The sequence below is a fragment of the Lagopus leucura genome, unplaced genomic scaffold, assembly GCF_019238085.1.
Source record: "Lagopus leucura isolate 7727_CA_CO unplaced genomic scaffold, USGS_WTPT01 Super-Scaffold_100021, whole genome shotgun sequence".
Classification (NCBI taxonomy): Eukaryota; Metazoa; Chordata; class Aves; order Galliformes; family Phasianidae; genus Lagopus; species Lagopus leucura.
The window spans coordinates 7,325,291-7,610,858 of NW_024962274.1; the positions used below are offsets into that span (position 1 = coordinate 7,325,291).

The window sequence follows — 285,568 nt, forward strand, 5'->3', positions numbered from 1 at the left end:
GACAAAGCAATACCTGGCTCTTGTGATTGTCCGTCCGCTTGTGCCATGCAGTGTGTTCACAGGGAAAGCACAGTGCAACCACACAGTGGGATGGGGAGCCTGACATGCTCCTCTCCTCATCCTGTCCTCAGAAAGTCCAGCTCTGCTCTTTAGACCCTGTGATGTTTGAAATCATCCTATGCAAAGGAGTGATCTGAGCCCAGGTTTTAACCTGCTGTATGCTGTATATGTATTAATTCGTGGAATTACCTGATGGTTTATGTGGATGGGAGAATGCAGTCATTGGTGATGGCAATAGGAGTCCCCAGCATAGAGGAGGTGGGTCTCTGAGCCCTGGGCCTGAAGTCCTGTTCTCACTGGGCTTCAGATTTGTTTGGACTCGCTGGTTTAATGCCAAGAACTCAGTTTGCATTTACTGTGGTTTGTGTTGATGGAGGATACCTCAGAAGACGTCAAGGTGATGTCTAATTAATATTAACAAGAACTGAGCCACTAAATCTGTTGGGCTTCTTTGGAAACAACACGTATTGCTAAAGGATGGTTTGCACTGAGAGACGCATCAAGCTGACACTAGGCTGGGGAGATCCCTGGATTGTTTTCTCAATTACTTGAACTCAGAATGGGTTTCATTTTTCAGTCTAAGAGTTGTGGGGTTTGTTTTGTTTCATTTTGAGCAGCCAGCTTTGCAGCCTTCTCAGGGGCTGAAAATTGAGCCCCTATGCTAGCTGTTACCTTATTACTGGTATCTGAGATGATCAGGCTTGAATTTCATTATTCCAGATGGCATTTGCTCTCCTGCTGTGTCCAAGCACTTTCAACATAGTTGCATGAAAGCAATTAGCAGACATTAGCTTTGAACCAGGTCTACAACAGGGGGAGAGACAAAGCAGTGACCATGAATTGTTCCAGCTTTCAGGGGAGAAGATGACAAATGCAGAAGAGTGTGAGGCTGTAGAGTTGTTACAAAATGTGGTTTGTTGCTTTGCTGTCACAAAATTCAGCTACCAGAACTGCAGGGGATGGATGTTTCAGAGCTGAATCCCACATCCATCCCAATCTGTGGGCTTTTAAATCCCTAAACACTTTCTCCAACCAGTTCTGCGTAAGAAGGCTTGTAAGTGCGAGCTTAGAAGGTACAAAACAGAAGAGCCACGGTTTCAGGGGAGGAATTTGAGTTTTTAGAAATCTGCCCAAGTCTGGCAGTGATCCTTGGCTTCTGGAGCAAGAGAGAAAGCAGGCTGGCCCGTGGTGGTGGGCTCCTCCTGAGAGCGTGGGGCTCTGCCTCTTGTGCAGGCCTGTCATGCTTAAGAGCTGTAAATAGCTCCATGTAAGGGAGGGGAAAAAAGTCAGCATGCCTCGTAACTGTTCGTAGCAGATTTGTGAAGGACTGACAGTTTGCAGTGAGTAATCAAGACAGAAGCCAATCACTCATCAATTGTGATGACCCTTACTGACACTGTTGCTCTTTTTGTGCCCTGCAGTATGACTTTGATATTGCAGAAGTGATGAAATATTCTGCTGCTGGATTTACGAATGTTATTTGTGTAGAAAATTGTTTCTCTCTGCACTTAGAACTGAGGTAGCACTCGTGGTTTCCTGCTGTGCTTGCGCTGATGTTGGAGGAGAATGTGGATTTTTAAGGCCAGATGCTTCCTTGTACCTTTTACAAAGTAGTCTGGAGGCACAGAGAGGTGCAGCCCTCTCTCAGACTTCAACCCCAACACCTCTGGGAGATGCTTTCTGCAAAAGTGCTCATCAGCACGGTGTCCAGAGCTCATCTTTGGTTGTAGCCCCAAGAGGGGCAGGCCTGGTGGCAACAAAGCAGTGCTCCCATGGCCAGTGGCTGCCCTGGGCTGGCACTGAGGTGAAGGACACTGCAAGCAGTGAGGTGTTCAGCAGGACCAGGAGCTGGGCTTGATTTTGTACTGTGTCAGGTACTGAAGTCCTGTTGGTTTTTGTTTTTGTTTTTTACTATGGTGCAAATGAATAATGTCTTTCATTTCATAGCAAGCTTAATGTATCCTTTTTTTTTTCTTCTAGGATGTGTTAATTAGCACTAAGGTCTTTCATACAATCCAACCTATTTGAGGAAGACAACACTCTGATTCCCAGGCCAGCTGTTCTTTTGCCACCTTAGCAGAATATCTCCCTCACAAATTTCCTTTCCAGCTCTCCTGTGGTGCCTTTGCATCATGAATTGCTGCCTGAGTCATGAATAAATATCACGGTATGGAAATTAGAGGGAAAACACCTGTAACTTAACTCCCGGGCAGACTGAGGACTTCCCGGTGGCTCTGGAGGGAGGAGGCTGGGGAGCTGCGTCCCCCTGGTGCACAGACACAGCAGCCTTCCCCACATTGCTTTCCAGCACGGCCCACCCTGAGGAGGCCTTCCTCCTTTGAGAGTCACTTTTCTATTGTGTTTTGTGACAGAAACGAGGACTGAGCATGATCTTCCAGTGTCGGACACAGCCACCAAGCACGCTAGTGCCCTGAGTCCCCACTGCTATTTGGTGTCTGAGAGACACCGAGCCTTCAACTACTGGGTGCAGCACTTCATGCAAGCAGCAAGCTGTTCCAAGCAGTGAAAATGTAGGATAAACACCTCCCCAAGCCAAGCACCTACAAGGATCTGAGGCAGGGAGTTCCCAAAGAGGAGCGACCCTGGGACACTCCATGCTGTGCCCATCTCTAGGCAGGCTGCTGAGGACTGGCAGCAGGGGCTGCCAAGGGCTGCCAGGGCACTGGGGCACACCTCAGCCTGCTCCTGCTCTGTGACAGCCTCAAATGGCTGCTCATGCCTCAGGTGGGCTGCCCAGGGCAGTGGTGGAGTCACCAGCTCTGGAGGTGCTCATGAAAAGGGCAGGTGTGGCACTGAGAGACCTGGCCTAGAACAGGCATGGGCTGATGGGTGGACTAGATGATATTATTGGTCTTTTCAGCATTAAAGATTTTATGATCAAATGAAATCCAGCAATGAGAAGTTCTGGAGTACAAAAAAAAAAAAAAGTTAGTGGAATCTCTCCCAGCACGCCTAAAGGAATTAAGCGTTATACATATTTTATGTTTAATCACATCTTCAGTGACACCCAACCGCAACCAAAGGCTTAGATTTCAATTAGAGGGAGGCGTGTTAAATGTTTAATAGGAATCATTCCTTACAGGGTAATTATATCTTAACGTTCACTGGAGAGACAGTATGCTGGCAACATAATGTTGGTCTGAACAGGGATTTCTGTTTCTTGGGTAATATCCAAGTGAGGAGCAGGGTGATGGTGTGCAGTGCTGGGGAAGGCCATGCGTGGTTCCATGGCCCTGCTCATGGAGTGATGGTGGCTGCATGACACCAGCAGGGCTGTGCTGGGAACCAAGGCAGGTGAGATTCACTGCAGCTTTGAGCACAGTGCTCTGGGGCTCGGTACAAAAAACAGAGCACTGCACATGTTGAAATGAGGCAGCGGCTGCATTGCAGCTTAGCTTTGAGCATTTTTTACACTGGTGTCTGACTACTCAGTATTACAGCTATGATTGATAGGGGAGGATGAATCTTCAGGACAGATTATCTAGCGAGGATAATTTAGAAGCATTTGGTTTGTGTTTGAATATATTTCCCAAATTCTAGCAAGTTTAGTATGCGGTAAAATTTAAATTATCACAGAAAGAATGAGTTTTATACACTCATAATGAGCAAATTAAAGCCATAAGATGAGCTTTGAAGCAAGGCAGTTAAAATTGACGGATGTGAATAATATTAAATGCAAGCAGAGATAAGGGATTTTGAGAACAGCATCTAAGCAATAGGGAAAGGCAGGAAGGAGAAGGATGGAAAAGGAAGAGAAGAAAAGGAAGGAACAGAATGTGTTTCTCAGTGAAGTGAATTGTGCTGAGATAAATAAAATTAAGCCAAAAGACACAACCATGTAGAACTGTTACCTTGACTGTGGAATGACCATCAGCTTCACATCCAGGTCTACAGCCAGCTGCTGGTGCATTCCTGTGGTCCTGGCACAACCGGGCTGTGTGGGGGAGGCTGAGTGATGGGTGTCCTTCAGGACAGGAGTTGTAGTCCCCATGGGATGCATACATGAGTGCTACATATGTTGTGTTGATGTTATTTTTTTGAAAATTCTCAGTAATGCAGAATTTTCACAGGTGAATGCCTCCTCCTGAATGTTACAATGCTGGTGGTAATGAAGTGCATGTTTCCCTTTCATCCTATCAGTTTCCCATCAAATTGATATAAGATGCATTTTCTGTTTGCACTTTGAGCTCTGCTCCCCAGATGCCTTAGTTAGCAAAGATCACTTGTTGCTATCACTGAGCAGAGACCATGGGCATGGGTTATTTCCAAAGCAAGGAGAAATCTTGGTGAGCAAGGTGATCCATGTGGATGGGGCACGCTCCCCTTTGCTAACATGGCTTGTGGTCTGCATTCCTGGCCTTATGCCTCAAATTTAGGAGCTATTCCTCATCACCATGCCATTACTATGGCACTACTCATAGCAATCTGTGACCGTGCAATATATTTTCAGGACCTGCAACAGTCCTATGGCATTTCTTACAGTTTCAGTCATGTATGCATTTTTCAATGTATGTATGCAGGTTGCATACAGAATCATATTGAGTTGGGTATATATAACGTGGCATGCATTTTATGTGGTATTTTTTGTTTGAGAATAGCAAATTGATTAAGAAATAATGACTCTTCCAGATTTAAAATGGATTTCTGCTTTGCACTGCTCAGTAACCATGAGTCCATCTCCCATAAGTGACCACTGCTTTACTTTGTAAGCCTTCCCATCCCTGTGTGGGTAGCTAAAGGCCCCATTCCTATTTATGAACGTCTCCTGCTGCACGTATTTTCATGCACGAGAGGCAGGTTTGTGCCCAGCAGCATATGTTGTGCTTGCAGGGAGCTGGCACACAGCAGAATAATTCCCACTGCAGCGGACCAACCTGCGGCTGTTTAAAGGAAAAGGAGCCCAGAGGCATCAAATGCCACATGCAGGCATTGAAGTGCTCTCTGAAAGTATGAAGTGTTCCTATATAGACATGCTCAGCTGTCCAAAACACAGTTGAGGTTTCTGGATGTGCCTTATGCATTTCAGTGTTTCCCGTGTTCGGGTTAAGCCTGGTTTTCAGAAAGCATTGAGCATCCCCTGCTGGAAATGAGACCCTTTTCAGAACCTCGAGTACTCAAGAGTCAAAGCACTTTGTGTCACTGATCTTTCATTGCGTGGGATCTCCTGTGTGCATGTGGTGCACATACTGGGGCTCAGGCAGCCGGGAGGACCAAGAATGGTGCTGTCAAAACTCAAAGGATGTTCAGTGGGCATTGACAGATTACATACCAGTTAAACAGACAAATTGCTGTGCCGCAGCTGGCTCAGAGAAGCTCCTTCTGCAGAGGTGACGTTTCAGCTGCGTTGCTGCGGTCGGGTTGCGATGGCACTGCTCTTCCCATGAGAGCTCAGCAGCCCTTGAAATCAGTTTTCAGGAGAAAACACTCACAAACTTCCCCAGACTTCATGCAGTGTGCCAGGAGGGTGTGAGCAAAAACGTGAGCTCCTCCCAGTGTTCGTACGTTTGCTGCAGTGATGCTAGTCAGTATGCAGCTCATACAGCCTGCAGGGCCAACCTGCTGCATGGAAATCAGGGCACTGCGGCTGCTACATCCCTTCACCTGCCCCAACTGCACCCCCCTGTTCAGTTGTTTTTAGTGGAGAGATCTGGATGTGGCTGAAGGTGAATAAACCTCCCCCTTGTTCAATGTCTTTTGAAGCTTGCTGAAGAAGTTCAGATGGGAGAAGCTCTGTTATTTATGTTAAATGACTTCAAGGTGTTTCACATATGCCTTGGACCACACTGAATTTCCACCAGGCTGCAGGTGTGGAGCTGTCTGGTCACAGGGAATGTGCTGACAGGCACACAGAGCTCCACCAGTTCCTCCAGCTCATCCCCATGGTGGCCCTTTGCTCCACGGGCACTAAAGGCATTAGGAGCAGCAGGGTGAGGTTACACGTGGAACACTGTTTCTTTGGAGGCTTTGGTGCAGTGCAAGCTCTGTGCCTGCTGTCAGTCAAGAGAAGATGAACCTCTGCAAAGAAGAAAAAGATGACACAGCAAAGGCCACGCGCTCCCTTGGTGCAGCAGATGCAGGGTTGCATTCATGTATCACCTGAGGGATGTGGGCTCCAGGCGGACTCTTCTGCCTTGGTCCCATGGAATACCTCAACCCTGCAGCAAGTGAAGGCACAGAGAAGGGCTCTGTTGGTGGAGCAGCACTGAGATGTCACTGATTTGTGCCAGCACGTAGGGCTCAGCTCTGAAAAGTGACACTTGGGATGAATAAATCATGGGCCCTCTCTTAGCAACCTGATGGCTTCATCCAGCACTGCTGGTGGTGAAAGAGGGCGCAGGCTCTGCTTTAAGAGCAGGAAGAGCTCGCTGCCAGCTGAGCCATCAGTAGGAGGTCGGGGAGGCCATGGAAAGGGACCTCCTTCAGGTCATCCGCGAGATGCACTCCCAGATCGACAAGCTGGAGCGGGAGAACCGGATGTTGAGAGAAGAGCTGCGTACCTGTGGGCTGAGTGCCGCTGTGGGAGGTGGCAGCAGGGTGATGGGCAGCCCGCCCTGCCCAACAGAAGGACCTGATGCATTGCCCACAGCCCCAGTGGATCAGGCAGGTACAGTAACGTTTGTGTGCGACTCCAGTTGGGCTGTTGTGGATCTGAAGTGACACAAAGGCGGGCCACAGCTGTGTATCTAGCAGACATAACCATGTGCTCCGGCATCCTTCAGTGCCCACATCCAGACCCATGTTAGAGGTGTCTGTGACCCTCTATATGGTGCCTGCACCCCTGTAGCACTGGGCTCAGTGTAGTGCTTTGCTGTTCTTGAGGCGTTCTGCTCAGAGCTCAGTTTGTCTTTATGTAAGCAGAATTTGATTTGGTGCCATGAGATTTCGTGGGTATGGGCTACCACAGTGCTGTTTTGGGTGTTTCTGTCCTCTGAAAAGGACCAACAGCTGTAATTGTGTTGTCACCTCACTTCAGAAAAAGCTGGGAACAATCTCCTAGCAGTAACAAATGGGAGATGTTTCATACGCCACATCAGAGGTGCAGGTTCTTCTTGCAGATATGCAGTTAGTTTTGTCTGAGGGAGAAATGAGGCAATAAACAGGAAAGGAAGGCTGTCTTTTCCCACTCTTATTAGAGTGGGGAGAAAATGGAGTATTTCCTCATTTGTAGCTTGGTTGGCACTCATGGAGGATTTAGTGAAGCAGAAAGAGCAAAAATGCTGTTAGGTGAGAAGCAGTTGTCCAGAAGTGGATGTGGTTGCTGCAGGGTCAGGCTGGTGAGTGCAGCCTGTGCCGTCTGTAGCACCTAGGCCACCAAAAGCATTCAGTAACAGCTTCCTGGCACTGCCACAGCTGCCGTCACAGTCTGAGTGCCCTCCAGCAAGTATTCCCAAGGCAGGGCTCTCCCAAAAGTTAGCTGCGTTTGTTCCCAGCTCTGCTCTTCTCTCTGCTCCACAGACACCACCATGACGGTGCGGCGCTACTCCACCGCAGCATCAGCACCCTCAAGGCCGCACCGTGCCAGCAAGCAGCCCCCGAACAGCGCGCAGCTGGAGGAGCGGGGCAGGGACGATTTGCACGCCTGTCCCACTGCAGCACAGCACCTCAGCGATGCGGGCAGAGGCCTTGGGAAGAGCCCAGCCAACTGCTTCTCCAGCAGCAGTTCCAGCAAAATGAGGCTGTTCCAGGAGCACGTCCACAGGTGCAGGTAGGGGCAGTGTGCCTTCACACCTGGTTTCACCTGGCCGTGGCTCTGCTTTGGGTTTCAGTTCAGCGGCAGCGATACGTCGGATTGTCTAAATGTCTCTAGGCATTGAGCAGAGGGGAAATACGTAGGGTGGGATGTCCTGCTCCTCCTGCCAAACCTCCCCAATGGTCAGTGTTAGCAGCTTACGTTTCCAAAAACAAAGGAGAGGGTGAGGAAAGAGGGAAGGGGTTGCAGTGTTCTTCCCACCAGAGCAGAGGGGGTTTTGCAGGTTGATAGGCAGGTCTGACAAGCCAAGTTCCAGGAACGAGGGGATACAGAGTTAATCTGTGCTGTGCTTCTGGAAGCATGATAATGTGGTGCATGGTTGCAGATTCTCTACATCATTTTTCTCCTGTAGCTGAAGCATTACAAATTAATGCTTTCAGCCTCGAGAAGAATGTTCTCAGGGCTCTATATTAAATGGAATGGCTCCTGGAGAAGTTGTGAGCACCTCTGCTCGCTGGAGAAAAGCTCTCCAACACACAGCAATAATTTAAAGTAAGGGCTCTAATGGTGAGTCTGTGATACTCAGCAGCTCCAGACCCTCCCACTGCTGTTACACACGGTGTGACTCCCTTCACATAGCTGCTTTTAGTGCCAATCATGCTGTGCTTAAAACAGAGACAGCCCAAACGGCCTCCAAGCGTGCACTTAAACAGGAGAAAACCATGGGCTTGAACACTTACACCTGTTTTGTTGTAAGAATGTTTCAGGGTCAGGTGCTTTACAGCATTTTAACAAGTAAATTTAGACCCAGGCAGGGAACACATCTCACTTTCAAAAGCACCCTGACCCCATAGTGCTGGGTTTCAGCATATGCTTTGCTTGGTTCTGGCAGACTTCTTAGTCAATGCACGTAGGCACTTTAGAGAGTTCTGCCCTGGAGGCGCCTCGCTTGGGAGCCTTTGTGTCAGGATGTGCACTCAGCGTGCAGGGGGCACTGGCAAATGTCACCGTTTTCTCCCAAAGGGAAAAAGTTTTCAGAGTTATCGAGCTAGCAGTGTAGATGTCTTACAACTGATGCTTTGTGATCTGTGGACGAAAAGCATTGGTTACTTAATAGTAACAGGAATATTGCTGATTATTTTATCATTCCCTTTAGAGCTGCCTTGGCAGCACTGGCCTGCACCAAATCTGGCACAGGGTCTTGTGTCAATGCACTGTTGGCTGCTTTAACAGAAGAAATAACTATGGAGTGAGGTTGTTTTGTTTTGTTTTGTTTTTTAACCTCACCTTACCAACAGTCCAAGTCACATCTCAAAGCATGAAACTCTGAGATTTTTGTGTGAATAAAAGGCTTCGTATGTTTTCAGGCCATAATTGTGGCCATTGCCGCTTACACACAGAGGGCTAAGGCAGGCAGAAATCTTGGTAAGCCTTTTACTAGCAGGATAACTTGTAGCAGTGAGTTCTCCAAGCTAATGAAGCATAATTTTTTATAGGGATGGCATTTTGCACTGCAACAGGTCTTCATGATTTGTTTTCAGTAGTAGGTCTCTCACATTTTGCTCTAACATCATAACCACATGTAAGATGAGTATTTTTTCCTTTGGAAGTTACTATTCAGATGTATCCCCTTGGATTTATCTAGAGGAGCCAGGAGTGCATAGAACTGTAAGACTTAATGGAAAAAGGCAGATGCTCCCAGCAGCCAGCCAGCCAACACCGTGCCTGGCCCCTGGGGAGCTGTGTGAGCTGTGTCAGCAGGGCAGGAAATTCTGCCCACACACATCATGCAAGTGCTGCCTGCATTCACTTTTGGCTTGCTGGTGGGGGTTTTGTGCACATTTTATACATTTGTGATCCTCATAATCCTTTCTCATTTTTCTCCAGGGGTAAAGTAAAGGCTGTTAGTTTCCTGTTACCAATGGATGTGTGTTATGCTGGAAATCAAGGTTCTTTCAAAAGCCTGCAAAATCAGGACACAAAACAGTTAAGTACCATCACTGAAAAGGATATGTGAGCTGGTGAATTTTTAAAGGCCCATTGATTCTCGAGATAAATTGGCCTTAAATGATAGCTATGTGTCAGGTTCCTTATCTGCAAAACGCTTTGGCAGGCTGCCTTCACAGACTCACCCAGACGGTGTTTCGGGTCACTGCCCTGTTGTTCAGCAAGGAAATGGAAGCCATGACAAAACTGGCTGGAAGCATGTATGCTGCGATGGAGCCACATGATAGCAAAGCTCCTCCACAAAGCAGCTTCTGCTCAACACGACTCGAGGCTCCCTCACCTCAGCACTGCTTTAAACAGGATGTTAAAGCTGGTTTGCTATGTTTGTTGCAAAAAGCGGAAACCAAATCACATCTTGTGTTTGCTGATCCCTTGACAGGTGAGGTATTTGTTGCAAAAGATGAAGAGCTGCTAAAGGACCTGGGAGTCTCTTCTGTACTTAAAACTTCAGATTTCACAATACCAACACAGCAAAGTCAAGGCGATGTTACAGAACCAGTTAACATTACTCCGAACTTTTGCAAAACTTGTCTGTGACTGCTGATGTCCACTTCAGGTCCAACTCGACAGGAGCACAAGGTGCTAATCAATATGTAAACATGACTGCAAATCTGTTTCTGAGCTGGTGTCCATCAGAGATACCGTACCCCAAGAGAGAACAGGAAGGACTCTGAACCAGAGGACTCAAATGTTTTAGGAATGGTGTCTGAACACAGCTCAGATCAAGAATCATTAGCAGACATCCAGCATACTGGTGCAAAACCAATGGAAGAATAAAATGGCTTATAAAAAATGAGGAGTGCTTGATAACATAGATCTGGTAGTGTGAGTAAGGATAGTGTCCCATGTGCTGTTTGCTTTGGCCACAAGCAAATGTTTGTTATGTTTTTAACACGCAGGCTGTACCGATGAGTGAATACTGCCCAAATTGTCAGTCTTAGTGTCTACCTTTTACACTTTGGAGTCTTCAAAAGTGAAAGCAGAGAGCTGGTAGACAAAGAAACCATCTTGACTTTCAGTGATGTTTTATACCTGTGTAAAAAATATCAGTCCCTTTTTTATTTTGAAATTGTTTTATATATTCCAGAACATTTTTAATACATTCCCAATGAAATAATCTTTTCAGTTTCACCACTATTTCATTTGTGGATTTTATTTTCAGCTTGACTCCATACGGAGCTGCATTGTAATGTTAGAAGTGTTTTTAATCAAAGACTCCCAGCAAATTGGGTTACAGTTAGGAAAGTTTGCTGAACAGCTCTTTTCTGAAAGCATGCACAAGGAAACGCTTTTTAAATGTTTTAATGAAAGCTCAATTGCAAGAAACTAGATGTGTGTAAAGTACCTAAATCCAGCTGGTTTCACTTAACAGAGAAACAAGCGCCTTTGAAAACCTGGCCTCTAGACTTCTAAAGGTACCCCAAGTGCTTTTGAACATTCATGCTTGAACGCCAGATTTAATGGGATTTGGAAATCCATGTGCTCCAGACGGCTTTCAAAAATCTCAACTTTTAAATCCTGTCTGCCTCAACCTTCTCAAAGCAGCAGTGCGAATTCTGCTCTCCCACCCCTCCTGTGTCAGTTCAGTGCAGGTCAGTCCCTGCGTGTTAGCACATGTATTAGCACACAGCAGTGTTAACTGTACCAGGCTGCTGATTCTGATGCCACAAAAATGCATATCACTGTGTATAGTTAAGAAATTAAACTTTGTTTATTGGAGGTGTCATGGTCTTAACTTTTTTTTTTATATTCATAAGAACAGAAGAACTAAAAATGGTGGAAAAGAAGGAATCAAACTAGACATTGAAAAATGACAATCGGTCCATTAATGGAAACATTTATTTTTGAATGATAGTTCTGTATTATTGACATCTTTAGCAGTATCTACAGATTTAAGAACACAGGACAATGCACAGGCATTTTTAAAAGCAGTTCAAGATGTTCAGATTTGACCAAGGTCCACATCTCCGACAGGGAAGCAGAAGACCAGACAGTAGCAAAGGCCACAGAGAAACCACTGAGCACATCAAATGCACTGAAGTACAGCGTAAAGTATCTGACCATGGTGCACTTACTGGCAATTAAAACATTCCAATATTAAATATTCATAGATTGCTCAGTGCAGAAAGGACAGGTATAAGCAAAGCAAGTGTTAAAATTTGCGCAAAGTAATGCAGACAGCAATTAAGCCACGAACCATTTCTGTCTTCCTCTCATAGAGGATTCATACCTAAACTCTTTAACATATACCACATCCTAGTCACTGATGGCAAGGCTTGTTGGGCTACAGAGTGCTTCCAATCAAAAATTCTCCCTTCTAAAGAGAGAGTAAGTGATTCAGCCATGCAGGTACAGCCTGCGGGAGCAGCTGGGACAGCAAGAAGTTTCCTCCTGCATTAACCGGCAACTGTGATGTTTCCTCCTGTGCAACACGTGAGTTTGGGGCTATGTGGCTTTATGTAGCCATCACAAATGCAGAAAAAGATGGAGTCCATCACTGTCATTTGTTAAATGACAAGTTCTGTTTTATCAGTGTTAAATGCATCTGTAGGCTGAAGGCAAGAAAATTTTGTCAATTTTCAAGTTAAATCGGTGGGATAGTGCTGACTTAACTGTTACTGCAGATTTACACCACTGTGAATGAGAAAGAAATCAGGCATTGGCTTTCCTCAGGAATGTTGTTTTAAAGGTTGGTAACAACATGAAAATACAAAGCCGTGAACAACAGAAGCTGTGCCACATGGGGTGGAGTTGCTAAGACTGAAGGTGAAATGCAGGCATTGCATGTCTGAGGGCACACCATCAAGTGCTTCGAATCTTCGTACCCAGTTTAACAGTAATGCTTAGATGTATATTCACTCTACAGCATACATCAACCTCTCCACAATAATGAACAATGTCTAGATAGAAAACTCCATCTATGTAAAAACATTAATAAATGCTGACAGACAGAAAATTGCACTCTCCCAGGCTGGCGCTGCCCAGTTTTATTGCTGAAAGTGCTAAAGCTTTAAAGGGTGCGTTCATAAGTGCATAAGTCAGTGTCCAGAATACATTTGTAAGTGAATTTCTAGTTACGCTCACTAACTGAACTTCATTTTAAATCGTAGAGTGGTCTCAAAGCACATTAATGGATCTCTTCTGGATGAAAATAAGCTGAGAGATGCACTTGTAAGGTGCTCAAAAAGCTAACAGGCATTTCGTATGTGCTACCACATGAAATACCCAATGTGTGGAGAGCAGCACAGTTTCACCCTACACATCCTCCTCCATTGGTCTGCATGCACTGCTTGTTCATAGAGCCACAGAGCACCCAGTCAGGACAGCTACTGTCTAATGGATTTAAAAACAAAACCTAACCAGGTGAAATTTCATCTTGCTACACTATAGAGAGGAGGCAATTCCTTTCATCAGTCTTACTTCTCCATCTGGTGTTTAAAAGGCTTTGCTCCTGCCACAGACAGAGGCAGAAATGTGATGCTCCAGGCTGTAAGGGAGGAGTCACACTATAGACTTGTCCACTGGGTTCTTGCTGGAAGTTCAAATGGGTCTCATGTTTGTATATTTAACACAATGAATCCACACACAAAGATAGTACATCAGTGTGCAGGGTACATCACATGTCAAACTCACCCAAAACACAGCACATTCCGTCTACTACAAGCTCCACATACAGGAACAAGAGGATGATTTATGATATGCCAGACTGTCCACAGTCTTTTTATCAATTATATTTTGCTCTTCTATCTTACATCCTTGACAGCTGAACTCTGATTTTTCTCTGCTATTTCTGATTAGGTGCAATCTAAGAATATATCAGAATGGAAGTAACTCAGCAAGGGAGCCTCTGACACAAGGTAAGCGATGCTGACCCTTAACACTGTTATTTTCAGTGATGTTAGCAGCATTAATTTCAGCATTGATGTACTCCCTTTGTAGTTCTGAAGCCTTAATTTCGTCTAGCTGAACTGAGACCATAGGAAATAAACTTGAAGCTTGTTGGAAGGTCTCAGATAGTTCATTGGCCTTGAACAGGCCTTCAGTGTTGAGATGAATTCAGTATCACTTAATTTCACAATGTGTAGTTCCTTCTTAAGCCTTCTAAGTACAGCATACACAGCTGACTCAAATATCATAGATTGTTTTATGTTTTTTATTGTTACGTGCTACAAAGTAGGCAGTACTGTCTCCTCAGGATGGCAAAAATATAAGCTGTATTATATAGAAATCTATTCTGCACTTTTTCTGCAGAATGCTTTTCCTCAGCAAACGACTCACTGGAGATTAATTGTCATCATAGTTAAATAGATAGAACAGACCAAATTCTGCTGACCTTACACAAGGAGGTTGTTGGCTGTGCTGAAGACAGATGGTCCCTTCAGGGAATGTTTCTTGTACTGCTTGCTTGCTTGAGTATGAACGTTTCTAATTGCATGACTCACCTCTTTCCCTATTGCTGCATGAGATACCAAACAGTCATTTTTACGTAGAGATATTCAAAGAAATGGGAGAAGCCGAAAAATGCATCTTCAACTTATCTTGTGGTGGTTTCATTCTCCACTGGGAGTATCGTCTGACGTGTGCAGATTGGTTAAAAAAAACATCACTTTCCATTCTTTTTGCTGAAAATTGTGATGAAATATCTTTTCTGTCTTTTTTGTTTTTTAAGAAAATGGTGTAGAATCTCATATAGAAAATTGGTCCCAAAACAGGAAAATGCACTAAATAATAATAAAAATGCTCTGATTAATGTAAAAAGTCAGAAACTTAGAGCAAATTGCAAAAATTGGAGCGAACGTTTCTGATTTGTGGCTCTTCAGTATCTGGTTTGACTCTTCCCCTGTTCAGAGGATGAGGAGCATCATCTGAATGCTGGTTGCCAGGGAGACTCCCATAGCTTTTTGAATTGTAACTTTTGCCTGAAAAGAAATACTCCTTCAGTGTGAATTTTTAATGACCACAGAGGTTTCTATTTGTCATATATTAGATTAACTACTACTTCTAAATAGGTGGGAGGGGAATAAAACATCTCCCAGAAATCAATCAATGGCAATATTCTTAGTCTTTATGAAACCTACGGGTTAAACAAACAGAATTACAAGACTTGCTGCATTAGATTAGACTGTTAAGGCATCAAACTCATCACTCAGTATCAGTTACTTGAGTAGAGACTGAGCTTTGACTGTAGAAAGTGGGCATGGAAATAAATCCTTCTAATCCCCACAGGAGACTGGTTTGAGGACTGACAGGCTGCAGAGCCAACAAGGTCTCTCTCTCTCAGGCTTGATCAGGGTTTCCCCATAACTACATAAAATAATGGTAGCTTTTCTAGGAGATGTTGTGCATATGAATAATTGTGTCTACCCTCACATAGAGCTGTCTAAAAGTTATCAGTTCTTTGCATTATCTGATGCTGAAATCTGACAGCTACGTCAGCTTCTTTCCACCTAATGCAAGACCAACAGTTCTGATTGCTCTGAAGGTGAATTTGTTTGGCCTTAAGCAATGTGCTAGTTGGTTAGTTTACCCAACACAGATATACTGGCTATGAATTCCTGTCTCAAATAAAGCCACAGACATTCAGAAGTGGAATACAATGAAACCGCAAGAATAAGCCCGGTAAGTTGCTTTGTAATTGTTGCCTTTTCTAGATGGTAACTAAATAACTACCTGTTAAATCTGCAATTTTTGCTTGATTTCTTCTTTTGAGGCTGTTTTGTGCATCTGTGGGAACATCAAGATACTTCATTGCAATGGTTGTGGTCTGGTCCTTCTCTGGCTGATTATGAGTAGCTGAAAGAACAGAAAAGAACACTTACTGTAGTTAATGTATTAACATTCATTTGTTTAAGGACATAAAGATATGTCAAGTTGACTCTACCTGTCTGATGAGAACTTGGCACTGCCTCAGCCCTGTCTTCTTGAAAGGACTGAGCAGATTCACGGCCAGAATCTAAGTCTTTTATTGGCCTTCCCATAATCTCATTCTCACATGCAGTTTTATTTCTAATGAGGAAGTATGTATGCATCTTTCCTTTGCCTTTCACTTCTATTTCTCCTCTTTCTGTCATCTCAAAATTTTTGTATTTTAGACAGCTAAAATGACAGAGGAAAATTCAAGGTTAGCAAAAAACAAACAAACAAAAAGACCCACCAGTGCTAAGGCAGTCTCTGGCTTTCCTATTTCCTAATACCACTCATAGGTGCCCAGTCCATGTTTTTCTACTCCTCTGCAGCTCGTCTTCACTTTCACCTCTTCCTGCATATTTTGTGCATATACAAGATTCTTGAAAATGCAGTATTTAATTTTTATTGACAAGAGCTTTGGGAAAGTGAATTCCTCACTTCATGAATAACACAGTGATTTATACAGTTTATCCATAATAGGCGCAAATAGAACTATTCTGCCACAGAGTATTGTACTCAATAAGAGAGATTTTGAAGCTCTGGTTATGCAGGATGTCAAATTAAATTATATGTATTTCTAGCATTTACATCATGCTATTGGTACTTTCAAAAAAAATCACATCTATTTTTTTCATCTTGTACTTTCTAGGATCGAGACTTTCCAACCTCTATATACAAGGACATCTGAAATGATCAAAACTAAGTTCTTTGCAAGCAGTGATTTTTCTTTACAAGTAAGCTGCATAAATCAGTGACAAAAGACAGGGCCGTCTACATCTGAAAGCTGCATCTGTAAGACAGTGTTTTTAGCACAGCTTTTAATAGGAAAATTTTTCATCAGAATTACTCACTGATAGGCACTGGAGCTCAGATGAATTTTACTTGGGACACCATGACTCTCCATGCGGGAAGCTATATTCACTGTGTCTCCAAACAAGCAATAACGAGGCATCTTTTCTCCAACAACTCCAGCCAAGACAGGACCTGTATGGATCCCAACTCTAATCTTTACAAAGACATAAAACACCCCCCAAAAACGTCACTTGTTGTTTACGACCTTTCTTAATGCTACTGAGTCACCTAAAAGTCCACCTTAACACAACACTGGGTGCTAGTACAATACCAAATATCCTCAGGGAAAGGCTTTTGCTGGAAAATGCACCCACGTGACCACAGACACAGAGAAATTAAAAGGAGCTCTTTGATGTCCCACTGCAATACATTAACCAGAAGCCCAACCCAAGAATCAGAGTCTATGTGTTAACCACTTACTTGGATTGGATTTCCAGAAACTGGGTTCTGTACTCCTTTAGCTGCTATTATAATCCCCAAGGCAAAGTTAGCAACTCGCTCAGCATGAGTGGATACAGGCACAGGGACTCCACCTACTACCATATAGGCATCTCCAATTGTCTCCACCTTTAATTGAGAAGGACAAGTATATGAGCACTGCCTATAATTCTCCTTCAGGTTAGTGCTTTGCTGTTGGAGACTCCTTACCTGCACCAACTCCCTCTTCCTTCTAAAACATGCTTCCAATCATGCTCTAGCACGTGTGAATTTCCTTGAGATGGGGATCTATTCCTTGATTCCAAACTAAAAAATTCAGTGTGTTCTGTCCCTGCTTACTTGACCCTGCTTAGATATCATTGTGAGAAACCCTAAGGAGTAAGAGATGCTGGGAAAGTGCCAGACTTCTTGTCTTTCACCCCACCAGGGCAGATTTATATGTAAGGAACTATCCTCCAGCACAACTCCTGAGCCAGTAAGTTATCTGATAGTTAAATGCTATTAATTAGCTCCAGTTCACAATTGGTATTAAAAGTGTATTTCCCTTTTAAAAGTTCCAATAAATCAAGAGAGTCTATCCATTGGTGATCATTAAGTGGTTCATGTGAAATTAGGAAACCTACAATTCCCAATGGCACAATGTCAGAGAATGCAGGGTGTGAACTAAGCACTTTGTGAATATCCTTCCTTACAATCAGATCTTCTCCCACAACATGGTGCTGCCAGTGAGAAAGATTCTGAAAGGTTAGTCCTACTTCAGGTGTTCAGTCTCCCTGAAATGCACACTGAAATGCACCTGAGTAATACTTCAGGGTTTGTCCCCGTATCAGGGATTTTGCTGGGAATGCAATACGCCCTTTTGAAACACAGAATTCATTTGAGATTCATTGTAAGAGTCTCTTACACAGCCAAGAAATTTTGTAAACTGCTCTTATAAGATTTCACTGTTACGTTCACCATCAGCAAATAAGAGACCATCTTAAATTAGATTAACTGGATTTCTTACTAATGAGCATCTTTGGGCTTGATCACTAACATAATGACTCAAAACAGTTCAGTAGTTCAGTCCTGAAAAACATGTTCCTGTACTTGCTATCAAGATATGCACACCACAGTAATACCAGTAATTTCTCTAACAAGATAAAAATAACTGTAAGAGGCTACTAACACAAATAGATACGCCAATTATCTTTAGGCTGTGGCAGGTTATTTAATTTAACAAGATTAATTCATGACTTCAGGCATTTATAAGCATGGGCCAAGTTTCATTGATCAATTTCAGTATTTCATTTCTTTCACAGATCCCTGAAATAATCATCTTGTCCTCCTTCCCTGTGCTCTAGCTACCTCCTTTAATATTAATGGGAGTTGTATGCAGCATCAAAAGGAGATTATTATAGCGACAGATAATTCACTCAAGATGTATGATTTAGATAGAACATGATGCTAATCCATTCTAAAATCTGAAGGCCATATTCTGGTTGCTTCAATTATTGAAAAGAGTTTCCCTGCCAAGGCAGAAATCCTTCTGATTTCCCGGTACAAATTTATTGCAGGATGAACTGCTTGTCTTGCCCCAGTAAGGAATGAATGAGGTTTGGATTTCACTCTTTGCTATTTCTGCCTTCTTAAATATTTAATGTGCTAGGGACAGACAAAATTAGGATCAGCTGTTAAAACCTAAGTAGCTCTGGAGTTGTTAACAGTGCTGTGCTGTGCAGGGCTCTCATTCTTCCTTCACAGTTTGAAGACAGTATGTGTGTCACAGTTTAGATCTAATCAGTGCTCTCAGAGGTCAAGAGGAAATGCATACCATTGCGTAAGATCTCCATGAATCAAAATCAAAGAAATCAAAGCCCAGCTTTTGACTGTTTGTGTAGTTATCTCCACCAAAGGAGACATCTAATAACACACTGACATGCTTTACAAGAGATTGGAATAAAGGGACTAGGAAAATTATTCAGATTGGTCCACGAACTGGGATATCCTAGGATCTTGGATGGGTGTTTGAGAGAGAAGAGATGTATCAAAACAGCAATTCTGGTATCAGTATTTTGAAGGGACTCTAGCCAATGACAGAAGTTACTCTCCTTTTCAAAATTTTCAACACATTTAATCACGTCTTCATATGTTTTTGATTTTTTGTTCCTCTATATGGTCACTATAAATATGCAGTATTTTATGGTTTCTAGGAAATCATGCTGGGGTAAAGAGCAGTTAAGTGCATTAAAAATATATAATAATAATAAATAAATAAGCAAACAGTCTGATTTCAGACTATTTCTATAGTCTTAATCAACAACATACCTTGTATACATCATGCACTGTGGTCAGTCTGTCAAACTGCAGGTACATTGAATTTAACATGAGAACTATCTGAATAGGCTCACACTGGGCACAAATGTTGGTAAAGGTCACAACATCACTGAACAATATGGTGCATTCCTTGAATTCTCCTGCGAGCAGAAAAAAACAGCTGTAAATAACAGTAATGGCTGGATAACCATGGCAGTTTCCTGCAAGGATTTCTTTCTAGTCATTGTTTTAGGACACATGATTTTTCAGCTGTAGTACTTACACGTGTTAAGATATGAAAGATGTTGATATAAGAATATTTCAAATATAAAAACTACAACACATCATTTCAAACAGTTCAGACATCTGAATATGTTCCTATGCTCACCTACATTCAGGAAATACAGAGCTCTTCATCCTGGATTTCATACATGTGTTTACTAAAGGGAATATAAGAATATTCTTTCTTACTATCCTTAAGAGAAATAGGAATCATGATAACTCCAGGTTTATAGACAGCACAGAAAAGCTAGGAAAATTTTCTAAGAAAGTCTGATTTCTGTATTTCTTTTTTGAGCCCTCATGTCCCTGTATACTCATTTTAAAAACAAAAGCCCGTTTTACTGTTGAAACACCAAATTTTGTCCCCGAATGGGCAGCTGCTACCTTTCATTTCCTAGGAAACAATACTGGCAAATAGCTTCCAAAGTTATGTTTGAAATAAAATAATAATCTAATCTACCTTACCAGTGAAATGAAGGGTCTGTCGTTCTCCGATTTACTACCCATGAGTGTCATTAAGTAGAAAATCTACTTCCCAGCAATGACTTTGTGGCTGTGCTAGTTCCCAGTCTCTCTATCACCATCACACTGGGCGCATGATTCATGCTTTATGAATGAATACTGTTCATTCACCTGCCTCAACTCGCTTCCCCTCTTTCAGCTGGTTTGCTACATGTTGAGGAAGCATGGCGTAGAGCAGAGCCTCAGTCTTTTTCTTCTCTTCTTCCAGGTGCTTTGACAGTACCCGCAGTTCTTCCTTCTTCCTCTCCAGCTGGTTAGAGAGCTCCATCTCTGCCAGTCGCTGCTGATTGAGAAGAATCAAATCCCTGGTCACGTCATGAGGTGCAATGTCTGCAATATGCATCTGTCGCTCCTCCAGCTCATGTAAAGTGCGAAGTAAAGGTGAGCAGAGATAGAGCATGCACTGCAGAGACTCCATCCAGATCATCTGGCCTGTTTAAAACAAGTGCTGATAAGAGAGTTCATCACCCTGAAATTCTGTGTAAGGTTCAGTGCTACTGATGTGAATACCAGGGAATGATTTCTAAGGATGGTAGCTTTCTGTAGGGTCTGTGTCATCACTGCAATTGTTTCCTAGAACTTAGTGGGTTGGTATGGATGAAGTGTACTAGGTAAATAACAAGATTTCAGGACTCAGAAAGCAGTCATTCATTGTAAATGCAAGATAGAGCCTAACCATGTTTTGGGTTCCTTCTCTTCAATAGGAATCACAATTGCTCACAACATCTCTCCTTTCCCTTGCATTGTACACTGGGAAACAGAGATTCAAAGTAATTTAAGTGAAAGACTTAAATTTCACAGTGGGTAAATTGTGGTCCCAGTAAAGTCAATGAAGTTTCTCTTCTAGAAGCTGCAGCTTTAAGTTGAACACTCACATAAATAAACAGGTACAAATATGTCTGAAAGTTATAAGAGATTTTTAGTGGAGGATTGGGTTTTTGTTTTCAGGGTTGAGATTTGGTTATGGGTTTCTTTTGTTGTTGTTTTGTGTTTTATTTTAAAAAACCTAACTGAATAATAGGAAGTAAAATTTTACCCGCGGCTAAAATTCCTTGTTTGTTAACAACACTTTTTTCAAGGTCTCCCTAAACTCTTAGTTTTTTTCTGAATCTCATGATTTGGCACTCATCACGTAGAGGTGATAGGAAATAAAGGAAAGTTAGGTCATATTCTATAGTTCAAAGGAGCAAAACTGAGGTCACAGAGTACTTAAAACAACTGTCATTTCAGTTAATTACATGGACAATTATTCTACGCTCATTCCCTCATTTCTCTCAGTAAAAATAGAGCAAAATAAAATCTCTGTTGCTACAACAATTTCAACCAGTAAACTCTTTCATAACATAATAGAGAGAAAAAAATAAAAAAGACAAATCAATCTGCAAATGTGAATAATAAAAAAGCACCATTAACTAATTTATTTTTATCCGCATTTGAAACCTAGCCAGTATACCAAATAACTCCCTTCAAAGGTATGAAGTAAATCTGTATAATTAATATATTCACACTTTAGAGATCAGAATGTGCGGAGTCACAGGGGAAGACATTTCTCTTCTTCCAGCTGTAGAAATTTTACCAGGAATTTATCTTTAAGCTCTTCCCTCTTTCTCTGTCCCTTTTCTCCCCTTCCCCTGACAGAACTGGAACTGCACACTGACAGCAGAGATGTGTTTTGCTGTGTATTGCTGGAATCCTCACCCATTGTTTTAACTGTTTTCTTTATGTGCCAGAGATGTAATCCAAGATCTGTGCACCGGTATCTGTGCTAGTTGGCTGTGCTCAAAATGTTGTTCCAAGTACAAAGAAGTAATTTTGTCATCAAAGAAAATTCTTAGCAATGCAAAGTGATTCTATTTCAGGTGGATATGCTGATTTGCAGGCTATGGGAGGGTGAGACCCAGACAGTTTTACACAGCTCACTGCATCTCCACATTCTGCCTAATGGTTCTGAGAGCAGAAGCTGGCTCTGTGTCTCTTCCACATTCCACAGGTCCCAAGGCTTTCCAAGCCTTTCAAATGGGAATGCTGGTACTAACTGAAAGCCTCCAAAATCTCATGAGGTAATATTTGAGTTTGTCTATGAGCATTCTGAAGTACTATTTATGTAAAGAGAATGATCTAATCCTCCCCTTGCTGCAAACAAGTCTACTTCTAAAATTTATGTGAAGCCGGGAGTCCACAGAAAGACATTAGTTTAACTCCAGCATTATTCTTCATTTAATATGAGCATTTATGCTTCTGAAAACAGTGAAGTACCTCTCAGCTCTAGCATTGGCCGCTGTTTCCATGACTCTGGCATCATTTCTCTCTTGGTCTGGAAAACAAATTGGCTGTTGATAAATTTCTGAATGCTAGAGATGGTGAAGGGTACTTCTGGGTGAACGATACTGAAATAGTGATCCAGACAGATGCCCATGGTCTGAAGGCCAGGTACGATCTTTTGAATGCTCACCCCAGCTTGCTTCACTCTGAGCTTAAAAAGAGAATACGGACAATGTGATACAATGCACATCCTGTTTGGTGTCAGACCAAGCTGCAGCTTAGTACTGTTTACATACATATACACACTCAGCCTTATAATACCATGTGGATTATTTCTATGTTATTAGCCAAACTCTTATTACTCAGTACAAAACTATCTTATTACTATAAAACTCTGAATGAGTTTTCTTCATAGCAAGACCAAGGGCCCAGAAAGGAATATTATTATCCAAGTGCTGTTCAGTATCAATTTTTAAAAAGAAAAAAAAAAAAAATCGTATCTGCTCTTATTTTGCATGTACTTGTGTTTGCCTAATGTGATCTTGCTGATTCCAGCACATTTAAGCATACTACTGAGGGAAGAAAATACACTGTTTCATGGCAATATCTTACAGGATGATAGCACACACAGTAATTTTCAGTATACTTGCTAGTGTTGTAAAGAAATAAGCATTTCAGTCTTTCACTTTTTTCCCTTTTTTTCATCCTTGCACTCCTCCCTAAGGATAACTGATATCACAGTAACTTTGGACAAAAGGGAATTTATGATTTTAGTGCCAGACGATACAATTTCTTTAAAAGTAGTTTATTACTTATGTTGTACCTGTAGACTCCTTAGGGGAAAGAAAGCAGAGAAAGGAGGCTACAGCTTCTTTATCCAACTATTAACAGCAGGATGAGTGGGGGACAGGAGGCATGTGCTCCCAGGCCCAGCTTCTCCAGCTCCATAGCAGCTATAGGAAGCCCTAATTTCTCATGGCTCTTGCAAGCATCTATGTTTGTATGAGAATGTTCAAGGGAGATGTTTCTAATACCTCCTTCTAAAATCTAAAACTAAACAGGTATACTTTATATACATTCTATATGCAGCTACAGGCATGATACAATATACATGTATATATGAAGACGAATCCTCTCAGCCTTGTATGTAACTGAAAAACAGAGATACCAGCATTCTAAATAGAAAATAATTGTGACACTGAAAACCTGAAAACCTTTAGTTTTCTAAAGGATGCCACTGATTATCTTCTTTTAACCATTACTGTATAAATGTTCAGTCATTCTCTTTTAGCCTGATGACCATATATGAGCTTTTAATTCCTGCAGAAATGTCCAGTCTGCCATCACTCCTTGTCATCAGGGATACTCTAACCCAGCCACCAACAATGGCTGCAGGAGTTGCCCTTATTCCACACCATGAATTTTATCACGAAAGGATGTCTCAAAAGGTTAGAAAATAAACTTTGGCTCATGTAGACAGTGGCATATTCTCTATCAGCACAATGCCAGAACATGTTCCCGAATGGCTGCAATCAGCTATCTTCTGCAGTTGTTCTCAGACTCTTCTGTCTTCACTCCTCTGTTAAGCTAATTTCTGCACAAAACTGGGAGCAAGAGGTACTGCACCTTGTTGGGGGCCCAGGCTATTTGGAAACTATCCACACAGTAGCCCCTGCAAAGGGAAAGGCAATTCCACTGCTCTAGAGAATATATGTATATGAAAGATTCAAACAGCAAGATAAAGTTTTGGGTCCAGTTCCTACTAGATAAAGAGTAGTAGATGTCTGGGTTTTTCTGCTGTGGAGTCTCAGAAAGCATGCAGGGCTTCAGCTGCAAAGCAAGTCTTATGAAAGCCTTAGCATAGATTGTTAACTGGGAGAAGGGAGACTAGCTTGTTAAATACAAAGCCAATTTAAAGGATGGATCGTGTCTTTGGCACATGAGAGGACAGGAAAGTTGCCAGAAACCCCAGAAAATTCTGTTCTGTGTTTGGTAGACTGCTACAACATACCTTGTTGGCATAACTGTGACTGTTTCATATGTGGGGATCTCAATAAAGTCAAAGGTGATTTCTATTGTAGAAAATTAAGTGACTGTTATTATGAGCAACTTTTATTTCATGTCTCTATCCAAAGCATTTCTGTAAATGCTAAAAAGGAACATGCTCTGTACAGAGAGCATACATAGGAATGATCTGCTTTAGGCAAATTAAATGTCCTTACTATGTTGCTGTCCTACCTCTTTGTCAAAAACCATATGAAAAGGAAGCCCATTGCAAAATGTTTTTGTGTCAATCCAGAGAGTCTTGGGATAAACAGGGTCAAACCCTCTCAGGAGTTTACCTGTGGCAAGATAAGCGTATAGATTTCAGTCACATTGCACCTCATAAGACCAGTCAGCATTACATTCTACAAGAAAGGACTCTATGTTATAATGAGACGGCCAGGTTTGAAACTCAGCAATACAAAAAGCACAGAGCAATTTACTACAGTTGGAAGAAATAGCTGTAACTAGGTTAAAAAAGCACTCTCTTAAATTCATCAGCTCAGACAATGTGACATGACAGGGAAGTATGAGGCATTCCACAGAATGGTACTTTACAGAACACTTTTCAGAAGACTGTTTACGAGACAAAAGTGACAGGTCATATTCCATGTAAGTATCTGTCATTAGTAAGCATGCTTATTATCTGCACTTCTTTTTTTTGATTGCCAGTGCCTAACTGAAAGAAGTTTAACCAGAAACATCTTGAAAAGAAGAAGAGGAAACACAAATGGTAACTTCAACATGGAGGGGTGGGGAGACTCAGCGAGGCTTACTGACTTTCTTACTGAAAAGACTCATAGCTAATGACAAGCTCACTCCGAATGTTCTCACCTTTTCCTAATGTGATTATTCCTCTTATAGTTTTCCAGTGACTTTTCTTGACAGGACAAACCGAGCCTCCTCTAATAGTATTCTCTGATTTCTCAAGATCCTGTTGAAATAAATCCAAGGGGATTTTCAAGGGTGTATTATTTTAATCGTATTTTATTGATATAATGAATCTTAACATACCTTACTGTTCAGTCGAGTATCATTTTGTTTTTCAGAGTCAGCAAGATACTGAGGTGAGAAAGAAAATTTATTTCTTTCTTTATATGGAAGTACAGGGTTTTGAGTGACGAGAAAAACAATATGCTCTTTTTTCCCAGTTCTTTCTTCTTCTTCCATTTGATTGACTATTTCCATTGAAATCTCAATGTTAAAAAAATCCAGGGCTGCTGCACCGATGATTCCTGAGAGCAAAACAAAAAACACAACATTGCCAACAGCAAAATCTTTCCATTTCCCTTTCAGCAAGCTCACAATGATATTTCACTGTTTCAGGAACTGCTTTACCAAATGAGACTGGAAGAAGAAAGTGGCCTGTAGTTACCTATGTTGTTCCTACTACCAGTGTGTTACTAGGATGAGATTATGTACATATGAGATATTTTTTAAGGTTATATTTCCGGAGTTTTTTTTATTATTTGTTTGCTTTGTCTGACAACAAATGCTTACTTTCACTAGAAAAACCTCAGAAGAATACCTGAATAATGTGACCAAATGTCATACATAGCAAAAAATACAAATTCCCAAAGCCCCAGAACTGTACAGGCTCTAAAGAGATTCTGTTAAAACAATCTATTTCAGTAGAATATGAAACAGAATTTGCAGAATATTCTAGAGTGGTGCAGAATGTTTTCAAGTAAGTCTTTCATGAAGATGCAATATCTGTCTTCTCATTTCTTCTTAGCTACTAAGTGAAATACTGGACAAAATGAAAATTCCAAGTAACTGTATTTCGAGAGGAATATGAAATGAATTTTGATACGGAGTGGTGGGGGGGGGGGGGGGGGAATTGATAAAAATATTTCATTTAGAAACATCTAGGAAATAAATGAATATGATTATCTCTTACATACTTGTAGATATTTAACCCTTGCATAAGAAGAATTGTGGAGATTCCCAAAGTTAAAAAATCTTAACTCTTACCATTGCTGGAGTAAGATTCAGTTTTGAGCAGGGCCCAACAGCAGATTTACAAAATTGCATGTACTGCAGGAGTACATATCTAAGGATTATACATATGCTTTCAAACTACCACTGCTATTCACTGTAATTTAAAGAATATGAATTACTGAGAATCAATCAACATCAATACAAACATGAAATTCAATTTTCCTTCCACCAAAGGAAGTCTACTGGAATTCTATAGCAGCAACAGACACATAAGGGCTGGGTTGGCATGTGCAAATCTTGTAGAAGCCAGTGGTAGCTACAAGTGATTAGGCAGGCAGGGAAATACAGAGGTCTGTTGTCTGATTAATAAACCTTACCAGGTTTGAATCTCTTGGCCAGTCTTCATCTGAGAAAAAGATCCTGAAACCTGAGAAAAGTATATCTGCAAATATATGATCAGTCCATACATATACTGCATACCAGTTGATCTGTACTCTGTATTACCTGGCACAATATGGTACAGACCTCTTCTATCTGAATAGTAATGTAAATGCATTGACCCGTCTTCATTCTTTTCTACTCTGAAAGATGGTGCATTCATCTCCTGATGAGACAAAAGAACAACTTTCAGTATCCTTCTTTGATAAGAAATATGGTGAATTTCAATTGTACAAAAGCATCCTGTGCCTTAATGAAATCAGCAGTAATATGAATAAGCTAAAATACAGAAAATTAAATACGCTCAACTGTGAAGGGTTATCTCCTATTCAGTAGAGTTAATATGCTAAATAATATCTACTTTTGAGAACTACTCAGAAAAGAATACTTTAAAAAACTTGTCCTAACATTTTGGATGAATGAGTTTTAGAACACAGTAGAGGCTCTTATGGCCTCTTTCTTCCTTACTCATTCATACCTACAACATGCTGTTCCTTGGGTTGCAAACTGTCAGAGCACACCCATACCCACACAGTAATTACTACTTGAACTTGCCTGGTAAGACAGGGACAGGTAGCTGTGTAATGCATCCAGGTTCTCTATGAACTCATACAAATTTCCACCCAGCGTTCTCAGCATGTGGTCATAACCTGAACGTTTACAAAATTCAAAGAAATACTCTCCAAACTCTCTCAGAACCATATCAGCAGGAACACCTGGCAAGATAATATCTTAATGAATACAAAAGGCCTGGAAATTCTGGTAGTGCTGTCAGATGGATTAAGAGTGAATGCAGAATGTTTGCACCATAGGAAAAGCATCCTGAAGAGCAGAGGAGGAAATCTGGGATGTAGTCTCAGGAGTGAATCTGGAGGGTTTATTTTTAAGGTGTGGTGACACATACCTAATATTTTGCAGGCTTTGTCAACAAGTTGCATTGTGATCTCATCTTTGTAAACTCCAAAAGTCAAGAAACTATCCTGAACTCCAGCCTGGAGTCTACAACAGAAGAGACAATATCCTTCTCTCAGTGGTGTAAGTATGATGACTGAATCAGCATTCATTAAACACTACTTAGCTCATCCATTCCTTAAACTCCTTCACACATTATATTGAAACACACTACTTTCAGTAATGGTTTAAGAGTGTATCTGCCTCCACACTTCTGCTAATTCACGTTAATGCATTATGACAAATTCTTTCAAGGATTAGGGCACCATACAATCACAGGATATCCCGAGTTGGAAGGAACCCATAAAGGATCATTGAGTCCAACTCCTAATGTGGAGGTACTGGAGCAATTAGTGTGTTAGCTTGTCTCCTGCTCTACTTGCTTGTTGCTCAATAGGACCACATTAGCAAGCTGTTGGGTCTCCACAGTCCTGACCAAAACTGAATTTCTATACAGGCTTCGGTGGCTATTTTTTGTGGATATCTAAGTATCATTTATATATCTTTAGCTCTTGGAAAATGCCAGAATGCTCATACAGTAATGACGAAAGCAGAAAAGATTATATATTTAGCTGTTTTCCAGAAGGTACTGGAATGAAACTGACTTCTTATTGAGAATGACAGCTCTTCTGTGTAATTACTTTCAGATTTTTGTCACAGTGAGTCTATCACACAATTGTCCGTAAGACAAAATGTCATGCTTAATTACGTAGTGTAACAAATTAATTTGAACAAATTAATACCAGAACTTTTGCTTTTGCTCTGTTACCTGCCTCTAATAACTATTTGAGATACACATCAGCTGCCATTTATCAGTAAGGAATTAGAATCTTCTGCTAAATTTGTGAACAATTTCTTTCAATACATTGCACTGCATTTATTGCAAACACCTTACCTTAATTTTTCCCATATTTCTTCACCGTACTTATCAACCACCAAAGACTTCAGGCATGTATTTATAAATCCATACTGCAAAAGCAAGTAGGAACACGGAAAAGACACACCGATTTTCCAACTGCAGCCCAAACGTGCCCTCCCACCGCATTTAAGACTCCAAATAACGTTTGACAGGCACTGCACCTCTCAGTAAAAAGCATAACCGTTATCTTGGCCTCCTACAAGCGTGAAGCGGAACGGAGCAGACGTCTCGCACGCTACTTCGCAGATGTCGCCCGGCAGCCCGCAAGCAGAACGGGCTGACCGCCCAACGACCCCACACCCGTCCGCAGCCGCCGCTCCTGCCCGCCGAGAGGCAGCCGGCCGCCCCGACCCCCTCCGTATCCCCGGGCCCGCTCACCATCGCGCCACCGCCCTCCCGGCGCCGGGCACCGCGGCACCGCCGCCCGCCGAGGCGGCCCTCCTGCCGCCCAGCGCCGCCGCCGGGGGCCGCCTCCCCTCCCGGCGCCGCCGGCCCCCGAGGCGGCCCGGGGGCGGTGGCACGGCGAGGCCCTGCCCTACTGCTTGAGGCGGCGAGGCAGGCCCGTGGCCGACAGCTTTTGGGGAAGGTGCGAGGCGGCGGGGCGTCCGTTCGCGAGGCTGTGTGCGGTGGGAGCGCCCTGCCGTGAGCTCTGTGGCACGGAGCATCGCTCCGTCGCTCTGCCCTGCAGGTGGCACATCGCGCAGCAGGTAACCTTGCACTGAGCTTTGGTGATGCCTTTTTGATGAGGACAGTCCTTTTCCTGACCTCTCTTTCCACCTCACAGCTCTCGTGGGGCTTCTCTGGTCAATCAAGCAGAGATTTTCTCAAAATCGGTCTCCAGCCAAACAGTGCCTGGAGTTGGGCTTGGGAGAAATGATAAAAGCTTGATGCATGCCTACAGCTGTGCCGCAGAGGGCTAGCTAAGCCTTCACGTAGTCCAGTGTGTACACAAAGCCCTCTGCATTTCCCAGGTAATACAAAATATTTATGTAAATGTGTGCCCGTGAGAGCTGATGCTTTTCAGCATCAGATGAGATGCAGACGGGATGCCTGTTGGCTGTGCTGAGGCACCTGTAGTGCACCACATCATGGCCCAGAGGTGGGTGCTGCCCAGCCCTTGTGCAGCTCAGCCTGAGCCCCCTTCTGCTTCTCCTGTGCACCAGTATTTTTGCTCTTACACACTCACGAAAGGGAAAAGGTGTTTTGTTTCGTTCTGTTTTCAAGAGTTGCATCCATCTGCTTGAATGGGTCTTCAAGGAAAAATGTCCAGGAGAGCTGCCCATCATCCACAGGGGCAGAAAGTCTCACCCACAGCCCCATGATCGGCAGGTGGGATCTCCTTCTGCTTCCCTGGGTGGCCCCAGGAGCCGCTGGTGGTGTCAGCACACAGCTTCCCCCATCACAGTGTGGGCACCCTTCGCTTCGCTTCACTTACCTGAAGGACAAGCTGGCTGCTCGGTCACAGTCACAAATAGGAACCACAAATAATCTGAGCACACATCTGTTATTGCCATCAGTACAAATGTAACTTGCTGTATGATTATAGATTATTTTTTTGTCTGTGCAAATTTTGCCCACATAAAAACTTGTAGCTAACGTGAGTGCAACTAAGTGACACTTGCAGTGACAAATCAAGAAGATAAAGCTGTATAAAATGAGAGATGAATGCTAAATCCTGTAAGAACTGTGTATTTCTGCTTGTTGCTTCCAATTTACATTTAAAAACTACTATTTTTATGTTTATAATACTTGAATCAGTATAGAGATTTGCAAATTAAATAAGTAAATACTTTAATATCTTTAATTTTTCTTATGGTTTGCATAACACCTAAATAAACAATCTGATTATTTTTTGTAACAAAGATAAGCAACTACCAAAAAGATTTAGAGATGCAATTCAGGAAATCTAACCAAAGTTCAAATTAATGCCTGTATAACTTGTATTGCACAAGATAATTTATACTGGAATCGAATTAATGATTGTTGCTTTAGCCCTTCCTTTGATTAGTGAATTGATTCTGTTATTTTTTTCCAGGTTTATTTGGCATTATGGGAGAAAATTGGAGGAAGACCTTTCAAGCCATACTGCTCGTAAGCAGGTCGTTGGTGGCCCTTTGCAGTCCACAGCCACGATGTGTCCTCATCACCTTTCCCATCTCTAGCTGAACTATGGAAGCCATCCAAGTAAGAGAACATAAAGCAAAATAGAAGGTTTACAATATTCTTCTGCCGTGATTTTTTTATTATTTGTTATTTGTTATTCTTTTGGCACGGATCTTTTCGTAATCAGTACTACAATTCATAAAATATTTAAGAGACAGAACACCCTATGTGCTTCTGAATCTCAGCCCACTCTGTGTCAAATGAAGACAACAGTACTCCCTTTCTCAATCTGTTTGTGAACATAATCGCTCCTGGTGTGGTGTATTCAAGTTTCTCAGTGTATACTGACACATGCTGACCCACCGTAGTGGCCTGGAGCAAAAGGCCACCTGCTTTGACAAGTAAATGCAAAGGATATGCAAAGGAGAGGTTGGAGTAAGATGCTTTGGTTTCAAAGGGTCTCTTGCCTCCCAGACCAACTAGAGCAAATGGAGATAAGTTCAGACAGAATTGGACAGTGTTATTTTCCTCTGCGACTGATCCTTGTCTGAGGACATGGGATGCCTCAGTTTGGGAAGTCCTCAGTGGTCTTCACAAATGCACATCTTTTCCTTTCCATAAGCACCAAAGTGCCCAATGCTGATGGGCTGACTGGGTTAAGTACAGATCAAGTGTACCTGTCCTGTACAAATTGCTAAATGTGATGTGTCTGGAAGCCAAACAGCAGCCCAAGTTCTGCAACCCCTGTAAAGCTCTGCAGTCTTCCTGACAGTCTGTGAGTGCTTGTATCTTATGTTTCTTCTGCCTTTGTGTTGAAAAGTCAGTTAATTCAGAAATGGGCTGCTGTGGCCTTGCCAAAAAGATATTCATCCATACCTGACAAAATCAAAAGGCAATTTTCCCTGGCCTTTTGTTGTACTTCTACCCAGCTAGTAATAAGCAGCATCCTTGGGCACAGGTAGTTCAGCAAAATAAATGGGCTGACTGCAAGAACTGTATATGCTTTTTTCTTCAATTAGATGAGAAGTGAAGGTAGGCAATATAGCTGTTTATAAATTCTGGTTGCAGACTTGGAGAATGTAGTCACTGACTTTCTTAGTCTGTGTATGCAAGGCCATCCTCCTTTTTACTACTTTTTCTTTCTGTCGTGCAATTATTAGCTACAGTGAAGAGCCATATGTGAATAGCCATGTGTAAGGACTGCTGTAACCATCTGAGATCACATTCTAAACATTACAGTCTGAGCTCAGAATATCACCACAATAACAGAATACTTTCTCCAAGTGGTTGCCAGCAATCTCCGTCTCTAAAGATCCCCAGTACACTGTTCTTTTTAGCATCCTTACTTTAAAGTTAGCCTCACATTCGTTGTTGAGATATCATGTGTTCATATTAGTCTAGACAGCCTGCAGTGACTTATTAGTGACTTGAAGAGAAAAGGAATCTGTCCTTTGACCAAAAGAGACCAAAAGAGAAGTCATATAAATATGTATTGGTAGGCTTCCAGTACTTCGTGCTACCAAACCATGAAGACAGCAGATGTAGAATCTCGATTACAAATAAAAATAAACATAGAACATGTGAGATCCTGCATTGTTTGCTTGGCTCTATTTTTGATAGATGTATTTAAGAACCCCAACAGTTATATATGAATTCTTAGTAAAGACCCGAGGCAAAATTTAAATGTCATCAATGTAGGCTAACTGAACTTCAGTGAAATTGTACTAGTGCAGGCCTTACCTAAAGAAGGCTTTCAAAAACCCACCTCCTCTGGTTAACTGTTAAGCTGAGGTGGAGATGTAAGACTGTGTCAATAGTATTTAAATCAGTTTTGCAAAACTGTCAAGAAAAGTTACCAGCTCAGATCCAAAACCTATTCACAAGTGCCCTTTAACACACTGAAAGGGAGGGAATTTAAGGAATGAATGATTTGTTCACAGAGCTCGATAGCCTTTGGCATCATTCCCTTTCCCTCGTCTTTCCATGTATGCTGCCCATGTAGTTAATCTCTTCCTGTGCTTGAATTGCTCTGTATTCCCCTGGCATTTCCCTTCCTGGGCATTATTAATTTCTGAGCCTGGGGAAATCAGGACTGCATCAATGAAAATATGTGTAATACAAAGGAGAAACAAACCCTGTGTTTACATTCACTTCACAAAACTTTCTATTTAAAGTCTTTGTGCACGTCCCCTGGGTATTTTCTTTAGCCTGTAGCTTGTATCACTTCCTACCTTTGACAGTAGGTATCCAATGTCTTTGTTTTCCAAATAGAAAATAGCTCATTACTGGTATTTTGGCTTCTGATTGCTGGTTAATGGAATTTGTTCCAGCTTTAGCATCATCGCAATAAGCTACAAAGAATCATTTGTCATGATTGCATGGGCCAGGCTCATTTCTGCTGTAGCTCACAGACAGCATGATTATCCAGGAGACTAGAAGAATGCAGTAAAGAATAATGCAAAAATGGATAAAAGCCAAGGCTCATCAATCTTTGGTGCTGTGGTATTACATCTGTATTGTACTCAAAGCCATGCAGTTTAACATATTAGCATATGAAGCTGTCTGATTGCTTTCTGGGGTCTTGTTCTTTTGGAAAAGTAACTACAGATTTCAAGGTACTTGGGTCAAATGAAGAAATAGTTTTATACTATCTGGCACAGGCTGTGCTGTTAAGCAAGGTTGTATTTGCAGAGTCTGTAGTATATTTCTCTTCCATCAGCTGTCCTGCCCTGTGCTTTAAAAATAAGGGTAGGGTACTGTTGATGTCACCTATAATCAGCCATGTAATAAAAGTCTCCAAGGACGCAGCTCAAAAACCCAAAGTAATTCTGCAACATATCCCCAGCAATGTTAAAGTGACAATAACAGATAAAATCAGATATGTGCAATGTATGCAGCTTGGCTCAGCCCATCCCGTGGCCACCCCCTGCCCCACACCATCATGGCAGCAGTTCTTCCTGGCTGAGAGGCCTGGCCCAGCCAGAGGGCACACACCTCACTCAGCAAGAACCAAACATCAGTGTCACTGGCACTATCTAGGCTGAAACCAGGGCACGGGGAGGGTGCAGTGCAGTGCTAGCTCAAGTCATGGCAAATAATTTTATGCACTTTTTTACATTGCCTAAGCAATAGTCCTGTGAACAGCCCCTTCTCTGGGGAGGGCCCAGGGCACATGGCATCCCAGGGCAACATGAGAGAAGCGCCTTTGGTTAGCTTTGAGAAGGCTCAGGGAGGATCTGAGCATTGACTGCAGCTGCCTGCTGGGGCCATGGAAGATGAAACCTGTTTTTTTCTGATAGTTGCTCAAGTGGTAGAGGAGCGAGAGGCATTAGGTTCATGCTGAAGAATGTACAACTCAGGCCAAAGGAAAAGCCTGCCACCATGAGGGTGCTCAAACTCATAATACTTGACTAATACTTGATATTGTAAGAAACTACTAACTTACCTTTAGAAGGGATAATTCATCTAAACTCCATTGTGTTGTATTAGATACACACAGGTTTTGTCCTTAAGAGGTGACTCAGGTGTCCTGTGTCATTGGTCTGAGACAAACCTGCAACTGTTAAATTGCAAATCTTATTTACTAAACTGATGGTTTTACTTTCCTCTTGTCTGAGTTCTGCCCCAGTCACCATCACATCCAGCCTTATTTCAAATTGAAAGCCTCTCTCATCTAGTGAACTCTCTCCTTGGCTACCCTTTCCCTTGAGACACCTTTCACAGATACTTTCTTGGTACTTCATATAACATTCAGCCTCCTTCCTTTTTTTTCTCCTCCTGGTAATATTTTGCAATAAAATCATATATAACATACCTACATTTCTCATGTCATGATTAAGAAATATGTTTGCTCAAATTTTCTGGGATAGAACTTACAGCATGAGAAAAGCTTACAGGTTATTTTTGCCTGAAAAATACTTGGATCAATTCTATGAGAAGGTGAAGTTTGCTATCCCTTTTAGCTGATAGCTTTAGGGGGGCACAGGCTTGGTTTTCAGAAAATTACAGCTCCCATGATCCCCAGAAAGAATTGGGCCTGAGCTTTGACAGCATTGCATTTTAGGAAAATGGGAAGGTACACAAAGGTTTTCCTCACTTAAGCAAGACAGGTAAAATTGATAAGTTAATGGAGAGTGGTAAATGCTAATGGAAAATCCTGGTGGAAATCTGTGATGATGATAGGAGAGGACCAAAAGGCAGAGAGGGGTGGCTAAGGGGTTCTAAGGAAACAGTGGCTTTGTTATGTAGAAAGGCTATTAGCCACGAGTTTTTAAATGTTCAAGCGAGGATGGCTAAGATGCTAGAAGGAAGTAAGTTTTAAGGACAAAATTTAGCTTCTAGTGATGTGCAAAAGAATGCTGTGGGAAAAGGAAGATTGAAAGAATAAAATGCTTGTGTCCTTGTGCAGTGTGTGCCAGTGGGTCCTTTAAAGTATGCTGGGATGAGACTTCTGTTCATCCTGTAAAGGGAGGGGGAGGTGGTAAGTGTCGGTTGGTTGTTATGGCACTTTTATTTGTTACAAGGGATAAGGGCTTACCTGAAGAATTCGTGACCTGCCTGACTGCAGCAGGGTGAGTTGGTAGGATAAGAAACTCAGATATAGACTAGCTGATAGCAAGTAGAGGCACTGCAACTTAGCTTTACGTTTTCTGTCTCCACCTAGAACTGTAATCTCCTTTTTGATCTCTCTCTTTTGAAACTGTAGGTGTTGGTGATGATCTAACTAGCACCTGACTCTCCAACCATCTGTCTGGGAGGACTGAGTAGGGATGAGTGAGCTGTGCTCTGTGATGGGCGTGTGGCTGTTCCACTGGTGGGTCCTGATGGAGGATTACTTACAATTTCCTTAATTTTCCTTTCATTCCTGAAATACCCCCTGCATCCAATCAGTGATAAATGAACTTGAAAGCTACAGTCTGTCAAGATGATGTGGAGAGTAGAGAAAGGAAAGCCCTATATTACCAAGAAGTCAAGAGGACGGGTCTTTCTGATGCACTTTCTGAAGTTGTGCTGCCTAGCTTTATGTATCTCTACCCAATGAGTTCAGATCATAATGCAAGTAGGTCCTCCATTATGGGCCCAAAACAGAATAAATATAGCCAGAATAAATACAATTAGATGTTTGAAAAGATTCACCACAGAGTTTAAATTGTTGGCCCAACTTCTGTTGTGGCTGATTACACCAATCCTCAGTAACAGGAAGTACCTTTTGCAATGGTAAAAAGAAAAAAAGAAGATTAATCTTAGTCGTCCAGACTACCTCCTGAAAATGCACTGTACCATTTTGGTCTGTGTAGGACATGCTGTTTCTATCCAAAACCTCCTGGGGTAATTCAGGGACAATAGCAGACTTTGTTCTGATTTTGGATTTGTGCTCAGTTTTGCTCTGATTTGGATGGTAAACATACAACTGATACTTTTAATTCTAATGTGGAGCTTTACATATTTCAGATTTTCAGCAATTCCCCTAATGACTGATTTTTCCTTTGATAATTACTTTTGCCAAACGTAATGTTTTGAAACCTAACTCGGACCATCTTGATTTCAGCAAAAATAATTCCATGTAGTTGCTCTTAGGAGGTGGGTAGGGATTGAATGTCTCTCTTTTATTTTAAAATGAGTAATTTGTTGAAAGGCTGTTTTGTTTAGAGTAAGAATTTGTATTTGCACCCCTCTGTAGTGCAGTTGAACTAGTCCTGCCCCATCCGGATGAAGCGGTTTAGTTGAAGCAACAAAGAACTTGACAAAGATTGTGAAAGCTGTCCAAGAAGCAAGATAAATAGCTGGTGCTCAGCTCCAGGATCAGAACCAACCAGTCAGCGTGTGCACCTCATGCTTCTGTGCAGATTTGTTATCTGCTTAGAAATCCCATTGTCCTCATGACAGACAGAGCAGAAATCTGCCCAAATGTGGGGAGTTCATTGGGCTTTAGAAAAATCTCTCACAAGTGCAGCTGCCCCCTTGCTGCAGTGTACTGTCCTGCTTTGCTCATCATCCCGACCAGGACTGCTACACTTAGTGCTGAAAGCAAGAGAAATCCAAGCTGTGGGCTTTCCTGGACAGGGGACAAAAGCTACTCTGAGATATGGCTGTGGAATTAGTGAAGTGGGATGAAGCAGCTATGCATATGTAAAACAGGAGCTGTACTGTAATACAAATGACAATTCAGAGGAGCAATGCTATCTTTGGCTGCATGGAATAATATGGAGATGACAGCAAAGGCATTGTAATTTGTTTGTGTGGACAGAAAGCATGCTGTAATTTGTGTGCATGTAATTGTTTCCAAGCGTGCAGGATTGTACATCTTTTTGAGTAATTTTGCCTCTTTACTGCCTGCACAGCAGTGCCTGAAGCCCCTCGGTGGCTCTGTATGCTCCTTTGTTGCTGCTTGGCGAGTTTCCCCCTTTCTTTTCTCCTTTTTCCCTACTTTGATAGAATAGCATTCTGGGAAAGGGGATGCCTGCTATTTATAAAGCACTGCAATGCAAACAAATCAGCTCCAAATGAACCTTGACTGGGAAAATCTGAGCTACACACTGTGCATTATACGCGAGCAGCTAGAAATCATTGCCAGGCAGGTGAGGAGCCCTAAGTTCCAGGTATCTTTTCAGTCCTTTACCAATGACTTCCCAATAGAAACGCTTATGATAAATTGGTTAAAACTAGACTGTTAATTTGTTTTAAAATGTTTATTTATTTCTGCTTGATGGGCCTGTGCTCTGTTTAAAGTAATCATCAGTTACTAGACTGAGCTGTACCATGTCTTCAAAGCCTTGTAAAAGTGATACTTGTAAGGTAGGTAAATGGTGTTGCCTACATTTTCCTAAGGGAAAACAGAAAAGTAGAGCAGTGTACAGTGAGGCTGTAGGGGAGATGATTCAGCATACAGCTCTGGTGCTCCAAGTCAACAGATACGTACTCTGGATCTTGTTTTGTTAGCTGAAATAAACTAGTAGGGATGTAAAACTGGAGGGATGCGAGTTCATTACTGAGAAACAGAATCATTAACAGCTAATTGAGAGGAGGCTAGCTCCAACTTGTCCAGCTGTTCTCTCCCAACAGCTTGTCTGATGGTGTAATACATTAAAAACAATAGTAATCCTGCTGTCCAGTAACGTGTATAGGCTAGTTATTATAATCTTAACTACAGCTGAAAGTAGAAACTCAGGTAAAGCCAACCCCAGTCTGTAGCAACAATTCTTTCAAAGGATTGGTCATTAATACAACACTCTCTGCATTGCATTGGTTTCCTTTGCTTACCAGATTTCCTTTGCTGCCTCTAAGCCAATAGTTTCATTCCTCATTTTATCCTGTGGAAGCATTCAGATGCCAAAATCCATAATGGAGTTTCAGGCATGCAACTTGCTGGGGCGTCTTAGTGCAATAAGGCAGTATGTCTTCTCTCCCCTCGTGTTTAAGTATGGGCATTGAAGGTTTCATTGCCTGCTTCCAAACCTAAAGTGAAGGAGTTATTAAACAGGTTTGAGGCCACTTTTCTAATACAGACTAACATCCTCAGTTATATGGCTTGGTTCCTTCTCCTTGAGGGTTAGGAGAGGGACTTGCAGTGGAGTATTCTGACTCCAGATCAATGCCTGTTCCTGAGCAGCAGGCTGCTGCCACAGAGCAGGGTGCCCAGCTCTGTGCTGCTCTGACAAACACTGTGTATTAGGTAACTGAACAAGCTGTCCTGCATTCAGGATTATTCATATCACCGTGACATTTTCTTGAGTACTGCAAGCACAACACTTGCGCAACACTTTAACAAGGGGAAAATGAGGTAGGATTGCTAGAACATCTTTCCAGCACCTGAAAACTACACGGTCAAATTAACCCCGAAAAATCCTTCAAATCCATACCTGTCACTAAATTATAATTAAGATATGGGATTAGCCAACAGAGCTTTTGATTCATAGAGCTAGCAGTGTTGAGCATGAGGAAAATAATAGATTTTATTGGGTAATTTGTGTGTTTGGACGCACAGTCCTTCAAGCCAAGTCATTCCTATGGCCCTGAGAAATCCCTGAATGAAAATTCTGCTGTTGCCACGAGTCGTCATTAAAACAGAGAGCAAAATCCTCTGCATTTCACCTACCACATAATACCAAAGAGAAAATACTGTGAGGAAAATTCTGCTCTAATGCTTAAATTTCTGTCATCTGAAGAGAGGCACCATTTTTCCTTACTGCTGTAGAAAGGAGACTTGAGCTCTGAAGCTCTACCTCCAGCTTGGCCCCATGCAAGCAGGCCTGAAAAGCACAGTAAGTTTTAATTAAATGTTTAAGTTTCAAGTTTAAAAGGCCTTCACAAATAAGCCTTGGTAATACATATGTTATTATGAATGATGAGGTGTATCTTAAAATATGTATTGTTGTTAAGCAAACTAAGGCTACTGAGAATAAATATATGTGCATGTATGTGTGTATATAAATATGTGCACATAAATATGCATATTTTTTTAAAGGAAGACGTCTGGTGCAAGTAACAACTATAGAGCAGTGACAGCAGCCTGCCTTGCCTGGTCTGTTCAGCACCGTGACGGTTTCAAAGACCTTGATGTCTGACACAGCTGCACACAGAGGAAGTCACAGAAGTAGATGCAAAGAGTTTTGATCAGAAGGGAAAGTCCAAAAAATATTTTCACAAGCTAATGCTAACACATGCATAAAGAGCTTGGTATAACTACATAAGAAAATGGTTGGTATGGTATAGACTTCTCTGCAGGGGAAGATGGCTGGTATTCCTTTTTTGATACGAATATCTAGGAAAAAAAGGAAAAATGTAAAACGACATGAAGAAAGAGTTCAAGTGTTTTAGGCTCTATTGAATTATGACTAGAAAATCTTGGACATCTTGATGGTAAAAAAGCATTTCTGTACTGTTTCTGTTAACCTTTCTAAGACAGGAGCTCGAGCTTCTGTCTGAGAAGAATCTTACCACTGAAGTATATTAAAACTGGATGGGTATATTCTGAGCAAGGCACTGTTCAGAGTTTTGCAGAATGTCTGAGGTATTTTCTGAACAAGCTGTGGGCAAGGGCTCGTAGGATGGCGTCTGTATTTATTTTTCTTCCTGTTGCTGATCTGTCTGTATGTGGAGCACTATAGTAATATGTGGCTTTTCAACAGCACTTCCACCAAAGGAAGAGAGGCAAGCTCCTCTTCACTCTCACCTTTGAATAGGAAGAAGTACCAGAGTGAATTGACTGAGGTCTAAGCAGCCTCTCACCACTGGCAGGGGACAGGAGCATATCAACATCATGCCAAGTGGTGGCAAATCAGAGTTATCCAGCATGTCCTGTCACGTACTTCTACAGCTGGTGTAGGACTGAATGCCAAAGCATAAAAGCACCAAATATGAAGATTTAGGGAGCCAGTGAATCAGCATGTCCTTCTGAACTTAGAGAAGCAGTTTTCTAGCGTAGGCTTATGTATCACCCCATAAGGTTTAGCAGGAGATTCATAGAAGCCTGGAAGACTGTTAATATTAGAAAGAATTGCATCTATTTAACTATGTCATTTTTTTTCATCTCTTTAGCCCCCTTTGGAACCAACCTCGCTTTCTAGCAAGGTTTAGGAATTTGGCAGATGGTTTGAAGAGCTGGACTTTGAAGTTCCTCTCTTCTTTATGGGTTCTTTCTTACAAATACTATGAAGCAAGTCTGGAATATCATCGTACTCCTTACAGACATGTACATTTTTTCTTGTCAGTAAACAACATACATTACTGTTTAATAAGACCAGCATTATATTTACTGGACCACAGCGTACAATGAAACACCCCAGTTCCTGCATATGGTGCACACTTATGTTACGGAAAACTGCAATAAACAAGTCATTTTTAGTCATTTCTCCCTCTTTCAGAAAAGAGCTCATTTATCTGTTGTTTTCTTACTCATAGTGAAGAACTGTTTGGAATGTGTTATTAACGATAATGGATGCATTTGAGAAAAGGCTTTTTTGGACTTCTGTTCACTAGAATAATTTCCTGAAGAAGTTAGAGGAGTCCCAAAGTGTAAAAGCAAATCTAAAAATCAAACAAAACAAAACAAAAAACATATCAATATTCTTGAGTGAAAATCTACAATAAAATTAAGCAGAGAATTTAGTTACAAAATTCTCTAGATGTGTTTCTTGAAAGACAACTGTGCCAGCATGATGCTGATGGGACTTGTGCAACGATCCTTAGGCCTTTCCACTCTGATAAAAAAATCTTCCCAACTCCCAGTATTCCAGCTGGCTCAGAGATGGAGAGAGGGATGTCTTCAGAGATCTCTGGGATGTGTTCAAAAATGCATGTAAGTATATATGTCTTTGGTACTTTTCCAGCTGCTCGCTTAAACTTGACTGTGTATTGAGCACTAGGTGTGAAAGAAATATACTTGTCTTTAAAGCTAGCTAGAAAAGGATTTTTGTTTGTTTAATTTAGAAGTTGGCATTCTGCCTCATACTTTTTCTTGTTGCTAATAGCAGGTAATTTCAATCTCTGTCAGGTCCTGAGAACTGCTACAGGAACTGAGTGCGCAAGAGAAAAGGATTTACACCTTTTCATTTGGCTGACATCAAGTAATTTGGCAGCAAAAAAAATCTTTGGCACTCCTGGTTTTAAGAAATTTGCAAACCAAGCAGGCTTTGCTGAGCTGTTGTTCAGTGTCTAAGAATTCCTAAATTGCAGGATTTCAGCAGTGAAATGGCTACAATAGGAACATCTATTATTTCTGAAACACTGTGGGACCACCTTGGAATTTTCTTGCCGTTATTTTCCTGAACAATCTGGTGCTGGAGACTAAGCTTGCAGTTAACATTTATGCCGTGTGTTTTTCATTTATGCATATGTTTGTCAAATTCCTTTTCTGCTAAGATGCCTACTTGGCTTAAAAAATAGCAAAATAAGATGGGAAATCTTTGAGGAGGAGAATTCACGGATGTCTTCAGTAAAGCAAACCGAGGCCTGAGGGAGCCTGGGAGAGCCCAGCTGCTGGTGCCCACGGTTCCATCTGGGTACTGCTCCTGGCAGGCACCAGCACCAAGCCTGCACTTCCTAACCACACATAGTACATTCTGTGACTCAGGGAGTGCAGGCTGGAGCCCTAGTGACAAACATCCTCCATCACAGGCAAATGAATAGAAGGTATTTCTAATATATGTGAATACACAAAGGCATCCTGCATATTGGAGATGTCAGAGATGTCTGTTATGATGACTTCCAAAGCAAACTTGAAGGAAATGTTAAGTAATGTTGATGAAAAAGTGAAATTGCATCATTTTGAAAATCCCAATATATTATGATTATTTCATAATTTTCACGTTCTTTAATACTAAAATCCTGAAGCCAATAGAAAGTAATGAATCATGTAACTGAATCTATATTATTGGTTGGCAAAGGTCTCTGCTGATAGCACACGCTCGTCTGTAACTGTTATAACTCATCATTTAGAAGAGCCAGAAAAATAGAAAAGGAGATTAAAGGCAAGTAACTTGTAGAATTCTGTATTCCTCCACCCCCAGTTAGACATAGCAGGATCATTTTGAACTGAAAAGGAGATTATTATATTTCAAAAATCATTCTTATTGTCTTACATTGTCTTAAATTTACTACTAGTATTCTCTATCAATATTAAAAGAGAGGCATTTTATAAATTCATATCATTTTACTATGGTACCAATTTTGCTATTTGTTTAAATTTAGCAGATCATAAATATGTGCAATACAAATGATTTTCAGGAGTGCTGGGTGCAACCTGTATGCCTCATTTGAAGAATATTTCTTGGCTTATGCTATATGGGCAGAATCTGCAAACTCTTTAAAAGCATTTTAAATCTAAGTAGTGACTTTAATAATGACATGAATAAAATAACCTCTAGCCAGGTAAGTGGAGCCAAGTATGCATTGAGGTCTGGCCACAACAGATTTCAGTCCTCAGAAAGAATTTAGGTCAGAAAGAGATGCTAAGAAATTGACTGCCATTCCGAGTACCACTGCAAAACTTATTACTGTTGTCCAAATATCTTTTCAGCACATCAGGCTTGGATAAAGTACATTAGTAACAAACCTTAGTTGATATACACTACATTTCTATTGGGAAGATTTTGCTAGACGTAGTATGCCTATCTTGATACTGCAGTCATGCATAGATGTAGATTTGCACTCTAGTGTATATAGTTCTTCATCCTATTTTGTTTTTTCTGTCCTTTGTCTTCTAATTACCTTTGAGTATATCTTTTACCAGGCATTGTCATACTATGTCCTCTCACCAAGACAGTGTTTATTTCGGTATTTCCTGAAGGTAAAACAAATACCTCGTTGACATCAAAAGCTTATCCTTAATTGCATTCCATGGCATGACTGGTTAGAGAGATGGGCTGCTTTAGGACTCTTTTCAGACTGAAAATCTGAGAACCACAATCTTAGTCCTGCAAACACACCTTCCTTCCTGCCACACCTTCCCTGTAACCTACCTTATCAACATCATTTACAAACTTGTTCACATGAAAAGGCTGTCTATAATTTTTTGTGCTTGTCTGGTGCTGGCTATGAAAATTGTTAGTTGGCCCTTAGATAATAGTCTAGTAAAGATATTACAAATAATTGTCTGCTTTGAAGAAGAATAGTGTCTAAATTTATTGTCATTATATAAAATCCATTAAACAGGTCACTATTTGCATTGAACTCAAGCTTGAAGTTGAATTGAAAGCTGTGTAAAGGCTGAAGGACAGTTGTGATTTTCAGGGATGTTTATTATGCAGAACTGAAAAACCAGACAGTTGCATTGGGCAGCCAACCTAAGGACTTAAGAGATCACTTGTGAGTATTCAGTTTGCAAGCCTCTTTGACTTTGAAAGCCTTGCTCCCTCGCCCTCTAGTTCTGCATTTTCACCATAGCTGAGCTACCTACCACCTGCACAGCTCTGCCAAAAATGTGTGTGTGTCCAGGGAATAAGTGCACAATACTCTGCTTCAGGCAAGGTCAGCTGGGTTAGTTCAAAGAACTGACAAATGTGGGCTTGTGCCCAGCAGCGTGCTTTGTCCAGGGCAGATTTGGGAAAGAGCAGCATAATTCCAGCCTGCAGAGCTGCAAAAAGAGGCCTGATTTCCAGGAGTGACAATTCCAGTCCCAGGATCGTTAGCCTGCAGAGCCAGGTCTGGAAGAGGATGTTTACTGGCAGCCCTGAAAATAATGAGTATTTTCTGAGGCTACAGTCATGTGGCCATTGTAGAGATGGCCTCGTGGAGTTCAAAGACGTGCGTTCCCATCCTTAAAATGGAAATTACCCTCTTCCTGGTATAGCTCAGGTGTCCAAAACAAATCACCTGGGCACTCACTCCTCACGTGTTTCAAAGGCAACAGGATCAGTGAGTACCATCTTCACTGTTCAATAGGGCTGGCTGAATGGCTGCTGTGATGAAATGTCTGCCTGTCATCTCTTACACAGGCCCAGCTGCTTCTCCAGTACATAGGTGAACCTAGACTAAAGATCATTCACCTTGCTACCTAAGGCTTTGTGTGGCAGTGCAAAGGATCTGGAAAGAATACAAACTGCATCTGAGTAGACACTTAGCTGTGATTAAGTAACTTTTAAAACAATGCACGTGTTTAAGAGGAGAAAATTTCCATGTGAGAAACCTAGAGTTTATACCAGAGTGTGAAATGGCCACAAACATACAGGCATTTCAAGAATGCAGGCCGACCAAGTCTGTCACTTAACTAACAGGAAGCATCAGTGTAGCTGAGGCATGAAAGTTGGTACTGGCCAGAAGCATGGTAATCTCTGGCAAGCATGACTGCCAAAACGTGATAACAGGCTTTCCTCTCAACTCTCAAAGCAACTTCCTTCACTCCCAAGGAAACTGAGCTGGCACTAAGTTCCCACAAGAAGCAGATCTGCCAGGCACCTGGAGAAGTGTCCCTGCTGGCACTGTGTGCCACTGAGCAGCTGAACAGCCTACCTGCTGCCTATTCAGGGCCTACCCACTGCCTGCCTGCCTGCTGCAGGTGGGCTGCTGTGATGGTACAGCTGATGGGAGCACCTTGGTGATCAGAGCTCCTGCTATGCAGAAAGCAGCTCAGTCCATCCTGACAAAACTTGCTCTGTTTGGATTCTGGCTTGCTATTCAGCAAGATACCAAGCTTCAGCTGACAGGGTGAATAAGGATCTGTCACATCCCTTGGTAAATGGTTTTAAGGAATAATTACCTTCAGTGCTGAAATGATTTTAATCTAGCTTCAGTGTCCAATCATTTTGTCTTGCAGTCTTTTCCTAATTGATTTCAATGGCAGCACTCACAGAAGCCACTTTCCCTGCAGGTGTTTGATGCACCAGGATGATTCCTCTCTTAACCTTGGAGTCTTGGTGCATGATGGTGCTACAGTGTGATCTCTTATTTCCACCTGGGGTGGAGCACAGTGCTTATTTGTCTCCTAACAAACACATTTTCTCAGAAAATTAGCCTCCAGTAGTTTGAAGCATCTGCCTCTTTCTGGCCATTTTCTGACACATTGTATACACATTTGTTCCTCTCTGACATTGCATTACCAGGTAGGAAAATGTCTGCACCTGAACCACTTGTTTTACCACCATTGCAGCTTTCCCTATTGGTTGCAACAGCTGAAGCATTGACATTTTTTATTTTGTGTGTGTGTAATGTGAGCACACAGGTCTTGTTCTGACCAAACCACACTGCCTGTATAAACTCTCTACTGACAGTGAGGCTCAAAGCTAGAAAATGGAACTAGCACAAGAGTCTGCCATTTCTCAGTGTGGTAGTAGCAGAGCAGCAAGGATGCCAGGCTTTCACACAGTCACACTGCACTTCTGCAGTCTTTGTTTGACAGAGACCAAGGCTGAGTACAAGAGAAACAGTCTGTACAGTAATTGCAGCAGCTGCTGCTGTAGGAGAAGCTGTAGTGCTGGGAATTACAGGCCATCAGTCTTCCAGGGTATTTTGCAGTCATCTTGTGCAAGATGACAGTCACAGGCATGCATTACAGGCATAAGTTTGCACTTGAACAGAGACTTGAATCAGTCTGTTAAGGACTTCATTATTATTCCATGTACTATTCCATCAACCTTGAAGTGGGTCAGGTACTGCAAGGGAAGCCAGCACTGGTTGCACAGCATTAATTTTTGTTATTATGTACATTGTCTGGTTAGACCTGTTTCTGAAATGTGCCACTACACGACGCACTCATTGCAGCAGCCTCAGCACATCTCCTGCCAGGCTCTGTATGCAGAGCACAGGCAGCCTGCTTGCACCAACCAGAGCCAGCAAGGCTCAGACAAGGAGTGGGGCTGTGGGATGGGCACACCAGCAGGGCTTCTGTCTGCTGAGTCAGGTTGCTGATGGATAGAGCAGGGCTTGGACAGTGCCACAGAGTCTCATTTCCTTCCTGCTTGTGAGAATGTTTGGAAGTATTTCAGACTGTTTTGATTTTGGAACTGTTGAGCTGTTTATGCTGTCATATTTTAATGTTTATTTGTGGTATCATTCAAATGCAACAGAAATTTTGTTTAAACACAGCCTAGTCAAAAGTTGTAAGGAATGAGCAAGCAAAACAAGCTTTTGCTGCCTGTCTTCCTTTTGCACAGCTCAGACTGCACACCACAGGTGGAAGCATCAGCTAGCTGTGGGTTGGGGACTGGGCCAACACAGCTCCTGTGCGCACAAAGTTAGTCAGCAAGACATTATTGTGATCTGCAGAGGAACAGAGACAGGACACTAAAAGCATACATTTACCTGGTTGTCCTGAGCTTTGTTGTTCTTTCAGTGATTTTGAATAAGATTCTGCATTTGGCAGAACTACTTCTGGCAGAATTCACCACACACTCAATTCAAATCTGCCCTGTGCTTCACTCTTTGGATGCCTCTTTTGCTGGTGCCTATCTCTGTGGAATTAAAAATATATACATTTTTTCTTAGGTTGTAGAAGTTGTGATAAAAAGAATGATTTTTTTTTAATTGTATCACCCAATGGGGAAGATAAGGAAAGTGAAGAGACTATTTTATAGTTATGGTTACTGCATCACATATTCATACAAATCTGAAAGCAGATATCACATGCAAAGTGTGCAGTCATGTACAGAAAAAAAAAACCAAAAAAAAAAAACCAAAAAAAACCAACAGCCCTCCCCCAATTCTGGCTTTAAAGAGAACACACTTGCTGTATTTCCCACAACATGCAAAAGCTGTTTTGTTCCTTTTTTTTCTGCAATGGGACCTTACAGAAAGAGGTCAAACCCTAAAACATCTGCCCCTGTATTTGCAGTGAGCCATTTGGGCTCTCTGTGGAGCAGGACTGGGTCATTCTGTTTCCTGCTGCAATGTAAATCTTTTTTTTTTTTTTTTTCTCCTTGTTTATTTTAATAGTCAAATATTGCTGACAGTTGTAGGAGTAAGGGGAATTGTGCATGTATGATTCCTTGAAAGTGATATTTACTTCCAAAACATCCTGACTTCGGTGGAGCACAATCAAGCCTTAATGAGAAAAAGATCACAATGTGAAATACATAGCATTCCCTCAGATGTACAGAGAATATTTTTCTGTATCTTAAACAAAAGCCATGCCCTTGTTTTAAAGTCCTCATTATGAGAAGGTAAATTAAGATTGATTCTCATGTAATGCGCTCCTCACCTTTCTTCCAAAATTTCTACTGCTCTTCGCATGACTAAGGTGAGTGCTGAATCAGATTATAAAGATAGAATTTAAGTAATTAAAGATTTGTGCCACCTTCAAGATAAACATGTCAATGAGAAGGGTCATCCTTGCCATGCTATGGAAAGATGGTGACATCTTATTAAGGTGAAGATATTTAGTGATATCAGTGATATCTAAAAGCAGAGAAGGACTGATATGACCTCAGGAAAAAAAAAAGAAAAAAAAGAGTAAATGGCTGCTTTACTGATTTCTTCTCTGTTCCATATAAGTCGTTCTGAGGGCCCTTATACCTCATAGTTGTATGTGGTTGACACTAGCAGAAAATGTGTGTAAGGCTGTTGTAACACAAAAACCCTGAACTTTCAAGAAGCGAGCCCATTCCTCCCCACACAAACCGTTACTTGGCTGCAGGAATAACAAGACACAGAAGATCTGCAGGCAAGATAGCTGAGATGATCTGTTTAAGCAATAGGGCGGCTACTTCTTCCTATGTTAATGTCTTCCACCCATCTGTCTTGTTTCTGGCTTTGACCTACCAAGAATTAACATTATAAGCACTTAATGAACCTCTAAATTAGTCATCTGTGTAAGCTTAAAGCCTTAACTTTTAGCTAAACTTCATTTTGTACACTATGAATGGAAGTAGAAGCTTTGTACTACAAAAGTTGCTTCCACCCTGTGCAGTCAGAGAAGACCTCAGACACGAAGGAAAGAGGTGTGGGTGGATTTCTATACAGCACATATCCCCCCTGGATCATAAATCCACACAAAAACAAGTCTCTTGCAATTTCAGCTTTTAATAATAAGGTTAGCACTAGCAATACTTGTGATAAGGTGCTGTATCTGTAAGCTCACAGTGTAAAATAAAACTACTTGACATGAGAATTTAAGTATGAATATTTTTATTTTTATTCAGCATATTGAGCCTAAACCAACAGCAACTAAGGGTGCTTTTCAAACTTTTAGATTAAAATACTCACAAACAACAAGCAACTTGGATCAAGAAAAAGGAAGAAGCTAGTGTTCCTAGGCTGCCATAGGCATAAAACCAGTATGAGAGGAAGCACAAAAGCAATAATGGGAGAAGTTAATCCGGAGCAATCTGCTGCAATGGATACAGGAAAAGCACATAGGGATGGTTTTCAGCAGTTCTTTTTCTTTTTTCTTTTTTTTTAACTTTATTGGAAGAAGACATGCCAGTTCCTCAAAAACAGTTCTTAAGAAAAGCTTTGGTTTTTGAAAACAACACTGAATTTTTTGCATAGTACTCTTGTAACATTTTCAGATTGAAAGCTGCATTCCAGTACAAATTTACGTTTCATTTTAGTTTTTCAAGCTCTTTTTACAAAAGTCAAAACCAAAACTTTTCAAATTACTTGGCCTAGCTGTCTTACAAAGGGGAAAAGAAAAAGAAGGTGTCTGAAAATGTCCTAATTTTGAAAAGGAAACACGAGCAAAACAAATATTGAAATGATGTGGAAACAATGTGGAAGCTGTGCTCTTTGTATTAGCAAACGGCAATCTTCCCCTTCTCATCTCATCTGTTTGATCTGCATTGACTATGCTGTAATTTTAAGCACTCACTGGCATTGCATAGTGCTGCTGCAATCATTGTTTATTGTGCTGCTGTTATATAATATCTTCTCGAGGCATATACTTAATTCTGATGAGATTAAAGTGTACCAGCATGTTTATAGCCCCAGTGGGAAATGGTTGTAACAAACACAGAGACAAAAGGGACGCAGTTGCTCTTTCAGAAGGTAAAGTAGCTCAGAGAAGTTCTCTGGTGTCCTGAGGGCATGTGCTGCAGAGGCTCCTGGAGGGGAGCTGTGATGGGAGAGGTAAGCAGAGCTGCAGGAAGAACGTGCAGCGGGATGCTCTGCTATCCAGTCCTAGAAGTCACCTAGAAAAGATTCTCTTCCCGGCTGCGTGGTGTGCATCCTCGGGGACGTCAAGCCAGTGATCTCTAGACCCAGCTTTTAAGCTCCATCCCCTACCCGCAGTCAGGCCCTGATGCATTATGATCCTGTTGACCAGCCTATCTTTCGGGGAGCTGTATTGCTGCCGGCTTACAGGCCCTAGCACTTGCTAAACACCCTTCCCTCCTGCAGCACCTGCCCTTTCCCGAGAGGCCTATATTTAGCTCCGCGCCCGTGTCAGCATCGCCTCAGGTGGCACTCTCATCTCTCAGGCACGCATCGTGACGGCAAAACAAAACATAAACACAAATAAATGCCTTGCGTCACGCCACTCTGCGTCTCCGCGGAGGGAAACGCCCACGGGTGACATGACTCAGAGGGGCAGAATTGGAGACATCAAAGGCGGCAGAGCGGCCGAGCACCGCGTGCCGCTCCGTGCGGGAGCGGAGGTCGGCGCGGGCACCGCGGGACGGGCTGCCCGGCCTCAGCCCCCCAAGCGTCGCGAACCTTTCCCGTACGAGAGCCGAGAGCCGTGCACGGTCCCGCTGGGGCAGTCCGAGGAAGCCCCGCGGCCCCATGACGCCGTACCTCGTACCTGCTCCGCGACGCCGGCACCGGGCGCTGCCGGGCCCTCGCGGGAAGCTCCGCCCACCGCCGCGGCTCCCCGCCAATCGGCGCCGCGCGCTTCCTCCACCCGCTCCGCGCCGCGGCGGTGACGGCTCGTCGGAAGGTCTCGCGAGATTGACGGAAGTCTCGCGAGAGCGGCGAGGCGCGCCCCTCCCCCCGCCCCGCGGCGGCGCCCCGCCCCGCGGCCCTCCCGCCGCCCCCGCCCGCCGCCGCCGCGGCCGGATCCGTCCCTCGTCGCTGCGCCCTGGGCGGTGGGACGGGACGGGAAGGGGAGGAAGCGAGAGGAAGGGGAAGGGAAGAGGAGGAAGCAGGGGGGCGCTCGGCCCTGCGCACTGAGCGATGTTTGTCCGCCATCGCGGCGGAGGAGGCGGGTGAAGGAAGAGCCGCCGCCGGAGCGAGGGCCCCGCGCCGCCGCCGCCGCCTCGCCTTCCGCCGCTCCCGCCTCCCCCCACCACCCTGCGGTCCGGCCGGCCCTCCGCGCAGTCCCGGGGCCCGCAGCGCGCGGCGAAGATCGCCAGCGGCCTCTCCCGCCCGGCCCCGCCGCCCCCTGCGCGTCCTCCGCGCCCCTCCCCAGGGGGGCGCCGCCAACGCCGGCCCCGAAGATGTCGAACCTGAGCAAGGGGACGGGCAGCCGGAAGGACACCAAGATGCGGATCCGAGCCTTCCCCGTGAGTACCGGCCCCGCGGGGCCAGTAGGCCGCCCGCGCCGGGGACGGCCTCCGCAGGCCTCACGGCCTCGCGCCCTGTCAGCCGTGGGGGCGGGGGGGACGCCGGGCCGGGCCGGCCGCGGGCCCGCTGGGGGCGGGCGGCCGTCGGCGGGCCGGGAGGCGCCGGGTACCGGGAGAGGCGCTGCGGGTCCGCCGCCGGTGGGCGGTGCGGAACGGAGCCCCGCGGGCGCCAGCTGCCTGCCCTGAGGCACCGCGGTGCGGGGAATCCGCGCGGGGCGGGGGGCGGCCGGCAGCTCTTTGTTTTCAAGGCAGAGGCCTCGGCAAGGAGTGGAAGGTTACGCGGCTTCGTCCACGACGCCGGTTAGCTCCGGAAGGGGGGTGGTATTCGTTTGTGTCTTCCGGAGAGTTTCCTCGTCGAGAATTTATTTGAGTCTCTACGCCGTGAAAGAGGCTGTAAGTCGTACGATTATGAGACTTAGGTGGCGGAGTGCCAGTTGTTGCTGTAAACGTCGGGCGCAGGTAACTTCCGTGCGTGTTCTGTAGGGCCGTGGGTATGCCGTGCCATCCCTTGGATTGCAGATGGGAATGAGCCCAATTATTCATTTATTCTGCCATAAAGCTTGCAGTGTTTTGACAGTTGGTTCAATTAAAGCTTAGGACAGAATAACAACTACGGGACTGTTAATGGTGTTGAGAAATGAGAGACAGGGGAAAGCTGCATGAGGTTTGCCAGGAAGTGTGTGTTTGTGTATGTGTGTAAGCATGCACCGATGCGTGTGTTAAAAAGAAGTTACTTTGTTGAGTCACTGGCATGTGGGGCTTAGCATAACTTTTTGATGTTACGCCTGATCCTGGTAGGTAGTAGTACAGAACTAATGTGCCCTGCTTTTATAGAGAAGCTGGGCGTACCTGTTTATGTTATTTACTGACAAGGAGTATATCAGAATATTTGCTTTGTGACAGAACTCGCTGATAAAGTTGGAGGATTGTCTATATTTTCAGCAGCTTCTTTAGTCACTGTACTGTGACTGACTGCTTTCCTCTTCCCTCTAGTTCTGATCATCAACAGTTGCACTTAGTGGTAAAAGTCAAAACAAAGAAGTGAGCTGTGAAATGAACGACTTCTAGCTGGAGAGAGTTTTTGGTCTCCAAATTGCATGTATTTCTTTCAGCAGTCTTTTTTTAAGGTTGTCGGTTTTGTTTGGATATTCTGACTTGTAGGAATAAAGTCTTCCTGCAACGTGGCTGGGGCTTTACTGACAAAAAGTAGGAAAGTTTTACAAAAATCAACCATGATATAAATAATATGTACATTTTATAACCAACTATAGCAAAAAAAAAAAAAAAAAAAAAAAAAAGCAATCTTTTAACTTGATGAACAGATTCAGTTATTACAGCTGAATGTGTGGATATGCATTAGCCAGCACCAGCAAATTCAACAAATGAGATCAAGTTTCCAAGTGATTTTTTTCAGTGTTGTTACAAATAAGCACATGAAATTAGGTTGGTGGGTGAAGATCTCTGCTCTTACAGAAATGCAAGCATTGTCATCACTTTTTTCTTCTAAAACCATTCTTGTTCATGTTTTTCTCTTCAGTTTAAAAAAATATTTAGATTGAAATTCTGAACAAAACCCATCAAAGCTCCCTGAATTATTGTCTCCCTAAAACAACAATAAGTCATGTAGCCATCAGGGCGTGCAGATCTTAAACGCTTGGTGATTTCTGTTGGCAGCAATTTTCCAGGTTTCATTCAGTAGATTTTCTTCTCTGAGACATTTAGTGGACGATCCTGTTGATCAGGCATTGATAGAGAAGAAGCGTGTAGTTGGTTAAGAGATTTGGAGGGCTTTGCCTTGCGCGGTTGCAGAAGGCAATAGTTAGAGTCCACATTAAAATCTTAACACAGATTTTGCAGAGCCCCAAGTGTTTGTGTAGCTTCAGTCCTGTGAATGGTGCCAGCGACTGCAGTGGGATTACTCATGTCAATGAGGTTACATCTGTGTGCGGGATAGAGTCTATATTTAGAGTGTGTACTATTCCTACTTCAGTTATGGATCTTCACTCTTTTATCTCACATTTGGTGCTTCTGCTCTTCGCTACTGATTTAGGAGTGCCTTCAGAGGTGACTTTGTCGGCTTCTTCAGGTTTTGTTTTGCAGGGTTGAGTCTCCCTGTTCTGCTTTAGTTGGTTTTGTGCGTGGAGGTTGCTGCTGACTGTTGTGTGAAAGTAGAAGCAGCCAGATTGGATGGGTATGGTTCCTGGAATGTAGCAATATTATGGAAATTCAATGCACGTAGGCTCTGTCCCTTTTTATGTTTTTATATTTTATTTTTAAACTTCTTCTCTGTCATTGTTGTATCTTGCAATAGCTCAAGGAGGGATCAAATAATATTTTGCAAAATAATACTGTGCATTTTTTTTAGTAGCAATTGAGTAGAATTTCACAAACACCTTTTAAAACTACAGATGTTTTACCAAGTGATTTCATGTTCTGGTATTTTTTCTAGATTCTTTATTGTTAATTTCTAGTAGTTGTCAGCAGAGTTGCCATTGTGGCAGGTCTCCTTTACTTTTGGCTAAGTGCTGTGATGTGCCATGTACTTTTTCTTACCTCATCGTATGGTCTTTTCTTACCTTGAGCACATGGCATATTATTTTGCTAATTGAGTTGTAAAACCATTAAAAAAACAATTAAGGCAAATAATTTCCTGCACATTTAACCAATATTTTTTTTTCTGTTCACGAGAGGAAAAAAATGTTTTCTTTACCAAATTAAAAAACTACCTTCTTAAAAAGAAATGTCTCCTCATGTCAAGTTTGAATTAATGGCAGTGACAATCTTTGCGTCAGAAGTTTCAGAAGCTCGTGAAAGTTTCATGTGTGTCCAATGGAGCAAACTGATGAGGAGGAGGTGGTGTGGTTAAGTAATCTCACGTAGCACAGCAGAAGGCTTTCCTTGTGCTGCTTTCAGTAACCACTTTGGGACTTTCAACTCTTTTATAACATATAGCTGTTCTGTATTTGTGTCACACTGTCTGATACCATTCTGTGGAGGGTCAGCATTAAGGCAGGAGTTGGAACTTAGTGTGTGGAGATTCTTGGGTGGTTGTAGGTTCTCTTTGGTTAAGCAACCTTTAAACTTTCTTGTTTCAAATTCAGAAACACTGGGGAAAAAATAGAAGTATGCTGTAGCTGGATGCTAAAAGAATATAATTTGTGAAATGTCAAGTGATTGTCACTCATGTAAGTGGAATGTAACTTGTAATTTTTTTATTATTTGGAGGAGTGCAGTAGTAGTTTTGCTAAATATGTAGTACGTGTCTTATGCAGAAATACAGGTTTGATACTCCCACAAAACGTGGGTTCATTGCACTGGTTTTGAGAAATGCTGGGGGTTGTTTTTCACACCCTCCCCCAGCTGAAAGTACTCTCAAGTCTCAGGCTGCCTCCCGCTGCTTAGCTCTCAGCGAACCCGTTATTGCTGGCTAAAGGAATACTTCAAAACCTCTCAAACAATCTTACAGCAAATCTAATTTTAACATGATTTAGTTGACCTCTGAAAGGTGGTGCCAAAGAATGACAGTTCTGCACTTCAAGCTCTTGGAGAGATGTCTACAGCTGCAATCTGGCATGTATAATAAATTAGGTTTCCTGCAAGTGTGCTTGAGCTGCTTGGCGTGACTGTTTGGTTAGGGAAGATAGCCTTAGATGTGTTGTGATGGGAACGTTTTACAAAATAAAAACCACCCATTTCTTACAGGAATAAGCAGTATGTGAGAATTCAAGAAGGGTTTGATAATTCATTTTCAAAATCAATGCCAGTAACGTTATGTTGAACAATTTTTAATTTTTTTTGCAAGAGCTCATCCCTCTCTTAAATCAGTGTGCTAATGGTCACCCTGAAGTTGGTGGCTAGATGTTCCTGAAAACCAGCATGACCTAATGGTGGGGTAGTGGGGTTTGATTTCTATAGTTCTGTATGTTTGGGTTTGGGTTTTCCTTTTTTTTTTTTTTTTGGTGCTTTTAGTCAGTTTTGTTTCCTGCAGAGCTGTCTTCCCTCTCTATAGCAAGACTGCAAAATAGTATTTTGCCAATTCTCAGAACTGTCTATTCTGGTGAATCACTATTGTATGGTTACATTATGAATTCTGGAAAGCATTTGGAGAAATCCTACGCATGCATTTGAGACAGAATGAGTGTTTCAAGTATGTATGCTTCAGTGATTTTTGTTTGAAATACTCGTGCCCAAGAAAATTCTCATTTCGTGCAGTCGCATGGAAGAAGGCTGCTTTCAATCCAGTTTGTCAGTTGATGTTACTCCTAAGTTCTCTTAGAACTTTCTTTGTGGAAGAAGTGACTTCAGCTCTTACATGAGAAAGTGCTGTAGCTCCTACCTCCACCGATGCTGCTCCTTTCCCTTCAAACCAGCAGCTGCTGTTTTCAGCTTCATATAGGCAGAAGGATTTTTTTTCCCTCTCAGGGAATGCTGACTGCTTCTGTGGTTTGTTTTGGATCTTGGTGTATTTATGATACAAGTTGATATGAAGTTTGTTAAATTTATGCTGCAGTTTGTAATGTGTAGATCTATCAAATCAAGAAGTTGGTGTAAATTTTGTATTTTGCTTGAGTGTCTTAGAACAGGTAGACCCTAGGAAACACACTGAACTGTAACTAAATTTTTAAATGACCAGATAAGGCAAGCAACATTTGTGTTTCTGCTTTGGCTTCTTCAGAGCATACGTGCTGTATTGCGGAGCGTGTTAGACGAATGGGAAGATACAGGGGATGAGATGAGGACAGAACTGGGAGATAGTTAACTGCAGGCTTCTTTGACTGATCAGAATAACTCATTTCTACTGAGTGCTGCTGTTCAGTGTGACCACCTACTTAACTTTGTGATTTTCCATGATTGGCTTTGTGAATCCTGATTGTTCTATATTCTCAAACACTTAATTACAAGAGCATCTTGGCTACTTAACTGCGTAGTGTATACAGCATTAATAACAATGTTTTTGTACGTTTATAACCTGGAAATAAAGAAGACCAAAAAATTAAAACACTGTTTCTTCTGATTAAGACAAACAAGTGTTTTGATGTGAACTAAAATTACAGAAATATGGGAACACTTGTTCTTTGTTGGACAGTTAATCTTAAGAGGCTTTCCCATTTCCACAGAGAGATAGATATATATATATACACACACGTATACATATATATATATGTGTATATATGCACACGTACATTTTAAATGCTATGAGCAGACCGAATGTTCCAGCATTAATTGTATCATTTTGAGAAGATGCTAACACTGATGCCAAGGTAGCCTTTGAATACTTACAGGTTTTTCTTTCTGTTTATTTCTAGCACACCATACATATTCTCTTTCAGTTGTGGTTTAACCTAATCTCATTAGAATTTCTCAGTTCTATAGGCATTCAGGGTTCAGCTGCAAGTTTTCTGGTTCTTCCCTTCTTAGTTTATTAACTTTCCTTTTAGATCTCAAGTTCTGAGCAGTCATCATTCCACGTGGTCTGAGGTTTGAGTATGTGCCCCCGTGTGCCATTGGAAAGAATAGTGTTCTTTGTGGCTCTTGCCTGCATTTGAAATTTGTTTCATTTTTGTGCAAGACTATAAAATAGCCCCACTGGCTTGTTAAGGTTTCATACTGGCTGATTCAGTTGGAGCTTTTCAGGCGGCTCAGTAGTTTTCTCCCTCCCACTGTTGCATTGTACAGTAGTACGCTACACAATTAAGCAGGAGTTACTGTTTTTTTCCCCTGTTGGACAGTGATAGATGAAAGGGCTTTATGAGAGTTGCAGAAAAACTGATCAATATTTTCTGCTATTGTATGTTATGATTTATAATAATAGGATATTTTTCCTTGGAAAACCATCATTGTTATAATTTTTCAAAATGCTTCTTTTTTCTGTTTGCGCAAGTGTATATAATGAAATGTAGCACTGTTTCTCAGAATTTCAAAGATGTATCCTCAAGTCTTTGTCAGGAGCTTCGAAATTTTCTTCACCACCACTGATCTATCCTGTCTGATAATCTGTCTGTATGTGGTAAAAGCATTTTGTGATAGACTGGGACACATTTTTATAAGATAGCTCAAACGAGAGCATTCACAAAAAGCCCCCAAAATGCTCTGCTCTGAAGTAGGCTCTTGATTTTGTGAATACTGAATATGGTCTTTGGTTGCTAGAAGCTGAACATGTGAAAAACCAGCTCTTGAGAAGGAAGGAGCATTGGTTTCTTGTTCCAAATCAGTTTTTGAGGAGACAAGGAATAGGAGAGCATTAGAATAGAAAACTGCAGCATGCCCAAACGCATTTTGTTGTTGTACGATGCTTTTGTTTTTTCCAAGTTTAGTTAAAGCCAGCGTAAACTTAAAAATCATTAATGGTTCTTTTGTAAAGGTGCTGGCTTTGGAGCATCAGAATAAGTAAATACTGTTGCACAAAAGAGCTCCTATACAGGCATTTTTAACATACATGCTTTAGAGAAGGAAAAAAATTGTTTAATCCCTGAGTACAGCAAGGAGGGGAAGATCATGATAAATATTTACGTTTGGGTGGTACTTGCTGAGGAGCTGACTACATTTTTTAATTAGTTCTGCACAAAACCAGTGCTTGAAGGGTTAAAGATGTCTTGTTGCACGTTAAATAAGATCTCACAGTATGTAAAATGTATAGAGATAACATGCTTTAGTTGTTTAGACTTATGGATGAGGTCTGTTTGTCAGTGGAAGGGCCGATTTTTGTAATGCTAGTAAGAATAAACAAAAGCAGATTATACATCTGGTGGTGTTACTGATGAGCTGTAAATGTGTCATGGTGTATTTCATGGCTTCCCAGTTTAAACCGTGCTGATTTTTGATGCATTTTAGAATGCTGCTGGTGGAGCAGGGCTGCCTGCTCCACTGGTGCAGCGTTCTGCTTTCTCTGGTGGCTTTCAGCTGGGGCTGAGGCATGCTGCATCTCTCCTAGGCAGCATAAGATTGAGCGTGATACCAATCACTAATGTGAAAGAATTCCAAAAAAAAAAAAAAGAGAAACCCAAAAAATTCCAGTGAATGTTGCTTATTTCTACTTGATAGTGTAAGCTATTGGTCTTAAACTAAGAGAAGTTTGGTTGCATATGGGACCAAAGCATGGACGCGTGCTGGCCGTGGCAGAGCTGGGAGCAGCAGCAGGCCGGGTGACCGTTGGGGCCGTTGGAGGCTGCCTGTGCCACGTTGGGGCTCTTTGAACAGGGAAGGAGGGAGTCAGACATCCCAGTGGCGTTCTTGAGGTCTGGCGTTTTTTTGTTGTTAGGTTGTAGGCAATTTTCCTTTCTGCTCTGAAGTCTCTACCACGTCAGAAATGATTCCGGTGGAGGATTGAGCTGCCTTCCCTCTGCTGCAGCCAAGAGCTCACTCAGCAAGTAGGTGGCTTTGTGGGGCCGGCAGTGGGACTTACTGTGTGCTTGTTTGCCTCCCTTCACTAGTCTTCAGGCTTTGAAAAGCGTGTCCTTGGCTGCTTTAAGAACTATATTGCAGATTGAATTGCTGAATGGCTTCTAGCCTGTTTGCAGATGGTGAAAGGCACGTCCACTGGTTCGTCACACTTAGTGCCAGTGTTTCAGCATCTGTCACTTCACCGTTGAGAAGAGCCTGTTAGACAGGTACGGGGCACTGAGCTGGGGCGTGTGGCCGTCCCTGTGTGTCCCAGGCACCATCCAGCCTGCTGCTGGCAGCTGGGCGGGAGGCTCACTGCTCAGCTCCGCTCCGTTCCTCTTCTCTTCTGAGGAAGTTCAGATATTTTAATACCAACTGTGCTTAGGATTTTCTGCCATTACACAAACTTCTCAATTTTTTTTTCCGTAACTTTAATTTGGGAAAATTTGTCTTGAGATCTCTACTACTGATGAGTTTAGCGGACGCTTCTCATGATTCCTCAAATTATTGATACTTGGTTTTACTCTTTTGCTAGGAGATAAATGGGCAGTTTTGGTGTCAAATTTTTGTATTTATTCCTCTGTGACATTCAGAATAGATTTTCTTATTTTTTGAGTTAAACAATCCTAACTCTAGTTCTCCTTCCCCCTGCCAAGGGTGCAATTTGCACCTCAAGTTATCAATGCAAAGTCAGAGTCGGAGCAACAAAGATTACTGAATAAGCCAAAAAGTTACTTCATGTCTGAAAATTCTTCTGTTACCCTGCAAAATTAAGCATGAAAGATCAGGCTTTTTGAAGTGTAAACTAAGATCTAGCTCTTAACAGTTTCCAAATTAGCAAGGGCTTCAGAAGTATAGATGGTTTTCTCACTGTTGTTAGGTTGAAGTGATTGTAGGAAGAAAGTTTCATGATAGGTGGTTTATAATCCTTCTTTGTTTTCAGGCATGGTGGTAATGTGTGCTGTGGAAATGTCATCAAATGTTTCTGAAAGAGCCGTGGTTAATAATACAGGCAGTGTCACTCTTTTGGCTGTGTAAGCGCTTCCATTCTGTAGCAGTGACAACTATCCTTTGAACTAGAACTTCCAATTTTCTGCCTGTTAACAATTCGGGTTTTCTGGAAGTTTAAACAATAGCAACTAGTTTTGTTCGTATACAACTTCTAAGCAAGATTTGTCTCTTGATGGCAGGTGGGCAAAAGTTTGCACCTGTATTAAATAACATTCTGCTGTCATCTTTGGTTAAAGCATTTAATTCTAGGATAAAGTCTCCAGTGTAATTAGCAGAGGCTTTGAAATGTCGAGGAGAAGTTAATTTTCATCTCCTTTTTTTTTTTTCTTTCTCTCTCCTTCTTATGACATATCCAGACTCCCTAGAGGATGTCCTTCTATCCTTGCTGACTAAAGTAGGTGTATATTTCAAGAAGTTCAGGCCTTGGTGGAAAATAAATAGCAAGACAGATGAGGCAGAGATAGGCTTTGTGTAAGTGATCTTGGACACAGTGTTTGCTGACTTTGACTGTCCTGTGTTGTTACTTATCCTACTGGTGACATTTTAAAAATTTATTTATTTTTACAGAATCTTAAGAGCTGGTCTGTGTTAATCCATATGTACCAATAAGTGAATGATGTGAGGCTGGTAGCATCTTTCATTTTCCTTCACTATTCAAACAAGTATTATTCTGCCTTTATCTGTATGAATGGGTGACTATTTGAAGGTGTATTTTTAAATTGAGTATCATAAATTGCAAATTAAAATCCTAAATTGTTTTCAAGGCAGTATAATGTAGTTTGTGAATTTCTCCTAATGGGCTGTCAGGGGAGGGAAAGTCTGAGTCTGTCTTATCTACAGACTTACACTTGAAGTGCATGAGTTTGCATCTCTGATGGAAAAATGGAAAGGATTAGCAAATCTGAGGCACTAGAAATGAGTGAGCACACATTAAACTTGCTCTGAAGGAAGTGGATGCTGTTGTAATATGCTCCTGCTGTTTACATCTATCAAAAGGTAATGTTTTAATCCTAAGCAGTGTTTAGAGAGCTGACAAAAATATTTAGTCTTTTACACTTGTGGTATGCTGTGAATCAGTTTTGTGGAAGACTTGACCTTGGTCTGTGAGTATGTGGTGCATTCTCATAGTTGTGTATTAGTGGTTACAAACACTTTGTGTGGATTTAGTGTTGGAAAAGCGTGCAAGGGCCTGCAAGTGGAAAGATGTCTGTCAACAGAGAATTGATATAGTTCTGCTTCAATTTAAATTAAGACCTATTACTTTCTCTAGAGTGCCTTGTTTCTGCTTCTTTTTATTATTAAAAAAAAAAAAAGAAGAAGAAAATAAAAGATTTTAGACTATATTTTGTGTTTATTCAGTAATTGATTGTCTATCAAGTTTACATATTTCTTAATCTCAGCTGAGGCAGGTGCTGGGGAGTTCTGCTTCATTTTTCTGCTTTCCATCAGGACACTGTTCTGCAGATTTGTAAGACTACTAGAGGGGCACCAGGAGAGAAAGAAGAAATAGTGATTTTAAGAAAAGAAAAAGGAGAAAAAAAAAAAAAAAAAAAAAAAAAAGAAAAAACCAAACACTGGTAAGTTAAAGTGCATTGTTAGTTCAGGATGAGTCTCATTCTTCTGAGGCTGTGACTAAAATATAGTAGGGAAATTAGTCTGATCTTTCTTTAAATTTGTTCAGTTCTCTAAACACAGTAAAATTATTGCTGTGGAATGACATTTTCTGTTTGTTTAAGACTGACTTGAAGCCTTTCACAGACGGTCAAATTGTTGCTGTGTGGCAAAGCTCCTGTCAGGCCTGCTTTATTGCAAGAAAATGTTCCTTTTTGAAGGAGTGAGAGAATCTTTTATTTGTGGGGCTTTAGCCTTATTGGAAAAGGAAGTTCTTGGAGAATGTTACAGTTTGCTATAGAACTTATCAAAGCCAACCAACCAAACCCAGCCCCTTCCTTTCCAAGCCCCCACCCCAAAACAGCGCTGGGTTTGTGATGAGACCAGCAGTGCTCTCAGACAATGCCTTGGAGGTTGACCAAATCTATCAGTCACTGAGAAGGAGGTGCAACTCCAGCATTTCAGAAACAATCATTTTTAATCTGCTTATCGCTTCCTCTCCATGCTGCCAGAGCAGCTTTTCATTGCTGCAGAATGCGTTTGAGCAAACTGTAGAAGGAGAGGGATTTTGCCTGCAATCCTGCAGCTCCTGGGTGTTTTAATTGACAGAGGGGTATTCCCTTTGTCTCATCTGTGCATTCTGCATGCTTCTGAGCAGAGTCTGGTAGAGTTGGAAGGATGGATGGATGTTGTGGTTTCTGAGCTGAGGTCTAGCGAGTTGTTTGGGCCAATTTTGTAGGCAGATTGGTGTGATTTTCCTGCATTTTTTTTAACAAATGGCCAGAGAGGAGTAGTAACCCAAATGCAGAACTGCTTTAGGTCGGGATTTCTGTGCTTTTTTTCTCTACCTCCTCTTTCATAGCTTCCATTCATGTTTTCATGTATGTAGCAGTCTACCTGTTCGGATAGCACAATTCAGGAGTGTTGTGTCTGATGATTAAGTCTTTCTGAGACAAGTTGTTTTTGAGAGTGTGGATTATGGAGTTGTTGCATTCTTGACATAATGATGTTTTCTGGCGATCAAGTGTAGCCAGTGGTGTACCTCTGCCAGGGATGCTGATCACTAGGCAGCAGTGAAGATTTCAAAATCCAAAGGAGTCTGAATACTGTTGGCTTTTTATCTATTCCATAGCTAAAGAATGCATAGTTTTGTATCTTAAAATGCTGTGTTCAGAGAGATTCTGGTAGCAAACACTAAAGCAGTTAGTATCTGTCATTGCAAATTCTTGTGTTTTAAATTAGTGATACTGGAAAACTTTATAAAAATCCAGGTTGTGATGAGCTTCTAAGGCAAAAATGTGCTGCTCCTGCCCTGTTCTGGGTAACCTCAGTCAAGCTTCCTCCAGAATGAAGGACCCAGGCTAAGGATGCTGAACTATTATGCAGTGCACTACTTGGTACTGTCTTGGTGGCTTCCCTTGAAGTGAAGAGATAGTCCAAGAGATGAGAGATGCTGAGAAGCTGGTCAGGACTGCGGTGGTGGTTCTTGATGGCAGCAGTCAGTCCCTGTCCATTTTGTCTGCTGACAGCTAGAAGTGGCAGTGGGAACAGACTGCAATTACTAGGTGCAAATGTTTACCGACAGAGCTGCTAAACTGGCTTGAATTGCCAGTATCCACTCATTTCCTTCAAGGTTGATAGTGTAAATGCTTGCATTCTGAAACTTCAACCTGTTCTTGCTCCAGTGCTTTGGGCATTAGATCTAAAGGATATGGTAGAAAGGATAAGGTAGGTGTTGGCTACATTTTTGAAACTTTTAAGAAACTTTGCTTTGTGGTAATCCAGTTCTGGATGTATCCATTTCACTTGGCAGTGTATAGAATCAAACCACAAATTGCAGAAGAACGGAGGGGTGATGTTTGCAACATTTTTGAAAGTAAAAATTTGATGTAGCCTTTTTGCAGCCTTTAAACTTGAGAGAATTAACAGTGGCCTGTTTGGCTTGAGATGGTTGTGAGAACTTTATGGAATCAGTGATTGCCAATTCAGTCTTGGAGGGTTTGATAGGATAGCCAGACACTGTGAAAGAGAAGGAATATGTGCATCTGTATCTGCATTGTGTCAGCATGGTAGAATAAAGGACCTTTTGAATTCTTCGCAGACTTTTTTTTTTATCTGTGATATGACTTTGTGTTCTTGTGTGCAAATATTGTAGTCTTAATTTCTTCAAGATGTACTTCTGTGCTTTCAGATGTTTGTGTTCAAGTTGCATCTTTTGAATCACTAGCATCAGATCAGAGCAGCAGTTCCTGGAAGCTTTCCAGTTAGCAGTATCTTATGAACAGCCATCTTTCCTACCAGTAAGGGACTTGATCTCTTGCCCATTCCTCAGGAAGGGTGACGTTCAGATAAAGTATGTTAGCACATGTCTTTTCTCTGGACATTGGCTTCCAACTACCTTTGTGAAATCAAGTGTAAAAGCTACTGACATGATTGGAACATGCTGTCCAAAGATGTGGTGGATGCCCCATCCCTGGGGACACTGAAGGCTGTCCACTGAGCACCTGGTGGAGCTGGGGATGTCCCTGTTCATTGCAGGGCAGTTGGACTGGACAGCCTTCAAAGGTCCCTTCTGACTCTGAGGATTCAGTGATTCTATGATTTTGTTTCTGAACACATTTTTTTGAATCTAGGTTGGTTTTGTTTTTTTGGTTTTTTTTGTTTTTTTTCCAAAGCACAAGCAAAAACAGTAACTTAGGTTTTCCTTTATTTTACTGTAGTAGAAGGCAGAAGAATGACAACTGTATTTAAGCTGTACAGTTCATTTTTAAAATATTCAACTGTTAGAAGGAATCTGGGAATGAACATGAAAGAACATCTGGTTTCTGATTCTGTGTTCAGATTTGTGGAAGAGGATCACTTAAAGGCTTTGTTATTACTTGGGATCCAGGGAGTTGCATCAGATAGGAAAATTAGGATCGTAATTCTCTAAGAGGCTTTTTAGAGATGCTTTAGTGTAAAATTCTGAAAGATAAAAGATGTATTCTGGTGGCATTGTGAGCTCAACTAATTTTATTTATTGTTTGGGATGTATTTTTATTTAAAAAATACTCTGTATACAATCTGACTTGAGGTTAATCTATTTCTGTATTCCTTAAGTTAATAATCCAAGGGTAGATTTTATCCTTGCAGTTCTTATGCAAATGTGAAGATGATACATGAGGGTTTCTTCTATTCCAAGTCAAACAATTTTTCACTAATGGAGAAGAAATAATTTTTTGTACAAACTTGACATGATATCCTGCAACTTTAGCAAGTTTTCCCCCAAATCTCACAAATGCTAATCTAGAGCAAGTTGGGAGTAGAAGGGATTGGTGTGCTGAGAAGCGGTGCCCTTTATGTCTGATCATAGAAGATGATAAACTGTACTTTCATTTCAAGTATTTCTTTATATCCTTGAAATTACCTTTTCTGGATCTTTCTTGTGCTTTTAGAGCAGCTTGGTGTGTTGGCTGCTAAGTGAGAGAAAGCTCTGTTTGCTTTTGTATCCAGTGAGTTTGAGGCAAACAAATACTCCAGTCATTCCTTCACTTTTCATAGCATTCTAATTAAAAGTAGTAGAAATAGACCCCACTTCTAGTTGTTTGGGTTTTTTGGTGTGTTTGTTTTTGTTTGTTTGTTTGTTTTTCCTGAACAAATCAGAACTGTTAGATGTTCTGCTTATCTGTGGTGTACTGATATGCCTACGTTGGGAAAAACAAGTAGCAATGTTCAGATATGTCCTCAGAGTAGGGGCTCTGATTTGCCTGTTTTAAAACAAAGTGTGACTGGTATAAATCTGGTGTAAACTTACTTTGCAGCTGAGATTTAAAAAAAAAAAAATAAAAAAAATAAAAAAAAAAATGTTGTCATGCTGGCTTAGAGATTTTTTGATTAGTAAGGAGAGACAGTGACATAGGGAAGTGTTGGGTTGAAAGTCCACTGTGTTTGAAAACAAAACGTCAGGCTGGTGAAAGAAAAGCTGGAAAGCTGTTACTTGGGTTGCTGTCTGCAGTTCTGAGTAGGTGCCTTCATTATCAGTACTCATAAAATTGTGTTCAAGAAAGCTTCAGAAAATTACTTCCCTAAAAAGGCACCAATATAGTAAATGCAAATCAAAAAGAAAGTAAGTGACCTTTCAATATTACAAATATTGCAAATGACACAATGTGTTATTCACGTAACGTGTGTGGTAGAATCGAACCATTTCTGTTCTACTTAAGGTTTCGCTTTTGGGAGATGGGGAGCTAGAATTTTCTGAATGTGTGATTTGTTACTGTTTTTAGGTATTGACATCTCTCAGGTTTTGGGTTTGGACAGGGTAGTAGGTTAGAGAATCTGCTGTTAGGAGAGCGAAAGAGTATTAAATGATAGGATTACTGTTATCATGGAACTGCTGGTTTTTAACCACAACTCCCAAAGACTGGAGGGCAGAAGCTTGTGTTGGTTTTGACTTGTTGGCTTTGTCATTGTTTGATCACAAGCACAGGAATCTTCAGTTTTCTGGGTCCTTCCTCTCCTCACTGTATTTTCAGGTGGATGGGGAGAAAAGGAAAGTACAGCAGGGCTGGTCATGATTTTCTTTCATCGTGTCATACTAATATGCTTTAAGTCTTATTTTCATGTTTGCTTTGATAATATTAGTAAATTCAAGGACTTTTTGTTTCTTCACAGTAATTCTGAGAACAGTATTCTAATTTTTTTTTCTCCTGCCTTTAAGTGAAAAGGCTAGATTGAAGCCTTCTTGCATCAACCAAACTTATCTTCAAAATTTGCTTTTTGAATTTGGTTTAATTGAAGTGGCTTTTCTTTCAGTTGGATAAAGAAGCTTGATAGCTGAAACTCTGCAGTGTTACTATTAGGTACTTCATTGCTGCTCTTACTTGAGCCTGTGCTATGTCAGGTGCTGCTTTCTCCACAGGGCATCGTGTTTTGAAGCACCTTCTGTTGAATGACTTGGGTTGTTAAAACCTGGTTGTAAACTGATTCATCCTAATGACTAGATAGCAGAAGACAGAAATTGGCTTGATGTTAAATTGAGTCTTTTTTTATAACTGGTTCTCTCTTTCACTGAGGTTTTTTCTCTACGTTCATACTGTTTTTACTTAGTGTAATTACCAAAGTACATAGCATCTGAATAGCAGATCAATAACTGCTGCCTGTTCTGCTTAGAGATGTACCTATATCCTATAGCAGGTCGTGTAACCTTACTTGTGCAGTGGAAATATGTGCAATACAGATGTTAATTCTGGAAATTTGTGGGATTTTTCAACATCTGTAAGTATTTGAATTGTAGACATGTCATTATTTGGCCATTAGTGCATTGCTGTAAATAAGGATCACCTAGATGGCTCATATAGATGGCTAAATGAGATTGCTAGCTCTGTGGTGAATGTTTTTGTCTTCTGTTGTGCCAGAGGATTTGGAGTCCAGTTAAGCAGTGTTGCAGTATGTCTGGTGGGGTAACAATAGCGTGTTGACATGGGAAGAAAACTCATTTTCATTATTATGCTGTAGCAGAGGAGTGGGGACCAGACTTGTGTCTACAACTACCCGCTTTTCCACTGTGCGGACTCTGAAGGTTGGGTTCTGTGAATTTGCAAGTTTGAAGGAGAGGGTATTAAACCACTAAAAATGGTAGATTTCAAGAAATAGTTATGAAAAATAGCACTTTGATCCACACTGTTTTGTTGAAGATAGAGAGACTTTGCAATATTGGAATCCAGATGTGACAGAAGCACTTACTGCTTCTAGAATTACAGCTTCTGAAGGTAACTTTCTGTAAAAATCTTTCTTGATTCTAAACCATGATGTCTTGACTTATCGTTACAGATGACTATGGACGAGAAATATGTAAACAGCATTTGGGATCTCCTAAAAAATGCAATCCAAGAGATCCAGCGTAAGAACAATAGTGGTCTCAGTTTTGAGGAGCTATATAGGAATGCATATACAATGGTGTTGCATAAGCATGGAGAAAAGCTCTACACTGGACTGAGAGAAGTGGTCACTGAGCATCTCATAAACAAGGTACGTCACCTTTATGAATTGCAATTGAAGTATCTGATGTGGAAGAATTCTGTTCAGTTATTTAAATTATGAAAGTCTGATGTTATCTTTCAGTCTTTTGTTGAAATTGTATCAGTGTATTCAAAAAATGGTAGTTCTGAGCTAACTTTGTGCTTAAATGACATCATATTCCTGACAAGGTTTGCTCTAAGTTTTGGATGGAGGATAAACTGTAGGAAGTGTTTCCCATTTCATGCTTCCAAACAACTCACAGAAGCGTCACTGCTGAGATATGGGATTCTTATTTGTGGAAAAAAGATGTTTGTGGCCTTCTGATGGCATTTTGTGACTTTCTCAGAACTAATTTTGATTTGTTTTTCATTTGTGGAGCAAAATAAATACTCATGTAATAACCTGCTTGTTATGGGCAAACGAACAAATTCACAAGTTAGTGAGAGTTACTACACAATGTAAATAGGCAGTAAGCAATGTGCTAAAATGTCAGCTCAGCAGCAGCAAAAGCCCTGGGTAGTTTGCATTCTATCCTTTCAGCTTTTTCAAAACTGCGTAATTCAGCCACAATGAAAAGCAGAAGTTTTGTTTCTGAAGATGTAGCTTCTGAGGAAAAACCCTTTATATCTCATATTGAACTAGGGAACAATCTCTGTAGTTGTGATGGGTAAAGTTAGGGTTGATTAATAAGAATGTTATTGATGAAGCCAAGTTGAACCTTAATTTTTCAAAGTCCAGATAGCATTTAGAAGTTGTAGGATCCTAAGTCTAGGTAGGATGCCTCGTTTTGTTGCATTAACATTCGTACCTACCTGTCTTGGAAAAGAAAGGTGCTTTGATCCCATATTCTGACTGTGGATTCCAATGGAGTGTCAGAATTTTTTGTCCTTTTATTAGAACAGCTGTCCACCATTGTGCATCTTGGATGATTGCTTCTGGCTGAAATACAGAGGGTGGGTGGGAGGCTCGTCTAAATAGTGCATGATCTTTGGAAAGCTTTTTGTGCCCACTGACTGGAGTTACTGCAGTGGCTATGCAGAGATGTGTGTCATTGCTGTGCCACAGGTGAAAAGAGTTTATTTTCTAAAATCCTGAATTTCAGTGGCGCAGTCCAGATAAATACAGTCTGAAACCTGCTTTGGATATACTGGGTGTTTTGGTTCTTTTTTTTTTTTTTTTTTTTTTTACTGTTGTGTGAGAGGAAACATCCTGCATGAAGTGGCTAAATAACTTAGAAGTGTTTTATAACTGTAGCTCATCATGTTTTTGTAACGCCTACATTCATAATCTGCACTATTCCTATAGTATGTGGCAAATGGCTGAGACTTTTTGTGCTCTGTTCTTGTATACCTCAGTATTTCCAGTCTATATTTAATAACAATTAGGAGACCAAACTTTTTTCACTTTGAGATTATCCTGTTTTAATTTGAGGAAGGCTGCTTGTCTTTGTTCCCAGTTCTGTTCATTTAAATTGTCCATATGCAAAAATCATTATTCTGAAGCACTGACTGTGGCAAATTGACCAAAGAGCAGCAGATCCTGTGCAATTATACAGTCACTGCACTGCCTGAGAGGCTTGTACAGGTGCTAGTGTAGGAAAAAATGCCTTTCTGTCACTTAATGCTGGTCTTTCTAATGTTTTTAAGGAGTTTTGTGCTATAGCATTCTGATCTCTTAATGTAATTAATCAAATGGTATCTGTGCATATGGTTAACGGGAAACATTTTATTAATATAGGAAAAAATACTGAGTTTTAGTAGTTAAATGTCATGAGGTTAAATTGGCTGAATTATTCAGGTGTCTGATGATTCCTTCCTATAAACTTCCAACAAATAGAAGTTCATGAAAACTATTTACTCAGATTAAAATGAAAATTTGCAGAAGTGGTTGAATGTTAGTAAAGAGCAGGTGTGCAGTATTCTAAGGAGCAGAACTTACATTTTAAATTGCTAAAATCCTTCAAATGAAATTGCTGCTTGCTGTCTGCATCTACTGGTAATCTGTCTGCAGGAAGTTGTGTGTGTGTAGTATTGCAATCATGTTCGTTAAGAGTAGATGCAGTGGCTGGACAGGGGCAATGTACTCAGATGTTTTTAAACGTGGTTGTCAGTCCTGCAGTGCATGTGGTTTTTTTTGGTGTGGCATAGTTAAGAACTTCATTTGTGCTTTATACCTGTCTAATTGCTAGGTGGAAGTTGTGCTCAGACCAATATTTTTAGTATAAAGAATCTTTCATAGAAATATTTAACTTCCAAGCAAAAAAAAAAAAAAAAAAAGCCATGAATTGCCTTTGCAGTGTATTTAGTTGTACTGAAATGATATGCACAAACACAGCACAATCATACAAGATGAAAGCACCTAAGTTACTATAAAGTATGCTTGGTTTTGAACTTGCAGACCCCAGCAGCTTGTGGTTATGATCATCATGCTGTGAATTCTTGATGAAAGCAGGAAGCCAAGTAATTTGCTCTGCATTGCTGATAGGAGTTAGCTGTCTTGAGCTATCTTGTATTTACCACAGGATGGAGACATGCTAAAACTTGTGTTTGCCTTTATATTGACAATATGGTTATATGTATGTGTAAAAATGAAATTAGAAAGTGTCACTGAATAGAAGGCATTAGAACTTTTCACTTCAATTCACGCACAGGAAGAAAGGTGCATTTAATTATTAGGCGCCTAATACTTTGCTGATTGTTTCTTTCCTTGTTGTTTGGCAGCCTTGTAGGTTGATTTGGGTGCTTTCTTCATGTGTCTTGAGCCTTGAGCCCGGTCTGTTCCTTCAACACAAAAAAGCTGTACAAGTGCTTAAAACAAATGAACAAAACCCCCCCCAAAAGCTTAGTGTACAGATTGTTGGTTGGTTATAAGTAAAATGACTTGTTGGAACAAAAAGATATCTTGAAGTTAGTTTGCAAGGTAATGTTTTCAAAATTCTTCACTTCTATGAACATTTTAGTCTGTTGAAATTTGGACTGTCCACACATGCATTTTTTTTTAGATTGTGAGACAGAAAAATTGATGGATTTGTTGGCCAAGGTCAATATAGTATTTTTTTTAGGTAATGTGTGGCCTGAGTCTGCTGCTCATCAAAGATCCAGAAATGTCAAGGACTGTCCTACACCTAAGTGGACTGAAACGTGCTGATTTGGGGAGATACTAAAGCAACACTGAAGAAGTGGGATATAGGAAACCTTATCAAATGCTTCTGCTGCTGTTTTGTCACTGGCATGCCAGAATGCTTTATAACACAGTAATCTTTGCTGGCAAAACTGGTGGAGTTTATCACCGACTGTACATTGTCTTGTACTAGTGGTAACAAAGGGCATGCAAGAATGTCTACAGCGAGAGGGACGCAGCTGGTCCTTGTGGGGTTGTTGTTAGGTGCAGAAGGATGGGATGGAATGCTGATGCAGAAGGTTTGTGTAAACACTCCATGTCTGTTCTGGGACTTAGAAGGATATCTGTGATCTATGGCAAGATTTATTGTTTGCTGTTGTGTTTGGTTTTTTTTTGTTTTTTTTTTGGAGAGAAGGCTTGTATCTCTTAGATAGGACCCCAAGAGGTGATTTCTATAGTGTCTATGAAGTAGATGGGGGAATTTTGTTGTTATTAGTTGTGTAGGAGACCAAATAGCAAGCATTAAGGAGTACTTTGGCTAGCAAGATATGAAGTATGTAGGTATCACCTACAATTATCTTTCCACCTTTAAAGTTTTAAGTTTGTTTTTGCTAATGCAATTTTCCATACTGAGATTTTAAGTTTTGGAAGAGCAGCAGCTGTCTCTGGAAGGCTTCCTTTCAGATAATGAATATCCAATTGTCAAGTAGAAGTCATTAATTTCACCACAGCAGTTTTACTCTGTGCTTTTGCTTGACTGTGGTGCTGTGCTTTTGCTTGGCTACAGTGTTTTGTGCACTATGGTACTTTTCCTGTAATATGGTTGTATTCAAGGCCTGTACAAGGAATGTATTTAACAGCAGTTGTAAACAGCAACTGGCTTGGCTTTTGTAGCAACTTGAAGAACAGTTTTTCAAACTTGTCTGCATCTAAAAATAAATGGAGGGAGTGTGTCGTTGAGAGGCTTCACAGTGAGTCTTCAAGTAGCTTTGTGTTGTGCAGCATTGTGCAGTTCCTGGATTTAATACATATTTTTAGAAAGCCTGGCAAAAGTGCACAGCAGAGGTGGTGCAGGTGTGAGCTCCTCTGTCTGCTTGGAAGCACGTCCTCCTTGCAGCCTGAGCATCCTGTTTGGTACCAGCTGGTGTGTGAATGGGCCCTGGCTTAATGTAGCAGGATTACTGTCATGGGTGTGTGCAACTATAAGGGTACAGACCTGTGATGGTCTTCTGTGTATCTGAGTAAAACTGATCAATCCCTACCCTGATTATCTGTGCTTGTAAACTAATTGTGCTTTTAGTTTTTGTTTGATAAGTTTTGCTGATGTGACTCGTGCATTTCCAGGTTTTCTTCATATTTATCAGGAAATTGAAAGCAATGCCGGCACTTTTCTTTCTTTTCTTTTTGGAAATTAAGCTTGCGCTCTACAAATGTGGCTGGGGAAGTTCTCAATGTATGTGGTGTATTTATATTTTAGCTAAAAGCTACACGGGTTGGATGACAGCAGCACACACCTTTGGGAGACCAAAAGCTAAGTGGCAGTCGCTGTCAGAAGGAGCAAAGCAGGCAGCAGCAGCAGTGGCTGTGTGTTACACCACAACACTGAGTTTTCCAAAACCTGGGGGGGGGAGCCTGGCTCAGGTCTGTGGTGTAGGAGTTGGAAGACTTCAGAAGCTCTGAACAACCTGCAGGGTACATAGATCAGCCTCTGTTAACAGAGCTGAGTGTTACCAGGGTAAGCTTCTGCAGCTTCTCTGGAGGAGGCCGTAGTGTGTGGATGGTATGCGATGCCCATGGAAGTTGTTAGATATGTGGTAGCATGCCAGACTGCATTGTTTTTCTTAGACTTATTAAATATTAAGTTTAAATGACAGAATGCTGTCTGTCAGGTGGTTACAGTTGAGATCGTTGCAGCTAGTGGCTGCTTGTTACCTGTTAGGCTTTCCTGTTTGAAGTCTCAATAAATTCACAATAGCACCCAAGTATAAATGCAAATATATAAATGTAAAAAATACGGAATTTTTTGAAGGATGGGGTATTATAGGATAGATTTACTATTGGTTGGTGGGTGGGGGGTGAATGAAAGTTGATTTATTGCCCATAAATACTCAAGTTAGGGATGTATTATCCCGTGCCTATGTGACATGAACAGACTGTCCTCTTTATGGATAGCAGCAGGAGATCTGGGGACACGAGCTGTGTGATGCGGGTTCTGTTTCTCAGGTTGGAACAGTCTTAAAGAAGAAGATTGTTGGCCATGTTAGAAGGACAGGAAAAATAGGAACAGGCATTGAGAGAGGATTTAGGGAAAGCACTAATTGACTTGGCTATTATAAAAATGTGTAAGAAGTTACAGTTTTCTCAATTGTATTTGTATTTTGGCCTTCAGAGGAAGGAAGAGTGAAGCTGAAGCTGTTGAGCTGAAATGCATTTAGGATGCTGGCTGCAGTGTTTCCTGGTCATAGCAAAAAAAAAAAATAATAATAATAAAAATTAAAATTAAAATTAAAAAAAAAAAATAAAAAGGATAAAGCTCTCCCTAGGTGCCCTGTGGTGATTTTTCTTATAGCTGTTAGGGGAAATGGATGTGTGTTGGTGGATCAGAACAGAAACCAGCTAAAGCATTCTTGGACTCTCAAGTGAAGAGTTATCTTAGCCTCTGAGCATTCCTCCTGTGTAAAGCATAGGACACTTAATGTGACGTAGAGCACAGCTGTGGGGTATTTTGTGCTGCACTGTGAAGTGAAAGATGATGTACTTCGATACTGCATTAAGCTGCTGGCACTGACCTTGTGGGCTGCAGCTCTGCCATGGCCTGGCCCCACCTGTGCCTGCATACTGGGGGAGTGCAGACAGCACAGGTACACCAGCAGACTTTCTCTACTGTTGAGAAGAAGAGATGGGGTGTATTTGTAGTGAAGTCCTTCAGTGTGCAGAGAAGGGTGATGTTTGGTCTCATTTTCTAGTTGTTTGAAGTTGGACAAGCAAAAACTGCCCTCAAGTACAGAAAAAAAAGTGTTCCCAATTTTGCTAACATTTAGAGTGAGGTCTTGCTTCACCATTAACAGTCTTCTAATTGTCTGTTTGGAATGTAGCAGCCTGTAAAATCTTGTAACAGTTCTATAGAGCCTTGATTTACTGAACCATTGATATGTTTTTAGGTACAAATTTCAGCATACTTATCACTTCTTGCTGAAATCACCATGTATAACTGCACAGAAATGCAGCTGCAGAGGTGGGGTTTTGCTGGGCTGTGTGAAATTGAAGCTATACCCCATCTGCACGTTGCAGCCTTGATGGTTACCCCCACTGTCTTTGCAAACATGCCTAGAGATCTGTATGCTGCTTGTTATGGTCTTTATTGCCTACTTAGTTCTGTTGACTTTCTGCTTTTGGAAATAGAGTTGGAAAAGATTTCTCCAAATTTGTATTAAAATTTATGGTTTTATGTCATATTACAGGCAGTACTGAAGTTGTTGTATTTATGCTGCATGGTGTATAAGTAAAGATTGTTTGCCAGAAGCCAACTTTAACTGAACGTCCATTTGTCCTTTCTTGAGTACATGAGTGGTAGTGGGATTTTTGATTAGTGGGAAGTACTGTCAGAAATGAAGTCTGAAGTTGATGGGATGAACAAATCAGCTAAAAGGCATTAATAAAAACAGTGACTTTCTTAAGTCTTCTTGTTAGTGGTTGTGGATTTTGGTATAGGAGTCCATACTGAGTGAAAGAACTGTTACTTACTGCAACTGTGTCAGCTGCTTTTCTACCTGAGCTTATTTCTGTTTGTAACATGTGCCATTACTTTCCAATATTCTGAAATGACTTATGATAGTAATTGAAACACTGTAGCATATGGAATTGACCCTTTTATGTTCTTGTTTTCAGCTTGTTTTTTTTCCTTACCTGTATAAAGCCTTATTTTTCTACTGAAATTATATGCAGGGTCAGCAGTTAGAAAAGTTTGAGCATGTCTGTAATGTTCAAAGTTCGCAGAAGAGCAGATATTTTTTTCTGAAGCAAAGCTTGTTAAGATTAAAATGACGCAAGGGAAACTGATTTTATGACAATCTGTTCATTTTTGCTCTAGGTGCGAGAAGATGTATTAAACTCCTTGAATAACAACTTTTTACAAACACTAAACCAAGCATGGAATGATCATCAGACAGCAATGGTGATGATTAGAGACATTCTGATGTATATGGTGGGTATTCTGCTTTTTCACATTTAATTTGGTGATTGATTGTTTCTTGACAACTATAAGCAATTGAGCTGGAGAGATGAAAGGCAAGGTATGCTTAGCAGTCATGTTCTAAGATTGATTTTTTTTTTTTAATCCCTTGTTTTGAATTTGTATGTACATGAGATCAGAGCCATGACATACAGTTATTTGACAAATTAAAACTAGGTGGTTCTTTCTGGTTATCTCATCATTAGGAAAATGCATCAAAAACTGTTTGATCTTGTGGTTCTTAGATTTTATTCACCCAGAGGTAGTTTCTTACTGTACGTGATAGTGCAGACCTTGCACAAACTGCTGGTGTAGTTTGCTGTTGTTCTTTAAACTTTATTGTTTAAGGAGGATAATTCTGCTTAGATACACTCAGTGTTCTTCAGTAAGTATCAACTTCAAATTTGAATGTTTTGCTATTCATACAGAGGTAGGTCTAAGATTACAAAGCATGCATAGATAAACATATCTTGGCTTGATATTAGTAACTTTATAAGAAAAAATGCGTTCTAATGTTACAGCTAGCAGAAATTGTTGCATTTGAAGAGAGTGGGCCTTATGTTTTTGTCTGGATCATATTATGCTTTAGATAGTACATTTGTATTTAAATTCCCAGAGTGGTAGGCATACACAGTTTTTAGCCCAGGGCTTAACTTGAGAAGTAAAATGGTAAGTGTTGAGAGGCTGTTTTGTGTGTAAAATCTGTTATTCCACGTATCATGCCAAAAACAGTATTATATGTAATATCCTTCAGTGACGGATAAGATAATGATATTGCTTCGTTTCTTTTATTGTTAAGAAGAATGATTGACTGAGATTATACTGTTATCTACTTAATAACCAAAGTTCATGCAGCAATTGAAGATCTTACACTGTGAAGCTGAACCTCTTTGACTAGCTGTGAAGAAATACTACTGATTAATAAGATACTAAAAGCCGAAGAATTTTGAGTAGTAATTGTAGCTACAGTCTTTTCTTAATGGATTTACTGGCTGTCCATGTTCCTGTCTGTTGTTGAGAATAGACCAGGTATCTAAATAACGAGGGTAGGATAAAATGCCCTCAGTGATACTTTTCTTATCTGTGTGCCTTATCCTACCAAAAGGATTAAAGATTATTTCATGTTGAGAAGATGTACTGTCTTCATTAGGTAAAATGCTAGATTCTTGTTTGCCAGGGAGCTCATAAAATGGACAAACTGGCCTTGTCTTTAAATTGAAGAAGCACAGAACACATCGTCATTAAAAATACACGCTTGGATACAGATTGAAGCATAAATGATAGTTGAAAATTGGACCACTCAAAGATTTGCAGCTTCATTTTTGTCACTTGAATAACTTGTTGAGCCAATGTAATTGTGCTCATTAGAGTAAGGTTAAGAGCAGGAGGATACAAGTGCTATGTACACTTTCAAAACGCTTAAAATAGCTGATTGGTGCATGGAGTTGTAAGCTGGAGATGCATCTGTTGAAGATATTCCTTCATGTTCTTAAAATAAAGGACTTCATAAAGTAAGGAATTATTTGCTCTCCTATGAGATTCATCTGAATGAAATTTAGTTTTATAGTGGTAAGTCAGAGGAAGTTTATATCTTTATCCAAGCACAGAATATCATCTAAATAAAAATATTCTGTCATTTAAATGAAAAGCAAACCGCTGTGTAAACTCAGTCGCAATTGACTGTTAATTGACATGCTTGTATTCTATCAGAAGAAGTGTGTGCAACCATAGTGTGTTTGTAAAGAAGGGGTAACCCTGTCCTGCTCTCATTTTGTAGGCTGCCCCCATTGCTTATCTGTCAGTTTCAGGAAATGTACCGATTGTAACCAAAAAGCCACAGTTTGACATCCGTGAAAATACAACATTTAACAGCCTCTAATCTCATTCTACAGAATTGTAATCTTATTCTACTGAATTCATGCTTCAGCTGAGTGATTGTACATCCTAATCTAAGCGGTGTCTGTTTCTGTGCTGTTCATTTTCTGGCTTATTTTGAACCATTATGATCTAATTCAAAGCAAGTACTTTGCCATCACCTCTTCATCTTTTTTTCTGTTCAGATTTGCCACTTCTAAAATGAAAATGAGTTCAATAGCATCTTTTTAGAAAAGTTTATATTTTGTACGATGTGGTTTGTGCATTATTATGGTACTTGCTTGTAAACTGGTGTATTTGCAGTTCGAGGTTTTTGGCAGAAGTTCATTTGTGTTTGTAACCTCAGGACATTTCAAAGGTTGCTTTATGATTGTATTTGAGGAAAAGTGCATAACTGTGCCTCTTTTGTCTGATAAAAGTTTGCTCGGTTTCATGGCTATTGTACAACCTCTCCTTTCTGCTTACAATTTTGCAACCTAAAATTGTACAGTGAAGATAAATGTAGCTTTCTTGAGATATTTCAATGCCAGCAATCGAATGTCAGGAATATGTAGCTACACTGTATTTTGGTAGTATGTTCGAACTGGGCTCTTCCTTTTTGGCTCTACAGTAACCGATGCCAGAGAGATGTAACAGTGTACATCCATGATGCTGTTTGCGGCAAGCAGAGGCACCAAAGTAGTGAAGTCATGAGTTAAGCAGCTCTGCTCTGAGTGAAGTCATGTTTTAAGGCATGCTCACATTGAGGGGCATAGGCGTACACACAGATCCAGCAAACACTGTCAGAACCAACTGCTGTTCAAATGCTGCTGTGTATTTTGAAGGGTGTTCCCCTCTCATCTGTGCAGTGCACAAAGCCAGTGTCTCATTCGAAGCCAGTGCTGACTGGTAGGCCTGGTGAGTTTTGACCTTGGGGTGTAGGACTTTTCTGGCTCATGGCTCACACATGGGGTAGAAGGGAGAAGTGTTGTTTTTATATTCAGAACTTTGATTGCCGTGTACTAGCATCCAGAGGTTGAACATGCACTAGGCAGAGGTGGAGCTAAATGTGGCTTTTGATAATGTGCAAAAGGTAACTTGTTTCAGCTGAGATCAGAACTATTCTGCAGTGTAAGCAGCACTGTAGCTTATGAATAATTGCTGTGTGAAACTCCACCCTTGACTCCCGAGAGTTACTCTTACCTTTTAAGCACCTGCTGCTTCTCCCCATGGGAAGGAATTGCTGTTGGGTAGCATGTTGCCTTGTCAGTCAAACCTGTTCCCAGGTGGAGCTACTTGGCTCCAAGATTAATTTTTTTGGAAGGTAGGGAAGCTTCCAGTAAACACCACCACAGATTGGTACCGAGGGAGAGCGTATCAGCAGTATCAGCAATGCTAATGCTGCTGCTTTAATTTGGGTGCTATGGAGTGGTCTGGCTTGCTGAAGAGGGGGTTGGAATTGCACTAAGAGTTTCTAGTGCAGTTATTCCTTTATTTCATAATGGCAGCATTAAATACTGGGTGCCCCAACAGAAACCACACAGATGAGTCACAACCATTGCTTTGATCCACTTAGATACTCTGCTTCTTGTGCTTCAGAGGCCTGAATATTCTTTATAATATTCTTTAGAAATTGAATATGTATTCTTTGAACCACAAGTGACAGAACACATTAGACACTTAATTTTCTTTCATCTTCTTAAAAAGCGTACTTTAAACTTATTTCAGCATCATGGTTACTTTTGTTCTTGATGGAGGTGCATAAGCAAAAGAGTGAAATAAATTGCATTGTTTCCAAACAGCAGGAGAAATGAAAAATAACATTCTAAGGATCTAGACCACCGTGTATCGATAAACGGGCTCTGTGATACCAAACGGAGTAATGTGTTTGGTTTGAGGCAGAGTTTTGCTGGCTTCCTGGACCACAGAGGCTGTATGAACTACGTGCTACCTGTCTGCAGGGCATTAGTGGACAATCATTCCTGCTTTGTGGAAATTTACTGGTATTTTACTTTCCTGTACTGATCAGGAGACAATCTGCTGTGTAATTGCTGTAGGAATAATTTTTCTGTGTATGTTTGGCTGCTAAAATACTAAAGGGTATGGAATCTGTTCCTTGTTATTTCTTCTAATTGTGGAACTTGTGTAAATGTACAAGCTTGTAATTTTTTTTATAGTCTGAAGTATTATTTAAAAAAAAAAGTTTAATTTTCTGTGTTTGAATGATTTTTTACTTGAATTCTGAGTATAGTAAAGTGCTTAAGAAGGTAACTGATGGAACCAATGGGGAAATTAATCTTTATACTCCAATTAAAACATTACCCATCATCCTCTATAGATTTTTTTGTTATTTTTATTTAACTGTAAATTCTTCAAAAACCTTTTCACAGTCAGATTTGTGAGTACAGAACATTTCAACTTCTACAAGCATCCTGAGTTTTAAGCAGTATTTCTTAGTTACAACTTGAACTGAACAGTTGCTTCAAAATAATGGATTATATCCTAGCGAAAATTTAAAACAAACCAACCGGAAACATTATTGCTTTTTTCAGAAATAGTTTGTAAAAACTCACTTTTCTATTTGTTATTTCAATGGTCTTATCTACCTCATCACTATTGTATAGATATTAAGCAAATACACACATCTTCTGTCTTGTAGCGACTTTATTAAGTCTTGCTTTTCTAGTGCATTGATGAGCTGGGGGGAGGAACAGAAGAGAGGTTCATCAATCAGAACTAAACATAGAAAAAAAATTGGACGTTTCTGTAAATAGCTGTAAGAAAACTGTGTGTGTCTGCTCGGTAGCGTCAGTGAACTGCATGGTGGTGTTCATGCTTGTTAGGCTTGTAACGTTGTTCTGAGCATCAGCCTGGATTAGTGAGTGTATGCAGTAGAGGGCTAGAAGATGGTCAAGCAGCTTGAGCCATCTTACAGATTGAGTAGGGAGGTAGAACAGTGTTATGCTTAGTACAGATTTATATAACAACATTTCAAGATACTTGCTCAGGTTGAAAGGAAGGAAGCTTTCTAATATGGGTCCAACAGGAGCCCTTAAAACAGTTTGCATTACTTGTTGATAAACTTTGACTGTAATTATTTTGGTTTTACTTCTGTTCAGCTAATTCAAGAAATGTCATTACATAATGAGGAGGAACTGTGAAGTTGAGTGGTAGAATTATGAATGGGATATAGGGAAAAAATAACTTACTCTTTACAGAAGAGAAAGAGGGTGGATGGGAGGGAATTAAGTAAAAAAACCTTGCAGATTATGCCATGATTTTTCTGAGTATTTGGGGACTCCCCCTACTCTGAAAAAGTGTCAGGGGTATGGATTTGTTCTTGCCTGGTTTAGTCATAAATGCTGTGCTTACAATCTTAAACAATGTAGACTTCCTATGAAATAAAGTTTTGGTAAGTTGGACTGATTCTGAGGTTACTTTCTTTTAATGATGAGAAGACTCACTTGATTATATCTGTACAGCACTAATGTGACTGGTTTCTTCCATTTCTGAATAGCCTGAATTTGAAGTTCTATTGCTTTGAATGCCTTTGTAGGACCGTGTCTACGTACAACAAAATAATGTGGAGAATGTCTACAACTTGGGTTTGATTATTTTTCGAGATCAAGTTGTGCGTTACGGCTGTATTAGAGATCACTTACGGCAAACTCTGCTGGATATGATTGCAAGAGAAAGGAAAGGAGAGGTTGTAGACAGGTAAGATGTTTGTAAGTGACTGTCTTCTGTTGCAAGTGATACTTACCAGTCCTTGAGTGAATCACAAACATACACAACTAAATCCTTACTTAAGCAAATGTTTCTCCATGGCATGGAAAAAAACCCACATTTCTTCTTTTTTCAAAACTTAAAATAATGGCAAATGGATAGGCTCATTAATACATTCCTAATATTAATCTTGAGATCCTCATTGAAGTCTGTGTTAAATCTCTCCATTACCACCTTCTGTCAGAGCATTTGATAATAAAAGTGGAGGTTTGACAGTTCTCTGCCCCTAGTTGTCATCCTGCTTGTCCTCTGTACTGAAAGGCTGTTTAAATTTCCTCTACCTGCTTTGTTTGATTTTTGAAGTTTTCTTTTAGTCTTCCATTTCAATTCCTAATGTTTTAACCCATCTAGTTCTGGTAGTTCAGTTACCTCTGGGCTTTAAAATCTGTTCCTCGTGTTCTCTTGCCATATTTGTGGAAGTAGAGTTTGATAGCCTGCACTTCAGATGCTGCAGCTGAAGTCACTCGAAGTTTGCACATTTTTTGTTTCTCCAGTTTCGGAGCAGCTGATGGGTGTGGAGATACGTAAACTTCATGCTACTTTGGCTGCAGTTCTGTAATTGGGATTACCCAACATGCAGTTTATGAAGAGAAAAACACATGCTGGCAACAGCTGTATATTATCCTCTGCTGCCAGAACCTAGAATTTTTTCATAGATGCAATTCTTTTGTTTTTGAATTTTATCAGTGTGTTTATGCCTAAACAGATGCTTAAGTTGCAGGTATGTTTTCATACTCTGTATGGCACCTTCTGTGCAAATTGCCTTGTTTACTACTAACCTACACATGCAGTTTTCAGTTTTCTTTGGTTATTTCTTGCGTGGTGAAATATATTCCTGTTAATAGTTTTCAGAATTGGTAGAACTTGAGACCTGCTTTCCTATCATTAAATTTAAAAAATAAATGTTGTCAGCTGGCTCCTTAGTTTTGAACAGAAATAATCTTTCTGCTTTAATCTTCTGGAAAACCTCTCATGCAACAAACAGACTTTTTATCAGTTCATTTTCAGTTAAAGTTTTCTGAGTTGTTGTTGCGATGAACTCCCTATGTTATGTTGATTTCTGAAGTTGTTAACAACTTACTTTTGGCAGAGGCGCAATAAGAAATGCTTGCCAGATGTTAATGATTCTAGGTCTTGAAGGAAGGTCAGTCTATGAAGAAGACTTTGAGGCTCCGTTTTTGGAGATGTCTGCAGAATTTTTTCAGGTACAGCAGTCTTGTAATTACTTGTATTTGGAATGCTTTTGTAATTGCTTGGAATCGTGAGAGTTAGTGGTATTTGACAAGTATGTCAATCTCTGTTAAATGAAATAAAAAGTGTGACTAACTTTGAGGAAAAAATAACACTAATTTCACAGAATTACCATCATTTAAATGTAATGGTGAGCACTGACATTCTCAAGAATAACGAGAAAACCATTGATGCGCGTAACTCATAAATATGGCACTGACTGGTATTCGAAAAGAAATTTTATTTTTTGCTTCTCCCATCTTTGTTTTCTTTGGACCTGTGGCTGTAAGTGCTGTTGGTCACTGGATATTAGGCTGATTTAGTTAACTTTAGCGTGGAAAATACTGCACTTGTGTTCGTGCACCCTCATACATACATAAACACAGTGAGTGCAATAGAACTTTTGTTTTGTGTTAAGCCGGTATGTAAATCTTGGAGGTCTTGTTTGTTGGACATGCTGGGAGTGATTTAACTTGTTGATGAATGCTGATCTGAAATAACCAGTGTATTTCCTTTTTCCTCCTTAAAATACAAGAAGTCTAAAGTATTAATTTGTGTTAATCACAGATGGAAAGTCAGAAATTTTTAGCTGAAAACAGTGCTTCTGTATATATAAAGAAAGTAGAAGCTAGAATTAATGAAGAAATAGAACGGGTGATGCACTGTCTGGATAAATCAACAGAAGAGCCAATTGTGAAAGTTGTTGAGAGGGAGCTTATTTCCAAGCATATGAAAACTATAGTGGAAATGGAGAACTCTGGGCTAGTTCATATGCTGAAAAATGGGAAGACAGAAGGTAAGACTGTATCATATGGGAGACAGAAATGCTTACCATACTGCTTGTTGTTTTTAAACATAGGATGAACTGAGCTTAACTTTTGTGTTCCTGTTTGGCTTTCTTTTGCGTGCCTCTGTGAATGGTACTTCAGAGGCTTTAGAGAGCTTTTAGGAAACTTGTTTGTGTTTAGTACCAGATACGTTACTTTTTTTTTTTTGTAAACTAAGTATTTAAGTATTTCTTAAGAATAAGTATTATCTTTTGTGCTGTGCTTGGTTACCTACTCTATGTGAGCCATTTTATTGCTTTAGTGCTTACAGTATGTAGCTTTTAAAATGCATCACTGTTTTGTGGGGTTTTTCTGGGGGGGGGAGGGGTGCTATATGAAAATGATAGACTAAATAACAATAAATTGCATGACTGATTTGGGGGCAGAAGGATTTGTTGCAGGAAAACAAGTTGTCTGTTCGTTTTAAAGGGTGAGAAACATATTCTAAGTGATTGAAAAAGAAGGATTTGATTTGGTAAGGTTTTCTGTAGTACAGGTTACTGTGAGACAGCAACTGAATGCAAGTTTTTATAGAGAGAGAACCTGCACTTATGAAACAGAGTAATGAAGAACGATTGTAGTATCTATTTTTGGAAGTCAGTCTTCATACTAAAGCATTGAGAATGGGAACAGACTCACTGTTTGGATAAATGGCTTTTGTTCCTCGAAGTAGCTTCATAATTAGGTGGCAGTCAGAGTGATAAAGTGAGCAAATTTCTTAGCTGTAAGAAAAGAGAATTTCTGTATGGAAAGGTAATGCAATGGTACCATGCTTAACCTTTTTGCATTAATATCCAATTAAGATAGGCTTCAGAGTGACAGGATATTGAAGGGTATTTACACCATACAAGAATTAATATTACTTTTATAGGCATTGGTTTAATTTAGTTGTGAGGATTTTACATAAGAGGTTTATAAGGACTACTCTTCAAAAGCCGTACTTAAGCTAAGTCAGTTCTTATGATTTTAGGTATGTGAAACAAAGTAGTGGGAATTTATGCGGCTATTCCTTCAAGACAGTACAAACTAAATTCAGCTAAACAAATGCAAATTAAACTCATGTTTTTACTGGATTTTTTTTGGTTGTTTGTGTTTTTTTTTTTGCTTTTTTGCTTTTAACAAGCATCTCATTAGTGCTGTCTAATTTGTTTTAACATAATATTTGATTTTGGGACGGTAGCCTTGGAAGATACATTCATAAATACCATGAAAAGAAGCGATTTTAGTGAAGCTTAAAACACACCAGCCTTTAAAACAACTTTTGCTGGCCTGGTGATCAGCAACATGAGATTATGTGCTATAGACAGCTTGAACTAGAATAATGAAATACCACCTTTGTTGTTACTTTAATTTTCTGTGGCTGCTGTAGTTAGTATGTTCTTGGGGTAAAGAAAAGGGGGCAGAAATTTCCATCAGTGCCTGAGCTGTTACAGGATGCTTTTGTCGCTTGAGTGTATGAACTCTTTTGCTGTGAAATGAATGAGTTACACGGGGCATCATGCATAACATCTCATTCTTTTCTACAGACCTTGCTTGCATGTACAAGTTGTTTAGTCGTGTGCCAAACGGTCTGAAGACAATGTGCGAGTGCATGAGCTCGTACCTGAGAGAGCAAGGCAAAGCACTAGTTTCTGAAGAGGGAGAAGGAAAGAATCCAGTTGACTACATTCAGGTAGTTGAATATTTAAAAATTGTCTTTCCTTCTGTGCCGTATTTTCCAGAGTAACACGTTTTATATGAGAAACCTCTTAGCGCTGACTCAGAAGGGTTCATTATTTATTAATAAACTTCATTTATGCTTCTATTTAAAATGCGCACATTTTTTATTTTGGAAGTGTTTAGAACTCCTAAGTTGCTTGGTAAGTACAAGCTCTTAATTAGTGGATTTTTGGTATCTACTTTTATTAAAATATTCAAAACAGTTATATAAAACCTTGGAACTTTTTGGTTTATTGTAAATTATATTTGCCTCCAGATTGAATTTTATCCTACGAAGCTCCTTAGCATCTATTTAATGTAATTGTGTGCAACGCTGGCTATTGATGTTCAAGGTGGAATTTCATAGCAAGATTCTAATGGTTTACAGCATTCACCTCTCACTCACATTTTAATTGCTAGCTTAATTCTTGGTCTCCCTGAGAGACACAGCATTTCTGCATATTAGTAGGTGTTTTGTTGTTCTCCATCTCACTAAGATTTTGTGTAGCATTAATTTACCAAGACCCTAAAATGTGCTTCAGGAGTGTTGTCATATTTTCTTTCCTCCCATTGTCTCTGAGAACATAGCTCTAATTTCTTTCAGACTTAATTGAAATTCAAGTAAATGTTTTATAGCTGAAAATGTTTTACAGTTGATATCAAAATGTTTATTTGTTAAATATGTTAATTTTTTACAAATGTGTAGCTGCAGTTTTTTTGTCTGGTCCTTTAAAGAAGCATTTCATGTTGTGTATCTTATTATCTCTACTTTGTTTGAAAACAATCAATTTACTAGAACTGGTTACTATTACAAGAAGCCATTTGAGTATAGAAACATTTTTGTTTGAATTGTCTGGCAGTGCTGAAGCAAAACTTCTTACCTAATTTGGACAAGAATGATTCTCCAATGATTGTTAAAAAGAGAATACTCTTTGAACTTTTGTAGGTATAAAGGTTCTGGGCTGTTGTGGTTTTGTGGTGGTGTGATTTATTTAAAAATAAAAACAAAAAAATGACGAGTAATATATAAAATAAGTGTCCGAAGTAATTTTCACTTTAGAATTCTGTTTGACCCAAAAGGGAGTATCTTAAGAGGCTGACCTGGGGAGGAGTTGAATATTTAATTATAATGGTGCTATCAGTGTATCTTGCCACAAAGTTGAATACCTGGTGAAGCTGAAGAAGACTTACAGCCATGTTGCACGTGCTTTGGCAGAGCTCATCCAGAGCCCAATTAGTATTTACCCCCAACCATCTCATGAAGATGTCCTAAGATGTCCTAACTCCTTAAAATAATGGAAGGGATGTTGAGATGCTGTTGTGATTCAAGGTACTAACAGTTTCTCCTGTTCAATACCAGGTTGTTCAGATGGTGTACTCCTGGAGAGGAGACATAAGCTAACCTTGGTTAACAGAGAGAAATAGTGGGATTTGCTTTGAATTTAAAATTTCTAATACACATATATTAGACTGTCTAAAGATCATTCCTTTAAGTGAGATGGTGAGTTCCTAAGAAACACTACTACTTCCTTGAGTAATTCTTGAATGGCTTCTTTAAGTAACCACAAATGAATAAATTCTTCGGCCATGTAGGACTTCAGGATCATTTAACCTGACTGGATTGTATGGACAGTAGTTGTCAACTTTTTGCACGAAATTCTTTTTCCCCACCACCCTGAATATGTTACTTATGTCTAAATCCCACATGTATCATATATGTTTAGCAAGGTGTTCATGTGATTTTTATGATGCTTCCCCCTTCTACACTCAGTTGTTTTAGCTTTAAGTAGAGGTAGTGCAACCCCTGAAAATGATGGTAAAAATCTGATAGTTCAGCTGAAAGAAATGGTTCGTTTCACATCTGTGGACTTCACACTGTGATTGTGAACTTCAAACTGTGGTAATTGGAGGGCAGTTACTTGTATCTAGCTTTCATACATTCACAGAGATTGGTACAGATTAATGGGAAACACGCAGCTAAATAGTGCAGAACATTCCTGGCTTGAATCTGCAGGGGGAAAAAAAAATTAATAAGATCTGTCCTCTTGTTGCAGTGTGTTTTCTCCTTAAACTTGCTTAGTGGCTCTGTGGATGCAGTTAATGGGTGCTTAGCCTGATCTCTCTGATGTCCTGTACTTAGGAAGGGATTTTGACAACTTCATTCATTTTACGTAGATAAGGCTTAATTCCAAAAATACCTTCTTTAAGTTGTCGATTTAAAATAAAGTAAATCAGCCTGTTCAACAAGAGTGATTAAAATACTTAATCTGTCAGTAGCCTATTACAGCAAGAGATTTAGGGCAACTGTAGACGTTTACAAACAGAAATGAAATTTCCCATGCTTCCTAACAGTGCAGAACGTAGAGGGCATTGCAGAACCTCTACTTGTAGATCTGATCTAGCCTACATCTATTACTGCTGTTTTTACAACTTAAAATTTTAAATCAGTAAAAATGTTCATAACTTTTTTTTTTTGAAGGGTTTACTGGATTTGAAGAGTAGGTTTGACCGCTTTCTTCAAGAATCTTTCAATAACGACCGACTCTTCAAACAGACTATTGCGGGTGACTTTGAATATTTCCTCAACCTCAACTCTAGGTCTCCAGAGTACCTCTCATTATTTATTGATGATAAGCTGAAAAAAGGAGTCAAGGGAGTAAGTATAAATTAAATTATAAGATCCTACTGTTTTCTGTGCAATCTTGGATCAAATTAAACTAAGGTAATTTTCTGAGAATGATTTTTGTATTAAGGTAAATGGCACTGCTGCCTTTTTCAAACAAAGAAAAAGTCCGTAAGGCACATCTGAGCCCATAACACTTTAGGGCTGAACTTACATAAGGCACGCAAGGATATCTCAGGATGTGTAGCTTGACCTCCACCTCACTCCCTTAGATTGTATTAAATTCTGCGACTTTCTTGGAAACCTGTTCAGTTCCTTAAGTATGTTTATAGTTCAGTAGTTGTTCCCAATGCCTAATGATTCTCTTGCAAAGTAACTCGCTTGGTTAGCCAGTCAAATAATCAATACTATTTATTTATAAAAATAAGTGATCATTTTATTTGTTGTGGCACTGGAGAGGCTTTGCAAAGTCAATCTCAAAATGTGAAAATCTTCATTCTAAGCTGACTTTCCATATTATTAGTTGCTGATGCTGGTTTATAGTTGTGCTTCTTTTCTAATTCTTTTTTAATGCTTCAAAATGTATGGTCAACAGGAAAGTTTCACTGTTTTATCAGGAGTTTTAACCATTCATTGCTCCCTCATCATTGCTTGTTCCTACATTTTTGATTGTTATTTTCTCCCTTTTATTGGGTTTGGGCACTGTTCTTTTGGCTCAGTTGTTCATATGTTAGACCAATTTTGTTATTTTCCTTCTAGGCTATTCTTACACCATATACTTGGTGTGAATTGCTTAAAGTATGTAGGCTGTATATGACATCTGTCCTGGAAGGCTAAAACCAGTATATTATTTCTTCTACAGCTAACAGAGCAAGAAGTAGAAACTATCTTGGATAAAGCAATGGTTTTATTTAGGTTTATGCAAGAGAAAGATGTTTTTGAGCGGTATTATAAGCAGCACTTGGCAAGAAGACTTCTTACAAACAAGAGTGTTTCGGATGACTCTGAGAAAAACATGATATCTAAATTAAAGGTAAGGCAATATTTGTATACTTTTCGCTTCATTTATTTCATAAGTTTCATAAATATGATTTCTTTGGCCTTACATAAGGGTTATATATGTAAGCTGCACCTTGCAGTTAAATACAGATTTGATTTTTGAAGCCCTAACAGAAAATACGAAGTGTTATTCTGAAACATTATGTAGAAATAAAAAGAAGAAAATGCTGGAAAACATCTGGAAATGTTGTAAATTCACAGTGGGTATTTGATGGCATTCATTTTTGTTAAATTGTACTATATCCTTCTTCAGATCAGCAGTAGCGTTCAATTCCTTTTTGATGTAGTTCGAGTTTGATTGAAAAAAGGTCTTCGTACCTGTGTTTGGAAACGTTTTGCTTACTTCTCTTGGTTTAGTTTATTCTGGTTGCAAGAGTGACCAAGAGACTGAGAAGGTAAAACCTAAAGATAAGCAATCCTTGAAGCAGCTTCTAATGCAGCTTCTGCCCCTGTGGTATGTTAAGTGTCCAGGGGACTTTTGAACCTGTCTGATTTGATTGTAAAAAATCAAACTTCCCTGATTCTCAGTTTTTGACCTTTGTATTCTCACCCATGAACAAATGAAATCTGTTTGAATCAGATTTCTCCAGATTATCAAAATTAATTAATTCCCAGTTACCTTTCCACTTCTTCCCACCTGGTGCAGGTGAGAATACACAGGGTATACTTCTTTAGCGAGATGAGTCAATGGATTGAGACTGCTGTCTTTTCTCATGGATTTGCCCAGAGATGGGAATAGTGTAGATAACATGCTGGCATTTACCATATATGTGAAGCTGTGCTTTAGAAGTGTACAGAAAGTCCTGACTGTCCAGTGGAAACGCATATATTGGCCTGTATGTCTATAGATGTGTATGTCACAGATTGAAGAAAGATCTGTGATCTTCCTTTGTACTCTGCAGTAGCCCTCGAAAATGATGTATACTTCAGATAAAAATCTTTGGGCATCAAAAACTAGTATTTTCTCATCATCATGTTACAAAACAGGTTAGTTCGTAGGCATTGGTCTATTAAGCTTTCACCAATGTTTTAGGTGAGATAAAAATGCAGAAATTATGTCAAAAAAAAAAAGGGTGAAAAGGGAGGGAAAGTTTCAATTTGTGCAGGCTCAGATATGAAAAATGAAAGTTATTTTGAGGTGTTTTTTATAAAGTTCTGGAAGTAATGGAAGTAAGAGTCCAAGCAACCACATGTATGGAAATAGCATTTTTATGAGACATAAACTCTAGCTGTTGGGTTCATGTATCAGATCTCTTCCATAGCCCTGGCACAATGAGTGATGTTGTGTGTTTCAGACTGAATGTGGATGTCAGTTCACATCTAAACTGGAAGGAATGTTCAGGGACATGAGCATCTCAAACACGACGATGGATGAGTTCAGGCAACATCTGCAGTCGACTGGGGTAAGAGCACAGCTCCTGTGTGCTTCTTCTTTCACTTCATGCAAAGCACAAACCTTCATCCAGGCGCGTGCATTTTGTTGTTAGCGTTCTCATGTGAGAAGGATTTGGTTAGCATCCTCAAATTAAATTTCTTATAGTGGTTCTCATCTCGTAAACTCTGTTAGTGTTTCCCGAAATAGAAAAGCCATTTCAAAGGCTGATGTACAGCCCAAACAGAACCAATTTCGCTGCGTAGAATCCCATTCCGGCTCCATTGCGCCTCAGTTGCTGCGCGGTCCCTCCTCCGCCGGCCTCCTTCCTCGTGGCCGCCAGGGGGCGCGGTGCGGCCGCCTTCCCGGCTGCTCGCTGGGGGCGTGCGGGCTCGTTTGTGCCTGACAGCAGCGGGGCGGTTTCAGCAGAGGTGGTGGAGGCACACGTGGACAGATACAGGTGTTTGTGGGCGGGCATCTTTACTGCAGCTTTGTTCTTTAGAATCGAATGGCGTTTTCCTTCTAGAATGGTTAAAACACGAACGTCAAGAAAAAATTTTTAGAGCGCTCCCACTTTTTTGTGAGACTTCTACATAGGATTCTTTGATGTTAAAGACAACCTGACGGTTTTACTTTGAGTTAATGTATGATATCTGTATTTCCATCTTAACTATGTACAGCCAGTAAGGTAAAGTTCAACTGTTAACATCTATTCTGCTAGGTCTCATTTGAGACTGTCTTATTCTTGGCAAGGGACCAGCAGTTTGCCCAAGGGCTGCCTTTTGTTCAGCCTCATTGCCTTTTAATGACACTTTTGGAATATTTGTTTATGATGGAAGCAGAGATGTTTCTGTTGGTGTTCATAATATTTGAGATAAAATAAATCTATTGCTTTCTTTGTTTTTAAGTATTGCTGTTAATATCCAGGTGTTTTTGCATTCTGTAGGAAATAGTCAATCCTACTCCTTTTTAAACAATTTATATAGCTCAGATATGTGCAGTGCCTCCTAGAGGAATCAGAAATCTACTCGACTCTAAATAATCTGACCTGCAAAGTCTCCTGCTGGATCCTGTGTCCCAACATATGGGTAGTGCCAAGGTCTATTTAAGTAATGATTGGTTTCATGTCATTAAGGGGAAAGCTAAGCACAAGGGAAAGCCCAGGATAACATTACTCATAATTCTACAGGTGCAATTCCGAAACTTTAAATTGTTAAGAGTGTTTTTTTTTTAAGACTAGATCACTTTAAGGCACTTTCCATTTGTTCGTATCATTTTTGCAACGAAGAGATGGAAAAGTGAAAGGCTTACAGAACTTTTCTGGGTCTGCTGTGTATAATGTCTGATATGCAGCATTCTAAATTTATACTGTGTTCTAATCTGACTGAGACCAAAAACCTCAGGGAAAGGTTGCCACTTGAACTAGAATGATTTCAGTTCCTGATAAAGACACTTCCTTTATCTTCCTGTCTCTGTTGATCACCTTCCCTATACTCTGTCTAAAGTGAAAATTGTTTGAAGCTTCTCTGTAGATGATTTATAGATTAGTTTTCTGCGTCTAAATGGCAATTTTAATTATCTTGTGAGCCTTATAGCATTGATAATACAGAATTGGAAGCTAGGCAGTAATGCCGACTACAGAACAAGCTCCATACTGGTCTTTGCATGCTTTTCCAAACTGTTGTGCTTTAGCCTTAACTAAATTCATTTTGAGAGGATATTTCTCTCTGAGTAGCTTGGCATTAATCTAGATTTTTCAGAAGTTTCCTAGGCACAAGTTTGGTAATGCACAAAAGCGTTTGACACATACGCAGTACAAAATTTACTGTATACAAGCGAGTGCTGCTCTGTTATTTAGTACTGGAAGTTTCTGAAATGATGGGATGTTTCTTGACAGTCTAAAATATAGCATGCTCTATTTGTATTTAACAATTTATAACCATTTGGGTATGTTATACTTTGTTTTTCTTGTCCCTCATTTGTGTTCTTTGAAGGTACTAGCTAACATCTACCAGAGCTGAAAATACTCGCCTTTAAGTTTAATAAAGTGAGTTGAGATACCAGTAAGGATAATGCCACATGATAGGCTAGAAGTTTATCTCCTACTCATGGAAACTAATCCACTTTGTGGATCCGTGTTTCACCTGTACAATGTTTTGTAAGCAGTGCTGAGTATTTATTGGTAATGGCTGTCTTCAGAGAAAGTACATATGTTCTGTGTGTGAAAGTAACTGTTCACATAACAGCATGGAGGCAAATAGTAGGAGGAGCTTGTTGTTACTTAACATCAGATAATTTGGTATTTTTATTTGCTTCCAGAGGCTGCTTAGAAATTTGTGTCTTTAGCAACCTGGCTTTACTGTACATAGTCAAAAGGGGAAAGACTATTTAGAAAGAACTGTTCTGTATATTGTGAATTCCATTTGTGATCACAGGTATTTCACTCTTAGTTAGTCATTAATAGAAGTCTGTAAATGCCCCAGGGGATTGACGTGGAGGTTTCTGGCATATCTCCTAACATTCTGGCGGTGATGAGTTCATTTGTTCGGTGTTGGTAAAACAATGTTTATAGATTTATATTCCATCTTTTCCATAATTGTGCAAGTTCTGTACTTTCTACGTGATAGAAAAAAACAGTGAGGCATGATCTTTTAAAACAGTGAATGTTTTCTTCCAATTGTAGGTCTCATTAGGTGGCGTTGATCTTACAGTGCGGGTCCTCACAACAGGTTACTGGCCAACCCAGTCAGCCACACCAAAGTGCAACATCCCTCCAGCTCCCCGACATGCTTTTGAAATATTTAGAAGGTATGTGTTAAAACAGGCTTTGAGGTAGAGGTTTTAAGAGCAAACTTTTTCTTAACTTAACTTACAGGTACGTTTTACCATTAAAACAAAAGACGTGCCATCTTACCACTCTTTTTCAGTTGATGCAGAAATTGAGAATACAAGAACTTGTATTTTTAGACTTGAGGCTTTGGGAGTTCTTAATGTGAATTCTAATGCAGTGCTTTGAAAAAGGAGGAGTTAGAAATTTCCTTAATTGCAATGGAAAGTGCACATAATTACTAAGCTTCTACTAAGTAGTTTCCACTTCATACATAATTTACGTGTTGTATTTAAGTTTTCGATTCATTTATATTGCAGATTTTATTTAGCCAAACACAGTGGACGACAGCTGACACTCCAGCATCACATGGGTTCTGCAGATCTCAATGCCACTTTTTATGGGCCAGTTAAAAAGGTGAAGTATGAAGGTTATGAGAGTGTTGCATTTTAGCATTTAGAATAAAACCTAAGCAAGTGCACGGTTGTATTAATTCCATAATTTTACAAAATAAGCTTGCCTGTTGATAATATTAGCAAAAAGTGCCTTTCATCCCTTCTATATTCTTCCTTTGTAAATGTTTGAAAACGTTTTCTTCTTCTAAATCTGATTTTCATGTGTTGCAAATCATCCCTTTTAGTTCCTTGCAGAAAAGTAATTTGGATCTTGAAGGAAATTTAGTGTTCTGCAGGTTTTTTGGCTGAAATAATCAAAAGCAAAATGAAATTTATCTTTAGACTAATTTTTGTTAGTGTGAAAACGTACTTTTAAGCAAAGTCTACTCTGCTTTTCATATTTAGAGTGCTAGCAATGTAGAGATTTTTCCAAATGTGTATAATACTTCATATTTATGTATACAAGAAAAGTCTGGAAGCTACTCAGGTGGCGGAGCAGGTGCCCATAGAGGCTCTGGGGTTTGTTCTTGGGAAATGCTCAGTATTTGACTGGATGGAGTCTCAAGTGTCCTGTTCTGTATGGCCTGGCTGTGAGCAGTGGCTGGACCATGCAACTTACCGAGGTGCCTCCATCCTAAAGAAATCTGCTGTGATTGTAAGGTCACCTACTAGAGAGAGATTCTGGTTATACCACCAGACATATGCCATTCGATGACATCTATGGACGGAGCTCCGAGATAACTTTCATCACGTAACTTCCATCTTACTGAGGAAATATTCTGGAGTGAAGAATGAACTGATGGTAGTTCTGTTATTTTTAAAATAGGAAGATGGCTCCGAGGTTGGCGTTGGAGGTGCCCAAGTAACTGGCTCAAATACACGGAAGCACATATTGCAGGTGTCCACTTTCCAGATGACAATATTAATGCTCTTTAACAACAGAGAAAAATACACCTTTGAGGTATGAATTGTTTTTTTTTTTCTTACCTGTCTTTCAGATAACCTATTTTAGGCTTTCTAGTTCTATTAACTAGGTATTTGAGGAGCACAAACACCACACTTCTCATTCCACTGGAGTATGGGTCAGACTGATAAATGCAGGAACAGATCAGCACCACTGCTTTATTGCTATATTCACTGCTAAATATTTATTAAACAGTTCCAGAAGAGGATGTCATTTGGGAATGGAAGTTTTCAGGGCAGTTGAAGAGGGTTGTTGAGTATGGTTGTTCCTTGGCTGTAGGAGACAAGCTGAAGCTGGAATGCAGCAGGTGGCTCTGCTTGCTCAGTTTCTTTGAGTAACTGAATCTATAGGCCCAGGGATTTTTGTCATTGCTTTTTAAGCAGTTAAATTGTTTAAACTGGCAGTCTGGAGTGAGCTGTAGTGCATCCCTTCTCTCATGGTGAACCAGAAAGGACGATAAAGAAGTTCCAAAGAGATTCCTAATATAGAGATTGGAGGGGCATTACTAGGGAATGTTGAAGCTCATAAAAGGTGGTGGAGAATGCTTTGGGAGTGCATTCTTCTAGCCTGCTATTATGAGGATGTTTATTTGAAATAGTTGGGATTGAGAAAGGCAGAGTTTGCTTAGAATCTCTTAAATAATATGTACAGTTTGCAAAAGAGTGTTTGGGAGCTCAGAAAGTCCTGTGTTTTGTGCAGTGCACTGCAGGAGCATTACAGCTTTGAGTACTTCCTCAGAGAGAACTTAAAAAGAAAGGAGAATTTAACAGCTAGGTTAACAGCTTGGTTTTCCTAATTGAAATTGGACTAATAGCTACATTATTTTATAAATGTATTATTTTGAGGTTTTTTATGAATAGAGCCTCATTTATATATGAATAAATAATACTTGGCACTGACAAATACGACTGTGACGCATGCACTAAATCATAGTTAATTTTACTAAGACTAGATAATAGAGAACTGTCTGCAAGTGTTTAGATTGTATGTGTTTGTTTTCTCATGTTCAGGAGTTTTTAAGCTGTTTTTATGTCAGCCTTTAACTAAAACATTAAGAAGGCATACTATGTTTGTTTGGCTTCTTTGGTGAAGTATGTGGGAGTTGTCTTTCAGCAGAAAAGCTTATGAAAATCTAAGAGTAGATTGAATTTTGTCTGTCTTCACTGACTATTGAATAACACGATTAATTACCAAGCGCTGCCATATGCTGCTGTTCTCTCCTGTGAAGTTACTGCTTTTACCGCAGCATGGCGTGAGAGATGGCCTGCAGTGTGCTTGAGTAAGCATAAAAGCAAAGTGTTTCTGCAGCTTCACAGCTGGACAGATTAATTTTAAGTTGCTTTTGTGGTTGGAAAACCTTTGCTATTTACCGTTTTCTTTGTATTCAGTGAGATTATTAACTGGAAACTTGCTAAGATTGTGAACAGCTGTTGAACTATGTGACTGAGAGAAAAAGATTATGATGATGCAGGAATAATGTACATGGTTCTTCAGAAATGTAAAGAATCATGACATAGCAAGATTCCTTCTCCAAAATTTACGTAGTTAATGTATCTCTGCATGTCAAGGATTTGTTTACATCAACAAAGGAACAAGTGGCCACGTAGGTCTAGCTTAATGTTACTTGCTTCTAAGAGGAAGGATGTTTGTGCAAACCCTCAGAGCTTGTTCCATTCAATTCGGTTTCTTGTAATGGAATTTCATGTAATGCCCAGCTTTTTGTTTCTGTTTTTGCTGAAGTTTACAAAGCAGCTCGGTGTTTTGAAGGGTGAAATGTAATCTTTAATGATAATGCTGAAAACGAAGGGAAAATACTTAGTTCTTATTATATCTCTAGGTTTCACAAACAAGAAATACAGGTGTTGCTGCTAGAAGTAAAACTAGGGATTATTTTAACAAAGAAGTGACTCTGGATCTTAAAAACTGGTGTGCCTTTGTTCTCTTTTGCTCGTTTCTGCTTTTGAAGAATTGCAGGTTGAAGTTTGTATGAATAAAATTCCTTTTAGTCTTTTTGTCATTTCAACAACATGACTTTTTTTCCTTCTAATTTCCCTGTTTTTTTTTTCCCAATAATAACCAGTTTTCATGTGTAGAATTGGACAAAGGCCATGCTTAGAATATATCCTTTGTAGGTTTCGGATGGAGCTCATTTAGTAATGTTTTTAGAACTGAAATTATGTAATAGGTACTGCTTTTGTGCACAACTCTGTTATCTCCTTCAAAATAATGCATTTTTGGAAACGATGGGCAAAGCATTGTAGAGCCACTAAGATGATCAGAGGGCTGGAGCACCTCTCCTATGAAGAAAGGCTGAGGGAACAGGGCTTGTTGAGCTTGGAGAAGAGAAGGCTCTGGGGAGACCTCATTGCAGCCCTCCAGTACATGAAGGGAGCGTATAAACAAGGGGGAACAGCCATTTATGAGAGTGGGTAGAACATGGGGGGTTGGTTTTAAATTAAGACAGGGGAGATTAAGGTTGGATATTAGGAGGAAGTTTTTCACCCAGAGGGTGGTGAGGCACTGGAACAGGTTGCCCAAGGAGGCTGTGGATGCCCCATCCCTGGAGGCATTCAAAGCCAGGCTGGATGTGGCTCTGGGCAGCCTGGTCTGCTGGTTGGTGACCCTGCATGTAGCAGGGGGTTGGAACTTGATGATCGTTGTGGTCCTTTTCAACCCAGGCCATTCTATGATTCTCCTCTGTTTACATCAATTGTATAAGCGCATTGTATAAGTAAGAAAAATGGTATGTCACAGACTGAGGGGAAGGGAGAGCAGAGGACCATCTGTTATTCCCATTTGTATTCAGAGCTACATCTTTTTTTGTCCAACTTGAACTTTTTGCCTTCTTCTGAGGGAGCATATTGCAGTACAGTTCTTCCTGTGCTTCTGATTTCTAAGCTTGCTTATGATTTCTGAAATGTTTTGCATGTGTTAATGGCTCAGTTGGAAAGATACAGCATGGAAAAAAAAACTTTGTTTTGCTTTCATCAAGAGCAAAGAACACATTTACTTGTGATAGCAACTCAATTATGAAAGGATGGCTTTTAGTTGTAGGCTTCCAAACATTAATTTCTGATGAACGTGTTAGAGGCATTATGTGAAGCGTAAGCTGGATTTGGTTTATAGTCTCTACAGTTATCTAAGTCCTCAGGTTGTAAGTGCTATCTTCATTTGCTTGGTTGAATTTGTGCTGATTGATCCATTTTAGTAAGAATTTTTGGTGTGACCATCTAAGGGATTGCATCTTTGATTTCTTATTTTCTTTAATACTGCTTTGTGCTGAATCTGGAAAAAAAAATTGTGACAATTGTTTTAAGTAAAGCAACAGATAAATAGTTTGAGTTGCTTGTGAAAAGGCATTGTTGATGTCAGCAAATAATTTAACTGTGGGTACACATCACTGCAAATACTGTGAATATTTCTGAATGTACTCTTCTAAGAATACTCTTAAGAATACTTAATGTTTTCCAATCACCCACAGGCAGTAAATATCAAAAACAGTGAGATTTGGTCATGTTAGACTTCTGGAATTTCTAGCTCATTCAAAGTAATTTAAAAAGATGTGCAAAAAAAGTTTGACATCAAATAAAGTTATCATTACACATGGGATATTGGGTACATAGTCGGAAAATAAAGGCATGTTATCTGTCTGAGCTTTGCTGAGATCTGGTTGTGAGATGCTGAATGGGAAATGCTTTGCAGTTAATGACAGTCTTGGCAGCCAGTATGTGAAAAATATTACTTGTTCTCAGCGGTGTATGACCACAGGAGGATTATTTTGACCATTACAATAAAATCTGAGTGCACAGAAGAAATGAGCATGATAGAACTCGGCTGTACTCTGAAGTTTGGCTTTCTGATCACTGTTTAAAGAACTGAAGTTCTTTACAAATCTTAGCCTCTTAAGCACGGGGGGATGTTGCAGTTGTTTTGAGTTTGACTTGTGTGCCATGAGAATGGGGAGTGTAGGTGGACAACAGAAGAGCTGGGTATTGCTCTTGGATCAGGTGATGGGGAAGCTGGTGAAGTGGCAGTTCTGGTGGCAATTACATGTACGACGACTATTTTTCTGTCTGGTAGTTTAGTCTTCAGCTGCCAGGTGTCCCTTAAGAGTCTGAATGTGAACTGGAGATGTTTGCAGTTTCTAAAAGTCTAATAATGAACTTCTAACGAATGTGAGCTCATTGACTGAGTTAAATTTGAAGAAGCCTTCCCCTAAAGCATATGAAGACATCATTCTGCATCCAGTATACTTTGCTTACAAACTTGTGATTGCTGCTTTATGGACTTGAAGGATGGATGTTTTAAGCAGTCACTGCTGTTGTCTGCAAAATGTGATACTTACTTCTGCACTAGCTGTAAACTGATGAGGATGTTTTTCTTCAGGAAATTCAACAAGAAACTGACATCCCTGAAAGAGAACTGGTCAGAGCCCTACAGTCCCTTGCGTGTGGCAAACCAACACAGCGTGTTCTCACAAAAGAGCCCAAATCGAAAGAAATAGAAAATGGACATATATTTACAGTGAATGATCAGTTCACATCTAAACTACACAGAGTGAAGATTCAGACAGGTAAGTGGCTTTTTATATTATCTTGTCTTTAAAGTGTTTTGCCTTAGAATGTTATTTTGTAAGCTTGATGTCCGTACAAGCAGAAGGAAACGAGTCATATTTCTTTGTTGTTAATGATTGTGGAGCCAGGAGTTGGATTCAATCCTTATAGGTCTTTTCCAAGTTGATGTATTCTGTGATTTGGTAAATCTGCGATTCTAGTTGCATCCAAACAAGAATTTAAAAATGTAAGTATGGAAGTGATAGTTAATAAGCCTTCTGCTTTTCAAAGTGTGTAGTTCTTTTAAGATAAAAGGAAATGTTAAAAGAGAAATTTGAGTAGTAAAATTAAAAATATCAGGCTACTGACTGATTCATAAAAAAAAGAAGATAGCCTCAGGTGTGTAAATTGTTGTACTGCTGTGAAATTGAGTAAAATCTTTATCACATGACGTAGCAGAGTTTATTTCCATACAGCAGTTAGCTGCAGTGTCTTTAGGCCATGATTTGAGTGGAGTTAACAAATGAGAGCAACTGATTGGTGTGACACAGCTTTACCAGCTCAGTGAAGAGCTGGTTTATGTTACACATAAGTCATACTGGTATCTTTAGTTCAGAAAGCTCTCTGGAAATATTTTGTGACTTGTAGTACTGCTGTAGATGCTCTTCCAAGTGTTTTGCAAAATAACTTTGTAATTTTAGTTCATCAAAGATTTTCTGAAGCTATGGGTCTTGGTACGTAAAATACACGCCATTATTGGCATTTTAGTTGTCTTTTCATGCAGTGCTGGAATTCACGTGCTGTTTGCTGTGCATAATGCAGCTTTGGGCTTCTGTTTAGCCTGCTATGTCCTGGGATGTAAGTGTGTAAATCCAGGACTGCATATTTATGTGTATAATATGTAACAACGTATTAGTATGTTGTTACACTGAGTATATCCTGCTGCTGGAGCAATAGCTGGGCTGTCTTCATATGCTTGCACAGTGCTGTGCTCTCAGCATGCTCACCACATCTGGAGAATTTCTCTGGTGAGCAAGAGTGCAGCAACCAAATGAAGGGCCATGATCTCTCTGATCAGGGCCCAAAACATCACTGGCAGAATTGAACAGGAGTCTGTGACAACTGTCGGAATTTTGGTGTAGTTCTGCTTTATTGTTTCATAAATTTCTGGGGTAGGAGAATATAGTTTGGACTTCAAGACGGTTTAAGAGTAAATTTGATACTTCTGGTTTTGTTTCTCTTACAAAGATGACTTTTAATGTAGACCTCTTTAGAACCAATAAATACTTGGGGCTTTTGAGTGAAGTATGGGAGGGAGACAGGTAGTGGGAGCAGTGTGGGAAAAGGGATTGTTTATGATGATACTGGGGTGAAAAGGTGAGAGAAGGGCAGGAACAAAGCATAAGTAGAAGAGAACAGAATACAAGGGTGAAACAGCTGAAATGAAAAGGATAGAGAAGGTTGGACTGTTTCATCTGACTGAGGAACTTCTTAAGTATTTAAATAGTTTATGAAGAAAGCTTTGAATTATTTGTCTGTTTTAATTAATGAATTTCTTTACTTTAAAGAGAAAAACATTTAATGGGAGCATAGGGGTGGTTGGGCCTGTAAGCAGGTCTGAGTACTGCTAAAATTTTAACATAGCAGTAATTGAATAATAGATTGCTACCTTGTCAGTTGCTTTCAAAGTATGCCAGAAAATGCTAATATGTTCTTCTTGCTGCTTTTCATAAACAAATGAGTTTGAGGATGTCAAAACTTGGGAAAGCATTTGATTTCTGAACAAAATAAATAGCAAAGCTAAAGCTTACACAGTGTTAATTTTAACTTTGCTAAGATACTTTGTTCTCTTTCTTTTTTTTCCTTTCAGTTGCTGCCAAACAAGGAGAATCTGATCCAGAAAGGAAAGAAACAAGGCAGAAAGTAGACGATGACAGAAAGCATGAGATAGAAGCTGCTATAGTTCGGATAATGAAATCTAGAAAGAAGATGCAACACAATGTGCTAGTAGCAGAGGTATGTTTGTTTTAACATGGACTTAGAAATTGCTTTTGTTTTTCCATTTGATTCCATTTGAAGTTACACAAGTCTAACGTGGTTTTGGAGGGTTTTTGACAGATTGTGATTAATCCATCCTGTTTTTCCCATTTATCTAAAGACACCTAAATCCATACCCTGTACTCATGTGCACCTGATTTTCCTACCTCCCTTTACTGCTATTAATATGTCATCATATTCCTTAAGTACCAATTGGCAATGAAAACCACTGTGCTTAGCATGACTTATTTTCTGTTTTTGTCTTGTTGCTAACTGTTGGGTCCAAGATTGAAAGTTTCAAGGTCTGCAGAGAAAGAGTGAGAGTGCTCATTGAGTTCTGACACCTTTGCAAATGGGAGGTGCTTTCCACTCTTGCACTCTTCCATGGTTGTGAAATTGAGTGTCTCCAGGTTGACCATTCCTCTCTCCAAATCGAGCAGGCAGCCGAAGGGAAAAAATGATGGGAGAGTGAAGATGGATTGTTGTTTCATGGTTGTAGCCAGCCCCACCTCTGTGCAACTTTCTGATTATTTTGATCAGTTAAGATACTTAATGATCTTGCTTGACCTGTAATTTTATGTTATTGTTTTTAATGTTATGTTTTAGGTAACTCAGCAGCTGAAGGCCCGATTCTTACCAAGTCCAGTTGTTATTAAAAAACGTATTGAAGGACTTATTGAGAGAGAATATTTGGCACGAACACCTGAGGATCGCAAAGTATACACTTACGTAGCATAAAATGCGTTCAGAAAATTTGATTTACTCTTGGACTGTACTCTTCGCATGAACTGGGAAGTTCTTTTAAATCATTAATATTAAGACGACCATCTCTTCTATTAAATTACAGTACATGTTCTAGACCATTCAGATCAAGCCTTTTACTCCTTTTGAGAGTTTTCAACATGAATTGATTGAGCTTCAGGCTTTTCAACGTTATCCCTGTAGAGATCATCCTTACAATTCTTTGGGAAAATGTGAATGTGCCGCGTTTGTTTTCAATACTGTATGAAAACAGAAAAATAAAAACAAATTTAGAAAATACAGCTCATTAAAAAAATAAAATTGTTGGAATTTCATTTCCCCAGATCTTCAGTGTTGATGTAAACGTGTTTCTGTAGTGTTGCTTAGCACTTCGCGCATTGTATAAGTTGGGTTAAAAGAACAACCACAACTGGTAAGGCAGAATTCCCAGTTATAGTGCTCTGCTTCAAATGTTTCTTTAACTAGCCATGTTTAATTTAAATATTTGGTAACCTTTTGGAGACCCAAGAATACGACTTGAGCATGTTTCACTCTTCCAGCTGCACTCATTGTTTGAACAACATGAATCAGCAACTACTGGGGGCTCAGAAAAGGCCATGATAATTTTGACTTTCCCTTCTGTAATATGAGTCCTTCTAAATTATACTCTAGATTTGTTCTGGTTTCTTCATAGGAAAAAGGAAAAGATATTAGTGTGTATAAACTGTATAATAATTTTTGCTGTTGTACTCACTGCTGATGGTGGATTGTACAGGGCGATGTTTTTATTTCACTAAATGTAGACAAAATTTTAAAATAAATGGATCTAGTGTACACAAACAATTCAAGTGTGTTAGAGTACAGGGATGGCAATATTTGAAACTAAATACTGTCCTCTGGGGAAGCATACTGGGATTATATTTTGTCAGTTAATGCTGTAGATGGATCTGTAGCCCCAGGGTTTCCCATCGTAAGTATGTATTTGAGGAGATTAAAGTGAAGCCAGTGTGCACTATTTGCTTTTAAAAATGCATTTTAATCATGCAATAAAAAAAATGTTACTATAATGAAACTTTCAGTTCTTAAACCAAAGCTTTTATCCTTTTTGTCAGCATGCTGCAAAAATAGATTTAAAATTGCAGTTCAGTGGCACTATTATTCTCATAGAATTTGTTTGAAGCGTGCATTGTACTGCAGAGTTTTTATTAAACTGTTTTTCTGACATTGCAATGCATATTGCATACCACGCAGTTTTTCTGCTGTAAGTATTTGTTTTAATTTGATGCTGGTTTTGTTTTGGTTCACGTCGTTTTCATCCGTAGATACAGAAACATACTGGGGATGGACTTCCCAAAATGTGGAGCTGGAGGAAGCGAAAAGGAAGTTGGTTGTAGAGCACTACGGTACTGCCAGATTATTTCTTCATTAGCGATATCAAGCAAACGCACTGTTGTGTAATGTTAGCAATTCACCTGAAGTGTATTTCTGATAGCGTGCCTCCAGTTTCACCCCTCTCTACAGCCTGTTAAGATGAAAAGCCTGGCTGTTGTTCAGTGGTGGGTTGCTTCTATGGAGGAGGCCTGGGATTGGGATGGTTTCAGCACGATTTATTCTGAGGCCTGTTTTGTCTTTTTTATAAAGGCTTTATTGAAGTTTACTGAATAAAAATAAGACTTTTCCCTAACTCAGGATTTACTTTCAATTAAGTAGAAGGCAGGTAACCAACGAGGAGTTTAACCTGCTACTGTTCATGAAGAATCCAGCTATGTCATCAGATTTTCTAAAATGAATTTGTGGGCAATTAGTAAAATGCCTGTGTGTCTATTTTCTAGTGACATTAGAAAACTAATAATTGGTTAGCCACTCTAGTTTTGGATTGTGTCTTAAGGTCTTCCTAAAATTGTAACTAGTTCTTCCATGCGTTGGTATGAAGGCTTTCTTTTCTGTGTATCTTAGTCCTTAATAGCATTCATGTGACAGTTTTATTTTAATGCTTTCCTTTGTGCTTTTCAGGAAGAAGTGAGTTCATAGCCTTTTCCACTGTGGTTTAGAGATACTAACGTTGCTATCCATGACATTTGGACTTTGTGCTGCAGTTACAATTTTGCTGTGCATCAGCTGAAGCTTTCTGCCTCTGATTGCTTTGCTCTTGGCAAGTGTGAAGTTAGATGTCACAAGCCTGAATGTTAGATGAACAGCTGTCTAGCTATGTTTAAGGGGTGGATGGGTCTGATTTTTTTATCTTAATTTTTGGCCAGCTTTGCACGCTAGAGTTGCTGAAGGAATAACAGATGGTGATAGCTATTTCAGTAACAAATACCAGAATATCATTTCCATTTCAAGTTCAATAGAATTTTGGAGACACTAAATGTTCAGGAAGGGACTTCTACTGAAGTCACCTTTTAGAAATGTCTTTACCATTACAATCAGATCACAGTACCAAGGAGTTCAAGATGGAAATGTGAAAACTTTGATCAGATGCATCTGAACACGGTATCACTGTGACTCTGCTTAAGGTGAGTTTGATGCCTATGCCTTTACATTGTTTGTGTACATTAGAGAATCATATGATTCTAGGATTAGTGAGATTTCTTTTAGATTCCATAGTAGAATTCTGCTGCTCCTTACCTGATTTTACTTTTGGTCTTTCTTAGTTCGCCTTTAAACTTGTAACTTAGTTAAAAGCTCATTAATAGGTTTGCATGATCACGTTTATGAGGGTAATCAGTTGTAAGTTTTCTTTCCTTGAGTTAATGTACACGTAAATGCTGTAACAGCCTATTAACGTGTAGTGTTAATTTTCAAAAGTTTTAAAATGAAAAGTAGACTTCAAGTTTTATACATATTGGAAGGTACATATACACAAGTTCATTTTAAAGAGTTGAGATTATACTCGTGTACCATTGTAACAACAAAAGCACTGAATGAAGTATTTTGGATGCCTGAAATCTTTTTATTCACATGTCATAAGCAGCTAGCATGGTACCTGGTAGGTGGTATGTATACAGTAATGTAGCCTGTTAAGATGTGTGGTTTGGGTGGTGAGCTTGCACAGAGGGTTTCTTGTCAAAAAGCAGCAGAAATGGGACTCCTTGTGAGCAGTCTGTTGCCTGTCCAAGACTGTCTAGAACCTTCCCAGCTTGTTCTGCAGCTCCTTGACTCTTACTTATCACAGTGGTTAAAGGTGAGGTGGCCTCTGAGCATTAGCTTCCAGTTCTTAGAAACAATTCAGGGTTAGGAGGAGGATTTGCCAGCCCAGAACTAGGCTCGAAGTAGCATGTGCGGTGTTGTTTTTTTCTGTATGAAAGTTTTCTGTTAGTGATTCTGGTGTCTTGGTAAATGAGATAATCAGTGTGATCAGTCTGAAACACGTGTTTAAGCTCCTTTTCTGGGATGTGAAAAGGAAGAGCAAGGGAGAGATGAGGTTTTAACAAGGAACTGACAAATAATATATAGAAAAAACTGAGAACACTGTTCCACATGGTAGGATATAGCTTGTCGTTTTCAAGTCACTGATTCTGCATTTAAAGCCTTTTGTTAGCTGCAGTAAGAATTGTGCTATAAAAGTGCAGTGTAGACGTGGTCTTATCCAGGACAGTTATGCTATCTGTCCAAGTGGGCTGTTAGCATTATTGTTCCTTGGTTGGTCGGTTTGCTTTTTTAACCTTTATTTTAACCTTGGTTATTTATGAATTTCATTAGGTTGGTATCTGGAGCCTCAGCTGTGATCACTTTGTATTTATGCTATGAAAGACACAGCGCTGGGTCTCTTGCTTTAAGTAGCCTGCCATTGTATTTACATCTAACAAATTCCTCAAGCTTTGAAATGAAGCCAAGTTTTTAAGGGACAGCATTTTACTAAAATGTTAAGAGAAAAAAAGGAATAGAGAGAATAGTGAGGTCTCAGCTGTGCTGGAAACGTATCTGTTGAAAAAGGCTGCAACCTTTGCTTTCTGCTGTAACAAATACAAAACTTGATTCAGCATGGTAAGCTCTTCAGAGCAAAGCAGTGGCTGTGGCTCCTTTGCCTGCGTTTCCAAATGCACGCCTCTGATGCCTGCCATCCCTCTGCTGGAGGAGCTGATACCCGCACACCACAGTCTAAATGGTGAAGAGGACACCTGGCATCACAGCGGGTGAGTGTGAACATGGAGATACGTCTGACTTTGCCCAGGTGAGCTTCTATGAGTCCAGAGAGAGAAATCCTGTCTCCTGGCGACTCGTTCATCAGCACCCAGTGCAGTGTGGTCTCTGCTCATGTCTGCTGCTGGTCTTGCGAGGGCTTCTCTTGAGTCACCTTCAGCCATGCTGAATGTAAGCTCCTTACATAACTCGCTAGCTCCTGTGTGTCTGTGCATTGCTGAGGCTGCCTGTTCCCCCTCTGCCACAGGAGGAAGCTCAGGAAACTCCTTTTTGTTTGATCTCTTGTGCACCTTGAAAGCCTGGCGCTGCCTTGCCGAAGGCTGAGCCTTGAGTTGCTGTGTCCCACTGACAGGAGGAGCTGTGGCCCCGCCGGCCTTCCCCTTCCTGCTCTGGTTATGGCTCCATTTTTGTCCTGTTTTCTGCTTGGATTCTGATTTGCTGTGTGTGATGAGCAAGTAGAGATCCTCTCTACTAGCTCGTTAAAAGGAGAATTAAGGACTACTTGGGAGATAAGTCCCTTTTGTGAGTGCAGTAGGTCAGACTGCTTTCCTCCTCTGGCCGCTGGGGTTTTACTTTCCTCAGAAATAATGAATGTGGGGGCACAGCACTTGGGGCAGGAGGCAGACTGCACAGCTTATTGTGCTCAAGTAGGGCCCTACTTCTGCTTTTTGTCTTGGTGCTGCTGTCGATAACTGTCATTGGCCTCAGTGTAGGAAGAAATTGAAATTGGCAGAAAAAAAAAAAATCTCTTAAAAGCTAATGAGCCCAAGACAGTGCCTGGATTTAATGAGGCCTGCTCCTGAGATGCTGAAGTAATTCAGTCGCCCTCCTGGAAGTTAATTACCTACAGTGTGCAATGCCTGAAACCTTGCCATGTTGCTTCGTTACGGAAGTTACAATGAACTTATTAAATCCTGTGGTGCGTCATCAGTCCTTGGGTGTCAGCTGGAGTGAAGGGCTCAGCACCTCAGAGGGCTGGGAGCAATCAAAGAGCTCATTATGGAAAGGAGTTACAGTTCTGCTGTGCCCTTGCACCATAGGACTTGAAACATATCACAGACTGATTCTCACACAATACAGTACTTGTTGGCTGTTCGCATTGGGCATCTATTTATGCTGGGCCTACTGATGCTTGTGCTGGCGGTCAGTACGTCTCTCACATGCTTTTACCAGGTCAGCTCTCCGCAGCACGCTGTACCCTGTACCGTGCTGCCTGTCACTGCCATGTGCAGATGGTGTTCTGGGGCGTTCTGTGAGTGCAGGCTGATTTTTCACATAGGGCTGAGCTGCTATTTTCCTAATCTCTTACAGCAATCTTTCTTGCATGCTGGGTAGGTCACAGTGAATGATGTGCTTTTCCGCTTGGCAGCCAGACTGGAAAGCTGGGGGAAGGGGAAGCAGAGAGAAAGGCAGGAGCTGCTCATATTCAGGGCTAGTTCAGACTTCAGTCTGTGAAGGAGAGATTGCCAGTGCCCTTCTGTGGTCTCTGTGGGCCCACCTGGAAACCAGATTGGCTCCCACCAGCTGTGCTGGGAGCTGGAGTGGGACTTGCTGTCTGCAGCATTCCTGAGCTGCCCTCATCCCAGCTCACAGCCCTCACTCTGTGGCTGCCCTGTGAGCATTCATATTACAGGCACTGCCATTTTCCCCCTGCACTGCTGCTGCCCTGCAGAACAGTCAGGCCGATGTGATGTGAGCAGGGAAATGGGGGTGAAAGAGCAGTGCAAGTCTGGTGATTGATGGGACTGCATTGGGCACACAGTGCTAGGAAATGCCTGGGGAAGCAAGCAGCTTGCCCTGCAGCAGATTGGGATCCCACCACGTGAGCACAGAGGTAGAGCTGGTGATGTCCATCCTGTCATTCCTGCTCTCCATAGTTTCCTGCCCTGTCACCTCGCGGTGTCCCCACGAGGTACCCACAGGGCTGGTGCCACCTGGCCACACAGGTGTCCCTGCCTGCACTGCCATGGACAGTGATCACCTTGCTGCCCACTCCCAGCTCAGTCCTGACAAGCTCTGAGATTTGGTTTTCCTTGCACAAGCAGAATTCCCATTTTTTTCACCCGCAGGAAGGCTGCCTGCCTCTTTGCATTCTTCGCTGCAGCAAAGAGTTGATGAATCACTTCCTTTTTCTATGTTTTAGTAATACTCTGTGTTGTTCAGTGCTCATTTACAGCATTTAATGTTTTGAACACTCGTAGCCCTCACTCTTCCTGTGATTGTCCAGTGGTTGGATATTTTTGTCTCTGTCCCAGCAGTTACTACTTGTTGGAAGTGCTGCAGGTAGCTTTGTCTGTGTCAGTACAAGCTGAACTTTTAAGTTCTTACTGTACTTTGGTCTCATGACTGTATTTCTATAACTGAGTGCAATCTTTAAATAAAAGAAATGTGAAGCACGGATCCTTGTACCATTAGACCCTGGAGATCTTCTTCAGGTACACATAAAGCTAGGGCTGTATTTAATTTCCAAAAAAAAAAAAAAAGGGGGGTCTGAGGGGAATAGTCCAAGTTCAGCATTCTAAATAGCAGACCCTTCCACACACTGGGATTTCTGCACAGCAAGTTGCTGCCCCACGAGGTGCACAGCCCTGAGCCTGGGATTCTCCTGCAGTGCCTGGAGCCAATTCATATGGGCCTTCATTGTTATCTCTCCCGTTCACACGGGTTTTTTTTCCCTTTGTTAGTCTGCTTTCCTTCCTTGTTTTTAAATAATAGCTTATCTGTGTGCCCCAGAAGGGTGTGACTCGGGGAGATCAGCAAACTGAAGTGCAGGAACACACGCTGAGGTTTTCACACAGGCAAGAATCAGGAGATGTATGCCTGTGGGAGAGTGACTGCACTCCTGCTTCAGCCCTCCACCACCCTGCTCCAGGTGGGACAGAGCCACTGCAGCACAGCAGTGCTTCAACACCTCGGCTGTGTGCACCCGGTGACCAGATCTGGGTCATGCTGCTGGGTCAGATGTGCATCTGCATCTGAGCTCTGATGTGACGTGAGCAAACTGGGGCTGGTCCTGTCGCGCCATGGCACACTTTCCAGCCTCATGCACATGTGTGCAATCCTGTCACCTCACTGGGTTGTTGCAAAGCTTCTGAGTGATCGTCTTCTTTCTCTGCCTCAGTGCAGTGCCTGCATTGCTGCCACTCCAAACACTGCAGGAGGAAACTCCTATTTTTGCTTTGGTTTTGTTTGTTGAAGAGAAGCTTTGTGATGGGTGACAGAGCAGAGCCTCTGATGACCGTGCATCTTCTCGCCAACTCAGGATACTCGGCGTTTCTGCAGCAAGCTCTGGATCGGCTCATGGAGTGGATCTGCCCAGATGTTCGACTTTTCTTTGTGTCTGAGCGAGTTGCTCCACTGAAATACTATGAGAGGTACCAAAGGAGAAACTGCAGCTTTCCTGGGATATCTGTCTTCCTTTTTCTGCAGGAGGACCTGGGAGAAGAGCGGATTCTCCAGGTCCAGGATCTCCTCCAGCACCCACCCTGGCACTACCAGCGTGTCCCAACCTGGCCACGAAGTCATCCCCACACACCAGCTCCCCAGGACTTCTATGGCCTGGATGATCAGATGCCTGTGTGGGGCATCCGGCGGGTGGGCTGCAGCCCTGAAATCCTGCGTGTGACCCTCTACTGCAGCTTTGATAACTATGATGATGCAGTAGGGCTATATGAGATGATCCTACGGAAAGAAGCAACCCTCCGGAAAAGCAATTTCTGTGTCTTCGTGCTATATGCCACTAAAACTATTGCTGTCCAGCTCTGCCTGAAGCAGCTGCCCATTGGGATGGCTGCTGAGCCCAAGGAGTCATCACTTTTGCAGTTCAAGGTGCAAGAAATGGGGCAGCTGGTGCCTCTCCTGCCCAATCCGTGCATTCCTATCAGCAGGACCAGGTGGCAAACACAAGACTATGAAGGAAATAAAATTCTGCTTCAGGTATGTGTGTGCATGGTGCTTGCAGACAAGATGCCTTTTTTTTTCTTTTTTTTTTTTTTTATTCCAGCAAAGAGCAGGACTGATTCAAAATGGAAATTAAGGCTTTGCTTGTCCATATTTTGTTTTTAATTCATGAACTCAGCAATCACCTTCCAGTGCTATGATGTCATTGATAAATGTGAGCACAGATCCTTAGAATGCTTCCATATTGCTAGTGCCTGAAGTAGAAACTATTAGTACTTTTTTTTTGAGCCACTGAATTCGCCTTTTCCCTTTCCTGCCTAAATCAGATGATAGTAGTAGCCTGTTCTCTTTCTGATGTGACCTTATAAATGCTTCTGAAAGCCGAGTTTTAGCACTGTACCATCCCAAACCAGGTGTTTTGCAAGTACAGAGCTGATGCAACATCACCTACAGTAGTTTTGTAATTGCAGTTGGGTAAAAGGGCTAAATAAATGCCATGGGAAAGTCATCTCCTTTCTGCTGTGGTGCGCAGAGTGTGTGAGCAGAAATCGAACTGGACAAAGACGGTGCCTTGGTGGTGGTGCTCACTGTGCTATACATGGAGCAGAGGGAAGTTCAGCTGTGTGCTCTTTGCTTTGTAACAACTCCACTGGCCTCTTGGGTTGCTATTTGGATATTTTTATTATTATTTGGATATTTACATTATTTAAACATGTCCTGTTTTCTTTATTTCCCTTTCTTGGTGAGATCATTATTACAAATCAGCCTGCCTATTCTGTTTGGCCTACTTTTGTGCTGCTCTGCCTGCACACCCCTCTCCAGGACAGCCTCAGCATGTGCCTCCCACCAGTTCAGTGTCACCCATGGACCTGTTCAGGGATGGCTGGAGTCCTGAGTGCTTTCAGTGGCTCCAAGTGCCTCCCATCGCAGGGGGCTCAGAGTGCTGTTGCCTGAGTAAAGCTAGCACCGTGTTTTAAGGGAGTTCTCTCTACATTTCCTCAACAGGTTCAGAACAGCTCCAAACAGAATGAAACAAACACTGGGCTTCCCAACCGGCGCAGTGCTGTTGGTGTTGAAGGACTGCCGCGCAGCCCCAGCGCAGCTCCTCTCCCCATCGCTCTGCGCAGCGCTGAGCAGGGAGGCCAGCAGGCCTGGGCCTCGAGGGGCAGAGTGACATCCGTGCCAGGCCAGGCCTTCCTCGGCTCTTCCTGGGGTGCCGCAGTGCCCTCCCACCATGTGCTCACAAGCAGCAGGCAGCAGGAGGGCTGGCCGTGCCGGCTGGCAGCAGAAACCAATGTGGACACGGGGCTGGCTGTGGGCAGAACTGCGGGCTGTCGCTGCTCGCTGCAGCACGGCCTTCTGCAGCCATGGGTGCTGGGCACGGCCTGCACTGCCCTGCACTGTGCGCAGCTGCCATCTTCTGTGGCCAACAGGAGGAAAGGAGCGGGGCACGGGGCTCTGGGCTCCCACGTGCAAACATGGAGAGCCAGCCCTGGAACCAGGCCCGAGGAGGAAGAGGAGGAGTTCTTCATATGACTGGAAACAAGTGCGAGGCAGGCTCCTCATTTCTCAGTCATACTGACTTTGTCTGGAAGCACAGGGGCCAGGCTGCGTTAGGCTGTGCGCAGGGCGATGGAAACCTTTGCTGGGTCTGAAACAACAGAAGATGAAAGGCTGCGGGCTCAGAGGGACTGCTGAAGGGCAAGCAAGGCAGGAGAAATGGAGCCATGCAGGAGCAAGGACGCTGAAATGATATGTGCTGCTGCTTGCGGGGTGCATGCAGTGTGTGACTGCTTTCTGCTTCTTTCACTGGACACACAAACTTATACCCACTTTTCCTATAATCTATAAAGGCAGTGCCAGAGAGAGGTTTGGTGAGCTGGGAGGGCAGCGCAGCAGAGCAGAGTGGCTGTGCTGTGGGGCTGAGGAGAACAGGTGTGAAAGCCTGGGGGCACCAGTCTGGCTGTGGGTGTGGAGGGGCAGTGATGAAAGGGGAGTGGGATTCCTGGGACAAGTGGCTTTGAACAGGCCTTTCAGTATGACCAATGTGTGGATGGATGGGAGCCCTGCTCTGAGTGTGGGCACAGGGCTCTGTGGGGCCAGAACTACAGCACTGGCAGGCACCACAAAATGCCATCCCTGGCTCATGCTGCTGCAGTCACTGGCTGTGCCAGGGCCCTGGCCTCCTGCTGCGGGAGCAGCTGGTGAGCTTGGCTCCTTTGGGAAGGCAGTCCTGAGTGCACTCCTCTGTCCTGAATCGTCGGTTGGTGTCTCTACAGACTCAGGGTCCGCGGAGACGTGGCACTGAGGGGCACGGTGGGGATGGACTGCCAATTGGACTAGATGATCTTAGAAGTCTTTTCCAAACTTAATGATTCTGAGAACGCGGCAGCTGCTGTCTGCACGCTCCTGGTGCGGCTGCCCAGTGCTCCTGCACCCCGAGCATCGCCCGTCCTTGTCCCGTGGCGGCGACCCGGGCACAGCCGGACCTCGGAGCGGCTGGGCGGGTCAGGAGCCCCTCGCTGAAGCCCGCGGCGGGGGGGCAGCAGCAGCAGCAGCAGCAGCGCGGCGGTGCGGGGCGGCAGCTCCTCCTGGTGCCCGCCCGCGGCCCTGCAGCGCTGCCGGCCCGACCCCTCCCGCCGCAGCGGGGGCTGCTGTCCTCTCCTCCTTCCCCGCTGGAGCCGCGCGCTACACGGCAATAAAAGAGGTGATAATGACAAACGGAGCCGGTCTGTTCCTCATTCGTTCGTTCACCCAGATGACAAGCTATCTCGGCAGTTGAGATCTGTCATGTAAGTGACGGGGAAAGCAGAGACCTTCGGAACGCGTCTCACCGGTTAGATGGCAGCCTCGAGTGCTGATGTGCTGTAACTTCGTATGCATTTGCTACATGGTAGTGCTGAGTGTACAGGAAGTTTAAGACGAGGCACCAACGTGATGGCTAGAGATTTTTTTCAAAAAAGTGCCTAGCTAGACCAACTTTTCTGTTGGTGCAGAAAAAATAAAAGTAAATCATTAGTTTTAACTGGGAGTAATTTAACTCCAAAAGTGAAAACCGTAACTTCTCCCTTTTTGTCCGTAGCCAAGGAGCAGCAGGTCGCCCTCAGGCTGTCGGGGACTGATTCCATCCATGCTGATGGGGATGAGGCCGTGCAGTATGAGGGAGTGCTGTTCTGTAATGATGAAGAACGGAAGCTCCTGCTGGAAGCCAAGCAATGTGAAGGAGCTGCCTGGTAAGGGGAAGCAGCTGCTGGCAGGGCCCTATGGCACACTCTGGATGGGACACACGTGCTTTCCCTGTGCGGTGAGAGACAGTGTTTGGCCCTTCCTGGTAGATTTGCCCTCTGCTTGCACTTCAGGCCCATCCCAGCTCTCTGTCCCTCCCTGCAGCCAAGGGCACGAGGTACCTGGGCACAGGGATGGCAAAGGAGCATGTATGCCTCGTCTGGTACTGAGCTTCCCAGCCTTAAGGTGCTCCTGAAGAGGACGGATGTGCAGGAAGGACTCAAAAGGAGTACGATGCGCTTTCATTCTGCAGTCTCAGTATTAAGAGGTTTATCCTCACACTGGCTGTCAGTGCTTTGCAGCTCTCATCAGCCACATATGTGGCAGGCTCCCTGCAGTGCCACCAGGCTCCCTAAGCATTACACAGGAGCTTTGCTTTTGGTCAGTTAAGCTTGATGCCCTGTGTTTTTAGTGCCTCTTTGAAATGAAGTGTAGGAGGTCTTTACTTCCCCCCATATACAACTATTCCAACAGAATAACAAAACACTCATGTAGCAAAGCTATTTTTTTCCACTGCCGTGAGGTCAGTTTCAGTATGTGTGCAGAATGCACCTGATCAGCCCAGGACTGAGAGCTCAGTTGCACTATGTGTTGGAGGAGAGGCAGGGCTCACAGCTGGGTTGGGTGCTGAGCAGGAAGGGTTGGTGCATTGGGCAGTGGTCAGCATGGGGCTGGGCACCCAGCAGGAGGCAGTGGCACCTTCGGTGACCTTCATTTCCTCCTCCAACACACTGCTTCCTCTGTCAAACCTGCATTGCAGTTTGCTGTGCTGCTCTTTTTGATGTTTAATTCTGATAATTTGAAGGGGGCTTTGAGAGGGCTCCATCTCCCACAGAGCACTGGCATTAATATTCCGGTGCAGAATCTCAGTTCTGCTGATTGCAGGCAAGGGCAGATCCGATTTCTATTAGTGTGAATTAATATTCCTGAAGAGTCTCCAAATCTTTCTTCTCCCCTGCCACCCTCCCCAGGCACTGGCAGCCCGACTGTGCTGGGAGGTGATTAGATTTGTAAATGCGTTCCTGCAGGCACTTGGTGACACTGGGAGTTGTCTCATCTTGCTTGTGCAGCTGAAATGGTGACAGCCCCACTTCCCTAATTGGAATCGTCTCGAATCTCATCTTGGCATCGGAGCGTTGTGCTGAGCAGGCAGGAGCAGGTTGGCTCAGCTGTTGCAGTTGGTACCAGGCAGATGCTTGTCTCCCAGACCTGGAGGTGGGCCCAGATGGGTCCCAGCAAGCGACGGGGGCAGGAATGAGCCCTGCTCAGCAGCATTCTCTGCCAAATGGCAGAGGTAGTGGGGCAACCCAGAGGGGCAGTTCTGAGGGCTGGGGTGCCTGATGCAGCCATAGAGTCCCCAGGCTCCTCCACACTTACTGTGCTAAAAACTGGAGTGAACATATATCGGAGTTAAAGCAGCCAGGCCATGATAACTGTTATCCTTGCTTTCTCCTTGCACTTGTCTCCTGCCTTCCTCAGCTACACTGTGCAGAACATGGGCTACGTGCCTCCTGGCCATGGCTAGAGAGGGTCTGAGCCATCTTGTTCCCTTGTTACTCTTTGGATGCATGCTTGGAGTGGAAGGGTGGTTTTTGTTTTTGCTTTTGATTTACCAGAATTGGCTTAAAACACCCCCGGGATTCTCAGTTCAAACAAACAAAGGAGATTACGCTCAAGGAACCTCCCAGGATGATACAAGCAATGTGATACCAGTGGGCACAAAGGGAGCGTGTTTTAGCCAACCCGGAAGCTGGAAGCTTTGTTTTCAGTCTGGCAGTGGGTACAAGCAAGCACATTTTGGTTGCGTTTCTCTTCCTCCCACATTTGTTGGTCATGTTAGGTTGACACATCTTCAAAGAGTAACCACATGTATTAGTAATGGCACAAAGAGCTGCTTCCTTCAGACCGGGCTTTGGGGAAAACCAATAATGGTCTCTGAGATGGGGGAGGGAGGAAGTAAATGAGCATTAGGAAACCTTGTCTTGTGGGTTGAACACGGAATTTCTCTGTGTCTGTACCCTCTTTCCCAGGGCTTCCCAACACACTGGGTACACTGTACTTTCCCAGAGGAAGGTGGCAGCTGGAAGGCGGCCAGCAGCTCGCTGGGACCACCAGAAATGTTGCAGTGGGTTAGATGCAGAGAGCCAGTGCCTGGGCCCTGCTGAAGGGACTCTGGCCAGCAGCTGGTGTCACCCACAGGCCTGTGGTGTCATGCAGAGAGGGCACTGAGCTCCCTCCTAGCCTGTATCAGTTCCCCAAAGCCCCTGCTCTGGTTTTAACCAGGCTGAGGGTTTTTCTGGGATGGGGGTAGAAATTAGTTGACAATTTTGCTGTGGTTTTTCATCTTGATTTAATTCAGAACTACTGGGCTTTGTGGAGGGAATAGCTGATTGCAGGAATGCATCGTACTGATGCTTACCAGATACTTTTTTAGATGGGAAAATCTTTCTGTGTCACGAGAAAGTTTGCAAATGTTAGTGTTCTTGTAAATCAGAGTGAAACCAGATTTCAAGAGGTTTCAGTTTCTCCCAAATGTTGGGTTTTGGCCACCTCCAGCCCTCTGGCAGCTGACTAGGGCTGCTGAGTGACCTCCCACCACGGCACACGGCACAAGGTGTTGAAAAACCTGAGGCAAGATGTGGTACCAAGCCAAGTACTTTATACTGAGGAAGAGCAAAGCTTTTTTTTCTTGTAGCCTTATTTAGTTTTTATATTATGTCTTAGTGGAGACTTTTCTTTCCGTTTCATTGTTTAAGCCCGGTAACAACCACTGTTGTGTTTGCAAGATTTATGTGATGACAGCCTGAGTGCCTCCCCAGCATTTTGTTTCTTCCTGTGCCAGAGTGCTGGCTTAGTCTGCATCCAGCAGCACCTAGGGCTTGCTCTCCCATGCTCTGCTCAGCACATCCCACCTTGCACTATGCTTGCAAAGATGTGAATGGAGAAGGACTGGTAAAACACATTTTTCCATCTTGCAGATTGCACTTGCGCTGCTTATCTGGCTGCTTGATCCATGAGAATGTGTCTCAGAGCATCTGGAAGCATGTGGATAGCTTCCATCCCCTCCCAGAGACTTGAGGGTCCTGGCTGCATGCAGGAGGACGGGAGATTTGGAGCCGTGGCCGCTCCGCATGGCAACATGCCTGTGAGGTTTGCTGTGCTTGGATAGAGCAGAACTGTGCAAAAACAGAACAAGATGGGATTTTTCCAGGTTTACTTTGAGCTTTAACTTGTTCCAAGTATAACATTGAGAGCTTACCACTTCTTTTGTTTTCCATGCTCTGCTGTGCTGTGTGCAGCAGCAGTCACAAGAGTCAGACCATCATCAAAGCCTAGTTTTGAGCTGTGTGTGTGAAGGAAGCTACAGTGACAATGAAAACGCTCACAGGGTATTGCCATGCTAAGGCTGTGTGCAGGTTTGGCACCACTTCTCCCCTTGCACACACTGCAGTGATCTTGGAGCTCAATGGGTGAAGGTGGGAGAAGGGCCACTTGTGGCAGCCATGGTGCATGGGGCCAGTGGGATTCATGTCTGTATTTCTCTGTTGCTGTTCTGGGTGGAACTTGTGTGAATAAACCTATTGTGGTTTTAAGTTAACGTGCAGTTATAGAAGGAAGATTATTTGAGTGTTTGCTCTGTGTGTTTCTCCTTTGTCTTTTGTCTTGCTTGACTGATACACAGCAATGCTCTCTGGCAACCTCAACAACCCGTCTACTCTCATTAGCACTCCAGCATGTGTTTTTACTTTATGGAGGGCTGCACGGTGTTGCAGACGGTAATGGGAAAAGAGGTGATGTGGGCATGTGGCAACCATTCTAACATTGACAACATCTATGCATTTTTAAAAAGCCAGAGTTGTCACACATTTTGTTCTGAAAGCCATTTGTCTGTAATCTTCAACTACAGTAATAATCATCATCATCATCCTGCTAGTGCAGAGGATGTGTGGGAGAAACAGGCCGCCTTGAAAATCTCCTCCGAGCCCGTGCCAAGCCTGAAGCAATCTTTTTTTCGTGACGGAAGGCCGTTCTCAGGGCGGTGGGTAGCAGCCCAGCTGTGGCGTGTCTGGAGCGCTCTGGAGCAGCATGGCTCCGCTGCATCCTTTCGTCAAGCGTGTAGGAGGCGGCGTGGTTGTTTCTCCAGAAATGGGGAAATGGAGCCCTGGCTGCACTGCGATGTCCTCTGAGTCAGCAGGGCGGCCCTGTGCCCTCGCAGCCCGCTGCGTGGAGCAGCAGTGCCGCATGGCAGCCCCTGGGACGCAGTGCAGCCACAGAAAATGGATGGGCCTGTCAGAGCTGTGCTGTGTGCTTATGGCTGAGGAGGTGCTCTGGGCACGGGGCTTGTCACTGCTGCAGAAAATTGCCCTGTAGGGAGTCGTTTCTTGTGCTGCTTCTTAGCCTGATAGCCTGTAGTAGGATTGAGTTTTGGAAGCTGCTTGAAAATCAGTTCTTTTGAGTTTAAAAATTCAGCCAGGTGTGGTCGGTTGAGTCATTTTTCTGTCTCCTCGTGCTTCATAGACATTTCAGCAGCGTATGTCATCACAAGCATAAGGAACGAAGTGATCTAAAACTCTGCACCAAGCAGGGGAATAGTATTATTCTAGTTTTATTCTGAGGGAGATGGAAATAAGGGGGTTCGATACAGCTTGTCCAACATCACATGGAGGATCTCTTTTACAAAAAACAGATCTCTCATCTCTTAATCTGAGGCATTAGCTGTGACAACATCCTTCTTCCTCAACATCCCTTCATACGTGCAGTAACTTTGCACTAACGGTTTGTTTTTATTGGGCATGGCCTTGAGAAGTGATTTCTTTGAGCTGTGGCCAACTCACTCATTGGCTTTTGTTCAGCAGTAATGAGATGGCTTAACATAAATTCAGGAGCATGCCAGGGCTTTGCACCTGAACAGGCATCCAGAGTCTGAACTCTATGTCCAACACTTAGAAAAACATCCCTTGATATTGTTTGGAGAGAATCAATGAGGAAGAGGAGGAATGCAGATGTGTGACACGTGCTTGGGCCTGATTCTTTCTTGTGTTACGCTGTATCATGGCTCCCTGGTTCAGTCTGCATCTTTTCTGTCAGAGAGGTGGGGAGGAGGAGATGCGGCCTCATGTCAGCAGCACGGGGCAATGAGAGTGCCAGGAACTTCCCTGCCACCCAGCAGCTGTGTTGCTGTGACTGAACTTGATTGCTGTTTGCAATAGCTTTCTCTTTCGGTCACAGATCAGGCAGTTTTGGCTTGGTTTTAATTATCCTCTGACCTCCTTGCTGCTAGTTCTCTTCTGCACTTGCTGTGTTGCAGTCATTTTGCTCTGGGCTGTACTATATTCTGGGAAAAACTAGGACAAGCTCTTTGGTGCCTTTGGTAGATGTTATGCCTGGAAGGTGGCCCAGTGCTGTAAGAAATGCTCCTGACTGAGTAAGAGAAGCCAAGAAATAAAAAGTTAGGATAGCATTCCAGTTAAAACATGGGAGTACCTCTTGCCATTTCAGAGTGGCTTAGCCTATGTCATCACAGCACTGAAAGGAAGGAGGACCCGGGTGCCGCAGCTCCCAGAAGACTGTTGATCATATAAACAGCAACTGAAGAGTTTCCATCAATAGCCTAGAACAACACCTTCACCTTCTGCCTGTGTGTGCAGTGCAGGGGAGCACAGCCCCACACGGCATGCCCAGCGCTCTTGTTGCTGTGGGTGCTGCTCTCAAGAGGTGGTTCTTCTGCTGTGCGTTTGTCAAGTTCCTCCTTTAACAAGGCTCTGGCCTGATGGAACTATTGCTGTGTAAAGGGTGAATATTGAAGTGTTATCATTTAGTCCTGAACAGGCACAAACTCGCTGTTTTTCATCCCTGCTGGATTTGCCATCCCTACTGAGTTATTCTTAGAATGTTGTTGCATAAAAGCCTAGCTTGTTAGCGTGGCTTCTTTTTTGTTGTATTTGTGCACTGAATCTAACCTATGGACAGTGGTGAGCGTCATACTGACTTGTGAAAATGCTCCTAATTCTTTGTCTTGTGCCTTTCTAAATGAAGCAGTCTCTGAAGTGTTTATCTGCAGGCATAAAAGCCCCTATAAATTGATGTATATTCCTAACTTTATAGGACTTGCATATTAATCTGCTTATTTTCCATCTGAACAAAGGGCCTCCGGAACCCACAAACATAGTCATAATTCTCTTGATCTGGTTTGCTACAAGGTTTTGCTTGACTACACAGATGTTTTCCATGTATTTGGCAAAAGAGGGGTCAAAGCCTGCATCTGGCCCACTATTTCTGGCAAAAACCCTGATATGTTTAATCCTTTTTGAACATGAATATTCTGAGAGCTCATTTGATTTATTAACCTGATTATTTTAATGTGGAGAAACAATGTGGAACAGTGACCTTTGTTCAGGAAAATACTTGTCCAAGTGTTTCTGCTCTGAATCCGTCAAAGCTCAATGCAGAGTGTGGGAAGGACTGGTTCAGGGTCACACTCAGGGTGGCAGGTAAGCCTCTTTGCAAGGCTCTTGAGCTCTGCACTGTCTGTAGCTGGGGAGTCCAAGCCCGGGCAGTACTGCATGAGGCTCTTCATACAGGTATGGGCTGAGCTCACCTGAAAATCACAACAGGGCATTTGCAGACTGGTTATTTGTAAGTATTGCTGAATGAGCAAGATGAGTTGGTTTTCAGGGGATGTTACACCATGCAGTTTTATTAAACACTCCTCTCCATCCCTCCAAAGAGCAGGAGATCATCTCTTCCTATGTGCTTTGGGAATGTGCAGTGACTAAGCATCAGTATTATCCCCGTTCTCCGGTGGGTATAACTAGCTGAGTGTCCCCAGTGTGTACTGAACTGGGTGCTGTACAGACGTGAGACAGATGGATGCCATCCTTGAGGGCTTTGCAATAGAAGTGTATTTCCTCAGTGAACGGCAGTGCTGCAGGATGAGTAACGCCCTTAACATTTTATATGGACCTTCTCAGTCTGTGTGACAGGGCTGCAGTCTGCATCGCTATTCCTCCCTTCCTATTACTCACAGATAAACTGACTAATTCACACATTTTTGGCCAATGGTTTTCAAAGTTGGCTGCCTAAAAGAAAGCATCTTTAACGAGAGTGGCTGGGTTTCAGAAGCTGCTGAGGAGCCACTGATGCCAAGCAGAGCCCAATTTACAATCATTGAGCCTAATTTTCTTTACATCTGTAAACCCTGGTAGCATTATTGCTGTAACTGGGGTTGGAAAGGTACCGGGCTCAGCCAATCCCGAGAGCAGTGCAGCAGCCAGGAGCAGGCCGGGCATGCACTGGATGCCCAGGGAGGTATCTGTGGGGGATGAGCACTGCTTTTGCAAGCTGGGTGTTGGAAAAGGAAACCATTGGAAACAATACTAAAGCCAATAAACAATCCTGTATGCAACAAACTTTTAAAACTCTCCATTTCGTAAGAAATAGCAATTGCTCGGGGCCAGTATCATAAATGCCCATCTCAGAGTGCTTCCCTCAACTCTGACCATGGCCAGATGTTTAGTCAAATCCTGTCAACCTTAGTTTCACAAGTTCAGGCTTATCCTGTGCTTGGGGCCAGAACCAAAGCTTGCTGGTGTGATGGAGGGCCTCCTTGGGATGCAGGGGATCTAGGTCAGGACTTCAGATGGTTCGTGTGAATATGGGAAAGCAGTTCTCAAACAACTCTCACTGTGTTTTGAGTGCTGTTCACTTTTGGGCTTTGAAAACGTGTCAGTGTAGACATCTGTGAAAATCAGTCTCTATGAGAGACACTGAGTGAAACCTGGGGATGAGGAAGGACACTTCTAAAGACTTGTGAAAAGCTGACTCACGCAACTTGTGTTACGTGTTGGATGCATTGCATTCTCCTCCTTTGCAGAGAAATATCAATGGGCAAAGAAGTCTCAAACTTTTTCATTCTGCATGTATGGCATGGATTGGACAGCAGTCATCCAGAAAGCAGAAACACTAGTGGCAGAGTCAGAACTCTTGTAGAGGATATAAATTTACCGTTCCATCTCATTCTTCTATCCTGGTGTGACTTTGTGACCTCAAGAAATCCCTTTTTATCATGAAAGCTGTCTCCAGAGTGAGCTCAGTGGGCCTGCAGGTAAATTGAGAGGGGCAGCAGGTCTCGTGGGCTTTCCTTCTAACTGCTGTCAGAGAAGTGTGAAGTCGATGGCACACAAACATGGCAGTAATGACTGTCTTTGTCTCCTAGTGACCATTAGTTATCACACTAGTAGTTGCTTCCAAAAATTCTTTCTTCAACAACAGTGTTGGTTGGGTGTTGGATGTCTATTCTGGCTGTAAGCAGCTCTGAAGGAGCCAGTTGGTAGTGAGACTGGGATTCATCTTGGTTACTGTGTGATCTTCTGAACAGCCAGGGCTGAGAAACCCTCAGCTGGATTGGGACCGAAGAGAGCTACAACTGGCACAGATGTTGCATTTCATGCCTCAGTTGCCTCTTAGTCAACTTACAGCAGCACAGTAGGATTGCCTTGGGGCTCTGAGCCTGTCAGGGAAATTTTTCTTCTAATCCATAAATGTAGGGCATCTGTCAGATTTATTTGATTTTCATGTATCTCATGGTGATAGTGTTGCTTCTTGTCCCTTTGACAACTGTCCAATGCTTAGGTACCTTCTTAGATGCTTCAGTGCAAAATCCAATGCATAAATTTATCCTGCAATAACTCCTCTAGTTCACATTCTTGTCTATAAAATCCTTAAATATTTCTACTTCAACCTACCCCCTTCTCCTGCCCACTCACATCTTTTACTTCCTGTTATAATAACACTCAGAAAAGTGAGTGGAGGCTTTTCTGTAGCTTCTGCAAGGTCTACATCTTGTTCATCTATCTAGGGAGTCCTTAAGCTCTTAAATATCACGCAGCTACATGAAACAGCACCTTAGATTGCTTCATTTTCTATTCGACTCTGATAGAGACAATTTTAGGGATAGGATGTATCTGCTTTTTTAACCCAGCTTGTGTTTCCCAGAATTGGCACCTTCATCATTACATCTCATTTCTGGTGCTGGAGAGCTGCATCCAGGAGCTCAAGCTGCGAAGTGGTAATAAAGCCCTCAACTATCTCGTGTGCTTCTTCATATAGATGAAAATGAACACAAAGAAGCTGGATGGTGTCTTAAGGTAAGCTAAGAAAAGACCTAGCGTGTGTACAAACAGCTGTCTGTTAGAGAACCTTGGGGTGGAGATCTTCATGGTGGAGGATGAATCACAGTCTTGTGGACTACCCAGTGTTCTTGTCTAAGAAAACAAGCAATTTGTTGCCAGCCTGGACAAAGAGTGACTTTTTGAGCAGAACTTGTTCCAAGCCAGTGATGACAGCATGTCTCATCCCAGGATGTTATAAGAAATCCTTCATTTGATTAAACTCTCTTAATAGACTGCCTACTCATCTGCTAAGAACAGAAATGAGAGTAAAGCCTTGTACCTTTTTTCCTGGTATCTCATATAACACTACTGGCACTACTGGCACTGCTGGCTTGCACCAGTGCATCCTAACTCTAAAACATAGAAGCAATGGGCTGTTGTTCTCTGTAATGCTAACAGGATCTAAAAGGCAGGTTATTGCATTCCTTGGTTTCTCTGTACCTCCCCAACCAGCCTCTTGGGCCCACTGGGCTGCACCAGTCAGTGGGAACTCAAGGTCTCTGGAGCTGTGGCATGGTGGTGATCCTGCCACCCTGACATCACTCAGCTGTGTTCCAGGCAGGGAAAGCCAACTTTGGTAGCATGAGGGGCCACGTGTGCTCTCAGGTGGTGGTTTAAGCCAGACTGAAATACCCATACTGCACAGTACTGATGCCTAGAGACAGCACAAATGAAAGAAGAGTCCATGTATTGGGTTTGTTGGCATGTGAATGTTCCTCTAGGCTGGCTAAAGCTGCCTTGTATGTCTGGCTTCTGAGCTGATCTTAGTAGAGGGGAGTGGAGCCATCATATCTGTTTGATTTCTACAGCTTTCATAGAACTGCACTTAAATTTCTAAATTTGCTTGTATGGAGAAAGAACCCCTTGTGCTCCTCATGCACCAACCATTGTAGGATGAGGCATTACTTTATACTCTTAGTTTCATGCAAAGATTTTGTGCGGGTGGAGGGGAAGCAGGTCTGAGGGGTGCTTTCCCTCCTTGAGCCCATGTGTTGGGTTGTGCACACATTCCATCATCCAGTACAGAGCAGTGTATGGGCCGGTGTCACACACAGCTCTCCACTCCTATCTGTGTATCTTCCCTAAGAAGTATCTCTGTCTTTGGCACTGGCTGTAAAAATGAGGAAATGTTGGTGTTTTATTGTGTGTCAGGGCATGGAATCTGATCTTTGACTGCTGTGCCATGAGGAGACAGCATATCCTTCCTCCCTTCACTGTTTCATATAGGTTGATTTGAACACTGCAGCAGATTACGGCACTGTGGGTGTTCAGAGTTTCAGGATGATTGATCACCTCTCATAGAGATGCAGATGGTATTGTGATGAGTTCCAGATCCTTTCAATTGAGCATCTCCAGGGACAGCTTTATGGACCAGGCAAAGGGGAGGGTGCTCTTAATTTATTTTAAAACAACAACAGCAACAATGCAGGATTTAAAATTAAACCCTCTTGGCTCATAAATAGCAACTTTAAAATTTGACTGCTTAAAATAAACAGCCTGAAGGGCTCTGGTCACACATCCCTGAAGTCTTTGGGAAGACCTAGAGAGAGAGGGCTGGGGGCTGGGTTTGTGGTAAGGTCTCACCTGAAGAAGCCTACCTGGCCCTAGATGGTGTGCACCAGCTCCTGGGCACTGTCATAGATGCTGAGTTAATGACCTGGTCAGATTACCCCACTTACTGGATTTTCATCCTGGGAGCAGGACCTGAAGCTGCACAGTGCTGAACACTGCTTTCTGAACCAGTTGGAGCGTGCCAGCGGTTGTCCTGGACCTGTTATCTCAGTAACTACATGGCTCATCACATCAGCCCTGTTATCATTGCTTTTCATCAGTGAGAAGCCACGAGCACAGCTCAGCATCTGAGCTCTCTGTTAAGTTCTGTTGTCTGACAAGGATGAGAACTGCTCCAAGAAAATCATTTGCCACCTTTTTGGCATAGGTTTCAATCCTTCCCAGCGAGCTGGCAGTGCTGGATCAACTTTCCCTTTACCTAAGGCAGGTTATTGGCAAGTCCCAGCCGTGCTGGAGCAGAAGCATGGGCTGGGGCTGGGGCTGCTGCACTCCTCACCTCCCTACTCCCTTTCTGCTGATGGGAAGGGTGGGGAGTTACGGCCCCTTGCACATGGGCTTTCGTTCCTAAATCTTAGCTCTGTGCACAGAGCTGGTTGGCTTTCCAGAGGCAGTTTCTGGGCTTTCTGGTGATGTCAGGCTGCTCCGTGAGCCAGCTGGCACCAGCGTCCCTGACAGCCCGTGCCGTGGTGGTTGTCCTCGCAAGCACTCCTGCCTTGCTGAGCACTGCGCCTCTCTGCCGCCCAGCCTGGCTTCTGCAGTTTGCTGAAGGTTACTGGAGGTTTAAAACTGCTTTGGCACTGTCTGCAGTCCCTGAAGGCAAAGATGCCTGTTTATTGTTACAGCACGGTGTAAGCACAACATAGAAGAGTCCCTGCAGAAAAGAGTATTTCAGTGTAGCAGGAAAAAAATAGAAGTGTTGGCTGGCCTCTAAAACTTAAATACCACTGGAAACTAATGCTAAGGGTTGGGTGGTTTTTCTTGTCCTCATAAATCATCTCATGGAGTTTTTGTTACTCTGCTCTCATCCTGTGGTATCTTTCTAGTGCTGATAACGAGCGCTCAGCCCCTGTCCCCCCCTCCCCAGAGTGGTGAGCACGGCCCCCAGCTGCTGGCAGCTCTCCCGCTGCCTGGGCTGGCCCCAGCCATCCCACAGCTCAAGCTGCTCTTGCCTCTGCACAGCCCTGAAATCAGCTTTTCACTTATCTTTAGGGAAACTGGAGTAGACAGTTTGGAGTGAAAACCCCTGCATCCCTCTGTGTGGAGCTAGGGATGGCTGGAAAGAGAGACTATCTGCAGGGCTGCTTGGGGGCCTTGCAGTGCTCGTGCAGTTGGGTATCCCAGGACACAGCCAAGGGCTCTGTTTGGGGCAAAGGCATCTGGGGGCTGAGCCCTCCCTGAGGGCCCTCTCCTGCCCATACATGAGCAGAGAAACCTTCCTGACCCCGCTGTCAGTCCAGTGGACCTGTTGCCAGCCAGGGCTTTGGTTTCCATCTTCCACTGCTTTTCTGCACCGGAAGAGGGGAAGCAAGCTAAATATATCTAAATACATATTCTCCATTCTCCAGCACCCAGCTCTGAAGTTTTCACTGCTTTTTATTTGGGCCGTGCAGAGGAGGAGGCAGCCGTGTGCCTTCGTTTCACATGTGCTGGCACGAGATGTTAGATTTCAGGAGAGCGCAGCCCTCTTCTTGCTTGCACCCATAATTCTGGATCTTTGTGATAATGTGGAACAAATGCTGAATGCTGCAGCTCACAGTGGAGAATAGGCAAAGGCTGCTGTGAGCCTCCCTGACCCGTGGGCCACAGGCTGCAGTAGCTGTGCGGTGCAGCACCATCCAGGCACTGTGCCCGAGGTCAAACAGAGGGTTCCCAGCGGTCTGGCACGCGGGAGCTGCAATGACTGCTGGTGTCACTGCTGACCTGCTCCTCGTGCATGCATAATTCAGCAGGAATAATGAGTTAGTTCCCCTGTCTGCTGTGAAGCAGCGGCTGATGAAGTGGTCCATCATCTCTGCAGCTCACAGTGCATCCCAGTGTGAGCAGTGTTCTCCATCTCTTGGATTTACTGAGAACACTGAAACTTCCAATCGGGTTTTTATTTCTCTCTTCTCCTTGCATTTGATGTGAACTTCATGCTAATGCGCTGCAGCTCACTTGATGTTCCTGTCACTCTTTCAGCTTTCACATCTTCGCCAGAGAGGAGCAAATCAATTAGGTCCCTAAAACTTCAATGGTTTCAAAGCAGTCGCTTGTAAACACATTGCTCAAAAAGACAATTAGCAGAATATTCACGGCACAAACTTCAGGTTCAGATGCTGCTTGTTTATCTGCCACGCTTTCCCTTTTGGGAGTCTGTAGTTACTGTGAGAGATTTTAACGTAAAAAATTGTCTTTTTGAGAAAAGACATAACTGTAAAATATCTGCCTGAATTCTAGATTGCTCTTTTTCTGCTTTGCTAAATACAGTGGTGGTAACAATCTTTTATGATGTTTTAATAAGAAAAAAAAAAAAAGTGACTCTTTTTTGATGATTCATGCACATGTTCAGAAGAATACATAAGCAAGGGGAAATACAGCATGCTTTAGGTACGGCATTTTATAACCAATGATTCTTTCAGTAAGGGGTCTGAGAGTAATTTTTTATAAGCCTCTTTTCGAGACATTCTTTTACCAAACCTCCAAAGGTAAAATTGAAACTCAAACACGCATGGCAGCTAAGCTGCAGCATGCACCTGCCCATCAATAAGATATAGCCCATGTTCTGGCAATGCATTGCACCTCTAACGTGATTTTCAGGTTTCCCAATAGATTGAACAGATTCCCATAGGGCGGGATCAGCACTGCCACAGTGCAACTCATGCTGGATAGCAGTGTGAATCAGGAAGTGCCAGTTAAATGATTTCAGAAGGGAATCTGTCTCTTGAAACTAACTGTATTTTGTTGTTATAAATTTGTGTAACTGTACAGCTAAGAATCTGGAACTTGATTTTTTTACAGAAAATCATCAAATTGATGTTAGAACCACTGCTTCCATGTTCTTCTGAGAGACAAAATACAAATTCAGTCTGAGATTTTGCCTTCCTTCCTGTCTTGATGTTACAACAGCATTGTGAGCTGTGCCTTGTTCCTGTCCTGGAGGAACAGGAGAAGAGGAGCTTTAGACCTCAGACATTTCTGGATCAGAAAAAGATGTTTCTTCTTCAGACAGCTCAGTTTTAATTTTTCTTATCTCAAATTGTCTGGAGTTCTCACATAGAATTACTCCTGCCATGAGCAACTCTTTGCTTTGCCAGTCAGCAGTGAAGTCCAACTGGACTGTCTAGGGCTTCTGTTGGGAGATCAGGTGCTTAATCTGTAAAGGAAAGGCTTGTTCTGGAGCTCGTGTCTGGATGCAGCGTGTGCTAAGTTCAAGGACCACAGCTTCCCAGGGCAGCAGGCACAGCCCTGAGCTGTCAGAGCTTAGTGATCGTTGGGACTCTGCTCTCAGAGATAGGATTTGGGTGATCCTGTGTGGAGCCAGGGGTTGGACTCGATGACCACTCAGGGTCCCTTATGACGAGATATCTGCATTATACCAGTATTTTCTTAAAAACTGGAAGTGGCACTTAGCCTTATATTATCATTTAACTAAAAGCAGGTGATGTTACCTTTTGGAAGTCAGGCAGGACAGTTTCTTATCTGTCTGAGGGTAAGCTGGGAGGATGGCCACTGGCATAAGGAGGACTGCAGTGATGTTGTAAAGCTTCCCTCATTTTGAGAACTTGGGGCAATGTTTACTTGAAAACTCAATTTGCCAGCGCTGTGCTGCAGCCTGGAGCCCAGGATGTATTGCTGCTGAGCCCAAAGTACAGCAAAGGGTTGCTCTTCCTCTTTTCATCTCCCTGGTTTCAGATAGAAGTTGCTTTTCCCCTGCTCTGTTTGGGACCCATCCTCAGTGCCTCTCCAGCAGTTTGTGGAGTTTACTGCTCAGCTACATCCAGGCTGCCCTTGCTCCAGGTTGTGCTGGGAGGATGGGGTCAGGTTTGAGATAGGCAGCGCACTGCTCCCTGCAGCCATAGTGTTGCCATAGCCCGTGCTGTGCCTGGAGCCCTACCTGTGGTCTTGGGCCTGCACGTTAGGAGCCCACTGCCCTGACAAGAACAGGCAGAGATCTCTGGGCAGTGTCAGGAGACTCGTGCCCCTTTTCACAGCTCACTTGTAGGGTCAGGATTCGATTTGTTGTGAACAGCAGAACTGCTGGAAAGCATTACGTGGATGATGTCCTCTGAGAAGGACGTGGTTGTGCTATGGGTTTTGTAAGAAGCTGACTTCGATGTAAGTTTTGTTTAATGAAGTTTGATGGAAAAACTGAGCAGCGTGTTTTCTGGGTCATCATGTCAGTGTTAAGCTGCTTTCCACTTTTAATACCCTGTAAATAAAAACCTAGGAACCTATTCTTCATTCTTTGGAACCCCACCAGGCCTGCTGCACAATGCCCTGCTGTGTTGCGGGTGCACTTTGTCCTCAGCATTTTTGGCTCACTGCTGTTGGGAGCTGACATAGAGGATAGAGCAAGCACCTGGAGCAGGCAGCAGCAGCAGCAGGAGCTCCCTCTGTTCCCTTGAAGACGGCAGATCAGGAAGGATGGGGATGAGTGCTTCTCCCCAGAACGTCACAGGCATCTTCCTGTAGGGGTGTGCAATGTGCTCCGACTGACAGACGTACTTCTGGAAACAGTGGAGGCGGATGTGAGCATCCTCATCGTGGTGTCCAAGTGCTGCTCCTCATCCAGATAAGCAGCTGTGAGGTTTTAACAGAAACAAGAGCTTTCATCTTCCTTCCTCTTCCTGACAGCAACATTCCCATTAAAACTTTCTCGAAAAGTTCAGCCTTAGGCAGACACCTGGCTTGGGGGAAAAAAACTCAATGTGATTGACTGCAGTTGTGCAGTTCTAAGCCCCTGAAAACAGAGGATTTTATCAGGAATTAGACTTTATAAAAATCCTATTGAGGCTTCAGTTTCTAATTCTTGCTGTTGGGGATGGGAGGCACAAACAAACCAGCATTTAGTGTATAGTATGTACAGCATTTAGTGCCTTCTGAAAGATTTCTTTAATACCGAGCCTGACTGGAAGTAGGTCAACAGAAAAAGGAGTAAATCTTATTTGCAAAAATGCATTAGGAGCTCCACTGTGCATAAATCATTTGCCATTGAACAGAGATCCTAAAAACATCAGGAATTGGAGTCTCAGACCGAACAGTTTTGCACAGTGCCATCCCCACTGTTTCTCACCTTGTTTGCACTGCTCTTCCTGTGGTGCACAGGGGTGGCTGTGCCCGTCCTCCTCTCATGTAGGGCTGTTGCAAGTGGACTTGCTTGTGCTGCTGTTTTCTCATGGAATCTATAGGATTAGTGCTGCCATGACCAGCAAAGCCCTGCTTGGGGACAGCAAGCGTAAGGCTCCCTTCTGGAAATGAAAACCTGCTGCTGACGATGCCAGTGGCATTTGGAAAAGTCATCACCATGGTTTTAAGGTTAGAAACCCTTGAAGTCCTTCCAGCTTGGGCCACTGAAAAGACAAACTCACAAACTTGCAACTCTTGCTCTTTTTCTTAATAATAGGAGGAAAAAGGTCTCAGTGAAATAGCGCTTCACCAATGAAAACTGAACTCGTCTTTGTTTCTTACTAAAGAAAATAGGAAACCCTCTGAAAACTTTTCAGAAAACATAGTCTGAGTGCGGCCAGCCAGAAATGCCAGCAAATCCCAGCTCCTCAAAGGAAGCTCTTCAGTCTCCGATAAATTTTTTGAATACCAGGTCTCCACAAAGAGGCAAAGCAAAACAGCTCACGTAAGTATGGTGGTGAGCTGTGATGACAAACACATTGAGAAGCTGTCGGTGTGGGGTGACAGGGCTGTGCCCCGGCTGTGTGGTGCCCTGCGGGACTGCTGGAAACACCATCAGCTGTACAGTTCCATGTCCCCAGCCTGCAGGGCTGCCATCCTTTGCGGCTGTGGGGCTCTCTGGCACTGGGGCTGTCTGCCTGCTCTCTGTGCAGTTCTGGGAAGCACCCTGGCTTTGTGCTGGAGGGTGTGCGGCTGTGCTGTGCTTTGCTGACTGCCGGCTGCTGCCGAGCCTGCGTCCTTGATTCACCCCAAAGCCGTGCTGGGGAAACCAAGAGAAACCTTGCTGCAGGACAGATGCTTTTCTCTCACTTTAATATCTTTTATTAAATAGCTTGCATATCTTGTTTTCATGCTGGAATGTATATTTTTGGGTGTCACTGCATGTATTTCTGAGGCAAAGAAGGAAGAGGTAGGACTGTACTGTGACGCAGAAATACTTTTGCATCCTCCACAGCATAAGAAGGGGCTGAGGCGTGATGGAGGTTGATAAAACTTGGCAAATCTATCTGGGGATGGGAGCGAGAGGCAAGTGGGCCTGGGGCTGTGCACTGGAGCCCTGTCACTGCCATGTGTTTGTTGAGGCCAGTGCTGGTCAGTGCCAGCCCTCCACCCCTGCTGTGCAGCCTGGTCTTCAGGAGCTCTGCTGGAAGGTCTTCCTGTTCCCCTTACATGGGGTCGGTGGATAGGTGCCAATTACAGTTCGAGGATCCATCTCTGTTGTTCCATGTGTTTTTTACCAGCCACCACTCAGAGCCCATTCGAACGTTTGAAGAATGAGCAGAGACTTGAAACAGCCAGTAATGGATTTTTCTCTGTGCTTTAATCACTTATTATTAATATATACAGTGTCTTTTGGATTATACACAGCAGAAATGAGAGCTGAGCAAAATCCGAATGATAAATACTTTACCACAACCAAAATACACAGAAGACTTGTCTCTGTGTTCTCTTGGTTAGCCACTTTGCACGAGTATTCCAGCAGTGCAATTTGTTCTCTGCAGTCGCTTGGCTTAGCAGTATTAGCAGAGGGTGAAGCAATGATTGTCAATGACAGGTAGATTAATTTCCCATATGGTTTTGTTGCCTATTAGAATTTATCAGCTGCCTCTCCTCCTCAGGGACAAACCCGGCCTGGCCGCCCAGGTGACCTGCCAGCATGTCTCTATTATCAGCAGAGGTTGCGCTCTACTTACAGTCTAACTTATTCCAAATGTCACTTCCAAACGATCCAGTGCAAAGTGCTTACAGATGCCTGGGCTGAGGAGAACAGCAAGGGAAAGGAGAAAGGGCATTCCATGAGTCCATCTCGTCAGGAAGTTTTGTCACGTTGCCAAAACCCCAGCGTACGGACTTGCCAAACTCGATTTCTTTCACCCTCTAAATCAGTTCAGTATGCGGTGCAGGAAAGCATCAGCACAGCGGTGTCCTTGAAGGAGCGAGCACGGCTCAATTGCTGTTAATTGCAAATAATGAAACAGATGTGGGGGCTTGCTGCGAAATGGAAAGCACGCACCTACTGCTGCAGAGCCAAACCCATGGCTGCCCGGAGCTGCCCACATGGGGCTGGGGCATGGCCTCTCCCCAGGGCTGTGTCCTGCACCATGCCCAGCCTGCAGCAGGGCTGGCTGCTCCCTAGGACCTCCTGCACCCCATCCTTTTCCAGCAGGTCTGCGACTCAGTGCTGCACGGAGCTCCTGGTGTCACTGCGGCCCGCAGCCTGACCTCCAGCACACTCTGATGCTCTCGCAGTCTGCTTTGTGCCTGCTGGGAGTTTGAAGAGCGGAAGAGGTGCTTATCTGTCCTGTCCCCTCCCACATTTATTTCCTCTTTTACTGCTACTTAAGAGGTGAGGTAAATCTGACTTCCCAGACTTGTTTAGAAAATCTTTGTGGACTTTTTCGCTTGTCTGTATTTGAGACATCACTATTTACTTCACTTTTTAGATATCTAACTAGATCTAATATCCTAGAATGTATTAATTTACTATTTGAGCCTTTGGTGGTTCACTGATGTTCAGGTCCTTGCAAGAACTGTCAGAGCATGACAGTTTCACAGATGTGCTTGCAGTGAGACCGGCTGCATGAACCTCTTGAACCAGGCGTTGTGTACGAGCACCACTTGCAGTGCCTGCAGTGGAAACAAACCCACAGGCTTGTGTGGCCATAGAGGAGTGACTGAAACCCCCAGTGGCCTTAACATCTCTGCTCTAATGTCTGCTAATGAACTAGAGGATGGCAAGAGCAGTGGTGGGAGTAGGGGCTCTCGGTCTGTCTGTGCCAGGATTCTGTGAGAATATCAAGGCCTGAATTTAATGTACCGTTTTTATGCACATGGGCACACAATACTAATTTATATTGTAACAGTCATTAGTAAATCCTTAGATGTATACAGGCCACACAGACCATTAAAGTCCCAGCTCTAGTCTTCTGAGTGGAAATGCACAGCTCCTTAGTGAGCCTCAGCTGATCTCTGACCATCCTTCTAGTGTCCAGGCATAGTGTATGATTCTTTTCGACAGCAAGTACGTCACTGATGGGCACTTCATAAATACTGCTAAATCCATCCTGGCAGGGCTCATATCTCATTCTGCAGTGTCATTTTCTGTGCTAGACAACCACATGTTCTCCTAACCTCTCAAAAGCACTCGGCACCATTCAGGCTCATGCTCCTGGCATCCATGCGTGCCTTCATTCACACCACCACCTCTGCTGCCCACAGGGCTGCACAGAGCTCCAGAAGCAGCAGGTGAGGCGCATCTCTCTGAGCTCCCCATTGTGGGGCCAGTGCAATCTGTCCATCTGACATCTTAAGCCCCGTGTGAGGATTTTCCCCCTGTGACTTGGGTTGACTCATAGGCTGCAGCTTCCCCCAGTGCTGTGCAGGAGCAGCAGCTAGTTGGCCCCCTGGAAGGATGCCTGGTGGCAGTGTGCCCTGTGGGCAGGTCCCGGCCAGCCCCAGGGCATTATGCTGAGCACCCTGGTGGTGGAGGGCTGCTGCTGGAAAGGTTTGCTGTTTGGGTCAGTGTCTCAGGGCTGGGAAGCCAGTCCTTAGCTGTGCTTTGCTGTCCTGACTCTATGGGCTTCTCTTTCACAAGCTCTGAAAGCAGAAACCGGATCTGTGAGGTGAGGAGAGAACCATACCAGGAACTGATGTGAATGGGAGTAACCAAAAGTTGCTGCTGGGAGGTCAGGGCTGAGGGACGTCATATGTAACGAGTCTGTTTACCTTCTGTACTTCTTTCAGGAAGTTTCTTCATGGTTTTTAAAAGTGGAAAATCTGGGGGTGGTTCTTTCCTTTCTCCTTGTAATCTCTGGGTTTAGTTAAGCCCACAAAAATGCTCAGAGAAATTGCTTAATCCTGCTGAAGTCTGTCATCATCTTCCAGCTCTAACTCAATACAAATTTTTGTTTGATTTTTGAGGAAATGGTCATTTGCCACGAAAGAAGACAGTATCTGTGTGTGTTGCGGAGAGCTTTTCAATAACCGCTGTATTGCAAAAGCAGCAGCAGCTCTCGGGGCAGCCTGGCGTGTGGTGTGAGCGGGCTGTGCCTTCTGCCAGGCCATGCAGATCTCGCTCCTGGTGCAGAGCTGAGCTTCCAGTCTTCATCATGTTGCTGTGACCTCCTCCAAAGGAGGTATTTATTGTGCTCTTCCTTTTAATTTTGTCTGAAATCACCTTTATTTGAAGATACACATTGCATTCTGACTAGCTGTGGGATTGGCTACTGCCTGCTCCTGGTGTAGCAAGTTACAGGTGTCCAAGGGCCCTGGTTTTCTAGTTCCTGGGAGGTACTGTTCTGTGGCCAAAACAGCCAGGACTCAGCATCCATCCCAACCTCTGTCAGTTCTCTCCGTACGTCTCAAACACTGCTGAGGTTGGCTTCCAGCTCAGTTTTCTGAACTGCTGCTGTTCAAACAGCCTTTTGATTAGTTCCTTCTTTCAAGTACGATGATTTACTAGAAGGGCCATCTGCACCACCTGAATGAGCACTGTCTCTCCTCTGCTTTCCATCCTCCCTAAAGAGCTGGTTGCAAATGTGGCAGGTGTCTGTTTGCGTCACCGCCAATCTAGAGAAACAAAATCTTCTCATTTGTGGCACGCATGGTTGTATTTCAGAACAAAGAGCTGAACTCTGTTTCACAGACTGCGCGCACCTGATGTCTTGTGGCTGATCTGAGCAAGCGACAAAAGTCAGGAGGTTTTTGTTAATAAGCTTTAGCCCAAATTTTGAAAATCTTCTGTACATTCTGTGTCCTGGATGTGGCCATAAGCCTTCCTTGGTTACAGCAAAATACCCCTGTGCATGTGTTACATTTCCCATACTTCTCAGCTGAAGCCTGACTGATAGCAAGGCAGCACAGTGCAATGTGCTGGGAAGGCTCGTGTCTCTGGCGGCAGAAGCTGTACAGAAAGCTGCTTGAGTTGAGTTGCTTGGCAGGTTACCCATCCACTACAGAATGTAGTGTTTCTTGTAGAAAAAAAAATATCAAACTTGACCTGGGGAGGAGGGGAATTCGGTTCTCCACCAAGGAAATTAGAATGAGATGTTTCCTTTGGGAGCTGTTGCTGAAAGGTTGATGCTTGTCTGCTGTTACAACAGTGGCTGGGTGCCAGTGCTCTGGATGCACTGCAGTAGCCAAATGCTCTCCGGTGACTGCAGCTCCATGGGATAGGTGCTCTGCTCACAGCTCCCCACGCACAGTAAGGGGCCCGGGACTCCAGGCTTGGTTTCACAGCAGCCCATCCGAGCACGTTTGTGGCGTTGGTTCCCAGGAGAAATATCTGAGCCAAGAATGTTCTGAACCCTCCTACTTTAAGGAAAGTTTCAGTAATGTGACCTTTTGTGTTTCAGTTTAGTAAAAAGCCAACCAGAACTTGAAATGGGAGAAAAGAGTGGTTGTTGAAATCTCACCCGTGGCCCACCTTAAGGTCTGATAGGACAGATGCACAGTGGCCCTAGAGACATTCAAAGGCTGAGCCAAAATATTTTGGAAGGACTGTGATAGAAATGGCCAGGGCAGACTGTTCTGTCATCAGCACTGCTGTTTTAAATGAAGAGTGAATAAATGCACAGGAAGGACGTAGCAGTCCAGTGTACCGGCTAAGGACCACAGCAGCAGCTCCGGCACCACCTTGTGCAGCAGTTCCACCCTGCAGAGTACCAAGGCAATAAGCTGTACTCACAGCACCTCTGTATGCCCCAGCAGGTCCCTGCAGCCCGAAGCTGGGGCCTACTGCTGCTGATGGGCAAAGACTGAGCGCCTCAGTCCAATGCCAGAAGTGAGAGCTGACTCGGCACCACTTTCCTTTAGTTCCACTTGGCTGTGCTGCTGCTGCCTGTGGGTGTCGTAAGGACTCACTCGGGATTGCAGTGCTGAGGTGTTTCAAACCAACTGCTGAGGCTGTTCCCCACGGCTTGGAGGAGCTGTATAACAGGATGAGGTGAGATTATTTTGCCTTAGTGGGAATCACACACTTGAGCCATTCCAGATAGAGCAGACTGGATGCAGTGGGTGCACAGCAGGCTCCAGGCATCGCCCCGCTCCTGCTCCACTCAGAGGTTTGAATAGAAATGAAGTGCCGAGCTCAACTACCCATCTGCAAGGCAAATAAAGCAAGTTTCTGTACGGAGGATTAGCACAAAGCTGAAGCCCTACTGGTTTCATTTGAAAATTCCTTGGGAAGAGTGGTTGCAGCCAGCTTTTAAAACTCACTTCGCACAGAACATCTTATAAAATTATGTGGTAGATGAGGAACATATGTCACTTCTGCCTGTTTCATTTTGCCCTACTTTAGCTCCTTCCTTTCACAAAGCTCAACTTCTGCAGTGAGTCCAAGCCTGATGTGAGGGCTCCTTTTCAAATCTACGTGGTTTCCACCCTCATTAAGTGAGACTAAGAAAGAAATGCGTGTAAGAAAAGACTAGTCTGGATAATTTCTGATAAATTGCCTTTTTTTTTTCTCTTCTTTTCTTTTGTGATTAACTGAGTTCAAGTAGTCCCAACTTGCACAATCCCACGTGAAAGAAATGCAGCCAGCATGAAATGTGATACTGGAGATCGCCCACTGAGGGGCTGGCAGTGATGGGAAGGGCCTGGCAGGTGCCCCCTCCTTCCCATCAGCAGGAAATCCCCCTGCTTCCCATCAGCAGGAAATCCTGGGTGCTGCACTGCAAAAGGTGTTGTTGGGGACTGGTGGTAGCAGACACAAACTGGTTACTAAACACTGCACTGAGTCATCTGCCCGGGCAGCAACCTGTGTCGGCTGCTGGAAATGGTCTCGGCTCTGATTTCCCGGGGCAATCCCCCCCGGCAGCTCATTCACCCTAAGAGGAAGCACTTGCAGTAAATGCAGGCAGAGATGAATTGCCTGGATTTCCAGCAGCGAAGCCACGGGTGAGCAGGCAGTGGCCTGGGCTGGTGGTATGAAGGAGCGTGTGAGCTTTGGTGCTCCGCATGAGGCCCTGAGCGGCCAACCTCATCCTCACAGCAAGAGCTGCCAGGGCTGCTCCTGCCCAGGGGACTCTGCATCAGGAAGGAAGGGAAGGGGAAAGTGAGAGCCTTTCAGAGCAGATGAAAAATCCAACTGAGGTGCAGCAGCTGGGGCCGGCCATGCCATGAGCTGAATGGGAGGAAGGAGGAATCATTTCCTCAGGCCTCCTTTTGTGCTGTTCGATAATTCACACTGTGCTAGATCTTTAAGTTTGAGCACCTGGAAAGCTCTCAGCTGTATGTGGGCCAAAGAAAACATGGTTTTCCTGTTAAAAGAACTCTCATTCTATCTCATCAGCCTGTGCGTTTCTTGCAGACCCTGCTCATGTCTGCAGAAGTACATTTGGGCTCTTTCCTCTGTTCTCATATGCAACTGTTCAGCTGGCCAAAGGCTGCGGAAAGTTTCTGGAGAGCACCAGAGAGAAACATCCCAACTAGGGCTGGGAGGTGATGCTGCTGCTTGACCTGGGCTGGCCAGGAGCATGGCGGGCACTGCTGGGAGCCACTCTGTGGCAGCATGACAGTGATGGAAGCTCAAGCCACAGCTGGTAATGCAATGGCTGAAAAGTCCTTCTCTATCAGCTAGCCTCTTCTCTAAAAAAAATTCTTCAACATTCCTTTGGGAGAATGTGGCAGCCCGTGCACGTAACATGTTTATGTATACAGTGACTGACTGATCTGCATGCAGCTCTGCACTGTAGAAACAACTGGTAGGTTTTAATGTTTGTAAATGTTGCTCTCAGATTAAAATTTAAGAGACAAGCTACAAAAATAGATCTTATTACAGCACACTGTGACCAAATATGGTCCCGATAAAGTGAAATAAAAGAGAACCAATTTTATATCAGGCCATTAACATTCTCCCAGATGCTGTGTGCCATATGCCAGGATTTTTAGCTCTAAAGCAAGCTGTGTCTGTAACACCTACAAACTCACTGACTTCTTGCCTTCTCTCTCCACTTCCCACTCTTTAACAGGTGAAGAAAGATGCAGCAGCAACTTGTGACAGTGTTCCTGGAGAGCAGCACGGTGCAGCTGGGCCCTGGGGACCACCAGCATTCTTGCCTCTGCATCACCCCATCCAGCACTGGAAAGCACTTCTGTGGGTGAGGAGGTATCCATCTTCCACACTGTTGAGTGCTCAACAAGGTCACTGCCTTGCACTGTTATTCTGAAGGTCTCCATATCCATGTGACATGTGCAGTCTGTATCTGTCTGTATCTACAGACATCAGAGGTACCAACTCCTACCTTACTGTTATTTGTTTACTATTTCATCAGTTTGCTTAGATTTTCTAGAACTCAAGATAATCTAATTTAAAGTCTGAATCCTCATGATTTCACACAAAAATGAGATTTATTGGAGGCCTAAATGTTCCGTTGTGTGCATTATTTCCATTGGATTGAGAGCAGATTGAAAACTGGAAGGGTGGACATTTGCATGGTCCAAGAAATGAACTAGCACTGGATTGTTCTTTTCCCCTCTGAGTTATGCTGACAGCAGCCATAAGATCAAGGCTGAAAAGTTTATTTACTATGTAAAGGCCATATTTTCCCTTGTTATCCCAGCTCTTTCTGGCTTGCATTGCTTGGCAATATCCCCTCAACCACTAACACCCAGAGGCGTGGCACTATGATGGGATGAAAAATGAACATGCAGAAGAGTATTGAAGTTGAAGATTTAAGTGGGTATGGTTCTAAGAAAACCAGTGGAAAACATGTTTACTCTAAGCATCTGTAGCACCTAATTGAGGCAGTGATATTTTCTGTAAGAGCGCAGGGAATGATCTTCTGCTTTCTCTTTGGATTTGAGTTTTGCTTTGAATCGATGTGACATAATCCATGGAATTATTTTCTTACAGCTGCATTGGAAACTTTCTGCCCGTACACAAGGAAATGTTAATCAGGGTGAAAAAACTTGCAGTCATTCAAGCTCTGTTGATTTCTAGGCTCTTTGTTAGGAACTGTTGCTTCCTCTCAATTTACAGAAATCTAGTGCTCAGTAAACACTATTATTTTTGAGCTATTAATGTTGCTATAAATTTGAATGCTAGAAGGAAGGTGGCAGATTGTGATTAAAATGGAGCTGATCTACATCTGTGTGTGAAGTCATCGCCTGCACTAAATGTGACAGAGAACAAAGCACGTGTTTATGTGCCCATAAAGGACAATCTAGTGCCTCTACTCTGCAGCACTGGCATCACCAGGTGGATTCCTGTAGGTGTGGATACCTTTGGGTCACAGCCATACCACGGGGCTTTCTGGAGCCATGCCAGGGCAGTCCAGGCAGCTTGCAGTGCCAGCCCTGCTTGCCAAAGTGGGGAAACGCACTTTGCTGCCTCCCTGGGGCACCCTGCCCTCCATTCTCTGCCTTTTGTCACTGCCTTTAGATGGCAGCTGTTTCAGAAGTGACCTTTTCCTTTTTCTCCAAAATGCAGATTTACATTTTTCATAGATCTTTGAGGATGCAAATCCTACAGGTTGCATTTTAAAGATCTTCCACTTGACGTCACAGCCCCATCCGTGCCATCTGGAGGAGCGGAGCAGCCCTGAGCTGGGTAGTTAGGCTGGGGAGCAGAGGAGAGAGCTGTGGGCAGCCTCACACAGACAGGTGCTTCTAAATGTGGCTCTGAGAGCACTCTCTGACCAGTGTAGGTGCCCCCAGCCCTTGCTGGGCCTCCAGGCAGGGGCACGAAGGAAGTCAGCAACATGAGGTACTAAAATGCGAAATATTTCTGCAAAGAAGCTTTACAATTCCTTCTCTCTTCCAGTAAGTGTAAATTAATGGCAGTCCAGAGCTGAGCTGAAATGTGCAGGGTGAGAAATTGGGAGAGTTATTTTTGGAGGAAAAAAAATACAACCCTTTAGTAGCCACCCATTCATTTGCTTTTTAATGTGTACAGGGCTTCAGCAGGCTCTGCGGAGGCCTGTTTGCTGCCCACAAATGCTGGTGGCAAGCATCTGAGCAGGGGGGGAGGAACCCTGGGCTGCAATAGAGTGGTCAGCACTGAGAATTTCCTTGTGTCCTGCTAGAATAAGGTCTGCCGTGTGTCCTCTGAACAGAACCGCCATGGGCCTTGCAGTTCCAGGATATGCCAGGGCTTGCTACCAATCTGAAAAGTCTGAACTTTGATCGAGGTTTTCTTCTAAAGTACCCAACAATGCCTACGAAGACAAAGCCAGGACAGTGAAGCAGACATGAAGGTATTTAGACTACAGGGGGGAAAGAAGGGCCCAGGGTTCTCTTTAATTTGCAGTTTATCTGCAATTTGAAAGAGTAAACACAGCCATGCTGAACATACATAAGCACAGCTTGGAGAGCCATTGAAATCTGGGTCATGGCTTCAGCTCTGCGTGGGGACTTCGTGACGTGGATGCAGGCACCAGGAGCGCTTCCCAGCGGGGAGACTGGGGGCACCGAGCACAGCAGCTCTCTTCACACATGTGACCAGGTACCGTCAGCCTGTGCGGAGCTGACATCGCAGCGTCAGGAAGCAGGAAGGAGATGCAGGTCTATCACTGGGCAGCTCAGCTCCACAGCAGTGCTCAAGCAGGAGCGGCCAGTTGGCCTTGCAGGTGTGTGCCGGAACCAGCAGTGCCAGGCAGCACAGGGCTGCCTCCTTTGCTGGACAGTCCCAGCAGAGTGTGCACTGGGGAGAGCCAAAAAAAGGCTTGCATTGATCCACGTTCCTATGATTTGGGATGTGAGCATGGCTTTTGCAGAGCACCACTCTATTCTGTGCTTGAGACCCAGTCTGTGTTTGTATTTTAAGCGGCTCTTCCAAGCAAAACATGTGAAAAGAGAACACTTAAACAGGAAGGGCTTGATTTTTCTTCCCCTCATAAATTTTATTTTTTGTTTTGTTGCTGTTAATTACTGGAGGCTCCAGCACAAGAGCTTTGCTTGCTAGCAAACCAGCTTCCCGTGCTCCCTGTCCTTCGGTCAATAGCTACAACCTCCTGCTGTATTTGTTTAACTTTTAAAACTCCAGTGGAGTGTTTGTGAGCCGTGTCAGCCCAGAGTTGGTACTGACTGTATGGGATGCGACTCACCTCAAAATCTGCATTTAATAACTGCAAGTAGGATGAATTTTTGTTTTGTTTTTTTTTTGTTTTGTTTTGTTTGACCAACTGTTTTTGGGGTTTTGACTGTTTTTGCCGTGGCTATGCAGAAAGAACTTTTCTTCCCTCCCTTTAAACAGATCCCTTGATTACTCTCAGACTTCGGGCCCTGAATAGCTTTCTGTGCTGCCACATGGCCACATGCTCCAAGGCTATGGCCAGTGGAGAAGTCCTTTTGCTTACAGGGACTTTCTGAAAGGATGGGTCTGCACTAGGGTATCTCAGTCATGCTCATGCATGGATATTGTTGCTACAGAAGAGATTTCTTGGCAACTGTGGGCTCCTTGGAATGTATTTCAGCATCAGTGGAAGAGGCTCTTTAGAAAGTCCCACTTTGTTTCCTAGTATAACAAAACTGCTATTTGACCTCAAGCCATCAAATATGAGCTACTCTCTGCCTGTAAAGTGATTTGGGACATCATGTACACTTCTATGGGAACACAGACTGGGGCTGCTGTGTGACCTCTGTAGCTCAGCGGGTCCAGAGGAACTGGTTCATTGCTCACAGCTGAGAAAGCAGTTCCTCAGAGCGCAGCTTCCTCTGCAGCAGGCTCTTTAGTTTTGTGGTTAAGACACTGCAGTTTGTTTCTGTGGCAGCAGTCATGTTGTTGTAATAACCACACAATCACTTCATCACTATTAGAAAGGGTAAGACAGTGAAGATCGTTTTGAAAAATGAAAACTCCTGTTCCTGCAGGGCTGCTCTGCTTCACTCCGCGCAGCGATGTACAGATGGTTCCCATTGTAGGTGGGTGTCTGACACCCATCTCCTCGGGCTGCTGCCTGCCCCAGGTGAGCCTAGAGAGAACCGCACTGTGGCCAGGGGACACAAGACTGCTTGCCTTGGGCCCTGCAGGGAGCAGGATTGACCTACCGCCTCCAACTGATTGCTGTGTTTGTAGCATCTCTCACTTGTGCCCAAACCTCCATGCCGTCCTTCACTGATGATTTTAGGATGCAACATGGACTCCACTAGGGTGAACACTGAGGGCAATCACTGAGGGACCAACAGCAGAAACATCTTCTCTTTGTTCAGATGCCAAAACAGCCACAGGATGTGCCTGAGTTATATCTGCAGTAGGTTCTGCTTCCTTTAAATATTTTTAGAACATAGTCAAGATTTTTTTTTTTACTTTTCATGTGTACACGTGTATTTAATTAAATAAGAGAACCCTGCTTGCAGGAGGCTCACATGCAGAGGATGTGTGGAACACCCATTTGCTGGACTTTAATGCCACATCTTAGTCTGGGTGATGCCGTAGAATCGTAGAATGGCCTGGGTTGAAAAGGACCTCAAAGATCATACAGTTCCAGCCCCCCTGTTGTGGGCAGGGTCACCAACCACAAACCAGGCTGCCCAGAGCCACAGCCAGCCTGGCCTTGAATGCCTCCAGGGCTGGGGCATCCACAACTTCTCTGGGCAACCTGTTCCAGTGCGTCACCACCCTCTGAGTAATATTCTGTTTCAGTGCCTCCATTAACACTGTTTTAAGGGAATGCCTACCAGAAACAGGTCTATTGCTAGCAAAAAAAAGGAGCTAAGAAAAATACTGGGCACATATTTCCTGAAAAAAATGTAATTTTTCCTGATAAAAAGAAATAAGAATGCCAGCATTCAGAGAACATAGCAGGTTAGCAGAGAGGTCAGTCTGGCTAGCATAGAAATCACTTCTCAGCGCACATGATTTCCTGTTAACTATTGATTGCACCATCAGTTTGGGAAGTTTCTCCTTTGAGAAAGGTGTAGTCGTGACCCAGTGGGTCCACATGCGGCCACGAGCACTTCATCCTCACGTGAAGCTGTGCGAGTGAGTATCTTTTTTTCTGTGTGATGCAAGTTTGGAGTTTCAAGTACAAAACAACCCTCTCTGCCTGCCACTTTGTCTCATTACGGTCTCAAAGTCCAGACTGCATCAAACACCAGAAGAAAAATCCCCATGTCCAACAGAGCGCCCTCCCCGTGCTCCTGTGCTGAGAGCCTGCTCCTGGCCCTGCTCCCTGGCTGTCTCCTGCAGCTCAGAAGCGCTGGGTCTGCCTGCCCTGCCATGCACCCTTTGTGCAGGTATGTGGTCCAAGAAAGCACCTCGTTGGCTGCGTATAGATGTTCTGCATGCTGCTAATCAATGCATGGCCTCATTAGAATACAGTTGCCAGAAGTTGGCTGCGAGGTTGTTTTTGGCACTGGGAACAAGTTTGATTTTCATTTTCTTCAAAGCGTCCTTTTTTCCTCCTTCAGAGTGCAGTCTTTACACAGTTGTCGGACTCATCTTGTGACATGGGCTCCTTGTTGCCATGTGTTTGTTTTTTCCTTCACATTCAGGTTATTAGCAATATTGATGCTCAAGATAATTCTCGTGCCATTTCTGGAGAGACATGCAAATCTGAGCCACTTTCCATTTAACACAAACTGAAATTCCCTCCAATCACAGAATCACAGAATTGTAGGGGTTGGAAGGGACCTCCAGAGATCGAGTCCAACCCCCCTGCCAAAGCAGGTTCCCTACAGCAGGTCGCACAATGCAATGTTATCATCTGCATGGGAACCAGCAGTCCATCGGCGCCTAACATCAATATCAGAGTGAGAGAGCCTGCTTTTTGCGTGATAAATGCATGGTGACAATCCTCATCAGATGCGAAAGTGGGCCTGATGGGAAAAGTCATTCTTTCCCTAAAACTAGCAGCAGGTCAAATTGTGTTTCAGCTGTGAATAATGGACAGCAGTGATTCACCCTGCAGCTAGCCTCATAAAAGTCCACTCCTTATTCTCTAAGATGAATAGGAGTTATGTTTTTATAGACAAGCGTTGTTGTTGGTAGGTCCTTTCTAGGTCAGCTTATAACAACACATGCAACCCCTTCTGGCTGGCCTCCAGCTTCACGCAAACTGGCAGACCCACTGTTAGCCCAAACGCAGGGGCTGCAGCGGGGCTTAGAGGGGATGTGCTGGATCTCATACTCCTTCAGTTGGGTTAAGAAAATACATTTAAGCTAAACATCAAAACTTTTCAGCCCTGAGCCATGCTATTTAAGGAGAAAACAGTGGACCACATGCTTGCCAGGGACAAAGAATCCTATTGCTCCTAGTACCAGCCAGGGAGAGGATCTTCATGTCTTCTGCTGCTCTTCTGCCTAGGGCTGAAATCAGTGCAAGTTCCCTATTTGGAGTTATGCCTTCTCTCGAGCTAATGGTGCTCTTCTGCTTACAAGAAATCAACACTATATGTATATATATATATTTTTTTTACATTAATTGTTCCTCTTTTTTTTTCTACATATATGGCTGCTTTATCAGCCTTTATGCGCTAATGCAGTATTTTCCATTAAGCAACTCCTATGCAGTACAACAAAAATAAACACTCTTAGAACAACATGCATACGATTAAACTATTAAAGTTGCTCAAAGTATACAGTTCATAAATTGAAAGTGCCCATGCTCATACTTTAGTATTGATTGTTGAGCTTATAAAAATAAAAGAACTTCCCCTTAAGAAATAAGAATTATGGTTCTTTAAGCTTTTCTTAGTCAGGCAGCCAAAAAATGGAAATGTAGCCATTTGTTCATGTCAAAAGTAGTTTATTCATTTAGATGTTTTCTAACTCTGCTGATTTATATGAAGAAGGTTAGTATTTTTTATTGTTTTTCTTCATGCTGTGCCTGTAATACACGCAAAGATAACATAGCCTAATAAAATATACAGTGTAATTTGGTAATGTGTTTATTGGATTCCATTAGAAGACTCTGAGAAATGATTCAAGATTTTTGCTTCTTCAACTGAAAATATCTCCTTTTTTCTTTCTTTTTTCTGTATAATCTTGCAAGCTTTTTGTTTTCTGGAAAAGCTTGAAAGAAGAGATTGTTAGAAACAGACTTGTAGTGGGCTTTTGTTGGTTTTCTCTGCTTGTCTGTTCTTGTTTTGTTGTTTTCTCCTGAGAGTTAAGAAGGAGAGGCTTTCAGGAGAAGAATGTTTATAATTATTCCTGTTTTCCAAAATTTGTGTGCACAGTTCTCAAGCATATCTGGCATCGGGCAGAATGATAAGTGCAAGAGGAGCCTAAGCTTCCAGTAACTTGCCTTTTTAAATGGTCTTATGGTGGCTTCAGATCAGTCATGGTTTTATGGATGTGGTTTTAGGGTAGCTTAAACTAGCAAAAAATTACACATTTTTCTCATGCTGGACTCTGGAGCTGTGCTCAGCCTTAAGCAGCCTGCATAAAGCTACGTGCATGCAGGTTTTACTGGACTGGGACAGTGGTGCCATGTCAGTGGCCTTGCCGCAGACCTAATGATTGCTGAGCAGCAAGGCCGTCCAGTTGGCTTTGGGCTGGAAGCACTCCTGTGGTTCATGGTGACTTCCTAAATGTTCCCGTAAGCGCTTCAGGAGTTGCAGTGTGATCAGGAGGTGAAGCCCCAGGAAATGCTGGAGATCAGGGTGTGCAGGATGTGCTCTGTGGGGTGGCCTCTTGGAGGGACGTTGCAAACCACAATGGCTGTGAGTGGTCTGGAACCTTACTCCAGTGTAACCGAGGGTGTGGGTTCTTGAAATGCTTAATCCATATGTAAGCTGCGTCCAGCAGAGGTGGCCTCTCCACATCCCGTGTGCACGTTCCTGCCCTCTCCCTTCTGTCGCCTCAGGGTCCTACTGAGCCACGTACTGACATGGATCGTGTTGATCCAGTGCAAAGCAGCATGTGTTTTGTGTGCTGTAGGTTAGGCTTGTGTTAGACCATAATTGCATCCACCCTGGGAGACCTGTCTGATGATGAGAGAAATATACTGATCCTTTTTTTGGCAGCCTTCAGTTAGACTGGGTTAAGTGAAAGGAAACTGGATTACAGGGAAGCTAAGGCTTTGACAAATGCTGGGGCCTGAACTGGTTTCATCAGATCAGAAAGCTGTTCTTAACTCCTCATAGCTGCCTTCGGTGGAACCACACAAAACCTGGAACTTGCACCAAGCTCTGATGAGCAGGACTGCAGGCAGAGGAGACTTTCTTTGAAAGTGGTACCTGGAAGAAATCAGCCAGCCAGAGGTGGTTTGATGGGGTAGCTGATAGGTTTACATAGGTTAGTGATCCAGAACCTTGCAAGGGGCTTGTGATTCCAGTGAAATGCTCTTTCCCCATGCACTTCATTGCTGGTGACAGCTGCTGGCTGCTCCTGGTGCCTGTACAGCGCTCACATGCCACAAGGGAACATAACCGTGGCATCTTCCTTCCTACTGGCACCTGAACAAACATCCTTACAGCTCTGTACTTGAGCTTTGATTTTAAACAGTTTTCACATGCTAGATGTCAATACTTACCAGGATTCTTCTCTCTGCTTCCTGCAGCCAGGCTTTTGTTTTGGGAAAGAAATAAAAAAGCCATATAACCTTGCTCTGCATCAGCGACAGCAGTGACTGCACTGGTGGTAGGGGGGTCAGTCCCACCACCACATGAGAAGTGAAGACAGGTTGCCTGTCCTCCCCAGGACGGATTCCCAGCTTCCAGTAATCTGTCACTTTGGGGCTTCCTGAGCTCGAGATGGCACTTCTGTGTGCAGAAGCCTGTGGCAGCATCTCCTTCCAATCTTTTCATGTGATGAAGTTGCAGAGTTCTAACAAAAGGTTCTACATGACTGCTGAGAGGAGCAGTGGCTGGGGGAGGCTTTGGGAGAGCAGGTGGGAGCTGAGAGTGAAGGACAGGGAGGAGAGGATGCTGTTCTTGAAGTGTGAAGAATATCTGGCAGCTGTGGGAAGGATGGAGAAGATTTCTCGCTTTTATCTGTCATACAAAAAAATCTCAGAAAAATCAGGACATAAAAGCGTGGATAAAGGGAAGAACAACATGGGAGTCTTTTTCCAGCTTCTGTGTTTCTGCCCCATTCTTTCCATCCTCTCAGTGCCCAGTGTTGTTGTGCTGCTTGCTTTATACACTCACCTGCAGCACTACTGTGTACCCACCTATCCTCCTCGCTGGTCTCCTCGAGTGAGTGCTGGTAGGGCTGCATTCTGATTGAGCCAGGTGATGCCTTTGCTGGGGTGGGTGTCCACAACCCCTGTGCCAAAGCTTGGTGCGGTACAGCTGTGCCAGACTGTTCCGACTGCTCTGCCCCAATCCAGGGAGAAGCCATCAGACCAGCTGCCTGACAGAGGGACAACGAGGGTACGAGTGATGGGACCACAGCAGGAGCTCTGGCAGATCTGGACAGGTACCGAGCACTTCTGGATTCCTGACTCTGCCAGCTCCGCAGTCAAAGCCATTATCACACAAAGTAAATACGTCACAGTAAACTATTTTAGATGGCCTGCTTTGTGCAGCAACCACTTGTGCACATACTGTTGCTGAAGCCCTTAATGAGTTCCTCCTGCTGTAATTTCTGATCTTTTTCATTAGTATTTTAAATTCAGCATAGTGCTAGAAATGTCATCCTACTTCCCACTGTCATAAAAGTGCCCAAGGCCATGGCTGAACAACCTTATGAAAAGACACATATTCTGTTTCTTTTTCACATCTGCTGGTTCCTTCTTGCCTGCCTCCCCTTCCTACTATTGCCCAGCCCCTTCCCCTCTGCCCATTGCAGCACACGTGATGCACGAGTGGGGAATGCTAAAAACTGGCATTGCCCTGCGCCTGGGCAGGTCGGCCTTGAGTGCTCCTAACCCCCAGCATCAGCTGATGTTTGTGGTAGCTAACACTAACAGTCAGGAGGTTTTTATGCTGAGGATAATGGCGTATTTTGTGCGATGAGATAAGCTTTAGATGTAAAATCATTATTTATTTAATAGCACCATCAAAGAATATCACTAGAGAAGGGAACTTCAAAGTTTCCCAGAATAATCAGCTTTCTGGTATACGTGGGTGTTTTTCCCCCTGACTCCATTATAACCTGAAATAAAAGTGCATGTATCAGAAATCACTGAAAGCATGACTAGATGAGGCCACAAAGATGGGAAGGCAGCGTCTCTCCAGGAGCCAGCAGTGCAGCAGGGCTGCAGGACTGGCAGCGAGCGGCCCCACTTGCACGGCCTTGGAAACCTCGTCATGGGTTTCATTTGGGGGAACAGCAGGGGGAAAGCTCCTTGCCCATCCCTGCAGGCCTGGCCCTCGCTGCACACTGAGGTACACATCGTGAAGGTGCTGCTCAGGCAGCACTGAGGAGGTGCCACAGAAGAGACGTCCTTTGTGGCTCTCGCTCATGGCCGTGCCTGCGCTCGGTTCTGCAGCCTCTGGGGCCGGCTGTGAAACAAGGCCCCAGTTGATTAGGGAGACGAGTGGCTTGGCAGAAGAATGAAGCCCTTCAGTTTAAATTTGGGCTCATTTCCGTTTTCTTAGTCCTTTGCATGGCTTGCAGAGAAGTCCCTCGCTGGTATTTAACCCCTTGCTGTGTGTGGCAGAGCCTTGCTTGATGTGGTCTGTGTGGATGGCTGCCGGCTCTCCGTGCCAGGCTGGGCTCAGCGCTGCCCAGCCGCAGAGGGCAGAAGGAGCCTGCCAGGCAGGGCTGTGCGAGGCTCAGGCTGCCGCAGGTAGGGCAGGCAGGAGCAGCCGCAGATGGCTTGCTGGCTCTGTCTGTGTGACAAACACCAGGACAGAGTCCCCTCACTGCATGACACATTTGTGTTCAGCATTAGTTTGCTGAGCTATTGCCCCAGACCAGGCAGAGTCCTGATCACGGAATTGCCAGGGTTGAGAATGGCTGTGAAGGTTTTTCGCCCTGAAGGGCAGTGCTCGTTTCCTGCAGCGCAGTAGGTGCGGTGCCTGTGTGCGGGTGTGTTGGAAGGACGGGCATTGCTTCCAGCTGGGCTGGGCAAAGACCAAGGTCTCATTGGCCTTGCTTCTTGTCCCAGTGCCATCACAGACTGCTCGATGGCCGCCAGCAAATCACTTCACCTCCCTGCGACTTGGTTTAGCTATTGTGAAACAGAAATAAAGCTGGTGACCCTCAGTGGTGTTCACCCAGTGACTGCCATGGGTGGAGGGCATGGGAGGGTGCACCAGTGGTGGTACTGCGTGTGGAGGCAGAACGATGGCGGAACTGGGACAAAACACGACGCAGTGCAGGGGGAAAGGATAAAGCTGAGGCTGGAAAATAATATTTTTCAGCAGTGACAAGAGGCAGGAAGAATAGTGAATTGTGATCACGTCCTGTTGACTCTAAGCGTAGAGTGCTGTCTGTATGAGCAGATGTAGGTGATCTTGGTGTCCTTGTATGATATCCTCACACAGGCAGATTTATTGACAACAGTGTGCAGAGCCTGGCAGGGCCCCTGTGGTATCCAGATCTCCAAATATGGTCTGGTTTAAAGTCTGGATCCTCTGAACTCCTTCTGTAATGTGAAAGAGCGGGGGCACCTCCAAAGCAGCTCAGCTGTGTGCAGGTGGGTGTGAGGCGCTGCAGCCAGCAGCCACTGTGCTGTGTGGGCCAGGCTGGGCTGGGCTGACCAAGGCTGGATGTTTAGAGGTGTTTGGTTCTTTGGGACAGGACAGGAGAGAGGCAGAGTTTATCCTTTTGGCTGGGAGGCACTAGGAACTAGGGAGATGCTCAGAGAAGAGCCAAAGGAGATTATTTCTTGTAGGATATAGAACTGTAAGGCATGCAAAGTAGTTATTGCTTTTATGGACATGATACCTGTGAGAGGAGGCAAGGGACTGCTCACAGATTTTGGTAACATATGGTGAATTAAGAAAGAAGGTTGTCTGAATTACTAAACAAAGATGATACTCATTGAGCTGTGAATGACTGATCTAAACATAGCTCTGAAATTCACAAATAGTTCTGAACTTGCAGATTTTGACAAGTTGCATAGGGTATTTTCAAAAGGCAAAAGAATATGATAGCATAACTGAGTTGGAAGAGTCTGATGTTCCTGCGTACTTTCAGGTAGCATGAAGGATGCAGTGGATAAAAAAACAACATGCCTAGTAATAAAAATGAACATTTGTTACCATATAAGGTTCATTTCAAGAAATACCTTCAATTACTATTATAATATTGCATGTAAAATACAAATTGTGCTTTCCATCTTCCTAAATACAACATTCTCTAAAAAGTTGGTGTTCCAAGTAGAGAAAAAACATAGTCCAGAGGACAACTTAAAGCCATTGGGGTGCAGTCACTGGTAGGAGTGTTCCACCTCCATGCAGAGGTGGACTGCCACAGAGACTCCTGCCCATGAGTGGTGGGATATGCAAATTAGCAGGAATATATAGCAGCAAAGAATATTCATCTGTATATAGGGGGTAAAGTTACTGTCAGTTTAATCCTAAAATCAATACAGGCGATTGTTATAATTGCTCATTGCATGAAGCAAGATTCCTGCGTACTTTGGCATGAGGGCTTGTTATGTAGGCAGGACTGAGAACAGAAGTGAGAGATTAATACAGCTCTAAGCATGCCAAAGGGTGGAAGGGAAGGGCTCTTTCACCACGTAGATCTCCAGCAGAAGCATTCAGTGGTTCAGGTAAAGGAAAAAAAAAAAAAGGGGCTTAACCTGAATGCAGGAAGATATTTTGCAGGGAATAATACAGTAACTGCACACAGAGCTTTGATTATAAGGAGAGATTTTTGTCAGCAGCCCGAAGAGGGGCTGGGCCGCAGAAAGCCTTGCAATAACATGGGTATTAAATATAATACCTTCTTGTCCCTAGAAAGCAGAGCAGAATAGAGCACAACCGTGAATGGTTGGAAAGTGTAGTATTCTGCATGAGATTTGTGGTATTTTGTGTACAGAACTGACTAGCAGGCTCACAATGTGCAGCCTGAAAGGGTGGGGGAAAAGAGCTGGGGCAGAAAGCTGAGCTTTTGGAGAAATTGCACTCATTGACATTAAACCTCAGTTCACATACTTGTAGGAAAAGGATTCAAGTGCCAGATTTATAGTGAAAACGGCCATGATCAAGCCATGAATAGCGAAACAGCATGGCAAAGGTTTTTACGAGATGACAACATATTGAGGAAAATCTATATGGAATATGTTGGCTCTGACTGCAATATTGAGACAGCTGTTGAATTGCAGCCTGAAAAAGCGTAAAATATTGAAAACTGGTAACACAAGCTCCAATTCCAAAATACTTGTGTGACAAGCAGAAGTGAAACTCATTAGGCAGCTGAAAATGTCACAGATCTAATTGCTTCATTTTGCTAGCTACCTTCTGTTACATACACATCAAAAATCCTCAGCAAGATGGGCGACAGTCAACTTGAAAGGAGCAACTCTTTTAAGGCTCTGTGCTATCCGAGCACCTCCCTGCTCCAAACTTCTGCTGTCTGGCGCTGCAGAAATGAAATGGCATTTACCCATTTTACAGAGGTAGAGAAAACCAAATTTGAGAGGTACAGCAAAGCAAAAAAGGGGCTTTTGAAAGGTTGTGCTGAAAGGTTGTTGGCAGGTCAGGGACTAAGCCCAGCTCCCCAAATAGCTAACTGAATATTTAGCCATGGGAAAATTTTTTATTCCTGCTGAACTGTGAAACCAGTCATTGTTAATAATCCAGAATTCTTTTCTTCTTTAACAGATTTAAGAACTGCAAAATGCCGCATCCTTGTTCTTTTATGTTCATATGGAATATGCACTGCATACTCGGTTGAAAGCCAACTGTGCCTCAGTTCCTTATCCACTCTTTTTATTTTGCAACTTATCTCCCATCCCTCTGCATTGTCTTTTCTACGTGTATCTCTAATCTCATGCAGCATTTAGCAAACTGAGATACCAGTATCACAAGGGGTGACCACAGTGGTAGTGCTCTAGTGGTCTACATGAGGCATCTATGGAAAACATGAACAGCCCTAGGAGCAGAGCAGTAGGTGTTTGAGATTATTTTCAAGAACCTTCGCTAAGTATTCACCAAGAATAGGAGACAGCTGATAACACTCCAGAAATACCAAGTGAAAGTCTGAATGCCAATCCAGAAAAGGAGTTGAAAATATACTAGATGATTTATCAAGGGCATATTGAAGAAGTGTGAATAGAGATGTTGCTGTCAAGATGTATCTTACAGTGCCCAGTATTGAAATGACTGCTTAAGGATAGCAAAATACAGCAAAAATATGTTAAAACTGCCAGAGCTAAGAGGGTCTAGATTAAATGGGTACCAAATGGCCAAAGAGCCTAAGGACACTGGGATTTGCTTTATTTTGTTTGAGAAAATTTCTTACCGTGATTATTAAAGAGATGTAAGAGGAAAATGGTATTTCATCTTGATCATCCCATTTGCCATCAGTGGCGGTTCTCCATGTCCCAGAAACAAGGGCTGAAGGGAAGCTGGGGAATGAGCACCGAGAGCTGCCCTGCAGCATGGGGCTGGGGCTGGAGCACAAGCATCTGCCATATTTGTTTCCCCACTTCACCAGCGCTGGTTGCAGGGGCAGCCAGTCACATCACGAGATAGCTTGACCCAAGAGTAGATGTTGATAATAATATGTGAAAGGATACTTGGCAAGAGGGTTGCAGACAAGAAAACAGGCTTTAATCTGAGGTGAGATCAAGCTTGAGGTGTGTTAACCCAAAATGTGAGATGTGAATTACTGAATGCAGTGTGTTTAGGAAAGATAAATGCAAAATCAAGGGAGCTGCTGGCACTGCTTGCATGATGCGTGAGCTCAGTCTTGTCTACATTACTTGGAAGTGACTTTTAGCCTCTGCTGCTCTATTATCAGCACTGTTTTGAAAACAACTTAATGAAAGTGGGAGCCAGCTGCTGTGAGGGATTGGTGTGCCAAACTGGGTGGCCAGGCCAAGCCTAGTCTGGGATCTAGCTGGCCATGGGTATGCACAGATGCCAGCTCCGTGCTCACAGTTGGTGTGTTAGTGCCAAGAGACGTGGTGTGCACAGTTTGTGCAGGCACATATGCAAACAAATAACTTGAAAATCTAGTCCTGAAAGCCTTATGGTTATTACTGGAGATGTAATTCACCTTGAACTGTTTAATTGTAGCCTTTTCAGGATGAGTCACTCCTAGCAATTACAAAAAGAGACCCGTAATAGTTTGTGCTCACGTGTTCCGTTCATTGTGAAGGCAGAGCATGGACACTAAGCTCTGATTATCTGCCCTTATTCCTTGGGTAACTATTCCTGTGCAAACTGGGCTCTAGCTGAGCTGGAATACAGTCCTTCTGCATCACTCTTCTGGTGTGAAGGAGCCACTTCTGAAAGGTGGGGGAGAACTGTCACTTGCTGGCTGCCTGGCACTGATCCTCCACAACTGCTAGAGGCTGGGGCCAGACTGGTAGTGTTGGAGAATCTCAGGCTTAGTATATATATATATATTTATATTTATATATATATATATGTTTTCAATCTGAAAGGAAATAATATCCAATAGAAAATTTTCTGTTCTTGATGACAGTGAACATGCAGGACAAATGATGTAATGTTCAATTGCTCAACACTTGATGTGAAAAACACTTATAAAAATCGTGTAGGTGAAGATTTATTGCAATAAGCTGTGCAAGCTACCAGGAGCTCTGCCTGGAAGAGAAATAACCAGCCTCAGAAAGCTGAGCCCAGGACACCTCTGAGGACTGTGCTGGCCAGTGGTGGCAGTGAGAAACAGCTTCCCTGGAAGCTCAGAGATTTGGAAGTATTCTTAGAAAAAATGGATGGATAAGAGAGGCTTGCGCGTGGAGCAGTCTCAAAGCTACTTTGAGCTTAATTCCTGGCCTTTACTTACAAGTTACTAAAAGACAGTTTTTTGGTATATGCCATTATTCAGCACAAATGATTGCTCAGTGCGGGCGAGGTTACCACCACCTTTGGACTAGCGTAAGAACCAAGTGGGAAACGTTGAAGTCACTTCATGCAGCTCACTGCTATCAGGATTACCTTCCTGATAATAGGCAGACTGACAAAATAGCTCCCTCTGATACTGTAGGACACGAGTCCTGATAACATAAAGCCAGTACTAATACACACGCCTTGCATTGCTTCATGCGCCTTTTGCCCCTTCTGTCACAGTGTGTAATTACAAGAATCCTCAATAGAGAAACTCAACTGCAGTCATTTTTGAGCTGGGTGAACATTTGACATGGTCCTCCGTGACTTCTGAACTGCACAATGCACCAAATGAATTGTATGGGTTGGCTGCTTCAAGGCACTGTGGCTAGAGGGAAACACATTCACATTCCACTAAAGAGATCCAGCTCTTGTTGTCAACTGTCCAGGAATTGGTAGTTAGGAATCCTAATCCGTGTGCTTATCATCGTTGGGCAGCTAACTGAGACAAGCTAAAATCAGATGTGTATCTGTGGAGGTCTGTTCTCCTGGAGCACAGACAGATTTCCTGAGCACTGCCATTCCAAAGGCAGACACAGGGATGCAGCACCAGGCACCGAAGCATTGTCCAGCCCATCAGGTAGAGTACACCAGAGCTGGGAAGCACTGCTGCCAGCATACTGGATTTCTAATGCAAAAGCTCATCCACCAGGCACGCATGGCACGGCTGGGGAACAGACAGCAGAATCCTTACTGGCAAAAATGGGCAAAGGAATGCCAGGAGAAGAACAAAACAAAAGCCGAAAATAAAATATAGATCCTCTTATCCCACTTAAAAACAGCAAACAAAACCTTTTGTGTGTCTGGGGGAAGTTTTTGCATCGCTGGGCACAGACTGAGCTTGGGAAGTGATGCATGTCCTCTCTTGTAGGGGCTGTCATGACACTGGGAGGCAGAGCTGTCTGCCCAGCATGAGAAAAGCCAAAGCCATGTTGTTTGTTTTTCTTTGCAATGAGGTGACATGAGACAACTTCTGGTTCCTTGTGTCCTGTCTCAGTTACAGGGTCACTTTCCTTACCGGTCTGCTGGCCTGTGTGTGTTTAGGCCAGAAAGATGCTGACCCAAGGAAGACCCCAAGAAGGAGACTTTGCTGCAGAGCTGAGGTTTTTTAGGCCAGCCCACACGCCTGCCACCTTATCTGTGGTCAGAAAACGCAGACAGTGAACACAGCCTGGAGATAGACAAATACCAAAGCTACGAGCGATCACAGCCCATCTGAAGAAGCCAGGGCATGACCTTGTGCTGTCATGATGAGCCTGAGAGGGGAAGTTGTGGTGAAGGCTGACCACAGGGCAGAAGCACAGGCTGTGGCTGTCAGCAGTGCCCACGTCCTGTGGGGCGGCCCTGCAGAGGTCAGGAGCTGTGGGCATCCTGTCTGTCCCCTCCCTGCCTTGTCCTTTGGCATCATCCCTTGTGGGAGCCCACCTGACCAGACATAGCATGCCTAAGCTTCAGTCAGCTCTTCTACTATAGAAGTATCTAAAATGCTCATCTCAGAGAGATTCTTGACTGTTATTTCCACCCTCTACTTAACCCACAGAGTGTTGTTTGAATGTGGGCTTTGCCTTTTACCAACAACAGCAAACTTTATAGTTTTGTATATATTTTTACTCATGTTCACCATGAATCGAAAATACACGAAGCAGTTCCTGTAGGCCTATAGTGGGTAGCTGACACTTCAGTCCTAATGCACAGTAGCAACTGAATCCCAGACAATTAGATTTGTCCTCGTCTTTCTTCCTTTTGTTTTTAGCTACATACTGTCAGCCAGTTCTCCAGAGCAGACTGCTGTTGTACCTCAGAGCATGAAGGCATTAATGTACAATTTAGCCTTGCTTTATTAAAAAAAATTCTGTCAGAACAGATGGGTTTGAGCTGTGAACTCTCCGTTTACTTCTGCCTTGTACAGCTTCACAAACAGCCAGCCTCAGTTCCAGCTGTAAGAAGGGAGCATGGGAAAGGACTTTCTTCATCATCTCTCAAATTAGAGCAATATGTCTTAATTACTGCCTAATTCTTAAAGCATCAAACCAATTAAACGCATAATTACTGTTATTGCAGCACAAAGTGACACAAGGGGTTTCTGGACTAAAATATAGGCAATAGAAGCTAAACTAAGCCCTACAAGCAGACCAGCATCCCAGTCCTGCAAGAAGCTAGTGCTGGAGTGCAAAAGGTCTGCAAAAACTGAGGTACTACATCCAGAACCCCAAACAGAGGTGGTGGCTGGGGAAACAGGAGAAGGGATCACTCCAAAGAATGCTGTCATAGAATTATACAATCATTCAGGTTGGAAAAAGACATCTAAGATCATCTAATCCAACTGTCCTCCTACCACCAAAACTGCCCACTAAACCATGTCCCTAAATGCTACATCTACCCTTTCCTTAAACACCTCCAAGGACAGTGACTCCCCCATCTCCCTGGGCAGCCTGTGCCAATGCATCATCATCTTTTTTTCCAAATATCCACCCAAGCCTCCTCTAGCACAACTTAGGGCCATTACTTCTTGTCCTGTTGCTGTTGTCTGGAAGAAGAGGCTGATTCTCACTTCGCTACAACTTCCTTTTAGGCAGCTGTAGTGGTGATAGGTGCTTTATATAGAGAAATAGAAATGTGTATACATTCATATACACGTAACAAAGTTCACCTTAATCAGAACCAAGCGCTTAACTGCTGAGCCCTAGAGACAGAGAGAGGTCATTTAAAATGTGGCAGAAACAGAAGCTGAAGATTGTTAGTGGGATTAGAATATAAGCATAGGCAGGAAAATAAAGAGACTGGAAAGATAATATGAAATATCTTGGAATGAAATAAGAGGACTTTTCAAAGTAAGACCTGAAGTTTGTTAATTAGTTGAAAGTCAATAAGCCTTTACTTGCAGCCTAGGACCGCATGATCTGACATCTTCCACATCATTTTGGCAAAACAAGCAAAGAAAGATCTCCTGTGAATATCACTCCAGCATGTCAAACATAGAAATTAGTCCTTGTTTTGGGAAAAGGCAGGCTCATGTGTGATGCTGAGGTTTAGCTATGGTGTGAGGTCTGGCTCTCTTAAGATGGGGAAGCACGTTCCTGTACAAAGCTGGAGGACTCACTTTTGGGGATGAGCTGTTGTGGTTACCAGGATGTACCAGGGAGTGAGGAGGTCACGGCAAGCAGGCAGGAGTGGGGCACATTTCCACCATGCTACAGCTGCGTGCTCTGGGCCTTGTACTTAGTTGAGCAGTAAGCAAGTCCAGGCTGCACTTGCCAAGTATTTCAGACAGCACTTTGAACCTTAGGAGGATCACAGCCATAGCATTTCTCTTCTAAACTCCTAACTTGCTATTTTGGATATCTTTGCTATTGACTGAGCAGTAGCTCTCTTGGAACACATTGGTGGTAGTCTGTTTCATCCAAGTGGTCGGAAATTCAAACCCTGAACTTTGTTCATCTCTGCAGACTTTGAAAGAGTAGTCTTTTTAATCGATTTAACATTCTTGGGCTGAATGTATGTTTAGACCTTATCCTTAGTGTACTTGTTAGCCCTGAAATAAACTTAAAAGAGAGGAAAATAAAGACAAAATAAAAAGACAAATGTCTGGAGTCTTAGTCTGTGAACCTCAAGAGAATATTAGCTTTTTATTGTTTCCCTATCAGTAAAATACAGGAAATAGCCCAAACCACCCCGCCTCTACAACTTCCCTTTATTTATCACAATAAAAGTCCCTTCTAGATGCGTTGGTTTACTCCTGCACACAAATAAGGCAAATGCATCCCAGAATTCGGTGTATGGACCAGAACTAATGAAAATTCTGTTCAACCCAGTGCATGCCAAACTAATTCAGACTCCGAGCTAAGCACTGTCGGAGAAGACAACACACTGTATTAAGACACAGGAGAAGGAAAACATCTGCATAGTCCCAGAAAAATGGCTCATCAGAAAGCATGTTTGAGCTGGCAGGAAAGCATATTTTTGCAAACACTTGTTTTACAAAAACAGGTTTAAAAAAAAAAATTTTTTTTTAATTTTCAGACAGAGGAAGCCCTAAAATAGTGAAATGTCAGATGAGAAATTCTTGTGTGTGAGTTCTGTTGTTTGTTTGTTTGTTTGTTTTTAATATTCCCTACAACCTCTTTATCTGTTTTGCATCTGAATGAACTAAAGAAACCAAAATCTGAAAAAAACTGGCTGTGGCAGAATGCAGAGCCAAGGCCAGGTTTCCAGGGGAATCAGTTAGTAGGAAAGAAACCTACAGCAAGTAACCAAAACCAAAACCAGCCTCGAGCTGTTATCATTAAGTTATCTTGAGTAAACTATGTATTGTGTATTTCCTGAAGAGCATGACCAAAAATTCATTGAGAACATAGCTCTCTCAGTAGGTTATGGCAAAAAGCCCAACTAATGTTTTATGCCTCCTTTCTGCTTCATAGCCAAAAGGATTTGTTGGTTTGTTTTCACTCATTCCTTACTCATGAAAAAAACTGAACTTAATGGGTTTTGCAATTCATTTTTCATTTGTTCGGGAGCACTTCCTCCATCCAAACCGTAGAGAGATTATTTCCCAGCACAGAAAAATCTGTTCTGATGTGGCCAAGATTTAGCCATCTCGTTTTCTGTACCAGGAGCATTCTGAATTTCTGAGAGCATTGAATTTCTGTGGTAGCACCAAACTTCACTTATTTATGTTGAACGGCAAAACAACAACAAAAACTTTCCCAAATTGTAAAATATCACTGAAAAGAAAGAAACACAATTGTCTTCAACCATTATGGCTGCCCTAATTTGAATCACATGGGAAAGTGCTTTGTTAATGGCTTTGTTCTTTTACTCCTCATTGGCAATAAAACAAAATGCCCCATTCTTTGTTCTTTTTCCTTTATGTGTTGCTTTTCCATCTGGTTTGAGAAGAAACTGGCCTCCTGAGTAAGCAATCGTTTTGAAATCTGGGGTAGATGCCCCCAAATTCCTGAATAACTATTGACTGAGCACTTTACCTCCACTGTTCTTCTGTAAAATGGGAATAAGTTGACTTTACCTCCTAAGGCCTTTGTTAGAAAATGTATTTATTGCTGCAGGGCACCCAGGTACCCAATATTCAAGGCAAATGCATATTGTATTTTTCACTACAGCATGTCCTGTGTAGCGTTCAAGCTAATATGCCCCGATTATGGCTCATGATGATACGATGATTCATAAGAGGAACAAATTGGAATAGATTAAAATATATACGTGTAAAAGAAGTATGTGTGGCCTCCCAGCACTCTTTGAAATATAAATGTGAGAATTCCTTTAGGTGTAGTGCTGGAAGCCCTGGAAACCCTCATGCCAGCTCGCATGGGCAGGCGCTGAGCAGAAGGAGCATGCCAGGAGGCACAGATTTGGTTTCTGCCAGCGGGCTGCAAAGGCTGCAGCCCCACAGCGCTCTGCTGCTGCAAGCAGTAGGACAGGCAGTGGGATGCACCCTGTGAGTACTGCCTTCTGCTTTCAAGCAGACAGCTCATATGCGGTGTGCTCTGGACCTGTGTGTTGTTTTTTTGTGTTTTGTTTGTGTTGTGCTTTTTTTTTTCCTTTTTTGTCTGCTTTTTTACCATCAATTTTTTCAGTTCAATTTTCATTTTATTCCTGCTCTTAGGTTATTATTTACAACCAAACAGCAAAATGTTACAGGCTGAGCAGGCAGGGGTCTATATATAGCAAAAGCAGGGCAGTTCCCTGCTCTAATCATCTCCTGCTGCTTTCATGTAGATAGTAAATGATGGGCCACAGGGTGAGCTGCAATTCATCTCTTGGAAATGCATGTCAGAGGAGTTTAGGCGCTGCATCCTGCCCACACCATGAGGAGGTAATTTGGGTTTGACATGGCAGTACTGGGTTTTCACAGAGCTGAAGAGTTTCAGATGAGATCTTGCGTCCTTTGGCCGAATGCCCAGAGAGCCCATGTCTCAGAATAGGATATTTACAATAGCAAACTGTAGCATTCCCCACTTTGAGTAACAGGCAGATTTCAGCCAAAACAAAACAAAACAAAAAAAAGCAGCGTTCATTCACACCGTCCCCCTCTGCTGACCCTGCTGTCGTGCTCAGCCTCTCTCAGCCTTGGGAAGTGGTCCTGCCTCATCTGCAGACGGCTTCACGGCTGCCATTTGCTTTGTTTGTGCTCCAGGCTCCTTCCACTGCCTCGCCTCCCCCGAGCCTCCTGGCTTGCCCTGGCCTTTTTCCCTCTGCCAAGCCTGCTTTGCTGCCTGCTCAGGTCTGGGGCTGTTCTGCTGCCTGTTCTTTATACAGCAGTCCAAGTGAGCAGAAATAGTTGAACCAACAATAAAAGTTTGCCAGCTCTGGTCACTTGGGTCCTACAACTGAAACAGTGTGCAAAAGCTTACGCAGGAGCTTTGCTGATGGGGCTTAGTCCCAAATCCACGCAAATCCAAGGTAATCTGGAAGCTGCTCACTGCCCTTTCTTAGCATCACAGTGTCAAAAGGCTTCAGCAGAGCAGGAGCTGGAGGAGCCAGTAGCTAAGTGCATGCCTTGCCAGAGAAAGTTTGTGAGCTGAAGATTTTATAAGCTGCCTGTTTCAAACAGCAAGAAAGTTGAGTGCAGCAGTTCTGCTCTCAGCAGCACAGAGCCAAGGGACGCAGTCTCAGTTCCAGCTCTGAGAAGCAACTGAGGCACTGCAATGCAAAGGAGTAAGCAAGTTGCTGAGGACAAGGTCCTTAGCTAAATTTTCTGCCCAGCCGAAGGATTGTTCATGCATTTTATTCACTGTCTGATTAATGCAAAGTACAAAAGCAGTCTGCCTTTGCAAGCAGGAGTGGAACTGCAGTCTCCACCCTCTCAAAGGAATGACTTAAATGTGAAGCTCTGGTGTCGTGCTCTTCCTTTCCTTCTATCTGATCAAATGCATTTTTAATTCTTTAATGCAAAGTAGGAAAGCATCAATATGAGAGTTTAAGAGCCCTGCTTTGTTCCAGAAAAGCCTCAACCATGGTTGCTGAAGAACTCCACTGGGAACACAGGCACAGCTCCTGTCTTTGTGGGAGTTAACATTGAAGTCCTGAGCGACCACCTACTGCACTTCATGAGCAAGTAGTCAGTTGTTGGCATGCAGCACCAGGTACAGCGGCATTTCCTCCCTGGTGGTCTCAGGAGGGGCTCAGAGGAGAGCTGTCTGCCACCCCAAGCTCCAGCCCTGTGCACCAGCTTGATGGGCAAGAGCAGAGATGCAGGGTTAGCCGTGCCCGGGCATGAGCTCTTCATTGTCCACCACTGGGTTTCAACACATTTCAGGAAGCCACCATTCCATAAAAGTTGTCTTATACTCTACAGATTACATGAAATACAGATGAACCCAGTGGTCTGCCCAAAATGAAATAAAAGCTGAATTTGCTGTTCATTCCAGATGTTTCTAGAACAGATGCAGAACATTCCAGGATTGCTCCTCTCAAGGTGTTAGGGTCACTTGCTGGAGTGTTTTCATTGCAGGCTCAGTACAACCCAAGTCACCGATCCTTTTCAGTTAAGTCACTTCAGATGAACACAGTGAAAGCCGATAAATAAACAGGAGAATTGCTGATTGGAAATGTTTCCCTATTGCTGCCACCAGTAAAAGCAGCCAGCAATCTGCTGTGTTTGCAGGGTGAAACAGAGTACAAACTTTCTAGTCCTCAATCCAGTGCTCACCTAAGAGATATAGGGCCAAATATCCCATTTATTTACACCTGTGTAAAATTAAGGAAATTTCATCCAAGTTAATGTACCACCAGGTGGTGGACCTTGCCTCAGATCTCATTATTTGTTGGGCTTTAATTTATATTCAGCCACTGTATATACACACATACAAAGCAGTAATTTTTACCAACAATGAGAGTGGATTTTGCTGTATAAATCAGTGTTCCTCAGTCAATACGTTGCAACCCCACAGGGGTCATAAAAACCATCTGGGGGCTTGTAAAGCACTGAAAATTTTATAACAATCTAAAGCAAAGAAAATGTCATTTCTTCTACTCTCCATATAGCAGCACCATTCTGTTGGCAGGCTGTCAAAACCATACAAGAAACAATAAATTCTATGGGCTTATCACTTTCACCATAATTTTTTAGTCTTGGCTTTATAGAACATGTGTGGAAAATTTCTTTTACTTTTAATATATCTGATCTGCTTGAAAAGAGGTGCTCTAAAATTTTTGGCCTGAAAAGAAGGTAGTTTTCATTAAGGGCCTCTGCCTTAGTCTTCTCCTAAGCTGGCTGTTAAAACTACAGCCTATTTTGTGAAGCTTAGGCTTGTTTGTGTTGGAATCAGTTTTTCTGCTTCACCATGACTTTCTGTCTGTCAGCTTCCTCTAAAAGTCTAAATCATACAGGGCGACAGTAACATTTCCCTCTGTGGGGAGAGATGTTTTGCTTCAAGTGGAAAAAATGGATGAGATTTCCTGTATCCTCAGTAGAGACTGTGCACGGCTTGAAATCTGCCCTTCCTAAGGTGGGATAACATCAGACAAGCCTATGTGCTTTCAAGCGTAGCCTCACAGCACATGCGACTCGTCAGTGAATTTTGCTTTCATGTGCGCATCTTTAATCTCTGTGCATAGGTACTTACTTATGAAATGAATTCCAGTAGCAACAGATTGTAGCCCTCGTGCACATACATAAAGGAATCTGAGTCAGATCTTGCAGTGCCTCCTGCACTGAAGTCTCTAGAGCAGTTTAAGCCAGCCTCACTGCTGGTGGACAAGCAGTGGATAGGCCCGCACATTTTGTCACTGCAGTGCCTCCAGCACCCATCACAGAATCACACAGAATCACAGAATCACCCGGGTTGGAAGGGACCTCAAGGATCATGTAGCTCCAACCCCCCTGCCTAGCAGGGCCACCAAACATACACATTCAGATCAGGTTGCCCAGGACCCCGTCCAACCTGGCCTTAAACACGTCCAAGGACGGGGCATCCACAACCTCCCTGGGCAGCCCGTTCCAGGGCCTAACCACTCTCCTAGTAAAGAACTTCCCCCTAACATCCAACCTAAATCTTCCCTCCTTCAACTTGGATCCCATCAGGCCCTCAGAAAGCTCCTTCAGAGAATGGTTCCAGTAAAAAAGCTCAGTGTTATGTGTGTTTTTTCCCGTCAAGATGAGGTGGGTCACACGAGGGTCTGGCAAGCAGCGAAGAAAGAGCCCCAGTGGTTCTCACAGCTCCCAGGATGGAGAGGTCAGTACTGCTTCCCTTCTGGTGACTTACACGCGCTGCACCCACCTCATGCAGCTTCACCTAAAACCTGTTTGGATGCAACTTCTTTTGCCTGATGCTCAAATTTCCACATCCAGCCACCTATGTATGATGTCTCTGTTTCCTGAGCACACTTTGATCACTTAAACTCACGTGAGAGGTGACTGCCCAGGGCTACTTCAATATCCAGATGTGGGCTACTGTGGCAACCAGAAAGCAGAGGGATAGCATTGCCTTGTAGCTGTAACTATTCAGCTCCAGAGCTTTACCAGGTAAGAACCATGCTGCCCGAAGCGAGTGCAAGCAAAACTGAACTTAGTTCATGCTAATTTGTGCGAAATGCAACTTCCCTTACTGATTTCCTGTTTCTGTTTAAGACAGATACTGAAGATTGCACCTGAAGTTCTGTATTTGGACCCAGAGAGTATCTGTGGGTTGGATGTTGCCTTAGGTCTTCAGCCCTTCCTATTGAAGCCAGGATTCTTGCCCCAGAATGGGGCAGCTGGCTTGTCATGAGTTGGCTCTTCTTCCTCCATTCTATAAGCCAGATTGTACCAAACGGTTCCTCAGACCACTCAGTAACATTTCTCCATATGGTCAACATGATGTTAAGCAGTCAAGTAAGACATGTGACACAGTACATAGCTTTCTCTGTTTGTCCATGGGAGAATATGGATACTCAGAGGTCACTCCTGCTAAAAGTATAATCATCATGCAAATGGGCTTTTTCACTGTTTGTTTTCTTCTTGAAATTCAGCACGACTCAGCTCAGGAGGGAACATCTTGCAGAAATGAAGCACTTTGGAAGAAGAAAAAGGGGACATTTTAAAATGAAAACAGTAAAAAGGAGTTAATTAGTAAATGGCAAGTGACTGCTATATTAAAAGCCTAAGAAACATCCATCTCTGATGGCACTGCCTGTGAAGAAAGCATTCCTGGACAGCCTGCCTGCTCGTGCCAGGGCCTTGTCCCAAGTTCCCCTCCCTGTGGCAAAGTTCCTGGCCACCTCCCCATCCTGCCTGCCTTCCCTGTCCTGCCTGCCAGCATTCTGCACTGTGCGAGGGCTCTCCATGGCCATCTCGATGGACACCAGGTACTGGGAAACTCAAACACCGCCAAATGCTGCTGCTGCAGCTCATGCCAGGAGATGTTTTTTTCCTTCGTGCTGAGGAGTCCAAACTCCTGAGGGAAAAAATGTGGTTTATTACATACTTGTCCTGTTTCTTCAAAGCTGGACTGTGCTGTGCATGTGAAATTTTTTGGAGAACGAGCTCAGAAAGGATGACTTAACAAGAAAGTGTTGTACTCTGTCAGACCAATGGATCTTCTGTTCCTTTGGGATTGACAACAGCACAGTTTGGTATGAACGGTGGAAATTCCAACTTTCGCTGTCAGCTGAGGAGCCTGCGGCTATCAGACCGATTAAGATTCACATGTGCTTTCCCAAGACAAGGCTTCTGCCTCATCAAGCTGCCTCCTGGCTGAAAAGCCAGGAAGGGACGTCGTGAGGCGATGGTATCGCTACGGGGCCCTTTGGGAGCCTCCTGCTATCCTGCAGCGGGGCAGAGCCCGTGGCGAGGTCACGCAGCCGGCCGTGCCGCCACGGAGCCCTACGCTGCCCCGCTGCCACGGGCGCCGGGGCCGCGCAGGCCACACCGCTCCCCTCGCAGCCCGGCGGAGCGGCGCAGGGCCGGGCGGCACTTCCCCACGCGCTCCGCGGGCGGCTCTGCCTCGAGGCGGAGAGGCGGGCGGGGCGGGGCGGGCCGCGGGCCCTATAAACACCGGGCGCCGCTGCGCTCTGAGCGACCGGCGCTGCGTACGGGCGGCCGCGACGGGAGAGAGCTGGGAGCTTCGAAGGAGGTGAGCGCGGGGCCGAGGCCGGGCCCGAGCGGAGAGCAGCGGGGCCGTTAGCGCTGCCCCGGCGGAAGGAGGGCTAGGGGTGCCGCTGGACGCCGGGTGGCGCGGGGAGAGGGCGGCTGTGTGCGGGGGGAGCGGAGTTTCTCCACGCGCTGCTCACAGCCGGGGCTTGGCGCCGCTTCTCCGGTGACTGCGTGCATAAATTTCCCGCTGCAGCTGCGTGGATGCCGCGCTGCCGTGGGCGCCATCCGGGGCCGTTCGTTTGGTGCGAGCGAGGAGTTTCCGTGCCTGTCCCGCTGCTCGTGCGGGCAGGGAGCGGAGCCCGGCTGAGCTCCGCGCTCAGCAGCGCCGTTGAGCCGAGCCCGGGGTGCGCGGGGCCGCCCCAGTTCCTCGCGGAGCGGGGCAGTGCCCTCCCGGCCCGAACCGCGCGGCGGCTGCCCGGAGCCCCGCTGTGCCCGGAGCTGCCGTCCTGCTGCTGGGAGAGCGGCTCGGAGCTGTGCTGGCAGCTGAAGGCTTCCTGAGATACAGACCGACGGAAAAGTGTGGGAGAAAGATGCGTATCCGCTGCAGTTTGGGTACGAAGGGGTGGGCGAATTCCTGTTAGTGGCACGGGGCTGAGGTGATGCCAGTGGCACCAGCTGTGAGCTGGGCTGGAGCTCCTCGCTCTGCTCTGCCCTGCGTGAGGAGGAGCTGTGCCGGGTGAGCCCGACTCGGGGGGGTCTTGGAGCAGAAAGCACGGTGCTGGAGAGCCTTTTCTCTCCGTTTAAAATGGTGCTCGTTGCCTCGTTTCTGTGCTGTGATGTGCGATAGGGTTTTCATGTAGAAGCAAAACCTTTGGAGAGACCACCGGTGTGCTAACAGGTTAAACCCAAATGCTGGATTTTTCTTTTAAAACCCGTGAATACCTGCCTGTGCATTGGATGCCTTGAACAGGCGCTCCCCCTACCCTCCCCCTCTTTTTCCCATGCCTGCATGTCTTTCTGAAACATGGTTTAGTTCTTGTGGTTTTAATTGCATTCTTGGGCAACTTCCTGAAAGAGAAACCTGGGAGGCTGACTCTTAAACTGCGCTGAAAAATGACTTCCTCCTCTCCCCTGCCTTTCTCATGTGTGAGTGCTTACTGACGTCTTACTCCCTGCTCCTCGCAGGAATTCATTAGGAACCAGCCCTCACCGTGCCTGTTCATAAAGCGTGTGTAGGTGTGGGCAGCAGCACCGCTGCACACCTTGGAAGTGGGAGAAGCCACAGTGTGAGAAGCAGCAGTGCACCCGTGGGGTGATCTGCTGAGTCCTGAAAGTGTGCAAGGTGACAACCGGTGCAATAGAAGAGCAGGGTGATCGGGCAGATGAGTTCAAATAGGTGTAAGGTGTGCTAGCGTGGAGTTTTGGTGCTTTGTGGTGTGTGACTAAACCTGTGAGAGCAGCAGCTGTTTGGCACAGATGTGAACTTTGTGCAATGACTACCAGGCTGTGGTGCCTTTAGGATTGCGGGCATGTTGTGTGCCGGATGAGCTGTCAGCAAGTTTTGCCTGTGCTCATAAGATGCTGAGAAGCTGTGTCTGGAAGTCACTCCTGCTGCTGCTACCTGTGTCTGGGTGTTACAGAGACTGCTGCAGGAAGTGGTGATGTGTGCATCACTACAAAACTGCCTGTGATAGCTCACAGGAGAGGGAATAAACGCACATCAGTCCCAAAATAAGCAAGAATCTGCAGTGGGTTTTGCTTAAAGGTGTACACGAGTGCTGAAGCTCCTGTTTGGTGTTGTCATTGACAACAGGGAAGCAAGCACATCTTGGAGCCATACAGACCTTCAGTGCAGGTCTCTACGCTGTGCCACCAGAAATCCATTCTAGTCCTAAAGCTCCTTAACAAGCATACTGCCAGGCAGGGAAACAGCCAAGAGCAAAGCCAGGGTGTTGCATTTTTCCCAACTAGATTAGTGTGTGCATGCATATATAGGTGGATCAGAACACCTCCCTCACCTCATTGCTAGGATTTAAAATGGAGATGTATGTAGATTGCATACTTCTGCAGTAAGGGAGCCATTTGGGGGGATCATGGGCTGGATTTCTGTTGGAGGAAGGTGTGCTCTGTCTGCTGGGCTTGTGCAGCTGGGCACAGCTTTTGATCTTTGCCAGGCAACTGCAGAGTTTGTGGGTGAAGAAAGTGAGGCTCTGTGAAAGCTTTCTTGAGAGAGAGAGGGAGAGAGAGAGAGAGAGGGAGAGGGAGGGAGGGAGAGAGATTTTTTTTTTTGAAACTGAAATCAGGGTTGTCTGAGCAGCTTGAATTGCTTAATCACGACTGTGCATGAGAAGGATGTTTTTCATAATATTAATCGGGGAAATTGCCCTAATGAACCAGACACTTGGTTGGTCTGTTAGCTGCCTTCTGCCACTCTTCAGAGCTGAGGAACTTTACACGTGGGAAGACAGGGAAAAGATGGATGAGTCATTGCTAATCTCTAAAGTGCTGCTGAATACAGTCATCTTTGCATGCCTCTGGGCATCCTACTAATGACCTGTAGCATACTTACAAATCATATTTTATAGCAAAGTACTAATGTTTAAGTACAGTGTAAATCAATGTACCTGTATTAACCATAAACAACTCGTGAGTAAGCAGGGTGATATTAAGAATTGCCACCTCCTTTCCTGCTGTGGAGGGTAGGCAGCATGGAATAGCTTCTCTTCTACCAAAAAAGTTAAAGGTTAACACAGTAAGTTAGAGAATCTTGAAAATATAGTAAGTTACCTTAAAGTGAATAGTTTGTAGATATGAAATTGTGACCAGGCTGAAAACATTCAACCAGATCTATGTTCAGATGAATCCCCTCTGTCATGGTTAAAGTGATGGGGTGGAAGGAAACAAAGATGAAGAATACAGGTGATTCCGTTTCACAGCTGTAGCTGTACAAATGTTCAGGCTGATGTGTTCTGGAAGGAAGATGTCCGGTGCTCTGCTTCTTCCTGTCTTCTTCTGTGAACTATGTTGGTACTACAAGCTCAACTACATGAATACTTGTACCAGCTCCTGGGCTCACTGCTGAAGTGGGAGCCTGCGGATCATGCACTGGAAGAGAATGTGAAAATGCTGATCTGAGACATAGTTTCTGGAGTTGGTTGTTCTGGCCTTCAGGCACATAAATGCCAACTGAAATGCATGATCCTTTAGCACCTCTTCTCAGCAATATCTGTGAAAGCACACGAATCTTGGAAATACTTGGCAACAGTGGTCCACTGTTCACCTTGAATAGCCAGAGAGATGCTTTGGTTTATATTTCCAGGGTGAAACTAGAAGGTAGCTTATGCTGGTATCTGATAAATATGCCACAGGTTGGTTTAAGTATGAAAGGATATTCCTCATCTAAATAGGTATCCTGAAGGTAGAAATCTGTCTTGCTGACTATGGTCAGCAATTGGTTTAAACCATGAGCTTCAGGCAGCCTCCTGTTCTCTCTCCTCCTTGGCTTTAAATTGGGTTTTCCCATCTTGTCCTCATCAGAACAGCTATGGAGGGGGTGCCACATTGGATTGGCAGTGAGTTGTGAGTTCAAGGTCCTACTAAAGGTGGTGTGTGTGCAGTGGGCTCAGCATGCAGTTATGAGCTGTTGGGTTGTGAGAAGTATTGCTCAGCAGTGGCTGTGAGCTGCAGTAAGTTGCACAGGGGTCTCCAGAAGCAGTATTGAGAAGCGCTCATCCATCAGAATCTCTTAGGTCAACTGATGTGCAGATGATAGGGGTTCATGTAGCTTTGGCCAAGCTTTGTTGTCTCAAATTCTTCTCTTAGTTAACAACTTAGGACACTATTCCTGCAGAAGAACATTATTGTTCTGCTTACTGATGGTCCTCACTGCTTGTGAGACAACTGTCACCTGGTATGAACTGCAAGTGCCTGGCCAAAATGGTAGGACTTTAGTTTTGCTTAGTTTTGCTGTTTTAGAATAGGAGAGGGGAGGCTTTTCCTTGGCTCTGACATGTTAAAGGTACAAAACTAAGAGGAAAACAGTGGTTTTTCTTCCATTGCTTGTTAAAGAGTGTGAAGAAGCTATCTAAATATATGTAGAAGTTTCTCTAGTTATGTCTCAGCCTCGCTGTATACCTTCATATTGGAGGAGTAGCTTGTGTATATTATGTAGCTTTCTCAGCAATGGAGCAAGCCTGAGGCCTCCAGCTGCTCTGGCAGCTTGGTTTAAGAGGCTGCTTGTCCCAGCTAATTGCCTACTTCCTCTGCTGAGGTTTGTCATCTGCATTGCAGAAATAGTGATGGGCTGTGTGGAGGCTTCTGTGAGCGCAGTTCACAGCCCAGCCTTCGAGCTCCTAGTCTGAACTGAATCAGGCATTTAACATAGCAGGTCGTGGTCTGTTCTGGCAGGGCTCTCGTGCATAGTTCATATCTGATTCTTTTCTTCTGCGGAAGTTTGGGTCTTGCCTTTCCAGAAACTGTAGTGAAGCCAGTGGGATTAATCAGAAGTGAGGTCAGATTAATGAAAAAAACATGTTTTTGCAAGTATATTCTTCTGGATAGTTTTTGGTTCTCATTAACTGGTTAATGTCGGTCGTCCTGCACATGACTGAGGAGCATGGTTGGGGCTCCTGGCATAGTGCCTCATTCTGTGTCCTTACAAGATGTGAATCCCCACAGCCTTACAGCACCAGTGATTCCTGATGCCTGTTACTTGGTGGTGCTGCTTCTAAAGCTAAGGAGGGGGAAACGATGACTATAAGTTAATCTGAGTGCTGCAGAGAAAAATGTAGATATCCCTGTCATTTTTGTGCAGCCTTAAGGCTATGGTAACTTTAAGCTAGTTCTGAAATAGCTGAGAAGTGGCTAATGGAAACTATTAATTGATGTTTCTGTGAAGCTGTCCTAGGTTTAAGTAATCAATCAGCTTTTTAATTTTAAGAACTTTCATCTCTGGTTAAGTTACACTTTAAGAATTATGTTCCAAACTGGTATACCAGGTAATAAATAAGGTTTATAAATTCATTTGATCACAAAGACTGTAGAAGATGATTAGTAAATAAAAGGCTTGTCTGCTGTCACTGTCCAGTTGTACAGCAAGCACTGTAAAATAGGACAGTGTTTTCTCTCGAAGCATTTTGTGGGGATTACTGTAGCTTCCCCTAGGTACAAAGGCCTCCATGGTTGAGGTCTTGGTTATATGCTTGTAAGTGATCTTACAAGGGTTCTTAGGACAAACAGAAATCTGGAGTTGTTCCAGTTTACTTTTATGGTGAAATAAGATACGAATATGTAATTTTATACAACTACTAACACTATTATTACCGTGGTTATACCTCTTGTAGGAGGGCAAAAAAAGACTTAAAACTATCTGCATTATTTCAAGTATTTGCTGTTGTTTTTTTGTTGTGTTTTTTTTTTTTTTTTTTTTTCCTCTTTTAAAGTCCCCTTGGAAGGCTGAAATCCAGTCATGTCACCACTTGGATGTATCTGTTACTGTGTGCATATGCTTCAGCTAGATGGCACATGGCCTCATGTCCTGTCATGTCATCTCTCATACTCCCAGGAATATGGAAGTATTACTGCTACACAGAAAATGCCATTTCCAGTTGTGCTGTAAAACAAAAGACCTAAACTGTACGATGTGGGATGAGAAGAACCAGGGTTGTTATGATGCTGTTAGGTCGGTAAAAAATGATTATTCTGTAAACTAAACCTAAAAGGCATAGAATCTGAAGACAAGTATTTGCTTAATCTAGTATGTAACAACTTGGTTTGAGGACTCTCCTATGCCTTGAGCTTCCTTTATTCTTTGCCTGCCTTTTTCTAGAGCTGAATGTTATGATTGCTGCTGTTAGTATTGTAAGCCTGAAGAACTGGGGAGCTCTCAATGGTCAGTCAGCTATAGGTGCTCTTGGTGGCTGTGGTGCTGCTCTCACCCAGGCTTTTTGCTCCTTCTGGTCTGTGCAGGAGGCAGGGCACCTGTCACTGGCCAGCAGATAAAAAATTACCTTGAGTGAAGATGTAGATTTCAGTTTGTTGCATGGGATTGTAGAGGGGGGAGCGAATCCTGGTGTCAGAGGAATCCCTGTAGCAAGTGGAAATGAATAAGAGTACTTGGTTTCCCTTCACTGCTCTTCAAGGAGGAGAAGGTCCCCATGCTATGGTAGCAGTAAGGGTTAACTTGGTGATGGTGGTGGTGAGAAAACCAACTTGGTAAGATACCAGCCATTGTTAGTCCTGAATCTTGTGGAGTTGCTCAATGAATCTGTACTTGCACAGCCCATTATCAAAGAGTAGATAACCTGTACCTTATTAATGGGAACTTACAGACCTGTAGGTTTGCCTTGGGCTCTTAATGAGCCTGTGCTTGCATGGCAAGTGTTATTAATGTACAGTAAATGTAGGAGCTGTGGTTCCATGAGGCCTTTCTTCTGCAAAAACTCAAGGGGAAACCTGGGTTATGAACCTGCTGTTAAGTTGTAGGCAAATACTTCAATTGCTAAACCGTCAGTCTCTCTACTGGGATAAATCCAAAGTGGTGGGTTGCAGCCTAGCTGCCATGTTGTGAAACAGTACTGAGCTGTGTGGTTTTTAGAAAACTGGTTCTGCAGCGTTAGTCATGATGGGCTGCCTATCCCATGCTGTTTCTTCATTATGGTAAAATAGCAGTGTTGCATAAAGAACTTGAGATCAACAAAACCACTTCTTTAATAAAGGGACACCAGTAAATTAAAAACAATTCTGTTTAGTCTTCTTGATTCTGTAAAACTTGACAGTGGCCCTTAGAGAAGGCTGTGGAGTTTCATCTTTCTATATGAAAGTACCATGTAGAAACTTAGTACAGGCTGCCCAAAGAATGGTGGTGCCATTCCTGGAGGTGCTCAAGAAGTGTGTAGATGTGGCGCTGAGGGATGCATTTTAGTGGGCAGTATTGGTGGTAGGTGGATGGCTGGGCTGGGTAATCCTGGCAGTCTTTTCCAGCCTTAATAATACTATGAATGTGTCGTAATGAGAGAATGCAGGTAGATTTTGAAAGTTGTGGCAGCGTTGCAAATTCCAGACTCATCTCAGTAAGCCCCCTGCCTTGTACTGTCAGGGAATAGTGTTTGCTTCATGAAGTTAGGCTCAAGTAGGCTTTTTCCATCAGTACGTAAATAGAAGTAAAAGCAAATTCTACAGAGATACCTGCCTGTGCTCTTGAAATTGAGCAGTGTGGCTGTGGTATGGTTATAACTGAATGGTGAGGTCAAAAGCTATCTTACTGAATTTACTGTACCATGTGAAATGTGGTTTTTGCGAAGCACTACGATGTAAATGTTGTAGAAGACTTTTTTTTTTTTCTCACAAGCATCTGTCTGGTTTATGAAATCCTGGAGATGCTAGCTATGAGCTTTTGGAAATCTTGAAGTAAAGCTTGTCTGTTTGTCCTTCCTGCTAAACTGAAACTCCCAGGAAGCATTGGTCAGGACTTTCATGGAGAGTCATTAAATCTTTATGTTCATGTGGGAACTCTGCTTGGACAAAGAGATGGTTCGTATCTGGGGCCAGCCAGTTTTACAAGTTGGAGCTCCACTGGGAAATTCCCCCTTGGCAGAGGAGCTGGGTTGGATGAAGCTAGGAGGGAGGCTTTCCAGATGGAGACGATCCATTTTGAAACACAAATGGACAAATGAACTGGGAGAATTAGAAATTGCAGAGAAAGATGAAGTTCAGGAGAGTCTCAGAACCAGCGCTGTCAACTTTGTGCAAATGCAAAGGGGACTGTAGCACCTGAAGTCAATCCAATATCTTAACATGCAAAATGTGTCTTTAAAAGACAACGAAGCCTTCCAGTTTATTTCAGTGTACGAGGCGTGCTTATCTCGGTGTTGTCAGTAACTTGCTCATTTTTGGAGCAATGTAAGTATTGAACTGTTTAAAAGTGTTTAAAAACTAGGAATCATCCCTCCTTTGTAAAGCTGTGCATGTATTAAGCCTCCTAGGTGCTGAGTAATAAACATCTGTTTTGTGCTTTTTTTTTTTTTTGTTACTTAACATGCTGAGACATTGTGGTTTTTATTTTTATATGTATGTGGGGGGCCGTGGTGCTTTTTGCATTTTTCTTCCCCTCCCTCCCCAAAGCAGCTAGCACTATAAAGAGTTTAAACAGGAGAGAGCCAAACTTCAGGAGGTATCAGAAAACTTGCAGGAAGATGGAATGTTTCTGGTTTGGCTTGTCTGTTGTATGCTGTGAACGATGCTATTTCTGAACTTGCCTCCATTCAGGATGTGGGTCCTGCTGTTCTGAATCCAAAAGCATATTTAGGAGTGGCCCGCAGCATATTAGGAGAGGACTCTCAAAGTTAAAGGCTTTGAGATAAAAGGCTTAAGAGGAAGAGGAGTTGCAAACACCTGCAAGGGGGAGAGTGAAAGCTTGAGTTTCCCAATGTGCTGCCAAGTGTGCATCTCCTGAAAAACAAGACCTGGCGTGTGACCTTCCCACTGCAATCAGAGTGGTCTTGTTGCTTTGGAGAAACAATTCCTGTATGCTTAGCTAGCTCTTTAAAAGGCTGTTAATAAATTTGGTTGAGTACTTATTCAGTCCTGCTGGAGAGAGTATGTTAAATGCAGCTAGTGAAGCTACTTTTTCTGCTCACATTGCAGCTGAAATGAGACTTTCAAAATTAGTAGTACAGATGGCACTGACAAGGAGGCATCAACACCTCAGGTATTGAGAAGCCCCCAGATGTTTGGTCCAGGTGGAGTTTGAGCTATTTGGGGCTCAATACAGTGAAATCTGTAGTGTTGAAAGACTGCTTTTTTGGGGGCACTAATTTATCTTTAGCTGCTATTTTAATTTCAGCTATTCACAGAAATGAAGTCCAGTGTCTAAACTTCTTTTTGCCTGGTAAGTTTTTAAGAAACTGCAGAATCCAGCTTGCAGCTGAGAGGAGCCTGGTGGGTTATTTTATTGCTGCTGAAGTGAAGGCTCAAAATAAATGCTTTGAGATGTCATGTAGGATTCTAACATACTGTTGCACTTAGTGCTGTAGTTGCAGCACTATGTATGCTACACTAGCACTAGCAATCTGTGTACAGATCAGCAACAGCCCATTCTGGCTGTCTGAAGATGGAGTCCTTCATAACCTAATTCCTGTAGGAGGATCTCCACACTCAGTGGCTTTTCGTGCTAAGGGCTGACTATGTAACTCTCAGCTCCACCAAATGCTTTTCTGTACTCACATGAAACAGTCTATTAATGTACTTTTGCACAAAGCATTCTGTGAGTGCAGGCTGGAAGCATCATATTCTTTACTGATGTAAATGCTTCAGCCAAAATCTTCAACTGTGTGTTACGTGGATGATCTAAATGGTCGAGCCTAGTGAGAGTTGAGTGCATTATGGGCTAGAGGCTGTGTTTCTTCAGGGACTGGTAGCCTAAAGACATCTCATCTGCACTGGTAGCTTTGCATTACTCTATGACAGATATGACACATAGTGGTGTTCCTCTTCCTCCTTACTGATAACTGTCTACCCAACTGAACTGCTTGTCTGAAAATATATAGTGCCTTAAGCTAGGCTTGGTGGTCTGATTTGGGCAGTAACTCTGCATTTTAGCATGGCATACAGGACTCAGGGTTGTGCTCCTTGGTAAGGGAGGTGAAGCAACAGAGTTGCTGGTATTCATATAGTCACGGAATATCTCAAGTTGGAAGGGACCTATAAGGATCACTGAGTCCAGCTGAAGTCCTTGTGTTTTACCACATGCCACAGGCTACATATAGAACTAATCATACCCCCAGCTAGCATGTACCCTCCCTCTCAGCACCACATGCCTTTTGTTAAAGCAGAAAAGCCACAAGGGACTTATGGCTCTGAAGACCTGGCACTCTAGTGTTGTCCATACGGATTGCAATGCAATCTCACTAATGCATCAGCTTTCTCACTATCTCATAGGATTGAGAATACTTTCTAAAACCAAGGTCCCAAAAAACTTCATCTTTTTTCCAAAGGCATCATATTGTTGGAGATATCCCATGCCACCAAGAGAACCCATAAAACAAACACCAAAACAATCTTGTCATGGGCAAGACCTAAATTCTGATTTAGCTGTTGCCAAGCTTTTTAGATTCAGTGATGAAAGCTTGTTGAAAGCTTGTAGATATTCTGTACGGCAGGTCAACTGTTTTCATCCTACACATCCTACATCCTCTCTGGCTTTTTTCTCCTTGCACTGTGGTTAAGCTGGTTCTTTCTTTCAGGATATGTAAATTTCTTGTTACTGAACTGCATAAAAGTTAAATATACTAAAATCCATCTGAGGAGCGTTAATAACATATGAATGCTGTTTTTGCTCTAAGATGAAATTAGCTCCTCCATGAGCTGGTTAGGCCACGCAATGGGCATAGCAGAGCCAAGAATCAACTGCTCTATAAGTAATACTGAAAAGTGCTTTTAGTTTTTCCTGTGCTTGGAATACTGCAGGACTTGGTTTCACTTATTTATTAGGTGTCTACTAGAAACTGCTCTCAAACAGAGAGTGACCTTCCCTAATGGCATAGCAGGAGAGAGAGATTGGGTGAGCCCAGTAGTGTCTGGGGAAGCCAGGCACAGGAGGCCGTGGCTTTTGTGCTTGGCTGCAGCTGCTGGATTTTATTTTTGCCTCGGAAGCAGTCATGTTATTCAGACAGGGATGTTACTCTTCACATGTTCTCTGAGGAAAAATACATGGCTGCTGGTGTCTGCCATTCCTGAATCTGGCCATGGCTTTCATCAGTGAAATTAAGAAAAAAAAACATGGGACCCACAATGTACTGTGTTAGCTTAAAGGCAGAGGAAAGATGTGTCTGACTTTAACCAGGCTTGTGCAGATGCAGTACATAAATGACAATAAAACAGCTTAGTTTCATAGCTGTATCGTTGTTCTTTGCCCTTGTAGCATGCTCTGCAATGTAAGGCCTCAAGGGGAGGTATGCTCTAAGGATCTGTAATAGATTTATCTTTTTTTGCCAAGATACTGGGTAAGGATAAAAGTCTGATTAATACTGGGGTTAAGGATATTTGCTTAAAATACCATTTGAGTTTCTGGTAGGGAAAAGATGGTCAGCATGGTATTGAAATCCTTAAAACTCAAACCTGCCTTCTGAGTTCTGAGATAGTACTTCATGCAAGGCAGCACTGCTGTTTTAGTATACTTGCTGCTTGGAGAGAGAGAAAACCAAACAGTGGTGACAGGTGAGTTGTAAGTATTAGTATCAAATAATTATGAAGAGTATTCCTTAACATGAGAAAAAAGTACAAATTCCTTTTCCATGTCACCCTGCTGGCTCTGCCAATGGTGTCTTCCTGCTCCAGCAGTGAAGAAGCCCAGAACAGGCCTAGGAGGTGACTGGGCGGGCTGCTTTGGGGCCGGGTTGTACTTGAATTTTCTTCCTGTGCATCTTATCTGCTGCAGCTGCTCAAATCCAGGTCAGAGTAAGTTGTGTATTGTCAGTCAGTGGCTGGTATGGGGCTCCTTTGGAAGGAACTGTACCTCTGTGACTCCCAAAGCACTTGGGGGATAGAGGAGGATTAGAAGTTGATGGGACAGACCTAATTAGAGGGCAGGCTGTTAACCTGTCCTCCTTACTTTTTCTTAATTGACTTAAATTGGTCAGACTGGCTCCTCTGGTGGCAGTGATACCATCGCTGTTGGGCTGTGGGAGAGACATGGCTCAGCTCTGCTCCTGTTTGGTCAGCATTTGAGTTACTCTGTGCTGTAGGAGCAAGCTTGAGTAAGTGGAGTGCCTCCCCTGAAGCGGTGCAGAAGAAAGTGGAAATGCTGTATTTGATGCTTTCAACCCTTTTAGCACAGTGAAAGTACATGCTATTAAAAGACGATTAAGTGAATCTATAGAAATACCAGCTGGTTTTCTGGTAACCAGGCACTCTGGTGTGGCATGAGCTTGCAGCGTAGGTAGGCTGCCATGGCAGAGCTCCCTGCTGCATTGTGCTCCCTGCTGCTCGAGAGGGGGAGGCAGGCTGTGGAAACCGTGCGGTGCTCTCAGCTGGGTAATGAACTGCTGCTGGCCTCCTGCTCTGGGGTGGCTTAAGCCAGAAGAGAAAGTGTGATGATTATCAGAAGGCTCAAGGGGAGGAGAGGTTTATTTTTATCTTTTGCAAGTGGTATGCAAATGATATTTGAGTCAGTTGTGTATACTTTTTGCAGCTTTTTTAGCCCTCAGTGAGCTCTGGGTTGCCCCTTGGCTTGTCAGTGCATCTGGAAGAATTAGCATCTCAGCACACTCAATTGCTGCTGGCTCACTTGCTGGCTTGAAAATGGACGCCCATGTGCTTAACTTTATGCTGTGACTGAACTTCTCAAAGATTAGTGAGAGAGCCTGATTTTGTGGAAAAGATTACTGCATGACTATTGCTTTAAGTAATTTTTTTTTTTTTGCCCTAACTAAATGGGGTTGAATACATATCCATGAAGAGGAAATCAAACCTAGTAGGTAAACATTACCTAGTGTGTTTAGGATTTGGGCTTGGTTCTCTAATCAGATGCTGAGAGGTCCTGAACAAATTGCTGCTGCTGCCTGTGCCTCAATTTCTATGGCATTGTGGGAGTAACAGTGCTGTTTTGTTAGGTATTGAGCTCCAAAGGTGAATATTGGCCCCATTTTGAATAGATCTTCTTTCTGCATTAATAGCTGCTAAATTTGCATACATGGATAAATACAAGCAAAAATCCCAACTTAACCCTACATTTTACAATCTGAGACTCTTCCTCCTATGTTACTCATCATGAAAAATGCTGATTATGCAGCTCACTTTTATTATTCTAGGCAGGTGCAAATTCCCACAACAGGTCTGTTTGCATATGTATATATGCTTCTGTTCACTGCAGAAAATGATCTGTGATCTGTATCAGGACACTGGGTGAGAGCCATAGCACTGCACTTAGCAATAATTTGTCCGATAAGCCAGTTTGAACAGAATACTGAGCTTCCATTTGTCTGAAATATAAAGCTAACAGAATTTGAAGGAGGGGCAGTGGGTGTTTTCCAGTCTGTTGGCTTTTGTCCTGTTATATAGTCATTAACATCTAGCTGTTTTGTGGTTGTCTCTGCTTCTGGAGGTCCCCACACCTAAAATGCAGGTGTGGGTGTGAGTCTTGCTGTTAGAAGTTTGAATGGTGCATGAAGCATGTGCAAAGCTTGCCAGTTAAGATTTGCCAAACAAATAAGCTTGGGGAAAAAAAAAAAAAACCAACAACAACCAAACATCTATTTTTGAAGGCTGACTTAATTTTTCTCGTCTTGTTCTCTTGCAGGTTATTTCCAACCAGAAATCATGAACTGGCACTTCTCACTTCTCTTTCTTCTTGGGACTTTAACATCTGTGTGTTCCCAGTTCAATTTTTATCCTCTGGAGGAACTTAGCTCTGATGTAGGAATCCAAGTCTTCAATCAGATAGTGAAAGCTAAGCCTCAGGACAATGTAGTAGTTTCTCCTCATGGAATCGCATCAGTGCTGGGAGTGTTGCAGCTGGGTGCTGATGGCAAGACAAAGAAGCAGTTGACAACTATGATGAGATATAGTGTAAATGGTAAGTGATTGCTAAGGTTCTTTGGGTAGGAGGGGTTTTTTGAGGGCTGTAGGTTTTTTGATGTTTGGTCAGAATCATATTCTGTTTTGAGACGGTTTTCAAAGTCTGCTAGACTGCATCATAAACCTGTTAACTCAGTTTCCTGATGTGAAAAGTGGATGTGTTTGTACTTAATTGACAATCTGAGTGTAGACATCTGCATACAGTTTAACTAGCTTGTAAGTAGCTTTGCTGATGATTTCAAGGCCCTGGCTAGAATTATTCATTGTTGCAAACTGCTCTCCTAAAACTGCTCAGAGAGGCTGTACTGAACAGTCCTGAATGTGACTCTTTAGATAAAAGGGCAGTAGGATATTTCTTTTTATATTAAAATCAGTGCAAAGGCTAATCATATAATTGATACTTTCACTCTGCTCTTCAGATTTGTTCACTTGTTTCTGCTATCAGGATCCTTGAAACCACAGTTGTTTGGAACCTTGAAACAGACATTTCTGCTTGTCTGTTCCTGACACTGCATGCACCTGTGTTTGTGTTCTTCTGCCGATGCCTGCCCCTCTAGCGGGTGTAGGCTGAAAGTTCTTGCTGCTTTACTTTGCATGCTGAGTATTTGTGTATTTGCCAAAAGTTAACATCTTAGTACCAGCATTCTGTCTTCCTTCCAGGAGCAGAAAACCCTCCAAGAGGTAAGTGCATTTTAAAATCTTAAGTAGTATCATTGTATAACATGTCTTCATTTGCTTTGCTGTTTTGGTTTAAAGCACAGCAAAACGACTTAACTTAAGCTCTTACTGTTGTAGATTTGAAATCTCTTCCAGAGATAATCAACTCTGGGAGAATCTTAATGCTCAAATCTTGAGTGCTCACAAAAATTTTGATACATTATATCAACTGGTTTTATTTGGCTTACATACTTTCTAATGGTCTCTGTGAGACACAGAGGTTCTCAAACTTCTCAGAAGGTAGCCTCTATCTTGCTATAGAGACTTGGTATGGAATGCTACCTGTCTGTTTGCACAGACCTCCTCTGCTTTTGTTCAAGATGCCTTACAGTTCTTTGGCAACTACAGCAACTGCTTTGGAAAGGTTATAGTTGGAAAGTATTTAATCTATCTTTAGCTGTCTTTTAATGCAATTTAGCAGCTGGAAGCAAGGAGGAGAGCCAGCATCATGAGACCAGCCAGCTCTCCCCGGACCACCAGCAAGTGCTCCGTGGACCACCAGTGGTCCACAGAATACAGTTTGAGAACCTCTGTTATGGTATGTTCTCCAAAAGAATTTGCCCATAATATTGGAGAGTGAACATGTAGAACTTCTTACAAACGGTAATGCTAAAGCATTCACGATGCTATAAACAGCAAAGCCATCTGAGGTGTTTTCTTATATGCAACTAAGAGAATAACTCAACTAATTTATTCCCTTTATAGCTCTTCTCTTAAGTTTGTCTACATAGGGAAATAGTCTGGAATTGTTCCTGCTAAATTGTATTGGGAAACAGAGGGGACTCATTAATAACTTCTGTGAGAACAGCCACTCAAGTATCCTGTCCAATACAATGGTTGAATATTAAGTTTCTTGTCTGGCAGTATCTTCCCTGTGTAGACAAATGCTTATTCATAAGCTGTAACAACACGGAGAACTGAGTGTGATGAACACAGCAGTTCTTCTGTGCTGCCATATGCATTCTCCTGTATGCAGTGAAGGAGCTAACAAGCACTCAGTATGAGCTGCTTTCATATCCTAAAGGCCTTGACTGTAGATATTGGAGCTTATACTGCTTTTCTTTTTTCTTTAAAGACCAGCTCATGTTGAGAGACTGACTTAGGCTTGTAGCAAATCTAGTTTTCTTAAGGACTATGTCCTAGCCTAAGTATAGACTTGAACCTGATATAGAAATCTTGGTGATTTCCTTTGTTCTGTAGTAAATGGAGAGGGAGAATGGTGAGGCGACTTAAGCTCTATGCTCTGAGGTTCAGGACAACCTGCAATTGTCAGCTCTGAGCCTTGGACTTTTTTGTCACATGGTATAAGAACCACATAAGCTACATGGCAATGACATGTTTTGACACAGCATCTTCTGGAGAAATAATCCATAATAAGAATTGAACCCCAGTATTTATCCTTAGTATTGTCTAGCACATTCTGTGCACACTGCTAGACAGGGAGTAGGCATCAGTGAAAGTACATTTCCTGGAAAATAGTAGCACTCTTCAGACAAGAACTCAGAAATGTGTATTTTGGAAGCCTTCTCAGAATTGGTATTTTTCTACTCCAGCACCTTTAATGTCTGACCTTTCATGTCATTAATAGTTGTATCTAAAGTAATTGTTTGTTTGTCATCTTGTTCTAAATTAAACTTGCTGTTCTTTCCAACTAGGAGTTGGTAAAGCGTTAAAGAAGATAAACAGGCTCATAGTCTCAAAAAAGAATAAAGACATTGTTACAATTGCTAATGCAGTATTTGCAAAGAGTGGCTTTAAAATGGAAGTGCCTTTTGTTACAAGGAACAAAGAAGTGTTTCAGTGCAGTGTCAAGAGTGTGGACTTTGAGGACCCAAATACAGCCTGTGATTCTATCAACCAGTGGGTGAAGAATGAAACAAGGGGTGAGTATTAGCCAGTATTTTCTGTGCATGAGTGGCATCAGACCTCCAATCTCTCAGATCTGATTGGGAACACTGGAGTAAAATGGAGAGGGAGAAAACTGGCTTGCGGTTGGAAACGATCTATAAGGTGACATGCATGGTGTATTTTAGAGTCTGTTTGCCAGTGATCAGTAGCCCCAGTGCCCTAGCTGGTGTACTTGTGTGATTTGTGTGCATGCCTGTTCCCTCTGAGACTTAAAAGCTTCTGCTGTTAATAATCTTTATTTAATCTGCAGGAAACCTAAGCAGTGTTCTCCTGAAGCTAAGTGTCCTCAGATATGTGGGGAAGAAGGAGGAAAAAAGCTTGAAAGCAACTCAGTACATCAGACTTTAAAATAAAATAAACTCTAGGGCAGTCCAGCTTTTGCTCTTAGTACCCTAAATTTTTGCAAGATGTTTCACTGTTATTAGGAGTAATGTTTAGAAGGTTTTTAATTAAACACTGCCTTGATTGAACTCCTCACGATTCAAGTGTGCTGCTGTCCATTTGTCAAGTTTAGATGTACTGAAGGCAGAGATGGTGCTTTGCAACAACATCACAGTCTAGTTGATTACATGCTTGGTATCTCATGGAGTTAAAACTGGGAGTATGTTGCTAATGATGTTGGATGTGCCATTTGTGAAACAAGGCTGTCAGATTCTTTCTCTACCAGGTCACCAGCTTTGCATAGCAGTGTTACAAGCTGTGTGTGAAAGGGGGAAGTGCTTCAGTTAAAACTATTATCGCTATGACCTCCTTAGGTTGAGTCTTAGATCTGATCACAAACTGAAAAAGGTAAGGCCCATCAGTTCATTGGTTAGCTAGATATGCTGCTTGTTTGCTAGGTATCCCAAAGGATTACTTTTCTTTTTTTTACCAAAAAACAAAACTGTTGACTACATGGATCTCAAATCTTAAATAATGAGTAGCTGTCACACTGACAGACATTCAAAGGATTTAAAATAAAATGTGATTCACTGTCCTTATGAAAACTGGCTAATGTTATGAAAACAAATACTTACCTTTTTTCTTTTTAGGTATGATTGATCAAGTTGTAGCTCCAGATGACATTGACAGTTTAACCAGACTGGTTCTAGTAAATGCTGTATACTTCAAGGGCTTATGGAAATCACGATTTCGACCTGAAAACACAAAGAAACGGCCGTTTCATGGAGCTGATGGGAAGATCTACCAAGTTCCCATGTTGTCCCAGTTATCCATCTTCCGCTGCGGTGAGTTCAGTAACTCTCACTGAATACTCTAGAAGGAGTGGTAAAATTTTTCTCTTTTCTTTCAAATTGAAGAGTGTGCTGATATACTTATTGTGATACTGGAGACTGTGTGGTTATGAAAGCATCTTGTACTGGTAAGGTATGGGTGAGGTTGCTATGAAAGGTTGCTCTAGGTCTAGCCAAGTGCTTGCCTTATCCTGCTTTTCAAAAAAGTGAAAAACACGAAGTACTGAAGTTGAGAACCTTGCATGTTTCCTAAGCCTTGCAGGAAGAATTTTTTTAAGAGATGAGAATGAAGGAGGACTGCCAACAGAAACTTGCAACTTACCTGCTAAAGAGCTGTAAATAAAAGATTGGAGTAGAATTGGTCTGTGTCACAGTATAATAAAGAAATGGATCTCTGTATAATCAACAGTTTGGAAGGAGCCAGAGGAGCGCATGTTCCTCAAATTCAAATTGAGTCACAGGACAAATAGTTCAGTAGGTTTGGCCTGAATTCTGCGGGAGAAGCTCAGAGCTGATGTTTGTATCTTGGTACAACTAACAGTGTACCTCAGAGCTTCAGCATGTAGGTGTATGGGTACTGGTCAAAAATTAAGGCTCTGATGAAAGAACATTTTCCAATGCTTCTGATGTCTGGAACTTAATGTGCTATGTATGCTTTCAGGAACAGGCTTGAGAATGTAACTGGCTATTAAATGCAAAAGAGTAAACAGGAAAGACCCGCTGATGAGCATTTAAATGTCTAATTTTATTCTTGGCAGTGTTCAGGTAATACTCATAGGTTTGTGTTAAAGTAAAAGGCTGTAACTTTGAAAATCACCTATGCATTCGAGTACATGTAATTCTATATTTTAGCTGCTTAAATGTGATTTTGGGGATGTGTATATACCAGAGTAGGCTCCCCACTTATTTATCTGTAGAGTTTGAAAGGAGTTAATAACTAGAGACTGATTTTAGCAAGTCTATCTGAAAGGCTTTTATCATTCTTCTGTTGATGCTGGTTAAAGACTTAATTATGTAGATATAAACCTAGTTTAGAAATGCTATTAATCTAGAAAGGAGCAAGAGAAGATCTGAGTTGAGACTTCTCAAACTTCTTAAACAACCTGTGCATCTTTAAACTCCATCACTTGATTGTGAAGATGAAATCTCCTGTTTCATATGTTTCAGTGGCAATGATGGCAGCGTGCAGCAGACTAGAAAAGTAGTACTTGATGGCTGGAAAGGTTACCATTTGTCACTTTTTTGTGGAGACTTCTGCTACAATATTTTGATCCTTAGGTCATATTATGACAATGGTTCTCAGACTAAAAGGAGATAAACTGCAAAGCTTAACACATTTACAGCCTAATAAATGTAATGCTACTAGCTTTCAAGCAATACAGACTCTGTCAAAGCTTTGCATGTTCTTGCAGTAAGATTAAATTTCTAATGCAGATCTCAATTTTCAGTTTGGTCTGGGAAGTGCAGACTTACATGAAGAAAAAGGAAAGTATTTACTGCTATCCTAAAACTTTCCCAGAAACCTGTCTGTGATTAGACTGACAGGATGTTCCAGGGAAAACTTGTAAGATGTCGCACACCAAAAACTCCACAGTAACCAAAGGGAACTTACAGAGGGCTCCTCAAAGCCAGTCTTCCCAATGCTTACTGTAACTTGGAGGTGTGCTCACTCATCCAATTGGTCCTTTCCATTACATCAAAGTGGCTGCTCTCCTCTACTTTGAAGGACTTAAAACTGCTTCCTAATGAGATTCCTATTGAGCAAGTAAATTCAGCTGACTACTTCAACAGGAGGTGGTTTAATCACTTAAAGGAAAAGGTTTGTCCGCAAGACCTCTTCAGTTTGGAAGGAAGATCTGCTCCTTTTCTTATTCTTTGCTTCTCAGTGCTCAATCAGCTCTGCTACAACTGAGATCTGAATTAGATCCCAGCTGATATACAGACCTGATGATTTCTTGTGTAGCTGCTTTTAAGTTCAAGATGATAGGACTTGACTGGGAAGCAACATGCAGATCAAATACAAATATTGTATGCTTCATATTATCCAAGTAGCATCTCTACCCATACCACTACTTGAAGGACTGCCTCGCTGGAAAGCAGGCAGTCTGTGATGCTAGAATCAGTTTTTGAGATGTGGGAAAAGATTTCCTGGTGAACTTGGTGGCAGCAGGTTTCTGAAAATAAAACAGATTTAAGGCTGTGGGGAACTATGGCTCATCTCTATTCTTTTTTAGGTACTACAAGTACTCCAAATGAGCTGTGGTATAACATAATCGAGTTGCCATACCACGGAGAAATGATAAGCATGCTGATTGCTTTGCCCACGGAAAACACAACACCACTCTCTGCTATCATTCCACACATCAGCACAAAGACAATAGGAAGCTGGATGACAACCATGGTAGCCAAAAGAGTGCAGGTTATTTTGCCTAAGTAAGTACCAGTGTCATCTGTTTCTCCTTCAGGGAGTGTTTTGGAGTCATTGTGCATATACATCCTCTGACAGGAGAGGAACATGGTGCTTAAGGCAACTTTCTCACATAATACCCATGCATTCTTTTTGTTTCTTCTAATTAGATTTACAGCAGTAGCAGAAACAGACTTAAAGGACCCTCTGAAAGCACTTGGTATTACAGATATGTTTGATGAGTCAAAATCAAACTTTGCAAAAATAACAAGTAAGTTCTTTTACTGAATTTTTGGTGGTCTTTATTCGTAGTTTCTGGCAGTGAATAAAGTGTTGTTTTACCAGTGTAATTGTCCGTTTTGTCTTGGATAATTGTTACCATGGCACTGGAGCAAAGCTCTGGCTTGTACTCAGCCAAGCATGGCTTCTTGCTTGTATTGAATACTGTAGTGTCTTTTCTTCCTCTTGCCTTGCATTATAGCAATAAATCATGCTGGTCAGCATAGCAAATTAAGATTTTGTTACAATCTGGGCGTCTTAAGCATTGTCTAAAATCCATGGCAGGACTTAAAACAATACTTCAGATCCGTACTGAAGATATAATGGCAATATTTTCCGTAAAGTATGTATTTAATAATTTGAATTTTCTTAAGCAGCAGGAAACAATTAGTCTAAATATCTAGCTTAGTGCACTGGACCAAACCAGAACTAAATACTTCCTATCAGAAAATAGATGTAGACATAAGAGTCGTGAGCTTGACAAAATGTCATCTTACCTCTGTTCCCCATAGCCATCAAATTTTTCATAAGTTCCTACAGGGATGTTACGAAAAAGCTTGCATTGTGCTTGCTTACCTGATTTGGAGAACAGATTCCTGTTTCAGTGAAAGTGAAGTGTCTTGCTGAGTGCTTTCCCCCACCCTGACCCTCAACATTGAGATAAATGGGAGGGTGACTTAAATTCGGATGAAAATATGACAGGGGGAAAATACCCACCACCAGCAAAACAAATCTGAACTCACTCATCCTTACTAAAACTAAAAATGCAAGTGTGTTCTTCAGGCAATAGAAACAAAGCCTAGTAAATGGGGAAAAGTGAGTAAATAGTTTTTATTTTGTTTGTATAGGTTCAGTGATTGTATCCAAAGTTCTTCACAGCAGAATCAGGATCTGAGCAGAATTACAGCAGCTTCTGATATTTGCCATGCTAGCCACAAGATTTTTTTAAAATTATTTTTTTAAAACTTTTTTTCAGGAACAGAAGGTCTACATGTATCTCATGTTTTGCAGAAGACGAAAATTGAAGTTAGTGAAGATGGAACCAAAGCTTCTGCAGCAACAAGTAAGTAACTATTACTGATAAAGTGGCAGAGTCAGGAAAACTGGATTAACAGACTATATCACTAAGTAAAGACAGCCTTCTTCAGTATCTTTGTAGGAAAGTATGTGCTTCAGGTTGAATTACTTGATGGCTTTATGCAACTTTTTCGGAACATCACTTGCTAATATTGATCAGAGCATCGGTGTCCTAGGAAGTATAAACAGGTTTACTTTTTTCTGGAAAAAAGTATCTTTTCTGGGAAAGTATTTTCTAATAGCTCATGCTTTGACCACCAGTATAAAGTTTGTTGCTATCCAGGTGGTGAAGAAGAGTGAGCTGCTGTATCCTTTACATGTGATGACAGGAGACATCCTTCTACCTTCCTGTGGGCCTCGTTGTGTTTACTTTTTTTGGGTTCCTATAGGAGTAAAATGTGACTTGTGCTTCTTTAAAGAATCGAGTGGATTTTAGCTGTTTATCTCTGCCTGTGCAAAGTTCTAGTATACACCAGAAAGTTTCACTTCAATAGAGTACCTTCTGTGTTATGGTACTTTCTTAGCCTAACTTCAAACCTTGTCTTTTTTGCAAGCTGCAATTTTAATAGCCAGATCATCCCCTCCTTGGTTCATAGTAGACAGACCATTTGTATTCTTCATCCGGCACAATCCTACAGGTAAGCAGTACTTGTATGTACTTTATTTTAAGAACTGCAACAGACAAAATTCCCAGCTAGGGGAAGTCTAGATTACTTAATAGTTGTTGCCATGTGTATGTGTCAGAGGAAGGGCGAGAGAGAATTCTTTAAAATGTACTCCCAGTATTCTGTTAATACCTTTAACATTGGATTATCTTATTTGGAATACAACTCAGTACAGAGAATAAGTATTGGCTGTAAACTGGTGTGACAAGTTTATGGGTAAGAAAGAACAATTTTTAAGTCATAGCTCCCCTGAAGGGGGAAGGAAATAGCTCTCTTTACTGATAATTTAGTGAATAGGGGCCAACTTTCTGATAGACTGTAAAATAGGGACAGGGCCAAGTATAGCAGTAGGGATTTCGGGAATCTGGAATGTAGCCTTGGCCTACTGTGAACTAATTTGAGTGTACATAGTGGTCACAGTCTGCTACAGCATGGGTTGAGTTTTAAAGCAGAGCAGACACATTTATTGAGCAGACATCTACTTCCTGTAGTGACTTGTGCATGATAGGTGTGCTAGTTATGGGGGAGCAAGATGCAGCTGCCAGCATGCAGGGAAGAATTAGGCTCCTGGCAGCAGTCCCCTGGTTCTACAGACCATCAGAAGAACTGTGTCTCCAGAAATGTGAGCCAGCTACCTATCCAAACATACACTTGTCTGCTGTCTACTCAGAGCTGACAGGCATGGGGGAGAGTGGACAAGACTGATGATGCAGCTCGTCTGTGCTGTGTGGATTCCATGCTTTCATGGAAAAATTTCACTGTATTTGCAGACTGGTAACTCTTGTTTCCATTTCATTCCCTCAGGTACAATCTTGTTTATGGGACAAATAAACAAACCTTGAATGTGGAAGACTTTCTTCAAGAAGTAAACAGATTCATGTGACGCACCCCTGTTCTGTTAAATATTTTGTATGCTACTCTGACTTCACTCAAGAACTAGTGTTAACCACTGACTAGGTTTTGAAATGAGAGTCAACGTAGTTCTGGCTTTGTGGGGAAAAATACAGATTGAAAACTACAGTATGTCTTTGAAATGTCTAGAAGATTCTCTGAACTACTGAATGGTTACCCATGCTAACAAACTTTTGAGCTTTTTCTGTATCTACTAAGAATTTTATGTATGGCTTTTGTGAGAGGATTTTAACAAAGAATGTTAAACATTTCTATTAATGTTGGTTTCTTGTGTGTGGAAAAGGTCTAATTTGTAGATACCTCTATCAAGATTACTTCTGATCCTTGAGTATCTTGATACTTGGGTGTTCTTGGTAGAAATAGATTAAAAGTTCTAGCAGTTTTTATTTTATATAGTGCATGTATCACTGAGAGTTTTAAAACTAATGTGATGTTAGATACACATCGCGTTGTCCTGTCTTAATGTAATGTAAACTTGTCATTGCTAGATTGCTAGTATACACTTTCTATTGGATTTAAATTTTATATTTGTTTTTGTACAAAGGAAAAAAATAAAACTGCATTATGAACAGTCAATGCTGTGAGTTGTGGATGTGATGAAAGGAATTTGGGTCCAGACCCCACTGAAGCTGTTGTTTAAAACTTCCTTCTGAAACAAAAGCCAGGTTATCTTGTTCTGGTGTGTTTTTGTTGTTTTTGTTGTTTTTTTTTTTTTATGGCATATGCTTTACCCTTTCTACCTCTGTCATCCTGCTGTGAATTACACAGGGGTTCAGTGCCTGAAGAGCAAACTCCCTGTATTTACCACATGCAAGTTACTGCTGAAATTGTCACGTGGAGGGAGCACTAAGGAGCCTCGAGTCTTTCCTCCTCCTTATGATGTAGGTTATATGTGCACTTGCATGTCTTCAGTACTTGCATGGGTACAAAACTCATAAAAGCAGCAGTAAGTGGCTGGCTTGTCATAGATGGTAGTTTGTGTGAGGGCATGCTGTGCTGCTGTTGTGACAAACTAGGGATTTGGATGGAAAAGCTAATCTCTGATGTAAGCTGGTTCTCCGAAGGGTACTTTCCCAGTAAGAGATGACTGTCTTACAGTTGTCTTGAGGGAGAAAATCCTGCAGTGTTTCACCAGCTCAGTGCTGGTTTAAAGTGATTGCACATCTGCACAAGCTGGAGGATGAAAGACCTGATCCCTACTTGACAGGTGAGAATACAGAGTCAGGTGAACGAGCTTTTAACAGAATGTACTCAGCTGTGTTATGGGTCACCAGTGATAACCCAACATGAAAACTAGAATGAGATTTCATAATGTACTGCTGCATGTAAAACACAGCTACCGACTTCAGAGCAAGGGAGAGAGGAAAAAGCTCTGTAAGGAGAATGTCTGGTTCTAACTGCTGGTGTATTTTTTGGTTTTGTGTTTGCAGTAATTAAGTAGTTCTAACTTATGCGTTTTGTTACTTTTTTTAATGGGATGTATTAGCTGACTCAGTCAGTTCACAAAAGCTGGCAGGTAAATGCTGCTTCCACACACTTTTAGTGTGGCAGCGCCTGCACAAAACTGTCTCCTGCACTCCACTTGAAAGAGGCAAATGGAAAATATTACATGATCTAGTTCTCTTCCTATCTGTTTAAGTGAAAGTAAGCCATGCAGGCAGCAAGGAAAGGCTCTAGATGTGTGTTTGATCTAATTACAAATTCTAGTACTGAATTAGGAAAACTCTCAGCTTAACTGTGCTTGCTTTCAATACCTTATATTCTATGGAGCTAAGGAAAAAGAGTAATAACAAAAGACTTGAGTGTTGCGTAAGAGCTCCATGCTAGTTTGTCTCATCTTGTATCAGGTATGATTTCTCCTGCAAAAATTGACAAATGATGTCTCAAACTACATAACTAGGAATTGGGGTTCACAAAGCTTGATGTATGTCTTCCCTGAATGAGAAGCATCCTTTTTCTAGCAGAGTGGGATTGTATTTTGGGATAGCAGCACTGTTGTCTTGAAAATTCTGAGAGAATTAATTTCCCAGTTGCTTGTATTTGATATCTCTGGTAAGAATTCAAAGATTAGATAAGAGGTTTGTGCTCAAAGTAAACTCCCACAGTGCTTATACACAGAGACCATGCATGTTCTGTGCAGCAAGCAGAGTTGGAATATAGACTTGGGCTAGAAAAATGCAATGAACTAGGTTTTAAGGCTTGCCTCAACACAGGTTCTCTGTAAAGAACTTCTGGTCCTTTCTGTTAGTCTAGAAATAGCTTGTGAAATAAGACAACTGGTTACAACACTGAACAAAGAGTAAGAGGATATTTTCAAATTTCTCCCAGTCAGGTCAAAACTGGTTGCTGAAGAAAATGTCTCCAGGAGTGAGTGGGCTTACTCAGTTTGGGGCCTCAACTGCCTGGACAAACAGGTGGGGAATGTCCCATACACCAGTTACTTGGGAGCTTTAAGGCTCTGCAGCATGTGGGTGAAACGTTTCACGGCTCAGAAAAAGGCTTTTTAGCTCTGCTGTTACTGACACTCAAGTATTACTTTCTTTTTTTTAGTGCTGGGAAAGAAAAGTTTAACAAGTAAATTTGAACTCATGCTCTGATCTTTGTCTGTAGCCTGGATGGTGGAGGTCAGGATGAGGGGAACTGGATGAGAAGGCTGGGAGGGAAGGTGTTAGGTTAGCCCCTAAAAGCTTGCTTCTTTTTAGTGCTTTAAAAATACTATCCAAGCTCTTCAGTTCCTTGAGTAATTTCATATCAAATTTCCAGCCCTGTTGGAACTATTTCAGTGTTGTGCATGTGTGCTGGCTGTAGTTTTATTAACTCTTCCTGTAACAATTATCTGCTTCTGAAAGGTTTTTGGGAATCTGCCTTCAGACTAATTTTTTTTTCTTTGTCTCCAGGAATGTAAAGCCTAATATGAAATGTACTGCTTGGGCCTACTTCTGTTTCTGCTTGTATTATTCCCAGTTACTTCACAGCTGAACTTTATCTTCCCTGAAAGCCTGGTCACATGTTTCCCTGAGCCCCAGCGGCCCTGCACACTGCATGAGAACAGGAGCCATCCATGAAGCACAGGCAGAGGGATGTTCTTAGCGCTGACTCTGACTCCATGCGGGACCTGGGGCAAGAAGAGTCCTCAAGGATGAACAGAAATGGTGAGAGTTTGAATGTGCAAAGCTCATAACTTAATGCTGTGCAGGTAATTCAGGAAGGAATATAGTATGATGAAAGGAGTAACTTCATGGGAAGAGCTTTACAATCTCACTCTGTATCTGCTGCTGGCTTGCTGTAACTGGCTGCCTTCCCTAGATATGCTTCCACTTCGCTGCTGTTAAAAGTGAAGATAATTCATCTGTTGTAAACTCAACTGAGATAGAAAGCCCAACATGTGTTTCCAAAGCCAGATCTAACATAAAATGGTTATTTATAAAGTAATTAGAGAAAAATAGTTGAATAGGAATCTGCTAAACTATTTCAATTTTGCATTCATTACTTCATAAAGCTCTAAAAAGGCTGCTTTTTTTTTTTTTCTTTTTGCAACTTTCCCTTTTCATTTACACTTTGTAGTTCTCAAATCCTGTGTCCTGGACAGAGTGGGCAGGGTACTGTGAAAGGATAACTGCTGTTACTCCTCTGGCATCACAATGAACACCCTGCTGGAAGCCCTCTTCTGACATGGCTGCCTTGCTTCCCAGCAGCAGAGCAGGTTAATAAAGATGAAAAAGAAAAGAAATTCAAATGCCTCTTTGTATTCAATGTTCCAAATACTCTCCCTTGTGCTTCAAAGAAAAGGAAACCCTTTGGTTTTAAGTCTAGCTCCATCATTTCAAACTATATTATTTATTAGTAATGCTACTAAGAAGTACAACCTGTACTAGTTAAAACCTGCCTGGCAATGCTAATTTATATTACTGCCATGGTGCGGGGTGATAGTCTCTGGTATGGGATGTGACACTCAGGAGGAGACGAGCCCTACTAAAAGCAGTAAGGGTGATGCAGTCTTCCCACCTGTCTGGAGGCTGCTGCTGAAGATGATGATGACAGAATGTGGATTTCATTGCTGTTTGCTGGGCCTACTGCTTCAGCCAGGAAGGCACTGGTCACTTAATAGGCAACTTTTGACTAATGATGCTTTTTTTATATGCTGCAGACATGGAGCCCTGTTGAGTGGATGCATCCATGCTACTGTGAGCTAACAATCTTAGTGCTGCGCTGTCCTTAAGGTTTTGTCTGTCAGATTGTACAGAAGCTCCATGAATGCTATTTTTACCTTCAAGGTCACGGTAGGGATAACTGTGCCATTGTAAGATCTGCAAGGCCTTGTCTGGGGCTGTATGTGATGTGCATGTATGAGGGTTGCTCTGAAAGTAATGCCTCCTTTCTATTGTGTTGACCCACAACATCATGTTACATTTTCTTGCCGTGTGACACATGGCAGCAGATGGGCAGTCTGACAAAACAGTGTCTGACATGGAAGTGGATACTGAAGCAAAGATACCAGATTGAATCCCTCCATGTGGAAAAAAAAATGGCACCCACTGACATTCATCAATGCTTGCTGAGGGTTCCTGGAGACCAGTGAGTGCCTGTGAGCACAGCGAGGCAGTGCGTGGTGTGACAGCAGGTCACTGCTGGTGCAGGCTCTTCTGCTCTTTGCTGGTGAAAATGCAAGATCATGGTGGCAACTGTTGAGAAAAGCTGCTTTGTAGCTGAGAATTCGCTGTGTCGCACAGTGTTACGGTGCTCCTTACAGCTGCTGTTGTTTTCAGGGTAATAAATAGGAGGTTTTACGTTCAAAGCAACCTGTGTGCATTAGCACACTAATGTGTCGATTCCACCATACCTTTCCGATTCACGATTAGCCCCAAGCCAGGGATTGCCTTGAGCTTTTTCTGGCTGCTACACTCTGTTAAATGTTTCAGCCGGGCTTCTCATGCACCAGAATCGCTCTAATTAAAGAGTACCGGCTCTGGAAAGGTGCTTGTGCAATAGGGGCCTGAATCAGCCGCTTTTCCCTATGGTCACTGAGCATCAGCTAATTACGAAGGGCCGGCCCGAGCATCCTGCCGCACCATCCTCCCAGGACTGCTGAGGGGAGGAGATGGCCGCCCCGCCAGGCTCCCTTGGCCCGGCACAGGCTGAAGCGGAGGCCTGTCTCTCAGCGCCCTCTGGCGGCCGCGCTGCAGCACGGCACATCTCGACGAAAGGCCTCGTTCCCTCAGCGCGGGCGGCCGGCGGGAGAGGCGTGTCGCTCGTCTACTCGAGAGTGTACGGCCGCCGGGCGCGACGTCAGCGCGGGGTGTGCGCCGCTACTCGGCACAGTTCGGCCGGGCGGGGCGGGGCGGCGCCGGGCGGTCCTCGCGCCGTCAGCTGAGGGGCGCCGCGCCGACATGGCGGCGGAAATTCACTCGCGGCCGCAGAGCAGCCGGCCCGTGCTGCTCAGCAAGGTGGAGGGGCACCAGGACGTGGTGAGCGCCGCGCTCCTAATCCCTAAGGAGGACGGCGTTATTACGGCCAGCGAGGACAGGTAGGAGACGGACCGCGCGCGCTCAGGCCCCGAGCGGGGCAGCGGGAGGCCGGAGCCGCTCCGTCGGGCGGGCGGCGGCTGTGGCGGGGGATGGCGGATGGCCGTGAGTCCTTGCCCGCTGCTGTCAGGGAATCACTGCAGCTCGGCCGGGGGCACGACGCCCTGCCATGGGACCTCGGGGTGCGAAGGCGCGGGGGCTGGAGGTTGTGAGGGCGTTGAGGAGTTTCGGAGCGGGGAGAGCGGGAAGGAGAGAGCAGGCAGCTCCTCGTGAGTGAAACGGCAGGGTACCTGTGTTAAGGTTAACTAGACTTTATTGTTAGGTTCGGAAGGACAACCGGAACAGCGCAGCAGCAGCACAGCCTGATTTTGTTACCTTACTGTTAGCCGGGGCGTTCAGGCAGGAGTGGGACAGGGAGAGTGCTGACTTGGCCCGGTTGAAATGAAATTCGTCATTCTTCTGGGATGAAAGTAACAAACTGTGTACAGGACACGTTACGGTACACCTGCATGGATAAGCAAAGCTCTCCTGTGCTCCTGATGGTCCTTGGTCACCTGACAATGTGTATCTGCTATTAAAGAACGTGAAGCCACAGTGCTTATTGAAACTGATTATCAGCATTGCTGAGAAATCTGAGTGCTGGTCTGTCTCCACATCTCTGAAGAGGTGGTGAGAATGTGTTGTTCAGCGGCATGCTTGGAATTACTTGCTCACAAGTGCCAGCTGAGCTTTCTGGAAAGCAAGCACTTAGAAGTAGTTTAATTTGGCAAAAGGCAGACAAAACAAGTAGCTTCTGCTTTTGGTTTCTATTTATCGTGTATGGAAAATAACCAAATCACAGTTCTCAAAAGGATAGTTGGATTTATTTCCCTCTGCCTTTTTTTATTTTCTTTACCCCATGAAGATTAGCACGTTTCATTCTTAAATGAGCTATCAATCACTGGGAGTGGAGTAAAAGCACATTGCTGCATGCTGAAATTCCGTGAGTTTGGGATAACTCAAGTCAAAGGTGTCCTTACATCATCTAAAGGCTATCCACGAATAGTTTTCTGATGTACTTGGAGTCAGGCTTCTGTTCCCGAAGAACATTATTTTGCAGATTGGGTGCCTGTTGTGATAAGCCTTCAGAGATGTGCTCTGAAGTGGTAACTCCTGGTCCTGAGGGCATACCAGCATTAGGGTTATACCACCATCTTCTTGGTCTTCTTTCCCAAGCTTCCAGGGTGCTGGAAGCACTCAGCACAGCATTAGCAATGTCTGAGGATTAAAGGCATGTATGCTTCTCAAACTGTACAATTGAGTATTGAAATGTTATATGTTTTCATAATCTTAAACTGCAGAGTGTCATACTGTCCAAAGATTGGAAACATTGAGATCTGTGATCCCTCAGAATGCAGGGAGCAGCACCTGCCTTCTCAGAATTTGATTCCGCAGCTTAGTAGGGCTTCGTAGGGTTCCAAATGCAATTTTTGGCTGTGTAAAGAGGTAAACAGCTTTCTGCACTTGATAATCTCTATGTAAATTCATCAGGATTTAAATTCTGACCCTCTGAAGCAACAGTACAAGTTGCTATGGCTCAACAAAAGGCAGTCATTGCACCTCATTTGCATCAAGCAGAGATGTTTGCATGCACTGAGTGGTCCTGGCTTTGGCTGAAAGATAGACTTGGTCTCTGTCCTCATAGAAAAAAAACTAACTGTGATCTGTCCTAGACAGTAGGTTTGGGACCAGACTGAGCAATTTCTTCTTTATTCAACCTGTATGTGCATGGGGTAGTTAGCTTCTAAGTGGCAATATGGGTTGAATCTTAATGTGCTTGCATTAAATTGGCTTTGATGTGTTTCACGAGGAAGCGATAAGGAAGTAGCGATTCTGAAGAGTTCTCTTCTGCATTAACCCTGAAAAGAAGTTGTGTGGTACAGGCTGGCAGAGGCCTGTAGCAGACAGTGCTGCTGTTTAACCTTCAAGGTATAGTGCTGAAGGTTAGCAGCCTGCACGCTTAGATTACACTGATAAGGGCTGAGAATGCAGCTGCATCTTTATCTGTGCACATTTTGATGTCGGTTACAGAGCTGTGTGAAGAGAAGAGAGGCTGCTGTCTGCTTGGGCATGCATTAATTTCTGAGAGAAGTTTTGCACTTCTGAAGTTAAGTTCTTGCAGCCTGCCTTAGAGAGGGAGCTCCCTGAGATCTTTAAGCTTTCAGACACTGTTGTGCTGTATTGCCTTAATCAGAGGTACACAGTACATCAAAGCCTACTCACTCACCTATCTTTCACCTGCAGTTTAGCATGTTATCAAATTTTTACTCTCCTGTTTGTTCCATAAAAATGGGGCGTAGGTGTTAATGCTGCAGAACAGGCACTGTGAGCAAATACAGAGTTCAGGAAGCAAAGAGTTGCTGTGTACAACCCCTTTGAGCTGTATACCAGAACAGTAGGGCCCAAGTATTAAACCTTGATAAGCTAAGGCTGGCAAGCATTTCAGAGTAACCAGTCACAGGAATGTGTTTACATGTTAGATAGTAAGGAAAACATCCTCTGCACGTTGTGGATTATCTTCATTAGAAGTGCTGGCGTTCTTTCTATTCCAGGTGTTATTTTCTACATTAAGAAATAATGGTTCTATTTTTATTCGAGGATACAAAAAGTACCGTAGCAGGTCTGTGAATATCAATAAAAATCGAGTGTGCTCTGAAGCCCAAAAAGAGGCAGGAATACATGCAGGATTATCTTTGTTTTCAGTTGGGGAACTTACCATCTGTGAAGCTTTCTCAGAAGGTTCCTGGTAAGGGTTATTACCTCAATGCTCCTGCAGGTATTTTGCCTGCCCCCAGCTCCCAGGCTACACCTGGAGCTGCTGGCAGCACGTTGCTCAGCCTGCTGTGGGTGAGGTCGTTGCTCACAGCTGGCTTGTGTGGCTTCTGGGGTCTGAGAAGGAGCGTGGGCTGCATGGCTGTGATGGTCAGATCCCTGCGCTTGACCTTCGTGTCGTTGTTCTCAGCAAACAAATGGCAGGATGTGTGTTTCCCAGTGGTAGCTGGGGATGCTGAGGGATAATAAGGTAGTGTAGGGGCCCCTCAGTGAAGGTAAAGGTTCTGTATTGATAGCAATCTAACAGGCTCTGTAGAAATTCTAGCATACCTCAGTACTGGTGCTCTGTGACAGTCAGCAGCCACCGTTGGATTGGAATTGCTGCTTAAATTGCTGATTTTCTAGTGGGATTTGAATGTTGGTTAAAACTAATGCTTTAATGAGCAGAAATTGACAAAAAGCATCAGCTGCCTGCTGTGTCCTTGAACTGGCATTGCACTGTGGTTATACCAGATTCCTTATGTTGTTTTGGGAACGCAGTCAATAGCAGTCTACATACTTTTACTTTATTTTGTCTGCCAGAAAAATGCAATCTTCTGTTCCTGCCAGAAAACCAACTGTTGGTGATTGATCTCAGGTAGAAAAGCAGTTGTTAGTGATGTGGAGGTCTTTGAAAGATGGCACTGGTGTAGTGGCACGGTACTTGTTCAACCGTGGTGCAGCTGTTTGTACTGGGGCAAGTTGGGATTTGCCTGCTGATCTTTCACCACTTCTTTTTCCCTGACGTGCATTTGGCTTTAGAGGGCTGCATAAGTTGCATGAGCTGCAAACGCTGTAGGAATGCTGAAGGATTTTCTTCTCCCCGTTCAACCCCCAGACTTTTTCTCCATCACTGTCTGGTGCTTACTTGTTCTGTTAATGAAACATTGGGAAACAGAAAATCACTAGCAGTTGGTAAGGCCATATTTTGGTGTTGTTTCAAGATCGTTTTGTGTTAGTGTTAAGCAAGCAAACAAAACCCCTTTGAATTGCTCTTTCATGAATAATATTCAATGTTAGGGGAGTTTTCAGGCCTTAAAAAAAAATTCTTCCCACCACTCTCAAATATTCAAGTTTGTTGTAATTTAAAAGGTGTGTGTTTGTCTCTGAGTGATCCTTAATGCATATTGACATTTCTACATCCATACTGAGACTACCTTCAAACAAACCTGTCTTTTTCTAGGCCCTTAATAGGGGGCACATGTAGAAAGTGAGCAGCAGGCAGCTCTTTTCTGGTACTGAGAACAGGGCCCATTCGTAAAATAAATACCAAGTTCTGGGCAGAGGGCTTCAGACTTGACACCATGGTTCTCGTGTTACAACAGTTTTGTGGTAGAAGGAGGCTGTGGAAGTGGTATTATTGGAGAACTTGCTTAGTTCTTTAAGCTAGAACTGCTATTTCACAAACAAATTCTCCCAAGGAAAAGGAGACAGGCCCTAGCTATGGATGTGTAGGAGAAAGAACTGCAAAGTGGGATCTTGACACGGGCTGTTAGTGAGCTGCTGTGAGGCAATCTCTTCAGATTTTGCTGAGAGCTTTATGTAATTAGATAGAAAGCTGTCTTACTGCTTATCTTTGCAAGCATGAGTTTAGTGAAGTCTAAAATCTTACTTAAACTGAAGTAAGAAGCTTTCAGAAGTTAATTTTGCTGGCTTTGGCAACTGTTTGCTTAGGCTGTCCACTTTAGGAAGCAACTGTGTCGTTAATTACGACTGTGGAAATTATGCTTCTCAGAAATTTGTTTAGAAAAAGCACATCCTTGCTTCCTTCGTGTGAATTCCCAGTCCAGTGCAATTGACCACAATACTGGGAGGAAACAAAGTGTGGAAAAATCAACAATGCATTATGTCAGTTGCTACAGTAACTCTTAGTCTGTTTAGTCTGTTTACAGCAAAAAATAATTACTTGATTTTTGCTAGAAGTGCCAGGGTTGAATTAGGATGGGTGTGAGCTACCATCTGAGATGTTCAGAACAGTTCAGTTTGAGTATGGTGAAGCTGTTTAACTGCTTGAAAAAGCTGACCTCTGCTACAGCTGGCATTGGCATCGTAAGGATGGCGTGGATGCACGTTGCTGGGAAGTGGTGGCTGCAGTGTCAGCTTGTGAGGTAAATCCACACCACGAGGGTGTGATTAGAGTAAGGAGGAAGTCGTAGTTTTTAAGAGGCAATCTTAGTGCAAAGCATTAAATGAACTGGAGTAATACGCATTTCTCACTGAAGATGGTGGAAGAGTGTATTACCAAAAGCTGAAAATCTTGATTGTTTTGAGGCAATGTGTACTCAGCTGTAAAGATTTAATCTTTTAGAAGAGGGAAGAAGTACATTAAGAATGTAGGCAATGTCTGCTTTATTTTATGAGTAGTTTTTTAAAGGACAGCTCTTACAGGAATTACAAAATTAGAGTACTACCTTTGCATCTTCATCCTGTTCTGCAAAGTTCTGGTCCAGATGCAAGATACTTGTTGCCTTTTACACTCTTGTTAAACTCTTACTAATGATCCAGTGTGGTTTAACAAATCCATCCCTGATTTGGAGTCTCTTGAAATAGTTTTCAGGTACCTGTGTTTACAGATTACTTAGGCTTCCATTTAGGAATGGGGAAGTTGAATTTAAGTAGTTACAAATAAGACACAGCAGTTTGGAGAAGTCTCAAGTAGACCTACAATAACTTTAACATTGTCTACATGCGTGCTCTTAACTTCTAAATGTAAAATCCCTTTGGGTGTGTTTGTTGTAGCTTTGTGTTTAATTGATGATAACTTCCTACTTCATTGCTGATTCTCCTGTATCCCTGGAGCTGATATTTAAGGAGCAAACTAGTTCAGATGCCAGAGATGATGCACTTACAACTGTCTTCTCCTCGCCCTTTCCACAACACAGAACAATACGAGTATGGCTGAAGAGAGACAGTGGACAATACTGGCCCAGCATCTATCACACCATGTCATGTAAGTAAAATCTTGGAGATGGTAAGTGATGGCCAAGTGTAGCATACTTCTTTCCTCAAGCACTGGATTCACTTGGTAACCTTTAGTTTGGGAGCTTTGCAACAACTCGCTGTCAGGCTTTAATTTGAAACTAGCTGTATTCTGTTGTGAACCAGATCCTTCACCAGGTAAATTGCTGTGTGGATCTGCTGCTCAAGATGTCTCAAATGCTGGCAAATAGCTCATCAGCTGAATGGTGAACTTTTCAAACTGTTAACTGAAAGAATATTCTCTGCTCCCCAAGGTATATGTTTTTTATTACTTCTGAACATTTAGATAATTAAGAAAGTAGTACTGAGTAGCTGCTTCAGATCTTCAGTGTCAGTACTAGGCATCACCTCGCATGAATGTTTCACTACAGGCTCTTTAATGTAGAATTCCTGCCTACATACCTATCGTATATAAAAAGGCAGAATACGATGATGAAGTAAATCATCAGTAAAATCAAAGGTAGTCTTTGGAATGACAATTTCTGAAGTAATTTGTATTCAAATATTAAATGAAGACCAAAGAATTGGTCTCCCTGATGTTCTGTGTCATTGCAGCTGTAGACAAGTAGCTTAGGATCTGGATCCTAAATGCCAACTGTAATCTTTTTGTTTTCCTGTTGGTCTGAACTACAGCAGTTGTTCCATTTGTCAGTTCTCAAAATAGACTATTCAGATTGAGCTCTAGAAGGGTTTTTACAGAATAAAGCATGTCTGTAGTAATGGATTTGTCCCGGATCACTGCAATGTTCCACTGTCCTGTAGCTTTAAAACTCTAAATAAACTTCAGGCAATGTTTTCTGAGGATGTGAGAAGAGATGGTATTGGTTTAGAACGCTGTACTCTTCTTACAATTTTCAAGTTAAGCAACTTCAAGGGCTTCTCTTTTTTTTGACAGCTCCGTGTTCGGCCATGGCTTATCATCATGACAGCAGGCGAATATTTGTAGGCCAGGATAATGGAGCCATCATGGTAAGTTGCTTGACTTCTTTTCAGTACATGGATCAGAATTGCTTAGATTGTCTGGGAGCATCAAGTGTTGCTGGCAGCTGATAATTTGTTTTCTTTCCCCTCTTTTTGGAATGCAGTTATTAATAAATGGCTGAACTCCTTGACAATTCACCTGAGTAGCACATTGGAGAATTGCAAAGAAGAATTTACCTGTCTAGATGTGAGCTAACTAGCCTCAAGAAATCACTGAGGCACTAGTGTAGCAATGAGCCTGGATTATTATGCTTTGTAGGGAATTATTTCAAGGAATATATTAAGTTGTGTGAAGTGCCCTGGGGGGTACACTAACAGGGACTGTGATGCAGCTAGCTTGCATATTCAGAAGTATTGATCTCCCAGGATCCAGTCGCATGTGTCTGAACTGACTTACTGCAGACCTTTTCATGATGTTGAAATTTCAACGCTAGTCCTGCAGTAGGAAAGGCAGGGTTAGGTTCAGTGCATTGTTTCTTGCATGCATAGAGAACTGTATGTCTTTCTCTTAGAGAAGTAGTCTTTCTGGTTTGCTACTCGTCAGCTGTAATTTCTTTTCTGCTCCTGGAGAGTGGGTACATACAGCAGAATAGAAAGCAGGTTTTTATTCTTCCCAGCTTTCTTGGCAAAGGAGTGGAAGCCCCATGACTTTCAGATGTCTTAGTGGTTTCTCTTTGAAGATAAGGTCAAAAGAATAAGTGTTCTGTGTGGAGACAGGGTATTATATGAATGTCAGAAATAGAAATAGCTAACTATCAATAAGCTAAAACTTTAAAAATTCTGTATATTCTAATGAATCAAATAGAGAATACTCTCACTTAAATTTGTCTCTTCATTATGAAGTTTCAGATCTTTAAATCAAAAGTACAGCAAGACGGAGTTCTTTTTGTTCCTGCTGGGGGCTAATGAGGTCTCATCTCATCCTATAGTATTTCCTCAGAAAATACTCTGTGGTAAAAATACATGTTAGTGTAATAACTGTAATTTGCAGCTGGCATATCCATGTGTTGTGCTTTAGCCTGAAACTGCTATGATGCAAATTCTGTTCTGTGAGGCTATTGCTCTTTTTCTATGTACCACTCATTCCAATGTTACTGCAACATCTTTGCTAACAGTTCCACTTTGATTTTAGGAGTTTCATATTTCAGAGGACTTCAATAAGATGAACTTTGTGAAGACCTATCCAGGTAAACTGTTAACCAGTGTCTACACTAATGTATGTATGAAGGAGGGGCTTCTAAAATGCTTGAGAAACTGGGCAGAGTCAGAGATTTCTGAAGTTCAAATACTCTTCCAGTTGTCACTTAGTTGGGAGTAACTACCATAAGATAAACATTGTTATTGAGTAATCTTCAGTCAGCTGAGTCTGAATTGCAGTCGTTACCAAAGCTCAATGCATCATTAGCTTGTGCTTGTAATGAACCGGATCTAACGAGTTCAGATTTTATTCTTGAAGTGATGTAGCTGTACTGCATCAATGTGTAGGGTAAGAGCTTTCTAAAGGTGTGGTTGATATTTGCAAGTTCCATTCTGCAATTACTGGGATAAATTACTACTAGCTAAAGGTGAGAGTCTCTGTCTTTTGGGACAGCAATATGGGTGAAAAAGACCTTTTCTGGCATGTGGGAAATAGGGATTATTTTAGGTTTTATGGAGATTAAATTTTCAGCATTTGTGCATCCTTGGAAGAAATATAAAATATGATTGCGGGTTAAAATCGGAATAATAATGTGGAGGGCCTGATGGAAATTCTTTAAGAGCTACAGATTATGTAGTGGTACAAAGTACAGTGTGTCTTATGACTCCCTGACACCAATAGAAGCAGTGTTCTTGCATACAAGAACAAGGCCTTGTTCTTAAAGCAACAAGACTCCCTTTATCCTAAAGTAGATGACTTGTCAACTCATTCAATAGAATAGTTACATCTTAGAGGTTAGGAGAGAGTTCTTTCTAAAGCTCATGTAACTTCTTGCTTAGTGGTAGCATTCTAAACAAAGCCAGTGGGATTTGGTTTTGACTGGGTACCAGTTTGAATGCTATGGATTAGAGAGACTTTCAGGTGCTTAAAAGAACGAATCTGAGTGTAAATCCCCTGGGATTGGGTAGGAGGCACTTAAAACATTTAAGCTTTTTAGATGTACTATATTATTCCCAATGAATCCTTGCTTCCTAACTAGAGGAAGCTGGGGGTTTACCTGCTGCTTAATCAGAGTATCTCGGGTATCTGGGTTGAACTCATCTCTTCCCTCTGTGGGAGAAAGGCTTAAGTCAGCTGACAAGCATGTTTGATTCACTTAAGCTATTTATAAGGCATATACTAAGCAGGACAATTCTAGCCTTTTAAATTAGCCTATAGGCTATTATAACGTGATGGTATAACCTTGTTCAGATATCAGCTTTGGCATCTGTCTGTCTGCAAAGCACATGTCAATTTCTAGGGAAAACTAGCCAGAATCTTTTTCTTCCCACAGCTCATCAGAATCGAGTGTCTGCTATTACCTTCTGCCTGACATCAGAGTGGGTTATCAGCACTGGTCATGACAAGTGCATCAGCTGGATGTGTACCAGGAGTGGGAGTATGCTGGGGAGGCATTACTTCACCTCATGGGCTTCATGTCTACAGTATCCTTTGTAAACGATTGGTGCTCAGGAAACTGGAAAACTACTGTTTGTTTAGCTCAAGTTGTTCCTTCCTTTTTATCTGGAAAGCTGTTGTTGAAATCTCTTGCAAGTCCGCAAACCTTTATTTGATGTGATGTTAAATACTGCTGCTTCTGTGCTTCTGTTAGCTTTTGTTAGATTGTAGAGGGGATGTTGTGATCATGAGTTGTAGAAACCTTAATGTGAGGTAGTTCCTGATGTTGAGATGTTGGTCAGTGTGTTGTGGAAATGCAGTTTGGCCTGTGTTCTTTCTGGTCATGTCACTCAGGACACCAATGCACACTAGCATCTGTTGAACAATCTGTAACCTACAAGTCAGATTGAGGCTTGTCTGTGCTGTTTGCATTTCTGCAGACTGCTTTTAACTGCAGCATTTGTAGCTTAAGAATTCTTACTGTCTTTTCAGCTGTAAGTACTTCAGGGTATTCTTTATGTAAAAGATGTAGAAAACTTGTAGCTTATATGTTAAAACTTCTGAACATGGGTCTAAATCCCATAAATCCTAAAACTGTACAGTGCCTGCCTTACTGATTGAAGAGCTGACAAAGCTGTATTGTAGTTGTTTTGTTCTGTTGCTGTCTTTATTCCAGAAGTCGGGGTTTTATGTCCTGCAAACACACTGCTCACTTGGCCAAGTGTAGCACAGGGTCGGGTCAATTGGTGTGTGTGCTATGTGACTGCTCACAGAACAGTCTGATGCTTCAGAGCCTCACTGACTGCCATAGGTTTTCTGGTTAACACTATTGTAAATACTGGAATGGTTTATTATGAAGAGAAAAGCACATGACCTTTTCTATCAAGATCAAAGTAAATTTCCAAATTTACTGAAGTTGTGCTTCTTCTGTACTGAAGACTGTGGCATTTGAAAAGGCATTCAAACTGATCATGCCTTTGACTTCAGTTTGGAAGAACTGGCTTTCTGACGTGTGTGCTAGTTGCTTGATTTCTCTACCAGCAGAATCCCTGGCATTCATTTGTTAACAATCCTATATGTAAACTTCTGAAAAACACAGCAGAGTGCCTCTTCTTTACTGGATTAACAGGGATTATGCCAGCATGAACTTCCAAGATGAGGAAAGGATCACATATTTGGGAACTTAATGGATTTGTTGAAAGTGACTCGTTTGTCTCAAGATTTCTGTGGGCTTAAGAGATTTCAGTGTTGTTAGATTGCAAAACCTGTGCTTTTTTACTTGTGGTAAACTTCTTGGTACTCTGTTCCTAAAAATTACTATTTGCTGTTGTGGAGAATAGGCGACATTGCTAGCAGCTGCTTCTGGTTTTTTTTTTGTTTGTGGCTCCGAAAGCACAGGTGAGTTAATACACCACTCCTGGGTTATGTGGAGTCAGATGTATAGGGTTTTTCTTGGTTTTTATTTCCTGAATAGCATACTTCTTCTAGATGTGGAAGTCTGATTCCATCCAGCTTCCTATCCTCTAGTTTTTGGAGACATTAGTTGCATAGTAAGAAGAATGGAATACCTGAAAACTGTGATGCAAAGTGTGTGACCTTCTTAACAGGTTCTACTAGGATGTATTGTGGCTTTTGTGACAGTGTTTCGTAGCAGAACCCCTTCTGAAATACTTTCCAGTCTTCTGTAGTGTGTTCAAGGACCTGCAGAAAGCCTGAAAGTGGAAAGCAAGAACATAAATCGGATGATCTCTTATTCTCAGTAGCTAGAACAGTGGGAGTATGCTTCTACTTGTAAGGTAAACTGTGGATGGTCAACATCCTTGAATTTAGTTTTTCTGTTCTGGGGGTGCTAGCCAGTATAACATGCTAGGAAACTGAGAGTTTATAGGGAAATCTGAGTAGCACCCAGTGACCATTGGAATAATTCTGCTAGTAGCTGTAGTACAAGTAGCCTAAGGCATCTCTTGTGGAAGATGTTTTGTAAACGTGTTAGAAATGGTTTAAATCTACTTAGATTATTTTAAATGATGGGATGGATTACCTCATGGCTTCTCTAATGACTTATGTCATTTTCCATACTGTCTTAGTTGCTTATGTATGGAAGGGTGAGAAGAGAGAAATGAAAAGTATTAAACTAATGCAGCTTCCAGCCCTCTTAGATACATAAATATTTATCCAGCATACTAAGATGTTCTTCTCCAATTTGTTTTAACTTTGTAACTGATGTGTGTGTTCTGTGTTTCAATCTCTTAAAATACTTCTAAGAACAAATGAGGATTCTCCTTGATTGATGTTCAGATATGATTATGAAACTCGGTATGCATTTGTTGGTGATTATTCTGGACAGATCACCCTTCTGAAGCTTGAGCAGAACACATGCTCGATTATCACAACGCTCAAAGGGCACGAAGGTAAAGTAACTCTTTCTCTTGATTCCAACTGACTCAGGTTATAATGCCTTACTGTAAATCAGGATGAGACATTTGGTTGGATATGCAGCTCCTAAGGATACATATTGCACAGACAATTAGTACAGCGTAGTAATCAGAAAATTTTCAAAGCAGTACAAGTTAACTACTTCTTAAAGAACAGATGCATCCTTGCTGTAGGGAAATCTTAGTCCTGTATACACCTAGAAGTACTTTCATTGTAGATGAGAAAATAAAGGTAAACATGCATTCAGTTAAGTGCAACTTATCCACTAGATGGCCACCTTTAAAAACTTTAGTCTCCTTGATGCTGAAGAGAAAGAACTAGAATGTGTTGCTTTTTTTTTTTTTTTTCTTCTTTCCCCCCCCCTGCAGATCTAGTGTTAATATAATACTTACAAGTAGCTTGAGCAAGCCCAAATCTAGATGCTAAAAAGCTGTTTAATTCCAGTGAGGTCCCTCCTGCTCTGGTAATTCAGTTATGAGATTTTAGTTTGTGATTTCCTATGTTCAATAGAAGCTAAGCTATATGCAGGAGGTTTTGGGAGCCTTCTAGAATCAGCTGTTTAGTCAGAGACAAACGTCTCATCTCATGTAGTACAGCTGAAGCCCTTATCAGATGAAGAACATGAAGAACCAAATAGTCTGTAACATGACATGGAGCCATCATCTGCAGTAATGAGTAAGGCAAGAGTGCAAACTTACAGAAGGAACACATTATTTACTGATGTGCTGAGGGAAATAAGGCAGTGACTACTGTGATACTGACAACTTTCAGTATCAGCTGACTAATTTGTGAAGGGGTGAATTTACATAATCAGGAGTATCTGGCCCATTGGAAAAGGCTGTGTTTTCTAATAGCTTTAAGTATGGAGTAGACTTTGCTAAAGCTGTATAGACTGCTTGCAGGGCTGTGAAATGACAAAGTTGGCTTTGAGTAGGAAAGGTAAACTGGAATTTTTTGAAATGACAAATGCATCTTCTGCTTTCAGTTTCAGACTGCTTCAGTTAAATGCAAAATAATCCTCCTGGCCCTGCTTTACCTCCTCCGAATGTTTTGTAGCAGTCTGTATTCAAATGCATCTCCTTGATAGATGGTATTGTTAGTTTGGAAGCGGCATGTCTGGATGTCACAATGCTAATTCTGTCTGTTGAGCTGCAATGAGCTTCTAAGTACTGTCTGTGGCAGACAACTGTGGCTTACCTATAAATTACTTAAGAGTACTGTAGTCCTCAAAACTAAGAACTGGTCTTTTATAAAAGCTGGTTCAACTAGAGAGACCGAAACAGGTTTTGTTACGTTAGTGTAATTTGAGATCTTCCATTTTTTTCCACCTTCTTAAAGCAGAACAGGTTGTGTAGCTTATTTCCCAGGTGTCTGTGTAAGATCCCCTAGGCCAGGTAACTCTAAACCTGAGTGGCAGCTGGTTCTCTGAATGAACTGTGCATGCTAGACTTCAGAGGTCTTACTTTGACTTGTTCCTTTTGCTTTAACTGTGACTTTGTAAGCAAGCACTGTTTACTTTTCAATTTAAATGGCTTTAGAGTTTGTCCCAAAAGACAACTTCCAGAATTCTCTGTACTTAATAGGCCACTCTGTGTAGTGCTGAAAATAACATTTAAATTGCCTGATATGGAACAGGTGGTCACTGTTCTCTGAGATAACTACTCCCAGATGGGTCAGTCTGAAAGTGATAATAGTCCTGAGAGCAACAAGACAGATCTCTTGCTGCAGAGAGCTGAAAGGAAATGTTTTGGGCTATGATTACTTTTCATCTTGCTATCAGACTAACAAGACTTGATAACAACTGAGCAATGGAAGAATGCTTTAGTTAAAGGGAAGGATGTCAGTCTGTAAGCAGGGAAAAAAAAGTTTCCACAACCACAGAAGTGTAGGTGGCGTGAGTGACAAAATTACTACTTCAGTCTGTTATATATTACCGTGCATATCAGATTTAGTTTGACTCGTGTGGCTGGATGACTAAATTCTTCATCTGAATAAGGAGAGGCACAGTCAGGTTGGCCCTTCTGAAAGTGGTTTTATAGTTCAGTACACAGTGTCTGAATTTGCTGACAGACTCCCAGTGGTCACTTAGTTTCTTATTCCAACTATTTTCATGTTAAAAATAGTTATGTAAAGAGCTTGGTTTACCTACGAGTGTTGTGCACTGAGTCTGTAACCACTGAGTGAGCACCTTGCTGTGTTCTGGATACTATTTTCTGCTTGGAAGGCTTTGACACTTCTCACCTTTTAGAGATCACATAACAACCTGCTAGCTCTTAAAACCATGCAGACAAATACAAGGGGCAGAAAACCGATAACTCTCAAACTTTCTGAAATATGCTTTGCTTCTGATATTCTTCTTCAGAATGGTTTTGTTCTGTCACCAGTCTTTACCTCTCTAGCAAGACTACATCTTGCATGCTGACCTTTGCCTAAAAGCTTTCAATATTTGCTACTGTACTAAGGGAGTTTGCAAGTTTCACTTTAATAGCACTTATTCCCTTAGACCTAACTTCAGAATGTTTTGTCATAGGAAGCATTACTTCCCTGTGGTGGGATCCTGTTCAACGACTGCTCTTCTCGGGTGCCTCTGATCACAGCATTATCATGTGGGATATTGGTGGAAGGAAAGGAAGAACATTGCTGCTCCAGGGCCATCAGTATGTAATGGTGTTTTTTCTGAATATTCTGCAACAAACACAGAGTGGGAGAAAGGCTAAATAGCATGGCAAAATGTTTAAATCTTTGTGAATAACAAAGAGAACTTTTTGCATAACTGAAGCCTTATCCTAAAACTTATCCGAGGGAAAGAAGGATAACCAGTACTAGGAAAGCACTTACTGATAGCATTTTTTGGTCAGGCTTGGCATTTCTAAACCATAAGAATGTGACAGAAAAGTAGTCTTCAATCACATTGCTTGAACTTTTACATAAAGTTGTATGCTTCTACGTTGTAAACACTTAATTACTTGTGAGGATCTGTGAGGTGATAAACTAAATTACTAGAGTGGATCTCTAGATTTCATAAGCATGTTTCATCTTCACTGTTCTGTGGATTATGTAGTTGTTTGTATTTAATTTCATATTATTGTCAGTATTTTTAGAGGGACAACACTATCTAGCTGCTTCTCTTAAATCTAGGCCCTTAATTCAATCTGACTGGCAGTTCACCACTACTACTTAGAAATGCAGTGGTTATAGAGACCTTGTTTATGTTCAAAGATGTATTCGTATAGTGCATATTCTCCTCTTGTGTAATTTGTAGATGCCTCCACCCTACAGCTGTTGTTAAATCTTGAGGATTTAGTTTTAAGACTAAAGAACTAATAGAGTATTGGTTACAGAAGTGTAACTGGTGGCAGTGACTGGAGAACTTTATGCTGCTGTTAGTGCTGCATCATGTATCCTTTTGAAGACTAATAACATTGTTAGTTTCTCATTTAACATCTCACTTAGCATCAAACTTTGTACTGAATGGGAAAATGAGTTCTGAAAAGCAGAATGTTTTGTTTTGTTTTTTAAATTAAACTTACATGTTGCAAAGCATATTTAATACTTTTTGAGATCATTTGTTCAGTTTATTTGGATTGACTTTCACTTTGCCATGACTCTGTTCAGGATTCAGCCATCTGTCTTACTGGTGAATGCATGTTTTTCTTTGCAACTACAAACTTACTGTGGTTTATTAGCAAAAGTAGAAGCTCCATCTGCTTTCTAGCTATCTCCTGAAACAAGCATTTCTCTTGATTTTTCCAGTTGTCTCTGTTTTGGTAAGTGGTTTTCCTTGCTAACGCAGTTGGCACCTGCACTCTGAGGCAAATTGCTCTCTGCTTACTGTCAGTGCTTTCTGCCAGCAAATGTTAATATAGAGCTGTAAGTCTGGTATTCTGGTCAAGGCTGTAACAACACTGTTCTTGTGAACATCCTGATGCTAGAGTAGTGCTTATGTGGCAGCATCAATTCACTCATCATCATAGCTCTATGTAGACTTAGCAAAAAGTGTCTGGAAATCAGTTTTGGCTTTCTAGGTATGATCAATCAGGCTTTTCTGGGAAACTAAGCTTGTTTTAAATGCCTGTGGATAAATAACGTGTGCTCTGTTTCAGTGACAAGGTGCAGGCTATCTGTTACATTCAGCTGACACGGCAGCTGGTATCTTGCTCAGCTGATGGAGGAATTGCAGTCTGGAACATGGATATCAGCCGAGAAGAGGTAAGATCATGCTCTAGGTAAAAGACATGTTTTTGTTTTTCCTCTTTGGAGGCTGATACAGCTTTTCTTAATCTGTTACCTTGTCTGTTTTCCTTGTGTTGCCTGAAACTTTCACACTGAACAATGTCTTTAAAACCTGCTTGGTTTTAGTGGTTGTCACTGTAATGGATAAATGCGCAGGACAGGCTTGGGAGGGTTTAGTTTCCCATATCAATGAGACATGTTGAGCCTGGGATAGCTACAGCCCTTGCTACTGGAACACTCTGAAGTAGGCAGGCCTTTGCAATACAGAAACAAATGGACTGTACTTCAGAAGTCTTGAACTAAGTTCTCAATTCATGTCAAAGCATATAAAGACATGGTGTTGATTTTGAGATGCAAGTCAAAATGTGGAGGTTCAGTGCATAGAGTGTGTGTGTTTATGAAAGACCTCAGAGCACGTCACCTGAACCTGCCATCCACATTCTCTCTGCATCGATTCATATTCACCATAAGAACTGAAAAGATACATGTTACTGCTGCCTTTCATTAACCATAGTCATATGAGTTAGTGTTGGTTGTTCCCATAAGGTGATTTAAGGTTCAGCCTTCCCTATCCTGTTGCTTTTTTGACCTACGCTGGGCACACTGAATGCTGTATGTGATGGTGCTAACATTTTTAGCATGAAAATCTCTCTAGAACTTCTAGAGTATTAGTGACTTCGTGTATGTTTATGATTACAAGCAATTGGCTTATTATACAATTAGGATTTCTCTTCTGGATTAAGACAGCTCCTAAACAATAGACAATTTTAACACAATTAAAATAATGTAGTTACCTTAGAACAGCTGTGATGTTTCAGAACTTGTTGGAAAAATGACAACCAAGCCTAATCCAAAAGCAAAGAAATGAAATGTTTGTAGGGTGCTGAATGTGCTGCCTTTGAAGGGTTAGCTGGTGGGTGATGTTATGAGGTATCTTCAAATATGCAGTAAGGCACATAAGATTAGAAGAAAAGCTTTTTATTTAGAAGGAATGGTAACTCCACTACCAGCTGTACCTTTTGGTCTTGGGCAGTTCCAACTGTATGTTAGTAGTAGTAATTGCAGTCTTGTGGCCTACTTAGTGCCTGAAAATAAAATAAGAGGAGATCCTGCCCTTCTGTTAGGAGGAACTAGGAAGTTAAACTGGTGTCTTTTAAAAAGCATCATTAATTGAAAACAGCTCTTGTAAGTAACAGAAGCAATATGAAAATTGCCCTTGGTGGAGTGACAATTATTTCCTCTGTTTTCCTTCCTACTCCCCACTTCCCATGCTGGACATTTTACCACCCTTTACAATATTTTCCACTAGCATGGTGAAAGGATGGGGATGCAGTCAAGGTTGAAGGTCTACAAACTGGACATTTAGTATTAATAAATGTTTATGGTGAGATGGTGTAACTGACAATATTATTGTTTTATACTGATAGTAATATCAGTAATGGATGTAAGTGAACTGAAGATAGATGTTCATGGTTGTTCCAGCTTTCTTGCTGACAGGTTTCAGGGAGCGTTCCCCATTGGGTGCTTAAAGTTGTATAAAGTGGTATACGTGTTCCAGTTCAAGTCTATGTGCTAGAAGAATTCTTGACTTACATTCTATCCCTTAAAGTATCCAAGTGTGCTGAAATGTATGAAAGCCCTATTTTCATTTGGCATAGTTTGTTTATGTCAAGAAAATTATGTGCTGGTAAGAGAAATGCTTAATGAAAATGTGGATGGCAAATGCATATGATTTCTTAATGATTTTAAACTAACCTAAGGAAGCAAAAAAAGATCACTGCTTCAAGAATTTATTTCTGGAATTCCCTGTAGAGAGGAGCATGACAGCCTTGTAGCTGTTAGAACTTAGATTACACAAGGCATTGGAAATTGTCTAGGCAGCCAAAGCTGCGGTCTTTGAGTGTTTGAATTTATTTTTTTATCACATATAGCTTTGGGCTTAAAAATTGTAGGAGGTGCATAACTCTTGGTAACAAACTGTCGGACTTGAGATTCTGTTTGTGTTTTGTTTGTGTTTTGTACTAACTTCCTTGTACTGTACCCAAGGTAATCTGCTGTGTTAAAATCCAGAGCTAAGATGGCACTTTTCCAAATAAAACTTCACTGTGGGTTCCTAAAACAAACTTCCTTGGCTGAGAGAATTCTAATCGCTTTCATGTCTTTTGTTTTATAGGCTCCTCAGTGGCTAGAAAGTGATTCCTGTCAGAAATGTGAGCAACCGTTCTTCTGGAATATAAAGCAAATGTGGGACACAAAGACATTAGGGTTGCGACAGGTGAGATCACTCATTTGAGTGTTTAGCTGTACTTCAACACTTAAGCAAAAAGCAAACAGAAAATCACTAACACAGTTAAGTCTTGGTATTTTTGGTATTTTGGTGCTTTGAAGTGAGTGTTTATTGAGAGCTCACAGCTTCTGGGTAATGCTAAGAAACTTTCTGATTCTGTGAGAAGTGTTGCATCAAACTTGTAACACTGGCCAAAGAAGGCTGTGCTGGGAGTCCTTGATTGGGTTTCTCTGAATTTTTCAGTTCACTGGAGCTGTGGACAGATAGCAAGTGTTGTGTAAAGTAACGCACAGCTCCCGTAACTGAGCAAACTGCAGCCTGTCGTGTTGTGGAGTACCCAGTTCAGTGAAGCCGTGGTGGCCTTCTCTTACTGGACAACAGTGTGAAACATATCCTGATAGCTTGGTGTCTGGAGGGTCTAGGCAGACACTGAGGCACTGTGTTTCTGGCTTTCTTGGACCTGTATTTCCTTGGATGGCAGTCCAACCCTTTTTCCTCTGCTCTCATAAGATTGTGAAAGAAGAGATGAGAAGGAAGGATGCAGAGGTAAACCTACTGGTGGCAAGAAAGCCATTTAGAACTCCAGAGTGTTTGGTTTGAGCTTAAAAGAACTGAAGGCTTCCTTACATGTTGTTACTCAACAAACGTTTGATAAAATGATCAAGGGGTACAATGCAATGATATTTTTGTTTGTCTTTTGTTTTCTTCCATGAAGCATCATTGCAGAAAATGTGGGCAAGCAGTATGTGGCAAGTGCAGCACCAAACGGTCAAGTTACCCAATCATGGGCTTTGAGTTCCAGGTCCGTGTCTGTGATTCCTGTTTTGAGTCAATCAAGGATGAAGAGTGAGTATTAAGGAGTAATAATTCAAGAGATGCTGCTGAGGTGCTGAAACTCTTGTGCTTGCTATCCATCTTCACATAGCGTTATGAAGATATGCTAAGATGACTCTGTGCTAATAGGCAGCCTTTGGTTTGGGCACTCAAAGAAGTATAATGGCAGAGATTTCTCAAGTATCTTAGCGAGTGAAGTTAGACCAGATGTGGTATTAAAGCTCTTATATCCAGTTTATTCTTATTCCTGAGCTCAGATCTAGGGTTGAAACAAATTCATCTCTATTTCTTTGTAGATAAGGGCTATTGATTGCACTTTAAATTGCTAAATGGGTGGTTGATAATGCATCACAGATGCCAGACTGTATATGCATCAGTTTATGTATACTTATTGAAAATTGTTTCTTCAACAGTGTTTTCACAGCCCAACAGTATTTTCTTATGCTATCAAATTGGGTTAGACATCATTTACTGTCTTATTAGGCAGAGTTGTGAAGGAGCACTTTTTTTTTTTTTTTTAATCTTGTTAAGATTTTGAAAAGGAGATGCTGTGCCCTACCTTACTCACAGTAGTCAGGGGGTAAAAATGTAATGAGAAAGAATACTGTGTACTTAAGTTATTTCCCACTTCTGCTCTGGCATTTTTAACAGGCAGGGAAAGTCAGGAATTGTCACACCCGTATAACTAATTATACAAGCAATGCTTTAGCATGACTCACTGATTTAATTCTGTCCCCTTTAATACGGCACTGCAGTTCTTTGGACTTAAAGATTTTTGTTGGAAATTCCTTTTCCAGTGCTGCAGTGGTGCCATTAGACTTCATCTCATGGCTCAGTTTTGTTTGAACTGTTCTGTTGCAGCCGTACTTCCCTGGCAACCTTTCATGAAGGAAAGCACAACATTTCACACATGTCCATGGACATCTCCAGAGGACTAATGGTCACTTGTGGGAGTGATCGGATTGTGAAGGTATTCAAGTCCCTCTGTCCTCCATCCATTAGACAAATTCAGTAGAGAACTGATGTTTGCATTTACATTTTTCTTTCCAGTGACTGTTGCTATAAAACTTAACTGTTCTGTATAGCAAGAATCAGATTTGTTGCAGGCTGTCCTTTGTGTAACCGAATAAGGAAATTACTTGTAAGTTCACTGTATAGAGTCTAGCTGTCAGAAATGGTTACCATTGGTGTCTTCTGGACAAACAAAGCAGGTGTCAGCAGTAGCAGAATTTGCTAGTGGTTTTAAAGATGGAGACATGATAAAAAGGGCAAGCTCTGAGCTTCCTGGCTTCTTGGAGCGTTGCCACTGAAAGCCCTGTTTATGAAACAGTGACTTGGAAATCAGACTGATGTAGAATCTTGTTATGTTTAAATTATGCATCCTCCATAGTCAGAACCGAGGACTCTTCCAGGCCATCCCTGTTGTTTTCTAAGTATGTTTATATCAAACTGCATAGCGCAGTTTTTTAGACCAGACCTCCAGAGAACTGCTAGAAGGTAGATTTTTTTGAGACTGAGGTTTGGCAGTTGGTTTGTAAGGCTGGTGTACATCCCTGTCCTCCTCAAATCCAATTTAAACAGCATTTACTACCTCGTGTCCAGAGAAGTCTTTGTCTGCTTCTGTGCCTGTTAGAGAAATATATTTTAGGTCTTATTGTTGCTATATAATTCTCCACGTTATTTTCTTCTAGATCTGGGACATGACGCCAGTAGTTGGTTGCAGCCTTGCAACTGGCTTCTCTTCACGTTGATCTAATACCTGACAGGTTTATGCACCTTATGTACAGCAATATGCACCCAATGAGTGGAATCCTTCTTAAGAATATTACTGCAAACACTGGTTGCTTGATTCTTCTCCTGCTGCTGTTCCAGGATGGACAGTCACCTCTATAGAGCACAGCTTTTCTGTTGGGCTCACCAGGAATCTCCTTGGTGTGGAAGTGCAGTTTCACAACCTCTTGGACTAATGTAAAATGGCTTACCTGCAATATGACACCTTGATGAAAGGACCTGTTGTTACTTGATTTATATGTAGTGTTAACAGTGTGCTATCTCTGCTGGTATATCTTGTACAGATACTTTGTAGCTTAAACTTATCAGAGTAAAATGAGTATAGTACGTTCAGTTTGTTCAAGTAGTAAAATAACTTATTCTCTCTTCCAAAAAGCAATTCTGTATAAATACTTTTGAGCAGTCACTGTTTATACTGCCTCCAAAAGGTATGTTGGTTATTCCTATGGAAGGAGGAAATACTTCAAAGTGGCAGGTAGCTTCTTTCAGATGAGATAGTAAGAGAACCTTTGAACATACAAGATTTCCTTTATTGACTTTCTTGTAGTGTTTGTCTTCAAATTCAGTCACCAGTGAAATCACTTCTGTGGGACAACTGTTTAGGTAGTTGGTAATTCTTCAAACACTTCTAGGCTCTTAAGTAGAGTTTTAGCATAGCTAACAAACTTCCGTAGGTCTTACTAAAATGTGCAGCCCAGCTACTCTACTTTAAAGACAGGCCATTGGGATGAGCCATATTCTTTGACAGTTCTGTAATGCTGTTAGAATGGGAAGCTAAGTAAATCTGCTTTGTTAAATGTCATGGCTAAGAAAAAATGGCCAGCTAAGTCTTAGAGACTTTTTCCTGTGGAAAGGCTGATGTTTCTTTAATGGTAGGTAGCCTATCTCTGCTAAAATGCAGCATACATTTAAATACTGCCTTGGTGTTGCCTAAAACTGAGACCTTCCAAAGTGGTAGTTACTGAGATACAGAACAGCTGCTGTTTCTTACCCTGCACCCAAGTCTGTTAATTCTAAGATCTGTATCGACTGTTCCCGATGTTAAGGCTGAGAGCTGTGAAGAGGAACTGGGAGGCTTTAAAAACTGTATTTGGCATATACAGGAAATAACTGAGATTAGCAATAAACTGGTCTGTCAGTCACGAATTTCCTACTTCTGAGTACTGAAAAGAGAACTTCAGAAGCTCGGGTCACATGTCAGAGTTCTAAGCTTAGAGCTGTTTAGATTTCTCTGAAAACAGGTGCGTATTTGTGAAGACAAAATGTGGGTAGGTCTCTGGCCCAGAGTCGATAGTGTTGTACAGCTGTCAGAGGTAGCAGGCACTTTCTGGCGGAGGATTAGAAGGTTAGACTGACTTTAATGCAGCAATGATCAAGTGGTGCTATGCGTGTTAGTGAGCTCAAGTCCTGGTTGTCTAACTTGATGCTAATAATCTGCATCGGACCATGCTATAGGCCACAGGATATGAAGACCATGGTGTAAGTAATACCAAGATTCTCTGCTGTTTTAAGCCGAAAAGCTGATAGTCTTCAAAAGGGCATTAGAATCCAGAATATGGTATCTTGGATCTGGCTTTGTCTACCTTTCCCTGGCCATTCTCCAGAAGTTTTGCTAGCAGTCATTTAATTTGCCAGGTGTGTTAAGCCAATGAAAAATAAACAGATCTGTCTTGTGTCAATCCCAAAAATTGTCTTGCTTTCAATTTAGGATTTAGCACTTGTCACACTGATCGGATTCATGCCTTGATACATGCTGTATAGCTTACATTTTTTGGTAAAGGTTTTTTTCTTCTTATTGAGAGTAAATTGGCTTGTACTGGAAAAAATTACAGCTTTTGCTGCAAGGCCTTCACCCTTGTAAGTCGGGAAGAAAGCTGAATGTTTGAAGGGAGTAAGTAAGCCCCAGTAATGCTCTGCATTCGCTTTCGGACTTCTTCCTATCCGATTTTGGAACAGAATGGCAGTCTTCTTCCTTGGAGGGTGTAAGGCAGAGCATTGATGACATGGATAGAGCTGTTTAAGATTCTACCTGCTGTGGTAAGGAGGATCTAGGGTGGTGTGTTAAGCTGGAAGCTTAGTGTGGATGTGGGATGAATAGGTTTTTTTTGTTTTCTTTTTAAACCAAGCGTTCTGAAACTCCTACACCAGTTATACTGGAGTGTAATAACTCCTTTGCAGCCAATACTCCTGAGCTTCAGCTTTTTTAGTTCTGATTAGTCAATATTTCCCAATTCAGCATGCAGCTCCCTCCCCTTCTTTGTGAATACTTCCACTTCTCGACAACCACTTATCTTACATTAAGGTTTTGACACTAGATAATATATTCTCTACTACATATTCTTAAACCTAAGGAATCTATTTTCTATAATTGATATACTTAAATATAGTGTCAGTTCAGATATAGCAAGACAGTTATGGCTGCTAAGTCATTAGTCATTTAAATATACTCTTGGTGTTAAACAAGTAATGCTTACAAACCACTAAAGAGATGGTGTTTTGGTTTATGAACAACTCTTTTGAATACACATACTCTCATGAAACTGAACATACTTCCAATTATGTCAGCTCAAGTGTGCAATTACTGAGAAAGCTTGATTTGAAGCTTTACTAATATTGCTTGTATAACCTCTTTCACTGGGGGCAGGGAAGGGGAGCAAAGGATATTAGTATGTGTTCAGTCTTTACTAGTTGTATTTCTGTACTCTGCATATTAAGCAATGCTAGATAAATCTGTCCCTTGCTCCTTCTTGTCTGTTTTTTAAAACTTTGATTACATGTACAATAAAATATTTCTTGATATTCACTTAGTCTATTTGGATGATCCATCTTTTCTTTCATTGTATGAACGAACAACGCCCATTCTACACTGTTTCCTTCATGCAGCCCACGTTCAAATTCTAGGTTGGAAGTGTGGCTTCTCAGATGTGCTGCACTGGAGCTGAATGAGCCACAACACTAGGCCATGATGAACCAGTGAGCCTAGAGACAAACAGCTGCTGCATGGTCCCAGTTAAGGATGCACAGCTGTACTCTATATCTTGTGTCCTTGCCAGCTTGTGCAGACCTTTCTCTGGTTCATCCAGTTCTTCAGATGTATGCAAAGCTTCTTACAACACAGTACCAGAGGATCAACCCCTTTCCTGGGATCCTTGGAACTACCTGAGGGGTTAAGAGAAACTCCAGTTTATGTTAGATGGTTTAAGTAGAGTCTACGTGATAAATACAGAGGACACCAACTACAGAGGATCTGGTTATGGTTGTTTCATGATAGTTCTTCACAGAAGAAGGATGTGGACAAGCAAGGAAGCATCCTTATGTCTCACAGTTGTTCAGAGCCTCAAATATGGCATTGGTTGCTTTGTAACACTTAGAGTGCCTTAATGTTGGGTTGGCATGTATGATGTAGCTCAATGCTCCCCAGAATATACAAGAGCAAGAGAAGGAATCTGAAAGTGTAAGACAAGCTCTTTCCACCTTTGAAAAGTAGTTGAATGGCTTATGCAAAATAATACTGTAATTTTCTTTTTAACAAGATGTCTCATTTTGACTTACCCTGTTCTCTAGCTGCAACAAAAATTGACCAGGAACAAGCAATGCATTACTGATCTGTAGTCAGGAAAGCTTGTTTGTAGATCTCTGTGGACCATTGCATAATAGGTAGTAAATAGTACATCTGAACTCTAGATTGGTTGAGTATTAAGCTATTTGAGAACTGCAAATGAGGCCTTTGTAGTGAAAATGGTAAAATACGTTATTGGTTTTGTAAGTGAGAATGCTGAATACTTTCCACAGTCTTTATGCGATTGGCAACAATATAAGCTTTGGATCTGCTGGGTGGTAAGCCTAGCATGAAATTTTTTGGTGTGGTGTTCACTTTACACAGTAGACAGATTGCATAATAAGCTGGGTTTGGGAAGGACGCTGATATTTTTTTTTTTAACACTGATCAATGTTTGTGTACTGGAATGAAAGCTCTGTAAGGCTTTTTCGTTTGAATAGACTTGAAGTCTCAAGTTCTGAATGGCTTGGCTAACAGTGAAATCCCACAGTCAAACTCATATGAAAATGATGAACTTCTGCCAGCTTAATTTATTTGAATATTATTATTGATCATCAACTAAACTTCTTTTAGTGGGTTGAAACTTGCTTTTTGAAGCCTTACCTGTTCTGTGTAGGATTACCCAAAGCAGCAGCCTATCTCAGAGATCTCTGAAGTAACTGGAGCCTAATGATCCTGCATTTTTTGCCCCTTTGGAGAAGTAAGGCTGTAGTCTTTAGGTAGCTGTGTGGGCTACTAAACTATCGATATGCTGATAGTTGAACAAATTCAGAGATGGTGTTAATGGTTTTATAATTTATGCCACTGAGGAAAATATTAACGTAATACCAGTAATAAAGTAAACAAATGTATTTTCATAATTTAAACATATTTTATCAAATAACAAATATATGAGGTCATTAGAACCTTTGCTTGTTGGCACAGAGTTTGGAACTTGATGATCCTTGAGGTCCTTTCCAACCCAAGACATTCTATGATTTTGCTTACCTAGCAGGAGAATTTTTTTGCCCTCAGTGTCACTAGAGTTGCCAGACTGATTGATGTCCAGCATGCTTGTGTACTCAGGCTGCAGGAAGATCTCTTACTGGTGTTGCTCTATAACTGCACGTGCACAGAGAAGACAGATTAGAGTCTTTGATTTACACTTTATGTGATTGTACTAATTTGGGTGGGATTGTCTGGCTTGTCTGCAGAATATTTAATGCGTTCATCTTTGAGTTGCTATTTGTCACATAAATACTATGGGTTACCTTACATCTACTCAAATAACTAAATTATTTAGTCCTGTTGATTTTGTTTAGAGAGATCCTGGTATGCTAAGAATCATATTTTGTGTAAGACATCCAGAGGCTTAGGATCTCTTAGCACTTACCCAGTCCAAAGCCAGTTGAATTTATGTAGAATACAGGTTAATTCTAGAATTTTTCATCTGTGTTTTTAATGCCATCTTTCCCTTCTTACTCTGAAATGCTTTATGGCAAATGTTATGGAGTTGTACTCTTTCCTTTCCTTTACCCTGTTCATAGGGAATGATACAGAATAGCGTTAAAATTTCTCTTAACTTTGCCCTCATGGCTGCTTTTTAAAGTAAAAATAGCTTCACAATCCCCACATACCTATACTGATCTTTCTTTTCTGAAGCCTGTTTTTCTTATGCTTTTGTCTTGCCTTAAGATCTATGTGTACGTATCTGTCAAAGGGCTTTAAAATATTCGTGAACTGAAGTGCATCTTCTGATCAGGAGTGGGCACTGTTTGCCAGAGTTCCTTGACATAGTTGCTGCTAAGCTATACCTATTCTTCTATTCTAGTCACTGTCTTTTGTCTTTTCTCTGTTCTCATTACATTTCTCCTTCTTTCTCTCTTAGTTTGTGGCTCCTTCTCCAGGTTTCTTCTGCAGCAGCATGTCTCTGTTGGATTTTGGCTCCTTGAGATGAATGGCGTGAGCACTTGAAGCACACAACCAAACTGCTTGCCTGAGCCTTCTGATCTGTAAGAGTGAGATGGTCTTGCAGTGGCTGAATTAAGGCAGCAGATGTGGAAGGTGAGTGTCTTTAGGAATTGACCTGTTATCTCATCCTCAGTTATAAGATCCCAACTCATTCGGCACTCACAGCAATGCAGCCATTTATCATTGCTCTTCTGTTTGCCACAGCTCTTGCAGGTTGGAAAAAGTGTTGTAAAAAGCATTACCTCTCATACCTCTGACAGTGTGGTGTCTGTCCCAGCTGTCTGGTTAACACTTTGCTTTTCAGTGCTGGTGATCAGTAGGGAAGAACTGAGATCCATAGGATGATCCATAGTACTTACTGGGTTTGGAGAATGTCAGGATGTTTTCTATAAGGGTACAGAAATGAATGTTGGGGTGTTTTCTGTAAGGGCAGAAGAAATATTGCACATCCAATTGGTATTTGTGGGATGTTCAATTTAAAACTTGATCTCTTAAACATAATCTAAAATAAGGAAACGCAGCTGTTAAGCTGTGTTCATTGTGGCCCTTTTGTGGAGGAGAAATGCTGGGGATGTAAATGTGCTTTAGACAGTGAAGGATGTTTTAATCTTACTGCTACTCCAGAACAGTGGTTCTCTTGTTTTGCTGTGCGAGAATATCAGCTGAGCACTGCTGTTGCAGAGCATGGCATGGACGTACCTACATTTTACAATTGGAGTGGAAGGAGAAAAACAAGAGAAACTGAAGGGAGTTGGAAAGGGCAAAAAATCAAATGGTTAGAGCATGCAAAGGCATTCAAGCCTTCCAATTAAAGGAATGTAAGGAAGGAGACTGTATCCAGTATCTGATAACTCAACTGAATGCAACAGGGCTACAATAACACTTTCTCTTCATAGCAATAGAATTCTGGATAGAGCTTTATTAATGCCTGTCTACCTTATGGCCTGCTCTCAGTTTTACACATCTGGGAAATGGACCAGAATACTACTTTAAATTCTTGTGTACCCCTATAACTTCACTTGCAGGCTGTAACAATTTGAGACTGCTATTTTTAACACTTTACTAGTACCTTAAATTACTTAAATGTCAGAACTACGTAGTGAACATGTGATTTCTACTGATAAAATACCAAAATCTGTAGCACAGATTAACGATTCTATATATTCTTTAAGGATATTAATGCTTTTTCTGCTGTTAAATTGTGGAAAATGCAGATCTTATGAGCAAATGAGGAAAAGGGCACGTATGAAAAGTAGGGGAGAATTTTCTGGAAAAGTACAAACCCCTGCTTAGAAACACAAGGAAGTGTTAAATTGCTTCTTCATTGATCCAAAGTGCAATTAAAAGCTGCCTCCTGCAGTTGAATTTAGATTGGGCTTTTAAATTGTTTCTTTCCTCTATGGATCTAGTATCAAGTGGAAAAAACCTGCACAGCAGGACTCCTGGAAAGTCACAAGGAGCGTTCATCAGCCTGAACCTCTTGGTTCACAAAGTGTTGCTTTACCCGAAACAGTTTGTGGCTCTGTTTGCCTGCCAGAAGCTCAGTTTAGGTGCTGAAGAATTGGGGCTGTGGAGTGCGGCGGCTAGAGTCATGTAAAAGGTTCTGCTTCACTGGTTGTGGGAATCGATGTCAGCAAAAAGGCTTCTCCCTGCCATGAAAGGGTGTTTTGTTTCAGGACTGTTGCAGGACTTTAGGAGGAAATTAGAATGTTGCATATTGTTCCCTTCCTAACACAAAGCGTGCTGTAGGTCCAGGACCTCATCAGTTCAGAACATCCGACTTTTTTAGCAGTTACTTATTTTCAAATGAATAACGTTGAAACTCACCACAACTTACACCTAGGACCTAGAAAATGCCTCATCAGCAGTTCTCCGCGCACAAGCCTCACCGAAGCCACTGTAACCTGATCTGAAGATTCTGTGTTTCTGAATGTGGCTGCTGGAAGAGCGGAATGCGGGCTAGGAGAATGCAGCGGCAATCAAAAAAACAGCACTGTCTGCCTTCCTTAAAAGCCTCGTCAAAGGGCCTTAAGAAAGGAATATGAGCATTTTTCTCCCGGCGGACAGAAGCTGAAAGAGAGAAGCCTCAGAGTCTTTTGCAGCCTATTTTGAGTTAGAGGAATACATTTGCATTTGTTTGCACGCTTTTGTGTTCAAATGAATTCACTGGGCCTAAGGGAAGAACCCTGAGGAGTCTGCGATATGGCATTTTTTTGGCTTGTGCTCACTCCACCAATGCAGCTGGCACAGTCCTGTGCCTCAGCTGCTTCCCCACTTTCACTGCTGTGCAGCACTGATCATCGTCAGTAGTTGCTACTTTGGAAGTTTGAGCTATCTTTCTTATCAAAACATTACACAAGCACACTGTGCTAGTGGTGAGGAAACGAGAGAGAGGAGAATTCTGACTCTCTCTTCCAGTTAGTCATTAAGTAGACACCAGGCTTTCTGCTCTGGTAAGCATCTAATTTAGGCAAGATCCTAATATGCAGCCTTATTTCTGTAGGGTAGCAAAATTCATCTCTTTGCTAACCTGTAAGATTGGCGTTAACATGTTGAAACTGGCCACTACAGTAACGTGTCCTGTATGCATGATGTGTTGTTGCAGCTTTTTTCTCATGTACTTGGAAAACCACAAAAGCAGTGGGTTAGACTTCTTGAGGTCATAGGCCTGTTTAGGATAGATCTTTGCATAGGAAAGTAAGATTATTGGCAAAACATTAAGCAAAAAATAAAAATTACTGCCCATCACTGGAGTAAACAACATAACTAGGTGAGAGGTAGGCTGCAGAAGAGAGTTTGTTTTTTAACCTTTTTTTTGGGGGGGAGGAGGAGGTGGGTGAGATGGGAAATGAGCAGGGAAGAAATGTTCAATCCTTGATTTCTAATTCATTTTGGAAAGTATTGATACTTGCAGATCCAGTACAACTGCACTGTGGTATCTACATTCTTGCATGTTAGGTAAAGCCAAGTGCATGTACCTGGCATAGCAGCTTGTTTTTGGAGATTTAGGAGTTCCACAGTGGTGCCTAGAGACATTTTCAATCAGCAACACTGAGGAACATCTGGCTTCTGATGAGGAGCTCTCTGTTGTTCTGCACAGGGCAAAGTAGGGAGGGCTGGTGGCTCAATGGGACAGAAGCATGATTCTGTGGTTGTGGCGAAACTAAACGTTGACCTTCTAGGGAAGACAGTATGCCTGCCTGTCAGCATGGCAGTTTTTGTAGCCTACTGACTCATCCTAGCTACCTTCAGAGACTCTAGGAATAGGTTTTGGTCTACTTTGTCAGATGCTGATAGCAATAAGTGTTTATTTGGCAGGCCCACTGATGGCAGAAGAGTGCCCCAGCAAAATCAGTGTGTCTGGTGCTGTGTGGCACCACAGCTGTGGTGTGAAAGGAGAGCATTTTCATGTGGTCTGTTGATATAGTGCCATGTTATAGGCCTAGAGTGAATGAAGCAAATGAAGCGCTGGTGAGGTCTGCAGGGAGCTGGGACTCGTGCTTCTTGTGTTGTGCACTACAGAAACAAAACCAGAGCACTCATCAGCCAGCAGCAACCAAGGGCAGTGCTCACCACTATGTATAAAGAGAAACAAGAACTGAATGAACAGAAACGGAGCTTTTAATGAATGCTTCCAGGTCAGATCATAGCTTACAGAGGGCAGGGGTCATGCATGCTGAGGGAAGTGTGGAAATTACCTCCACAACTCTACATGAGCATAAGGACCACATCCCTGCATACACATCCATACCAATTGTGTTTTCTTTACAGTTAAGAGGATACAGTCAAATGAGAGATTTAGGCATAGGCTGACACATAGGTGCATGCCTAGAAACTTGTCACAGTGATAATGTTTTCTCTCTGTAAAACCTTACTTTGTTTTTTTGTTTGTTTGTTTGTTTGGCATCTCCTCCTAGCTCAGCCTGGGTTAGTTATAAGGCTTAGTTCTTCCTGCATTTCCCTTTAAACAGCATAAATTCTTCCATTTTTTGCAGGGAGAAAACTAGGAACGTTTCTGACATGTAGGCAGCCTCCCTTCTCCCTCTGTTCTTGCAAATATTTCTAACCATGAACAATCTTCACCCCACTGCTGTCTCCACTGCGCAGACACAATTGCTTTTGTCCAAGGGATGTTCCCCCTTTGCTGAAGCCAGAGGCTTGGAAAGGGATTCCCCAGTGGCAGCCTTTGGAATCCTTCAGATTTCCCTATTTTGCTGATGACTCAACAGGTCCAGCACTGTGTGCAGGAGAGGGCAGGGCTCTCCCTGTAGCATTCAGAACCGTATCCTGAATCCAGAGCAGTGTGTGGCTAGATGCACACCATGCATGGGGAAACATCTCTCCTGACTGCATATGTGGGAGTTCAACACCCTAACTCTTTCCATTTTATGTTTTTGTGGAATCTCGTCCATGGATCAATCTCTGAATAAGAGCTTCAGCAGCCTCGGGCCTGGATTTAGAGCTTCTGACTCAAACGCTGTGCCTGTGGAAGTTGCATATTCTTTTGGCATCTGCTATTTATCAGCAAATCCCTGCCAGAGGTTGCATGGATTTGCTGCTCAGCTGGCAGAGCTGTTCGCATCCTGCTCTCTCATCCAGCTCAGGCTCGAAGCGCAGGTTAGCAAAGCCCAGACACGACAGGTATTCAAACAGGAGCCAGGCACGCTCCGGTCCCTGCATCGCAGCGCTGGAGGCCGGGCCCCACAGCTGCCTTCTGCGGGCCGCACCCCGGCCCGGCCGGGCGGAACCGTCCCGTCCCGGGGCTCCCCGCCGGGCTCGGCGCCCGGGGCGGCGGCAGGTGCGGGAGGAGTTTCCTTTCGGGGCATTGTGGGAAGGCGCGATGCGGCCGGGGCCTCACCTGGCGCGCCGCGGGCGGGCAGGGCGGGAGGCAGCCGGCAGCCAGCCGGGCCGGGCCGGACCGGCTTCAGCCCGCCGCCGCGGCACCATGGTAAGTGCGCGGCCTCCGCGGGACTGCCCGCCTCCGGCCCGCTCTGCGGCGCGGGGAGGTCGGGAAGGTCTGCTGTCCGGCTGCGCCGTCCCGGCGTACTGGGCAGCGAGCAGGAGCGGAGCGCAGACCTCGGTCCCGGAGCAGGGAAAGTTGGGGTTGTGAGTATTGCTGCGAGAATGAATGGCCCCAGGTGCCCTTAAGCGGAGGTAACGTGTGTTCGTTAGCAGGTAGGGGGAGGGCTGTCCCAGCTCTAACGAGAAGCGGGAACGCAGCTTCCAGGAGAGCCCGGGCGAGGTCTGCACCTGTTCTGGGAAACGAACGTTGCGTTTCTCCTTTTGTTTCCTCCCTTCTGGCCCGCGGGGTGAGCCTGGTCACGCTGACGGCCTTTCGTAGCCAAGCAGGAAAATAGGGCTGCTCCGCAGAGACTTGATTAAGTCTACCAGTAACCCGAGGAGCTGAGGTTCGAGTCAGCTCAGTGCCTGCAAGAATATCGGGTTTGGTTTCACGTGGGTTCTTCTGGTGGAGCCCAAGCAGTGGCTTTCCGGGGCGGCACGTGTGGAAGGGCCCTTTCCCTGCCGCCCTGGTTGTGCTGCGGGCCGCTTGGCTGCGTCCCCTGTAGGAGCTGACCGAGCCGCGGCGCTGCCGTGTGCCACGCGTGGATGAAGTTGTTTCGTCGGGCTCAGAAATAATCACGGTGCCGGTATGTGCAGTTAGATGAGCCCTGATTTGGTGGGCTCTGAGATGAACTACAGCCGCTCAGATAGGGGGTAATTCACAGCAAAGCAATGAGGTGTAACGTGTCTGTTTAACAGAGAGCACGTGAGCCTGGTTCTGCTCCTTGCTGCGTGCCGGCAGCCACTACGTTGCAGCACGGTGAGGAGTGGTGGCTGCTTGGCGTGGGCAGCCTTTGAATTATGGGCAGCCCCTTGGGCGTTCAGGCTGTTCGCAGAGGCTCTGGTGGTTGTTTGCTGGGATCGGGAGAGGTTGCTTGGTCGTTATTCTATTTTATTAAACGCGGTGGCCTGCATCCCTGGAATACATTCCCGGAATAATGGCTGGACTTTCCCCAAGGAGACTGTGGGCTTTCGAGCAGCAAGATGCTCAGCAATGCTATGCAATTGAGAAACCATCTCTCGGTGATTATCAGACCTGGGGCAGCTCATGCCCAGAGCTCCTGTCGTGCAGTTTGCCTGTTGTGTGTATCTTTGCTCTCAGTGATGGCAGTGTAGCTGCACCGAGTCATAGCGCTTTCGTCGCGGGCTGAATTTTGACGTGTGGCTCTATCCTCAGAAGTGGAGCTGAGTTGCTTTCTTTCCAGCGGTTTTGTCAGAATGCACCTCCTCGTGTATTAGTCTAATTTTGTGTCTAAGGAAAGATGTGCCTGCGTTCAAATTTGCATGTAAAATCTGTGCAGTAATGAGTATACAGATGGCAATGCAGTCTCTATACCTCAAGTCCCAGTATATATACACACATATATGCAAGCTTTCCAGTTACCTCTTGACACAGCTCTCCATATCCATTTCCTGATGTAACGCTTATGTAAATAACCGGAGTTCGAACTGTGCCCTTGAAGGTCAGTAAATATGGGAGGTGATTTCGGGGAAGCTGATCTCAGACCTCTCCGTGGTGCGTGCGCTAAACAAATGCCAGTTCTCAAAGCACTCACGATGATCCCAAGGGAGCGGTGCTCACAATGGTGCTACTTATTAGCAGGACTGTCTGCTGTTTGATGACTGTAATTTCGTAAAGTGAGCATGTATTCTTATTCCTTTGCTGAGCTCACAGTGCAAACACTTGCTGGCATTGTTACACCAAACAGTGCTGTCAGCCTTATCCTGTTCTCCTGTTGTAGACCCAGTGCCCATGAAAGGGTGCTTTTGTCAAAGTACTCGTGCTTAAAATTCCTCTGCCTGTTCTCCAGGAAGGGTTGATGTGCTGGGTTGCTGTCAAGAATTAAGGATTATTGGGTTACAGACTAAGAATAAACCTTATTCGGGCTGACAACTGAAGAACTTTCAACAGGTCATTTAAAGGTTCCTTTAGATCGGTTTCTCCTGTTTAGAATTAGGTGGTTGTGCTTGCCACCAGTGTTAAATGCTTAGAGACTTGGAATGGAAGGTACTCCTGCAAATGGTACTGTGTCTCAGCAAGAGGGTTGTTGCCGTTGTTTGCTGTGCTGCAAATTTCCAGGCTGGTTTCAGGGGAGCCCTTTAGACAAGCGTCATGTCCTGCTGAGAATGACTGTATTACTGCCCAGCTGCTACCTTGTGACTGCAGAACAAAGGATTTTTAGAAAAAAGACTGCATTCTCTTCTCTGACAGGGTATGGCTGCAGCAGAGAAGGGTTGCGGTCTCAACAGATCAGAAAGTGAAAGCCAGGACTGGACAGAGAAAATAATTTCTTTCCCCAGGGACATGTGTTGCTGCAGTCTTTCATGCCTGTGAGTGTTGCAACACCACGATCCCACAGCCACCTCACCATTATCAGTATTATCAAGTTTTCTATTTGCACAGTTCTGAGTGCAGAACTTGTGCCTGCAGAGTGAAAAGTCCTGCTTCCCTCCTGCCTCTGCTGCTCATCAGTACAGTGTGAAGCATCAGTACATGTTGGCATGACCTGTGACCTGAAGCCCTGGAGAAAGATCAAAAGAAGCCCCTGGTGAGCAGAAGGCTCTGAAGACATACTTTGTGTGCTTGGAAGGGAGTTGGCAGGTGGTGTTTCCGTGTAGCAAGGCATATGATACTCATCACAGATCTAGAGGCTTGGCTGGAAATGTTGGTTGAGGTGAGTGCAGGTGGTGACTCCTGCCTGGTGTTTGTAAATGAACTCAGCTCTACTGAATAGAGAGTATCCCAACGTTCTCAGTGCCCTTAACTGCTAAAGTAAAAACAGGTCTGTAAAAGATATTTTTAGTGTTGTGCAGAACTTACTGTCAATGATTTGGAGAAGAATGTGCTCTAAACCTTGCATGTTTTTCCCCCCTCAGTGGCATAGCTGTGTATCAGCCTAGCAGAGGCAATGAACCTCACCTCTAGGAATTCAACTTGGAAGGATGTGAAGGGCAGCAGATAAAAATAGATGGGAGAGGAAGAGAAAACTACAAATAAATGAATGTGGTTGTTGGAAGCAGTGTTAAACATCATGGTGTGGGGGGGAGTATGTGCAATGTTTGTCATGTAGTGAACAGTATGGAAGTGGGTAATAGTACTGGAGTAGCATTCACTAGAGGAGATCCTGACAGATCTTCTCAGCTTGGAAATACATACTGTAGGGGAAAGAACAGAAATGTATGAAATCATGAATGCTGTAAAGAATGCCTCCTAACAGATGGGTAAGGATACAATTTGTGAAATTTCTAGACGTTAAATGTAAAGAAAAGGGAATATTTTTTTCATGCAGATGAGACTTTAATCCACTGCCAGGAGTATAATGGGTGTCCTGGTAGTCAAGCCATGCAGTTTGTAGAAGATGGGTCCACGGGTGGGTTGTCTGGATCCAGTTTCTGGCCCTAAACATGAAACCCTGTATTTTCTGGAGAATGAAGGGCACCAGAAGAATGATTTTATGCATGCTCTGCTTCTTACAGCCTGCTGTCCTGGGAAATGCACAGATCAGAGCAGGGCTTGAGGGGAATCCACGATTCAGTATTCAGTTACCACTTTATTATTTAGCTGGACTTGTGAATACAATTTTGTGAGATTTACTTGGAAAAAATGTTTATTAGGATTAGATTCTTCTCAGGAAATCTGTAATCTCTGGCTGTTGATGTGATTCTCTTTAGTTTTGGATGTTCTCTCTCATGTACTCACTCATTACAGAGCATCACTGTTTTACTGGCTACACTGGCAGTAATTGTGATTCATCCTTTACAGTCTCTGGGTAGTATGCTTAGTGCATGGACCATGTGAAAATGTTTGTGCCTTTGCAGCTTTTCTGTATTTTTCCTCTAATTACTAAAGAATCTTGTGCTTTACAAACCATGCTGTAGACCTTCTGAAGGCCTCAGTTGTATGCAAAAGAGCAAAATGATGGAGGCACAGAGGAAACCACTGGGCCAAAGAAGGCAGATAGAGCAGCTCTTGCTGCAGTGCTTAGAGGATTTATGTTTCAGCATTTGGCACGTACATCAGGCATTTGTGCAAGCCAGTTGTATTCTTTCCAGTGATGCCTAAATTAAAATGATACTGCTGCTGTAAAAATAATTCTTTCTATATCACCCATGCATATCTACTAATTAAACTTTCTTCCCATTTGTTTCCCTGCTGCCCTATTCCAACAGGCTGTCATCTGCCTTTGCTTGGCTGCTTTGAGCCAAGCTCTTTTGAGCGGCCAGCCTTGGGCCTTTTTATATTTGCAGACATTGCAGTATAAAGCAGTGTAAGATCCAGTTGTGCACAAATGGTGTTTCATTTGCAAGGAGGAATATAAGTATGTGGAGTCAGTGGGCTAGAACTGGGAACTAAAATTTGTTTGTGTGTTTGAAGGCAAGAATGATGTGTCTTTCTGGCCAGGCACGTATTCCTGGTCTAATGTGTCCTGGATTTATGCTTCTCAATATGAGAGATGTAACAGTGGGTACTCTGTGCAGCAGTCTTTTTTCTTCCCTGACTTACTGGGTTTGTGTAAGATGTTCATCTGCTGTTTTCTGTCCAGACCTGAGAAGAAAAAAGAGGGCATTAAAAGCCTTCTACAGCATACAGTAAATGTGGTTGCCTTGCTGTTTGCAGGTAGATTTGCTCAGCAGCCTGCAGTTTCTGTCCACCAGCGCAGGGATTCCTGCATGGCCATCACCTCCCCTGAGGCAGGCAGTAGATGTGAGGCACAAGGAAATAAGAAATGGATTATTTTTGTTTGTTGAAAATGCAGAAGCTTACCATGTTGTGCCTTATGTCTTGCGTCATGTGTTCAGAGAGTGTCTGGTTGTCTGCTCGGAGTTTTAGAAATGCCATGGGAATGGTTGCATGACCTACAGCGAAATGCTCAGACCTGACAACTCCCATGCTGAGGAGCTGGAAAGTCTCCTTGCAAGATTAAAGCGGAAGATGGAGCATGTCTCTACTGAAAATGCCTCAGTGGAGTGTTTCAGTGTTTCCAGAAAATTACTTCCATTCTCTTTCAAAGTTACCCACAAACACCATCCAAACTCACATCTGTCTTTGTTGCCTCCAGTGCTCAGGTTCCCAATGAGTCTCTGTTGAGACAGATGGAAGCCAGAGGGGTAGGTGTGGGGCTGCTGCAAAGCCCTGGGTGCTGCCTCCCAGCGGGAGCTGCTGTCCCTGGGCAGCAGCGCTGTCCCTCGCAGGCAGGCATGCTGGGGGACACCCTTCACCTGCTGTGTGCCCTGCTCCAGGGCTGAGCCTTCCTCCTTTGCTCCTGAGAGGTCAGAAGCAAGGGAAGAGCACTACAGTATGCACAGCAGGGCTCTGCAAATAACTGATAAGACAGATTGGAAATGGGAGTAACAGAGGCCGCACCTTTTGCCAGAGTCCAGTGGGTTAGATTTTAGCTCTGTTTCTTTGCCAGGGGTTTGAGAACCAGACTGGGATTTTTTTTTTTTTTTTTTCCATTTATTTTTTGTGACTGTAAAACACAATGGGGCTGAGACAAATCACCGTCTTTAACTTCTTGGAATGAAAGGAATTTGAACACCCCCACAAACCACAGACAGCCTTGGCACTGCCCTGCTTTCTGCTGAGTCAGGTCACTGGGGCAGTGCTGCAGGTGAGGCCTCCTGCCTCATTTCCTCCTCAGAGCAGCTCACCCTCACGCCCGTTTTCTTGACCAGCATTGTCACTGCAGTTTGCAATTGCTCTAACCATCGTGTCAGCAAGTTCTGTTGCTTTGGGGGGCAAGTGCAAGCACTGCAGTGCACTAGGATGAGATACTGCTTTGAACATTATTTTCCCATCCTTGGTTAGGGTCAGAAGTTGGTTTGGCTCAGAGCTTGAGCTCAGCAACACTGTCTCAATAATAGTTTATTTAATGGTAGTGAGGCTATTAGGGAGGTGGTTGGCTGGATCAGTACTACGTGAGTGCCTATCGTTTCAGTGCTAGCATGCTGGTTAGTTGAAACTCTTCAGTAATAAAATAGGGTTGACTTCTTCATCTTGAAAAGAATAAAACTGGTGTGTAAATATGGTCACGTGTGCCTGTAATGATCTGGCACAGGTTTTATTGCATGGACTTTGGATGCATTGTCCAGAGGAAATTGTGCAGAGATGCTCCTAATGAAGATTAAGCTGGAAGGAGTTCTTTTCCAGTTGGGCAGCAGTACACTGCTTGGGTATTCTTACATTGCTGCTTTCTCACTTACTTTCTCACTTATTTTCCTTTTCCTACTTGCTTACATCAGAGAGACACTGTATTTTAAATGTTAATGCTAAGATTGTACAGTATTTAATATAAAGGGGCTTTTGTGTTACTGTGAATAAAAGTTGTAGTAGCAGTAACAAGGATTCCATTATGCTGCATTTCATTTCCTTGCATTCCACTGCATGGCTTTGTTTTAGGCTTAAGGTTGCATTGCATTGCTCTGCATTGCATTGAATTGCATTTAGCTTCATTTCACTGGATTGCACTTCTTTTTATTGCATTTCATTCTGATGTATTACTAATTACAACACACAAAGGAAATTAATATCTTTAGTGAGGTCTCTTTTTTCCTTTTTTTTTTTTTATTTTGCACCTTAGCTCTAAAAGTCCTTTTGACCTCAGTATATATGTATTAAAGATCAGTGGCCAGTTGAGGAGTTTGTGCAGCAGGAGTTTGTTAGTGTGATAGGTGATTAGGTGTCTGTTCAATCCATCTTTCTTGTCATACCCTAACAGCCCGACTTTCTAAGCAGTGTGTGTGCTCACAGTAACTGTACATTTTTCATGGACATTTTAAGCCATATTAAAATAAAGGATAATGTCAGTAGTTTGTTTTGTTTTTTAATTTCCAGATGCTTTGTAAAACCCTTTACTAATAAATGAAAGTTCTGGATGCCTATCTATGTTGAGAAGGAAATTTTTGTATCAGAGGTAGGAATGAAAAATCATAGAAGGCGTGCAGAGTATGAACTCAGCTAGACAAAAGCAATAAAGAAGGATAAAGCAGATAAAGCAGACTTCAAAGAAATAAGTTAAAAGGGAGCTTTATGACAGAAAGTTGCTTTCTTTCAACTGTGTACAGCCGGTCAATCTGGCCCCGACTGCTGTTAGTGGTGGTTGTCATATCAGCAGCCAAAGGTGTGGCTTTTTTTCATTCCATTACCCTTTCTTTTGATGTGGTCTGTGAGCTTCTCTTCGTTAAACTGTCGTATATTGCCTCTGCTGCCAACAGCAGCCTTAAACTTACAGGCTTTAAGTGGAACTGAAGTTTCTGAGTTCTGCCAAGCCATCCATGTTAGGATGGTAATTCCTAATTCACCATTTTTAGTTACTTGTTCGGGAGTCTGTTTGATAAAGGTGACTTTGATTAGGGAGAGCTCTTTGCTGAATTTGGGAGGGTGGCAGCTGAAGCAGAATCTAAATACTGTGCTGCTTGAGTAGCAGAGCTGCCTCACAGAGCAACTCCTTGCCAAAGCCAAGCATCCAGCAGAGAGGGACCTGCCTCGCTTTGCAGCCTTCCAGCTCCTTACTTTCCTCCCTGGCTTCTTGGAGTCTTCCTACCATGGGACCTGGAGCAGCCAGGTGTAACAGGACAGGTTTTAAACGGATTGACAAATGCTGTCTGTATGCTGACTCATGGGATGAGGAGAGAGCACTGTTAGCATGGGTTCTTCTTGCAGTGGGATGCGTGAGATCCCTGCAGCGCAGATCCCTTGAGCTCACTTTGTAGGAAGAAACGTGGCATCTCTTAAGCATTTATATCATTGGGCAGCAAACTGGGAAAGCAACCCCGGGAATCAGGAAAACTGCTTTGTCTTCTTGTGTAGTGTTTTTCACTGACATCCTTGTGGATGATTTGCTCTGTATATAATGTAGTGTCGTCTGCAGTCCTTTAGACAGTCTTACTGAATGCTGCAGTGCATATTTGTGTGTTTTGAAACCTCTGTAAATGCCACAAGTGACCCAAGTTTGCAACCAGCAAGCCAAGTGTGAAGTGTTTGGCTGGGCTAGGGTGTAAAACTTCTGCATTTGATGTTGTTGATGCCTGTTCTATATACTCTGTAATTATTTTGTCAATAAGCCTACTGTCTGATTTTCCAGTAGCCTTGGAACTGTGTATTATCTTGACTAGTCTCATAGATCTCAATAAAACAGAAGGCCTGTAACTTTTTGACCTGTTAAATAACATAGCTACAGCTGGCTCAGGGAAGGGAACAAACAGTTCAGCTTTAGAAACCTGGTTTGAATCCTCAATTAAAATATATATATATCTGTTTTCTCCAATCAGCAAACAATGGTCTGCTAATACAGCTTGCATCCTTTTGGCTACTTACAGACATTTAGGGAGCTCATTTGCACTGTGCAGTAAATGGTTGGGTCTGATTTGGTAAAACTAGCTAATAAAATTACACTCAACCCCCAGACTGAAGGCTGTCTCATCTGGACTCCACATTTGAAGACAGCAGGAACTGCACATATCATCCTGACCTACTCCAGCGCAGACCTCAAAATGCTCTCTGGCATTTGCCTGTGTGTCTGGTGGTTGTTAGTCAGAGCCAGCACACCCTGGTATTGTCCAAAAGGAAACCAAGCACTCTGCTTTGGGGCTACTTGGTTTGAAACAAGTCTTCTGTCTTTGCTGTCCTCCGGATTTAGAACTAAAATCAGTAAAATGTTGCAGGGTAATATATACCTCTATTTGTAGCTTGGCTGCTGAAAACCAACCCAAAGTTCCTTAGTCAACATCCATCTTATTAGTGGCACAGTGGAAAAGGAAGCATGTTTTCACAGTCCAAGAGCAAGAAACAGATGAGCTGTTAGATTTGTGTTTACGCAGTACTTGAACGTTTCCAGGTGTACTGATGCATCAAAATCTTTCCAGTGAGCTGTAATCAACAGGGCAGTGAGATTGAAAAATGTGTTGTATCATGTCAGTGTGGCTGGGCAATTTGATGTTCACACTTAGAGAAATTAAGCCATTCAATCTCTTGAGAATGTAATATTGCTTACTTAGAAAGTTCACCAGATTGAATAGAGTTTAGAAGTTAGAAAAAGGCAGAAGAGTGAAAAGAGGGGGAAAAAGTCTGTATTTTTCTTCTAAGTATCTGCAGTTTGGGGTGTGCTATCTTTCTGCAGACCGTAAAACTAGAGATGGAGTACAGAAGAGCTGTTTGCCAGCTGTAAATACTTCCATAAGAGTAAAATTGATCTTCAGGGTTTGCAGTTCCGTTTTGCATATGAAATAGAGCATGCTATGGAAGACCCAAAATGTGGGAGTTTTGAAGCCTGTGCATGAATCTTGATGCATTGATGAGAGTCTGTAGATTTTCCTTTTTGCAAATAACGGTAGCCCTAACTTTACTCATGAAAGAGCTGGTGAAACATCAGCTGCATCTGTACAAGAAGCAGCGTGGTTTTCAAAGTAATTTGAAATGGAGAGCAGCTCACTTTTCTGTGGGTAAAGCACATGCTGAAGTATGCTAGGCAGGAGAAAATGGCAGTAATACCGAGTTCCCTGGCTTATTGATAGTTAGCCTTCTAAAGGCGTAGGGTTGCTCTCCTGGAAAGACATGTTCATTAATTACAGGATCTCAGATGTAAGACCCATTAAGTCCAGCAAATGAGACTAAACCTGAATACCCTTTAATTACCTTCCCCTGTTAAAGCACTCTAAGTAGGTATTTCTTCCTGAGGATGTTAGAAACTTGTCTAAAACAGCGTGACCTTGTTATGCTGTACACGCTTTCAGCTTTTGCTAGGGATTCATTGTCTGATGCTGTGCCTTTTCAGTCAAATATGGTCATCCTCTCCCATCTGTTTCAACATATTTTGAAATTTGTTTATCAAATAGCTGCTACCTGTGCCTGATTGCTTTTAAATGGACACCTGCGGATTTGCTGCTCTAATCTTAAAACCCATATTTTGCTTTTCAGAGTGCACTCCCCTTTTCAAAGGCTCTGGAGTGAATGTGCTGTGCAGCAAGCAAAAGAGTCTTTCATTCAGCTTGTCTCTGGACAAAGCGTGTAGACAATAAGTACTGTCCCTTCATCTGCTGCACAGGGGTAACCCCGACAGCTGGGATGTTACCACGTCAAAAAGCTGCTGGCAATATGGATGGAGAAAAGGAAGAACACGGTGCTTTGATCTTCACTGTAATCAAGCCATGCGTATTGCCAGTAGCGTAATTGTTTTATGTAGCAAACACATCTGGAAATGACTGCAGTGCTCACCACAAGGCAGCTAGAACATCCTCATAATTCTATCAAGCACATTATTCTAACGACAGTGAGGGCCGTGTTTCCAATAGTAGATCCTGGCACAGGCAGATATGAGTGAAAGCATCCACCCTCCCTTACAGTGCTCCCGTATTTGAAATCTTTCCCAATAATCAGAACTCTTATCTTCAGATTACCCAACTGCTATGAGACCTAATAGCTAAAGAATGGTTATGAACTATGATTTGTATGAAATCTAGCTGCAATTTTTTTCCTTCTTTTAAGCAGAAACTTCTCTGGTGAAATTCTCTGCTTGGATTTCACTAGCACATGGAATTATTTTTTCTTCACAAATATCTGCATTGTAATCTTAATAGTAATTGTAAACTTTAACTTCAGGCCTTATTGAATAGGTGAAGTAACGGGAGCACAGGCACAGCAGTGGGCAAGACTGGAAAGGAGGAGGGAACAGGGCTAGGGCATAGGCTGCATCTGCAGGGAGGGCTGGATTTGGGCTAATGAAAATGGGGACGTGGCCAGGGGCCTGCCAGTCCTGGGCTCCCTTCTGCTGGGAGCTTACAAACGTTGCAGGTGAAGAAGAGGAGGCTCCTGTGCTTCTTCCTCCTCCCAGTGCTGGCCATGCAGGTCTGGCTGCAGTTGGGTGAGCTTCCTGGCGGGCCTGGCTGCAGCGTGGTGGAGAGGAGCAGTGCCTATGTCTGGTGCAGGCAGAGCAGTTCATGTTCTCCCTTGCCACCATCTCGAACCCCGCTGGGTTCTGCTGTTTGTCAGGGGGCATCCTGTTGAGAGGAGTGTCATCCTAAGATAGATTTCCTGCACTCATTCTGTGATGTGGGTAAATGATTTAACTGTGCTGCCTAAAGACCTATTGTGGTCAGTTCTTCAATCAGTTTATGGAAGTATTTGTATATATGTGGATTGATACGTTTCTCCCAGAGGGTCTCCAGCATTTAAAATGTAGCACTTGTGTATCTCAAAAACACTGCCGATGCTAAGCATGCAAAAATCATGGATCAAATCATGTAAAATTCTGACTGGCTTTGAAATTTGAAATTTCAGACCTCTACATGTAGTGCTTTTGTAGTGTAACATTGTTGGTTGTTGAGGTCTGCCTTGTGTCATTAGACTCATCTGTGTTTCAAAATCCAGGGATTTCTTTGTAAAAATCTAGTCCAGCTCCCTTCCCAAAGTAGCTGGCTTCTTCCTTCTGCTCCTAGTAGCTCCTTGTAGGAACGCAGTGATCAGTAAGAGCACTTAGTGCACTATCAGAACCTGGTGACGGGCCATCACTACCCAGGTGTTATGTTCTCCTCTCATGCCATGCTCTGCATCTGTGATCTCTCTAGCCCTGCTGTGTTACACATCTTCATCCCCTTTGCTAACATGTAATCTTGCTGGGGGAAGAGCTGTGCCCCTCTTCTCACTATCATAAGGTGGTGATGTAGCAAAATAGAAAGCACAGTGATCAGTCATACATGGTAAAGAAGCGCGGTGGGAGAGGTTATGCAGGGAGGGGAGGTCTGCCAGGGATGGCACAGGAGACAGGGGGGAAGAGGCCCAGCTTCCATGCTCAGCCAGTCCTCAGTCCTCCCCATCAGAGGACAGTCGGAGACCTGTGCTGACCCTGAGGGGTCCTGGCAGGCACAGGGATGCCTCCTGCACTGCCTGGGGCTGAGTCCGTGCCCCAGCGTTAACCATGTCACTTTGTTTGCTCTAGATACACTTTATACTGCTGTTCAGTCGACAGGGGAAATTAAGGCTTCAGAAATGGTATACGACACTACCTGAGAAAGAGAAGAAAAAGATCGTTCGAGAAATTGTTCAGATTGTTTTGTCTCGCAATCAAAAAACAAGTAGTTTTGTTGACTGGAAAGACCTCAAGCTTGTTTACAAAAGGTGTGAGTAATTTTATGAGAACATATAATTACTATTCGTATAAATTATGTGCTACAAGTGGGAAAACAATGGCTCACTTTAGCACTTGGGGTTTGTTGGTTTTTGTTTTAAAGAGCAAGATGTTGGGAACCTGCCATTGTGAGTCTAATGGCACAATAGCCCTGGATAAATAAGCAGGGTAAATTCTGGGGTAAAAAAAATATTTGCAGTGTTTGTCAAATAAGACAAATGTAGTAAGTGTAAGTGGTTGAAATTCTATGAGGAGGCTTTTGACTTTGCTCCCCCTTGGCATTCTTTGGGGTGGTCTTCTGACTTGTGTTAGTTAGGCTTCATCAGACTCTGAGAAAGGGTACAAGAAGAGTTCTGAGGCACTTTCAGCACTTTGTCTCATTTTATTTTTGAAATATTTGTTGGAAAGTGTTAGTTGTCATTTCCTTTTCCAAACAAATCATTGCCCCCCAGTTACACAAAGCTAAGCAGTAACTGACTTCTAGTTCTTGCAAAGAGGTAAGTAGTAAACAGAAGTAGGTTGAAGGTACAGCACACCATACTAAGTGATGTCTCCCATTAGATAAAAAATAGCTTTTCTTGCTGTGAAGTGTTGAATGTAAATGTCTGATAAGAGCTGCTCCAGCCACAGCACCAGAGAGTTGAGGTAGAATCTCATCTTGGGTTGATTTAAATAAAAGTTTTGGTGCAAGTAACAAGATTGATTGGGCTAACTCGTTTTTTGTTTTCTGGCTCCAAATGAAACGCAGTCAGTCCTTCGATACCCAGCAGGCTTAGTGAGATGTAATACCTTCCTCTTCCGTTTTTTCACATATTTTTATTTTGTTAATAAACAGCAGTGACACATTCTATAGTTTAATGAACTCCACTTACTGTAGTGCTATTGCAGCAGGTGAGGGAGACCTCTAAGGTACTACCGACTTGCTGTTCATTTTATTCAGACCAGCATCATAGGTATTCTGCTTTGACAAGAGTTGGAATTTGCTTTTCTAACTAAATTAATGATTTGTTTAACTTGTCAAATCTTCAGGGTTCTCCAGGACACTGTGAGGATGAAAGAAAATGACTATTTTAGAAACAAGGCAGTCATTAACTATCACTTGTGTAACTTCTGAGAGCAGAGCACTGAGTGTGCAGCTGCTCACTCTCGTGTTTTTGTCTTCATTTTCCTAGATATGCTAGTTTGTATTTCTGTTGTGCAATAGAAGACCAGGATAACGAGCTCCTGACGCTAGAGGTTGTTCATCGATACGTAGAACTCCTGGACAGATACTTTGGAAATGTAAGTTTCACTCTCCAGCATGAATTGTGTTTCTGGCTGACTGATAAACAGACATCAATAACTGCTTTGTTTTGTGTTTCTACACTAATTGCCCCACACTCTTCCTCAGTCCAGAGGGAAATTAATAATTAGTGTATTTCATAAAATAGTGCTGAAAATAACACAAGATCAATTTTACATCCTTTCTCCCCAAACAAAGTTAATATTGATACTTTGTATGTTTTTCTGGGAATAGAATTTTAAGGGGGAAGCTTGAGAAAAAGTGTTTTAAAAAAAAATAACAAAACTGGTAGTTTTAATTCTCCTTCCTTTATCTTCAGTTATAAAAACAGTGAGTGGTTCCATAATAATGGATAAGATGAGAAGAATAAAGTGGAGTAGCTTTTTGGGTTGGGTTTTTTTTTGTTTTTTTTTTTTTTTTTTTTTTTTTTTCCAAAGAAAAGACCTAAAAATGGATAGAAATTTGTATTTGAAAAAGTCTTCAAGAAGTATAAATGACCTGCCTTTTCTATGAATACTTTTTAAAATTGTTCCTACTACTTTAATTTGTCTCTTACCTAAATCACTGTGCCTTGACTCACATTTGTACTGTGTCAAAAACAAACAAACAAAGAAACAGTTGGTGACTGTAAGGTCACTGGGACAGGGGGTTTGTCTCCTGTGAAAGTGTGTGAGCATATGTAACCCATATTACATGTTCTGTAGAAGGCCTTTTGTAAGGCTAGTGGGCCTTACTAGTAAGGCAAAGCGTCAGCTTTGTTCTCTGAAACCCAGCATGTAGGTAGTGCGTTATACAAAGTATAGTAACTGGAATATCCTTGCTATACACAGAAGCTGCAATAAGATGCAGTACCCTTCACCTAGCTACCTGACACAAAAGGGCATGTATTGAATACTCCTGACCATTTAAAATTGTTTTGGTCCAGTAATGCTTAGAATGCTGTTAAAATAATTTAGATGTGGAATGTTTTTTTTTTTCTGCCAGGTGTGTGAGCTGGATATTATCTTCAACTTTGAAAAAGCTTATTTTATTCTTGATGAGTTTATAATTGGTGGAGAAGTACAAGACACTTCAAAGAGGTCTGCAGTGAAAGCCATAGAAGACTCTGACATGTTGCAGGAGGTAAGGCTGAAGAAGATTAAAGGCAAGCACTTCATCTTCCTACATCTTCTTTGTTGGATAGGAGTTTAAAATATAGCTAAGTGCTACCGGTACATAACTGGCCCAATGTATCTTAAGTTCAATTTTAATAGTCTAATAACAATGCAATTAATGTAGCAGTTTCAGAAGCTTTAAGCTTTTCAGCATTCTTGCAATTTAAATGCTATCATTTTTTTTAAATAGATGATATGTACCTAAGTTATTTAATCATATATGTAAGTCATCTAAGATGATATTCATGTCTAGGTGTGTATATGTCGGTACAGAAAAATCCACTCTGTTTCACTGATGCATTGGAAACAAATGACCTACAATTAATGTTTAAAATTGGAAAGAGTATATGCTGGAAAACTCCATTTTCTTAAACACCTGCATAGCTTTTTTACGAGGCATAGATGTGTAAAACTCATTCAAAACTGCTGCAATTTTCTCCTGTAACATGTACCATTGAGCTAGCAATTGTAGGAGAAATTGAATATAATGTGTTGACTTCATTTTTCTGAGTACTGAAGGGAACAGCGCTGGTAGATCTGGGTAGGGAGTTTCCCAGTTTTGTTTAAATTGGGCTGGCACTAGCATATGAAACCAGACAAGCTAGGCACAGTGGCTACCTAGACGTGATGAGTTTAGCCACAGCTGTGTTATGTGTTATTTCAAGATCAGATTCTGAAAGGCTGTTAATGTTTTAAAAGTAGCATGATATCTACATTAATCTGGTTTAATTCCATGCAAAACTACAACTGTCCTCAAGTAAGATGAGGGTTTGGTTCAATGATTTTATACTACTCTACTGCTCCATAATGTGTCAGTTGTTTCTTTCTTTTTTTCTCCAGACGGTGGAAGAGTACATGAACAAACCTGCATTTTAATGTTAAAACTACCTGGAAAGAGAACTGCTGTATGCACCTGCAAAATGCATTTGCTGAAATTGCTTCCCAATGTGCCAGAGGAAAAACAAAACCAATAACTAAAAGGGTTTGTTTGTATAATTGTCAAGATGAAGGTCAGCTAATGTAGCACAGGGTTTAACAATTTTGTATTTGCATTACTCTGCGTTTCTCAGAATTGTTTTTACCCTTGCTCTAGTTTCTCTTTTCCTTGCTGGACTGAACACTTGTTTTGTATCACATCTTTTAGCTACGGGTTTTGTCATCATAAAATGTTCATCTACCAGTACATGGAAGAGGTCTTTCTACTACTTTTGGTCCACTGCTGACCATATGACTCTACTTTTGTACAAATGTCAGTTGTTTTGAATGTCATGATTATTCTGCCGTAATAATAAGTTTTTTCTAAAAGACATATTGTTGTGGGCTCTGATTTAATAAGTCTGTTTTGGAAAGATTAACCCAGCTAGTGTAAGAAGAAACTTATTTCTCTTTGGTCCACCCACTTTCTTTTAGTTATGCTATCTTCCTTCTGTCTTGTGCTCCACTCTGCCCGTATGGCAGTTGTCCAGCTGCTGTTAGAGCACAGTCTGCGCTGCTGTTTGATCCAGAAGACTGTTCTGACTCGAGACTGACTTTTTCCAGGTTTCACGAATCCTTTTTGCCACTGCAGGTGGCCTGTTTCTGTCTTCCTGAATCCTCTGGTCCTGGAGAAAGGCTACAGCTGTTGGAAACATCACAGCTTGACAACAGGAGATATTCTGAAGAGGAGAAAATAGTTTTGAGGATTTGGGGGGATTTCAAGGCCAGGTTGGACGGGGTCCTGGGCAACCTGATCTGAATGTGTATGTTTGGTGGCCCTGCCAGGCAGGGGGGTTGGAACTACATGATCCTTGAGGTCCCTTCCAACCCGGGTGATTCTGTGATTCTGTGATCTGTGGGGGGTCAAGGATCTCATGTATCTTTTAATTAGGTTTCCACCAATAACTGTCTTTGTCAAGAGAGTTTTCCATTCCCCAATTCTGACACCTAATAGGATGAACTGGCTTTCTAGTAGTTGAACGTGGGCTTTTTTTCTGAAGGCTGAACAATTTAATTTACCTTTTATAACTTCATAAGCTCCACAAATGGAAAATGAGAAAAACAGGAGAAGAATGGGTTGGGCTGTATGCTCTATTATGTGTTACAACACACTGGAGTTATAAAATGTTGCAAATGTGTATGCAGGGAACCAGGTGGGTAAACTTGCCTATCTTGCTGTCAGTGCAGTTTGAACTCTATAAACTGTTTGACCTGGCATCCTTGCAGAGATTAATTTTGTTTTTAAAAGACTTCAAAGCTGAGAGAAATTCTCTTTATCTTACCCTATTACTTGCAGTTAGATATTTTGATTCTGTCGAGTCATGAGATCGCCTTACACAGAACTCGGGTAAGTTATCAGAAAACATGCCTGAATGATCCAAGCATTGATTTGCATTACTCTTCATCATTTATTTTCTTGGATGTCTAGAATGTACAGTCAGTGTTTTCCTTCAGGGATTTTTCTAATCTTTAAATGTGCGTGGTTATTGCATGGTTATTCAATGTTTTTCGTTGTACCTTCCTTCCCAGTCTGTTTGTATCTTCCTAGGGAGCTTTTTTCTCCATTATTGGTGAGTGGGAACACTTTGGCACAACATAGTAGCTATGCAAGTTGTCAGCTCACTTTTCTTTTTGTGTCTTGTCTCTTAGTGAAGCTGTGGTAAGTTGGTTCATAGCATCATGCTGCACCTTTTATAATTACTTTATCCATCTGTTTTCTCTGTGTTGATGTCAAAGACATACTTTCAGCTTTGAAAAAGTAGTGAAATTGCTGAAGGGCTTTTAATAGCTCTGAAGATGCATATTTTTTAATAGTAAATTAATGAAATTGTAGGAGTTGTATATTATTTTCTTCTGATTTAAATTGAAGTTTAGAGTGTTTAATTGATGAAGAAATACTTACTGTGGTTTTGTATGTGCTCTTTCCAAACCTAGCTCTTTACTTTTATAAGTGTCTTCTGTTCTATGAAATCATTGGTAGTTTCATTTACTTTACTCTTTTCTTGAGCCAAACTGTGATTCATACTCTTATAACTGTTAAATTTACTGAGTTTTCGAGTATATCAAAATAGAATTTCCAAAAAGTCTTATTGGTATAACGTGTCTGTTCAGTCATTTTAAAAAGAGCAGTAGGATTTCTTTCTCTTTTATTTCATATGAATAATACCCTACGAGAAAGAAATAGATGAACACAAAGCTTGTATTCATATTTTTTACAGCCTCCAGTGAGAAAAGGGGTCACTCACCTAAGCAATGCTACTGGAGCATTCAGATCAACCCAACTCTCACTTAGTATGTTCCTTCTTCAAAAAGAAAAGGCCCAGATGAAGCTCAGTTATTGTCAGATTGCTGTACATCACTGTCAATACGTCTGTGCTTCTGTCTTTATGGAACTTGGTTGCCATCCACAGAACTGTGCAATGACCAGTGCACTCTGGAGTACAGTTCATCAGAAACTTTCACGTTTCCTTCTATCTCAGTTGATTTTTCTTAATGCAGGCCATTCTGTATGTTCTCTTTGAAGTGTTGCCACCCATTTCATCTGTCTGCTACTGATGTTTCCCTTTTCAATCTGACTGTCCTGGGACACGCTCAGTAGCTTTCTGAGCTTATTACTTAGTGAAATTATTATATAAAAAAATTATTATATATATAAAAAAAGATTCCTTAACAGTTTTCCCAAGTTCACTAACAACTTTTGCAGTTATCTAAACTCTTACCTTGCTGACAAATTTCAAGCACGTCCTACTTTGCAAAATAGCATTTACTAAAATAACCTTTAATCATGGTCTTGTTAGCCTAGATTCCCGTTCTTGCTTTTGCCAGCTGCATTTCAGAGAAAGCTTTTTCATTTTCTTGTAAACATCTCAGCCTGGAGGATCCTTAGTGTGATCTTACTACTTACCAGTTGTGACAGGACTGGTTCTCTGTCATGCAACTAATTGCAATTCGTGAGTTGTGACATCTTTGAACATATCCTGACAATTGAAGAGAGACTCAGATAAAAAGAAGTGCAATAATGGCAGAAGGAATGTTACAGAGTATGACAAATCATCATGAGATAGGAGCAGGAGTGTCAGGATCTCACAGGATTCATGAGTTCTTTGCATTTCTGTTACTTTTTTCATTGTACGTTTCTAATTGCTGTTGCTTATTGAAAGGCGTCAGCTCTCAAAAATAACTCAAGGGCAACTGGCATTTTGGTTATCTCTTATCAGCCTTTGTTTAACAAAAAGCCATTGAAAGTGAATCTTCAAAACCCTTTCTTTTCCTCCTACTACTAAAAGAAAAACTTTGTTTTCAGAAACCTGTAGGAGACTTATTTTGAAGTTTAGATACGATTCTGTGTCTATATTTTTGTTGGCAGAATAATGCTGTATCTGTGAACAGAGTCTTTCATTTACTTCACATTCCTTCCAATAGGTTACATGTTTGTTTGCTGTTTTTACCCTCTGATTAACACTGTGCTGCATTGGAGTAATACAGCATGCAGTAATGGTACTTTAGGGGTCAGGAGGAATTGGTTTATAAGGAAGGATTAGACGAGTTTAACAGTGTGAGTGAGGCTTTCAAAGATACCTAGAGACATTAAATCAACAGTCCCATCAAAATAACAAGACTTGATGCATATCCTAAAGAGAGAAAACTCCTACCTGTGCTAGTTAATGATGTTCTACTCCACTAAAAATGTGTTTGATATGCTTTTGTTAGCACAGCTTCTGTGTGAGAGGGGAATGTTGCTTTCACCGTGTGTAAAATGTCTACAAGCAGAGGTCTCAATTGTGCAGACAGTCACTGGTGGGATTTTCATTAACGTTATGAGCAGGGACTCTGCATCATTATTTTACATAAAGATATATTTTTTTTGTTTTAAATAGCTGCCAAGAACTGGTGAGCTCAGAGCAGGTAAAAGCATCCTTTTGGAGAATGTGACGACATTCCTATGGAATTCAGTGAAGGGCATGGTCCTTTGCAAGGTCATAGTAGAAACGAAATACGGTTGTTGACTCAGGTATCTGTTAGGATTATTCAGGATGTTTTTTCATGAAGTTAGCGGGTCTAGGTTGAGGTGTAGCAGTGAAAGCTTAGTGTTCAGAGCAGGAACAAAGGGCTGTGCTGCAGGATACTTAATGTTTGCTGTCATGGAAACCTGTTGCCTTGGAACATGACTAATGAGACCCAGGTTAAAGGAAAGGAAGAAGCCATTCTTGAAATTACTCTCCAGCAAACCCTCATGAAGACCAAGATATTTGGTATATATTACCAAAACTTACATTTATTTCAGGTTCTGTTGGCTGATTCATTTAACCTTGTCCTTTTATTTACTTAGCAGCTCTAGTAACAAGGAGTTTTAATAAAAAGAATGCTATGAAATACTTTAAAGCTCATCTCTAGACCTTCTAGAAATAACTAGCTTCTTATTTCGTACTTCTTTCCTAGCGTGCTACAGTATTTGTCCAAATTCTGTGGCAGGGCCGTGTTGAAAACAAACTGGCAGATGAGGGATCCTGCAACATGCTGGGAATTCCCACCCAGCAGTTCAGATGAGCAGAGGGAGTTTGGCTTTGGTTGTCATTCATTTTAAAGAATAGCTCAGATATGTGAGCGAGGGTACATATTCTGTGTACGTATTCCTATGAAAAAACTGGAGGGGTACCTCAAAGTTTACTTCCCCTTTCTGTCACCTCCTTTTCAAGTTCTGCTGAGAATTCTCTTCCAGAGCTTCTTGCTCCAAAACCAGTGTGCATCATTACACAGCAGATTCTGTAACAGAGAGCAGAAATACTAAAGTCTTCTGTGAGCTGATGTTTTTCCTCCTGCAAAGGTGAATTTTGTATGTCTGATAATGAGTCCTAATTGAGCAAAACAATGCAGGGTTTGGAATCCCTAGGCACACAGTGACAAATCTGTTATGGCTCGTCACGGTTCTCAGATGCTTCCTGGACCAGAATCTTGCATGATAAATGGCCAGCAGCTGTGTGAGCCTCGCTGCCTTGCAGAGATCATGCTTCAGGGTCCTCTGGAAGCTGACGGTGAGAAGGCAACCTTAGCAGAGCAGAGCTGATAACAGCAAATCAGAGTGGAACATCTTTAAAGAAGTTTCAGGTGAAATGATATGTTCTTTCTTTATTTCTTAGTGGACTTGGGATATGCTTGGGGTGAGCTGGAGAACTGTATTGAAAGAACAATCTGACAAAGTGGCAAGAAAGGAATATTCTGCAAACAACAAAATGGGACTTGGGTTTTGCAAGGTGGCAGCTGCATTTGGGGTGAAAGGATTTTTTTCAGGTGTGTATTGTCAGTGATAAGGTGGTCCTAGTCCTTAAAAAATAGCTTGGGTGGTTGGTTTCTGTTTGGCAGGATTAACACAAATTGGTAACATTCTGCTGGCAAAACAGGGAATGCAGAGGGCAATGAAATATTAGAAATTATTTTAAATGTAATAATGAAATGTTGATACATTCTGACATTCCCATCAGGTCAATGTGGAGAAAACCCCAACATTTAATGTGACAGTTTTGCCTGAAACAATGGAAATAAGCACAGTGTCAAAAACATTACCTAGGAATGTATACTCCAGTATTCATGTTTAAACCTGCCGTAAAAGACTGGACCTCAATAAATCATTTTGTTCACCCTTCAGTCCCAGGCAGGATCAGCTGCCCTTCAGCTGTATCTGGGTGATATTTCTCTGACTTCTCCCAGTCAGACTGTAGTGGAGATCCTAAAATGTTCCTGGACAGTCTGTCCAGGAGCTGAACTGCCTGCCAGAGGGAACCCTTCCCAATGCCCCCCCTCCAGCTCCCTTTCCTGTAAGATGATCCCAGCATTTCTTATGATAGTAAGCATGGACGAAGAAATCTTATTGCATTTCTCTATGCAGCACGCTTTGAAAGGACTTTGCTTTGCTGCCTGCAGCTTCTAGGTGACACAGATCAATGAGGTGGGTGGGCAGCTGTGCCTTCAGGGTGGTGTACCTCAGCTCCCATGTGTGAGCCATATTCAGCTGTGGCTTGTGGTTGCTTGTCAAAAAATTGAAATAGGAACTGCAGTGATGGGAAGTGAATGTTAGTTGGGGCCCATGGACGACATTATGAGATGTATGTGATCTTCAGGCCCACTAGGATTTCTTTGCTAAACGATTGTAGGAGGATGCACAGCAGAAGAGATGACAGTGATTGTGGTGTGCTTTGCTGCCTGGGTTCAAACAGGCACCCAGAAGCCAGTTTTGTTGTGAGGGTTCTAAAGTAATGTAAAAGCAATATTGATCTTCATTTACTGTTTATTGATTTGTATAGATCTGTAAAGAAGAGTTGGGTGGTCTCTTCTGATAGCAGGCTGCCTGTAATGCTGCTTTTCGTAGAATCATCATAAAATAGCTTGAGATAGAAGGGACCTTTAATTAAAGGCCATCTGGTCCAACACCCCTGCAGTGAACAGGGATACCTACAGCTCCATCAGGTGCTCAGAGCCTGCTGCAGCCTGACCTTTGGTGTCTTCAGGGGCAGAGCATCCACCACCTCCATGGGCAACATGTGCTGATGCTTTGCCACCATTATTGTAAAAAAAAAAAAAACTTCTTATGTGCAATCTAAATCTCCTCTTTTAGTTTGAAACCATTTCCTCTTGCCTTATCACAACAGGCCCTGCTAATGTTTGTGTCCCCTTCCTCCTAACAGCCTGTCTTTAGGCACTGACAGGCTACTCTTAGGTCTCCCCATAGTCTTCTGTTCTCCAGGCTGCACAGCCCCAGCTCTTAGCCTTTCCTTACAGAGGTGTTCCATCCCTTTCAAGCATTCCCTGATCATTCAGCCTGTTTGTGTGTTCCAGGTCAGTTGCTTTGTTCATCCTCAGGTTTTTGTGCCCAGCACTGGGGCCTGAGCCAGCAAGCAGGAAAAAGTGCATGTGGGAGCAGGGCTGTACTGCGGCAGCATTCCCCAGCCCTGGCACTGCATCAGCTGTGTGTGTGAGCCCTAACAGAGTACCTGTGGGGAAGAGACTTGGTGAGAGCAGAGTTCTGGCTCACAGTAGCACGCTGGGGATCTTGGCATTGCTGACTGCGAGCAGTGCTGCCCTGCAGCAGCCAGGAGCTGAGCTGTGTGTCTGCTGCCCGCTACAGGCCAAGAGTGCTCCTGGTCAGGCATGCCACTGCAGCCTGCGCTCGGCCCTGGGTGCAGAGCTAGCACAGTGCCTGGGCGGCAGTGGAGAGCATTACCTGGGCAGCTGCAAGAACTGTGCATCTGAGTGAACTTTGAGCACCTGGGGAGAGGCCCAGCCCTGCTGGTGATGTTCCTGGAAGCACTGCCAGGTTCTAGCAGGAGACCTTAACGCTGTTGGTTTTGTTTTGAGTCAGGGTCTAATGCACCAGCCTGCACAAGGAGGTATGCTTGATGTGTTGAACAAAAACAGGTTGACCGTCAGAGGGAGCAGGCAAACAGCAGAGATGACCCCTGGCCAAACAGCGTGTGCCTGGGAGGAAGCTCAGGCTGTTAGGTTGATACCTTTTTTTATCTTTTTAATGAAACCTCCTTCCTGCCATTTCAGAGGAGTGGAGGCTTTGACGTCATGTGCTGATGAGTCACTGCTTTTAACAGGCCAGCAAGCAGGGACTGAGAGAGCTGTCTGGAGCAGCTGCTCTGTTAATCATTCACAAAAAGCTCAGAGAAAGCTCAAGGGGAATGCTTGTGAATAATTAAATTTCTGTTTTCATTATGAAGACTCAGTTGATTTACCTGGATCTGCTAGCATCCCAGGTACTGGGGAGCGAGGGGGAAGGACAGTTATCTCACTGATGTGTTGATATCCCTGTAAATAACCTTTGGAGTCCTCAGTGTCAGTCAGGCATGTCTATGATTTAACAGTTTCATGCAAAGCTTATGTAACATAGCTCTCATCACCAGCTACTCTGTATCTATCTCTGTAGCTACAACCTGTTTGACAACATCTGTGTATTCCAGAGGAAGCAAGTGCCTTAGACAGGGCAAGGTGTGTATTTTACAGGAAGACTGAAGATCTGCCATATCTCATAGCCTGCTGCTATCCACCATATACATTCTCAAAGGAAGAAGAGCTGCCCAGCTATGTTCACCAATGCTTCTGCTCACCTGTGTCTTTCTTCAGGGGGTCGTTTGTGAGGCAGCAGTCCATCATTTCAAGTTCATGCTGATTCAGTGTCTTGGGAAGATGTGTTGTACTCGTCATTGCCATGAGCCTAAACTCCAGATGCTGACATGCAGTGATCAGAGAGCTTATTAGGTTCAGCTTCAGAAGAGTAGGACTTACCTCCACCAGGGTCCAGGTTGGATGCATTCCTGTATGATGAATTATTCACTGTTCAGCTCATCTCCATTGTTCAAGTGCTTCAGGCAATAGTTGCTGTCTTTTACCCAGAGATGGAGTTAGATGAGCACTTTCACTCCTAAAGTAATCCCATTACCGAAGTGTGCAGTAAAACCAGGAAAACAGAGTGTTAGATTAACTTCACCCACACAATGGGACTGCTGGGCAGCGAGGGCAGTGAGGTTGCTTGTGGATATTTACTTCAATCGCCTACAAGGATGTGAGTGGAAAGTTGCTATTCTGGCTGACGTTGGAAGAATGGAGAAAAAAGTATGCTATGAAATCACTTGAGTCTGAAAAACCTTTCTGCCTTTGGGCATTGTGTTCATGGATTTATGATATCCCACTGATGTGTAGGCAGAAGCTGTTTTCAAGCTCCTATTCATTTCAAGCTCTGGGAAAACTGAAATACTGAAGGATGTATTTCTAATAGATTAATGATGTTATATCTAGCTTTATGAATAATCAGAGATATTATGAGATTCAAAGCACCGCAAGCCAGTGAGTCTGGGATGTGGGATAGAGCCCCGCTTGAATATCACAGCTTAAGGTGGTTATTTATGCTAGCAGGGGAAAACGTATCAGGAAATCAAATCTTGCTTGTGGATAGAGCGCATTTTGTATGGTGTATGATAATAATGAAAGTGATCTTTCAGAGCAAAGTTGGTATTAAAATGCTGTGGAACACTGAAAATAGAAGAAATCAAACAGGAACTTTTGAAGCATGGGAATAAAACAAAATCAAAAGGAGAAAATCAGTTAAAATCTAGAAAGAACAGTTTCTGAGGCCTTGTGTCAAATGTCGTGCGGCAGTTGACTCAACAAAAGATGCTTTTTTGATTTGCTTATTAAAGGGACCTACTGAAGAGTCACTGTTCCTGAGAAATCAGATGCGTTGCATAGTTAAGAATCATATTAAAAAATAAAAGTATAAGATGTAGAGGTAAGAAAGCAATAAAGCCTGAAGAGGTTATTAAAAGCCTCCCAGAGAAATTGCCCATGTGAGATATATTGCAAAACTGAGCAGCAGTTAGCAACGAGAAATCTGAGACGCTGAAGCCTGACTGTGTGATGCTGAGTTCCTTGGGGGCCTCTCTGTGTGGATGAAGGCACCTGCAGGCTTTGCTGTGGCTTATCAAGGCTGGAAGTATTCTCTGTGCAAAGGGCAGGCAGGTTTACAAACAAGCTTGAAAACTCACATTTTTCTCTTCTAATTACAAAGCAAGTATAGTTTATTTTAAAAATAACCGATGCAGCCAGCCATTTAATCCTTTGCTCTCTGTACCCAGCAACAAAGTTTGAGTTTGTCTGGAAAAATAATAACTGGAGAGTGATTCACATGATTAGCAAGCTCCATCATTGGGATGCAGGCCTGCCTGCTGCATCTGCTTTCTGGTCAGAGTAGAAGATGCTGCAGGAAAAAGCACAGTGTCTATAGGGTCAGCTCATGGCTGCCTTACTTCTGGCCTCTTAATTTTTGCTTAGGAGAGCTTGTCCAGACTCCTCAAACCTCTTGCCTCTCTGAGGCTGCAGTCAGTGCCTTACTCACACAGCAAATCTTGTACTGCCATAGTTTGTGTTATATTTGTCATTAATAATTGATGGATTACTCAAAGGTTGCATTGTGACATTTCTATTATTTGTTTCCTCCATAAGAACAGTTTAGTAAGTTAAATTAAACAAGTTAAAAACTTTGAAGAGATGTTTCTCCAATGCCTTAGGATTTCTTCTGAGTCAGGACTGAGTTTCTTTTCCAGTATCCATTCTTGGTGTGACACCACCCCACATGATTTACAAAGAACTGTATGTCATGTGTCAACCAAGACATCAGATGACTCCAACATGCCAGATGCAAGCTAGCATCACAGGTAAGGCATCAAAGGCCTGACCTTGGTGCAATTGCTGCCTAATCTTTGTTTCCCAAAGCTCAGAGGCATCCCCAGAGTCAGTCATGGTTCAAGCCATGTCTCTGCCCATGAAGATGGGGCACCCTGTTGCAGAGCATGGGCTGATGTGCTCAGTGCAGGGGCAGGGCTGGTGCTGGCCAGGGCAGCGGTGACAGTGTGGCTGTGATCCTGCTCCCAGCCCTGTGCCAGGAGTCTAGTCACTGTGGAGCATGCTTTGAGCATTTAACAAGACTAAAATTAGCTTTTTTGAGCACCCCCTGCTTTGTCAGCCTGATTCTTGCGTGCCACAAGCGCTGCTTCTCTATGCTTTATTACAGGGACTCTGCATGTTCCCATGAAGCTGTTCTGCATTTTGAGAGTGTGATAGTGTGTCTCCGAAGAGAGGCAAGGACGTGTCTGTCTTTTAGCTCCAAGCCTCCTGGAAAACAAGGTCAACCTGATTGTTTTTAGAACAGATGGCTTCCTTCCATGTAGTACCATTTCCCTGGCTAAGTGCAGTCTGACTATACATAAATATCAGATGCAGCTATATGTAGATTTATGAGAATACTAGAAAATTACAAGGTTGAGAGAATTCAGAGCTGCTGAAAAATATGACCATATGTATATTTTCAGTCAACACTTTAAATAACTACTTTTCTTTGTCTCCAATAGGCATCTTTAAACTAAGCTAACATAGCAGATGACAGGTTATCCCAGTCCCTCCTGGGAGAGGATTTCAGTGGAAGATGGCTGGAAGCAACTGCACGAGAAGAGCTTGATATATTCTGAGTCGTGTCCCGCAGTGGAGGCAGGTTTCTGAGGCAATGTGAGCTCAAAAAGATCTAATCTGGATACTGCAACAAGAGAATGGCTGTGGTGCATGGGTAATGAGACTAGAAAGAATGCAGGTGGATTAATTGGACACAAAGATTAATTTGCTGTTCCTGAGTAACCGCATCCTGCTGTCAGTTTTGCTTGATATTTTTAAAAGAATTTATAGCCTTGGCTTATACTGTGTTTAGTGGCTGTAATGGGAAATGATGGTGCCCCAAATTCATGTCTCCCTGTATTACAACAAACTCGAGAAGTGTGGGAGTGACCTACATGCCGTATGCAGGAGAGGGTTGCTTCAGATTTGTTTTGTTTGTCAGGGTATTTCTGTGCTTTTCTGCGTCCCATAGAAATAATTCAGGTTGTATTAATCAGTTATTTCAAATAATGTTATACAGGAGGGAGGAAGACCGCTTGACCTTCAGAGGCCCATTCCTGTTCTATTTTCTGTAAGAATGTGGGTTGCATCAGCTGGGACTGTGATTGATGGAAGGTACTTGCCTTTCTGTGTAATGGAGAGAAACAGTACCCCTGGTACACTGTGGGGAGCCCTGTCTCTGCAGGGCTGGAATCCAGAGCCCTTCCCTCCAGCTTTATTTCATTAACTCCTTTCAGAGAATACAGCAGGAGCATAATCCAATCACTTCGGAGTTGGGAGGAACTGGCGCAGGGTAGGACACTCCAGCTCAGTAAGGAGAGATGCTGCTCTGTGACTCATTTCCTGCAGCCAGCCACTGAGTCACTGTCCGCATTTATTGCTAAGAACTACGTGAAAACCTCTGAATGGATTCCTGGGTAGCTGGTGTTCTATTGAACTTCAGATACAGTAGGAGGCACTTAAAGACACGGAGGGGGGATGTTGCCTTCTCCAAGGCCACGAACTTTGTTGAAGTAGGTAGAGATGTAGCAGCTAGCTTAACAGTGTGCAGGTTTTCTTTGGCCTGCAGGCCACGGCTGAAAAAAAAGGGCTGAAACACAAATACAAGTACTTTACAAGGGTTTAAATATGAGCTAGAGGTGAAATGAATTTCATTTAAAGAAATACAGGTTTTTGTTTTGAGATGAAAACTAACTGAACTCAGTAAACCCCTGCATTCTTATCAAAATGGCTCTTTTGTTTGAAGCCATTCATAAATCCCACAGAGAAAAATACCAAAATAAGGTATGACTAGACTAAAGTGAAGCTAGATGCATCATTTATTTTTCAGTAACTTTAGGATAGCCAGCCTCAAAATATTGTATATTTTCATCTTTCTTCATGTGAATTTGTTGTCTAATGCCATCTTTATATACTGATGCAATATGATGTAATATTCCTTCACCCAAATATAGTATTATGCCAAAAGACTTGCTTAGGTTGACCTGCCAGAAGGCAAACATTATGCACAGACCTACTTTTATGTAGGCATCCTTTCTGCTTCCAAGTAGAAGTGATCCTGGTCATGAGAGTTGTTGACCACATACCTGGCAGTATTCATCAGCCCACCTGTTAGAGCAAAATAGTTTCTTTTTACTTTCTTAAGATCTAGTAAACATTCAGAGTGACCAAAGATCACCATTCCAGAATGGTGGGCCAGTTCTGTTAGCCTAGTTAACAACAACAACAACAAAAAAGACATAAATAGAATGTAGGGCCAACTCTGGATCCACTCATCCCACAGTTCTTGCATGGTGAATTCAGCCAGTGCTCCCAGTGGGGTCAGCAGTGACACACCTGGGCTGAATCTTGGGCTACTTATGATCTAGCCTAGCATGGCAGTAGTTGGGGTTATGGCAGAAAGCAGCAGGACTGCCTCGTCCTGTTCTGGATGCCTTAGCAGGGAGCAGGATCTGGTGCAAAGCTGGTGGATTCATGGTCCTGTGCTTCTGGTGCTTGTGTTTCTGCTCCTGCACAGCTGTGGGCATCACAGCAGCCAGGAGTTCGGTCAGTTCATACATCCTCCCATGTATGAAACACACAGACCAGAATATTTAATGCCCTAAGTAGGCCATTATGTGAGACAGCTAAGAAATTAGGGAAAAACAAAGCAAAACCTGGCTCCAGAAAATCTGATTAGTGGTCTTTTTTTTTCTTTTTTTTTTTTCTGGAAAGTGCTGGCAGCAGAAATATTTTGTTTTTGTTGATCCACAGAGATTAGCTGACACTAAATGACTGAAGCTGAGCTGGGACTGACGTGTATGTCCGATCTCCATCTGCACGGTCTGAAACAATCTTCATTTTTTTCCTGTGTGAGTTTCAGTGTTTTGTTCAGAGGCAAGTCCCTGAAACTTAACTTCCCAAGGAACTCATGAGTGGTTTTTCTGGATTTGCTCGTTATAGAGTGCATCTTTCTTTCCCAGTTTGGATGCTTATGAAGAACCTATGGTCAGATAATTGGAGAGAACTGAGATTGGTTAACTAACGTGTTACCAGCCCTCAATGGTGACTCATGCACTCTTAGTGTAGTTTGGCTTGTCTTTCCCATGTCTGTACCCTCATTATGACTGCCCTTCCTGAGGACAAGGGACCAGCCCTGAAGCCTGAAAGTAGCCTCTGAATTTCTGCACTCATAAATTTGCTTTTATTGGTTGTATTTGGGATATGTTATCGAAGTGAATTCCTAGTAGGATGTTGAATGTTGCTGAATGCTGGGGTTTCTTTCTTTTTTTGAGCTATGCTTTAATTAGTCCTCTTTTATCATTTAAATCATATTACAATACTATGAATCAATGTTTATTTTGGAAGAGGAAACTAAATCTATCAAAGCAATTAGAAAATTAGAGGTTTTTCTGAGCTGGTGAGCAGCCTTAGGGGGAGTGGGGGGGTTGTTGCTGTTGCTGCAGACAAGTTTTTAGAAAAGTCTCTGGGTAAGGTTGTATCATTGCCACAGCCCTCACTGACAAAACATGCCGTAAAAGCAGAATCCCGTTGCTTAGCAACTTACAAGAGATGATTAACCCTTTGCAGCATGGACAGTTGTTCTCCTATAGGATGACATGCAATTATCAGAAGGGCAGGATCATACAGCGACAGTATGGAGTAAAAAGTGACTAAAAATAATCTGAGGTTATGATATTCAACAGCACTGCCAGTATTTCTTCATATGACCTCTAGAATTCCTGCTTGGTTTAAAGACTGACTCTGTCTTGATATTGTCCATGCACAGGAAGCCTTAAAGCAGAGTAGTAGCGACAGTAGGTAGGGAAGTTCCTCACCTCTCATCTCCTTCCAGTGCAACAGGGAAATTCTGAAGACCATTTCAGGCTAAAATCTCTCCTTTTAATTAAAAGTGGTACCAATCTCTGAGGTTGACAGGATGAAAAATTTCCATTTCCTTCTTTGCAGAGGGCCTAAAATTCAGTAAGAGTGGGTCAGCAGGAATGTGCGGGTGTGGTGGTTGTGTGCTGCAGCGCAGAAGTTTTCTGTATGTTGTCACTAAGATGTTCCAGCACTTGAGTCGATAACTTCTTCAGATGTGATCACTTGGACAGTGTTCATCTCATCCAGCTTCAGCTGTCTTAAAAATGAAGCGTGGAGTCTAGACATGTATAGGCAGAGCGAAAGGAGCAGTTGCACTGGGTAATTCATTACGTCGCTTCTCAGCACATCCTGGGGTGGGCTGGGCTGCCCTGGTTTGCCCCTTTGGAAAGCAATGTTGAAAGACCAGTTTGTGTTGTGGCCTGTGGGGAGTGCTGGGTGAGAGGAACACAAGCCTGTGATTTTAGCAGTATCTTGTGTGGCATTATTTCCACAAGGATGATTTTCTAGTGTTCAGTATGCTGCTTAATAACAGTGAAAGTGAAACAGGGTTTTCAATTGCAGCTGTGGAAAAACACTCATATGGTAACAAAGCTCAAGGCACAGACAGAGGATTTTAAATTGCAAAGGCCTCCCTTTGTGAAATTAACTAGTAATAATGTCGAGAATTGCCCTGAAGCAAGAAACACTCTGAGTTTCACCTCTCCCCCTTGTAATTTTGCAGCCGCAGCAATTAATTTCTGTAACTATTGGCCCCAGTTCTGGTAGCTGCAGAGTAGATTGGGGCTGTTGGCTGCTGAGAACAATTGCTGCATACACATTATGCATGATATGTAATTGATGGACTTTGTGCATCATCATCCCCAGTACCTTTGTGTATTTGCTGCCATTAATGGAGTAAATTATCTTAGCTAGAAAACAATTTGTATTTGGTAGCGTGAAGATTGCGTGTTCTTCTTGTTTGCTGAAGGGTTAATTGTGACCTTATCAGAGATGTAGAATCAATCCAGATGACAAAGTGCTGTGAACACAGCCTTTCCTGTTGCATATCTGAATGCCATCCCTGTGTCCCTCTGTCTTTGGTCAGTATGATTTTGTATGGTTCTATCAGGGCAAACACAGAAACTGCTAGAGAGCTTGTTACCTTGTTCACAAATGTGTTCACCTGATGCATTTAAGGCTTTGAGCTCCAGAAGGCACCCAGTGTGACAAACAAGCCGAGTGCAGGCCACTTGGTGTTTTGCACTGCAGCTTTTCGTATGAATCTCCGTGCCACTGCAAGATCTCTAGGGAGATCAACGCTGTAACAGAGGCACAAACGAATGCAGAAATTTCTGAGTTGTTAGCCAGATTTTTTACTGCTGTTTTGAACATACTCTCTTAACTCACCAGCAGCAAAAGAAACTTCTACCTCTGATGTCTGAGCTATTTTCCTTTAGCTACCGCGAGTAAGGAGACATAGCTTGCAAATTGGGATGTTGTGGCATTTGACTAGAATGGATGGATTCAGCCTGTCTGAAATGCAATTTCTCTTGGAGCCTATCAAGAGGAAATACCCATCTATCTTCCCTTCGTGCTTGCTGCTGTGTCACACAGAGGGACAGAATGCATTATTAGCCCAGCCTTGTACCACTCCTTGCATGTGAGTTACAGTGCTTTGGTTATGAGCTGGTAATCCTAAGCTCATGCATGTTTGTTTTAGGGCAGAGAAGAGCCAGGGTAGGTGTGAAATAAATGCCTATGTGCAAAAAGTCCTGTGTGTTCCAGAAGAGAGACAAGAGTTAAAGCACGTTTCCTGGGGATTAGGAGGGGAAGGGCCACAGTGTCCTACACTCTGGTGAGAGAACAGCACCTGCAGCCCTGCTCCTCTCTCTCCCTCTCTCCTCAGACACTGAGACTGGAAATGGGATCACCAACTGGTGGGTGTGCTGGGGGGTAGCAGGCATTCAGACCCTTTGCTCGTATTTGGCTAGGATCTCAATTTGTGTTCTTATGTGTGTTTATAGGGGTAGGTTTTCACAGAGTTGAGGTCCCAGAACTTAAGTTTTGAAGGGAAGCAAACTTAAGAGGGGGTTTTTGTGGTCAGTAGGACTGTCAGAAAGCAATGTGTACGGTTGAGTCTTGTTGCCTTTGGGGAAATACTTGGGACGTTTTGTACCTGCCTGACTCAGATTTAGTAAGCAGCTGAAGGCTTCCTGATCTTTGTGATTCTCCTCTCTGCAGGAGAATCTGCACTTCTGCAAGATTGCAACATACTTTGTACTAAAACACAGTGTAAGTGATGCATCCTGGGAGTTACATGGGTCTTGAGGTGCTCTCAAGGCTGAGATCCTGTGTGCCAGAGGAGCCTTGGAGCAGCTTTGGTGCCTCAGGCTTGGAGTCTATGGAGCTGGAGCCATTTGTCATGTACTGGCCTCTCCCCTCCTACACGGGAGGAGAGATATAGGGCAGAGGAAGCTGGAGTGCCCTGACGGGACTTGCCCTACCTCCATAGGGTCCAGGCCAGGTAGTTCTGAGTCAGCTCTGTGCTGGCCCTGCACTGGGTCTGTTTATTGGCAAACACGTGCCTGCATCTACCCACGGGATCAAGTTCACTAATCCCCAATTTAGAGGGAAAAGTGCAGATATTCTTCAGGTCCAGGTGTGCTTCAGCCATCTGAATTGTGAACAAATACCCAATGCATTAAATTCTAGTCATGAGAATGGGGAAATTAAAGTCAACTAATCAAGAAATTATTGATTTTTTTTTTTAATTTGTTCTTGGTTAATATGTAGCCATCCCTTGCTATGCTTGAATACACTTGCAAACATAAAATGTGAGACAGGCAGTAAGGAGTGACTGCAATCATTTTCACAGTCTTTAATTGCAGCGGAAAGTAGTCAGTTGACCATATCTGATGTGGAAGGTCCGCTTGCCCAGGTGTTCACCACGAGGGATGGATGTGTGATTCCAGGTGAAGCTGTTGCTTTCAGTGCTGTCAACAGTGAGCCCTGGGGAGCTTGCTCTTTCAGTCAGATGACAGCTAGTGACAGATTTCTTACTATTTGTTACAGCGTTGATGCCTTTAACTGTATGGCACATCAGGAGAAAAAGATTCACTGTTCTGATTCAGCCGTACCTGGCCTTTTCGTTCTCACCATTTTAGCTTCATGGGATAGCTTTTAAATGTAAAGCCCGTGACATGAGATTATTTAATTGAAATGTAAACATCTGTATTTTGAATTCATCATGCTTCAGAGCTAAAATGAACTTTAATGCCATGATGCTCCAGAACACAGCAATTTTTACAAATAACTTCAGTACAAAATCACAGAAAGCTTAACTGTCCTCAGGCACAGCACAGGGGGCTATTCTGCCACATTTCTCAAATTTTTATGCTTTTTTGTGCAGCTTTCTACCCTTCAAGTTGTTTTCCCTCCTACCTGCTCAGAACCCAAGGAAAATGTTATGCTATTTTTTGATGGTAAGGAAGCCTCCCAGTCTTAAATGCTTAACCCTGTGATGGGTGTAGAAACTTCACTCTTTTGCAGAGGGAAACCAGGCACTGGGAGGCCTACTGATCTGAAGAGGTCCCTCACAGAAATCCACAGCAGACTGAGGGAGACATGTTTGTGGTTGCCCTCCTGACACGCCTCGAAGCCTTGCTCTCAGATTTGCTATTTGAATTTGCACGTAAGTTATCCCTCACGCTGGAAGCATAGCTGTCACTAGGAATATGCTCCATGTCCAATCATAAGGCAACAAGATCCAGAAAGAGAAAACCCATGACTTTGGATGAATATGCACTGGTGGTAGAGTGCTGTCTTTTCCACCCAGTTACAGATACCTCTGGGTGCCCGCGCAGACTGCAGCCAGCATGGTTGACAGACTGTTGCTGTGCACTCCCAGTAGCACAAAGCAGAGCAGAGCCTGGAATCCCATCTTAATTTCACTTAAGAAATAGAGAATGGTCACTGTGTCTGTAAATCTCCATCAACTTTTCTATTTTCAGTGACTGGGTAAAGGTGTTGCTGCATTTTTTGTTATAGAGGAGAACCTACTTTCTGTCTAGGGTCTTCTTGCAGGCTGTCAAGTGCTAGCAGAGACCAAAGAAAGGCAAGTCTTTGGCAACTCAGTTTCTTTCTGCAGGCATAGAGATTACAGTGAAGGGGTAGTCAGGTAGTTGTAGATGTTTAAAACTGTTGGCCCTTGCACTCCTTAGTTTCTTCAAAGTCTCCATGTGACTCCCTTGGCTAGAAGATGAGTGAGTGTTGATTAAGAACAACCCAGATTTTTGTCTTTATAATTAAAGAGCATGTGCTGTTTCTTCACAGAGTATTTCGAGGTCCCTATAAACTGGTATTGCAATACAGAGCCCGGAGAAGTGTTTTGCAACCATTACTCAGGGAGTTAGGTAACTTTTTATGGATACTGAAGCCAGCTCCATTAACAAGGCTTACCTATCTGGTTCTGAGAAATTTCTGGTGGTGGTGGTGGAGGCAATAGTTGATAGTTATGATTCTGTTTAAAAACTAATTTTTATTCTATCAAGAGGTAGAAAAAACTGTGGGATGATGTTGTATTTCCTAGGACATAATTCCAAGAAAGTACATACATAACAAATGCTAAATAATGAGAAGGGGATTCTGTCAGCAGATTAAATATATAATTGCTATTGAGAAAGATCAGACTCCCAAGGAATACATGACTGAATTTGATAGTAGACAAAGATGGTCATTGAAACCAAAGGTCTCCCAGTTACAGATACTCAGTGCTCTTATTGTGATCTGGAGCACCTAACTCAGTCTGATGAACATCACCACTAGTTTTGAAGTGCTTTTTGACACCCTGATCCATGTGAGTACTTTTATTTTCCTGATCCATTTTCAGAAGCATGTAATAGCAAAGTGTATATCTTCAGATGTTGCAGAGGGTTTTATGTCCCAGGATCCTGGTTATAGCTCACAGCCTGGAGCACAGATAATACCCAGTAATGAGGCAGTGTGATGTCAGATACAATGGGTGGGGAGTTATTTGTAACGAACAACTGATTTAGTTTCTTTCCTTCCAACCCTGAATGATACTGTGAGGTTTTGACTGCCAGAGATCTGCATGTGTGAAATGACAATGATTGTTTTATGCAAATGGGTTTCATGCTCTGGATCGCCCATAAGCAATTCAGGGAGATTATTTCTCATTATTTGCCATTTCAGCTGAGTGACAGGCCTTGCAAGCACAGGGCGTTGAGTCTGATTCCTGAACGAATAGCTTTCAGATTCACACGGAGCACACAAGGTGGTCTTTTAGCAGGGCTGTATGCACGTTCTCCACACAAGCTCTGATGAAAACGTGCTTCTCGTGCTTTCTGCTTCTGCACTGTGTTCTTGTTGGTGTTTGTTCATCACTTGCAAGGAACGGGAGCGTTGCCTGGTCGGGCAGTTGTCTGTGTGCAGGCAGAGCACCGGGCGCTCCTCGGCATCCCGCCCCTTCCCGCGCTTTGGGACCCGCCGCTACAGAAGCGGGCGGTTGGTGCTGCGCTGTCCGTGGTGCTGCTGAGTCGGGGGCGCGACCAGCTTTGTTCTGTGGGCGCCGCTTCAGAGAGAGGGTAATTCGTTTGTGGCAGTCGTAGCTCTGAATAGGTAATGATTAATATTTCATGGTTATTTTTCTGTAAGGCATGCGTCTTTGGAGAATGCATCGGTCTGACTCGCTTAGAGAATTATTAGAGAATGATCCTGCCTTGCTTAGCTTCAAATCAAAATGTAGTCAGGCAGTGCATGCAAATATCCTTATATTAAATGAGAACTCTCTGGCTGTCTGACTAATGCTCTGCTGCCAATACGTCAGTACAAAAGTGAGCACTTAACTTTTAGAAATTTCTGTTTCATTCTCCAGTCTTACAAGTCAGCTGTCTTTTTCTCTCCACTTGTGGTGTGGACCTCTGATCTAGATTTTACAAAAGGAATAATGAAAAACTCTTCTATGAGATCATGAATGTTAACCAATCACATAAATTGCAGCATCTTTGATTCTGATGGAAGCTGTTCTCTTTTTTCTTATTTATTTTTTACTGTTCTTGAGTCATGAGCAAACCTCCTTAAAATACGAGGGCTGCACAGAAAGCAATACCTCCTATTTTAATATGAGAGTCCATGTCATCAGAGGCAGATGTTGGTGGTATGGCAGTAGAGGCTGAACCTTTCTGCCAGTATTCCATTACATTTTGTTGCCGTGTGACAGATGGCAGCAGAGGGGCAGTTTGACAAAATGGTGTCTGACATGGAAGTGCATTTGAAGCAAAGGGGGTGTCACTGAGGCAGTGGATGGTACCTTTCAGCAGTGGCAACAGCAGGTCATCTCCACTGGTACTGATTTTGGTGAGCATGAGATGCAGGCTCTTGTTCATCGCTGGTATGTTGAAAAAAAAGCTGATGAGAATTTGCTCTATCAAATAGTGTTATTGTGCTCTTTGTGTCCATTGTCGTTTCCATGGAAATGAATAGGTGGTGGTACTTACAGAGTGACCTACGTATTTCAGGACTGTTTTTAAGAAAGGCTTAAGACATACTGTAGCAGGAAGCTGCTATGCACCATCAATCAGCATGGAAGAAAACGTGGGACAGATTCCTACTTAGGTGTATAGGTTCTATTCATTAATCTGAATTAAGTCAGACCAGAGGAAATGACACGAAAGATGATGTGTATTCCCTCAGACTATTGTAATGGCTTAATCCTTGTGCAAACAGCAATACTGGAATATAAATAATTCACAGCAGATTCTTCTGGTCCTAATCAGTGTTTCATTTTCTTGGACACAGTAGAGAAAGCTACAAAAACATGACAAAAGAGAATTAAGATTGCAGAGAAATTAGGTGTTATGAAGTGTCATCATTAAGGTGGCCTGTGAAATGTGGATTTTACTACCCCCACCCCACATCCATGCACACGCTATGCTTGTTCTTAATTACATTCACATCTACCAATTCCATTTATACGATGAAGTGGATATACATAAGTAAGCAAAAAAAGAACTGGTTCTTTCTAGGATGTTATTTTATTATTAGAATCTGTTTTATATCATAACTGTCTCAGGTTTTTAAGAGCTGTCTATAGTCTGTAAGGCAGAAAGGTGTATGTGGGAATGCAGGACAGTTCTATGCTCATCCAACACTTGTAAATAAGTTTTGGAAAGAAATGGTTTGCCGTTCTTGAAATTCCTTGAGAGCTCACTGAGACATAGGGTCATCCTAGAAATTTATCATCTTCATTATCAAAGGATTCAAAAACTTAAAAAAAAAAAAAAAAAAAAAAAAAAAAAAAAGTCTAAAAAAACCCCAAGCACCTAATAAAATAATCCCTTGTATGTGTATTTTTCTGTAGGTTCAAGTAAACATTGTTATCTGATGATCCATCTTTTTTTAGGCTAGTGCAGCTGATATGTCAAGCAAGACTTGCTCAGCATGATTAAAATTCATACTGCTTTATGAATTTAATGCTTACATCAGCACAATGCAAAATATGAAATCAAAAACTACTCTGTAGGTCAAACAGTCTTCAGATAATAAGCAATATTATCAGGGGAAGATACCACATTTATCAGTGAATTGTAGGTACCAGCAAAGATGTTGCTTTCAATGATCCACATGGCAATCAAATTTGCATGTTTGTTTTATGAATTGAGTGCCTGAAAGATATTATCTGTTGGTGTTATTTTTGTTGTTGTTCTTGAGATTCTTTCTCTTAAAGTGTCAGTTTTGGCAAGAGCACTGATTGAATGTGTTAATAATTATGAGTGAGGTTTTGTTTTGTTTTGCCTGGTGCTACAGACACAGAAAAGCCTCTGCATGTCTTTTTTGTTTCCAAGTTGATGCTGTCTTGATGCTGCTGTCAGTACAGTCTCTGAACCACGGCTGTCAAAAGTAACAACATAAAACTAGAACTAAGAATATTCAATTGTATTTTAAAGTCTTACCTAAAGACCATCGTTCACCAAACCCTGACTTCTCAAAACACATAAGCATGTTTTTATTTTTATTAAGAGAAATGAGTTTGGTTTTATGCATCTGAACCATATACTGCCAATGCTCCTGTTTTAACACTTTTAAGAAACAAATAAATGGCTATAATTTGGCTGTTTGCTTCATGGATAAACATCAGGGAAAACTGATGTTTTGTATGTGTGTGGTATATGGACCATGGTGTATGCATTCAATCCTAGGAGCAGGTTCTGCATTTCTGGCTTCTTACAGGTTAATTATGCTGGGATTTGCTCTGTTATGCTTCTCACATCAATTTATTTTTCCTAAGATTTCTCTTATACTGTAAGTCTCATTTCATACATTTAATATCACTGTTCATCAGCCTAATTACCACCCCACCCCTTTGGCACAGATCCTGAAAGTGAGACTCAAGATTCCTGCCTCAGCCCCTGGACCATCTGCTTTTTCCAGTTCAGATACGCTAGATGTAGTCTCCAGAGCAGCATTCATCTTCTCAACTGCACTGGCTGGTGTACTGCAGCTGCACCCAGGAGAACCGAGCCCTTTCTTTCTCTTCCCAGTGTCTACCATGTCTCCTCGGGTTGCAGTTCTTCCTTCACATTTCTTCTGTGCAACAGATGACAAAAACCTCCCTGCATGGTCAATAATCCATTTAGTTCATCAGGCAAGATTTTCACTGCCAGATGGTATCTGGTCTTTTGATTCAGCTTTGAGATGTACTAGTGGAAAACCACAGGCAGACAAAAAGCTCCCTGTTGACTACATACCTACGCAGGAGCACACGCAAACCACGCTCCAGGTAACCCTGACAGTTATTCATTGCAGTGCTTTGTGACCTGATTTTAAATAGCTGCAACAAATTGTTTTTGCCTTGAATTACAAATAATTTATTTTGGGCAAACCAGGCCACTTTTATGGGATCCAGCATCATGCCAAGTGTGGTAGGTAGAGATGACAGGATGCCTGCCCTTTTCTGGAAGGTAGCTGCTAGGTCCCTGGGGGATGCAGCTCATGTTTGTGAGCTGCTCCTGGCTCTAGACTCCTCTGTGCATGCAGACCTGCTGCTGGTGGGATGGCTGTGGGTGCTGGCTGCAGCACAGCATTGCAAGACTGCTCCAAAAATCTGGTGCTACAAGTCTGATGGGAAACCCATCAGACCTGACCCAGACCTTCCCCCTCAAGAGATCATCACTGAACACTGGGTTGGTTTTAGGAAGGGACACACCAGGCAATTTCCTAGGATAGTGAAACAGAAGAGGTAGAAAAATTACAGCAGTATGTGTAGAAAAGGAGAGGGCCTGGCTCCCATAAGCAGCTCTGGCTCTGTCCCAGCATGCTGTCCCTCACCTGGGAAACCTGCTTGGTCTTGAAGCTGCAAGATGTGGAATAAGGATAGAACTGGGGAAGATACTGGCAGTATCATGTAATTCAATGTCACTACCATCAGGCAAGGTCAAAATAGTATTACCTGAGTTCTTATGCTCACTGATGCCTGTGGCAGCAAAAGTCAGTTTTCCGTACTCAGTTCAAATGCCTTGTGTGAATGTGAAGGCTTTTTCAGAGTGGAAGATTCTCAGCCAGGGCTCTTTTAGATGGAAGCCAATAACTCCTGCTGGAGAAGTGCATTTCCTGCAGCCAGAGCCTTGTTGGCAGATTCCGACTGGCCAAACACGAGTATACAGTATCTATAGAATTTATGCTTGATTTTTTAGTGTATCCAGGAGAAAATTGCCAGAGTAAGGATGCTGCAGATTTCGGTTGAGATTATGCAGATTTGGGTTTGTCTCTTTAATTTTACTTTTGAATCTGCATTGCTATCCCAGCATCAAAGCAGCTGTTTTCATGACCAGCCTTCTGTCACATGGCCACAAATTGTTCATTTTGAGTACATTGCATTCAATTGGAAAAATTGCTTAGGTTTAATATTTTATAGGAGAAGCTGTGCTAATCTCTGCTAATACAGAGACTATGCTGTCCCTCTTCCCTTTTATATGATGTTCCATTTTTAAATGCTACTCCTCCATTATAAGGCAAGAAAAATTGCCTTTGATCACAGAGTCTTATTTTGGTCTCGATCTGGGAGTGCCCAGCTATGCCTGTAGCCATAAGCTGTCTGCACTCTTATTTAGATGAGATGGTGGAAGGGCTGCATTCTCACTGGGCATTTGTCTCTTCCTGAATTTATTTGTTTTTGTAGCCTTTTTCTCCCTGAATTATAGAAGGCATCGATGCTGGGAGAGCATTGCAGTCCCACTGCCGTTCTTCAAGATCCTGTAAGGAAAACCTGATCCATGCTTCGCCCTTCTTGGGATTCTCCATGCCCCTTACAAGCACAGGAAGGTAAGATGGGTCATCTGCCCATCACAGAGCTCTCCCAGTCCAGTGCTGTATTGCCTCCCAGCCTAAGAGCAGGCAGTGGCACGGGGCTTGGCGGAAGAGCAAGGCAGCAACCTGGGACTGGGAGGGCACTTAGCAGCCATGTGTGGCACACATGCAGGATTTCCCTAGGGGAAAATTGCAGCATTTTCTCCTAATTATATGGATTTTACTTGCCAGTCAAGTCTCTGATAGCTGAGAGAAATGCAAGACTGCTATCTAAAACAGCACAGAGGTCCAAGGCAAATGTTCTTCCCTGCTTGCAGAAGTGTTACAAGCTGTCATTTAGATCTCAGCCTGCTTGGAGAACTGATGGCAATGCTTGTGTTTTGATTTCTGCTGGGGAAGAGCAGCCTGCCTAGCACTTATTGCTAGCCCAAGAGAGCGTTTCAGGACCGAGTGATAGCAAGAAGCGCTTACCGAATGTTCACAGTGCTGTGTTAGGGGGAAGGAGACCCAGAAAAAATGTTTCTGGTTTACCACCAGGGATAAATGCTGTATTTTCCTGATGATTATTATTAAACATAGTCATTTCTGAGGCGTTATGGGGTGCTTTGTGCCCAGGTTTCCAGCTGTACCCATCCCTGGGGTCCCATCCCACATTGGGAGCAGTAGCTTGCCCACGTGCACTTTTGTGACATGCCTGTGGTGAGTTGTCTGTTCCTCTTTGCTGCTCAGAACGTGTTTCCTGCACACGGTAACAGCATTAAGCCCTCATGGACTAGGGAATTTCTGCGAGGTGACAAATTTGCTGTGCTGACGTTCTGCCTGCCAGGACACAGTTGATGTGATGCTGGCCGGCTCTCCCTGGCTGCATATCCTGAAATGCAAAGTCAGTATGGCCCAGCCCCAAAATGTAAGCCCTCAGCTTTAATGCTGGTGGTACTAGCTTGCCAGCACATGAGATAGTGTGAATTTATGTTCTCTCTTTGCTGTGAGCACTCCGGTTTGTTTTGAATTAACCTTTAAATTAATGTACAGATAACTGGACACGTCATGAAGTGTTCCTGCCTTATCCACGTGAGATAATTTGGTGGTTTGGGATCTATTTGCCCTCTCCTGGGTAAAAGTTTTCCTCAGGAAGAAATTCTATACCATCGGCTCTGTGCTGTGCTTTGCAGTCAGATTTTTTTTTTCTATTTTTGTCACATTCGTGACCAAATGCTATATTTGGTTCTGACCCAGCTCTGTATAACTTTTTGTAGCGGTGGAGCTGGAACCTACATAGCACACACTAGGCAAAGAAGGACAGACCTATGGCCTTAAAAATGCTGTAATGGCACCACGAAAACTAACAATGCTTGCAAAGACAGTGCAAGAGAAAATGGCGATAACCTTTTATGACAAGGAAGCAGAGTGTGGCTTATTGCTCTCATAGCTTTAGCAAATAGATTCTTGCTTCCGCTGTTGCCAAAGCATCCGTTGCCCTAATGGCTGGGGGGGAGGATGTTTGCCTCTATTGGGTGTGCAGCTGTGTGACTTTATGCTCTGAGGATGGATGGAGTCTCATAAAATGAGTAAGAAAAAGGAGGGTTAATGGGTGGTAATTTTGCTACTCGTTTCTATCCTGCATTGTCAGACAAGTGAACAGGTAACAAAGAAGAGGTGTTCTGCCAGAGTCAGGGAGATCCAAAATCACAGAACTTTTCCATGTTTGTGAGTGATTAACACAAAAATTAATGAGGCTTCGATGTAATTAAGGGATAGAAATGGCTTAGCCCCAAGATTGTGAAGATTCTATAGAGCAGAACTGCTGAGATGATTTAGCAAAGGGTTAAATAATGTAACTAATCCCTGTGCACAGCTGAGAAATTGCTTCTGTCCATTTATTTAAAATGAAAAGTCACAAAAACAGGTGAGCGTACAGCTGTAGCTGTAACTTAGTTCACTCCCGCATACTCCTTTTGTGTGCTCTCGTGCCAGATCCCATGGCCAACCAAAGGCCATTTTGGCCAGCAGACACCAAGGCCACATCATGTCCCTCCGCAGCAGCAGCACCCTGTGAGCTCACTGTGTCTCACCTTGGGGAGCCTTGGCTCTGCAGTGCTGTGGCCTCTGATGCCTGGATGCTGTGAGTGGGAGCTGTGCTGCGTTCTCTTCCTTCTCCCACTTACAATATGTAGGCCCTGCCTCCTTCGCACTCCCATCCTCTTACGCCAGGCCTGGCTCCTTGCAGCAGCTCTGAAGCATGGGGAGGTGTTGGGTAAGTGATCTTGCATGGTAAGCCCGCAGGTGACACGTAGCTGGGGCAGTGCTGCACCCCGAGCACCGCGCTGTGCCGGCTCCCAGGTGCCAAGGAAAGCAGAGCCTGGGCCACACTAATAAAAACTCTTCCCTCAGTGCTCTTTGGCAAAGTGCAAAGAAAACCTTTTTTCATCCTCAGTGACTAAAAATAAATCCTATTTTGGGCTTAAGAAGGAGCTGCATGACTAAAACGAGCCGTTTGGTTTCATTCATGTTTGCTGTCTATTAATCTGTTCTCTTCACCCTCAGCAGAGTATGACTCAGACTTTCTCATTGTCTTCCTCCCTCACTATGTGTGTTTTGACTTTAAATCCTGCCGGCTGACGCACGCAGAGCTGACACCACGACAGCTCGATCCAGCCGGCTCCCAGCAGACTCCTGATCTTCACCGGCTGCTGAAACGTAACACCCTGCCTGCTCTGCTGGTATTTTTACAGCTAATGTTGGTAAGCAGATGACACAGGCTGGTGAAGATCCTTGAAACTCCACGGGAGGAAATGCATGAGTATGTGTGTGGGAGAGGCCTGCAGATAAAAATACTGTGCCGGCTATAGGAAAAGACACACATGCCTCAATCTGTTGGTGGGTTGCTATTCTCGTTCATGGTAATCGAAGTGGAGGCTGCACTGGAACAAGTACAGCAGTAGGATCTTTCCCTGTTGATTCACTTGCTGTCTTCTGGACAGATGGACGAGAGACTGAACATGAGCCAGCAGTGCGCTCTGGCAGCTCAAAAGGCAAATGGGATCCTGGGCTCCATCAGGAGAGGGGTGGCCAGCAGGGACAGGGAGGTGATTGTCCCTCTCTACTCGGCTCTTGTGAGGCCCCATCTGGAGTACTGTGTCCAGGTGTGGAGCCCTCAGTACAAGAAAGACAGAGATTTTGGAAAGGGTCCAGAGGAGGGCAACTAAGATGATCAGGGGGCTGGAGCACCTCCCCTATGAGGACAGGCTGAGGGAGTTGGGCTTGTTCAGCCTGGAGAAGAGAAGGCTGCGGGGTGACCTCATTGCAGCCTATCAATACGTGAAGGGAACCTACACCCAGGAGGGGAGTAAACTCTTCAAAAGGGCTGACAACAGCAGGACTAGGAGAAATGGATCCAAGTTGAAGGAGGGAAGATTTAGGTTGGATGTTAGGGGGAAGTTCTTTACTAGGAGAGTGGTTAGGCCCTGGAACGGGCTGCCCAGGGAGGTTGTGGATGCCCCGTCCTTGGACATGTTTAAGGCCAGGTTGGACGGGGTCCTGGGCAACCTGATCTGAATGTGTATGTTTGGTGGCCCTGCTAGGCAGGGGGGTTGGAACTACATGATCCTTGAGGTCCCTTCCAACCCGGGTGATTCTGTGATTCTGTGATTCTGTGATTCTGTGATTCTACTCTCCCTCTGGTGCGGCTTCTTGACTCCTCTCCCACTAGAAGCAATGGCCAACTCCAGCTCCAAGTCTTCCTACCCCCGCCAGGCACTCAGCACCCCCAGCACCCACAGGGTAGGTGCACTGCAGAGCCCCCACTTTCCTTATGCCATTATCTTCCCTTTCCAGCTTTGCTTATGAAATTTAAACCACTTAGCATATGGACTAAATTTAGGGAGGCATAAAGTATTTGCGTACAAATACGCTTGATTTTCCAAGTGTGAAAAATAAGCACGAAATAACAAGTCTAATGTTGGACTCGAGAGGAGGTCAAGTATTTTAAAATTAAAATCCTTTAAAAGAATCTGTATCTGTGATGATGGATGAACTTTTTTCTGACAGAAGAAAACCTCCTCATTCTCATTACAGTCAGAATACACGCAGGTAATCAAGTCAGATGAAAGATGAATTCTAAATATGACGATAGCCCTTCTTTTGTAAGAAATGCCACGTAAATGAGTTGTGAATTATTTTTAGTTGCTACTGGAAACAGAGGAAGGGGGAGAATCAATATTGACAAAACCCTGCTTTATTTTTAAGCAGTTACTGATTGTCCGCTGGCACCAATAAGGTGAGAAGAGAGCTGAAGCAGAAGCAAGTGGTGCAAGGTGGTCTGGGCTTAGAGAACAGAGGCCTAACAGCCCAACAACATTATTCCTGCACAGCTATAGCCATCCTCATTGCTGCTTCCCTTCACAGGGGCTGGACAGAGGCGAGGCTCACTGTCCCTGAACAGGAGCAGCAGTGGGGTCCTTGTGCCCACCCCTCTGCTGGGACTGAGCATGAGGACACTGAGCCCACCTCACCTCATCACCAGCCAGGAGCATTCCTGACACAGCTCCTCCAAGCTGCCTGGCTTCTCTTTCTGCATTGGCTGTAGTGGTGATGGATATCAAGATGAGAATGGCAAAACAGAAGGGCTGGATTCCCCCTGCCTCTACTGGCTGCAGTGATGGTCCTTCCTGCAACGCCTTGGTTCTTGCATATAATGGAATGAAATCATGAACATGTAGAATTCAGGTTTGATTAACTTTTAGCTTCTCATGACATGCAGCTGTGTAAGATGGAGCGTGAGCCAGGGCAAGCCACTCACAGCAAATGCCACATTTATTACTGTTCTGTTCCCAGGACACGCAGGAGGATGCAATATGGTCAGAATGAATTCAGAAAAAAAGATTGCCAAGTTCCTATGGCTTAGAGGTTGATACTGAGCTGGTTCTAATGCAATTACCTAAATTTCAGAGATGCCGTAATGTGATCTTACTCTTCCTTAAAATGCCATGGAACTTCTAATGACAACACAGATCAAATTTTCTGTTTCATGACTCATTCCAAGGAAAAGGAAGCACTGCTGCACTCAATATGCAAAAAAAAAAAAAAAAAAAAAAAAAAGCAAGCAAAAAGGGACCTTTATTAAGGCCCTCCTTTTAGGCCTATGTGAATCTGATCCTCAGCACAGTGTCCCTGTGAAGTTCAGGTTTTTAGGTGCAATGAAACTGACAGCCCAGTTATGGATAGCCTACTGTAAATTCTATCCACTGAAACCAAAACAGCTGTGCAGAGCAGAGCTAAGCCAAGCATCTGCCTGCCTTCACACGCTGCAAATCTCAAGTGAGCGGTTAAGGAACAGAGGAAGGAATTGTGCTGATGTGCCAATTAATCAGTGTGGTCTGAAACGCGTGCCGACGCAGGAGGTCGGGGTGGATGGATGGGGACAGCATGATGATTTTCATGCGAAAGAACTTGCTCGATAAATGTTGGGCTTTTGGTCGTGGAATGCATGAAAAAGAGTCCATTGGAAGAGGTACAACGGAATTCTTGACAATCTGAACATTTTCTTCTTTCTTTTGTTTTTCTGCTCTTCACGATGAGTGTTTTCTCAGCAGACCAAGAAATGCAGCCGTGTCCACCTGCAGGTGCTGAGGGTTTTGCACAGACAGAAGATGGCCCTGTACCTTCCTGGTAGCTCCACATGTGCTGAGGAGAGGCTGCCTGATCTCCAGTGCTGCCACAGCACATGCAGCCAGGGCAGTCCTGTTAGCCGTGCACACAGCTGCTATGAATTCTACCTCTCTGTTCTTCTGTCAGTTTAATTTCGTAACATTTACTGCTTTAGGAGGTACATTCATCTTAGGGTGTTGGTGTCTTTTTTTTTTTTTTTTTTATTCTTTTTTTCCATTTTGTGCTGCAAAAGGTCAAAATTGTCAGAAGAGATTTATTCTGGGGGAAAAGGAGACCCATTAAAAGCCAAGGTAAAACGCTTTCTGGAACAGAAAGGAATGAGCCTAAGCTGAAGAAATATGTTCCATGCCATGCCTCCTGATTTATGGCAGAGGTATTTGCTCACCATACTGCTCACACGTGCAAGTGCTGCCCTTTGCACAGGCAGTGCTGAGAATGCACTGTGACCCACAGGCAGTGCCTGGGGACTGAGAGTCCCCCTGGGGCCGCTGCTGGCCTCGCCTGCACCTGCTGCCCCATGCTGTGCTGCCACACAACCGTGCTGCAGCTCGGTGGCTCTTAAAAAATCCCCACCGAGGTAGCTGCGTGCCAAACTTCACCCTGGGCTGCCTGGCACCCGTCCTTGCAGCGTGGCTCGCACCCACCTTCGCACTCATCTCACTATTTATTCCCCATCCCTTTTTTTCCTATATTTCCCCCTTTTCTTTAATTTTTCACGCTGTTATTTGTCGATTTTTTTCCTTTTTTTTCTTCTTCTTCTTTTTCTTCTTTTTCCTCCTTCTCCTTTTTCTCACCCTCACCTTTTTCTTTCCCCACATTTTTATCCTTCCTTTCCCTTTCCCCCCACGTTTCTTACCCCTCTTTTCCTTTCCCCCATTCCACCCTACTCCCCCCCTTTCTTTTTTTCCCTCCTCTCGTTCTTGTTCTTCTCCCCCCCAACCCCTCCCCGCCCCAGCACAGCCCGTTCCCCACCCCCGTTCCTCCCCGCGCTGCGGATGGGCGGGGCGCTGCCACTCGGGCGGGGCGTGGAGCGGAGCGCGGTGACGTCAGGCGCGCCGAGGGCGGTATAAGCGGGCGCTGTCCGGGTGCTGAAGGCGGCGGCGGCGGCGGCGGCGCGGTGCTGGCAGGTAAGGGGCTGCGGGCGGGCATGGGCCGGCGGGGCCGGGGAGCCGGGCGCCCCAATCCTGGGGCTCAGTGCAGATTAGGGAGGAATCGGAAAGAAAAAAAAAAAAAAAAGGAGAAAAAGAGGTTAAGTTAAACACGAGTGACAGCAGAAAGTTGATGGGGCTGTAGCTGGTGTTTGCAGAGATAACTAAATGTATGTATGTGTTGTAGACCTGTAGATCCATTTATTCGGTGTTATCAGAGACTGAAGCGATGAAGCGTAACGTCTCTGTGATTGCACTGAGTTGCGCCGGCTCATCAGCATGGCACTTTGGCCGTGTCAAAATACAGGATGCACGGTTACCTTGGATGCAGAGACAATCTGATTAGACCTCCATGTGCATTCAGTCGTTATCATTGCTCAGAACTGCTTGCAGTTTGTTTGTTTTTATTCCCCTCCTCCTCACCCCCTTTCTTTTTATGTTGTTCGTGCTTTGAGTCCCTTGCACAGGATAAGGGCTTAGGCTTTAAAAAAGCAACTTTATTGCAGTTGTTCTATTTATTGCCAAAGTAAATGGGAGGAGAAGTGCTGGCTGTATTTCCTTATTTTCTTTATGGAAAACTGCAGCTGGATTTCCTCTCATAGTCCTAAGGACTCATCTTCAGGAAAGGTTTTGAGTTTTCATAGCAAATCTTCACTGGAAACATTGCATCTGAATCAGAGAGAGAGAGAAGGAGAAAATTGCTGCTGCCATGGAAACATCCCAGAAAAGGAGATTTATTGTTTTGTCTGTTTTCCAGGGAACTTTTGTCAGTCCGCATTGCCTTTGTTCATGTCCAATTGTGAAGTAAATCTTTTTATTTTATAATGAGAAACTTGTATATTTGCTGGACAGAGATTGATTTTACTGTTTCTTGGGCTCTAATAGAGAAGAAATAATACACTCCCCATCTATGCAAGCTTCACAATTACACATCTATAGACCAAACATTTCAGCATATTGTCCTTAGAGAGACATAAGAATGTTTTACGCTGTATTCTAAAGGTACTATAAAACATCTTCTGTTTTCTCAAGAATTTGAAACCTGAAAGAGTTGGGGAGGAGTCCCTTACCCCCAAATAAAGTAGTATATTTCATGACATTTTATGACCTGAGCTTCCAGCTCAGGTCAATTTCCAGCTCCATTTGACAAAGGCTTCTGAATATCATCTACCAGTAAATTAGAATTGAAGATTGATCTAAAGACAAACGTACTCCATGTATCTACAGTAGTACCAATGCCTTGTTATTCCTGCAAAGGAAATATTCCTCTGAATAACACCCTCATGGAGCAGTAAACAAAACTTCACTGGGTTAAATGCCTTTGAGATTTAATTGGGTGCTGCTGACTCTGATAACAGAGGGAGGAATACATAACTGTGTGCAGTAAAGGAGGTTGCTCTCCTGGGTTCTCTTAATGGGATGTGCATGGTAGATAATTACAGAACAACTCTACCTTCTTCCCTTCCTCAAAAAATACAGAGTTTCTCCTGTTTTTATCAAACTCGTTCTTACAGGGAAAAAAAATATCATTTATTTGCTATAGTAGGCAATATGTAGATAACATTTTCCTTGTTATTTTTCAATTTCTGCTCCCTCCCTTTTGCCCTGAGACATATTTGTTTATATATAGAATAGTGCCTTGTCTATAACACAATATGTTGTCTTTGATTCAGGGCAAACACATACCTCGAGGGCACACCTTTCCACTCAGCTGTTCTGAATTAATTCTTTATGAAATCTATTCTCAAATGCACAGACTTGAGTATTCATAAATGGTAGGGGAAAGGGCTTGCTCGTCTGGCTGCAAGCTTGCTCAGACATACTGAGGAAAAAAAAAGTGTCTCTCAACTGATGTTATTTTAATTATTCAGTCAAGTCACATTATGTTAGGCACAAAAGCAGTGGGAAAATGTACAAGTGAGCTGAAATGAGCATACTCATATTCACTTTCCACTGACAGTAGTGGATAAACAATGGTATACATAGCTCTCTATCAGTCTGACATGAAACACCAAGTTCTTGACAGGATGGTTTCACCAAGCCAAAAACAAAGGAGCCCAAACAGGTCCATTAAAGCAAAGTGGTTTCTATGTTTACCATTTATTTCTCATTATTGTACTTAGTCTATTAATGTAACTGCATCAGGAAAGTCTCATTTGTCTCCCGGCTCCAGTGTATGAGCTCCTGAGCATCTCCTAGGAAATAAGTGACTGCAATTTTTCACTTCACAGTGCAGAGCGTGCTCACTTCGCCGCAGGACGGGGCTTGTGCAGCTCTACCCTCATATGCAGCAATGACGCAACTTTGTTAATCTACCCTGATGCATATTTTCCCCAAGTATGTTCTTTTAAACAGTTTATTATTGATTGTCACAAACTGGACATGCTGATTAGATGTGAGTTTCTAGTGCTATATTCTCTATTTATGCCAATGGCAAGCTTCTGTTTGTCCCGGGACCTGTTTCAACAAAGCAACGAATGAACAAAATCAACACTCAGAACCTATACTTGAGTCAGTTTTGGAAAATTTCAGTAACGTTATATTGTACTTGTAGGGTAAATTATAGCTTCTCCTTCATATAGGGGATTACTTTTCATGCACCACTCAGAGAGCCTCTTAACTAAGATACAATTGCAATACAAATAATATTTTTTTTTATTAAATAGCACAAAAGGAAGTAATAACACTAAGAGTAATGACAGAAATAAACCTGCAAGTCATTTTATATGCCACATTCTCCACTTTATTACATTAATTTTATTGCAGTATAGCACCATTAAGAGGCATTACTCATTCAGAAAATGAGATCCCCTATGGAACAATCACGGAAAATAATATTATATGCAGTCTAAATATTTATATCCTGAGCTGTATTTTAATGTGGACATACTGGCTTTACTGTTTGAAGCTTTCATTTTAATGATCAAAATGGTATCTAGAATCTTCTATGAGCATTCATTGAGCTGTATAGGATTTTGATTATATATTTCAGCTCTGCCATTGCAAAAACTGGTGTTTGTAAAGAAAACTGCACATACAGAAATTTCTAGCACTACAAATCAGTAGTTTACACGTAACTGAAAGATCATAGGAAAGACTCCAAAAATCTCAAAATAAATTTCCATCAAAATACACATCCTCCATTTATACTGATATTCTTCGTAACGCATTTCAGTGTAAAATAACAGTCCCTATTTTGCTTCTCAGATTGCTAAGTTTGTCTCCATATATTAATCATTTATTTTTTTCTTCTTCTTCATTTCAAGGAAGTATGCTAAATATGGCAGAAACTAAAACCATCCAGCTTGGAGCAGCCAGTGCTGTCACGTTTTTCTTTGTCCTAGTCTGTTGGGCTGATGCAGCTTCATTCCAGCAGTACCAGCTGCTTCAAAAAGACCCAGACTATGTAATGAAAAACTTACAGAGGCTCCCGAATCCTGATATGATCAAAGCTTTGGAATACATAGAAGATCTTCGCAAGCAAGCTAACAAGGGAGAAAGCATCCCTGATTACAACTCCTTTCAAAGTGTCCCGTATGTCCTGCAACAGAAAGAAAACAAAGATCAGGTTCACCTACCAGAAAATGTAAGGGATTCTTTGACTGAAGATGAGTCTCAGTGGGTCAAGGTTATGTTGGAAGCCTTGCGGCAAGCTGAGAAGGAGTCAAAAGCTGGCACAAAGGAAAATAAACTTTATGGTCTGAGCTCAGATAACAGCTTTCCAGCTGGAGTAACTGATGATTATGAGGCTTACAAGTGGCCTGAAAAGTGGCAAAAATATCTCAAAATGCCTTTTGGCCACTATGAAGACAGTTCAAGAGACAGTCCTTTCAAGCGTACTAATGAAATAGTGGAGGAGCAATACACACCCCAAAGTCTTGCTACACTGGAATCGGTGTTTCAGGAGTTGGGGAAGATGGCAGGACCTGGTAATCACAAGAAGGAGAGGCTGGATGAAGACCAGAAACTGTATGCAGATGATGAAGATGATGTGTATAAAGTAAATAACATTGCCTATGAAGATGTGGTTGGAGGAGAAGACTGGAATCCCATAGAAGAAAAAGTGGAAAGCCAAACCCAGGAAGAGATAAAAGATAGTAAAGAGGAAATTGACAAACATGAAGAGGAAGTTGATGATGAAATGAAGAGGTCAGGGAAACTCAGCTTCCTTGAGGATGAAATGAGAAGAGAGAATAAAGATCAAATGTCAGAGAATGTTTCAAAGTTAATGAATTATTACCTGAAGAGGCTGATGGGCAGTGCTGGAAACAGGAAACTAAGGACTGGAGGAGAGCTTGAGGAGAAAAGAGCAGCCTCAATTTTGGACAAGCAACTCAACCCTCAGTCTATAGCTCAGTTAATAGAAATGTCAAGGAATTTACAAATTCCTCCAGAGGATTTAATAGATATGTTGAAAGCTGGGGAGAAAAAACAGCTTCAGAGTGAAAGGTTGGAAGCTGAGCAGGAAGCAGAATTCCCAGAAGACCTCGATGAGATCACTGAAACTAATCTGGGACAGAGTGACATATTTAAAAATAATGTAAACTCTAAAAATGGGTACATGAAGCAGCCTCTTAATGCAATTCCAGAAAATCTACCTGAAGACCTCAATATTGAAGACATTGTCAGTCTTCTGGGAACTGGCAATTTAGGTAATCAGAATCCCTCCTACTTACTAAATCGTCTTAATCAAGAAAATGATTTGCCAAGACTGCCTTACATTCCCAGAAGACTGAAAGGACGCCCAGTTCCCAAATCTGCGTGGATTAACGATTTGGAAAGGCGACAAATGGAGTACGAGAAACTGGATGAGAAGGATGAAGAGCTGGCTGATTACTTGGCAAAGATGCTGGCAAAATATCCCGAAGTTATCAACGCGAACCAGATGAAAAGAGTTCCCGTTCCAGCTTCTGAAAGCGACTTGCAGGAAGACGAGAGGCTGGAGCAGGCCATCAGAGAGCAACTGAGCCAGCTGGGACCACAGGAGGCTGCGAGGCTGGCTTCACTCAGCAAAAGGCTCTCCATGGCTGGGGACACCGATGACACGCAAAACAGGCAGTATCTGGACGAGGATATGCTGGCAAAGGTGCTGGAGTATCTAAAACAGGAGAAATCAGAGCTTGAAAGAGATCACATTACTAAACGGGCAATGGAAAATATGTAATTGTTCTCCAAATATGATTTCTCTCCCATGTGTTGACTTCAATCCCAATTCAGTTGTGATTTACTCCCGCTCTCCCACTACACAACTTCTGGTAGACTACTTACCATTGAACAGTCTGCATATCTTTCTCGGAGCTGTTATCTTGTTTATTGATATACTTATGTATGTTATAAATTATGGGGCAAATAACAAATTGCTTCAAGTGTTTTAAGAAACAATTTAATGAAATCAAGTAAAACTATAATATGTAAACAAATGACCTTCACGTTGTTAATAAAACATGATAAATGAAGAGTGAGAATTATCATTTGAAATTTTTAAGATTAACTGGATTATTTTGTTACTGTCTGTAGTGTTTTTTTGTGGAGTATCGAATAAAAAAATAAAGCATTATATATATAGTTTTATTTACAAGGCTTTTTCTATTCAGTGTTTTATTGCTAATGAATAAATTATTTCTGGACAACAGCCTGTGTTTCTTTCTAGGAGTTGGTAAAGTCATAGAAATTAGAAACTGAAACATATTTTTAGTTCTACAATTTTTTTTTCCCCGAGGTCTGCGATTTTACCACGTATTAATTAAGTGGCATAATTCTTCTTTTCTGGGTTGTAATACCACTGATTGGCATTATCTTCCAGGTATTAAGTACCTGAAGATCTTGCTGAAGTCAAAAGTGAACTCAAGTAGTAACTGCACTACACTGTTTGAAAACTGAGCCCCAAGTAACTAATGACTTTGCATCTCTTGGCAGTGGGGCAAGAGAAATGATCTTGCTAGCTAAGACAAACTATATAGAAAGTTCTAAATAATACCAAATGGAATCTTCTCATCTGAGAATTTCTACAGATGGATTCCTTGCTACCTTTCGCAATGGCTACAGCGGAGAAAGAAACAAGCCCCAAGGCAAGCAGAGAACTAACACTGATGGTAATATTCCTTTCTTGTCTAATAAAAGTATTTTTTGTTAAATGATGGTTAAATATGCTCATAAGCATACAGATCTTTATCACTCACTACATTACTTGACATCCTGGGCATGTGAAAGACCTCTCAGGCTCTTGCCAAGAACTGTAGGGGATGTTCTGGAAAAGCTACAGCTACTTTCCAGAACTAAATGTACTGGTGTAACTCCATGAGTCACACATGTTTTTCACTAGGACAACTCAGGCATAAGCATTTCCAGGATTATGGTTTAAAAGTAGCTCTCCCTGCGGTATTCTTCAGCATCTCATCTATGCTAAGTGGGGTGGGGATGATTTTTGGCGAGGTAATGTCTAATGAAGCAGAGTACAAAGGCTGCAGAAATAAGAGTTCATTTCCAGTGTCACAATTACCTGGAGCAATTGCAGATTATAGTTCATCCAGAGCTCTTGCTTTGGACCACGTTAAAATTCTTCATTTCTCTGTTACATAGATGAGTCAAAACATTAAGCAGAGAACTGAAAAAAAATTCCTTAGAGTATAAAAGCAAAAGTCACTCCAGTAAAGACAAACCTGTTGCTTTTCAAGTAGTACTTGCTTGCTGGTGATGTGAAACCACTGTCTTTCATTTTCACTTTGATTCCTAATGCTGTCACCCTCCTTGGTCGCAACACTGCCCTTGCAGGGTTGGGTGAGCCCATGATGGGAGCAGAGGCTGTGCTGGGTCAGGGTCCTGCAGCTGGCAGCTGAGCAGCAGAAGCCTGCACAGGCCCTGGGTACTCACAGCCTACACAGAAGCCAACAGGCACGCAGATGTGCTGTTCAATGCAGGTGTTGAGCACCAGCAGGATACCAGGCTAAATAAATGCAAACCAATTAGCAGGAAAAGGTTCAGAAAATACAGCAAAAATTTTGTCATTGGCTTTTTCCCTTTCCCTTCCTTTTCCATTTTTTCCCTTTTTTTTTCCTTCCCTTTTTTTTCTTCTCCTTTCCTTCCCTCTTTCAATGGTAACATACATGGGTGGATTTAATAAGGAGCATTCTCACCCCATTCTCCAGGGAAGCGAGTCCTGAGGAGCATCATATGAGGCTGCCCAGGTTGCTATGGCAGTTGGGAGGAGAGTGGCAGGCAACAGCCGTGGTGGCCCAGCAGCACCTGAGAGGTGGTAATGAAAACTGCTCTGCAGAAACCCCCTTTGTTTCTCCTTTGTGCCAAGATAGAGCTTTAGATGGCATCTACCACAACCCTTGGGTCTTGGTGCTGTGCTGCATGTGGGCTCGGCACTTTCTTTCCCTGGTGCTGATGCCTGCAGCACTGCAGCTCTCTCCCAGTGCTACCAATAATCACTGGAGCTCAGGGTATCCTGAGGGACTTGACTCAGAGAACCTGATGTTTTCTTCAAGCAAAAAACAAAGCCAGCAGGCTGCAGGGCTCATGGTTTAAGGTTGGCTTTTTTTTCCTCATGTTGTTTATTAAGTCAGTGTATGAGTTTGCATCAAAACTACAATGTTTTACACCAGCTATTAACAGTGTACTATTGTTATGCCCACTGTTAATCAATCTCCGTGGTTTCGAAAAATTTGTAAGGCTCAACCAGTGCTCCTTAAACACCCCAGCAGTGCCGTACCTCCAGCTATAAGGTGTGCAGGGACACAACTGAGATGGCACACAGAGGAAACACAATCAAGCATGGCCAATAGCAGTTTTAAGTCCATCAGTCTCCTTTCCCTTCTACCACAGTCCTTAGCACTCCCTGGCCCAGGCTCCCCAAAGCCCCAGGCAGCTGTCTGGCACAAACGCTACCTTGTGGCTCATATCCAAGGCAAGAGCAGGGAAAAATTAGGGTACAAGAACAAGCTGAGGGTCTAAGGAACTGGAACATCTTTAAGTCTTGTACAAATCCATTCATAAGGGAACAAATTATTTCAGAGACGGTACAGAAGAAAATAAAGCCACACCTCAAAGCAGAATGGATATCAGTACCCACCTTGCAATATTCTGCCTTCCTCATTGCGTGCAGGAGTCCTACAGCCCCTCATGCAAGGGGAACTATGAGAGACTTTCTATAGTCTGCTGCCTCTACAGTTTGCCTCTTGTTCACGTTATTCTAAGTGGTGATGGCAGCTGCATGATCTGCTTGATGTCTAGGACCCAGTCAGAAGCAATGCTCCTTCTGGTCTCCCATGCAGCCAGCTGGGCCAGCAGGGTCTGGCAAAAGGAGAAGAGGAAGGGCAAGACATTCATTTCAGCTGTGGAAGTAACAAAATTCAGAAGAGAAGCTTCTGCACAAGTCATTGCACCAGTAGTGTGAGAGCCATTGGGACATTGTTGTGGGGGTTTGTCTTCATAAAAAGGAAAAGGTTGTTAAGCTTCAAATAACGGAGTTACGTGTTGCACAATAGAACTAGACAGAGGTTTCAAGCTGATTTCAAGATAAAAAGCAACATTTATATCCTTTCCTCTTCCAGACAAAGAAAATAGATAGCTAATCTCATCGTAAAGTGCTTTATTCATTTTATTTATTTATTTTTTTTAATGAAATGAGCAAATATTATATAAGCAGCACCTTCTTGGTATCTATAGTTACATTACCTTTGGACATGTAACTCAAGCTCCTGCAGAGGAGCAGATAGCTACATCTCACTGCAGGACACTGCTATCTGCAAGCTGCTCTGCCCGTGCAGAGACACACCACAGTGCTTTACTGCTCCCAAGTCCACAGCCACTGCACCTGGATTGCCTGTGCTTTATGCTTTGCTTATGAGCACAGTGGGATGAAGTCATGCTGTTAACTAAGGAGTATGTAATCCATAACAAACACCCTACCAAGCTTGTTGTTATAATAATGCACAAAATAGTGACCACCCTGTAAGCTTTCCTCAGGCAAAGGAAGAGGCAGAGTTTTAGCCACAATTTCACAGCATCCTAGATGCAGCTGGTCTGCACACTGTTTGTTAGGGGCTTTCTGCTCACATCTTACCCCTAAAGGCTGCAGTCAGCTTCACAGTATTCTCATGCTTCAGCAAGCAGATTGAACATATATGTCGTGTTTGGTTGCAACCTATCAAGCTGCCAAACACCTTTCTGAAGATCTGAGGGAGTTCTCTATACATCTGCCAGAATTCACTGTATTAGTAACCAGGAGAGTTAATACCTTTTTGGTTTTCTTCTTTCCTCACTAAGTCACATGCTACCTCAAGTGTTTTGTTTACATCTGCATCTTGATGGCTCATTATTTTGTCAGCTAGGGCTATGAAATGAGAACATTTGCTGATTCAAAAATTAATGTAACCACATTATCTCATTTGAAGAAATTGGATTGTTGCAATTATTATTTTTTTTTTTTTTTTAAGAGTATTTTACATTGCAGTGAAAGGAGTTTGACTCACATACATATGACAGTCACCAGCATTTCTCAAAGCATTTACAAGATCACTTGTTTTGCAGGCAAAGCGACAGGAAGCAGCTATGATTTTCTGAACATGCCAATGGTTGAGCTGTGGCTGGAAGGCAGGCGTCCTGAGCAGTGCTCTAATTCCTAGCATTATTCTGCCATTTCTACTGTTACTAGCTAACAGGAAGCCTAATGCCTCAAGCTCTGCTCCTCCAGGCTAATCCTGCCCAGACCAATCTTCTGCTTTCTCAGTGTGAATCATGCATTGTGGAGAGTAGATATGATGAGCTCTGTGTGGGAACTGCATTTCCTGGAGCACCCGTTATCTGACCCCAAGGTGCACAACGCTGATCCGGGGCTGTTTGCTAAATGAGGTGCAAATCCACACAGACACAGCCGCTGCCAGCTGCACTCTGCATTTGGCTCCACATGTGCCTCTGGAGCAGCAAGAGCTCAGGCTGGGAGCAGCAGGAAGGTGCAGAACTTCCAGTGCAAAACGTGGAAAGGAGAAGCCCTTAATCAGAGCTGATGATCCAAACAGCACGACTTTTGGATCATTCAAAAAGGTTTGAAAGCGTTAATAATTCATTTGCAGATATTGCAGAGCTCTAAATGTGCCTGATTAAATGCACTTGACATTTCTCTTGAGAGAGGCTGTTATTCCAGGAAAACCACTTGCTATCTGCAAATGTCTTGGAAGCAGCACACTCAAAATTGCGACCTCACTTACAATGTTTTCCCCTAGTAAAGGAAGAAAAGTAACCCCTGCCTCCAAATGTAACATACACTGGTGAATACCTCCATTACAGCAGTTTGAAACTCATAATTCTATGATTCCACATAACAGACATTCAGTGTGCACTGACCAGCAGGTTGGTGCAGCACTCCACCTGTCTCCACTGTGACGCGCTGCAGGCACCAAGCTCTGCCCCGCCAGGGGAGGAGAGCAAGGAAATTGTTGTTTGGAAACTCCCCAGCTCATACAATTGCAGCTCCGTGACATGCTTCCCAAACACCTTCCTGGTGTCCATCTAAAAATAGAGCCCCTTCTGCATCCCAGCAGGAAAGGCAGCCCCAGCACAGCAGGTGCCCACAGCACGGTGCTGTGGTCAGAGCTGGAGCAGGGCAGCAGCCAGAAGAGAATGAGCTTTACGTCACCTCTGACACCAAATCTGGGTCTAGCAGGTTTGTAGTGCTTTGGGCTTAAGGTGGAATAAATCTCTCCAGGCATAGCTGTGAGGTTTTCCATTTAAATCTGGCCATGGATTATTGAGGTGGGTGGCCCACGTGGGCAATTACCACCACTGCAGTATCTCATCCTCTGGGCGTGGTAGGACACATCCTCGCCAGAGCCTTGGCAGAGGGCACATGGACAAATCCTTCTTGGCTTATTCCTCCTGCCCTAGGCACGTGCCAGCACCATGCTGAGTACTGCAGCATGCAGCAGAGGAGGCACACTGTGTTCCTATTGCCAGGTGCAGCACATTACCACTACCCTCACCATGGTTATGCCTTTTTGTCTATTAAATTTCTTTTGAGAATTGCATTTCCTTTAGATTGATTTTATTTTCCCAGCTCAGATTTGAGATTCCACTTAGGTCCAACATTGTGAATCCATTGCCCCTAAATTCAAAAGGAAGCCTGTCATTCATTCTCTTCTCTTTGACGCAAGAGAAGGCATCAAACTGTTTGGAGACACAATGTTATCACTTTTGCAAAGAACACATTTTCTACCCTGGTACCTACGTGCTTTGCAACCTGCTGGTAAATTTCACAGCAGAGAAGCAAACCACTTCACATTCTACCACTACTGGAGCTCCCACATCAGGGATGTGAGAGCCAGGCCAGGAACACCACATACAGACATAGATAAAAAAAGTTAAATCATTAAAAGGCACAAAGTCAATGTGCCTCACTTGCCACTTACACGGCATGACAAGGGGCGTTAAGTCCCTGTAGGCAGGTTTGGGGATGCAAGAGTAGTCTGACAGGAAAACTTGTTTTCCTCCAAGTTAAATTTACTCAGATCCAATATTCAGTCAATTCATTTTCTTCTTGTAAACACAAGTGCAAGAAGGCAGGAGCTTCACAGCAATAACCAGTCACTAGTACAAGGTGAATAAGGAACAAAATCAGAAAACTATTCTGTATGCAAGTCTGCAAATACCATCAGATTCCACCAGTTAATTTAGGCAACAGAAACGCTGGTACCATACAAATTCTTGAGTCCTTAATCTTACAGATGGCACTGGTCTTCCCTATGGAAGCAGGGTGGGTTGAAGGCTGCCACCACTGCTCTCTGCTTGCTGGAGTGCACCCAGGCTGAGGCTGTGCCCCCACAGCTGTGGGGATGGATTGTGTGATGCTGCTCTGGTGCCATGGAGGTCTGCCTGCTGCCCTTCTGGGCCTTCCCCTCACAACAAAAGCACTGTTCTATCCTAATGTACTCTACAGCGACCAGAAAGAAAGCTGGGCAGGAATGAGAACACAGCTTCCACCTCCGGCAGTCACCCCACCGTGCAGTGGCCATAACATCCTTTGAAGGTGGGCTCATACACCTCTGTGAAGCTCACCTGTGCTTCATGCATACGTGGCCGTGTATACTCCAGCTCCCTCTGCACCATACTCAGACACCGTTTTTAGCACTCCTGTTAACCCTCCTGGCCTTGTTTTCCAAACAGCCTGCAGTAAGAACCTCAAAGCCACACAACTGTGGAAGGACAGGGATGTATCTTCTAGAACAGTTTTTTTTTTGTTGTTGTTGTTTTTTTTTTGTGGGTATCATCTTTGACATAAGAACGAAGGGGATAATAACTTGTGTGAACATTAAAGATATACCAAGATGAATTGTAGCAGGTGGATCAAATCTCTGAGGAACAACGTTTTGACAGCAGCCTTCCAAGAAAATTCTAAAGTGCAATCAATATAATCAATACTATTCTCAAACACCTTCACCCATTCATCCAGTCTAGAAGCAGACTGCTAAAAAATCATATTATCTTTATTTATTAACCCCACTAAAAGCAACATTTACATTTTTAACTTAATACAGTGCTCACTGAAATGCTCTCCAAAGAAGGATGATGAATGATGCTATGGAGGCCTCCCATCCCTATCACCTGCCTACCACCACCTGCTACAGGGAAAATAAATGGGAATTGGCAGCCTGGCTGTGTGGCAGATTGATGGAGTTGTTTGGGGGAAACCAGAGAGGTGACCACTGCCAGGTCTGTGGCCTCCTGCACAGTGATGGGCACTGGGGAGCCTTCCATCTCTGAGCTGACACCTCTGTGGTGACTTTCTTGGCTAACTCATTTGTTAATCAGGTTGGATAATTTCCTTTTCTTCCATTTTCCTGCCTTCTGGCTCAGCTCAGTGTATGACTCAGTAAAGCTCGCTTAATCATCTTCGTGATAAATTCTGAGTATATTTTACTGCTAGGAAAGTTCTTGCTGATCAGCTAAACTATCTAGAGTGCAAAAAAAAAAAAAAAATAAATCTTTTGATTATAGGTATATTTTAGAATTAATTCCCGTGCTACAGCACTTTTCCAAGAAGCAGCCACAGGCAGCAGAGGATTGTTTTGTAAATATACAAAAGAGGTGTCCTTGTAGAAAGACATCCTTCACCCCTTACATTGCAGATATAGAGCAGAATTTAGCTATCATACACCAAGACTGTTGGCACATTTGAGTCATTCCTGAGGAAATGACATTGCCTTGTAGCTCACCTTTTAGAGCGCACGCTTTTCTGCCTGTGCAATTCATTATTCAGTAGCCTGTCTCCTAAATAGTCCAAGGCTGATGTCCTTAGGAAATGAATTTTTTTAATATTCTTCTTGATGAACATGTGTTTTACGCCACCTGAAAATAGATGCTCTATTTTTCTAGGCCAGTTGCATATTTTTGCCTACTGAGTCGTACATTTTCGTGTCTGTAGCTTCCTATGTATTAAGATGGAAAACCAATTTAAACAGTCATTTGACTGACAAGATATGATTATTTGTCTTCCTACATAACCTCTGAGTACAAAGTTTGATTTAGAGCTAGCTACTCTACATCTTTCAAAAGCCAAGGAGCAGGGAATGCATTGCTTTCTGAATTCTTAGTAGGTAAGCACAGGAATTACTTTCTAACAAAGTCTGTCAGGATATGCAGAGCATCCAGTACCAACAGACTAACCATAGGGCCTGAGTTTGACCTTCATGGATTGAGAATGAGATGCAAAGGGACCTATTCTGCCATCAGCACTGACACGACCAGTTGGAGCATGGTGGGGCTTCTGCTGGGCTTTCTCATGAGGATATTACAGAGTAATATGAGAAAAATTTGATGAGAAAAATAAGGATATTACAGGGTAATATCATGAGAAAGTATTGGCAGAGTGAGAGCTGGGGCTGCGCAGCGTACCCATGGGCAGAAATAGGCAGGTTGGCTTTTCACTGAGGCACGTCGTGAAAAAAAAAGTATATATGAGAATACAAACACAGGCAACAACAACACAAAAGGAAAAAAGTCACAGCCATCCCTGAAGGTTGCCTCTGAAGTTCAGTTTCTATGAATGGAGATACAGAAAATACCTCCAAGTACTTTTAGTTACCTTACTTTTAGTTCTTTGATACTCTGAGTGACTTCAGGAACCCATGAGATAAATTGGATGCCATTTCCCATGTGGAATACAGAGTATTGACTCACTGGAAAAATATTTTGATTTTATTATATTCTGATTTCCCTCTTCACAGAGCTGTGGCAGAGCCTGTATCACTTGTCTATCTGTGCTCTACTAAAAAACACCTAGAAACAAATTCACGGTGAAAATCTGACTGCATTGAACTCAATGGGAGTGCACCACCACCGTCTCTCAGACTTCGACTTGGTATTAGAGCCCGTAACTTTGAAATAGGTCCTGTCCTTAAGAAAGGGAAAGTTCCCTTCTGTTTCTAATGCATCTTTCTAAGCTTGTGTTAAAATACACTTTCCACAATTTCTAGAAATATTTCAGCCTGTTCCTGTGCTTGAAGTAAAGAAGATGCTCAAGATTTTGGTGAAAACAACGCAGCTGCACCAGGATGTTTATAGCTATGATGTAGGAGTCTGACTGATGACACAACCCTAGGACCTTCATATGTAGGTCAGGAGATGAGCTAATAGAAAACTACACAACCCTGACCACCCAGCAGACACAAGAGCTGCAGACACCTCCAAAGGCTCCAGGCAGCCGCCTCCATCTCACAATGCTTCCCAGGGCACACACAGATACAGGCCAGTGCCTCAGCAGCCCTGACAAGATGCTGGCTCCCACTGACAGCAGCAGCTGCCTCTGCTCCATTACTCATTCATATGGGCGCATGCAGAGCAAGCAAGTGACTTAGGAGAGATGGCAGCGTAAACTGTTATTCAATTTCCATCTCTGTTATTACTATTCATCAGTTTTGCTGCCTGCTTGCTGCCTCCCAGGCCTGATCTCCAGAGAGATCTTTCTGCTGGGGTGATTTCTTTCTGCTGGACTATCTGCTTTTTGGGGTTGACTGCAAGTGGAAATGAAATACTTTTGAAACGGATTCATTAAAAGAAGATTAGTGAGATTAGCAGAGCCATAACTGTGTTGTGTTTCCTTGTGTGCTTGAATGCAAACGACTGCACTACAAATGACAGAACAAAGGGCTCGCGGGTATCCAGGAGCTCAGTCTGCTGTGGCCCTGTCAGACTGCTATTTACCAGAGAATAGATGAGATGCCAGCTTCTGCAGATTTTTGTTACAGTACGCTCACAAACACACACAGAAACAAAGATTTGTGTGGCAAGCAGTGGACCTCCAACCATCCATCCCTGGGGCAAGGCTCCGTGGATTCATGCAGGGAAAGGTGAGCTTTGTCCCACAGCTTCACAGCACCCCTGGGGCTATCTCATGGTCTTCACTGGGAGCCAGCAGAACCACTGGCTGCTGTGAGAACCCTATGCCTGAGTACCAATGGGCCCTGCAGGAAATAGCTGCATCCTTTGCTGTTATGCCAAGGAATTTGGCTTCTACCAGCAACAACTCCCTCTACAAGACTGCAAACATGGGTTCACAAGAGCCCTGCTGTTTTGGCTGCATTTACGGAGAAGGTGAGCATTTGCAGGGCTTGGAGGAAAGTTATCAGCATTTAGGAATGAGGAAAAAAAAAAAAAAAAAAAATCAGGGATGTTAAAACACTTATGACTGTATTTAGGAAATATGTTTCATTACTGTATATGCAAACTCCATTTGCAGCTTGAGCACACAAGAGTCTTTACAAGGGGAATTTACTGCTGGAGATAATGAGCCAGTTTCTGCCAACCTGTAAATCTGTCGGCTGCTTACAGGGGCACGTGGGCCATCAGAGCTCAGATCATTGCTCCTGAGCGCCTTGCTAAATAGGGTAAACAGCAATGGCATTTAGAGTTTTGTTTAACGGAGGGTGGAGATGTAAGCCACTTTTACAATATCATCTACCCGGCAGTAAGCCTCTACAGATCATACATCACTGCTCTGGCAATGGTCTGTATTGTCTTTAAGATGTGTTTTTAAATTATGAATAATGCCTATTAAAAAATCATAACTCTTATTTGTGGTAAGCACCCTGAGCAAAGACACTGCCAGAGTAATCAGAGCCTAGATCACAAATGCAGTACCTACCAACATCTCAAGGAACAGTCTGTAGGATCAGCACACCCATTATAACACCTTATTGCAGGTCTTAAAGCCAACAGGCTGAGAAAATGCTTCCCGTCAATAATCATTCCACCTAGGAAGTGAGTCAAGTCCCTGCTAAGTTTAGAGCTGAGAACCTGAGAAATAAGTAGTATGCACACTTAAAGAAAGTCCTCCATATGTTTGAGAAACTTATTTAGGCTTAAACCTGCTTACCTTGGCTCAAGTTACTTAATTTCAAATAATATGAGATGAATATGACATCTCCTTTCTGTCCCATAGCCAAACGGAAGCTCTTTTTTGACATACCGAG

General features: G+C 42.7%; 7 protein-coding genes and 2 long non-coding RNA genes across 18 annotated transcripts; 7 read left to right on the forward strand and 2 right to left on the reverse strand.

Annotated features, from left to right (window-relative positions):
* Positions 1 to 13,913: 13,913 nt before the first annotated feature.
* Positions 13,914 to 29,948, reverse strand: LOC122184024 (guanylate cyclase soluble subunit beta-2-like). Its single transcript, XM_042878537.1, is given in 18 exon segments — positions 13,914 to 14,697; positions 15,449 to 15,571; positions 15,660 to 15,874; positions 16,537 to 16,691; positions 16,958 to 17,104; positions 19,283 to 19,431; positions 20,186 to 20,506; positions 22,331 to 22,547; positions 24,575 to 24,678; positions 25,214 to 25,313; positions 25,394 to 25,614; positions 26,825 to 26,924; positions 27,314 to 27,474; positions 27,663 to 27,757; positions 28,605 to 28,678; positions 29,007 to 29,295; positions 29,297 to 29,397; positions 29,937 to 29,948. Coding segments are annotated over 18 exon segments (2,736 nt in total). The 3' UTR covers positions 13,914 to 14,545.
* A 7,457-nt stretch (positions 29,949 to 37,405) lies between these two features.
* LOC122183994 lies at positions 37,406 to 49,953 on the reverse strand. Its single transcript, XR_006180465.1, has 4 exons — positions 49,900 to 49,953; positions 46,467 to 46,615; positions 37,992 to 38,186; positions 37,406 to 37,554 (listed from the first exon to the last, which is right to left on the reverse strand). It is a non-coding gene; the product is annotated as an uncharacterized LOC122183994 (long non-coding RNA).
* A 525-nt stretch (positions 49,954 to 50,478) lies between these two features.
* CUL3 (cullin 3) lies at positions 50,479 to 100,821 on the forward strand. Its single transcript, XM_042878265.1, has 16 exons — positions 50,479 to 50,599; positions 66,473 to 66,670; positions 73,872 to 73,985; positions 79,423 to 79,583; positions 80,743 to 80,857; positions 81,450 to 81,678; positions 83,236 to 83,381; positions 85,887 to 86,063; positions 86,893 to 87,063; positions 88,385 to 88,492; positions 91,145 to 91,269; positions 91,609 to 91,705; positions 92,510 to 92,644; positions 97,034 to 97,220; positions 99,071 to 99,216; positions 99,844 to 100,821. The coding sequence occupies exons 1-16, from the start codon at positions 50,534 to 50,536 to the stop codon at positions 99,973 to 99,975; spliced, it is 2,307 nt and encodes a 768-aa protein (XP_042734199.1). The 5' UTR covers positions 50,479 to 50,533; the 3' UTR covers positions 99,976 to 100,821.
* A 5,983-nt stretch (positions 100,822 to 106,804) lies between these two features.
* FAM124B (family with sequence similarity 124 member B) lies at positions 106,805 to 174,207 on the forward strand. Of its 2 annotated transcripts, XM_042878071.1 has the most exons (3): positions 106,805 to 108,057; positions 135,404 to 135,540; positions 173,600 to 174,207. In XM_042878071.1, the coding sequence occupies exons 1-3, from the start codon at positions 107,332 to 107,334 to the stop codon at positions 173,865 to 173,867; spliced, it is 1,131 nt and encodes a 376-aa protein (XP_042734005.1). In that variant the 5' UTR covers positions 106,805 to 107,331; the 3' UTR covers positions 173,868 to 174,207. The 2 variants fall into 2 exon arrangements, with proteins under 2 accessions (XP_042734005.1, XP_042734004.1); XM_042878070.1 differs by lacking the exons at positions 135,404 to 135,540; positions 173,600 to 174,207 and adding an exon at positions 109,027 to 110,538 and having other exon boundaries at positions 106,818 to 108,057.
* LOC122183776 lies at positions 110,743 to 120,385 on the forward strand. The gene is made up of 3 exons (XR_006180359.1): positions 110,743 to 110,813; positions 111,104 to 111,254; positions 120,301 to 120,385. It is a non-coding gene; the product is annotated as an uncharacterized LOC122183776 (long non-coding RNA).
* Positions 162,290 to 185,669, forward strand: SERPINE2 (serpin family E member 2). 4 transcript variants are annotated; one of them, XM_042878066.1, is made up of 11 exons: positions 162,290 to 162,364; positions 175,619 to 175,894; positions 176,557 to 176,577; positions 177,032 to 177,151; positions 178,269 to 178,496; positions 179,553 to 179,747; positions 181,988 to 182,186; positions 182,331 to 182,431; positions 183,416 to 183,502; positions 184,071 to 184,154; positions 184,986 to 185,669. In XM_042878066.1, the coding sequence occupies exons 2-11, from the start codon at positions 175,639 to 175,641 to the stop codon at positions 185,021 to 185,023; spliced, it is 1,329 nt and encodes a 442-aa protein (XP_042734000.1). In that variant the 5' UTR covers positions 162,290 to 162,364; positions 175,619 to 175,638; the 3' UTR covers positions 185,024 to 185,669. The 4 variants fall into 4 exon arrangements, with proteins under 4 accessions (XP_042734000.1, XP_042734001.1, XP_042733999.1 ...); XM_042878067.1 differs by lacking the exons at positions 162,290 to 162,364; positions 177,032 to 177,151; XM_042878065.1 differs by lacking the exons at positions 162,290 to 162,364; positions 176,557 to 176,577.
* A 4,783-nt stretch (positions 185,670 to 190,452) lies between these two features.
* On the forward strand, positions 190,453 to 214,384 carry WDFY1 (WD repeat and FYVE domain containing 1). Its single transcript, XM_042878468.1, has 12 exons — positions 190,453 to 190,617; positions 196,348 to 196,415; positions 197,340 to 197,413; positions 198,558 to 198,612; positions 199,897 to 200,047; positions 202,299 to 202,411; positions 204,967 to 205,093; positions 206,540 to 206,645; positions 208,843 to 208,944; positions 209,672 to 209,802; positions 210,652 to 210,760; positions 211,482 to 214,384. Exons 1-12 carry the CDS (start codon positions 190,481 to 190,483, stop codon positions 211,539 to 211,541), a joined length of 1,233 nt encoding a protein of 410 aa, XP_042734402.1. The 5' UTR covers positions 190,453 to 190,480; the 3' UTR covers positions 211,542 to 214,384.
* Positions 214,385 to 217,123: 2,739 nt separating this feature from the next.
* On the forward strand, positions 217,124 to 238,018 carry AP1S3 (adaptor related protein complex 1 subunit sigma 3). 3 transcript variants are annotated; one of them, XM_042878508.1, is made up of 5 exons: positions 217,124 to 217,183; positions 234,085 to 234,263; positions 235,446 to 235,554; positions 236,540 to 236,677; positions 237,550 to 238,018. In XM_042878508.1, exons 1-5 carry the CDS (start codon positions 217,175 to 217,177, stop codon positions 237,583 to 237,585), a joined length of 471 nt encoding a protein of 156 aa, XP_042734442.1. In that variant the 5' UTR covers positions 217,124 to 217,174; the 3' UTR covers positions 237,586 to 238,018. The 3 variants fall into 3 exon arrangements, with proteins under 3 accessions (XP_042734442.1, XP_042734443.1, XP_042734441.1); XM_042878509.1 differs by lacking the exon at positions 217,124 to 217,183 and adding an exon at positions 221,982 to 222,038; XM_042878507.1 differs by lacking the exon at positions 217,124 to 217,183 and adding an exon at positions 224,751 to 224,826.
* Positions 238,019 to 238,517: 499 nt separating this feature from the next.
* Positions 238,518 to 274,646, forward strand: SCG2 (secretogranin II). Of its 4 annotated transcripts, XM_042878567.1 has the most exons (3): positions 269,049 to 269,081; positions 271,334 to 271,439; positions 272,369 to 274,646. In XM_042878567.1, exon 3 carries the CDS (start codon positions 272,374 to 272,376, stop codon positions 274,264 to 274,266), a length of 1,893 nt encoding a protein of 630 aa, XP_042734501.1. In that variant the 5' UTR covers positions 269,049 to 269,081; positions 271,334 to 271,439; positions 272,369 to 272,373; the 3' UTR covers positions 274,267 to 274,646. The 4 variants fall into 4 exon arrangements, with proteins under 4 accessions (XP_042734500.1, XP_042734502.1, XP_042734501.1 ...); XM_042878566.1 differs by lacking the exons at positions 269,049 to 269,081; positions 271,334 to 271,439 and adding an exon at positions 238,518 to 239,032 and having other exon boundaries at positions 272,373 to 274,646; XM_042878568.1 differs by lacking the exon at positions 271,334 to 271,439 and having other exon boundaries at positions 269,030 to 269,081.
* Positions 274,647 to 285,568: the final 10,922 nt, after the last annotated feature.

What these genes read in the sequence shown, in the direction of transcription:
- CUL3 (XM_042878265.1), top strand. Translation starts at nt 50,534, where the DNA reads ATGTCGAACCTGAGCAAGGGGACGGGCAGCCGGAAGGACACCAAGATG. An exon ending in ATCCAGTTGACTACATTCAG is followed by an intron (nt 83,382 to 85,886) that starts GTAGTTGAATAT and finishes TTTTTTTTGAAG; the next exon opens with GGTTTACTGGATTTGAAGAG. An exon ending in ACAATGTGCTAGTAGCAGAG is followed by an intron (nt 99,217 to 99,843) that starts GTATGTTTGTTT and finishes GTTATGTTTTAG; the next exon opens with GTAACTCAGCAGCTGAAGGC.
- FAM124B (XM_042878070.1), top strand. Translation starts at nt 107,332, where the DNA reads ATGGGTGACAGAGCAGAGCCTCTGATGACCGTGCATCTTCTCGCCAAC. An exon ending in GAAATAAAATTCTGCTTCAG is followed by an intron (nt 108,058 to 109,026) that starts GTATGTGTGTGC and finishes TTTCCTCAACAG; the next exon opens with GTTCAGAACAGCTCCAAACA.
- SERPINE2 (XM_042878066.1), top strand. Translation starts at nt 175,639, where the DNA reads ATGAACTGGCACTTCTCACTTCTCTTTCTTCTTGGGACTTTAACATCT. An exon ending in AGCAGAAAACCCTCCAAGAG is followed by an intron (nt 176,578 to 177,031) that starts GTAAGTGCATTT and finishes AATGCAATTTAG; the next exon opens with CAGCTGGAAGCAAGGAGGAG. An exon ending in GTGCAGGTTATTTTGCCTAA is followed by an intron (nt 182,187 to 182,330) that starts GTAAGTACCAGT and finishes TCTTCTAATTAG; the next exon opens with ATTTACAGCAGTAGCAGAAA.
- WDFY1 (XM_042878468.1), top strand. Translation starts at nt 190,481, where the DNA reads ATGGCGGCGGAAATTCACTCGCGGCCGCAGAGCAGCCGGCCCGTGCTG. An exon ending in CATCTATCACACCATGTCAT is followed by an intron (nt 196,416 to 197,339) that starts GTAAGTAAAATC and finishes TTTTTTTGACAG; the next exon opens with CTCCGTGTTCGGCCATGGCT. An exon ending in TCATGGGCTTCATGTCTACA is followed by an intron (nt 200,048 to 202,298) that starts GTATCCTTTGTA and finishes ATTGATGTTCAG; the next exon opens with ATATGATTATGAAACTCGGT.
- AP1S3 (XM_042878507.1), top strand. Translation starts at nt 224,779, where the DNA reads ATGATACTCATCACAGATCTAGAGGCTTGGCTGGAAATGTTGGTTGAG. An exon ending in GGCTGGAAATGTTGGTTGAG is followed by an intron (nt 224,827 to 234,084) that starts GTGAGTGCAGGT and finishes TGTTTGCTCTAG; the next exon opens with ATACACTTTATACTGCTGTT. An exon ending in TGGACAGATACTTTGGAAAT is followed by an intron (nt 235,555 to 236,539) that starts GTAAGTTTCACT and finishes TTTTTCTGCCAG; the next exon opens with GTGTGTGAGCTGGATATTAT.
- SCG2 (XM_042878566.1), top strand. Translation starts at nt 239,007, where the DNA reads ATGAGATCGCCTTACACAGAACTCGG. An exon ending in TCGCCTTACACAGAACTCGG is followed by an intron (nt 239,033 to 272,372) that starts GTAAGTTATCAG and finishes ATTTCAAGGAAG; the next exon opens with TATGCTAAATATGGCAGAAA.